The following is a 288,358-nucleotide window of genomic DNA, read 5'->3' as shown; positions in this document are numbered from 1 at the left end:
CAATCAATAACCATGACCAATCAACAACCAAGACCAATCAACAACCAAGACCAATCAACAACATAGACCAATCAACAACCAAGACCAATCAACAACCAAGACCAATCAACAACTAAGACCAATCAACAACCATGACCAATTAATAACGATGACCAATCGACAACCACGACCAATCAATAACCATGACCAATCAACAACCATCACAAATCAAAGAACAATACCAATCAAAAACCATGACCAGTCGATAACCATGACCAATCAACAACCATGACCAATCAACAACATAGACCAATCAACAACCATGACCAGTTGATAACCATGACCAGTCAATAACCATGACTACAACAACCAAGACCAATCAACAACCAAGACCAATCAACAACCATGACCAGTCGATAACCATGACCAATCAACAACCATGACCAATCAACAACATAGACCAATCAACAACCATGACCAGTTGATAACCATGACCAGTCAATAACCATGACTACAACAACCAAGACCAATCAACAACCAAGACCAATCAACAACCATGAACAATCAACAACCAAGACCAATCAACAACGATGACCAATCAACATCAAGACCAATCAACAACCATGACCAATCAACAACCAAGACCAATCAATAACCATGACCAATCAACAACTAAGACCAATCAACAACCAAGACCAATCAATAACCATGACCAGTTGATAACCATGACCAGTCAATAACCATGACTACAACAACCAAGACCAATCAACAACCATGACCAGTTGATAACCATGACCAGTCAATAACCATGACTACAACAACCAAGACCAATCAACAACCAAGACCAATCAACAACCATGACCAATCAACAACCAAGACCAATCAACAACCATGACCAATCAACATCAAGACCAATCAACAACCATGACCAATCAACAACCAAGACCAATCAATAACCATGACCAATCAACAACTAAGACCAATCAACAACCATGAGCAATCAACAACCATGACCAATCAACAACCATGACCAATCAACAACCATGACCAATCAACAACCATGACCAGTCAACAACCAAGACCAGTCAACAACCAAGACCAATCAACAACCAAGACCAATCAACAACCATCACCAATCAACAACCAAGACCAGTTGATGACCATGACCAGTCAATAACCATGACCAATCAACAACCATGACCAGTTGATGACCATGACCTGTCAACAACCATGACCAATCAACAACATAGACCAATCAACAACCAAGACCAATCAACAACCAAGACCAATCAATAACCATGACCAATCAACTACTAAGACCAATCAACAACCATGACCAATCAACAACCATGACCAATCAATAACCTTGACCAATCAATAACCTTGACCAATCAACAACCAAGACCAATCAATAACCAACAATCAACAACCACAGCTCAAACAGTGACACCTTTACTTCCTGTCTACAGTCAGTAAGACACCCTGTGAGAAGCTGATCAGCAAAGGAAGCTCTTCATCACTTCCTGTCCAGACAGGAAACAGGGACAACATGCCGATGCTAAATACAAAGATCCTCTATCCAGGTACGATGAGTGCACACCTGAAGGCTTCCTGTGATGACATCATCATGTTTACCTGTATATGTTTGTGTGAAGGTCTAAGAGGACTCTCTGGATCCCTGTCCAGCAGCTCTGTGATCAGTCGACTATTGGTCAACGCCGACCCGTTCAGCTGTGACCCTGACAACATGTGAGTCTGTCTACCTGTCTGTCATTCACCTCTTCGTCTTTCATAGTCACTATATTTTAGGGCTGCAGTAATAGATTCTTTTTGTAGTCGAGTACTCTATCAATTCTTCTGACGATTAATCGAGTACTCTAATAAGAAATGTTTCATTTTTTTTAATCAGTCCCTTTGGCTTTTTTTAAGAGTAGTACTAGAGAAATGAGAAAAGAAGCTGGGTCCCTAAAAATGAACTACTTCTATATTAAAAATTGGTATTATTCTTTAAAGAAAATATATTTTACAAAGTGCAATGAAGTTCTGATGACAGTTTACATTTCTTAGCATAACAAGGAAAGGAAGTTAAATAATGACATCAGATTATACCATATTTTGGGTTTTAGGGATCCTCTCCCAGGAAATTTTGGGTGCTAACACTTTATTTCTTCTATTTTATTTTCCAATTTGCCTTTAAAGTAAAGGGACACAATCATTTTAACATCCTCTACTTTATACATGTGTGTAATATTTCACATTATAGCAACAATAAAGCTCCATCATTCACACAGCAGTCTGATGATGTCTGAAAGGTGAACCTTTAGATTACAGAAATATGGATGATTTTTCAAAGTGTGCTCACTTTTAATTTTTGTACATTTTTGTTTGTGAGTTCATCCACCATTAAAATATGACCTTTTAAGACCATCCATTGACATGGAGAACGCATTTTAAGGGATAAAGCTGCTCCTGTGACCTGCTGACCTGTGATTTTCACGCCTCATATCATGCATGTTGCGTTATAGTAACAGTGAAAACAAGTACATTGTGCCACACAAATAGCCGTCCGTGTGAAACACAGCTCACCGTGCAACACACGGTGCGATGTCCAGGCTACAGTACGGGCGTATATGGATACATGACTGATTTAGGCGAAGCCTTGAGGCAGATAATTTGCCTCGAGGAATTTTTTGATTCGAATCACCCGAATAATTCGAGGAATCATTTCAGCCCTACTATATTTAACTTCCACTCCAAAAGTATTGGAACATGAGTTTGACAGGTGTGTCCTATTACATTGATTATTTACACAATAAATAGCACTAAATGTTTACACTCAGTTTCAGGTCAGGGTTTTACCTGTGCAGACTGTATTTATAAATAGAGGTGTAACGGACATTAAAACCACAGAGCAATTATGAAGCTGAGAGAAGATGGAAAATCAGTCAGAGCCCCTGCATAACAGACATTGAATGCATAGACCAAGGAAACATCAGCAGCTGAAAACAGAAACATTGTGAGAGCTGTAAAGAATGACCCTAAAACAACTGTTAGTAACATCAGCAACAACCTCCAGAGGACAGGAGTGAAGGTATCACCATCTACTGGTTGTGACATCAGCAACAACCTCCAGAGGACAGGAGTGAAGGTATCACCATCTACTGGTTGTGACATCAGCAACAACCTCCAGAGGACAGGAGTGAAGGTATCACCATCTACTGGTTGTGACATCATTAACAGCCTCCAGAGGACAGGAGCCAAAACAACAACAAAGGAGTTCATTGGGGGCAGGGGGTTGAAAGTTTTAGACTAGCCAAGTTGATCTCAAGACTTAAACAGGCTTAATGCAGTTATTGCCAACAAAGGATTTACAACTAAATATCAAGTCTTGCTCACTTTCTATTTTAAGTCTGTTTGTTCCAATACTTCTGCAGGGGAGTGTACATAGACTGTACTGACTTTGTCTGTCTGTGTTCAGGGACTGCTACACTGAGAAATGTGTCATGAACAACTACTTTGGAATCGGACTGGATGCTAAAATCTCCCTGGACTTCAACAACAAAAGGGACGAACATCCAGAGAAGTGCAGGTACACAAATAGACTCATCCAGATCCTGTTCCAAATGGGGCAACTAGACCTGTACTTTATAAACCTACAGCTGTATGAACCCTGCTCATAGTCAGCATGTTTTAGAATAGATAAATAAATGAATAATGACATAAGTATTCAGACCCTTTACTCAGTACTTACCCCGACCAGTCTCCCAGTCCCTGCTGCTGAGAAATACCCCTACAGCATGATACTGCAACTGCCATGCTTCACTGCTGGGATGGTTTTGGTCAGGTGAAGAGCAGTACATGGTTTCCTCCAGTCTTGGCTTCATCAGGCCAGAGAATCTTGTCTCTGCCAGTCTGTGGAGTCCTTGTGGTGGTTTTTGGCAAACTCCTGTCAGGTGTAAAACACATGTAAGCCCAGATCAGTGGAGGGCTGCAGTGATGGTTGTCCTTCTGGAGCTTTGTCCCATCTCCTACAGGATATGTGGAGCTCAGTTAGAGTGACCAGCAGGTTCTTGGTCTCCTGTCTCACTAAGGTCCTTCTACCCCAATGGTGACCAGCTCTAGAAGAGTCCTGGTTGGTCCAGACTTCTTCATGTGAGAATTCTGGAGGCCACTGTTCTCTTGGGAACCTTAAGAGCAGCAGAAATGTTTCTGTAGCCTTCCCCAGATCCCCAGATCTATGCATGTCAACAATCCTGTCTCTGAGCTCTGCAGCTCCTCTGACATTTGACTCTTGGTTTCTGTTGTGATATCATTGTCAGCTGTGAGGCCTCCTATAGAGAGGGCATGGCTTTAGAAACATGTCCAATCAGGTTAATTTAGCACAGGTGGACTCCAGTCAAGGTGTAGAAACATCTCAGCAAGGACCAGAGACATGGAGGAACCTGAGCTACATTTAGAGAGGTGTTGAAAGGCTCTGAATACTAATTTATTTTTAATAATGAAAACATTTGTTATTATAGAGCATTGAGTGTAGATGATTAGAATAAAAATGAACTAAGGCTGAAACATGACATCTCTGAAGATGGAGGATCCTGATATGTATAAATTAATAAACCCCTGCTGTGATGTCATGGATCAGGAGTCGCACTAAGAACATGATGTGGTACGGAGTCCTGGGAACCAAAGAGCTGCTGCACAGAACCTACAAGAACCTGGAACAGAAGGTTCTACTGGAGGTGAGCTGATGACATCATCAATGACATCATAGATGACTTAAGATGTTGCCTCTAACAGCTGAGCTGTTGTCATGGTTACAGTGCGACGGCCGTCCCATCCCTCTGCCCAGCCTTCAGGGCATCGCCGTTCTCAACATCCCAAGCTATGCAGGAGGAACCAACTTCTGGGGAGGAACCAAAGAGGACGATGTGAGGGCACTTCCTGTCTGACTTCCTGTTTATGTTGAGCTTCCTCCTGATGCCACTCTCTCTCTCTCCCCCTGGTTCTCTCTCTCCCTCTCTCGCTCTCTTCCTCTCTCTCTTTTCCTCTCTCTTCCTCTCCCTCTCTTCCTCTCCCTTTCTCGCCCTCTCCCTCTCTCTCCCTCAGACATTCACGGCACCGTCCTTTGATGATAAGATCCTGGAGGTGGTGGCGGTGTTCGGCAGCATGCAGATGGCCGTTTCTCGCGTAATTAACCTGCAGCACCACCGCATCGCTCAGGTACACCTGTCTGACTATCAGAGCCATAACATCACTTCTTGTTCTCCAGTGACATCAGCTATAGATCAGAAAAACCAGGTAGTGGCATGGTGTTAGGAGTTAGCTCTGCTAATTGATGGCATTAAAGAGACGAGTTGGACACTGGAAATAAAGGACAGGTGTTCATGACAGGGACATAGAGAGTAGGGCTGAAACCTTCCTGTTGGTTGGTTGTTTGGTTGGTTGGTCTGTCTTAGTTGGTTGTTTGGTCTGTCTTGGTTGGTTGGATGGTTGTCATTTCGTTGCTGTTTTGGTTGGTTGATCTAACTTGTTTGATTGGTTGGTTGGTTGGTTGGTTGTTTTGTTTCTGTTTTGGTTGGTTGGTGGGTCTTGTTTGGTTGGTGGTTTGGTTGGCTGGTTGGTCAGGGTTGGTTGGTTGGTCAGTTGGTGGTTAGGTTGGATGGTTGGTGGTTTGGTGCAATGGTTGGTTGGTTGGTTGTTTTTTCAGTTTGTTGGTTGATATTGTTTGGTTGGTTGGTTTGTTGGTTGGTTGGTCTTCTTTGGTTAGTGGTTTGGTTGGCTGTTAGTTGAGTTGGTTGGTTGTTTTGGTAAGCCAGTAAATTGAAAGGTTGTGGGTTGGTTAATCTTGTTTGGCTGGTGGTTTGGTTGGTTGGCTTGTTGGTTCGTCTTGTTTGGTTGGTTGTTACGCCAGTTGTTTGGTTTGTTGCCAGTTGGTTTGGGTGGTTGGTAGGCCAGTTTGGTGGCTATTTGGTAGGTAGGTTGGTTGGTTGGTTGTTTGGTAGTTAGGTCAGTTGGTCTTGTTTGGTTGGTGGTTTTGTTGGTTGGTAGGCCAGTTGGTTAGTTGGTTGACTTGTTTGTTGGTTGGTCTTGTTTTGTTAGTGGGTTTGGTAGGTTGATAGGCCAGTTGTTTGGTTGGTTGACTTGTTGGTTGGTTGGTCTTGTTTGGTTAGTGATTTGGTTAGTTGGTTGGCCAGCTGGTTTGGTTTAGTGGTAGGCCAGTTGTTTGGTTGTTTGGCTGTTTGGCTTGTTGGTGGGTTGGTCTTGTTTGGCCAGTTGTTTGGTTGGTTGGTCTTGTTTGGTTGTGTGGATATATTATGTTTCACATCTAAGTATATTACACTTATACACTTATGGCTACGTGGCTTTCCTCACATGGCCAAAGGCAACGTGAGGCTCCAGCTTCTAGATGGGATGTTGGAAAGTTCCTGAGAAGGCAATAATTACTAGACCAGAAAGAGTAATCAATGTGATAAATGGGAAAAGGGGGGGGGGGGCTTGGAATAATGTCTGGACTCAGACATTGTTCATTTCCAGTAGGTGTTTTGTTCAGATACCAAAGAAATGTTTTGATTGTTATCTAGAAGTGCATGCATGGAGAACATTCAGAAGTGTGTAGTTAGGTGCACGTAGACACATACTATTTGCACACATAGGCTGAGAGGCATAAAAGCCTATGTTCGCAGAGATTCGGGGTCTCACTCGTGTACCATTGTCCTGCTTGCAATAAATGTAACGTCAAGGCTGCATACAACTCATTCTGACTCCTGACTCGTCTTTTAATGTAGTATTTCTGGCTACAACAGTTGGCTTGTTGGTTGATTGGTTGTTTGGCTGGTCAGTAGGTTGGTTGTTTGGTTGGCTGGTCAATAGCTGTATCCAACCCAGATCCTGCTGGTTGGTTGGTTCTGTGTTTGTTTTCTCCTCTGAGAATGGAACTGGTAGGGATCAGCTGACTGATTTGGAGCAGGAGACAGAGAGGAGTGATGCATGTCAGGTAATCCAGGGAAAGGAAAGCAGAGAGACCCAGAACCTGTTATATCCTGATTGGTTTACAGCAGTTAACAACAGGTCTGAAACTGCCATGAAGATTCAGGATGTTTGTGTTAAAGTGATGCTGAGAGTGTGTGTCTCTGCTGCCCTCAACCCTCCTGGCCTTGAAGATTTTACCTGCTGGTCACATGACCAGGTCTTACCTGTTGGTGAGCTCTGCCTGCATATGTAAAAACCAGCCCCTTCTCTTGTCTTTCTGGCCAGTGTCGGACCGTAAAGATCACCATCCTGGGTGACGAGGGCGTCCCGGTGCAGGTGGACGGTGAGGCGTGGGTTCAGCCTCCAGGCTACATCAAGATCCTCCACAAGAACCGGACACAGACGCTGACCAGAGACCGAGTAAGGGTGGACAGTGAGACCCAGTCTGCAATCACAGGTGAACATGTTAACTCACCTTTACTCACCTGTACCTGTCTGGTCTTTTCAGGCGTTTGAGAGCACACTGAAGTCCTGGGAGGACAAACAGAAGTGTGAGTTTCCCCGCACCCCGCCTCCTCAAACACTGCTGCCCCCCCATTCCTCCCAGCCAGAGATCGTCTCTGAGGACGAGGCGGCGCTCATCACTGAGTTTGGACAGGCTGCAGGAGCGCTCATACACAGGTAAGACCCTCAGGGGATGGAGCTTCATCTCTTTTAATTGTAAGTGAACCAGGGCTGTCAATTTTTATCTACAGTCCTATTCGAATCTCATTTATTATTTTTTACAGATTTCGAATAATATTTAAATATTTATACACATTTCTTATTAATACGTATGTAAAACGGTCAGTTGCTCGAATCACTGTGAAGTTACTCATTTGTCCACCAGAGGACCCTCTAATAATACATCACAGATTGCAATGAAAAAATAATGAGCTAAAAGCAAAAGTAGTAAATGTTAATTTTTATGTGATTTTTTAGCCACCTGCAGCATTTAGATGCCTTTAACAGGTATTTTGGTACTGATGGTCATCTTTTAAATGCACAAACTGGTTAAAAATTGAATGAAAAAAATTAATTAAATCAAACCACTTATGGTGGTGATGACATCATGTTGACGTGTCTTTGGCATTGTTGTTGTGTCTTTGGCGATGTCAACATGTCTTTGGCGTAGTTAACATGTTCTAAGCGTTGTTGACGTCTCTTTGGCGTTCTTGTGTCTTTGGCCTTGTTGACGTGTCTTTGACTTTGACGTGTCTATGGCGTTGTTGACGTGTCTTTGGCGTTGATGTGTCTTTGGCATTGTTGACTTGTCTTTGGCATTGTTGACTTGTCTTTGGCGTTGTTGACATGACTTTGGCATTGTTGACTTGTCTTTGACGTTGTTGATGTGTCTTTGCAGTTGTTGACGTGACTTTGACGTTGTTGACGTGTCTCTGTCTTGTGTTTCAGTATTCGGGTGGTCGCCCAGTCCCATCAAAGTCTGGAACAGGAACTCGCCCATGCCGTTAATGCCAGCTCAAAGGCTATGGATGTGGTCTATGCTAGCTCCAACACTACTGGGGTAAAACAAAAAGAATCCTGGTCTGTCCAGTTCTTTGCTGGTCTCTCCAGGTCTCTCATTCTCTCTCTGGGCCTCTCCTTCTCTCTCCTGGTCTCTGGTCTGTCCTCTAACCTGTCTCCGTCCATCTCTAGGCTCTGAGCTGCTGCGTGGTCCTTCAGATGGTGGTGAATGTCAAAGCTTTACTCAGTGAGACGGAGCTGCTGCTGGCAGGGAAGATGTCCATGGTAAGGCTTCCTCCAGCTCTGGACCATTAAGCCCCTCCCTCTATCCCTCTAGAGCATGGTGATGTTGCTAGGCAACAATGATACCTCTGCTACACTCAGCATTTAGGCTGCTTTTATCCACTAGTTGTTTAGAATGTTTTTTTTTAGCAAAGTCAGCAATGGGAGGGTCCTAAGAAAGTACTACAAAGGGGACCCATCACCACCTAGTGGACATAGACATAGCCTGTAAACTAGGGCGAGGACTGTGGTCTAGCTGGACCTCACCTCAGCTGGGTGTCCTGTAAATGAATGACATAATTCTCTGAAGATATCTTACTACATCTAAAGGTTCCTGTTTGTCTGTTTGCAGCAGTTGGATCCTCCTCAACAGGAGCAGCTGAATGCAGCTCTGAGCTCCGTGGCTCAGCAGCTCCGTCGACTGGCCGATGTGTCCTGGCTGTGTCCCGTCATTGAGCCTTCGGACCACGAGGTGAGCCACCGTCCATCCTCCCTGTGTGACTGTTAGACCCTGAGGTACCGCCTATCCTCCCTGTGTGACTGTTAGACCCTGAGGTACAGAGATGATGTAGATATGAGGTTCAGAACACACCTGGCCAGGTGTAGGGACATACTGTGTCCATCCATCATCCATCATATCCATCCATCCATTATTCATTCATCCATCCATCCATCGATTCAGCATCCATCATCCATCCATTTATCATCCTTCCATCATCCATTCATTCATCATCCATCCATTCATCATCCATTCATCATCCATCCATCCATTCATCTCTATATGAACTTGTATGAACCTAGTCCATCTGGTCTCTGCAGGGTCCACTGACGGATTACTCAAAGAGAAGTCGGAGTGCCAAGTTCAGACTGGTCCCAAAGTTTAAGAAAGAAAAGAACAACAAGAACAAAGAGACCTGTGCTACTCTCTCACTGCCAGGTGATCTCTCTCTACCACACTCTCTCTCGCTCCGTCTCTGGTCTGGGGTCTTGGATTTCTCTGGGTTCTGGTTTTTCTCTTGTCTCTCTCTCACTTCCTGTTGGTGTCTCAGTTCATCAGTGGGGTACAGAGGAGGTTGGGGCGTGGCTGGACTTCCTCTGTCTGTCTGAATATAAGGACATCTTCATCGGACACGATGTCCGTGGAGCTGAGCTCATCCACCTGGAGAGGAGGGACCTGAAGGTATCACTGCAATGTGCTAACAGCTAACAGAGCTAATCGCTAACTACCATTCCCTGACTGCTAACACCTAACAGAGCTAATGGCAAACTAACAATTTCTAAATGCTAACAGCTAACAGAGCTAGCTGCCAACTACCATTCCTTGATTGCATATAGAGAAAAGCTAATCGCTAACTACCATTCCCTGACTGCAGACAGTTAAGTGCTAACTGTTAACTACCATTCCCTGACTGTAGACAGTAAAGTGCTAACTGTTAACTACCATTCCCTGACTGCTGACAGCTAACAGCTAACTGCTAACTTCCATTCCCTGACTGCTGACAGCTAAGAGCTAACTGATAACTACCATTCCCTGACTGCTGGCAGCTAAGGGCTAACTTCCATTCCCTGACTGCTAACACCTAACAGATCTAATGGCAAACTACCAATTTCTAAATGCTTACAGCTAACAGAGCTAGCTGCCAACTACCATTTCTTGACTGCATATAGAGAAAAGCTAATCTCTAACTACCATTCCCTGACTGCTGACAGCTAAGAGCTAACTGCTAACTACCATTCCCTGACTGCTGACAGCCAAGAGCTAACTGCTAAACACCATTCCCTGACTGCTGACAGCCAAGAGCTAACTGCTAAACACCATTCCCTGACTGCTGGCAGCTAAGGGCTAACTTCCATTCCCTGACTGCTAACACCTAACAGATCTAATGGCAAACTACCAATTTCTAAATGCTTACAGCTAACAGAGCTAGCTGCCAACTACCATTTCTTGACTGCATATAGAGAAAAGCTAATCTCTAACTACCATTCCCTGACTGCTGACAGCTAAGAGCTAACTGCTAACTACCATTCCCTGACTGCTGACAGCCAAGAGCAAACTGCTAAACACCATTCCCTGACTGCTGACAGCCAAGAGCTAACTGCTAAACACCATTCCCTGACTGCTGACAGCCAAGAGCTAACTGCTAAACACCATTCCCTGACTGCTGACAGCCAAGAGCTAACTGCTAAACACCATTCCCTGACTGCTGACAGCTAAGAGCTAACTGCTAAACACCTTTCCCTGACTGCTGACAGCTAAAAGCTAACTGCTAATGTGGTCTCACTATGTTCAGGACTTGGGTGTCACCAAGGTGGGTCACATGAAGAGGATCCTGCAGGGAATCCGAGAGCTCAACAGGAACAGCAGCGCCAGCGAGGCCTGAGCAGGTGAGCTATTGTTAGTAATTAGCTTAGCATCAAGACATAGCATTATTAGGGCCCATGCACAGAGGGTGCGAGAACCCTGTTGTATTTGTAGGTTTTTTTTTTTGTTTGTTTGTTTTTTGTTTTTGCAATTGACAATTTTCAACCTTTTTGGGGGGCTTTGACAGCCCCCAAAACTCAAATAGCCATCTGGTTAGTCAATCCCACCCCTTTGAATCCCCAAAAGTGAGATAGGGGACTGGGGCCCTAGAGGCATGAAAATTGGTACACACACTGAATGTATTACATCTAAACGAAAAAAAAAGAGTTTTCGCCATAGTTCAAGGGCCCAAACCAGGGGCCAAACTTCAAAAGCATTTTTTTCTACTTTTTTTCTGTTTCTGTAAGCCGTGTGTGTGTGAATTTCATCCGGTTCAGCCAAGAATTTTGAGTCACATGACTCACTTAGAAGTCATGCCAACCGACTAGGTGTTGTTTGTCGTTCTGTGTACAGGGAGATATAATGGCCGACAACGACCCGACCAGCTCGTTGGATGGATTTCTGACATGTTTGATATTTTGGTGGTACAACTGCAGACTCTCCCACAGTCAGAGCAGAAACACCATCCTAACCCTAAGGATTGTGATAACTGAGATGAAGAGCTCATAACCCAGCCTCAGAATGATACCAGCGTGACTGAGAGCATGCCTTCATTTTCTTTAATAGTTGAAACATTTTCCTTTATGGAATGGCCTATGATTTAAATACTGTTGTTGTGGTATTATACCTCATTACATTATTCTGCTCATTGAAATAAAGTGGCTAGTAGATTTTTGAATCCACTAACTACAGTTTATTGCCCACGCCGAATGAAATCTGCAGGGGGTTATGTAAAGGGTTCCGTATCTTTGTTTCTTTGTTTGTATATGTACAAGATAACTTGATAACGGAAAGTCGGATCTTCACCAAACTTTCAGGGAATATTGGGATAGTGACAGGGAAGAATTGATTAGATTTTGGTGATGATCCGCGCACCCGTTCGGTTTTTCTCAGACTTCGAATTTTGAACACCATAGTAATCAATGGGAGCGTAAGTTCCTCGGTGGCGCTGCTTAGGCGTGGGTCTGCCGCCGCAGACGGCCATTCTAGTCTCAATTTAGTTTGGTCCAGTTTAGTTTGGTCCAGTCTGGTTTGGTTCAGTCTGGTTTTGTGTAGTCCGTATTGGTGTAGTCTGGTTTGGTAAGGACATAGGGACATAGGGGTCAATAGGGGTCAATAGGGGTATCTGGGACCCTCTCTAACCTTTGATAATGTAAACACAGATGAACGTGTACTGTACCATCCTGAACCAGACAATCCAGTGGAAACAACCTAAGATAGTCTGATGCTAACCAGCTAACCAACACTAACCTTGTTCGCTGTGAAATGCTAATGTTAGCTGTTTGCTTTGCATCAGGACCCAATATTGTCAGACTGTTTGTGAAGCTAACCTGAAATGCTAATGTTAGCTTTAGCAGCTAAGCTAACACTAACTGTGACTCCACTTCTTTGCCAAGGTGTCTCCTCCTCCTTCACCTCTGACCCTGAACTCAGCCACAGCAGTGACATCACAGCTGTCGCTTGCTTTGATTGGACAAGGACCCACACAGAACCAATCAGATCCACCCGTGCCTTTTCAACACCAACCGACCAATCAGCATCCAGGACAGGTCTCTGACATTTGACCTCTTATCTGCCAAACAGACTGACAATGGGGGGGGCTACATCCCGTTGATGGACCAATCAGAGACAAGTATTTTATTCAACTTCTCTAATGTTCGGAGTTTTTACTTAGATAAAAAGGAAGTGATCTCAGTAATGAAAGGCTGTTTCCTGTCTGATGTAACTTCCTGTTTGGCATCACATATGAAGGGACCAATTAGACACGATTCTTTTGAACTAAACCCAGCCCAGCTCTCTGCTCCTGTATCATATCGTCATATCAGACAGCTCTGAGAGTTCACCTGTGTTTACACTGTTTACCTGGGGATGTATATTGTTGACAGCAGAGACTGTCCTTGTTTGTTTGTTTGTTTACAGTCTCTCTTTTAGCCTTTAAAGTCCTCTCTGTGCTCTTTATCGACTCTTTTACTAATGGCGGCTCAGAGATCAGACGTTTCTTTGTTACCTCTAACGAGTTTCTCCTCCTGAGACTTTCACTCCTACGTCAACCTGAGAAACCACATTAAAGGTACAGTGTGTAATATGTAGAGGAGCAGAGGTGGTTAGTATTATTTTCATAAGAAGCTCTAAATTAGACTTGAATTTTCTTGAATGACAGGAGTCTTCTCATGTTAATGGAATGAGGAAGGTGGATCTTCACCTCCGTTTTTCTGCAGACCCACAGTCGACCAGACAGTTTTATTTAAAATGTTAATGTTCAAGATTAGAGTTATGTATTCCTTATTTGTTAATTTATCTCTAATTAATATACTAAGATAACACACTGTACCTTTAAATTCATGTTTGATAAACATCAATCAGCTGGAGGTCGTGTGAGAAGCCATCATCAACATCATCATCACTGAGCTTTTTACTATCTTTCCACCCTCAGTCGTTATCTTCATCCTCATCGTCATTGAGCTAGTTATCTTCATCCTCATCGTCATTGGGCTTGTTATCTTCATCCTCATCATCATTGGGCTCATTATCTTCATCCTCATAATTGGGCTCATTATCTTCATCCTCATCGTCATTGAGCTCATTATGTTCATCCTCATCATCATTGAGCTCGTTATCTTCATCCTCATCGTCATTGAGCTCGTTATCTTCATGCTCATTGTCAGTGAGCTCGTTATCTTCATCCTCATCGTCATTGAGCTCGTTATCTTCATGCTCATTGGCAGTGAGCTCGTTATCTTCATCCTCATCGTCATTGAGCCCTTTATCTTCATGCTCATTGTCAGTGAGCTCGTTATCTTCATCCTCATCATTATTAAGCTGGTTATCTTCATCCTCATTGTCATTGAACCCTTTATCTTCATCCTCATCATCACTGAGCTCTTTATCTTCATCCTCATCGTCACTTAGCTGAACTCTTTGGCTGTGTCTGAAACTACTCACTCATTCCCTACCCCCTATCCACTATATAGTGAGCAGCATATAGTGGACTCAACTGCAAAACACAAAAATGATTTCGGACACTACTCCGGCTGCGGGTGATGACGTCATTGCTGTCACATGATTAAAACGTTCAGCAGCAACAGCTCGTAAATTTCCTTGACAACGGTTGAGGATCCAAATTAACCGTAGAATTTCAATGAAAACTGCTACAAAAAGAAATGTATTTGCACAAAAAAAAGATATACCAATAGATTAAAAAAAAAGTTGTCTCTATAGTGACAAAATAATATATATTTTTGTGTGTATTATCACTTACTTTTGCACAAAGATGATGGTCTCATGTCTTGTAATCATTATAGGGGGAAAAAGTTACTCCGTTTTGAATCCTTAATATTTTCTTACAGTTTTGGTAAAACCGACAAACAGAAAAGAATTTTAAAGTTTTTGTATATGTTCCTGTGCTCCTCTTGTTCATCCGTCATGTCTGAGAGCAGCAACCGTGATGCATTATGGTAAATATTGCTGGGCTAGTGAACATCGGTGGTTCACTACTTTTCACAGTGCATTGTGGGATAGAATGAGTGCACTATATAGTGAATAACAATGCTCACTCAGAATTCGGACACCACTACAAAATGGCATATTCACAATATAGTGCACTATGTAGTGAATAGGGAGTGATTTCGGACACAGCCGTTATCTTCATCCTCATTGTCATTGAGCTCATTATCATTTGTTTACATGCTAATGTTTGTTTACATGCTAACATTTGTTAACATGCTAACATTTGTTTACATGCTAACGTTTGTTAACATGCTAACGGTCATTTACATGCTAACATTTGATGCTAACATTTGTTAAGATGCTAACGTTTAGTAACATGCTAAAATTTGTTAATACTCTGACATTTGTTAACAGGCTAAAGTTTGTGAACATCATAAGCATAGATGTTTACACATAGATACACATGCTAGCATTTGTTAACATGCTTACATTTGTTAACATGCTAACGTTTGTTTACAGGCTAACTTTTGTTTACATGTTAGCATTTTTTTAATGTGCTAATGTTTGTTGTCAGGCTTACATTTGTTCACATGCTAATGTTTTTTAACATGCTAACGTTTGTGAACATCATAAGCATAGATATGTACACATAGATGTCACCAAGGCTCCTGCTGTTTCTGCAGATTTGTCGATGGGCTCCATCTTGAAGAGATGCAGATACTCTTTTGTCTTTCTATTCAGAGACGATTATCTCATTTATTCAGTAATTTCCTTTTCATTGATCAGGCCTCCCGATCATAGACTTTTGATTTTTGTGATCATAGTTGCTATCCTGGTAGACTTACTTTTATTGCCATTCATGACAACCCTCTCCAATATGGCGCTCACATCTTGGCATGATCATATCATGGTGTTATCCCATCAGTGACTTGGTGCCTTTTTCAAGGGTGTTGCCCCCCCCCCGAAAGTCTCTGTGTATTTATTGGATTATTTATCTGTTACCTCTGACATGTTGTACATACGCCCCCCTGCAGGGTGCTCACTGTAAATACAAAGTGTTGTGTATGGAGAAATGATAATTAAATCTCCTCTGCTTAAACGTTTCTTCCTCTCTGTTTGATTTCTTATTATGTGGTTGTGATTTAACGGTCTTTGACGTTGATTCAGGACAGAACTCTCTGACTGCTGGTTTTGATTTTCATTTAAACAGCTGATTGGACACAACAGGTAAACATTTACTGACACCTGTAGAGATCTAATCTACTGATAGTCAACATTTGTTAATACGACTGTTATAAAATAATAAATGGACCTGAGATCATAGCATCCTTTTCTAGATGTCTAACTTCTCAAATATCACACTAACCTATTCACACTTTCACACACTGATGGTAAAGTTAGCTCTAGACAGTGAACATCAGTGTTTACTAAAACATACACACATTCATGCACTTCAACTTAACTTTCCACTTTATTGTCCCCTAAGGGAAATTTGCTGTGCAGGCAGGTAAAAAAAATAAAACATAGGAGACACAATCACACAAGTTAGGTACAACACTAAAATGGTGAGCTATTAATACATTGATCACTCAATAGAATGCATTATGACAATTCACTTTCAAAATTTAAATTCAGTTGCGTAATGGCTTGACTAATAAATGAATTCTTCATCCTGTTGGATTTAGCCTTAGGTAGCCTGAATCTCCGGCCAGAGGGTAGGAGCTCAAATTCAGTATGGAGAGGATGATCAGGGCACTGTCTGATGTCCTGAGCCTTAGAGTTTACCCTCCTATAAAAGGTTGTGGACAGGTCAGGTAATGTGATACCAATAATTTTACTTGCAACTTTAACAACATGTTCATGTTAGGAGAAACAATGATGGTTTCTCCTAACAGCTACAGCACACTAGCTTAAACGGATATCAGCCTGAATGAATTATATAAATTACAGATTAAATCACCAAATCCCATTTTCTTATGTTGACTGTTCTTTGTTGTTAACTTTTATAAGAGTGGTTGGACCCAGCAAGGACCAGCGGAAACCCTCACCATCTTTGATTTGACCACATGACAAAGGCGGGGTCCTACTTTTCCCTCAGCTTTGTCTCATAGGTCTATCAGCAGTGGCGGTGACCTTTGGCAAATCAATATTTGAAGTCTGGTTAACCATCAGTCCATCAGCTGCCCCACCGTCCTCCATTTTACCTGAAACACGCACTAAGCATGCTCACAGGAGGTAGGTAGACAGGTAGGAACATCTGCTCAGCAGCTTCTGCTTCTCCTGGTTCTCAACCTGTGGCTGTCAGCTCTTCTCAGGATCCTTTGGGGATGTAGTTTAGGTCAATGTTTATGTCAATGATCCATGTGGCGTCACATGATGTCAGTGGTCAGAATAAAACGAGGTGGTATGTCCGGGTTCCTTCAGTTCCTTTAAAAGGCTTTATAGAGATTTTAAATCTGAGGGTCAGGAAATGACCCCTATAGAATAAAGTATGATAAAAACTGACAGTCCAGAAGGAATGGTTTAGACAATCAGGATTGTCACTAGGCGTTAGCTGTTAGCATATGAAAACTAGCAATTATTACCATAACAGCTAACGCTAGCTGAAGCATATGAAAACTAGCATTAGCTACCATAACAGCTAATGATAGCTGTTAGCATATGAAATCTAACATTTGTCACCGTAACAGCTTACGTTACATGTTAGCATTTGAAAACTAACATTAGTTACCACAACAGCTGACGTTAGCTGTTAGCATATGAAAACTAGCATTAGTGACCATAATAGCTAATGTTAGCTGTTGGCATATGAAATCTAACATTTGTCACCATAACAGCTGCTGTTAGCTGTTAGCATTTGAAAACTAACATTAGTTATCATAACAGCATTTGTTAGCTGTTAGCATTTGAAAACTAACCTTAGTCACCATAACAGCTAAAGCTAGCTGTTAGCATATGAAAACTAACATTTGTTACCATAACAGCATTTGCTAGCTGTTAGCATATGAAAACTAACATTTGTTACCATAATAGCTTACACTTGCTGTTAGCATATGAAAACTAACATTTGTTACCATAACAGCATTTGCTAGCTGTTATATGAAAACTAAAATTTGTTTCAGACCTGATATTGATGTAATACATCTCTACCGAGGGACGCAATGACATCATCAACCCTATCCTGGACGCTTGCCTGTCTAATCACCTGCTCTGCTCTGGTCCAGTGTACAGGTGAGTCCACCATCAGCAGTATGCAGTGCCGTGCACAGACTTTTTCAAGGGCAGGAAGGAAAAGAAAAAAAAAGGGCACAGACAGCGCATTCTTGATTCTAGAGAGGGCGCTAAGTTTTGCGTGTTTTCGAGGGCACTTTAGACATGTTTATGTTATACAAATGGTACATTATATAGCCTTAAAACAGACGAACTAGACAGACTACTCAAGTTAGTGTGTAGTTAGGGTCAGCATCCACAAGAACTGTGTAGATTCAACATTGGACTGTGAAGAACACACAGAAATAAATAAATCCCTAGGGGGTCTGGGGGGTCTTCCCCCAGAACATTTTCAACTAAGTAGATGCCATTTCCTGTATTCTAGTGTATTTTAACACCATATTAGCACCAGATAATCCAAACTGGTTCTGTGTGATATAGTTCTGGCTCAATATCAATCAAAAAAAGGGCCCAAAATAAAAGTCATTGCAACAGTAATGTTTCATAGTATTTATTGGTTCTAATGGTCTTCTGGAGTTTAGTGTGTTTTCTTCACCCAAGGGGGCAGTTTAGTGTGTTTTGCCAGTGAGGGCACTTACGTACGCGTTTTGGCTCCTAAGAAGGCACTTTAGTGCGCATTTTGGCTCCAAAGAGGGCACTTTAGCGTGTTTTGGCTCTCAAGAGGGCACTTTAGCATGCGATTTTGCTCTCAAGAGGGCACTTTAGCGCATGTTTTTCAACAATTGGGCCAACAATTGGGCGGCCCCCCCCCCCACACACACACACACACACACACTGGCAGTACGCCCGGAGAAATACAGCAGTACTTCTACTAAAGCAGTAAACCTGGAGGAATACTACAGTTGTACTAGTACAGTACTGCATTACTACTAGTGTACTACTGTACTACAGCAGTAAACCTGGAGGAATACTACAGTTGTACTAGTACAGTACTGCAATACTACTGTAGTAGTAGTAGTAGTAGTAGTAGTAGATCTGGAGAAATACTACAGCGTTATACACACTACAGTTCTTCAGAACTTCTACAGTACTACAGTACTACAACAGTAGACTTGGAAGAATACTACAGCAGTACTACTATGACCACTGTACTGCAATACTACTAGTGTACTACAGTACTACAGCAGTAGACCTGGAGTAACGCTACAGTTATAGAAAGACACTGAGCTGATTGGCTGCTACTTTCCCACCATCTGGGTCTGATCAGCTGCTACTTTAGTCTCCAGTTTCAATAATTTTATCATTAGAAATGAAAGGATGAAACCATGCCAGCTCAGAGATGAGGCAAGCAGGGCTTAGTTGAGGTTTGCTTAATTTAGATTTAAACTGTCCTGATGTTTAAGGGTTTTATCATTTCCTGAAGCTCTCCTTTGGGTATCTGTCTTTAATTTAGTCTGTGTTTTTTTGTGTCATTTCCTGATATTTTCTCTCCCCCTTTGTCCTCAGTGTTTCTGGATCAGTCCTCTGCAGATCAGATCCTCTCGGCCTCCAGGAGGCGCCGAGCAAACTCGCTCTTCCTGGAGGAGATGTTACCTGGAGACCTGGAGCGAGAGTGTTACGAGGAGACATGCTCACAGGAGGAGGCCGCCGAGATCTTTCAGACCAGAGAGAAGACGGTGAGGTCCAAAGAGAGGGTTGGGGCCCACAAGGGGCCAGTGAGGAGGGTCAGGGGGCTGATGACAAAAGATCAAGAAAGTCTGGGGGGCCACAGGTGGTCAAAGCTGCTGTAGTTTAAATATGACCACCTGGGAGCGGCAGCCTGTGCTAACTATGCTTTGTTAATTATGCTAACTGTGCTTACCATGCTAACAGTGTCAAATATGCTAACTGTGTAAACTATGCTAACAGTGCTAACCTTGTTAACTTTGCTTACTGTTCTAACCATGCTAACTATGCTAACAATTAGTGATGCACGATAACTATTTTTCTGAACTGATACTGATAACCGATAATTTCCTACTCCTGATGGCTGATAACCGATAATAACCGATACATTTTTTTCAATTGTTGATTTAACAAAAGAAGTTTAATTGATGTGTTTATGCACATCTGGGGGTAAGAAGGGGTTAATATGTAGTGAGCAAAGATATTTATAACTCATTTTAACTAATATCACTCATGTTTTTCATAAAACAAAGAACTATTCTGACTTTATAACTGTTATTATAGTTCACTTTTGTTAGTTAAACATTTGTGCACCAAGTACAACATACACAAACAACTGACATAGGTGTTCCCCCATAAAACTAAATGATAACAGGCTGTTATGTTTAACAAATGGAGATATTTGGGGGTCTGGGTTTTTTTTTTTTTTTTTTGCTTAAGCCAGAATTAAAGCAAGCTGATGTTTGACATAACGATTAAAAATATGCACTGACATAAGTCTTATCAGAGATAGGTTAAGGATGTGAAGTACACCGTGGTCTGTGGCTAACTTTTGTTCCTAACGTCGATCAGACTGAATGAAACCACATCAAACAGACCAGGCAGGTATACGTCTATGAAAGTAGCGATGGATCAGGAGACTGTCAGACTGAGTTTTTTATTATAGCGTTGCGTTGATAGTTATCGTGCACCCCTACTAACAAAGCTTACTATGCTTAATGTTTATTAAGGTAAATGGGCTATCTGTGCTCACAGTGTTAACTATGCGGACAGTGCTAACTGTGCTAACCAAGTTAATTATCCTAACTGTGCTAACTATGCAAACTGTGCTAATTATTTTAGCTGTGTTAACTGTGTTGATTGTGCACACTATTGCTAACTGTGCCAACTGTGCTAACTATGAGTTTGTTCTGCAGATGGAGTTCTGGTACAAATACATCAGTGAGTATTTTATCATCACAATGGAAACAGAAACACCGACTCATATCTTCCCTGATCTGGATTCACTGGAACAAGAGAAACTGATAACAGACTAACTTTTAATTATTATAATTATTATAACTGTTGTTATTATTATTATTATTAATCATCATAGTCATTATAATAGTAATTCTATTATGTTATTTTATCATCAATATTTACATTACTGTCATTATTATTATCACCATTATTATTAAGATAAGATAAGATAAGATAAGACTTTATTGATCCCCAGAGGGAAATTCTGGCATTGCAGCAACACAACCGGTAGTAAAAATACAATAGAATTGAACAAATAACTAAACAAAAACTTAAATAAAAATGAAATTAAATAAGGGACAGTACGTATATACAATTCACATTCCTTTTCAGGAATAGTAAATAGTGACTTGTGTTTTTGTAAGTGAAATGGTACACTTGTTGGCAACACGTTATTTACAGAGAAGTGTTATGCCATGAACATGAGGTAGTACAAAGAGGTCAAATAGAATGGTATGTTACATGTGCATGTGCAGTATTGGGCAAGATAATAAGTAATACAAGATAAACAGATAACAGTGCAGTTGGTATTGTAAAGTGAATATCAATATCAAGTTAAGGTGCAGATAAATAATATATTATAAAATAGTACAGTATAGCATAGTTTGTAAACTATTGTTGTTGTTAGTAGTAGTACTACTCATCATTGAGATCCAAACTGACATCAACTGTTCATGAATCCGTTGTAGACCTGAATCCATGTAGAACCAATCCATGTCTAAATGGAGGAATGTGTACTCTGGACAGAGGAGACTTCAGCTGTCTGTGTCCACCACAGTACCGCGGCAAGATCTGTGACTCAGGTACCAACAGTTATATCCAGGACAACTAATCAGCCTGTCTGTGTCAATTAATTCAATTAACCAATCAATTACTCATCATCAATCAAATCAGTAAATTAATCAAGTAATTAATATGTCATCACTCAAATCAATTAATCAATCAATCAATCTATAATTAGAGGTCACCAATTATTTACATCAGTATCAGCAGACTGACTAAAAAAGGCAGATCCAGACTGAATAACAACAAAAAAAACATTTACCAGCTAGAGACCTGGATCAGGACCAGACTGATGATAAACCTGAACAAGGACCAGACTGATGATTAACCTGGATCAGGACCAGTCTAATGATTGACCTGGATCAGGACCAGACTGATGATAAACCTTATCAGGACCAGAATGATGATAAACCTTAATCAGGACCAGACTGATGATAAACCTTAATCAGGACCAGACTGATGATATACCTGGATCAGGACCAGACTGATGATAGACCTTAATCAGGACCAGAATGATGATAAACCTTAATCAGGACCAGAATGATGATAAACCTTAATCAGGACCAGACTGATGATAAACCTTAATCAGGACCAGACTGATGATACACCTTAATCAGGACCAGACTGATGATAAACCTTAATCAGGACCAGACTGATGATATACCTGGATCAGGACCAGACTGATGATAGACCTGGATCAGGACCAGACTAATGATAAACCTGGATCAGGACCAGACTGATGATTAACCTGGATCAGGACCATACTGATGAGTAACCTTGATCAGGACCAGACTGATGATTAACCTTAATCAGGACCAGACTGATGATAAACCTTAATCAGGACCAGACTGATGATATACCTGGATCAGGACCAGACTGATGATAGACCTGGATCAGGACCAGACTAATGATAAACCTGGATCAGGACCAGACTGATGATTAACCTGGATCAGGACCATACTGATGAGTAACCTTGATCAGGACCAGACTGATGATTAACCTGGATCAGGACCAGACTGATGATATACCTGGATCAGGACCAGACTGATGATAGATCTGGATCAGGATCAGACTGATGATAAACCTTAATCAGGACCAGACTGATGATAGAGCTGGATCAGGGCCATACTGATGATTAACCTTGATCAGGACCAGACTGATGATAGAGCTGGATCAGGGCCAGACTGGTGATTAACCTGCATCAGGACCAGACTGATGATAAACCTAGATCAGGACCAGACTGATGATATATCTGGATCAGGATCAGACTGATGACAAACCTGGATCAAAACCAGACAGATGTAATTTGCATTTTTGTGTTTTTTCGTCTGTAGTTGTGAAAGAGTGTGGCTATAGAAACGGTGGCTGTATGCAGTATTGCATGGACCTGTTAGGTGGAGTCGGAGTTCAGTGTGGTTGTGCTGATGGATTTAACCTGGAACCTGATGGATTCAGCTGCTCAAAGACCAGTAAGACTTACAGAACTGGGGCTAGCCAGTAACTATTGCACAGTCACTGAGCAGCTCTCTGCTGCCCCCTGCTGTCTACAGTACTCTCACCATAGTCACTAACCAGCTCTCTGCTGCCCCCTGCTGTCCACTGTACTCTAACCACAGTCACTAACCAGCTCTCTGCTGCCCCCTGCTGTCCACGGTACTCTAACCACAGTCACTAATCAGCTCTCTACTGCCCCCTGCTGTCCACGGTACTCTCACCACAGTCACTAACCTGCTCTCTACTGCCCCCTGCTGTCCACGGTACTCTCACCACTGTCACTAACCGGCCCTCTGCTGCCCCCTGCTGTCCACGGCACTCTCACCACAGTCACTAACCTGCTCTCTACTGCCCCCTGCTGTCCACGGTACTCTCACCACAGTCACTAACCAGCTCTTTACTGCCCCCTGCTGTCCACAGTACTCTCACCACAGTCACTAACCAGCTCTCTACTGCCGCACTCTCACCACAGTCACTAACCTGCTCTCTACTGCCCCCTGCTGTCCACGGTACTCTCACCACAGTCACTAACCAGCTCTTTACTGCCCCCTGCTGTCCACAGTACTCTCACCACAGTCACTATCGAGCTCTCTACTACCCTCTGCTGTCCACAGTACTCTAACCACAGTCACTTACCAGCTCTCTACTGCCCCCTGCTGTCCACAGTTCTCTAACTTGGGTTCTATCTGTTCCATTACTAGTGGCGTTCCCATGTGGTCAGCAGTACGATGAGCTGATTTATGGGGGTCGTTCTCTCTGGAATCTCTCTGAGATGGTCAATGTCACTATGGAGATGGATGCCATGTTGGATGAAAATATTACAGATAGTCTGGTTCTTCCTGTCAACATGACAGAGTCAGAGGAGAGGTCAGTGAACGCATGGTATGTTCAGAGAGGGGATAACACCACTGAACCATGGGTAAAGGAGGGGGGAGGAGAGGATGGGTCCTGGACTCGTATAGTTGGTGGAGTCCTGGAGACAAAAGGAGGAAGTCCCTGGCAGGTGAGGAGAGAGTTTAACAATGAAGTCATTCATTTACTCTAGTAAGTAACACCCCGACCTGTGATTGCCTATAAAACATCTGTGCATGCTCAGGTTCTAGTCCGCAGGTCTGATGGCTACGGTTTCTGTGGAGGGACTCTGGTCTCTGAACGCTGGGTGGTTACTGCTGCTCACTGCATGGAACAGCCCGCAGACCACGTCACTGTAGGTGAGCACATGAACCATACAAGTGAGCACATGAACCATACAGGTGAGCACATGAACAGTACAGGTGACATACAGGTGAGCACCTGAACTATACAGTCATGCTCTAATGTATGTTGTTCTTATGGTTGTAATGGATTCCATTGTGTTCTGTTGGTGCTAATGGTTCTCCTGATTCCAATGGTTCTAACAGTGTTTCAGTGGTTCTTAGTATGTTCTAAGGATTCTCTAATTGTTCTTGTTTAATGTTGTTCTATTGGTTTTTATGATTGTAATAATTCTAATGGTGTTGTAATGGTTCTAATGGTTTTCTAATGATGTTCCAGTGGTTCTAATGGTGTTTGAATCATGTTTCAATGGTTCTAATGGTGTTCTTATGGCGTTTTAATGGTTCTAATGGTGTTTTAATGATGTTCCAGTGGTTCTAACGCTGTTCTCATGGTGTTTTCATTGTGTTTTAATGGTTCTTATAGTGTTCTTATGGTGTATTAATGGTTCTAATGATGTTTTAATGATTCATATGGTGTTCTAATGATGTCCCAGTGGCTCTAATTGTGTTCTCATGGTGTTTTGATTATTTTTTAATGGGTCTAACAGTTTTCTAATGATGTTACAGTGGTTCCAATGGTGTTCTTATTGTGTTTAATTGTGTTGTAATGGTTCTAATGGTGTTGTAATGGTGCTTTAATGGTTCTAATAGTGTTCTAATGGTGTTCTAATGGTGTTCTAATTGTGTTTTAATGGTTCTAATTGTGTTTTCATGGACATGTTGAGTGGACATCTGGCAAAATCTTAACTAAATTTTTAACTTTTTAAGATATATATATATTTGCACTGTGTTTATGTATCTTGGTATTGTATCTGCACTGCTTTGATCTGTACAGCACTTTGGTCAACCCCAGTTGTTTTAAACGTGCTTTATAAATAAAGTTTGAGTTGAGTTGAGTTGAGTTGGTGTGTTCATGGTGTTCCAGTGGTTCTAATGGTGTTCTAATGATGTTCCAGTTGTTCTAATGGTGTTCTTGTGGTGTTCCAATTGTGTTTTGATGGTTCTAATGGCAGTCTTACCCTAACCTAATGTTTATGTGCAGGAGACTTTGATAAGCGGCGCCCTGATCCAGGTGAGCAGCTCATTAAGGTTCAGAAGGTCTTCATTCACCCTCACTTCCACTCGTTCACCTTCGACAGTGACATTGCTCTGCTGTACCTGGCCCAGCCTGTCATCAGGGGCCCCACTGCCATCCCTGCCTGCCTGCCTGACCCTCACCTGTCCAAATACCTGGTGCAGGTAACGCCATTATAAACTCTCATGGTTTCACTGCGCTGGAGGATGGATGTGATCAGCTGACATGTGTTTGTGTGTCAGGAGGGTAACCGTGGTGTGGTGACGGGCTGGGGCCTTACTCGATACTTGGGCAGGTCCTCCAGGTTTCTCAGGAAGGTGACACTTCCTGTGGTCAGCTACAAAGACTGCAGCGCAACCACAGAGCAGGTGATCAGACACACCTACAAGACCAGCTGCTGTGCTCTCTCTCTCTCTCTCTCTCTCTCTGTCTCACCCAGAGCTAGAGAGCTAGAGGGTCATGGAGAATAAACCTGTATCAGTCGTGTCTCTCTTCCTCACTGTCATATTGACTCTAGGGTAGGGGCTTAACATGCCCCTGTGGTCTGTTATTTTTATCTCCCAAACTGGTCCAACTGTTCTCTTGGTGTCCCCTCAGTATCTCACTTAGCATCCTCTTGGCTTCACTTGACCCTAATAATAACTTTATTTATATGGCACTTTTCAAACAAGGGTTTACAAAGTGCGCTGACATGCAAAAAAACAAAGCAGCAGAACCCAACAAGAGATAAAGACAGCAAAACAACAACAACAAGAGAACACTCAAAGGAAGAGAGCCAAAACAAGATCAAAACCCAGACTACATGTTCAGCCCAAACAAGACTACACTGTATACACCGTGTATTATGCAAATGGTATTTTTCTCTTATTTTCCTAAATAATAATGCAAATAACAATCAGAATATTTTTCAAGTCATCGGCCGTTAGAGCATAATTCAAATGTTTTTGAACAAACTTCATAATGATAACCTTTTTTTTTTTTTTAAATAAAAACCTCAAAATGCACTGTTCCACATTATTAAGCATGACAGAGTTTTAAAACATTTTATAGGTCATAAAGAACTGAAAATGGTCACTTTTTGAATTTACAGCATCAGGAAGTCATATTTCCTAAAATCAAAGCTATTTCAATCAAAACATCTTAACAGGACAAGTTCCATGTTAACAGAGTACCTCTTCTTTGATATCACCTTCACTACTCTTGCATCCATTGAACTTGTGAGTTTCTGCTTTAATTTCTTGGCAGGATGTCAGAATATCCTCCCAGAGCTGCTGTTTTGATGTGAACTGCCTCCCACCATCATAGATCTTTAGCTTGAGGATGCTCCAAAGGTTCTCAACAGGGTTGAGGTCAGGGAAGGATGGGGGCCACACCATGAGTTTCTTTGCTTTTATGCCCATAGCAGCCAATGACACAGAGGGATTCTTTGCAGCATGAGATGGAGCATTGTCATGCTTGAAGAAAATTTTGCTACAGAAAGCACGATTCTCTTTTTGTACCATGGAAGAAAGTGGTCAGTCAGAAACTCTATATACTTTGCCGAGGTCATTTTCACACCTTCAGGGACCCTAAAGGGGCCTATCAGCTCTCTCCTCATGATTCCGGCCCAAACATGACTCCGCCCCCTCCTTGTTGACGTCCCAGCCTCGTTGGGACATGGTGGCCATCCAGCAACCATCCACTACTCCTTCATCTGGACCATCCAGGGTTGCACGGCACTCATCAGTCAACAAGACTGTTTGAAAATGAGTCTTCATGTATTTTGGGGCCCACTGCAACCGTTTCTGCTTGTGATTGTAGCGTGAGGGTCCGTTTAGAATTAATAATTTGTTGCAACAACGCCACCTAGGGGAATTTCACCCCCAGGAAATTCTAAAGCTAACCAGTCGGCCCGTCAGCTGCGCTGAAACATAGAGGACCCATTTAACCAAGAGCATGTAGCGCACAAGCACACGGATTACGCACAGAGGAGACTGTAGACAACGCGCATTACCTGAAGGTAAAGGTGTGTGTGCCTGTGGCTGCCACGCCACACGAAGATCCTGCCACGCCAAAAAAAAGGCCTCTGCCATGCTGCGACCACCTCAGAGACGAGCGGAAGAAAAGAGAGCGCGCAAGGTGTGGCATACCTGCATTAGTAACCGCGCAGGGTGCCGCCCTGCGCTCAGTGTGTTGGAAAGCTGCACAGTGCCGTGCAGCAGCAAGGAGGTAGAGGGCCTCCTGCCACATCAGCATTGGTTAGGGGGGGGCTGAATAGTAGGTTTAAGCAAAACTGCAAGCCTCTGGAGGATCCTACACTTTGAGGTTGGTGGGACTCCAGAGGCACCAGCAGCTTCAAATACTTATTTGCTGCTTTGTAATGGCATTTTAGCATCTGCTCTCTTAATCTGATGAGTCTGTCCATCAGAAACCTTTCTCATTATGCCTTTATCTGCATGAACCCGTCTGTGGTCTGAATCAGCCACAAATTTCTTCACAGTACAATGATCATGCTTAATTTTTCATGAAATAGCTAATGTTTTCATTCCTTATCTGAGGCATTACACTATTTGAGGCTTTTCAGCAGCAGAGATCCTTTTTCTTTCCCATATTGCTGAAATCTGTGGCCTGCTTAATAATGTGGAACGTCCTTCTTAAGTAATTTTCCTTTAATTGGGCTCACCTGGCAAACTAATCACCACAGGTGTCTGAGATTGATTTCAGTGATCCAGAGAGCCCTGAGACACAACACGATCCATGAGTTTAATTGAAAAACAAAAATTTGAATGTTAATGACACTAAAATCCAATTTACATGATAATTTGGAACGCGGTGTATTACTGCAACATTATTAGAGCTAAAAGTCCGAGGAAGTCATAAGAGCATAGATATATCCCATGACATCACCAGAGCTGAGCCAACCTGAGACGTCATTAGAACAAAGACATCATAAGAACCCACGAGTACCCGACCAACACAGGAACCCAACCACAAAACCTGAGACCAAGGGGACTGAAGTTTTAAAAGGCAAAAAAGAGAAGCAATAAGAACTAAAAACATTAAGAGAGTTAAAATTGTACAGGAAAAATAAATGTAAAAGAATAAGTCTGAGGAAGGAAAATTCTAAAATGATACAAGCATCAAGAGGGTGAAAGCAAAAACCAGTAAAAACTGCCTCAATAAAAACTCAAGATCATGGATAGAGAATTGTTACTAAAGGTGACAGGGCCTTTTCCATCAGGGCCCCTCGACGCTGAAACATCCTACCTGAGGAGGTAAGGCGTGCAGAAACAGTCACTGCTTTTAAATCACTTCTTAAAACTCATTTTTATAGACTTACTTCCATGCGACTTCTTGTGTCTTCTTACTCATTCTTAGTCCTTTACTCATCGTTCCACCTTTTTATCTCCACTTTTATTATTGCATTACTGCTACTTTTGGTATTTTACTGTAATTATTACTGTTACTATTAATTCTTTACTACTTCTGATTCTTAGCTTGTTTTAATACCTTTTAGTCTTCTTATTCGTGTTTAAATATCTCTTATTCTTCTTACTGTTTTTAGTCTCGAATTTGCAACGACCAGGAGGCTCCCATCTGAGGATCTCAGGGTGCGGGCTGGCTCATAGGGGGTTAGAAGTTCTGTTACATACACTGGAGCCAGACCCTTTAGTGCTTTAAAAGTAATGAGTAAAATCTTAAAATCAATTCTAAAATTAATTGGAAGCCAATGTAAAGACGCTAAACTAGAGGCGATGTGATGTTGTATGTTGAAACCAGTTAGAAGCCCACCTGCTGCATTCTGGACCAGTTGAAGGTGGGAAAGAGATTTCAGGGTAGTTCTGGAAAGAAGTGAGTTGCAGTAATCTGGACGGGAGAAAATTAGGGCGTGGATGGCTTTTTCCATGTCTGACTGGGAGAGGATGGGTTTTAATTTGGAGATACTGCGTAAGTGAAAGAAACAGGACTGTGTGATTTTATTGGCATGTGCTGCAAAGGTGAGGTTAGAATCAAATTGGACTCCTAGATTTCTGGCTGTTTATTTGATATTTGATGAAAATGAACCAAGGCTGTTATTGATTATGTATGGGGAATTTTGTAAGTTGAAGAGAATGATTTCAGAATTGCAGTTGTGTAGTTGTAGAAAGTTCTGTACCATCCAACACTGTTTGGCATCTCCAGATACATCTTTGGCATCTCTCTTTCAAAGTCCTCTTGGTGTGTTTTTGTGTCCTCTTGCCATCCTGTCAGCATCTCTGGCATCTCGTTGTGTCTCCTCTAAGTCATCAGTTTAATTGGAACATTGGAACAAGGGTCCTGTTGATATACCTTGCCACTCATTGGTGTCTCTTGGTATCCTTTAGGCATCTTTGGACTTTTGTTAAATTTTATTGTTATATTTTTTGTTATATATTATGGCTGTCTCATGGCTGTCTCATGGCATCTCATGGTTGTCTCATGGCATCTCATGGCTGTCTCATGGTTGTCTCATGGCTGTCTCATGGCATCTCATGGCTGTCTCATGGCTGTCTCATGGTTGTCTCATGGCTGTCTCATTGCATCTCATGGCTGTCTCATGGCATCTCATGGTTGTCTCATGGCTGTCTCATGTCATCTCATGGCTGTCTCATGGTTGTCTCATGGCTGTCTCATGGTTGTCTCATGGCATCTCATGGCTGTCTCATGGTTGTCTCATGGCTGTCTCATGGCTGTCTCATGGCATCTCATGGCTGTCTCATGGTTGTCTCATGGCTGTCTCATGTCATCTCATGGCTGTCTCATGGTTGTCTTATGGCTATCTCATGGCTTTCTCATAGCATCTCATGGCTGTCTTATGTCATCTCATGGCTGTCTTATGTCATCTCATGGCTGTCTCATGTCATCTCATGGCTTTCTCATAGCATCTCATGGCTGTCTTATGTCATCTCATGGTTGTCTCATGGCTGTCTAATGGCTGTCTCATGTCATCTCATGGCTGTCTCATGGTTGTCTCATGGCAGTCAAGTCCTCTTTGTGTCTCTTGACCACCCTCTGGATTTATTTGTTTTTTCTTTTGCTGTTGTCTCTTTGCTTTTTTGTCCTTTGTTTTTGTCATTCTTCTTGTTTGTTGGTGTCCTGAGCTGCGACCCTGACATGTCCTTCCTTCTTCTTTCCTCAGGTGATCACAGATAACATGTTCTGTGCAGGTTACCTGCAGACCAGCATGGACGCCTGCAGCGGGGACAGTGGGGGACCATTTGTGGTGCACTACAGAGGGACCTGGTTCCTGACCGGGGTGGTCAGCTGGGGGGAGAGGTGTGCCGCCAAAGGCAAATATGGAGTCTACACCCGACTAGGGAACTTCCTCCACTGGATCCAAGACACCATGGAGAGAAAGGATCTGAACATTACAGACAGCTGAGAGCGAGCTGACAGAAGCACCCGAGCCCAGAACAGTTTGAGAGCAGAGACCTGATCCTTGTCTGTGGTTGAATCAGAGCTGAGCTCCTGCTGAAAACATCGTAGAAACATTGTTTTCTTCCTTATTATAGTCACATTAAACTGCTGAAAATCATTTTATCTTTGTAATAAAACTCTGATTAAAGATTAGTTTTACTGAGATGATTATTATCTACATTCATTAAGTTTGTAATAACGGAGAAGATTATAAAAAGGTCAAAAATATACTTACTGATGACAGCCATGTGTCCCCTTCAAAATAAAACAGCAAACTTTAAGATAATTATAAGAACATTCAATGGCATCATTTGGCTTAAAAAAATCAGAACAATCAATTAATCAATTAATCAATAAATTATAAATTAACCCATAAGAGTTCTCTTAACATCCCAACAAAATGTTATGATAAAAACTATGATATATTATTTTTTTTCCTACTTTAAATGACTCAATCTCTTAAAAGTACTTCAGCCTGAAATGTCCTTACCAAATAGTAATCATATCTTTGGGATCTGAGCCCTTCAAAGGCTAGTATGTTTACATACTCCGCTGTTTTAATAGAACAACATCACAAAGTCACACAGTCTTTAATGTGTGGCCTCTTGTGTAGCTTAGCTGTTTCAGGCTAATTTAAGGACCTGAGAGCACAGCTCTAAAAGTTTTTAAAATGAACATCCTCTTCTAAATTTGAGCATTATTAATTCAACACAGTCAACATGAACTGAAAATAAAAAAACTCAATGGCACAGAATGTCCCTAGGATGTCTTAAGGGTTAAAATCAGACAGCATGGATTCAAGACACATGACTGAAACGGTTTCTGTGACAAATACAGCATTTGTTTATAAAACAGTTTAATTCATTTAAAGACTAAAGAGTTCAGGTTGTTTAACAATTAAAGAGTTTAATTCATGTTTTAATAATCATACATGAGAGTAAATGAGAAACCCTAAATAGACCCCTCAATGATCAGATCCTGGTTCTTTGGTTCCATGAACTCCACAGACGGACGGTGAGGAATTTCAGCAGGAATAAAAGAGTTAAAAACAAAACAAGGCAGTAGCAAATCATTATGGGAGACTTTACAGAGACAGATGGTCTTCAGTTTGGTGTAAACATAAAGAAAGGAGCTAAACAATATCTGATATGATGCGTGTTCTCCCTGTTCTCTGTGTTCTCCATGTTCTCTGTGTTCTCCCTGTTCTCTGTGTTCTCCCTGTTCTCTGTGTTCTCCCTGTTCTCTGTGTTCTCCATGTTCTCTGTGTTCTCCCTGTTCTCTGTGTTCTCCCTGTTCTCTGTGTTCTTCGTGTTCTCCCTGTTCCCTGTGTTCTCTGTGTTCTCCCTGTTCTCTGTGTTTTCCGTGTTCTGTGTTCACCCTGTTCTCTGTGTTCTCCGTGTTCTGTTTTCCCTGTTCTGTGTTCTTCGTGTTCTCCCTGTTCTTTATGTTCTCCATGTTCTCTGTGTTCTCTTTGTGTTCTCTGTGTTCTCCCTGTTCTCCTTGTTCTCCCTGTTCTGTGTTCTGCCTGTTGTCTGTGTTCTCCCTCTTCTCTGTGTTCTCTGTGTTCTCCCTGTTCTGTGTTCTTCGTGTTCTCCCTGTTCTTCATGTTCTCCCTGTTCTCTGTGTTCTCTCTGTTATGAGCAGTGAATGAAACGTTAAAACCTTGATGATGAATATGAGCTCATTAAGATTTTCAATGTTCTAAAGTCTCTTCAGGACGAGGAACTGTGACTGTGAACATCTAGAACTTCAGACACTTTTTCAATCTAAACTGTCTGCAACGTCAATATGACTAGGTGAATGATATTCAAGTCATTTTATTTCACAACCTTATCAAATATTTTTGTTTTATTCCCTACCTATCCATTTATCTTTAATCATCTTGTCTCTGTTATTTTTATTAGCCTATTCTGGTTCTGTCTTTCTTTCAGCTCGTTCTGTGAAAAGCTCTATAAACCGCGTCTTCCCTGCATAATTATGATGATAGATATAACAATCACAATACAGCAACATGCCAACTTTATGGCTTGAATTGGTTTTGATTTACAAACTTTTATCACACTCACTTTAATATCTCATAATAGTGAATGTGATAAACATAATAGTGAAACGAATACACTCTGAAATACTGACTGATCGGTTTACTGTTTGGATAAAAATGGAAATGAGAAGAAATGAAATCGTTATCACAAGTGGACTGATATAGTTTTCATGTCTGTAATATTCCTTTATTCATCACTTTTCCTTCCGTTTATCACATGAATTATAAGTTTGACAATGAATTTAACTGTTAAATTGGGGCTAGTAAAGTTACAGTCAAGTTAATCGCTTGTTTTGATGAGCGGCCAACAGGTGCGTCCCTTTAAATGAAGTTCACGCAAAGAGTTGTGGGTTGTCTTTTCATCTCTCCCTTGGTAAAGGATGGTCCAGTGTTTCCTAGGCTAAAGGAGATAATAGAGGAATTAATGAAGCTCCTTTCCTTATCAGTTAGAGAATTCGAAAGGGCTTTATCATGGCCGACACTAAAATACTTCCGGGTTGTTTCACTCAGTTAGGAACCTTCCTAAGCAAAATGGACTATTCAAATGGACCTTTAGGGTCAAGATTGCGGTGATTAGAAACTACTCAGGCTTTTAGGTGATGTCACACTCATGGCTCCGCTCCCTGGCCTTCCTAGCTCTGTACTCTACCAGGTCCATGGTGGTCATGGTGATGTAGAGAAGGAGGATAAAATGCATCAATGAGCCTCCTCTGAACCATTTCATCTGACCACATCTCCTGTCCATCTGAGGACCAATCACAGCCAGAAGACGTCCTCACAGTTTAGAAATAGTTTATATATAGTATCAGCTAGAGGTAGGAAACAGTACTGTTTATACTATGGTAAAAATATACATATACAGTAATGTGTACTCAGCAGGGTCACATGACCTCTGGAACTCCCTGTCTGACCACTAGGGGGTAGCATGTAGCTGCTTGTGTATCCACTCCACATACTTAGTCACACGGGTGTAGACCCCATACACCCTCTGACTCCCACACTCCTCGGGCCCCCCCCACGACACTAACCCAAATACCAGCCACCGGCGACTGACCCGGTCCTCCATCACAAACGCTCCACCACTGTCGCCCAGGCACGTGTCCTTCCCACCTTCAAAGAAGCCAGCACAGAACATGTTATCAGTAATGTTGTAGCTGACGGAGCGTGAGGCATAGCTTGCCTGGCACTCGTCCTGGGAGACCACCGGCAGCTTAACAAACTGCAGGAGGTCAGATGTTGGACCCAGGCTGGAGGTCAGGGAAGTGGGGTCGCCTGAGGGGGGCAGAGAAGAGGAGGTGTTGTGGTTGGAGATCCCCCAACCAGCAACGACACCCAGAGAGTTTGGGGGAGGAGCTGGGGGGTCGCCCTGAAAATAAAATAAAAGCAAAATGTAAAAAATATTCCCATGACTTATTCTTGGAAAAGTCCGGAATATTCTAAAAAACTCTCAATGTCAGTAAAAGTGAATAATATCCTCAAAAACTATAAAAGTCAACAGTACTGGTAGTATTGGTGGCAGTACCTGTGTTCTGATCTAATAAGTATTCTCTATAGTACTGGCAGTATTGTTGGTATTATCTGTGTTCTGATCTAATGAGTATTCTCTACAGTACTGGTAATATTGTTGGTAGTATCTGTGTTCTGATCTAATGAGTATTCTCTATAGTACTGGTAGTATTGTTGGTAGTACCTGTGTTCTGATCTACTGAGTATTCTCTATAGCACTGGTAGTATTGATGGTAGTACCTGTGTCCTGATCAAATAAGTATTCTCTATAGTACTGGTAGTATTGTTGGTAGTATCTGTGTTCTGATATACTGAGTAATTCTATAGTACTTGTAATATTGTTGGTAGTATCTGTGTTCTTATCTAATGATTATTCTCTATAGTACTGGTAGTATTGTTGGTAGTATCTGTGTTCTTATCTAATGAGTATTCTCTATAGTACCTGTAGTATTGTTGGTAGTATCTGTGTTCTGATCTAATGAGTATTCTCTATAGTACTGGTAGTATTGTTGGTATTATCTGTGTTCTGAACTAATGAGTATTTTCTATAGTACTGGTAGTATTGTTGGTAGTATCTGTGTTCTTATCTAATGGGTATTCTCTATAGTACTGGTAGTATTGTTGGTAGTGTCTGTGTTCTTATCTAATGAGTATTCTCTATAGTACTGGTAGTATTGTTGGTAGTATCAGTGTTCTTATCTAATGAGTATTCTCTATAGTACTGGTAGTATTGTTGGTAGTATTTTTGTTCTGATCTAATTAGTACTCTCTTTAGTACTGGTAGTATTGTTGGTATTATCTGTGTTCTGATATACTGAGTAATTCTATAGTACTGGTAGTATTGTTGGTAGTATCAGTGTTCTTATCTAATGGGTATTCTCTATAGTACTGGTAGTATTGTTGGTAGTATCAGTGTTCTGATCTAATGAATATTATCTATAGTACTGGCAGTATTGTTGGTAGTATTTTTGTTCTGATCTAATTAGTACTCTCTTTAGTACTGGTAGTATTGTTGGTATTATCTGTGTTCTGATATACTGAGTAATTCTATAGTACTGGTAGTATTGTTGGTAGTATATGTGTCCTGATCTAATAAGTATTCTCTATAGTACTGGTAGTATTGTTGGTAGTACCTGCATTCTGATCTAATGAGTATTCTCTATAGTATTGGTAGTATTGTTGGTAGTGTCTGTGTTCTGATCTAAGTAGTATTCTCTATAGTACTGGGAGTATTGTTGGTAGTACCTGTGTTCTGATCTAATGAGTATTCTCTATTGTACTGGTAGTATTGCTGGTAGTGTCTGTGTTCTGATCTAATGAGTATTCTCTATAGTACTGGTAGTATTGTTGGTAGTGTCTGTGTTCTGATCTAAGTAGTATTCTCTATAGTACTGGTAGTATTGTTGGTATTATCTGTGTTCTGATCTAATGAGTAATTCTATAGTACTGGTAGTATTGTTGGTAGTACCTGTGTTCTGATCTAATGAGTATTCTCTATAGTACTGGTAGTATTGCTGGTAGTGTCTGTGTTCTGATCTAATGAGTATTCTCTATAGTACTGGTAGTATTGCTGGTAGTGTCTGTGTTCTGATCTAATGAGTTTTCTCTATAGTACTGGTAGTATTGTTGGTAGTGTCTGTGTTCTGATCTACTGAGTCTTCTCTTTCGTACTGGTATTATTTTTGGTTGTGTCTGTGTTCTGATCTAAGTAGTATTCTGTATATTACTGGTAGTATTGTTGGTAGTACCTGTGTTCTGATCTAATGAGTATTCTGTATAGTACTGGTAGTATTGTTGGTAGTGTCTGTGTTCTGATCTTATGAGTATTCTCTATAGTACTGGTAGTATTGTTGGTATTATCTGTGTTCTGATCTACTGAGTATTCTCTATAGTACTGGTAATATTGTTGGTAGTATCTGTGTTCTTATCTAATGAGTATTCTCTATAGTACTGGCAGTATTGTTGGTAGTATTTGAGTTCTGATCTAATTAGAACTCTATAGTACTGGTAGTATTGTTGGTATTATCTGTGTTCTGATCTACTGAGTATTCTCTATAGTACTGGTAGTATTGTTGGTAGTATCTGTGTTCTGTTCTAAGTAGTATTCTCTATAGTACTGGTAGTATTATTGGTAGTATCTGTGTTCTGATCTTATGAGTATTCTCTATAGTACTGGTAGTATTGTTGGTAGTATCTGTGTTCTGATCTAATGAGTATTCTCTATAGTACTGGTAGTATTGTTGGTATTATCTGTGTTCTGATCTAATGAGTATTCTCTTTAGTACTGGTAGTATTGTTGGTAGTATCTGTGTTCTTATCTAATGAGTATTCTCTATACTACTGGTAGTATTGTTGGTAGTGTCTGTGTTCTGATCTAAGTAGTATTCTCTATAGTACTGGTAGTATTGTTGATAGTACCTGTATTCTGATCTAATGAGTATTCTCTATAGTACTGGTAGTATTGTTGATAGTATCTTTGTTCTGATCTACTGAGTCTTCTCTTTCGTACTGGTATTATTGTTGGTTGTGTCTGTGTTCTGATCTAAGTAGTATTCTGTATATTACTGGTAGTATTGTTGGTAGTACCTGTGTTCTGATCTAATGAGTATTCTCAATAGTACTGGTAGTATTGGTGGTAGTAACTGTGGTACCTTGTAGTGAGGTGGCGGTAGGCAGACAGGTCTGATGAGCTCGTTAAAGTCCACGCTGTCTGTCAGCTTCAGCAGGGCGATGTCGTTGTTGTAGTCATTTGGTTGGAAGTCTGGATGGAGGAGGATCTGCTGGACCGAGCGTACAGTGGCCCTGTCTTTGTCTGCAGCATCATGGAGACCGAGAAACACCTTTAACACAGCAGAGCCAGCCAATCACCAAAAGTACACAGAAGGGCCAGCCAATCACAGGATGCACACAGCAGAGCCAGCCAATCACAGGGAGGATGGCCTTTTTTAGAACATTCATGGCATCCAAAAATCTTTTTTGAAAAACAAGTTAAAGAAGTGGTTGTCCCCCATCACCTGGACATGTTGGGGGGCCACAGGGACCACACTGCTGTCCCTCCTCGGGGACCTCAGGACATGGGCAGCAGTGAGGACCCAGGACCCTGATAGCAAGGCCCCGGAACCAAACCAATGGCCCTCAGGGACCCGAGACAGGTCCTCCACACTGAGCAGCACCTGCCATGGGAACAAACCTACGCCTGCTGCACGACCTCCCACCACCCGCTTCACGAGAGGGGGCAGGGGATGGGAAGGCCTGCCACAGGCTGGAGAGAGAGTAGAGGGAGAGAGGGGGAGAGAGAGAGTTGAGAATATTTAGGTTCTGTGACTGATCCACTGCTGAAAAATGTTTGACCATGAACAGACTCACTAAATATAATCTCCCCACCATGAGAGGACAATACAGACAAAACTGTATCCCTTTCTCTCTAACCTCCTGTCCTGCATAGAGGACATCAGAGACAAGTTCTCTCTAACCTCCTGGCCCTTAAAGAGGACAACAGGGACAAGTTCTCTCTAACCTCCTCTCCCTTACAGAGGAGATCAGAGACAAGTTCTCTCTAACCTCCTGTCCCTTATAGAGGACATCAGAGACAAGTTCTCTCTAACCTCCTGTCCTGCATAGAGGACATCAGAGACAAGTTCTCTCTAACCTCCTGTCCCTTAAAGAGGACAACAGGGACAAGTTCTCTCTAATCTCCTCTCCCTTACAGAGGAGATCAGAGACAAGTTCTCTCTAACCTCCCGTCCCTCAAGGATTACAACATGTCTTACCTGAGCCGTTAGCAGGCTGACAGCTGGGCAGTCTGTTTTCTGATTGTAAGCTGACCCACTCTCCAGTCGGCCCACACCTGTATGAAACTAAAAGTACCCACATTTTATCCCATTATTACCCAGGATAAACCCATTTTTACCCCCGTATGTAAGTCTGCAGTGATGACAATAATCTTGTCATCATTTACTTATACCAAATACTAATATAAGGATTCAAAATTAAAATTAAAATGTCATCATAAAATTCTAATGTGAATATGAGTCCATATACAAACACAGGATGATATCAGAGGTTACTAAGTCTCACCTTTATCCCTTCAGTAAGAAATCTACCACAGTAACCAGCCAATCTTTACCAACCACTAAACTCTGACTACCTTCTCACCTCAAGGTGGAAGCTCTAATTGAACTGTTTATAGGACTATTCATGGGACTTTATCTTTAAGACAATTAAAATCTCAAATGACTTCATCTTCAAACTTAAATTTAATATCCCTACAACACTGTCCTTGTTCTGTGTTCATTAAATTTCCATTAAAGCAGATTTATTCACTGTCTCAGTCTGTGGGACTTTATTACACAGTAGATAATCTCTTACTGTTGCTGGCGTCCTCTCTGCAAAAATACTGAACCATGGATCCATACGTTGTGCTGTTGTCATGACTACCAAACACCATGTCAGCCATGGCAATCATCTTCGGACTCCCACAATCCACCACTGTGAGAGAGAAAGGACCAATCAGTTGCCAGTGTCAACACACTGATGATAGTAAGGCGTAGTTAGAGATAAGGGGTTAAAAAGGAATACTAAAAGTTAGGAATATAACGTTAAAAATGAAGACAAAAAATTGTTAGAAATAAATAGTTAAAGTAAAGATGTAAAGATAAAACATAAGAAATTGAAAAGTTAAAATGAAGACTTGAAAATTGAGAGCTAGAAATAAAAAGTTAAAAATGAAGACAAAAATGAAGAGTTAGAAATAAAAAGTTAAAATGAAGATGTAAAGATGAAGAGTTAATAATAAAGAGTTATAAAAGAAGACAGAAAGATGAAGAGTAAAAAAGAGTTGGACTGAAAGTTAAAATGAAGACTAAAGATGAAGAATTAGAAATAGAGTTTATATGAAAAATTAAAACGGAGGGTTAAAGACGGAGAGTTAGAAATAAAAAGTTGGAATGATATTTAAAATGAAGAGTTGAAGATGGGAAAGTGGAAATAAAGAATTAAATATGAATAGTTAAAGATGAAGAGTAAAAAAATAGTTGGAATAAAAAGTTAAAATGAAGATGTAAAGATGGAGAGTTAGAAAGACTGAGTTGGAAAAAGTTAAAATGAAGAATTAGAAATAAAGTTTTAAAAAATGAAGACTTAAAGATGAAGAGTTAGAAATGAGAGTTAAAAATGTAGACTTAAAGATCAAGAGTGAGAAATTAAGAGTTAAATATGAAGGGTGAAAAAAAGAGTTGGAATGAAAAGTAAAACTGAAGAGTTAAAGATGAAGAGTACACAAAGAGTTGGAAAGAAAAGTTAAACTGAAGAGTTAAAGATGGGGAGTTAAAAATAAAGAGTAGGAAAAAAGTTAAAATTAAGACGTAAGAGTAAAAAATAGTAAAAAAGTAAAAATAAAGAGTTAAAAAATAAAGAGTTTAAAATAAAATGTTGGAATAAGAAGTTAAAGAAAGAATAATTAATCTGAAGAGTTCAAAATAAGAGTTAGAAATTAATAGTTGGAATAGAGTAATTAAAATGAAGAGTTAGAAATAAAGTGTTGGAATGAAAAGTTAAAATGAGGAATTACAAATAAGTTGGAATAGAATAAAAAGTTAAAATGAAGAGTTAGAAATAAAATGTTGGAATGAAAAGTTAAAGTGAAGAGTTACAAATAAAGAGTTTATGTAAAAAGTTGAAATGAAGACTTAAAAAAGATTGATTAATTTAATGAGTTCAAAATGAAGTCTGAAATAAAGAGTTGGAATAAAAAGTTAAAATGAAGAGTTAGAAATAAAGAGTTGAAATGAAAAGTTAAAATGAAGAGTTGAAATAAAGAGTTGGAATGAAAAGTTAAAATGAAGAGTTAGAAAAAAAGAGTTGGGATAAGAAGTAAAAATGAAGACTTAAAGATGAAGAGTTAGAAATGAAGAGTTACAGATGAAGGGTTAAGAGGAGAACTAAAGATCAAAAGTAAAAATATTTGAAATGAAGAGTTTGAGACAATAGAGTTAAATAGAAAAACTTAAGTTGAAAGTGGAACTGTAGAAAAAAAAAGATTTAAAACAGTTGAAATCAACATTTGGGAAAGAAGTATTAAACAGAAGAAATAAAAGTGAAGAATTTAAGATGAAGAGTTTAGGATGACATGAAGGGTTAAAAACAGAATAAAGATGATAAAATCAAGAGTTTAAATGAAGAGGTAAAATTAGAAGTGTTTAAACAAAGAGTTGAATTAAAGAGGGTATATGAAGAGTAAAAATGTCAGGTTAAAGATGAATATTTGAAAAGAAGAGTTAAAACAAATAGTTGAATTCAAGTTTAAAATCAAAATTCAAAAATTAAGAGATAAAGTGTTAATGAGTTCAAATGAGGTATTATTTTATCAAGGTTAAAACATGTTAAAGGGTTTGAAATTAAAAAGTACAAATAAAGACCTAAAGAAGAGGGACTAAAGTATAAGATGCGTTAATGACATTTTTAAGTTTGTAAGATTTAAATGTTAGTCTTTTCCACTTCAGCAACATAGTAAATAACACAGTTTTAGATTTTTTATTGGAGCAGCTGAAGAGAAATCAAAAGAAGAGGTTGTAGAGGATAGGGCTGGGTAAAAAAGTCAGGGCTTTTCTTGTTGATTGAAAACATCTGTCAGACCTAACTTTCTGTGAAGAGAGTTTAGGATAGTGCACTGGAAATGTGGTATCAATCAGGTTTCAATCTGGTTTGATTTTTACTGGATATACGTCAAAGTTATCATTCTGTTACCATGACAACCATTTATTACTCCACTGGTAAAAATCGTTTTCAACATTCAGCTGAAGGACATCCAGATGTGATTCAAAGCCCACATCGTTCCCAGCTCTGACTGGACAGGATGGGACATGAACTTTAGATTTTGACTGTCAGAACTTTCACTGATCATTAGGACTGATCATTTTAGACATGCTCATCAATACGACAGCAGTCCCCCTGCTGATACTGATGCTCCTGCTACTAATACTATTACTAGTACTATGTCTACTAATACTAATAATAATGCTAATCAATGGAAAGAGACACGTGACTGCAGGTTTTTTTTTAATTTGTTTTATTAGTAAATAATTTAATGATGGAAAAAGGATCCCTAAATTTTAACCAATTGAACCACTTTCTAACTAATCTGCTCTGCGATTGGTTGAGATGCTGGACAGGGACCGCCTCCTCCTCCCTGGGTCTGTTTCTACAGAGAGAGAGAGAGAGAGAGAGAGAGAGAGAGAGAAAGAGAGAGAGAGAGAGAGAGCAGGGTTTGTGTTTACAGTAAATTCTTCACGATTCTACTCTATCTTTGATGGTACTCTTTGTAGTTTTCCCTGGGACTGAGTCTGATATAAGCGCCCTCTGATGGAGACCTTGCTGTGTTTGTCCCTGTCTCAGAGTGATTTGTTGATTGTAATTTGTCTAAGACCATCAGACCCCTCTGTAGTCAGTCTGCTGTGGTGAGGTCATTATCACTGATTAGTTCATGCTCCCCATGTGGTCATTCTCATGTTGTATTGGTAGCATCTGGTTGTGAATGGGTGCCTAGGTAAAGTGAGGGAGAGAGAGAGGAAGAGACGAATGCCCAGGGCTACTCCAGACTGACCAAGACTCCCCCAGACTGCCAAAGGTGCCCCAGACTCTACTGCCACTGACACTCTGACATGAACTGCTGACCAATGACACACTGACCAATGATACTCTAAACAATGACACTCTTACCAATGACACTTTGACCAATGACACTCTGACCAATGAAACTCTGACCAATGAAACTCTGACCAATGACACTCTGACCAATGACACTGACCAATGGCACACTGACCAATGACACTCTAACCATGGCTGCACTGACCAATGACACACTGACCAATGAAACTCTGACCAATGTCAATCTGACCAATGACACTCTAACCATGGCTGCACTGACCAATGACACACTGACCAATGACACTCTGACCAATGTCAATCTGACCAATGACACTCTGACCAATGACACTGACCAATGGCACACTGACCAATGACACTCTAACCATGGCTGCACTGACAAATGACACACTGACCAATGACTCTCTGACCCATGACAATCTGACCAATGACATACTCACCAGTGACACTCTGGCCATGGTTGCTATGACCAATGACACTTTGATCACGGCTGCTCTGACCAATGACACTCTGACCACGGCTGCTCTGGCAAATGACAATCTGACCAACGACACTCTGATAATGACACTCTGACCACAGCTGCTCTGACCAATGACAATCTGACCAACGACACTCTGATAATGACACTCTGACCACAGCTGCTCTGACCAATGACAATCTGACCAACGACACTCTGATAATGACACTCTGACCACAGCTGCTCTGACCAATGACACTCTAACCATGGCTGCACTGACCAATGACACTCTTACCATAGACACTCTGACCAATGACACTTTGACAACGGTTGCTCTGACCAATAACACGCTGACAACGGCTGCTCTGACCAATGACACTCTGACCACGGCTGCTCTGACCAATGACACTCTGACCAGGGCTGCTCTGGCAAATGACACTCTGACCAACGACACTCTGATTATGGCACTCTGACCATGGTTGCTCTGACCAATGACACTCTGACCAATGACACTCTCACCATGGCTGCTCTGACCAATGACACTCTTACCAATGACACTCTTACCAATGACACTCTGACCAATGACACTTTGACAACGGTTGCTCTGACCGATAACACTCTGACAATAGCTTCTCTGACCGATGACACTCTGACCAAGGCTGCTCTGGCAAATGACACTTTGACCACGACTGCACAGACCACGGCTGCTCTGATCACAAAGGCTTCAACCACGGTCACTCTAACCACAGTGGCTTCGACCACGGCTGCTCCTACTACGGTGGCTTCGACCACAACCACTCTAACCACGGCGGCTTCGACCAAGGTCACTCTTACTATGGTGGCTTTGACCACAGTCCCTCTTACCATGGTGGCTTCGACCACGGTCAATCTAACCACGGTGGCTTCGACCACGGTCACTCTTCCCATAGTGGCTTTGACCATGGTCACTCTTACCACAGTGGCTTCGACCATGGTGGCTTTGACCATGGACACTCTCACCACAGTTGAAAAGCTGGAGCAGGAAAGGTTTACACTTTACCAGTAAGCTAAATGTTATGTTAGCACGTTGTAGCTAATTACTGCAGTAAAGAATGGAAGTTTCTGCTGTTCTCTGAATAAATGATGCACTGGTCAAAACGTTGTTCACTACCACTCTGTGTGTTCTCACTCTGACAGGAAGGAAGTCCGCTGCTCCACGATCCATCAGTCTGACAGTCCAGCTGGTAGTGGTCTAGGTACTCTCCATCCTACAGACAGACACAGGGTAGTAATAATGTAGTAACTACTGTGGGACTGTAGGACTACTGTGTTGGTAATGTAGGACTAATGTAAGACTAATGTAGTAATAATGTAGGAATACTGTAGTAGTAATGTAGTTCTTATGTGGGAATGATAAGGTAAAGTAAAGTCGTACTTCATTCATCCCCTGAAGGGAAATTCACAGATTACACTCTGTTGCTGTTTTTACAAATTCATATTCATATTTAACACACATTGAGTGATAGCTTTGCCGCTCTTTTGTAAAGTGCTGCCGTTAGCTGTTGGGGGGTTCAGTGCTATAGTGGGTGATGTAATAGTAACAAGGACTAATGTATGACTAATGCAGTAATAATGTAGGAGTATGGTAGGCCTAATGTGGGAGTAAAAAATATGAGTAACACGAGTAATGCAGTAATGATACAGAAGTATTTTAAGATTACTATAGAACCATTGTCGGATTAATGTAGAAGTAATGTAGTGATGATATAGTAGTATTGTAGAATTACTATAGGCCTACTGTAGGACTAATGTCGGAGTAATGTAGAAGTAATGTAGGAGTACTGTAATGATATAATAGTATTGTAGGATTACTTTAGGACTTTTTTAAATTATTTAACCTTTATATAACCAGGAGAAAACCTCATTGAGATTAAAAATCTCTTTTTCAAGAGTGTCCTGTCCAAGACAGCAGCAGTGAACAGAGTTTCAGACATACATAAATCAGCCATACGACATAATACGTACTTCTGTAGGACTAATATAGTCTTATGTAGGAGCAATGTAGTAGAATTGTAGGAGTAATGTAGGAGTAATGTAGTAGAATTGTAGGAGTAATGTTGGAGTAATGTAGTAGAATTGTAGGAGTAATGGAGTAATGTAGTAGAATTGTAGGAGTAATGTAGATGTAATTAAGGAATACTGTAGCACTAATGTAGTAATAATGTATCAGAATTGTAGGAGTAATGTAGGAGTAATGTAGTACAATTGTAGGAGTAATGTCAGAGTAATGTAGTAATGATGTCGTAGAATTGTAGTGATGTAGTTTGATAGGGAGTGTACCTTTACCAGCCTGTAGCCCTCCTTACAGGTGAACACCACATGATCCTTAAAGGAGTATTCTGATTGGACAGGATTCATCACAGAATGGGGTGGAGCTTCAGGGACTGCACACCTACTTCCTGTTTAACAAAATAAAAGCATTAAAACAGGGGCACACATTCCCTTCATCCCAGAGAGATGTGAGAACAATAATAAAAATGATCCTGATGAAACTCCAGCTACTCAGATTTTTTTTTTTTTTTTTTGTCTAAACCTCAGAGGGTTATAATTCTTCATTACAAGAGTGATAGCCTGGCCCACCTGGACTCACTTTGCATTTGCCTTTCTTATGAGTTTTTAAATGCCTGGCATTACAGATGAGTTGCAGTACCTGGGGGTTACTCTGGGCTCTTCCCTATCCTTTAAGAGCCACATTAAGAACTTATCAAAAAAGGGTCAGATTTAACCTTAATCATTTCAAGCAAATCAGAACATGTTTCTACATTCAGTGATACTCTCACATATTGACTACTGTATAACTAGCTGGTCACTTACAGGAGCATCATCCTGTTGAATCCCTGTATAAAAGAGCATTAATAATGCTAGACAGGACACTGTTCCTGTATCACCATTGTAATATCCTTCAAAAGTACAAGCTCTTGAGCTGTGAACATTTTCAAAAATGTAAAATTGTCTGATATATAAAGTCCTACATGGGCAAGCATCGCCTGATGATTACATCAAACAGAAAACAATCAGTGAGTCTTCAGTCAGACTGCCCAGAGCCACTGTTAGAGGAGACTGTGCGATACCTCTTAATGCTCCACCTTTGGGTAAAATGTCATATCTTTCAAAGGGACCTCACTGAACACTTTACCACTCTCAGTCAGGGGATGCTCCGGATTTGCAAGTCTTAAGAGTAATCTGAGAGCGTGGCTCAGGATAAACTAGAATAGGGTCCATGTTTAACCATTTCAATAACTTCATGCATAGCATGCTTGAATACAGCTATGTATGCATCCTTTGTGCAATATTACATACATAGAAACTCTCATGTATGCTTTTACGTTGCAATAGTACATGCATAAACACATCTGTAAATGATAACTTTGTGCAATAATATTAGCACTTTAACTAACCAGGCCAAGGGTGATATGCAATCTCTTCCTTAAGCACATTCATGATCATGTGCAATATATTGGCACACTTGCACTTTAGCACTACAGCACCTTACCGTCTGCCTTATGCACTGTAACTGCAATGGTCCCTTTATTCCTGGTCAGCCTTAAGCAAAGTCAAGCAGCAACCTACTATATTGTTATATTTGGGTTGTTGTATTTTATTGTACCGACTATGCTGTTTGTGAATGAATATCACTAAATCCTGATACAGACCGTAAGAAGGATGGAGAACCTCTAACAATACAGAGGAGAAAGCAGAACAAACATCACTGAAGTCCTCCCTACAAACACCCATAGATGTGTGTAGTTGTGAAGTGTGCAGACCTATAGATGTGTATGAGAGTCTCCAGCCTGTGTTGTCTCCAGAGTCGTCACTATTGAAGACGATGGTGACAGCATTGATGTCAGTCAGAATCTCTCCTGGAGATCGATCCCCACAGAAAGGACCAAACTGTCTGCTGCCCGCTGTGATCTAAAACAAAAAAACAGTAAACAGCTGATTACTGATGTAAAACAGCTGATTAATGATGTAAAACAGCTGATTACTGATGTAAAACAGCTGATTACTCATGTCGAACAGCTGATCACCACTGTCAAACAGCTGATTACTGACGCCAAACAGCTGATCACTGCTGTCAAACAGCTGATTACTGGTGTCAAACAGCTGATCACTGCTGTAAAACAGCTGATTATTGGGGTCAAAAAGCTGATTCCTGATGCCAAACAGCTGATTACTGATGTCAAAAAGCTTATTACTGATGTCAAACAGCTGAATACTCATGTCAAACAGTTGATTATTGGTGCCAAACAGCTGATTACTGCTGTCAAACAGCTGTTCACTGATTTCAAACAGCTGATTCCTGATGTCAAACAGCTTATTACTGCTGTCAAACAGCTGTTCACTGATTTCAATCAGCTGATTCCTGATGTCAAACAGCTTATTACTGATTTCAAACAGTTGATTATTGGTGCCAATCAGCTGATTACTCATGTCTAACAGCTGATATTTGTTTAGTCTGCATTTTTTACTGATTTGATCCATTGATATATTGATTGACTCTCCTCTCTCTGACCTTGACATGGTCGTAGGGACAGCTGATGTCGGGGTGGTCCTCCACATCAAACTTGGGGTCAAAGAGGAGGTGGATCTTAAATCCTGGCTCTACCTCGATCCTGTACACACACTCAGAGCTCTTTGGGTATGGAGATGGGAAGTCGACACTACTCAAAACGCCGGAGCGTTCCCTGAACACACCGCCACTGCACTCCACTAAACACACAAACAAACAAAGATGACAGCCGTGTGGTTAGGATCAAGGCTGTGGAGGGAATAAGGAATAAACAAACAAACAAACAAACAAAGATGACAGCCATGTGGTCAGGATCAAGGCTGCAGAGGGAATAAGGAATAAACAAACAAACAAACATACTAAATATATAAATAAATAAAACATATAATTAAATTACAGAAGAATTATAATAAACTTTGTTTTAAGCATAACTAAAGCATTCATGAATAATCAGCTAATAGTCACATTAGCTGGTTATCTCTCCACTGAGGTCTGACCCTGGTAGACTGTCATGGTCTGACCCTGGTAGACCGCCGTGGTCTGACCCTGCTTGACCGTCATGGTCTGACCCTGGTAGACCACCGTGGTCTGACCCTGGTAGACCGCCGTGGTCTGACCCTAGTAGACTGTCGTGGTCGGACTCTGGTACACTGTCCCTGTGGAGGTTTTGGACTCTGGTTGTTGTTGAATGAAGGTGTTATTGTGCTCTCTGTAGGTCATGGTGGTTCAGAGCTTGGTCTGGACTTTCAGGTGTGAAAAAAGTCTTTTATAATAACAGGACTGCTGACGGTGGTGAGGCTGATCTCGTCTGTTTGTGAGTCTAGTTCTTCTTAAGCTTTTCTAAATTCAAGGTTAGTACGCACAGCTCCATCTGGGGTGCTCATTAGCCTCATGTTGAGTATCAGCCCTGCTGCAGGCTCTGTCTGCTCCACTCCTCCAAGCTAAAACATGAACAGCATGTAAATATTTACAGCCAATCAGCAGCTCCTATCAGTCACACAGAGGTCAGAGTCTGCCCATCTCCAACAGCACATTCATCATTCTCCATCTTTAATGTCAGTGTTAATGATTTTTAAATCCCTCTTATCGGACAGACAGCAACCCACCTTAAAGAGATCATAGTCCTGTAGAAGCCCTCTAGTTCTAGATCCCAAAGTCCTGGCCTGATTCTGAAACCTTCAGTCTATAAAAGTACATCCTTCAGTTATCACACCCCTCTACTCTGGAATCATCTACCCATCAAGGTCCGAGAGACCGACACTCTCTACCTTTAAGAGCAGTCTTCAACCTTTTCTCTGTGATGAAGCTCATAGTCAGGACTGGATCAGACCTGGACCAGTACTTAGTTAGTCTGCTATAGTCTTCAACCTTTTCTCTGTGATGAAGCTCATAGTCAGGACTGGATCAGACCTGGACCAGTACTTAGTTAGTCTGCTATAGTCTTCAACCTTTTCTCTGTGATGAAGCTCATAGTCAGGACTGGATCAGACCTGGACCAGTACTTAGTTAGTCTGCTATAGTCTTCAACCTTTCCTCTGTGATGAAGCTCATAGTCAGGACTGGATCAGACCTGGACCAGTACTTAGTTAGTCTGCTATAGTCTTCAACCTTTCCTCTGTGATGAAGCTCATAGCCAGGACTGGATCAGACCTGGACAAGTCCTTAGTTAGTCTGCTATAGTCTTCAACCTATCCTCTGTGATGAAGCTCATAGTCAGGACTGGATCAGACCTGGACCAGTCTTTAGTTAGTCTGCTAAAGTTGTAGACTGGTTCTGATCCAGGTTCCATCATTAGTCTGCTACTGATCAAGGTTCCATCATTAGTCTGGTTCTGATCCAGATTCCACCATTAGTCTGGTTCTGATCCAGGTCTCATCATTAGTCTGGTTCTGATCCAGATTCCACCATTAGTCTTGTTCTGATCCAAGTTCCATGATAAGTCTAGTTCTGATCCAAGTTCTATGATTAGTCTGGTTCTGATCCAGGTTCCATCATTAGTCTGCTACTGATCAAGGTTCTATGATTAGTCTGGTTCTGGTCCAGGTTCTATCATTAGTCTGTTTCTGATCCAGGTTCCATCATTAGCCTGGTTTGGATCCAGGTTCCATCATTAGTCTGTTTCTGATCCAGGTTCCATCATTAGCCTGGTTTGGATCCAGGTTCCATCATTAGTCTGGTTCTGATCCAGGGTTCTGCCAGGAGGTTTGTCTTAGTCCTGATTTCCTGGTGATCACTGTTGGCTCTTTATCAATAATAGAACAGAGTACGGTCCAGACCTTCCCTCTTTAAAAAGGCTCTGCAGATATCAGATCTGTAAATCAATCCTCTGGTCCTCATAGTAAAACCCAAACCTGGTTTAGGTCTGGACTGTGTCAGTTGTTTTTCTAAAACGTGTCCCACAGCAGCTCTGAGTGAGTTTGACTCAGTGACTTGTTGGCGGCAGACCGTGATCCGGATCAAGCTACTGGAATTCAAATCACTTTATAACAAGAGTACACAGACCCCCACAGTCCACATAGACTCCCAGAGTCCACACAGAGGAACACAAAGCTGCTTATATTAGAGAGGGAACGTCTCTCAGTCTGATGGATTAGAAAGCAGCCAGGTCAACTGACTTCACCTTAAACCCACAACAACACCACAACCTTCAGCCTAATCTCCCCTGGTCAGGGTCCCACACAGAGACCACCTCAGCCGGTCTGCATCTGGAGACTCTGAAGGTTGACTGATTCCTGTTCAGTTCTAAGGATGCAACAACTGTCTGATGGACTATAGTCTGAGAGAAAATCAATATTCTGCTCTGTCAGCGTTGTTTTTCTGTTTATGTATTCTAATGTGCCAAACAAGATCAGCATTTCACAGAAAATCAATGAATACTCCTTTTAAATGACACCTGTACAGGTAGGGAAGCTCACCTTTACAGGTGTGGAGGCTCACCTTTACAGGTGTGGTTGTCAGAGTGTAGAAGGTAACCATAGCGGCAGGAGCAGTAGTATCCTCCGATGTAGTTATGACAGAAATGATCACACAGTTGATCCTCATCAGCACGCTCACTGCACTCGTCTACGTCTGCAGAGACAAACAGGAAGGATGTAAATGCCACACCAATCACACAGACCATTACCATGGTGCTACATCACTACAGAGAATCAGAAGACAAATACACAATACAATGGAACTACAGGTACATCTCAAAAATTAGAATATCATGAAAAAGTTAATATATTACATAGACTTGTTACAGAGTGAAATATTTTGAGCCTTTATTTCTTTAAACGTTGATGATTATGGCTTACAGAAATGAAAACCCAAAATTCAGAGTCTCAGAAAATTTAAATATTACATAAGATCAATAATAAAAAGGATATTTTAAACAGAAATGTCAGGCTTCTGAAAAGTATGTTCATTTCTATGCACTCAATACTTGGTTGGGCCTCCTTTTGCATGAATTACTGCATCAATGCGGCGTGACATGGAGGCAATCAGCCTGTGGCACTGCTCAGGTGTAATGGAAGCCTAGGTTGCTTTGATAGCGGCCTTCAGGTCATCTGCATTGTTGGGTCTGGTGTCTCTCATCTTCCTCTTGACAATACCTCATAGATTCTCTATGGGGTTCAGGTCAGGCCAGTTTGCTGGCCAATCAAGCACAGCAACACCATGGTCATTGAACCAGCTTTTGGTACCTGTGGCAGTGTGGGCAGGTGCCAAGTCCTGCTGGAAAATGAAATCAGCATCTCCATAAAGCTTGTCAGCAGAAGGAAGCATGAAGGTCTTTAAAATGTCCTGGTAGATGGCTGCGTTGACTGTGGACTTCAGAAAACACAGTGGACCAACACCAGCAGATGCCATGGCAGCCCAAATCATCACTGACTGTGGAAACTTCACACTGGACTTCAAGCAACGTTGACTCTGTGCCTCTCCACTCTTCCTCCAGACTCTGGGACCTTGATTTCCAAATGACATGCAAAATGTACTTTCATCTGAAAAGAGGACTCTGGACCACTGTGCAACAGTCCAGTTCTTTTTCCCCACAGCCCAGGAAAGATGCTTCTGACGTTGTCGCTGGTTCAGGAGTGGCCTGACATGAGGAATGCGACGTTTGTAGCCCATGTCTAGGATTGGTCTGTGTGTAGTGGCCCTTGATGCGCTGACTCCAGCCTCAGCCCACTCCTTGTGAAGCTCTCCCAAGTTCTTGAATGGATTTTGCTTGACAATCCTCTCAAGGCTGCAGTTCTCCCTTATGCTGGTGCACCTTTTCCTACCACACTTTTCCCTTTCACTCAACTTTCTATGAATATGCTTGGATACAGGACTCTGTGAACCACCAGCTTCTTTAGAAATGACTTTTTGTGGCGTACACTCCTTGTGGAGGGTGTCAATGACTGTCTTCTGGACATCTGTCAAGTCTGCAGTCTTCCCCTTGATTGTGTAGCCTACTGACCCAGACTGAGAGGCCATCTAAAGGCTCAGGAAACCTTTGCAGGTGTTTGGAGTTCATTAGCTGATTAGGGTGTGACACCATGACTTTCCAATATTGATTTTTTCACAATATTCTAATTTTCTGAGACACTGAATTTTGGGTTTCCATTTCTGTAAGCCATAATCATCAACATTTCAAGAAATAAAAGCTTGAAATATTTCACTCTATGTATAATGAGTCTTAACTATATATGGGTTTCACTTTCAGAAAAGAATGACAAAAATATTGAACTTTTTCATCATATTCTAATTTTTTGAGATGTACCTGTACTATACAATATCACATTCTGTGAGTCACCATAGCTAATGAGAGTCATAATAACAATAGTAAAAATAATAACTAAAAATTTAAATATTATTGTTAGCATCATTATCATTATTATTTTTGTAGTTGTTGTAATTATGATTAGTATTCCAATATTCCATGCCACCTGTTTGATTGAAGGTTTCAGATATAACTACAGTCCTCTGCTGCTTACCCACGGCACTGTAGTGAGCCATGAATCCAGAGTATCTCTCCTCATTGGAGAAGTCAGAGGTGAAGACGACACTGAGGGAGTTTCTAGGAGAAGTGATGACCTGCTGATCTGGCACTGCCTCAGTGTCTGTCTCCTCCCGACCACAGAACAGCGCCAAGAGCTCACTATCTGCCTCCACCTGGAACATATCATACACTTAAGTCAGTTTATTCAGCACAAGTCAAAAACCTCCTGAAATCAGAACAACAGTCAGCCAATGTCAGCCTATATGAGCTTTACATATCAGTCCATATCAGCTGTAAATATCGGTCTGTATCAGCTGTAAATATCAGTCTAAATCAGCTGTAAGTATCAGCCTATATCAGCTGTAAATATCGGTCTGTATCAGCTGTAAATATCAGTCCATATCAGCTGTAAATATCAGTCCATATCAGCTGTAAATATCGGTCTGTATCAGCTGTAAATATCAGTCTAAATCAGCTGTAAGTATCAGCCTATATCAGCTGTAAATATCGGTCTGTATCAGCTGTAAATATCAGTCCATATCAGCTGTAAATATCAGTCCATATCAGCTGTAAATATCGGTCTGTATCAGCTGTAAATATCAGTCTAAATCAGCTGTAAGTATCAGCCTATATCAGCTGTAAATATCAGTCTGTATCAGCTGTAAATATCAGTCCATATCAGCTGTAAATATCGGTCTGTATCAGCTGTAAATATCAGTCTAAATCAGCTGTAAGTATCAGCCTATATCAGCTGTAAATATCAGTCCATATCAGCTGTAAATATCGGTCTGTATCAGCTGTAAATATCAGTCTAAATCAGCTGTAAGTATCAGCCTATATCAGCTGTAAATATCAGTCCATATCAGCTGTAAATATCGGTCTGTATCAGCTGTAAATATCAGTCTAAATCAGCTGTAAGTATCAGCCTATATCAGCTGTAAATATCGGTCTGTATCAGCTGTAAATATCAGTCCATATCAGCTGTAAATATCAGTCCATATCAGCGGTAAATATCAGTCTGTATCAGCTGTAAATATCAGCCTATATCAGCTGTAAATATCAGTCTATATCAGCTGTAAATATCAGCCTATATCAGCCGTAAATATCGGTCTGTATCAGCTGTAAATATCAGTCTAAATCAGCTGTAAGTATCAGCCTATATCAGCTGTAAATATCAGTCCATATCAGCTGTAAATATCGGTCTGTATCAGCTGTAAATATCAGTCTAAATCAGCTGTAAGTATCAGCCTATATCAGCTGTAAATATCAGTCCATATCAGCTGTAAATATCGGTCTGTATCAGCTGTAAATATCAGTCTAAATCAGCTGTAAGTATCAGCCTATATCCGCTGTAAATATCGGTCTGTATCAGCTGTAAATATCAGTCCATATCAGCTGTAAATATCAGTCCATATCAGCGGTAAATATCAGTCTGTATCAGCTGTAAATATCAGCCTATATCAGCTGTAAATATCAGTCTATATCAGCTGTAAATATCAGCCTATATCAGCCGTAAATATCAGTCTGTATCAGCTGTAAATATCAGTCTGTATCAGCTGTAAATATCGGTCTGTATCAGCGGTAAATATCAGTCTGTATCAGCTGTAAATATCAGTCTATATGAGCTGTAAATATCAGTCTATATCAGCTGTAAATATCAGCCTATATCAGCTGTAAATATCAGTCTGTATCAGGGGTAATTATCAGTCTATATCATCGGTAAATATCAGCCTATATCAGCTGTAAATATCGGTGTGTATCAGCTGTAAATATCAGCCTATATGAGCTGTAATTTTTTGTATGCAGAGCAGCATTTATTGATCCTTCCTCTCCTCCACAGTAGTGTTCATGATGGTCTGGATTTGGTTCTTAACTCTTTATGTTTTCTTTTAGAAAGATAATTTTGGATGTCAGTGAGACACCGAAACATGGGTGCAGCTGCACGCGCTCAGTGCTGCTTATCTGAGTTTATACTTAGAGTCAATGAACGCCAGGACGCACAGACTCGGTTAAACAAAGAGTGAGAGTGGGGGTGTTTCTCTGCATGTTAACAGGCTTATCCTTGATGTATGAGAGTGGGTCTGTAAGTCTGGAGAAACCCCCCCACCCCAACCCCTAGCCACACAAACATATAGACAGGCACACATGGAGCAGTGCATTGTGGGCAGTCAGCTTGTCTCTTTTGTTTGTTGCAGCTGCTGGTTGTCGACAGCAACTACATCATTAGAATATGAATGTGTGAGTCAGGGCTATTATAGTTAGTTTAAACTAAGTTAGACAGTAGTTATGAAACATCCTAAAATAAACTAAAACTAGAGGTGCACGCAGCACTGAAGGGCCCTCGCACCCTGATGCATGTCGGGCTGTGTAACGCTAACTAGGTGTAAGTCACCCGAACTGCAGCAGACCACAGAAAGTATGCTGATCCTCCGAGGACTGTTATTGATCATGTAAAATGAGAAAAAAGCAGCAGTCAGAGATGCTTCCGCTTTCTTACAGTAGGTGACGCATTAGCAAAGACATGTAAAACACGTTTAAATACACGTTTAAATCTGTAGAGGGGCTGACCCTGATCATGTGAGATTTACAACAAATTTAGAAGTTTCACAGAAGAGTTGCAGTGACTTCCTGTGAAACAGTGAGATAACAAATAGCTTGCCAATAAAGACATGGCCTTATTTGCAACTTCCTGTTACCATTATGGGGCACTACATCAAAATTATGAAATTAACCTTTGAATATGTAGAGGGGCAGATGTTGATCCTACATGTGAAATGTGAAGGCAATCAGATGTTTTGTGAAAGAGTTGCACATACTTCCTGTGAAAATGGCGAGATATTGATATGCACCATCGCCAGTAAGACGTCCTTCAATGAAACATGTCTGTGTTGTGGACAATTATTGAGGCCTTTCTTTAAAACCAGAGCTCAATGGGATAAGCACAATAAGAGGAATGAAGATATGACCAATTTGTGTCACTTCCTGTTGCCAATAGGGGGCACTTTGCATGTGAGCATGCTCAGTGTGATACTGTTGTGTCACAAGAAAAAGAAGAAGATCACAGAATATTGTTTACTAAAGTTATAACAGTTTAAAGTCATTTGGCACCATCAAAAACACCTTAACGAAAAACACCAGAATTTGACCTTTAGCTGTTTGTAGTGTGCTTCCTGTATGTTTTAGAGGACGGCCCCAGAGGTTTTCTTTTTCAACTAATCATGATACATGTGTGTTACTGATTTTCATACATGTAGCTCTAACCCAGTCCCCTCATGTTTGGGGGCCCTACGGGGCCCCTGCTTGATGGACTTGTTTCCACAGAAATACAAACATTTCCACTAGGGGAAAATTTTCTGTAAAGTTTGTTGAGTTTTTGAGCGTGGTTTAGTGTGTAATATGTGGCCCAGTAGTATTAAGTGTAATAAACTTCTTAGAAATAAAAGAAAATATTTATTAGATGGTTGATCCACATCAGTCTTCAATCAGATGAAGATATGAAATGGTTCTATATTTATTAACCTGGATTAAGCCGGCTTGGATTTTGGTTTCAGACCCACAGAGGGGAGCCAAACACACAAACCCATCTTTAAACTCCACTGGTTGCCAAATCTAACACTAGAAGTGTTCTAATATTCCCCAGTTTACACATGGCACCTTTAGGAAGAAGGGCATGCTGTTAGTTTGTGAGTAGGTGTTGATGGGTACATAGTATGTATTTACATATTCTGTGTCTGTAATAACCAGGTCTATTCTAACCTCAGTGGTGGCTGGTCAATAGGGGGCGCTAGGCCGCCACCCCCCATCACTCTCTCCACAAAGAGAGGACAGGTCTTAAGTTCACTGAATACACTTTTCAAATATTTGCTTTAAATATCAATAAATTGATACAAATCTAGATGAAGTCTTTCATGCATGTGACTGATGTGAACGCAGACCAGCGGAGGAGAGAAGGAGGAAGTCCTACTCCAGTAAAGTACAAAACAATCCCATGATCCCATCTGTAGAGGGGCAGATCTGCTGCTAAGGTTAGACTGACTCAGAGTAAGGTTAAACATGAATACAAAAACACCAGAACCTTCCCATGATGCCGTGGGCTCTTACCTTGACGTAGTCGTACTCACACAGGTAGGACGGCTCCAGGTCAAAGTGGCTGAAGTACAGTTTGATGTGAAAGCCAAGCGGGATGCTGATGTTCCAGCCAAGCTGAGTCTCCCGAGGGTAGGGCTCCGGGAAGTTTGGCGACTGCAGGCTGCCGTACATTTCAGATAAGGAGAGCAGCTGAGTGCCGCCTGACTGGGCGAGAGAGACGAGGACAAAGAGCGGGAACAAACACATCCTACCGAGCAAAAGCAGAGCATCAAATCTCAATTTATCGAACAGAAGTGAGGAGAAACATCAATAAAAGAAACCATAACTCTCAAGCTTCTCTTTTCTTTCCTTTATGTTGACTGTGAGCTCTCATGGTGGCCATCCTTTGTTGGCAACTTTTAGAAAAGTGGATGGATGTCTAAGGAGCGAGGGTTTGTTCCTCACCAGCTTTGCCAACTTTTCCAAATGTTGCCAACTATGGCCTGCTATTGGGTAGAAATGTAGGGCAAAGGCCCCAGCAACCCCAGCTTCATCAACAGTCTGTCCATCCCTTTTGGAGATGACAACATCAAAGTTCAATAAAGATTCCATCCTCTGCCTATGAAGATGATGTCATCAAAGTTCATTAAACATTCCATCCTCTGCCTATTAAGATGATGTCATCAAAGTTCATTAAACATTCTATCCTCTGCCTATGAAGATGATGTCATCAATGTTTATTAAACATTCTATCCTCTGCCTATGAAGATGATGTCATCAATGTTTATTAAACATTCCATCCTCTGCCTATAAGAATGATGTCATCAAAGTTCATTAAACATTCCATCCTCTGCCTATGAAGATGATGTCATCAATGATTATTAAACATTCTATCCTCTGCCTATGAAGATGATGTCATCAAAGTTTATTAAACATTCCATTCTCTGCCTATGAAGATGATGTCATCAATGTTCAAACATTCCATCCTCTGCCTATGAAGATGAGTGATTGTAGCATATAAATGATTCCATCCTTGCCATTACCAGGCCAGTCTTGAAGAGCCTCGGAAGACAGATAATGTGTGTAGCTCATACTGTATTCTTGTTAACTCTTATTTACACTGAAAGTCCAGCTGAGTATTCTTAGATACTGATGTCCTTTAATGACAGTCTGACTGTAGGTGAAGGAGGATGGCCACCTACAGCTGACGGTAAACCATCTATGAATATATTCAAAAACCTCATGGTAAACTTATATTTCAAACAGAATGAGGTGTGTTTGCATTTATATTCATTAATGTGTCTGAAAAAACACACTGACATGTTCACTTCCTGTAACAAGTCATTCATATGTTCGATTGTCTTTGTTTAGGTTTTGTTCAGTCTGATGATCAGACTTTAAAGATACGCTCTGACCCCTCTTTACCCTTAGGATTGATTTAATATTAATCCCAATCAAACTGCTAAGTACAAAAAAAGCCCTTTTCATACGAGGGCTATAGAAAATATTCGTTTTTTAAAACTATAACTGAGCTAATGATTGATATCAAAGCCTCATTCATTTGTCGTGACAGTTTTTGTCATGATGCCACCATGTTTTTGGATGGAAAAAAACAGGAAAATGAATTATTTTCAATATACTACATGTTTGTATTTTATCATTACAGCCTGGGAAATGTCAGCAATTAGCAGCAACACTGATTTTAATGCATTGTCAGTTTTTTTGTATGTTTATGCCAAATATGGTCAAAATGACACCATCTAGTGGAGAGTAGTAAAATTATCAGTTCCAAGGCAAAAGTCCAGACTGACAACCAGATATAATAGCATGCATGTATGAAACTTTCATGGAAGTGAGATCTAAAATGTCATAAGCATGCATTTTAATGGAGATTTTTGCTCTTAACAGCCCGAGTGTAAGTCTAGCTTGTAAACAGAGTATTTCAGAATAACTTTCGATGCTGAGCTAAAAATAACAAGATCTAATCAAAATACCCCATCCTGCCAAAGTTCATGCCACAAACATGAACACAGCCAGAAAGATCAACACGTGAAGAATGAACAGAGTAAAATGTACAGAACGGGTTCATCACACACCTGCATTTTCTACAGGTAAAGAGAGAGAGAGAGACGGTGGTTCTATGAAGGGGACTGTTTTACTGTTTAACTGACTGTTTTTCCTCACCATGTTTCTGACTGATCAGTCTCCGACATGTTCCACGATCAGTGGTTAATCAGTTAATCACTTAGTCAGTTAGTTAGATAGATAGTTGGTTAATTAGTTCGGACCCTCCGTCCTTCGCTGTCTTCATTATTGATTATTAACCTCTTCATCGTCACGTCTGCAATGAAAACACTCAGAGCAGCAGCGATCGTTGGTTCACTTCAGCATCTACAACCACTGACAGTCACCAGTTAGCACGGTCACGTTTTCAGCCTCTACACCAGACCGAATCAGACATTACAAAGAGGAAGAAATGAGAGGGAAAGGATCAGGTTCAGCAGATCAGCTTTAACTAGTCTGCACAGTTCAGCCGTCAGTGTCAGAGTTAGAGTTTCAGTCCTGTTAGTAACTATCGATCAGTATCAATAACGGTCTGCTGCTCTGTCAGCAGTGATCAGGATTCATCTGTTATAGTCTAGATAAATTTGTATCTGATGTATCGGAGCTCTCACCTCATCCTCAGCGGTTTTCCTCCACGGAACTCTAGTCCCACTCACACCGCAGCTTTCACCCTGACGACCGACGTCACTCCTAAACATACGTCACTACGTCAGACCCATGGGGGGGGGGGGGGTCTTTTGTCCCCAGTTTTGCATCCTGACGAATAAAATTACAGATCTTTAATGTGAGCTGAAAGTGAGAAATCAAAGCAATGTTTTTGGTAAAGGCTGCTCTATTATTTTAAAGGTTTTAATATAAAAATGTAGATATTCAAAAATACAAACAGTGCTTAACAAATGTATTAGACCACTTGTCATAAAAACGAGAAAACAGAGATATTTTAGAAATCTTTCAAAAACTTGTTTAAAACTAAAAATGTTATTGTTATTTATTTGGCAAATAAACTGAAACAACTAAATAATAATAATAATAATAATATCTTGAATTTATATGGCGCCTTTCAAGAAACCCAGGGACGCTTTACAGGAACACATAGACATGGATACACTATGCGAGGGGTAGGATGAGTGTAAGGGGTGGTTTAGTGAAGATAGAAATAGTCCTTTTCACACATAATAACCAAAAACCTTCATATTCTGTATTGCCTCCTTTGGCCTTGATAACAGCTTGCATTCTTGCTGTCATTGTTTTTATGGACTTTTCCACAGTCTCTTCTGTTATTGAGTTCCAAATAGTTGAAAAATTTGTTGAATAGGATTCAAATCCGGACTTTGACTTGGCCAGTCCATCAGTTCCAGTACTCCGGATTCCTTTGTCTTGCTTAAATAGTCTCTGCACAGCTTTGAAGTCTGCTTGGGGTCATTGTCTTGTTGGTATATGAACCCACGACCAATCAGATTCAGTCCAGAAGGGAGTCCATGATGCACTAAGATGTTGTGGTAGATGTCCTTGTTCATCATGAAGTCCATCTTCACTCATTTGCCCACGCCGTATCCACAAATGGAACCCCATACCATAATGGAATCTCTACCGTGTTTCACTGTGGGTGAAATGCATCTGGCATCAAAACCTTCTCCAGCTTTTCTGCGGATATAAACACGACAATGCTGACCCAAGAGTTCAAACTTGGACTCATCCGTCCAGAGTACCTTCTTCCAGTCATCAACAGTCCAGTGTTTGTGCTCCCTGGCAAATCTGAGGCGTTTCTGGATGTTTGCAGGCCTCAATAACGGCTTCTTAGCAGCTCTTCTTCCCTTTAAGCCTTGTTCTGTCAGTCGTCTGCTTACAGTCATTCTGGAGACTTTCTCAGACTCTGATCTAGAAGCATTCATCTCTGCCTGAAGATCAGCAGTGCTCTTCCTTCATTCTCTAGTACTTCAAATCTTGAGGTGTCTGACATCTGCTTCAGTTAACTTTCCTTTCCTGCCTCTTCCTTGGCACATTTTGTAAGTACCAGTCAGTATGCTTTGGAATCAATTACTCCAAAGCATACTTGACCACACTGTGAGAACACTTTGTCTTTCCATATTTGTCTCAGAGACCATCCAGCATCATGAAGAGCTTTAATGTGGACTCTTTCATTTTCAGTGAGCTCTCCACCTTTTACCATTTTGAACAGGAATGAGGAATTTCAAACTGAATTCACCTTTTTATACCCAAATTTGAGCCGGCTCACTGGGCTTCTCTGAGAAGTCAGAAATGAATCAAGCATAACATTCAACCACTAAAACTAATTTTTCTCCTTAGGAATGCAAGTAAATAACTATAATTTGACATATTAATCAAGAAATATGAATGTGCTTTACCATTTTTTCAGTTTTTTTGTAAATCAGTTCATTTGAAAATTCATGGATAACAATAATAATTCTGTTTTGGCATTAAAAATATCATTTGGGTTAAAGAGCTTCTACATATTGGTGTATTAACAATTGCAGAAACATAAAAAATGGTTTTGGTAAATACCAATGCTGTTAATTTAGGGCAGCTGTGGTGTAGACCTTACTTTGGTTAGAATTAGGGTGGTCTAATAAATTTGTTAAGCACTGTATATTTACTGATAAAGTCTATTGGTCCATAAAATAAAACACACGTGAACATGTTAAAAAATAAAAATCTAATGGGTTAATGTTAACAAGAAGCAACTACCAAGGCTGAAACATGAAGACAGCATGGAAGGATCTTTGAATGAAAAGGAACTAAGATGAGAGACAGAGGGTCATCCATGATCAGCTGATAGAAAAGTTTAGTTTTAGCAGACAAGCTCTGATTGGATAACAGTAATATCTACTAAATACTAAATGAAGTGACAGGTACAATTTCATAAATAATTATTTCAACAGAATAAGCTGTTTGTTGTCGAAGTTTAGTAATGTTTATGCTGAGAGAGGCTATATGAGCTGATGGTGATTTGCGCTGTCCTTGTTGCTGAAACACGGCAGATTTGACTGACAGCTGCTGCTCAGAGAGAGAGAGTAAGGGAGAGACTCTGTGCGTCGATGGGCGATTGTACGTGCTTTTCTTCAGCTGATTTTTTTAAATCATTTAGGTTAATAGGTTGTTTGCAGTCACACAATCTTCTTGGCCCGTTTTTACACATGGTACTGATTTTTTCGTTTTTTGATGCATTCCATGACTTTTTTGTTTCCCCTCTACCGCCGGAACAACACCCGGTCTGCGTTCTGGGACCTGAACATTTACAAATTAAGCACTGCAAGAGTGCAATGTTTCATATAAGCTTTCAAGGAAAATATATTTAGAAGACAAGGATGGAATATTTTATATAAGATTTCACGGGAGATATCTTTCAAAGGCAAGGATGGAATGTTTTATATAAGCATTCAAGGGTTATTTCTTTTAAAGCCAAGGAGGAAATGTTTTATATAAGCTTTTGTAACAGATAGGGAAATTATATTGGATAAGAATATAGTCTTTTTATTTTTTTATCTTTTTTTTGTATGTTTTGTTTATATTTTAAAGTTAATTTCACCCAAAAATCTTGTGTTTTATTTAAGTTTTTTTAAGTCTTTATTTTGAAGCCTTGAATTAGTGACATTACTACGCCCTCTGCTGGCGGTAAGATGGTATATCGTGTCACCTCCGCCCTCTCGCCAGTCTGATCAGAGCACGACTGGGAGAGGTATGTATCTACTGTTGCTCGTTCATAAAGCATAGATATAAGAATTCTTACCTCTAGCTAACAGTTGAAAATTGCTTGTTTGATCTATATATGTACAGCAGATGAGATTGGTGTTTCTTTTCTCATTTATTTAGCCTTTGAATCAGAGTGAGAGAGCTAGCATGACACGCTAGCTTGACATGTGTATGTTGAGCCTGCTTATGTGTGTGTGTGTGTGTGTGTGTGTGTGGGCCGTTGCCGCCATTGCATCTCTTGTTCGGCACATTTTAAGCTTTTCTTTTTTTTCATGCTAGGCTTGCTAAGAAGAAAGCTAATTGTTGACTGTGATTCTGCTCTCTGCTCTGAACCTGTTAAGGAGCTCAACTTGGGAGAGAATAAATTCTGCTCAATGAGACCGGCCTGAGTCTTTGATTGCTTCCTGCCTGAACACAACGCAGCGTAGCCAGAATGGGTAGCTCGTTGCCGGCTACATTGGTGCCGTGACCCGGATCTTCACTTCAGATCATCGCCAGTGTGATCGCCGATGGTTGCTGCAACGAGTAGGGTTCTTTTGAAGACAACACGGTTGTTTCAGATGCACAGTTACTGTTTAATTGATCATGTGGAAAAAGAAACAAAAAGACTTGAACTGTAGAGTTTGTGTTCATCAACAGCTGTCGATATTTACATTTTCACAAGAAAAGATTTGACACTGTTTTGTTTGTGCACTTATCTTTTTAGAGCTTTTCGGTCAAGAACAACCAAAATCCGCTTAGATGATGGATGGTAAAGATGCTAAGCTAACTTTTGACTTTGATGAGTGTACTAGTACAGCAGGCTTTGGTCTAGGCAGATTTTTAAGAGAGGTAGCTTCAACTCCAGTCAGGGGTTTAAGTGCAGTAGGACATCCTGTTTTCTCTTCTACACATATGCACAACAGTGAAGTCCCTCCCAGACAGCCACTTAGTCCAGACATGAGTATGCCAGACCTAAGTAACCTAATAACACAGTTAGCCCAACAGATTGGGGAGAGCATTGCAAATCAGATAAAGAAAACATCCAGCAGCCAAAATGACAAACCTATCCACACTCATAGTCTAAACCAGAGTCAAGGCAACACTGAGTTAAACATGACTGGGGTGAAGTTAGTTATGCAGGCTGATGTTAAGGAGCCACCACACTTCAGGCATGAGGGGACTGACAAACACAAAGTGCAGGAGTGGGAGGAAATGATGGACATGTACCTGAAGAAACGAGGTATCCCACCACATTAGCACTCCCAAGAAATAATGTCAAGGCTGATGGGGAAGGCGAGAGATGTTGTTAAAGTCACCTTACGTAGCATTCCATCTTTAAAGCCAGCTGAAGATCCCAAGCTTGTCTTTGATATTCTCAAGCAACACTTTAGTGAGGTGACATACTCCACTATGCCCCTAGCGGACTTTTACAACACCCTTCCTTTAGCTGGAGAGAGCCCGATGGATTATTGGATCCGTTTAAATAAAGCTGTTGATGTGGCAGAGGAGTGTTTGAGGAGGCAGGGGAGAAACATTGAGAATCCTTCCCATGAAGTAACCATGATGTTTGTGAAGCACTGCCCTGACCCTGCACTCTCAGGTGTCCTTAATTTTAAAACAGCAGAGAAATGGACAGCAAATGAGATCCAAGAACATCTCATTGAACATCAGAGAGAGATGAGAGCCAGGCCTCAGGGGAAAACACCTCGACAACCACAGACAAAGCAGGTTAGTACACACTCTCAGACTTCAGCAGCTGAGGTGGAAGCAGTCAATACAAGAGACATTACCTGTGATCAGTGTGCAGTCGGGTCAACACCTTTGACCCAGACAGAGAGTGCTTGCATGCAGTCCCTTATCAGCCTTCTAGACTGTGTGCTGGAGCAAAAGGTTCAGTCAGCAGAGCCAAGGAGGGAGAAAGCAAACTTCCCCCCTAAGAGATGTAAAGTTTGTCAGTCCAGTGAACATTCCACAACTACACACTGTAGACAAGAAAATCTATGCATGAACTGCTTTAAGTCTGGCCACTGGAAAAGAGAATGTCAGTCATGCAAGTTAAAGAACAATGCCACATCAAGTCCCATCCAGGCCCAACCAAGGGATGAGCAAGGTGCAACAGATTTGAACTAGGCAGCTCACATTTGGAGAGGGGATGTGTGGGTGTTAAAGAACCTACCCTCGAACAAGATGCAGACTTACAAGAAGTGTACACTAATGTTTGCAAAGCAATGCCAGAGAACAGCACTGTGATAATTCAAAACACTCATCGAGTTGAGTCATATGGAGAGTTGTTTCATGCACCAGTGACAATTAACGGGTCTTCTCAGTTACAAGGATTGCTTGACACAGGATCCATGGCTTGTACAATGAGTGAGGTGGCAGAGCAAAAACTCCTATCAGAAAGTGTTTTGACCCAAACACAAGAACTCAAAGAGCGTATTGTTCTTGTTGGCTGTGGTGGGTTACAGGTGAGCCCAAAATGCATGTATGACATTGAGCTGACTTTGTATGGTGTTAAGTGCATGGTCCCAGTTCTAGTAGTTACAGGCCAAAGAGATGACATCATCATAGGCACAAACATGCTCAAGTATGTGTTACACCAACTCAAAAAAGATGACAACTACTGGAAACTTATCTCATGTAATGTGCAGGAGTCCTCGGAGAGTGAGCAGTTCTTGGAGATGATGTCTAGTCTCTCACGGTGGAAAGGAGAAGACATACCAGACAAGGTGGAAACAGTGAAGCTTACTCAAGCAGTGACTCTCCTTCCAAAACAAGAATACCTGCTATGGGGCAGGCTGCCAAGTAATCTTCCAATGTCACCTGGAAGCACAGTGGTGGTGGAGCCCACCTCAGCTAGGTGTGCTCCATGGGGCATTATGGTAGGCAGAGTGGTTACACCATTGTGGGGGGATGGTTGGGTCCCCATGAAGGTTACCAACATCACCTTGAAGAGAAATTGCAAATTGGCAGATGTTTCTCCCTGTGTCACAGTCGAAGATTTTACTCTGTTTCAAGGTTCCTGCCAGAAAGAAAATGACACAGACACAGCAACTCATGACAAAACTGTTGATAACACTGACCTGAAACAAAGACTACAGAATGTTGGCTTGGGAGACATAGACATTGACCACTGTCAGGTGAGCCCCTCTACAAAGATCCAGCTTGTTGAAATGCTCGAACAGTATAATGATGTCTTCTCTAAACACCATCTAGATTGCGGAGAAGCCAAAGGCTTTGTGCACAGGATCAGACTGACTGATGATCGTCCCTTCCGTCTCCCATATCGCAGGGTCTCACCCGCCCATTATCGAAAGCTGTGCCAAGTCCTCACTGAAATGGAGGAGCAAGGGATCATCCGCAAGTCGGTGAGTGAGTTTGCTTCCCCACTCGTCATGGTCTGGAAAAAGACTGGAGGTCTCCGAATATGCACAGACTTCCGGTGGCTGAATACCAGGACCATCAAGGAAGCCCATCCTCTTCCTCACCAATCGGACTGTTTAGCAGCCCTCGGCGGGAACACCGTCTTCAGCATGATGGACCTTACATCAGGTTTTTACAACCTACCCATGCATGAGGAAGACAAAAAGTACACCGCTTTTACAACACCACTGGGCCTGCATGAATACAACAGAATGCCACAGGGCCTCTGTAACAATCCGGCATCTTTCATGAGGATGATGCTCAGCATCTTTGGAGATCTAAACTTCAGTAGTTTGCTGTGTTATCTCGATGACCTCCTGGTCTTTGCCCCTACTGAGCAAGAAGCCCTCATCAGATTGGAAGTTGTTCTAAAGAGACTGAGAGTGCAAAACCTGAAGCTGAGCCCAAAGAAGTGCCACTTTTCGCGACTGTCTGTAAAGTTTCTTGGACACATTGTTGACGGTAATGGGGTAGCTGTTGACCCAGAGAAAGTGGAAGTCATTGTCAAAATGTCAAAGAAGGATTTAATGGAGAGTGACGGGTGTACGCCTTCAGTCCGGAGACTAAAGTCATTTCTGGGAATGGTGTTCTATTATCAGCGCTTCATACCGAACTGTTCATCCATTGCGAAGCCTTTGTTTGCCCTCACAGCTGGTCAGAAACGGAGAGGCAAGGGTGGTAAATCAAAGCAGAATCCTGGAGTCTTCAGAAAGCTAAAGCCTGCAGACTGGACTGATGACTGTGAACTTGCCTTTCTCAGCCTGAAGGAGAAGCTCCTCAATTGTGGAGTCCTCACTCATCCAGACTTCTCCAGGCCATTCATCTTATCCATTGATGCTTCCCTTGACGGTCTTGGGGCAGTTATGTCTCAGATACCAGAAGGTGAGACCAAAGCTCGTCCTATCGCCTTTGCAAGCAAAACCCTCACTGGCTCTCAGAAGAGGTACACAGCTCATCGTCTAGAATTTCTAGAACTCAAGTGGAGTGTTTGTGAAAAGTTTAGTCATTGGTTGAAGGGTCACTCTTTCACAGTGTGGACCGACAATAATCCACTGACATATATATTGACCAAACCAAAACTTGATGCCTGTGAACAGCGATGGGTGGCCAGGCTCTCCCCATACACCTTCAGAATCAAACACATCCCTGGTGTCAAAAATACAGTGGCGGACGCCTTGAGCAGGGATCCATTTGCTAAGTCGGTGAGCCAAGGGTTGATCAGTGAGCCTTATGAAGATCTTCTGGCAGAGTTTGAGGGGACAAAGGAGGAAGGAGTTCAAGACATTTTCCGGTGTAAGGTTCAGTGCCTTCAGGTGGAGAACTCCAACAGTGTGACCAAAGACATCTCACCTGCTGAACCACTCAGAACTCAGGGTTTCCCTGATGTCAAGTCCATATGTGATGCTCACACAGAATGGGAGCGAGCTGCTGAGTTAAGAGCTGTTCAGTTTCTCAAGTCTCTTCCTATGGTGGCGTCCTCAGAAGAAAATGTTCTCCCTGCTCTGTCTCTTGATGAGCTTCACCAAAGCCAAGACCGTGATCCAGTCATTGGGGAAGTCCTGCAGTTTGTAGAGCAGGGGAAACCACCATCTAGACGAGAGAGAAGTAGGTTAATTCCCCAAGCTCAGACACTATGCAAGCAGTGGCATCGGCTGAAAGTCCAAGATGGGATCCTTTACAGAGTCACTAAAGATCCCTCAACTAAGCAGAAGAGGTACCAGTTTGTCTTACCTGCCAGCCTAAAAGATAAAGCACTCTCCGGTGTGCATGATCTTGCAGGCCATCAGGGGTAAGTCAGGACCCTACACCTTGCCAAACAGCGCTTCTTCTGGCCGAAAATGGAGCGAGACATCAAACAGCATCACAACATGTGAAATGTTGCCAGCGATGTATTCTTGCAAAAACACCTGAACCAGCTGCCAGAGCTCCCTTGGAGAGCATCCACACATCTGCACCTGTGGAGTTGGTATGTATTGATTTTTGGAGCGCTGAAGATAGCAAGCAAAGAACAGTGGACGTTTTGGTCATAACAGACCACTTCACAAAACTGGCCCACGCGTTCCCATGTGTCAACCAGACAGCAAAACAGGTCGCAAAGAAGCTGTGGGATAACGTGTTTTGCATATATGGTTTTCCAGAACGGATCCATTCAGATCAGGGAGCCAATTTTGAAAGCAAACTCATTGCCGAACTTCTGAGCCTTGCAGGTGTCGCAAAGTCACACACACCACTGCATATCACCCAATGGGTAATGGGCAGACTGAGAGGTTTAATAGGACACTTGGCAACATGCTGCGTGCTCTCCCATTGGCTGCAAAACAACACTGGGCACAACAGATACAAACTTTGACTTTTGCTTACTATGCCACCATCCATGAAACAACTGGTTTTGCTCCATTCTACTTGATGTATGGTCGAGTTCCAAGACTTCCAGTGGATGTGGTCTTCAGGCAGGTCCTCAAGGACCCAGTCGTTGTGAACTACAAGACTTATGCAGACAGGCTGATGTCAGTCCTCCATGAAGCTGCAACCATTGCACAGCAGCATGCAAAGAAGGAACAGCAGCACCAAGCGGATGGCTACAATAAAAGGGTCTGCGGTACCTGTCTGAATGCCGGTGACAGAGTTTTGTTGGCAAACAAAGCAGAAAGAGGGAAAAGGAAGTTGGCAGACAAGTGGGAAGCTGCTGTTTATACTGTCATTGACCGAAATCCCCAGACTCATGTTTACAAGGTTGCAGATGGCAATGGGAAAACTAAAGTTGTTCATCGGAACTTGCTGTTGGATGTGAGCTTTTTGCCAGTCCTGGATCAGACTACGGCAGAGGCAAATTCCAATGTCTCCCTTTCGTCCAGCGATTTCCACCTTCTATCTCTTGGTAGCTTGAGTAACCTTGCAGAAGAGGATCTAGAGGACTGTACTCGCTTATGGATAGGTGTGTCCCCTGATGTTGATCATGTGCCTTTGGGAGATGTGAAGGAGTCCGACATGGAAGATGATGTCTCATGTTCTCCAACCAGTGACTCTGTCTTGCTGGCTCCCTCAAGCCCCCACACTGACCCTGCTGCTGAAGGCGATGATGTTGGAAGAGAAGAAAAGGAAAAGGAGGGTGCCTTCCCTGTGAACAACTCAGCTGGTTCTGACAAGTCCCCAAGACCCGATCCCATCCTGACTGATATTGACTGTGACTCTAATGCTGACATATCTAACAGAAACAAGGCAAAGCCCCATGACACCATCCCACCCATGACTGTACATGTTAATCAGGATGCGACACAGAATTCTGATTCTGAGAGGCCTGTGGTCAGAAAACGTGCAGGCAGGGTTGTTAAGGCAGTTAATCTACTGATAGAAAGTATGGTGCAGAAACCTTTCACTAGGAGTATTGTTACAGGACTAAATGGGAGGTCACAACTGTTAGTTACTTTGTTTTAGACACAGCATGTGAGGAACAGACATGAATGTTTTGTTGGGTCTTCATTAAGAACATGTTTTATTTGCTTATTATTTTGGGGGGATAATGGACTGTTCACGTTGTCATAATAAGATGCAGGGATTTTATGTGGTGTAAAAGGCACCATAATGTCTAAGAAAAGCAGGAGTCTGATCACCTTCTGTTGTTTTCTGAACTTGTTTTATAAGTAGCTTGTTAGCTGAACAAGAATTAGATTCCGACGGTTATCCTGACGCAGATGAGTGTGAACATTGTCTTTATGGTATCCTGTCTTTAATCACCTTCTCAATGATTTTGGCGAAATTAGGAGGGGTGAATATAACAGATAGGGAAATTATATTGGATAAGAATATAGTCTTTTTATTTTTTTTTATTTTTTTTTGTATGTTTTGTTTATATTTTAAAGTTAATTTCACCAAAATCTTGTGTTTTATTTAAGTTTTTTTAAGTCTTTATTTTGAAGCCTTGAATTAGTGACATTACTACGCCCTCTGCTGGCGGTAAGATGGTATATCGTGTCACCTCCGCCCTCTCGCCAGTCTGATCAGAGCACGACTGGGAGAGGTATGTATCTACTGTTGCTCGTTCATAAAGCATAGATATAAGAATTCTTACCTCTGGCTAACAGTTGAAAATTGCTTGTTTGATCTATATATGTACAGCAGATGAGATTGGTGTTTCTTTTCTCATTTATTTAGCTTTTGAATCAGAGTGAGAGAGCTAGCTTGACACGCTAGCTTGACATGTGTATGTTGAGCCTGCTTGTTTGTGTGTGTGTGGGCCGTTGCCGCCATTGCATCTCTTGTTCAGCACATTTTAAACTTTTCTTTTTTTCATGCAAGGCTTGCTAAGAAGAAAGCTAATTGTTGACTGTGTTTCTGCTCTCTGCTCTGAACCTGTTAAGGAGCTCAACTTGGGAGAGAATAAATTCTGCTCAGTGAGACCGGCCTGAGTCTTTGATTGCTTCCTGCCTGAACACAACGCAGTGCAGCCAGAATGGGTAGCTCATTGCCGGCTACACTTTCAAGGGTGATATCTTTCAAAGGCAAGGATGGAATGTTTTATATAAGCTTTCACAGGGGAAATCTATCAAAGGCAAGGATGAAATGTTCTATTTAAGCATTCAAGGATAATATATTTCAAAGGCAAGGATGAAATGTTCTATATAAGTTTTCAAGGGAGATATCTTTCAAAGGCAAGGATGAAATGTTTTATATAAGCTTTCAAGGGTGATATATTTCAAAGGCAAGAATGGAATGATTTATATAAGCTTTCAAGGGTGATATCTTTCAAAGGCAAGGATGGAATGTTTTATATAAGCATTCAAGGATAATATATTTTAAAGGCAAGGATGGAATGTTTTATATAAGCTTTCAAGGATAATATATTTCAGAGGCAAGGATGGAATATTTTATATAAGTTTTCGAGGGTAAAATACTTCAAAGGCAAAGATTTAATGATTTATTTAAGCTTTCAAGGGTGATATCCTGAAAGGCAAGGATGGAATGTTTTATATAAGCTTTCACAGGTGATATCTTTCAATGGCAAGGATGGAATGTTTTATATTTAAGCATTCAAGTGTAATTTCTTTAGAAAATAAGGATGGAATGTTTTATATTAGCTTTCAAGGGTGATGTAATTCAAAGCCAAAGTTGAAATGTTTTATATAAGCTTTCAAGGGTGAAATCTTTAAAGGCAAGGATGGAATGATTTATATAAGCTTTCAAGGGTGATATGTTTGAAAGGCAAGGATGGAATGTTTTATATAAGCTTTCACAGGGTGATGTATTTCAAAGGCAAGAATGGAATGTTTTAAATATAAGCTTTCAAGTGTGATTTCTTTCCAATACAAGGATGGATTGTTTTACATAAGCTTTCAAGGGTGATAGCTTTCAAAGACAAGGATGAAATAATTTATATAAGCTTTCAAGGGTTATATAACTCAATGGCAAGGATGGAATGTTTTACATAAGCTTTCAAGGGTGATTTATTTCAATGGCAAGGATGGAATGTTTTACATAAGCTTTCAAGGGTGATTTATTTCAAAGGCAAGAATGGAATGTTTTATATATAAGCTTTCAAGTGTGATTTCTTTAGAAAACAAGGATGGAATGTTTTATTTAAGCTTTCACAGGTGATATCTGTCAAAAGCAAGGATGGAATGTTCATATAAGCTTTATAAGAATAATTTATTTCAAAGGCAAGGTTGGAATGTTTCATGTAAGCTTTCAAGTGTGAATTATTTCAAAGGCAAGGATGAAATGTTTTAGATAAGCTTTAAAGGGTGATATCTTTAAATGGCAAGGATGGAATGTTTTATATAAGCTTTCAAGTGTGATTTCTTTCAAAGATAAGGATGGAATGTTTTAAATAATCTTTCAAGGGTTATATAACTCAAAGGCAAGGATGGAATGTTTCATGTAAGCTTTCAAGGATCATATTTTTCAAAGACAAGGATGGAATATTTTATATATAAGCTTTAAAAGGTGGTATCTTTTAACAACAAGGATGGGATGTTTTATATGTATAAGCTTTCAAAGGTGATATCTTTCCAATACAAGGATGGATTGTTTTACATAAGCTTTCAAGGGTGATAGCTTTCAAAGACAAGGTTGGAATAATTTATATAAGCTTTCAAGGGTTATATAACTCAAAGGCAAGGATGGAATGTTTTACATAAGCTTTCAAGGGTGATTTATTTCAATGGCAAGGATGGAATGTTTTACATAAGCTTTCAAGGGTGATTTATTTCAATGGCAAGGATTGAATGTTTTATATAAGCTTTCAAGGGTGATATCTTTCAAATACATGGATGGAATGTTTGAAATAAGCTTTCAAGGTTTATATCAGTAAAAGGCGAGGATGGAATGCTCATTAATGTTGAAGGATGAGATAATCTGTTAAATGTTGATGTGGTGCCATGTTCCAGTGTCTGAAGTATCATATAGACTATTCATGGAGACAAAAAAACATTTGTGCCTCTGTCAGTGAAGTTTACTTTAAACTAAATGTCCTTTACTAACTCAATAGTGAGATTGTCTTTGGTTTATTAGTAAAATATTAGTAAATATCTGAGGGACATAAGGAAGCAGCTAAATATAAAGAAAACAGAGGAGTGGTCCTGGTTTATTAAACTGTAGTAAATATGTGAGGAACATAAGGAACCAGCTAAATATAAAGAAAACAGAGGAGTGGTCCTGGTTTATTAAACTGTAGTAAATATGTGAGGAACATAAGGAACCAGCTAAATATAAAGATAACAGAGGAGTGGTCCTGGTTTATTAAACTGTAGTAAATATCTAAGGGTACCAGCAGAGGGAACCACCAGACCTCTAAATGTTTACAAGTCCAACAGCTGATCACTGACCTCCAGCTCCCCCATTTTCCCTTCCCTGTCTCTCCTTCACCATGGCTCCTCCCTCTGTGACATCCAACCCTCCTCGCCATGGAGACGGGGGATTCCCTGAAGTGCCATTAATAAGAGCTCAGTCCAGACCTGAGAACGCCATCGGCCTGACCATGGAGGAAAGAGGAGAGACTGAGAGAGGGTGAGGCTGAGAAGGTGAGGCTGAGTGGGTGAGGCTGAGAGGTTGAGGCTGAGAGGGTGAGGCTGAGTGGGTGAGGCTGAGAGGGTGAGGCTGAGAGGGTGAGGCTGAAAGGATGAGGCTGAGAGGGTGAGGCTGAAAGGGTGAGGCTGAAAGGGTGAGGCTGAGAGAGTGAGGCTGAGTGGGTGAGGCTGAAAGGGTGAGGCTGTGTGGGGGTCAGCAGGGAGGGTGAGCCCTTCTTTGATCCTCCTGCTACCTGACTCCCCCCTCCCCATCATGCCGAGCCGTCAGAAGCAGCTTCTCTTCTCTCTCTGCGGTGTCCTGGCCTTCTCCTGTGCTCTCATGGCCGCCGTGGCGTCCGGCCTGCCATTCTGGCTAAGTGGGACTGTGCTGTGCCGAACCGGAGCCGACCTGGTCAATGCCACGGGGGCAGAGCTGGAGAAATTCCTGGGCAGGCTGGGCTACGGTCTGTTCACTGGAGAGAGGGTGAAGACGTGCGGGCTGGGAATACGGCCATCACGGCTAACATGTGAGTACAACACGCCTGTGGACAGGTGGGGGGGTGTCAGGACTAACATGAGAGGGGGCCTGCTGCGGAGGCACAGAACAGATACTGTTTTGTTGTTGTTGAGTTGTTTTTGTGTTGTTGTGTTGTTTTGTGTTGTTGTTTTTGTGTTGTTGTGTTGTTTTGTGTTGTTGTTTTTGTGTTGTGTTGTTGTTGTTTTATGTTGTTGTATTATGTTGTTGTATTGTTGTTGTGTTGTTTTTGCGTTGTGTTGTTGTTTTTGTGTTGTTTTTGTGTTGTTGGTGTGTTGTGTTGTTTTTTTTTTTTGGTTGTGTTATTTTTGGGTTGTGTTGTTGTTGTTTTATGTTGTATTGTTGTTGTGTTGCTTTTGCGTTGTGTTGTTGTTGTTTTATGTTGTTGTATTGTTGTTGTTGTGTTGTTTTGCATTGTGTTGTTGTTGTTTTTGGGTTGTTGTTGTGTTGGGTTTGGGTTGTGTTGTTGTTGTATTGTTGTTGTTGTTTTTGGATTGTGTTGTATATTTGAATTGTGTTGTGTTTGAGTTGTGTATTCAGGTGTTGTTTTATGTTGCTGTTGTGTTGTTTTATGTTGTTGCTGTTGTGTTGTTTTATTGTGTTGTGTTGCTATGTTACTGTCCAGGTGGACCAGGTGACTCTAAGCTCACCTGTTGGTGAATTATTCATGATCTGCAGGCACTGAGGGTAGTGAATAATTCAGAGCTTCTGTAAATAGACAGGATCAGGGATAAGGCTACTCTCTGGATTAACAAATGGCTCCATCAGTTTAAGAAGAACTGTTCCCAGGGTCACAGAGGAAGACCCTTTAATAGGGAGGGACCTGGACCTGAACCAGAACCAGACAGATAATAACCCTGGATCAGGACCAGACTGGTGATAAACCTGGATCAGGATCAACCTGATAATGAACCTGGATCAGGACCAGACAGATGAAAAACCTGGATCAGGACCAAACTGATGATAAACCTGGATCAGAATCAAACTGATGAAAAACCTGAATAAGGACTAGACTGATGATAAACCTGGATCAGGACCAGACTGATGATAAACCTGGATCAGAATCAGACTGATGATAAACCTGGATCAGGACTAGACTGATGATGAACCTGGGTCAGGACCAGACTGATGATAAACCTGGATCAGGACCAGTCTGATTTTAAACCTGGATCAGAATCAGACTGATGATAAACCTGGATCAGGACCAGACAGATGATAAACCTGGATCAGGACCAGACTGATTTTAAACCTGGATCAGAATAAGACTGATAATAAACCTGGATCAGGACCAGACAGATGATAAACCTGGATCAGGACCAGACTGGTGATAAACCTGGATCAGGATCAACCTGATAATGAACCTGGATCAGGAGCAGACAGATGAAAGATCTGGATCAGGACCAGACTGATGATAAACCTGGATCAGAATCAGACTGATAAAAAACCTGAATCAGGACTAGACTGATGATAAACCTGGATCAGGACCAGTCTGATTTTAAATCTGGATCAGAATCAGACTGATGATAAACCTGGATCAGGACCAGACAGATGATAAACCTGGATCAGGACCAGACTACTTTGAACCCTTTTCAGGTCAAACGTGTCCACCCCCCACCCCCCACCCCACCTGTCCACATTCAAAACTTGATCCTATTATATAAACATAATTATCCACATAGATCAGTCATCTCTGCTCTTCTGTTTGGTCTCAGGAGTTTGTTTTCATAATCCTGCTCTTCTATCTTAGTTCACTCTCATCCAGCTCTTTACCTTCTCTCCTTCCTCCACGCCGCCGCCATGACGCAGACGTTTCACTGGAACAGAAGGGTTTTGTTTGATGAAGCTGAAGGACCAATCAGAGAGCAGAGTGAGTTAATGAGAGCAGCAGAGCTTCACTAACGAGCTTCTGCCTGAGTGATCAGAATGAGGCCGACCAGTCCTGTTGAGAACAAAGATGCTCTGTGCTCCGGCCTCTGTGGACCGCTGTGGTAGGAGGACTGGTACACTAGTCCAGATAACTGGACCCTGTTACCTGTAGGTGGCGCTGTGATTGGAGGACTGGTACACTAATCCAGATAACTGGACCCTGTTACCTGTAGGTGGCGCTGTAATGGGAGGACTGGTACACTAGTCCAGATAACTGGACTCTGTTACCTGTAGTCATTAGTCTTGACTGTTGTCCTACAGTTGGTCCACCTACATCGTATCCGGCTTCTTTCTTGCCTGTTGTTACCTACTATCTCTCTCCAGTTTCTATCTCTACCCACAGTCCTGTCGAAAAAAGGACCAAAACATACTAAAGGAAAGAATATACTTTCAGTCCAGTTGATAAGATACTCCTTTAATAACTAACGTTGTGCAGGAGTTCATCTAGCTGAGAAACACTGTGTTTAAAAATTGTGGTATGATTTAAAATGGACTGAGGCAACGTGGAAAACTGTTCTGTGGTCAGAGGAAAACTATTCTGTGGTCAGAGGGAATCTGTTCTGTGGTCAGAGGAAAACTGTTCTGTGGTCAGATGAAAACTGTTCTGTGGTCAGAGGAAACCACAGACACCGTTTCCTGTGTACTAAAGAGGAGAGGGAGCATCCAGCTTGTTCTCCTGGCTCAGTTCTAAAGCCTGCATCTCTGATGGTATGGGGTTGCATTAGTGCCTATGGCAGGGGTAGCTTACACACCTGGAAAGGAACAATCAACGCTTTAGAGCAACATATGCTCCCATCCAGACAACGTCTCTGTCAGGGAAGGCCTTGACTATTTCAGCAACACAATCCTAAACCACATACCACATCCATCACAACAGCATGGCTTCACAGGAGAAGAGCCCAGATCCTGAACTGGTCTGACTGCAGTCCAGACCTTTCACCAACACAAAACATTTGGAGCATCAGTAAAGGAAAAACCAAGCAAAGAAGACCCAGGACAGCTGAGCAGCTAGAATCCTACATAAGACAAGAATGGGACAGCATTCTTCTCCCAGACGTTTCCAATCTGTTGATAAAGGAGAGGGGATGTCACACAATGGTAAACATGAACCTGTCCCTACTTTTTTGAGACGTGTTGCTGCCATCAAATTCAGAATGATCTAATACTATCCTAAAACGGTAAAATGTCTCAGTTTAACTCTGATATGTTGTTTCTGTTCTACTGTGGATCAAATATGAGTTTATGAGATTTGACAATCATCTGTTTTTATTTACATTTAATGCAATGTCCAAACATTTTTGAAATTGTGGTTGTATAATTACCCCCTGACTGTCCCACCTGTTCATGTCTATTCCCTCAGTCTTTCCTGACCTCCTGAGCGCCATCCCCGCTGGCCTCCACGTAACCATCATCGTCTTCTGTGGCGTTGTCATCCTCTTCTCTTCCGTGGCCACAGGATTCTTCTTCTTCAATGCCTTCGGACGGCCGTATGAGACGCTGCAAGGCCCCATGGGACTTTACCTGTGGACATTCATCAATTGTGAGAAAATCCTCCTGTTAGCATCTCAAATGTAACCCTTGGTTTAGAAAATAGTATGGGATTGACTCTAAAAGACTATCTAAAGTCAGAGGTTGATTTAAAGAGTTACTAAAGCCAGAGTTTGATTTATAGACTAACTAAAGCCAGAGTTTAATTAATAGAGTAACCAAAGCCAGAGTTTCTCTACCTTCCTCTCTGAATCTGGTCCCTACTCTTCCTCAAACTGTTCCTGTCTCTGGTTTCTGAATCTTGTCTTCTCTCTGGTCTTGTCTCTGGTCCTGACTCTGGTCCTGTCTCTGGTTTCTGTCTCTGGTGTCTGACTCTCGTCCTCTCTCTGGTTTCTGACTCTGGTCCTGTCTCTGGTCCTGACTCTAGTCTTGTCTCTTGTCCTGACTCTGGCCCTGTCTCTGGTTTCTGACACTAATCTTCTCTCTTGTCCTGACTGTGGACCTGTCTCTGGCTTGTCTCTGGTCCTTACCCTGGTCCTGTCTCTGGTTTCTGACACTAATCTTCTCTCTTGTCCTGACTGTGGACCTGTCTCTGGCTTGTCTCTGGTCCTTACCCTGGTCCTGTCTCTGGTTTCTGACTCTCGTCCTGTCCTGGTCCTCTCTCTGGTCCTGTCTCTGGTTTCTGTCTCTGGTCCTCTCTCTGGTTTCTGTCTCTGGTCCTCTCTCTGGTTTCTGTCTCTGGTCCTCTCTCTGGTTCTGTCTCTGGTTTCTGTCCTGACTCTGGTCCTCTCTCTGGTTCTGTCTCTGGTTTCTGTCCTGACTCTGGTCATCTCTCTGGTTTCTGACTCTGGTCCTGTCTCTGGTATCTAGTTCTGACCCTGGTCTCCTCCACAGGCGTGGTCTCCTGCCTCGTGATGATCCTGTTTGCGGTGGAGGTGAAGCTCCACAGCCTGTCGGAGCGGATCGTGAACTTTAATGAGGTCAACTTTGTGTTTGAGACATTCAGTGAGAGCTATGACCGCTGCTTCTGGGTCTTCTTCCTGGTCTTCCTCCTGCATGCCGCCAACCTCCTGCTCACACGCCTTACCGGGGTAAACTTCCCCTTCCAGGACACCAAGGAGGCAGAGCTAGGTGGCGGTGGGGCGGCTGATCTCATGTACTGAGACGGTGGAGGACGGAACAACAACACAGAAGGAGGAGCTTAGAGACCGCAGAGCTCTCGAATGCTAACACCTGATTGGTTATCGGCAGAGGTGTAGAATGACTGACCACGTTTACTCAGAGATAACCTTTGCCTGAGAAGTTCATGGGAGAACGTGATGTCATCAGCAAAGAGAGAATGGTTCCTCATCCTTTAACAGCCCATGAATGTGAGCGCTCCTCAATAACCGGCCAATAAGGGAAGACCAGCTCTGACTGTGTCAGCGATTGTCATGGTAACAAAGCTCTGAGAAAATCAGGAACACACTGTAAAACAAAATTAGTTCAGCTTACTCAAAAAAATATGTAAACTGACTGCCTCAGAAATAACAAGTAAACTACACTTTACTTTTGTGAGTTAGAAACATGTTCATCTTTAGTGTGCAGTATTTGTTCTACATGAACTATTTAAGTATTCACTACTAGTTTAAAATCAATTATTTTAAGTGCTCAAACCTGTTAAAATGTTAATTTAAGTTTGCAGGATTTAGGCTAAATCATCTACTTTGAGTGTTCAATACTTAATATTTTTAGTGCACTGTAAACACCGATAAGTTCATACCGCTCAAAATATAGTCAGCTGATTACATTAGAACGTCAGATAGTACTCTCTGTAAAAGCTTTTTTTATATCATTTCACCTAAGGTGGACTTACTGTACCACCATTAGCAACAATGTCTGCTAGTGACCCACTGAATCAGTAGCTGATATTTCACTGTAAGTGTGCCATCACACATTCAAAAACATTATCAACATTAACATTGCCCCCTATGTAATTGAGACAGCAACTTCACTCATGGTGCATTTTGTTTATTTATTTTATTTAACCTTTATATAACCAGGAGAAAACCTCTTTGAGACTAAAATTCTCTTTTTCAAGAGTGATCTGGCCAAGACAGCAGCAGTAAACAGAGTGCATAAAGGTTTAGTGCCCAAAGGCATTCTGGGAAAACTGCAGATTTGTCATAATTCAAATAATTTGACTAATAACAAAAAATACTTAAATTGTTGTTTTTTTTAGTACTGTTGACTTCAAACTAAAATGAGTTCTATCAGCTCATAAAAATTGAGTTGAAATTGCTGTTTTGGATTTTTAAGGAAACACAACTCCATATTACCCCCTTTTTACTTAATTTGTTTAAACCAAGTAAACTGGCAAAGAAGTGCAAGTAACTAATTTATAATAAGTATTTAGAACAGGTTTACAAAAACTGAGTTAATTTAACTCAGTGTTTCTGAGTTAAATGGATGTTGTGTTTTACAGTGCAGGCAGGGCTGTTTAGAAAATACAGACTCTTGTCACAGATTCATCAGGAATGTTGAGTTTTTATTCCGTTAAATGTCTGCATAATGAAGGTCTATAAAAACAGACTCTGTGGAGCAGAAACATGAATGAACCAGGCTGGAGAAATAAAGGAAGACTGGGATTTCATCTGAATGTACTTTTATTTTCTCAGTGTCTACTCTAAATAAACTTTAAATACTTTTTACTTTCACCTGAGTGTAATCGTCTTTCCTCCTCTGGTTATTGATCAATGATTAATGTAAAGCTTTTAAACCCCAGATTATCCATCAGTTAATCAAAAACACAAGTAAAAGTGTTTTATTTTAGAGCCAACATTTAATGTTTGCCACTTTAGTCTAAAGACTCTGACAGCTAGAGTGTCAAACTTTATTAACATTAAAATCAATGACATCAACTAGTCAGTCAGACTTTTTAACATTAATTATGACTATTATAACAAAGTTTGACTTTAATCAATATTTTTGAAGCATGCCAGATTTACTCCAAGTGTTTTTAACCAACCAGCCAATCAGGATCAAGAGATTAAACAGTGTGGATTTAAGGCTGTCTGACATCTGTCTGAGGGCCCTCGCATCCCGGCACATGGCGGGGAGTGGGAATGAACAGGTGTAAGTGACCCGTGCTGCAGCAGAGCACAGAAAGCATGTCAATCCTCCTAGGACTGTTATTGATCACGTTTAATAAGAAAAAACAGGATGTTATGTGTCAGAGACGCTTCTGCTTTCTGACAGTAGATAGTGCAGTAGCAAAGACATGTAGTACACGTTTAAATATGCGGAGGGGCGGAGCCTGATCATGTGAGATTTAAAGCAAATCAGAAGTTTCATGTAAGAGCTACAAGTACTATTATGGCCTATTATGCCACTTCCTGTTGCCAGTAGGGGTCGCTATGATGTTTGCATGTGAGTGTGCTCAGTGGAATACTGGTGTGTTACAAGAAAGAGCAGAAGATCACTGTTTACAAAAGTTATAACAGTTTAAAGCACAGTCAAGGCCTGGTGGCCAAATCCGGCCCGTGGAACAGTTAAATCCGACCCGCAAGATGATCTCGTATTTCTGTTATAACTGGCCCATCAGTCTGCGGTCTGCAGATTTCCTCAAGTAAAAAAATGTGAACTTATCCTTGAAGATTTAAGATATCCTTGTTAAGTCATAAAATCTGAAAAAGCAAGGAGTAAAGATATTTAGATGAGAAGTCAGGAATGTGGGAAAATAAATTAATTTGTGTTTTAATTTCACATTTTCAATTTAGTACCTCACAATTAGCACTCAAACTTAGGATTTCGACTTTTAATTTTATACTTTGATCATTTCAACTCATAAATTTGACTTCTCATATAATATTTTGAGCTTCAAGATTCATAATTCTAATTTTAAGTCATATTTTGACCTTTTTAACCAATTATTTTGTATTTTACCTCCAAACTTTGACTTCATCATCATATAGTGTGACCTTTTAGACTCACAATTTGAAATTTTGAATCATATTTTCACTTTTAATTTCGTGATCACAAATTTATTTTATATTTTGATCTTTTAACTCATGATTTTGACTTCTTTCTTATGTATTTACCTTTAAAAACATTATTTTTCAATTTCAATTTCATGTTTTGACCTTTTTGAACCAATAAATTTACATTTCTCAGATTGTGAGCCTTTAAAGTTTATTTTTCCATTTTTGAAATGTCAAAATCGTTTACCATCATTGCTAAATTTGTTTCCCCTCATATTTTATTACCGGTGAAACAAGGTTGATAGTTTATGGTTTAAAAGGTGACCCTGTTAGGCCCTCAGGTTAGTCCTGAAACCAGAATCCGGCCCCTGCTGTGATTGAATTTGACACCCCTGGTTTAAAGTCATTTGGCACCATCAAAAAACGCCTTATTTGGAAATACAGATGAAGCTGGTGGACTTCCTGTTTGGACTTAAGGCTTTTTTTTTTTAGGTCTGATGATACCACATGCAGACCAGAAATCATCAGCCAAGGCTGAACGGTGTGCTGGGGCTGAGTATTTAAAGGGAAGATTGAAAAAATCCAAGGTGGAAATGTTCTCTATCCAGGAGGGGGCATTGTGACAAAGTAATGATATTGAAGTATGAATGTATTCAGGATCAGTAGGTGGTCATCCCTTTGACGTTGGGTGATGATTGACAGGAGTTCTTCAGGAGGCTTTCTTCACTGTAGCTGTGGTGTTAGTGGACCAGGACCAGGAGAGGGTGTCCATATGTGTGTCCCCAGGAAACTGTGGACCCTTCCCGCACAAACATCATTGATGAAAATGGGAGGGGGTTCTGCTGAAGTCCAGTAAGCGTTCTTTTTGTTTGTGTATAGTGACAGGATGTTTGCAGAATGCCACAGTGTCAGATGTAGGACCTCATCTCCTTAGGCTTAGGACTCTGAAATGAGTCTGACCACCATTGTGTCATCTACAGACTTGGTGGTGGAGGTGGAGGGATGATTGGTGTGCAGTTAGAGCTGTAGAGCAGTGGATCGGCCCTGAGAGGAGCCAGAGCTGAGTGTCAGGGCGGAGGAAAGATTGGGCTAAGTTTGGACTCTAAAGGAGGTCTTGTCCCCCCCACAGTGACACCGACACTCTCCATCGGTCCTTCTCATCAGGACGTGATGACGGCTGAGACTGAATCAAAGCATCCAGTTCTTAAGAAAGCGCTGGTCAGCGGGGGTCGGTTTCGAGTTGTCTCATTGTGTGTTTAATGATGGTGTCCTGTTCTAAAGACGACCATTAAAGTCCAGCGTATCATCCTCCTGCTGAGGTGGCATGGTGCCTTCAGCCCCTCTGGAGCACTGTAAAACTGCATCTGTTCACTCCAGTTAGACCAGTGGAAGCAGCCTGGACTAACAGGAAAGAACGCCTCCTTCTTTAATAATCCAGAGTTTCAAAATAAAATATCACATCTTCAGTAAAAACAGTTTACCAGCAGATCACTGAGCATGAAAAACATTTGGAGTAAAAATCAGTTAAAGGAACACCTGTTTCATATGGCTTAATTTCAACTTTATTTGTTTAAATCTAATTTAAATATATATTTTTTTAAATTTCTCTTGATTTAATTTAATTTAATTCTAATTAAGTCAAATAAAAATATTTTATTTGATTCTATTCATTTCTTTTTATTTTATTCTGTTTAATAACATTTTGATTTTAATATCTTATTCTATTTTTTAAATTTGTGTTACATTTTTTTCAATTAACTTCTAATTGACATTTTCTATTTTATTTATTTTTTATTTGTATCTTAATGTTATTTTATTTTAACTTTATTTGATCTTATTTGTTGTTAATCAATCGATTTCAATGTCAACTGTATTTATTATTTATTCCAATGTATTCAATTTCTTTATAATTTAACCTGTTTACTTGACAACAAGGAGCTTCATCTTCTCATGAGACATGGGTCCTGTTGGCCAGATGGTGGCGCTGTGATTCAGAAAAGAAAACTGACACTGACAGATCACGCCTCTTACCCCCGCCCCCCAGAACAGAGAGCTGATCAGAAACTCCTCACTGGATCAGTATTTCATGTTAAACTTAGCTTCATCACAGAGAGTTTAGTATTTCACATTTTTATCTTTACATCATTAAAAATAAAAAGTTTAATTTGAACAAACGATGGAGAGACAAGGTTAGGGGGCGTGTCTATGAGGCAGATAAGAGCCAGGTGAGTCTCAGCTGAAGCTTCACTCGGATCGTCTGCAGGTAAGAGTTTTGACACTTCCTCCTCTATCATCCTGATCAGTCAGGACTGATGATTGAAGTATTGATCCTTTTAGTATTGATGACAGCCATTAGAAAGGCAATAATCTCTCTGTTCATCATGACTGTAGATGTCAAATTATTCAATCAAATAAAGAAAATATTAAATGAGTAAATGTTGGATTATTAACGTTAAAGTCTAAAGTAAAGTTTTCCTCTATGACTCCTCAGCTGTGGTGTTTTTATGATCACTGATAAAATAATTCCATTAAAACTAAATACATTTATGTTCATACCTAGAGAACAGGGTCAGGACCAGGAAACAAAGACAGGAAGAGGAAACGTTTCAGCAGAAATAAGAATAAAGTCCCAAATGACTAAAGAAAAGAAGAAATGCTGACATATGACAAAAAGGTCAGAATCAGGAGAAAAATATCTGAAATTAAAGTGAAATTCTGATTTAAAAAAAACACATTAAAATAATATGATAAAATTATATATTCAATATTACAATGTCAAAGAAAGGAAGTGAAATAAACTCACTAATATAGCGAAAAGTCGAAATCTCCATGTTTGAGCCATTGTTCACAGTAAAATGATGACTATGTTTGATTTAAATGTTTTCACAGAGAAACAATAGACTGAAGAGAGATGGGCTCACAGCAGGAGGTCTGCTTTTATTTTGGAGGATTAACCCTTTTAACACCTTTACCTGCACATGGGGACAACCAATAATTCCAAACACGTTTACATCAGGCCATTAACGTTCTTTCAGGACCTAAATATTTTAGTTTTTATCTGATTTCTCTTATAATTTGGTTTTATTTTCTCTAATTTACTCAGATGGAGGCGGAGCTACAGCAGATCCTGGCACAGGTGTCTCACCTGCAGAGCTGGAGGAAAGTACCTGCCAACAATATTATTACAGATTAACCTGTTATTGTTGTTATTGTTATTTTAATTATCATTATAATCATCATTGTTATCATAACTATTATTTTGTATGAGAGTTATTACTTTATTATTATTATTATTATTATTATTATTACTATCATCATGATTATATCATTATCATAATTATCATTATTATTATCATTGTCATCATCATCATTATTATTATTACAATAATTATTGTTATTATTAATAATATAATTATTTATTATTATTATTATCATCATTTTTATAATTATTATCGTCATCATTTTCAATATGATCATTATTTTTATTTTCATTATCATTGTCACCATTTTTTTCTATTTTTTTCATTACGATCATTATCATATTATTATTATCATTGTTGTTATTATTACTATTATTATAGTCATCATTATCATTAATATTATCGTTACCATCATTATTAGTATTTTATAATAATATAATCCCATATCTTTGAATCAGTGATAATTATTATTGATTTCAAACTAACAAAAACAGCATCATGTTTCACAATTACAACTTTTGTCATAATTATTAAACTTTTTCATTCATTTAATTATTTTTAATGGCATGGTTCTGATTTAATCACTGATTAATCAGATCTTACCTTTATTTCTTTACAGAATGAACAGGAAACAGGAAGTGGTGAGGGCTGATCTAAACTTCAGAGTAAAGGATGAACTCATGCACACATACTGTAGATCTCCTGTGGAGGAACGACACGTTCAACAACACGCATCATGCATCAACATGAAAACACATAAAAACACTGAATAACTGGTTATAGAACACAAAACATATTAATAATGAAGTCACTTTTACATTTTCTTCAGTGTTTTTATTGTTAGAATCTACTGAGGCATTGCTGCTCTTAGCTGTATATGTGTCCCTGGTCTGTCCTGGTCTGTCTGGATTTTGATGCTAAAGCTAATGAAGGTCTTTATAGACCAGATACTGTGGTGATCCTTTAGTCTGGGGTCTACAGAAGCTTTCTGGGGTCATTAGAATAATGAAAATGATGTTGAAAATCAACAAAAAAACTGACAAAAGATATAATAAGGATTAGGGCAAACCTCAGTCAAGTCACTTGCCCCATCACTGGTCCAGTCACTAGTCCAATCACTAGTCCCATCACTGGTCTCATCACTGGACCAGTCACTAGTCCCATCACTGGTCTCATCACTGGTCCCTTCACCGGTCCCATCACCAGTCCCATCACTGGCCCCATGACTGGTCCACTCACTGGTCCAATCACTAGTCTCATCAGTGGTCCAGTCACTAGTCCAATCACTGGTACCATCACTGGTCCTGTCACTGGTCCTATCACTGGTCCAACAACAACTGGTACCATCACTGATCCCATCACTGGTCTCATCACTGGACCAGTCACTAGTCCCATCACTGGTCTCATCACTGGTCCCTTCACCGGTCCCATCACCAGTCCCATCACTGGCCCCATGACTGGTCCACTCACTGGTCCAATCACTAGTCTCATCAGTGGTCCAGTCACTAGTCCAATCACTGGTACCATCACTGGTCCTGTCACTGGTCCTATCACTGGTCCAACAACAACTGGTACCATCACTGATCCCATCACTGGTCTCATCACTGGACCAGTCACTAGTCCCATCACTGGTCTCATCACTGGTCCCTTCACCGGTCCCATCACCAGTCCCATCACTGGCCCCATGACTGGTCCACTCACTGGTCCAATCACTAGTCTCATCAGTGGTCCAGTCACTAGTCCAATCACTGGTACCATCACTGGTCCTATCACTGGTCCTATCACTGGTCCAACAACAACTGGTACCATCACTGATCCCATCACTGGTACCATCACTGGTCAAGATTACACAGTCCGATTTCTTTTCAACAGGCTTAAACACAAGACCACAGCCAACTACAGGGTGATTCTGCCCCAGGCTGGATATAACTGAACTACACCAGGCTTACTTTACACAGGGCTGGTGTCTGTGACCAGGAGGTGATCCTGTAACACTCAGACAGATTCCATTTCAGCCAGCGTACCTGCTCCAGGTGATCTCCGTTTGAGAGGGGACAGTCCAGGTGAGCTGCAGATGGTGCAGCAGGTAGTCTCTATCACCGAGAGCATGGCTAAATCTACAATACTATTACAACTGTAGTACTAGAACCCCTGAATTCCTGATCACTAGGTTTGTTCTACTGGGCTGAAACACCAGCGGGCAGGAGGGGTCAGTGCTTCTGTTTTCATGAACAGTTTTAGTAGTCATTTAATAGTACTTTAGTAAGTTCAGTAGTCATTTAGCAGCACTTTAGTGAGTTTCAGTAGTTATTTAGCCGTCTTTACTGATGGACTGCACGCTGGACTACATCGAGCTGCTGCAACTGGAAGTCGACAAAAACTCAGACGTGAGTGACCACAATATTTATCACTGAGAATACTGGGACAGATAAATACCATGTCAGGTAGTATTAAAATAATACTACTGATTAATAGTCTGTAACAATGCTACTAATTAACGTAGTTATACAAAGTAAAACTAATATAATAATTCTACTAGTAAACTAAAACCCTATACAAACAGTGCTTAACAAATGTATTAGACCATCTGTCATAAAAACGAGAAAACAGAGATATTTTAGAAATCTTTCAAAAACTTGAGAACTAAAAATGTTATTATTTATTTGGCAAATAACAAACTGAAACAACTAAATAGTCCTTTTTCACACATAATAACCAAAAACCTTCATATTCTGTATGGCCTCCTTTGGCCTTGATAACAGCTTGCATTCTTGCTGTCATTGTTTTTATGGACTTTTCCACAGTCTCTTCTGTTATTGAGTTCCAAATAGTTTGTAGCTGTTCCCACAGACTCGCTTTAGATGAAACTTTTGTGCCATCAATCTTTGAATCTACTAAATCCCAAATTTGTTGAATAGGATTCAAATCCGGACTTTGACTTGGCCAGTCCATCAGTTCCAGTACTCCGGATTCCTTTGTCTTGGTCCAATAGTCTCTGCACAGCTTTGAAGTCTGCTTGGGGTCATTGTCTTGTTGGTATACGAACCCACGACCAATCAGATTCAGTCCAGAAGGGAGTCCATGATGCACTAAGATGTTGTGGTAGATGTCCTTGTTCATCATGAAGTCCATCTTCACTCATTTGCCCACGCCGTATCCACAAATGGAACCCCATACCATAATGGAATCTCCACCGTGTTTCACTGTGGGTGAAATGCATCTGGCATCAAAACCTTCTCCGGCATTTCTGCAGCCATAAACATGACCATGTTGACCCAAGAGTTCAAACTTGGACTCATCCGTCCAGAGTACCTTCTTCCAGTCATCAACAGTCCAGTGTTTGTGCTCCCTGGCAAATCTGAGGCGTTTCTGGATGTTTGCAGGCCTCAATAACGGCTTCTTAGCAGCTCTTCTTCTCTTTAAGCCTTGTTCTGTCAGTCGTCTGCTTATGGTCATTCTGGAGACTTTCTCAGACTCTGATCTAGAAGTATTCATCTCTGCCTGAAGATCAGCAGTGCTCTTCATTCTCTAATACTTCAAATCTTGAGGTGTCTGACATCTGCTTCAGTTAACTTTCCTTTCCTGCCTCTTCCTTGGCGCATTTTGTAAGTACCAGTCTGGGCAATTGACTCCAAAGCATACTTGACCACACTGTGAGAACACTTTATGTCTCTTCATATTTGTCTCAGACACCATCCAGCATCATGAAGTGCTTTAATTTGGACTCTTTCATTTTCAGTGAGCTCTGCATGTTTTACCATTTTGAAGTGAAATGAGGAATTTCAAACTAAATTCACCTTTTGATACCCAAATTTGAGCCGGCTCACAGGGCTTCTCTGAGAAGTCAGAAATGAAGCAAGCATAACATTCAACCACTAAATCTAATTTTTCTCTTCAGGAATGCAAGTAAATAACTATAATTTGACATATTAATCAAGAAATATGAATGTGCTTTACCATTTTTTCAGTTATTGGTTAACCAGTAAATTTGAAAATTCATGGATAACAATAATAATTATATTTTAGCATTAAAAATATATTTTGGGTTAAAGAGCTTCTACATATTGGTGTATTAACCATTGCAGAAACATAAAAAATGATTTTGGTAATTACCAAAATGCTGTTAATTTAGGGCAGCTGTGGCGTAGACCTTACTTTGGGTGGTGGTCTAATAAATTTGTTAAGCACTGTATATATATATATATATATATATATATATATTCTTGTTCAGTGTGTTGTGTGTTTGTGTTACCAAAGGTTGACTTGAAACTTCAGAACTTCAAATTGAGTTTAAAAACCTCTTCAGACCAGAAATTCAGATTGCTTAAGACGAATTTGGGGATTTGGACAGGTGGATGCTCATGTGTGTCCTCAGATGTCTCAGGTGGATACTCAGGTGAATGCTTAGATTAATGTTGAGGTGAGTTCTCAGGTGGATGGTCAGGTGTACCATCGTCAGTTGGTTCCTCGGGTGTGTCTTCAGGTGGTTGCTCAGGTTTTCTCAGGTGGATGCTCAGGTGTGTCCTCAGGTGGATGTTTAGGTGTGTTATCAGGTGTATCCTCAGGTGTATCCTCAGGTGTGTCCTCAGGTGTATCCTCAGGTGTATCCTCAGGTGTATCCTCAGATGTATCCTCAGATGTATCCTCAGGTGGCCCCTCAGGTGGATCCTCAGGTGGATCCTCAAGTGTACCCTCGGGTGGAGGATCAGGTGTTTCCTCAGGTGGACCCTAATGTATGTTGTCAGGACGTTGCTCAGATGTGTCTTCAGGTGGATGCTCAGGTGTGTGATCAGGTGGATGTTAGGTGTGTTCTCAGGTGTGTCCTCATCTCCTCAGAGGCTGCTCAATGTGGGGAAGGAGGAGGAGCAGGAAGTGGCTATGCCCCCTTGCAGGTCTCTCCCACAGCTCTGTTCCATCCCAAGGAGGCTGATCGTCTCCCCGGGGCTCGGAGGAATGCCAGTCGACCAACAGCTGACTCAGGTGACACTTTCTGTTTATCTGTCCATGGTTGCGCCACGTATGACATTAAAACCCTCAGCATTCAAAAATGAACTCAATAAGAATAGTTTAACAGTGGTTCTTAAGGTCAAATATAAAAATACTCTATGAAACCAGAAGTGTTTAGATACATACGTTACTTTCCATTTTGTGTTTGTGTATCATCCAGTAATTTAGAGTTTCATCTGATATTTTAGAGTTTCATTCAGCATTTTAGAGTTTCATTCAGTATTTTAATTTCATCAAGTATTTTAGTTTCATTCAGTATTTTAGCTTTATTCAGTAATTTAGAGTTTCATTCAGTATTTACGAGTTTCCTTCAGGATTTAGAGTTCATTCAGTATTTTAGAGTTTCATTCAGTATTTCAGAGTTTCATTCAGTATTTATGTGTTTCTTGAAGTGTTTCCAGTTCTTTACTGTCTCTTAGACATGCTGATGTTAAAGTGTAGGATGAATTCCTGAAGTATTCCTGAAGATTTTTTTTGCGTCTAGAGTCTGAGGAGGATTCTGTTTGGAGGAACGTTCCATGTCTTTAACTACGAATGGAGGAAATCTGTCTTCAAGTTCAGAGATCCCAGCTCTGACTTCTCGTACGCTCTGGAGACAGACTGGGTAAGAGAAACTAATGGTATACAAACACCTGTGTGCATTGATTGCATAGTTTCAAGGTAGGCAAAGGGTGCAAGGATGCTGACTAGACATGATCAGAGGATAAAAAATGCGAGGATGTGGGCAGAGTTATATAAGAACTTAAGATAGTTGATGAGTGTGATGTACATATGAAGTGAGGCATTTTACCCACAGCCTGTGGGAATTAAACTGTTTGTGTCAGATTGTTTTGGCGTGCAGTGCACTGTTACGTCTACCAGAAGGGAGGAGTTTAAACAGGTTGTGACTGGGGTCCGTGGTGTCTGCAGTGATCTTACCTGCCTGTTTCCTGACCCTGGACTGGTTTAATTCATGGATGGGGGGTAGGTTGGTCCTACCAATTCACTCCACAGACCTGATTATCTTTTGCAGTCTGTTCTTGTCCTGATTGGTGGCAGATTCAAACTAGACAGTGATGGACGTGCAGAGAACAGACTGGATTATGGCAGTGTGGAAAAGTATCAGCAGCTCCCGGGGCAGGTTGAACTTCCTGAGTCAGTTAAGGAAGTTCAACCTTTGCTGGGCCTTTCTCAGGGCAGAGACTATGTGCTAGCCAACCTTGGCTCCCTAGAGATTGTGGATCTCAGAAACCTGAGGGTGTCCACAGTAGACACTTCACTGTTCAGGATGATGGTGGTGGTGGTGCTGACCACCCCAGAGGACCACCTGTTCCACCTCCCGTCTGTATGCAGGATCATCACCATCACAGAGGAGACTGATAACAGTGATGTCATCTGCAAACTTCAGAGTTTCACAGAGGGGTCCCCTGAGGTGCAATCATTGGAGTAGAGGGGGAAGAGCAATGGGGAGAGGACACACCTCTGGGGGGTGCCAGTGCTGATGGAACAGGTACTGGATGAGATGCTCCCATCTGACCTGCTACCTCCTGTCAGTCAGGGAGCTGTAGATCCTCTGGCAGGTGGAAGCTGGCACTGTGAGCTGGGAGAGCTTCTGGTGGAGGATTTCAGGGATAGTGGTGTTGAACGCAGAGCTGAAGTCCAGGAACAGGATCCTGGTATAGTTTCCTGGCGAGTCAAGATGGTGCAGGATGGAGTGCAGTCCCATGTTGACTCTGTCACCCACCAACCTGTTCACCTGATAGGCAATCTGAACTGGATCCAGCAGGGGATCTGTGATGTCCTCCAGGTGGTTCAACACCAGACTCTCATAGGATTTCATGACCATAGATGTCAGGGCAACAAGCCTGTGGTCATTTAATCCGGTGATGGAGGGCTGCTTGGGGAACAGGATGATAGTGGAGTGATTATAGCAGTAGAGCGCCTCACACAGTTCCATAGATCTGCGAAAGACCTTCGTGAGAAGAGAGAGTGGAGAGGACAACCTGCCTTTACCAGGTAGAAACCTGGACCAGAACCAGACTGATGATAAACTTGGACCAGAACCAGACTGATGATAAATCTGAACCAGAACCAGACTGATGATAAACCTGGACCAGAACCAGTCTGATGTTAAATCTGAACCAGGGCCAGACTCCTGATAAACATGGACCAGAACCAGTCTGATGATATACCTGGATCAGGACCAGACTGATGATCTTAAGGATCAGGACCAGACTGATGATAAACCTGGATCAGGACCAGACTGATGGTAAAACTGAATTAGGACCAGACTGATGATACACCCGGATCAGGACCAGACTGATGATAAACCTGGATCAGGACCAGACTGATGATAAACCTGGATCAGGACCAGACTAATGATAAACCTGGATCAGGACCAGACTGATGCTGCACAGGCAGAAACCTCACCTTGTCTGTGTTTTTGTTTCAGGGCGGGGCTCGGACTGTTCAGATGGCAGTCCAGGCTCGGATCATCAAAAACCTGCTGTTCATCAGACCCAGCGGCTCGGACACACGGACGCTGCACAGGTGAGCACAGAGAGGTGCCACAGATCATAATGTTCACGGTGTTTACAGCGAAGACGATACTTCCACATCAGGTAAATAATCCTGTAATCTGATAGGCTGAGATGAGATGATGTAACAGGCTGAAACCTCGGACTGAATCCGAGCAGGTCACTGTTCAAAAAAACGTAAGAGGAAACCGGAATCATGATATGATGTTCAAACAAACAACATACTGAAAGGCCATCTAAGGGGGCGTCCACATCAGGGCCAGATCTGAGCATACTAGACCCTAAAGTCAGAAATGTACCATACTGGAGTACCATGCCTGAGTCTGCTTCAGAGTGACTAGTCATGTTTTATAGGAGGTGTGAACACAACCGTGCTCGAGGGGTACTGATCAGAGAGTAGAGGTCTGACGTCTCCTGTCTATTTAACAACCACCATGTCCATGCAGGAGTGAGGGTCTCCATCACTTCCTGCTAGTTCCACCCACTTACCAAAAGTGAACATCTATGGTCTACAATAGGGGACAAAAAGCTGCCAGTATCCTCAGCTCACGAACATTCAGGTCTTGTTGATGATTTCATTTTCAAAAGCTTTTAAATATTCCATCCTTGCCTAAGAAGATGTCTGTCAATCAATCAATCAATGATTGTTTATATAGCAACAATTCATAACCAAGGTTTTCTCAAGACACTTCACAAGGAGGGCAGGACTGTCCCCTCAATGCGGCCTATTATAATAGACTATTCCCTATTATAATAGACCTATGTTAATCATTAATACTATAATAAAGACTATACTCTTAGACCAGTGTTAATCATTAATATTACAATAGACTATACCCTATTATAATAGACCAGTGTTAATCATTAATACTTTAATAAAGACTTACCCTATTTTAATAGACCAGTGTTAATCATTAGTATTGTAAAAGACTATACCATATTTTAATAGACCAGGGTTAATCATTAATATTATAATAGACTATACCCTATACCTATCCCATCCTTGCTTTTGCGTCAAGGCCAGTGGAGGTCCAACCTCTTCACAGTGAAGCCATGCTGCATATGTTGGAATGCAGATGAAACTGGGGATGTTGGGGTCAAATAGTAGACCATAGTTGGAAACTTTGTAAGTTGGTGGAAGTGTGGAGGAGCGAGGATTTCCCTTAACTCTATCATTGTAATGTTAGCCGATGATCATAAGCTGGCTGGTCTGACTCAGCGGCCCCTCTCCTCCTCAGTCTGCGTGAGGTGGGACGTAAGGACCAGGAGAGGGCTCTGGCAGCTGCACTGACCGACAGCCTCTGGTTGGCTGGTCAGGAGGTCAGTGCCACTGTTACCTTGGTGACCAAGGACTATTGCATCACACCACACCTGGACTACAAGCTGGACAACTTCACAGAAAAGGTAAGCCAGTAGACCATCAACCACTAGACCATGAGACCACAAACCAGCAGAACCATCAACTGCTAGACCATAAGACTACAAACCAGCAGAATCATCAACAGCTAGACCATGAGACCACACACCAGCAGAACCATTAACCACTAGACCATGAGACCACAAACCAGCAGAACCATTAACCACTAGACCATGAGACCACAAACCAGCAGAACCATTAACCACTAGGCCATGAGACCACAAACCAGCAGGACCATCAAACACTAAAGCAGCAGAACATCAACCACTAAACCATGAGACCAATGCAGAAGAACCATCAACCACTAAACCATGAGGCCACACAGAGGGTAGACTAGCAAGACCACCCAACACCAGACCATGAGACCACACAGAGGGTAGACAAGCTAGACAATCCAACACTAGACCATGAGGCCACACAGAGGGTAGACCAGCGGGACCATCCAACACTAGACCATGAGGCCACACAGAGGGTAGACCAGCGGGACCATCCAACACTAGACCATGAGACCATACAGAGGGTAGACCAGCAGGACTATCCAACACTAAATGATGAGACCACACAGAAGGTAGACCAGCGGGACCATCCAACACTAGACCATGAGACCACACATAGGGTAGACCAGCAGGACCATCCAACACTAGACCATGAGACCACACAGAGGGTAGACCATCAGGACCATCCAACACTAGACCATGAAACCACACATAGAGTAGACCATCAGGACCATCAACCACTAGACCATGAGCGCTTACAGGTGACATCCCACAGACTGGGACATTGTCTGACCAATCACTGATCTCCTGATTTTTTTTTCTTTCAGCTGCAGCTGTTCAGGTTTGAGCAGAAAGAAGACTTGATGATATTCATCGTGGAGCACATTCACTGTGTAGGTCCATCAGAGAACTTCATAGATGTCCAGGTCTTGAAGAGGAAATTCTGAATGAATGGGTGATTGTGTATGTCTGGTGTTGTTTAGTTTACAGAGGACAGCAGTCATGGGGTTATCCTCTTCCTCTACAGCCTCATCTGCTCCCGCACCATTGAAAGGTAACACCCTTGAAACCAGACAGAGATGTTAGCACCCCCACAGGCTGACTGGCACAGTTGGTCCATCAGATATTAGAGGGTTTTAACTATAGCGGTGACTTACTACTGAGCAGAGATAACGAACTGTGATATGCATAAACATCTTTGTTCACTCAGTCACAGTTTTCTGTCTCTCTTGCTCTCAGGCTGCAAGAAGACCTGGACTCTAGCTCCGCCCACCTGCTCAACCTCAACCTGGGGAACTTTGTATGTCGTCAGGTGAGCTCACCTGTCCTCTTAACCCTCCCGTTGTCTTACCATTCCCGTCCTTTTACCGTTCCCATCCTCAGACCATTCCTGTCCTCAGACCGTTCCCGTCCTCAGACCGTTCACATCTTTAGACTGTTCCTCCACAGACCGTTCCTGTTCTCAGACTGTTCCTGTCCACAGGCAGTTCCTGTCCTCAGACTGTTCTGCCACAGACAGTTCCTGTCCTCAGACGTTCCTGTTCTCAGACCGTCCCTGTCCACAGACTGTTCCTGTTCTCAGACACTTCCTGTCCTCAAACCGTTCCGCCAGACCATTCCTGTCCCCTGTCCTTTAAATGTTCCTGTCCTCTTACCGTCCCCCTGGTGTGATTGTGGTCATCACATCCTTGTTTGTCTTTCTGCAGGCATTGATTAACCTTCTGCTGACTGGACGAGCTCGTCCACACGTCTTTAATGGAACTCTTTACCGGGACAAAGATGACAGTCCCTTAGATCGCCCCCTACAGGGCGTTTTAAACCGCAGTGACATCGGCTATCTACATTGGAGCCGTGAGGAGATGGAGCACAGCACACTGCTGCAGGTACTACTGTATTACTACTACTGCAAAAAACTACAACAGCTACTACAATACTACTACAGTACCACAAATACAGTACTACTGCAGTATTACTACGCTTCTACTGCAGTACTTATACAATAGTTCTACAACAACAGCTACAACTGAAACAATTACACTACTACCACTGCAATACTACAGCAGTAGTATAACTACTACCACTGCAATAATTATACTACAGCTACTGCAGTACTACCACTAACTACTACTACTGCAATACAATAGCTACTGCAGTACTATAACTAACTGCTACTACTGCAATACTACAGCTACTGCAGTACTATAACGAACTACTACTGCAATACTACAGCTACTGCAGTACTATAACTACTACTGCAATACTACAGCTACTGCAGTACTACCACTAACTACTACTGCAATACTACAGCTACTGCAGTACTACCACTAACTACTACTACTGCAATAATTATACTACAGCTACTGCAGTACTACCACTGGCTACTACTACTGCAATAATTATACTACAGCTACTGCAGTACTACAGCTACTGCAGTACTACTACTAACTACTACTACTGCAATAGTTATACTACAGCTACTGCAGTACTACCACTGAATACTACTACTGCAATAATTATACTACAGCTACTGCAGTACTACCACTAACTACTACTACTGCAATAATTATACTACAGCTACTGCAGTACTACCACTAACTACTACTACTGCAATAATTATACTACAGCTACTGCAGTACTACCACTAACTACTACTACTGCAATAATTATACTACAGCTACTGCAGTACTACTAACTACTACTACTGCAATAATTATACTACAGCTACTGCAGTACCACCACTAACTACTCTGACTATTTAATACAGGGTCAGGGTCTGTGATCCTCTAACGGTCTGAGCTCTGGTCTCTGGTTCATAGAAGGTCAGGGTCCTATAAACTGTATTCCATCGGCCGAGGATCTGGACTGACTACTGTTAACACTGTTAAGAAAATATAAGAAATATTAGCATGAGTGTTACCTTTACTCAGGACTTTGTAGGCTGGGCCTTAACTCTGTTGATGGTCACCATCACACCTGATGAAGGTGTCTGTGATTGTAGGTTGGCAGTAGGTTGAAGACGCCGTTGTTCCCTGTGTGGTTGGTCAGCGTGAACGGCAGCTGTTCCGTCCTCTTCAGCCTGAAACTATCGCTGCTCTCTGATTGGAGGATGGAACACCTGTTTAACCTTTACTACTACAACGGGCAGAGCTCACAGACGCACACATGCACACTGACTATAGGTGAGCCAACATAAAACCTCTCTGACTGTAGGTGAAACCTCTCCGACTGTAGATTAGACCTCTCTGACTGTAGCTGAGACCTCTCTGACTGTAGCTGAGACCTCTCTGACTGTAGGTCAGACCCCTCTGACTGTGGCTGAGACCTCTCTGACTGTGGCTGAGACCTCTCTGACTGTGGCTGAGACCTCTCTGACTGTAGGTGAGACCCCTCTGACTGTAGGTGAAACCTCACAGACTGTAGCTGAGACCTCTCCGACTGTAGTTGAGTCCACTCCGACTGTAGATGAGACCTCTCTAATTGTAACTGGGACCTCACTGACTATAGGTGAGACCTCTCTGGCTGTAGAGGAGACCTCTTCGACTGTAGCTGAGACCTTTTGGACTGTAGCTGAGACCTGTCCGACTGTAGGTGAGACCTCTCTGACTGTAGGTGAGACCTCTCTGACTGTAGCTGGGACCTTTCCGACTGAAGGAGAGAACTCTCTGACTGCAGCTGAGACCTCTCCAACTGTAGCTGAGACCTGTCTGACTGTAGGTGAGACCTCTCCGACTGTAGCTGGGACCTCTCTGACTGTAGGTGAAACCTCTCCGACTGTAGATTAGACCTCTCTGACTGGAGCTGGGACCTGTTTGACTGTAGGTGAGACCTCTCCGACTGTAGCTGGGACCTCTCCGACTGTAGGTGAGATCTCTCCGACTGTAGCTGAGACCTGTCCGGCTGTAGGTGAGACCTCTCTGACTGTAGGTGAGACCTCCCCGACTGAAGGTGAGAACTCTCCGACTGTAGCTGAGACCTGTCCGACTGTAGGTGAAACCTCTCTGACTGTAGGTGAGAACTCTACGACTGTAACTGAGTCCTCTCCGACTGAAGGTGAGAACTCTCTGACTGTATCTGAGACCTCTCCGACTGAAGGTGAGAACTCTCCGACTGTAGCTGAGACCTCTATGAATGTTGGTGAGATCTTTTGTGTTCTCCGTCTATCCTGCAGATACCCACTCTCACCACTGGGAGGCAATGTCCTCAGACACAGATGCTGAGAGGAAGTTTCCGTCTTTAGAGATGACCATCAGGACGAAGTGGGCGGGGGCAGCTATCAACTGGAATGGAACCGCGCCTTTCTACTGAAAACCTGGAGACACCTGCTCAGGATGTGATCAAGGACCTCGTCTGACAGTAATAAAGAGCTGTGATGTGTTCAAGGACCCCCTCTGACAGTAATAAAGAGCTGTGATGTGTTCAAGGACCCTATGTGACTTTAATAAAGAGCTGTGATGTGTTCAAGGACCCCTTCTGACATTAATCAAGAAGTGTGATGTGTTCAAGGACCCCTCTGACAGTAATAAAGAGCTGTGATGTGTTCAAGGACCCCCTCTGACAGTAATAAAGAGCAGTGATGTGTTCAAAGACCCCCTCTGACAGTAATAAAGAGCTGTGATGTGTTCAAGGACCCTATCTGACTTTGATAAAGAGCTGTGATGTGTTCAAGGACCCCCTCTGACAGTAGTAAAGAGCAGTGATGTGTTCAAGGACCCTAGCTGACAGTAATAAAGAGCTGGGATGTGTTCACGGACCCTATCTGATGTTGTTTCCGAGAACAGGTTTGCTTTTCAACACCAATTCCAAAGAAATTTCCCCAATTCCCAAACAAATACCCAAAATCTCCCCGGGAATAATTCAAATTCCCATAAAAATGGTCAAATTTCCTAACCTTGCAAAGCAGTTGGATACACCCGTTTCCTTATTTTTCACTGGCGAATCCATCTTGTTAAGCTCTGACCGGAACCATTTGGGCCTGGTTAGAAAGTGACAGAACCAATCAGCGATGAGGGGCAGTACTTTCAGGCACAGCAGAGTCGTGATGTAAACAAGCAGCAACAAGAGGCCAGAGCAATTATGGCGGAAGAGCTTAGTGTGGATGCTGCTAAAGAATTAGTTTTATCAGAACTTGACGACATTTCTTCGTTAAAAGAAGTACAAAAAAACAGCAGTGAGTTGTTTTCTTTTCAAAAACGACAAAAGTTGAGTACTTACATGTCTATAGTCGCCAGCTACCGCGTTATTCCTCGGTAGCTGCGCACGAGCAGCTCGATAGCTGCTACGTCCTGTGTTTTGTTGCTCTGATTGGTCCGTAGAGATGTGACAGAACGTTCATCCAATCACACTGCGAGTTTTTTTTTCAAAGCCTCTGCCTTTTCTCAGACGTTTCCTATTGAAGCTTTCCCATACGGATGTGTGAAACAAATCCATCTGGCATCAGGTTACAAATTTCCCAAATCCTCAAAAAATTCCGACAACTTTTCCTATCTTCTCATGAAAATATTGACAAAAATTCCCATCAAAATTTCCCAAAATGTCTGATAAAATTTCCTATATGCCCATGAAAATTCACCCAAATTTCCTCATAAATTTATGAAATTCCCAACTTTTTGCAAAGTTCCCATCAAAATCCCCCCGAATTTTACAGCAAATTTCCCAAATTCCTACAAGATTTCCAGTTGAATTTTCTAAATTCTGATCAGATTCTTAAAAGGTGCCCAAAAACTTGCAAATTCCCCCCCTAAAGACCAAAGTCTGTCAGTGAACAGCTGATTTACATCAGATGAGGACGGTTTATAGAGTGATCATCAACATTTGTAGAACAGGACGATCACTATTAACAGATTGCTTTGGTGAAAATGTAACCAATAACAGATTACTTTCATGAAAATGTAACTAATAATGGATTTCTTTAATGAAAATGTAACTAATAACAGATTACTTCAATAAAAATGTAACTAATAACAGATTACTTTTATGAATATGTAACTAATAACAGATTAATGAAAATGTAACTAATAACATTACTTTAATCAAAGTGTAACTAAATAAAAGGTGACTAATGAAAATGTAACTAATAACAGATTATGTCAATAAAAATGTAACTAATAACAGATTACTTTAATGAAAATGTAACTAATAATGGATTACTTCAACGAAAATTTAACTATTAACAGATTATTTGAACTGTAAAAGTAACACGTTACGTTCCTCCTTACAACAAAAAGGTCATCTGAGTACTCTTATGGATTACTTTGTAACATGTTACCCCCAACACTAATGGCCACTAAACTCCCAAATCCAGTGAACTGGTCCAAGTACTGGTCTGTCATCAGGAGGATCCATCCCACCAAGCTGCAGTCTGGAATGAGTCCAATCCGAGAACAGTCAGTGTTTTTAGAGCCATAGAGTTTTATTTTGAAAGGATAAATACAAGGCCAAGAAACAAACGGTCTCCCTACTATTGTTTAAAGATAGGAACTAAAACCATGGTAAAAAAAAAAAAATCAGCCCTCAGCTCTAGGGGGTTCAGATTAAACTGGATTTTTAAAACAGGAAACAAAAAGGTGGATCTGGCTCTTAAACGGGATCAGCTCATGTCGACTCTGTGACCCTAAACCTGGATCTCAGCAGCTTCAATCTGTAAACAGAACTAAATCAAGTCCTTGTGAGTCTCAGTCTAGGGTTCCAAATCTGTGTTCTGAGGACCAGCAGGGGGTGGTTTATACCCAGCTATGCCTCTAAACGTTGAAGTTCCTCCACCTCCAGTGTCCTGATCCTGTTCCTAAACCATCCCGCTCCACTGCAGTGAGGTGTACAGGACTCCATCCCCCGATTGCGAGCAAAGCAGGACCGTCTTTTTGACATTGGAGCCCAGACGAGCCACAGACAGGAAGTCTAGCAGACAGACAGGATCATCAGCAGGCAGACAGACAGCAATGAAGTGGGCGTGAAACCGCAGAGGGTCACCTGAGGACCAACAGACAGGTGTTTAGAGCTTCAAAAGTTTAAGATTTATACATTCTAGGTTCATCTCATACAAAGTCACATGTTTCAGTCTGTTCTCAGAGGAAGTATCAGAGAGATTTAAGGAAGGTCAGCCAGAGAAGGTCACTGCTGAGAGACCAGGCTGTTCTCAGAGGCTGTATCAGAGATATTTAAGGAGGGTCAGCCACAGAAGGTCACTGCTGAAAGGCCAGGCTGTTCTCAGAGGCTGTATCAGAGATATTTAAGGAGGGTCAGCCACAGTAGCTCACTGCTGAAAGGCCAGGCTGTTCTCAGAGGCTGTATCAGAGATATTTAAGGAGGGTCAGCCACAGTAGCTCACTGCTGAAAGGCCAGGCTGTTCTCAGAGGCTGTATCAGAGATATTTAAGGAGGGTCAGCCACAGAAGGTCACTGCCAAAGGCCAGGCTGTTCTCAGAGGCTGTATCAGAGATATTTAAGGAGGGTCAGCCACAGTAGCTCACTGCTGAAAGGCCAGGCTGTTCTCAGAGGCTGTATCAGAGATATTTAAGGAGGGTCAGCCACAGTAGCTCCATGCTGAAAGGCCAGGCTGTTCTCAGAGGCTGTATCAGAGATATTTAAGGAGGGTCAGCCACAGAAGCTCCATGCTGAAAGGCCAGGCTGTTCTCAGAGGCTGTATCAGAGAGATATAAGGAGGGTCAGCCACAGTAGCTCACTGCTGAAAGGCCAGGCTGTTCTCAGAGGCTGTATCAGAGATATTTAAGGAGGGTCAGCCACGGTGGCTCCATGCTGAAAGGCCAGGCTGTTCTCAGAGACTGTATCAGAGATATTTAAGGAGGGTCAGCCACAGAAGGTCACTGCTGAAAGGCCAGGCTGTTCTCAGAGGCTGTATCAGAGATATTTAAGGAGGGTCAGCCACAGTAGCTCCATGCTGAAAGGCCAGGCTGTTCTCAGAGGCTGTATCAGAGATATTTAAGGAGGGTCAGCCACGGAAGGTCACTGCCAAAGGCCAGGCTGTTCTCAGAGGCTGTATCAGAGATATTTAAGGAGGGTCAGCCACAGTAGCTCCATGCTGAAAGGCCAGGCTGTTCTCAGAGGCTGTATCAGAGATATTTAAGGAGGGTCAGCCACAGAAGGTCACTGCCAAAGGCCAGGCTGTTCTCAGAGGCTGTATCAGAGATATTTAAGGAGGGTCAGCCACAGAAGGTCACTGCCAAAGGCCAGGCTGTTCTCAGAGGCTGTATCAGAGATATTTACGGAGGGTCAGCCACAGTAGCTCACTGCTGAAAGGCCAGGCTGTTCTCAGAGGCTGTATCAGAGATATTTAAGGAGGGTCAGCCACAGTAGCTCACTGCTGAAAGGCCAGGCTGTTCTCAGAGGCTGTATCAGAGATATTTAAGGAGGGTCAGCCACAGTAGCTCCATGCTGAAAGGCCAGGCTGTTCTCAGAGGCTGTATCAGAGATATTTAAGGAGGGTCAGCCACAGAAGGTCACTGCCAAAGGCCAGGCTGTTCTCAGAGGCTGTATCAGAGATATTTAAGGAGGGTCAGCCACAGTAGCTCACTGCTGAAAGGCCAGGCTGTTCTCAGAGGCTGTATCAGAGATATTTAAGGAGGGTCAGCCACAGTAGCTCCATGCTGAAAGGCCAGGCTGTTCTCAGAGGCTGTATCAGAGATATTTAAGGAGGGTCAGCCACAGAAGGTCACTGCCAAAGGCCAGGCTGTTCTCAGAGGCTGAATCAGAGATATTTAAGGAGGGTAGGCCACAGTAGCTCCATGCTGAAAGGCCAGGCTGTTCTCAGAGGCTGTATCAGAGATATTTAAGGAGGGTCAGCCACAGTAGCTCACTGTTGAAAGGCCAGGCTGTTCTCAGAGGCTGTATCAGAGATATTTAAGGAGGGTCAGCCACGGAAGGTCACTGCCAAAGGCCAGGCTGTTCTCAGAGGCTGTATCAGAGATATTTAAGGAGGATCAGCCACAGTAGCTCACTGCTGAAAGGCCAGGCTGTTCTCAGAGGCTGTATCAGAGATATTTAAGGAGGGTCAGCCACAGTAGATCACTGCTGAAAGGCCAGGCTGTTCTCAGAGGCTGTATCAGAGATACCAATCAGAGCAGATTCATGGAAGCTGACCGAGGTTTGGTAAGAAAAGGAGACAAACCAACAGAAGTGAGCTGAGGCTTCAGAGGAATGTCAAACAAAAAGCAGATTCAAGGTATGGACTTTAAACTACTTGAATAAAATCACAGACAAAAAATTATCTTCATCAGGATCACCACATTTTTAGAGATGGTTCTGTATTTAAATCCATCGTTTACACCACATTAACAAGCATTTGACTCACTTCAGGGAGAAAGGGGTTTTTCTGACCTGGGGCCTATAGCACGAAGTGTGGTCAACTTACCCTGGGTAACTCATATCTATCCAGGGTTGACTAACCCCAACAATGGCAATCAGGATAATCGGTAGCACAACGCGGGTTATCCACATGGTAACTCAACCCAGGTTTGTCTCATCAAGAACCGTGAACGCGCACATATAAAGGGAGGGCTCAGAGGCAGCTGACCAATCGCAATCATGAGTGCTAAACAGATGGAGAATCGCAAGGAAGCAAGTGACAGGGCACCCTCCTTCACATGTGAGGAGCAAAGATTAATAATGATGAAGTACAAGGAGGAAAAAGTCCGAATCCTGGTAAAAGGAAACACCGTGGCGACTGCCAATCGCAGGCAAAATGCGTGGCAGTGCATAGCGGACTGTGTAAATGTGTAAGTTACTCATCAATGGCTCAGTCTGACACTGATCACACTCATGAATCTCATGAAACAATATACTCTGCAAATGAATTGCGTGCATTGCAATTATCATCTCATTCCCCAGATGTAATCCTTCTGGAGTGAAAAGAACGTGGGGGCAGATTAAAAATAAGTATAAACACATCATTGCGTCTAGTAAGTTGGTCTGTTTCATGTCTTAACATCATGCTACAATTAAGCTTAAAGTTGTCACCACACTGAAATCATGCATACCAAGTTGATGTCTGACCTAAATTAACAAATTACAAATCAGCAGCTGGACTCAAATACACTCTCCCTCTTTATAGAAAGAAAGCCCTCTAATGCAATGAATGAAGTGTAGGAATGACATGATGGAAGAATGTGCTGTTTGACATTAGTTTTTCATCCATTTTATTTGTCAAGCACTTTGTGTTGCATTTGAATGTGTGAAAGCGGCTATATAAATGAAGTTTGATTATCCCTTCCTCGTATATTACCTCTAACTGTATGTTACGTATGATTTCATATCATATTGGACAATCACATCGCTCCTGCGGGTCGCACGGGCTCCAAGAATCCATGACTCCAAGATTTCACACAGGTAGATGAGTATGGGCCGTGAGAACTGGTACCTCTCATAAAGCGCATCATCGGGTTGATCCAGCGGGTTTAAACGGTCTCGGAACACTCTTTCGCGTCTTAATGCTCTCCTCACTAGTTGTGCTCCTCTGTCTTCCGGGTTCGGGAGAAAAGGGCAGGCAATCATTTCGAAGAAGCTGACTGGCCAGTGGGTTTGGGCATTTTATAGGATCAGATTCAACCTCCAACTTACCCTGCTCCAGAGCAGGTTAGCCATTCAGAGTAAGTCACCATGGTGATCTACCCCGATAAGAAATGAACCGGCTTTGTGCTATCGATAACCCAGGGTTAACCCTGAAGTTACCCTGCTAAGACATTAATCCTGCTTCGTGCTATAGGCCCCTGGTCACGGATGATAAATATAACTCTGACTCTGACTGGTTCATGTTTGTTTACATAAAGTAACTCTGATTCTGATTGGTTCATGTTTGTTTACATAAAGTAACTCTGATTCTGATTGGTTCATGTTTGTTTACATGAAGTAAATCTGATTCAGATTGGTTCATGTTTGTTAACATAAAGTAACTCTGACTGGTTCATGTTTGTTTACATAAAGTAACTCTGATTGGCAGATCACCTGCTTGACCAGGGGCCTGTAGCACAAAGCAGGATTAATGTCTTAGTGAGGTAACTTCAGGGTTAACCCTGGGTTATCGATAGCACAAAGCCGGTTCATTTCTTATCGGGGTAGATCACCATGGTGACTTACTCTGAACGGCTAACTTGCTCTGGAGCAGGGTAAGTTGGAGGTTGAATCTGATCCTATAAAATGCCCAAACCTACTGGCCAATCAGCTTCTCCGAAACGATGGCCGGCCCTTTTCTCCCGAACCCGGTAGACAGAAGAGCACAACCTGTGAGGAGAGCATCAAGACGCGAAAGAGTGCTCCGAGACCGTTTAAACTCGCTGGATCAACCCGATGATGCGCTTTATGAGAGGTACCGGGTCTCGCGTCCCGGACTCACCTACCTGTGTGAAATCTTGGAGTCGTTTATTGCCCGTCCAACCCGCAGGAGTGGTGCACTGACTATCCCGCAGACATTGTGCATCGCCCTGCGGTTCTTTGCAACATCTGTCTGTTTTTTTTAAGTTCTTCTTCCTGTTGGCTGTAACAGTGTAAATCAGAAGGGGAAATGTGGTGACAATGAAGCTGCTCCCATGTGGAATTAGAGAAGTGATTGTCCAATATGATATGAAATCATACGTAACATACAGTTAGAGGTAATATACGAGGAAGGGATAATCAAACTTCATTTATATAGCCGCTTTCACACATTCAAATGCAACACAAAGTGCTTGACAAATAAAATGGATGAAAAACTAATGTCAAACAGCACATTCTTCCATCATGTCATTCCTACACTTCATTCATTGCATTAGAGGGCTTTCTTTCTATAAAGAGGGAGAGTGTATTTGAGTCCAGCTGCTGATTTGTAATTTGTTAATTTAGGTCAGACATCAACTTGGTATGCATGATTTCAGTGTGGTGACAACTTTAAGCTTAATTGTAGCATGATGTTAAGACATGAAACAGACCAACTTACTAGACGCAATGATGTGGGTTACCCAGGGTAAGTTGACCACGCTTCGCGCTATAGGCTTCTGGACACTGTGACATCACACTCACCTGGATACACCAGAAAGTCTCCTCCAAACTTCCCAGCCGAGGTCAGGTAGAAGCCCCGCCTCCTTAGGTCCCTGAACACCTGATACCTGTCATGGCGATGTTGACCGTCTTGTGCTCTGATTGGCCAGTCCGCCTGGAGGAAGGCTCGGCTCTCTGGGCAGTGAGTAAGCCCCGCCCTTGCCGTACTCAGTTGCACTGCCAGCGCTGACTGAGGGAAGAAAAAGCCCCGGTCTAGGGCCTCCAGGCGGGCTGGCACTCCCTTGCCTGGAGGCCCTGGCCCAGGATCTAAACATGGCAGAAGAAGAACCTTTAAGACACTAGAACCAGAACAAGTCCAAACCACAACCAAACCCAGACTACGCAGTACCAGAACCTCTTAGACTATAGAACCAGAACAAGGACTACAGACCAGGTTCAGGTATGACAGAAGCTCACCTGTATGTGATGATGTCATTGCTCGCAGCAGCGCTGACTTCCTGTCTCCCAGAGCGAGTACGCTCTGCTCCTTATAACTCCTCTGCTGCTCCGCCTCCAACTGCTCCACCTGCACAACAGGCTCTGCCCTCTCTACATCCTGTCAGAAATAACAACCAATCAGGACTCACCTGATGATGGACAGAAAGTTTTACCGATCGCTTCAAGAATTTACTTTGTGGTGGTTAATTAAAGAGATTATTCTTATATGGTAAGTCAGTAGTGGTTGGTCTGACCTGGTTAGTTAGTAGTGATTAGTCTGACTCGGTTAGTTAGTAGTGATAAGTCTGACCTGGTTAGTTAGTAGCGATAAGTCTGACCTGGTTAGTTAGTAGTGATTAGTGTGACTCGGTTAGTTAGTAGTGATTAGTCTGACCTGGTTAGTTAGCAGTGATTAGTCTGACCTGGTTAGTTAGCAGTGATAAGTCTGACCTGGTTAGTTAGTAGCGATAAGTCTGACCTGGTTAGTTAGTAGTGATTAGTCTGACTCGGTTAGTTAGTAGTGATTAGTCTGACCTGGTTAGTTAGTAGTGATTAGTCTGATCTGGTTAGTTAGTAGCGATAAGTCTGACCTGGTTAGTTAGTAGTGATTAGTCTGACTCGGTTAGTTAGTAGTGATTAGTCTGACCTGGTTAGTTAGTAGTGATTAGTCTGACCTGGTTAGTTAGCAGTGATAAGTCTGACTTGGTTAGTTAGTAGTGATTAGTCTGACCTGGTTAGTTAGTAGTGATTAGTCTGACCTGGTTAGTTAGCAGTGATTAGTCTGACCTGGTTAGTTAGCAGTGATAAGTCTGACCTGGTTAGTTAGCAGTGATTAGTCTGACTGGGTTAGTTAGTAGTGATTAGTCTGACCTGGTTAGTTAGTAGTGATTAGTCTGACCTGGTTAGTTAGTAGTGATTAGTCTGACCTGGTTAGTTAGTAGTGATTAGTCTGACCTGGTTAGTTAGCAGTGATTAGTCTGACCTGGTTAGTTAGCAGTGATTAGTCTGACCTGGTTAGTTAGTAGTGATTAGTCTGACCTGGTTAGTTAGTAGTGATTAGTCTGACCTGGTTAGTTAGCAGTGATTAGTCTGACTGGGTTAGTTAGCAGTGATTAGTCTGACTGGGTTAGTCATAGTGATTAGTCTGACCAGGGGCCTCATTTATAAAGCTTGCTTACGCACAAAATGGGGCACGCAAAGGTTGTGATTTATAAAAAGAAACCTGGCGGGAGAATGTGCACACCGGTATGTCACTTTTGATCCTTGCGCACAAATATTTTGGAGATGGGGGAAACTTTTGGCGCAGATGGTGAGGTGGTAAATTGAAGCCAGTTTCATCTCATACATCTAATGTCATCACATCTCAGACTTATAGACCCGAGTAATCATAAACACCCAAGTCTGCAGTGTTACAGATGTGTTCCTTTAGTGAGCCATTAGGCCTACTACTGTATGCACAATGTTCATATATCATACTTTCATCTTCAAATGATATAGACCGGTGACAGCACTGATTGATTAGTATTCATTGTGACAAGGTGTATAACAATCAGTCTAATTGCTGAGTAAGGATATAAATAGTGCAGTTACACTTGTGCGTAATGCTGCACAATGGATGCACTGGCACTGCTGGAAGATCACACAAATGGTAGGATCAGGATGGAGAGAGAGTCTTTAGGGACCACGAAGATTTCCTGGCCTATGATGATGACTGGCTAATAAGCCAATTTAGATTCTCTAGAGCAGTGCTCTTGGATCTATGTGCTGAACTGGGCCCAGTGTTAGAACCACCCGGCGGAACTATGCCATCCTGGTGCATATACAGGTGCTGACCACTCTAGGGTTTCTGGTAACCGGCTCCTTCCAGCGGGAATTAGCCAACAGGTATGTGTTTGATATGATTAACAATATATAATTTTACATTTTCTGTCTAAAGCCCCTTTTGGGTCTAATATAATACAGTTAAATTCTGTCCTTAGGTCTGGGATATCACAGCCACCCCTCAGCACACTAATGCCAGCCGTTTTGGATGGCATTATAAACATTACCAGTCGATATATCAGGTTTCCTTACACTGCGGGTGAACAGGCCAACATTAAAAGGCAATTTGCAGCAATGTCCGGTTTCCCAAATGCAATCGCTGCAATTGACTGCACTCATATTGCTATAATGGCCGAGTGAAAATGAATTTGTCTATGTGAACTGAAAAAAATGTGCATACAATCAATGTACAAATTATCTGTACCTCAAACATGGTTTTAACAAATTTAGTGGCACGGTGGCCTGGGTCAACACGTGACTCATTCATATTGACGCACAGCAGCGTAGGGAACAGCCTGCAGCTCGCTCTGTGGCACTCACACTATTTGCAGCGCTGAGACGTGCAGCCACTCACTTGTTTTTCTTTCATTAGTGATGCAACTACTGTGACCACCAAATAAAATCATTTTTCTGGCCTCCACCTCACCCACAAGCACCTCTATTTCAGTCTGCGTGAAATTCTTTTTCCTTGTCGTCTCTGCCACGCGTACAATGCCGTCGATCAGCAGGCTTATTTATATGCATAAACATTCATGAGGTACTTTGCATTGACCATTCATGGTAAAATGTGGGTGTGTAGAGAGGGCGGGAAGTGAGATGAATCCACCTGTGCAATCTTCCAGGTGGACTGTGATTCATAAAGGGAAAAGTGCTTGGAAGTGTGCACACGCGCGGTTTTATAAATCAGATTAATTTCAGATTATCTTCAGCTTTTGGGCACATGTACACTTTTAAAATGGATCCTATGCAATGTTTTATAAATAAGGCCCCTGGTTAGTTAGTAGTGATTAGTCTGACCGGGTTAATTGGTGGATGTTATCTAAACTGGTTTGTTAATAGCAGAAAATGTAAGCCTGGTTTCCTTTAAGTTGTTAAAATAACAGGTCAGTTAGCAGTGGTTAAACTAACAGGTCAGTTAGCAGTGGTTAAACTAACAGGTCAGTTAGCAGTGGTTAAACTAACAGGTCAGTTAGCAGTGGTTAAACTAACAGGTCAGTTAGCAGTGGTTAAACTAACAGGTCAGTTAGCAGTGGTTAAACTAACAGGTCAGTTAGCAGTGGTTAAACTTACAGGTCAGTTAGCAGTGGTTAAACTAACAGGTCAGTTAGCAGTGGTTAAACTAACAGGTCAGTTAGCAGTGGTTAAACTTACAGGTCAGTTAGCAGTGGTTAAACTAACAGGTCAGTTAGCAGTGGTTAAACTTACAGGTCAGTTAGCAGTGGTTAAACTAACAGGTCAGTTAGCAGTGGTTAAACTAACAGGTCAGTTAGCAGTGGTTAAACTAACAGGTCAGTTAGCAGTGGTTAAACTAACAGGTCAGTTAGCAGTGGTTAAACTAACAGGTCAGTTAGCAGTGGTAAAACTAACAGGTCAGTTAGCAGTGGTTAAACTTACAGGTCAGTTAGCAGTGGTTAAACTAACAGGTCAGTTAGCAGTGGTTAAACTAACAGGTCAGTTAGCAGTGGTTAAACTAACAGGTCAGTTAGCAGTGGTTAAACTAACAGGTCAGTTAGCAGTGGTTAAACTAACAGGTCAGTTAGCAGTGGTTAAACTAACAGGTCAGTTAGCAGTGGTTAAACTAACAGGTCAGTTAGCAGTGGTTAAACAGACCTGTTTATCTGGTGGCAGGGCGGCAGCGGCGTGTCTTTCACTGAGCAGCAGCTCCTCCTCAGGCAGCAGCAGCAGCGGGCGGCCCAGGCGTAGGTTCTGTCGTGGGGTGCGGGGCAGAGAGCCCAGCAGAGCCCCCACCAGGCCCTGAGACCTCACAGAGCGCAGGTCCTTCACACGCCAAAGCAAGGGGGCGGAGCCACACAGACTCACGCCTACCACATGAGGAGTAGACGATTCCTCTGTGCCAGGGGGCGTGTCCATCACTGCAGCACGCACAAATCCGACGGACGAGTTCAGAACCAATAATCAATAATCACACAGATCAGAGCAGACAACATCACTACACAATTCCTCGCCCTGTTTTTTTTCCTCACATTTTATTCACTCATTAACATTTCTGCCACTAAACACCCATTTGACACCTTTCTGCCACTTAAATTAGTGCCATACTTATATATTTAGCCCATTTGATTTCCTCTCATGATAATTTCTGATCCCTTCTTACGACCTCTTCTGTCCATATTTGCCTCTTTTAACCAATTGTTCCACTTTTACAGCGATTTTCTCTGTTTTTTCCTGTCCATTGCCTCCCTCTATTACCTCATTGCCTAATATCAACTCTCCTAAAGAACACTCATTACATTATTATTATTATTATTATTATTAAGCTTTTGTGGCGGGAATTCGAGAATAAAGGTGTTCTAGGGTTCAGTTTCATTAATAAACGGCTGCTGTGCTGCCACCAGATGTCGCTGTTTCTCCTGAGAATAAACCTCAGAGCTTTACCGGACAAACAGAAAGAAAAAATCAAGATAAATAATCAAGATAAATATCAGAAAAAGACTCAAAGCTTCCTCCATCCACCACTAGTTAACAGTTAACTCACACTAAACAGTTCAATAACTAACCACGAAACCCACACATCTCCAGTTAACAGTCCCCATGTTAGCTTACCTTCAGAACATTCACGTGATTCCGCTCGGACTGTTCGTCACGACATGCCGTAAACTGTTGCTGTTGTAGTTCTAAATCATAACTATCGTAAAGACTGAATACCGACAGACAGAGGAGAGTACCAAGCCGTTACGGACCTATTTTTATCCGGATAAACACACCGACTATCTACCGACACAGCTTCTCTCTGCTCTGCGTGCTCTGCGATTTATTTACCATAACGTCTCACCCGGGCGGAGCGACCACAGACTAGCACCCCGCTCACTGTAACCGCCTGAGACCAGAGACCAAGCTCTCAGAGAGCTGTGATTGGTAGTGGACTCAGCCAACCATAGGCCGTGCTCTGCCTGTGGAGGGTGTTTTTTTTTTTTTTTTTTTTACCGTAACCTTTATTGAAATAAAATGGAGACAATCAAAGCAAACGCTGACAACACCGAAGGACAACACAAGTCAGTAATTTCAGGGTTTGACAGATGTTTGTTTTTTAAATAATATTCTAGAACAGGGGTTTTCAAAGTGTGTGAGAGTGAGCCTCCCCTAAGAAGAACTGATCCATTCGATGGACCCCCCACCCCCAAAAAGGATTCAAATAAAAAAATAAATAAATAACATTTCAAACATTTATTTCTAATCTTTAAACATTTTTAACATCAATATATTTTGGATATTTTGGTTTGCAAATGTCCTTAAACATCAGCCTTTCCCTCTTATTCAGTTAGAATGCCATTAAATACCCTTTTATCATATTTTCTGGGCCATTTTACAACTTCCTTTTGCTTCTTTTTCCACATTTTTTGTCCATTTTTATCCTATTTTTGCCCTTTTCACCTTTTTGTCCATTTAAGCAACCTTTCATTATTAAATAATCCTTTTTTTCAATTTTTTTTGCTCATTTTGGCGAAGTCTTTTTGCCACTTTTTCACAATTTTTTGCCATCTTTTGTCCATTTAAGCAACCTTTTCCCATTAAATACCACTTGTTTCCTTTTTCCCAATTTTTGCCTCTTCTTTTTGTCATTTTTGCCCTTTCTCACATTTTTGCCATTTTTTGCCCATTTAAACTGCCCTTTACCATTACATGGCAAAGGAGACAGGAGACAGAGCCTTTGCTATAAGGGCCCCCCGACTTTGGAACGACCTGCCCGAGGAGATAAGGCTAGCAGATTCAGTAACATCTTTTAAATCACTCCTTAAAACTCACTTTTATAGAATTGCTTTTATGTGACACTTCCTTTAACCTATTTTTATTTTCACTCTTTTACTCATTTTGCTGTCCTTACCCCTTTTAATCCTTGACCTTTACATACATTGCAACCTCAGTATCCTCTATTTTTAATATTTTACCCGTTCCTTCTTTTCTTTCTGCTTTTAATCTTCTCATTTTTGTTTTATTGCCAGTGATGTGATGTCGTCGCCTTAACTGTATGTATACATTTTTACGCTCATTTCTTATCATACTGTCTTTTCCTGGATAATTTCATCTTTTAGTATTCTAAATGCCCTCAGGATCATCTACGTACTTCCCGTTCCTTTTAACTGTGCAGTTTTCGTATTCTTTTGTGTTTCAGTCCATTTTGTTTCCTGTTTGACTACCAAGACTTTTCTGTCAGGTTTATTAATTTGTTCTCTGTTTTTTGTGAATCCCTGGGTTCTTGTTGCTGTCATGTCTGTTAAAGTACTTTGTAAACATTTGTTTTTAAAGGTGCTATATAAATAAAGTTTAATATATTATTATTATTATTATTATTATTATTACATACCACTTGTTTCTTCTTTTTTCTGCCCATTAAAATCACTTTCCACTCTTTTTGTCACTTCTCACAAATTTTTGCTACTCTCTGACCATTTTTCCACTTTTTCTCCCCATTTACACCCATTTTTGCTGCTTTTTGACCATTTTTGCCACCTTTAACCTATTTTTATTACTACTTCGAGCTGTTTTTGCCTCTTTTCACCTCTTAAATTGTGGCTTTTGCAAAGGTATTTTCAGTAATTTGGCTCTTTGGTTGAGTAACACTGCTCTACTGCATAGTCCCTATAGTAACTATACGTTTGTCAATTTAGCTCCATGCACAGCAGAGGTTGGCAAAGCAAATCACCCGTTTTTCAGGTTTATGGTTCCGCGCCTCCCCTGAGGCTCTGTGGCGCCCCCCAGAGGAGGCCCGCCTCACACTTTGAAAACCACTGATCTAGAACAGTCACAACTTTCTCTACATTTACCTCGGAACACATGGGGCGTATACAGAAACGGAATGATGTTTGATTTTGGACATTTAACACATAAATGTTCACAGGCGGAACCGGAAATGTCGTCCAACATCCCCTTATCTATACGTTACCCCACCCTAGTCTGTAGCCCTTAGGGTTAGGACTAGGGTAGTAGGGTTAGGGTAGTGTAGTTCAGTGGTAATTTTACTGCTGGGTTCCCGCAGAGATCTAAGGTTCAGCTGGACTAGCAGAGCTTCTTTTTAAATCATAAACCTTTATTTCATCAAATCGCAAACACACAAATACAGCGAAGAACTGCAGTCATGCGCAGTAACAAACAGGTAAATTCGAGTTTAACTCCCAACAACACCCAAATAAAACAGGACACAAGGATCATTCCAATAAAGAAACACGACAAAGATAAAACAGTAACACTGCAGGGTCTCTGAACCACACCAAATGCTCTATTCTAGCCGCATTTATTGATCTCACTCCTATTAAATCACACATGCATGTTATTAGATCTGGGTATCAGTCTGAGCTTTAGCCTGGGAGCTGATCATTTTTACTACTCTCCACCAGATGGCGCCATTTCCTCCATATTTGGTATTTAGAGGAAAAAACATGGAAAAAACAATACATAAAAATCGGCGTTGCTACTAATCACGCACATAACCCAGCCTTTAATGAGAAACAAAAAAACAAAAAAATCACTTTGCATGTAGTGTATTGAAAATAATTAATTTTTCTGTTTGTTTCTTTGTTTCTTTGGGAAACATGCTAGCATCATGACAAAAACTGTCATTCAAAGGATCAAATCTTCAAAATATCAATGAATATATCAATGATTATGCCAGTTGTAGGTGAAAGGATTAGCTCAATGAAAGTAGAATAAAATATTTATGTGTAGCTTTATATGAAGAGCGCATTTTTTGCTCTTAGCAGTTTGAGTGTGGCTGATAATAAAATGATCAGGCTTGTGTTAGTAGAGATTTATGGATTAGAATACTATTAATATTAACACCAATCGGTGAAGAGCGTATATAAACCAGTGTTTTAACAGTCCTGTCTCTGAGCAGGCTAGAATAATAATCTGTGATAACTCTGTTAATCCTCGGAGGATTCAACTTCCATCAAACACTTTAATGATGTTCTAAAACTACACTGACATCTAGTGGCCGAAACACGAACAACAGGAGGTTATTAACATCACAGGAGATGACTGATCACTGAACAGACAGGTAAACTCCCCCTCATCTCACCTATAGAACCAGCAGTCAGCTCTGACAGGACAGCTAGAGGGAAAGACTATGATGGGACTGTCCCAGCTTTAATGATACTATCAGGTTCAGTCTCTGGGGGCTCCTCATTACAGAGTTTTATCACTTCCTCTCTCCTCGACTGATCCCGAAATCGTTCCCCCTCCGCCATGAAGAAGGAGAGAGGAGGCTCCTGGAGGAGTCTGTCCTCCGCAGAAGTCTTTTTTACCAAAGGTGATATGTGATTGGTTTGGAGGCGTGGCATCAGCCAGAAAAGCCGCATCTCTGGTTCCTGACTGTTATGCTCACATCACTAATCTGCTTAGAATAAAATCATTTAAGATAGATAATAATAATAATAATAATAATAATATCTTGAATTTATATAGCGCCTTTCAAGAAACCCAAAGATGCTTTACAGGAACACATAGACATGGACAAACTATGTGAGGGGTAGGATGAGTGTAAGGGCTGGTTTAGTGAAGACTGTAGGCTGTGGTGAACAGGTGGTGCTTGAGACGTTTTTTGAAAATGTCCAGAGATGGAGCACTACGGATGTCTGCAGGAAGAGTGTTCCAGAGGGTGGGGGCTGCAGCACTGAAGGCTCTGTCTCCATCGGTTCGGAGTTTGGTTTTGGGCATGGAAAGTAGGCCGGTGTCTGAAGATCGAAGGTTGCGGGATGGTGTGTATGGATGGAGGAGATCAGAAAGGTACTGGGGAGCCAGAGCATGGAGAGATTTGTATGTGAGGAGGAGGACTTTGTAGTTGGTATGGGACTTGATAGGGAGCCAGTGGAGGTGGATGAGGGTCGGAGTGATGTGTTGCCAGGGTCTAGTGCGGGTGAGAACTCTAGCAGCAGAGTTTTGGACGTACTGAAGCCTGTCCAGGGTTATGCTGGGAACTCCAGACAGGACTCCATTACAGTAGTCCAGGCGGGAGGTTATGAAAGCATGAATGAGGGTTTCAGATAATAAATATATTTATACAGGATGGTATTATATTTATGGCTTCTCTGAGGCAGATGTGTGTTTATTGATCCTGTTTTACTGAACAACATCAGAATAAAGTGACAGAGCTCTAAAGAGGATTATTGATCAGATTAACAGAATGTGAGAGAGTTATCAATAACGCCAACATCCACAGATGATGAAACATGATTAAATGTTACATGATGAATTTTATTAGCCAAAATAATTCCACTGAATATCAGATATAATAAAGAAAGCCTTTCTTAAGAAGTTTTATGACTTTTATATTTGACCATCATCTCAAAGGATCTGAAATCATTTTACATGAGGGTCTGCTGATGTTGGACTCTGAATCAGCTGATCATCAGGACCTGACGTCACTCAGACCGACTCTGTGAAGTACAGGAGTTCTCGTTCACTAAGTTGTTCCTCTCTTCCTCCTATCACAGAGGAGGCGAGGATGGATAAAACTTTGTAATGAGACGCACCCGTCGTTTCAACTTTCACCGCTGGTGACGTCTGATTGCCCACGGAGAACGGCGCACTTCCGCCTTCGTCGTTGGTTACCATAGTAACCGTTTGTTTTGGCTTCATTTAAGTGTGTCCGAGGCGGAGCAGGCAGAGATATCTGGAGGATTTATCCTTTTATAAAGGTATTTACCCTGTTAGTGTCTCTGATTGGTCACCCTGGAGACTCACCTGGACTGTTAACTAGCAGCTTAGCCCTGAAGCTAACGATAGTTTACAGGTAAGAGTCTGTAGTCTGGTCTAACGTCAGAATTAATCTCTGGCAGAGTTTTAGCTGAACTACCAGTAAAAATAACGGTTTAACTAATCTAGACCAACTACTGCATCTAGAGTTGCCACCCGTCCCGTTTTTCCCCGAATTGTTCCCTTTTTTTACCAGCTGTCCCGGGAAAAAAAAAATCTCTCCCGGGACACAATTTGTCCCGTTTTTTGGGGAAAATGCAAAAACCTCATTTGACTTCCTTCGTTCTGTAGTCTAGAAAGGTCCCCCGTGCTTCGGTGGCTATTTAAAATTGTCTCTGTTTTCTTCCCGTCTATGCGTACATCACACGCACGCGCCCCAGCGCTCAAAGCGGCTCACGCAAGCAGGGAGGGAAAGTTGACCGAAGAGAGACAGCAAGTTGAATTAGCAGACGCCCTCGCCGAGGTCTTCTGCTCACCAAGTTTTTGCGTCTTCATTTGAAATGGGAGGAGAGACGACTGACGAGGAAGGAGACGGAGCAAATACATGTAAGCCACCAGCACGAAAAAACGAGCTGAATTTTATGTTAATTTGGTCAGTCTGAACTGGTAATAATGCCCGAGCCCTCCGCCCCAAACATTTGGTCAAGTGTCCCTTTTTTTCACAAATCCAAGGTGGCAACCCCAACTGCATCACCTATTTACATCACTGTTGGAGCTGACAGAGATAGTGCTTTTATTGTGAAAGGAAGGACCCCTCCACCAGAGATGGTGCTTTTATTGTGAAAGTTAGGACCCCTCCTTTTGTAGATGAAGTCTACGTTTTTAGACCAGTCAAACTTATTATCCAGGTGTACACCTAAATATTTAAACAATGTCACCACCTCGATGTCCACGCCACAAGTGTTCACTGGCTGAAGAGGGGGTTTGGATCTGCGGAAATCTATGATCATTTGTGACCAAAGACAGATAAAGTTCCTGCAAGTCGGAATTCCGGTGGTTGAGAAAAATGGATACAAGGTCGTTTTCTTCAAAATGATCATTTTTCGTTTTTTTTCTCATTTTATGCAAGCCCGACATTTAAACTACTCATTCGATGAAAAAAGTAACTCAAATATAATATTTAAAAGCGTAAATTTTGTGTTTTAAAATGCCCTATTCTCGCAGTTGCTTCAAGGATATGGAGGGGAGGGGAAAGCGGAACTGCGGGGTGATAATTGGTCGCTCAGTCTGCAATTGTTCCCAGTTAGGCCCATTGAGATGGACAATAACAAACACCGCATGGCTCAAACGCCACCCCCCTCGGCACATAACTACAGTTGTTTCAAGGTATCACCTTTAACAACAAGCGTCAAGATGAACCCTGCAGCAAAGAAAAGTAGAAGAGACGATGAAGAAGCAGCAAGAATTATCAACAGACTTCGGACAACTTCAAGATCACTCTACAGGGCAAGTTTGATGACGGCGGATTTCCTGTGGGAATATTTTGATGAGAGTCACCAGTCCGATTCAGAAGCTTGGTTTGGGTGGACTTTATGTAAATGTGGCTCTATTGTTCACGCCTATCACCCGGCCTGCCTGAAGGTAGGAGAAGTCCTGAAACTTTGAGCCTGTTTTTCTCAGAATAAACAGGAACTAGAAGTTAACATTCATATGAGCATAACTTTGTAAAATATGATCAGATTAAGGTGTATGATACACCATTTAAAAGCTTTGAATCTACGATTTCATAATGTGTGAAAAACTCAAAAATGACCTCGGACGACTTGCAGGACTTTTTACCAGCTTTGGTCACATTTCCTTTGTCTTTGAGGTGCTGAGTAGGAGGCAGTTTTTGTGACTCCATTCACTGAAGGCACTTATCAGATCCCTATATTCGGCTTCTTGTCCATTTCTGATATATGCCATGATAGCAGTGTCATCTGAGTATTTCTAGGTTTTTAGGTATTTCTAGGTAGGACCCTCCACCAGAGATGATGCTTTTATTGTGAAAGGTAGGACTCCTGTTTTTCTGTCCACCTATCAGAGAAACAGGACCAGCAGGAACCATGTCGGCCCAACACAGCAGCATCTATCAGGGAGTGGGACTAACCGTGAGAACCATGGAGACCATGAGGAACCACAGTGAGCTGTTCAGGGCTCAGTGCTCCCAGATGATCCAGGACACGGACCGAGCGTGTCTACGTCTGCAGAGCGAGGACGCCAAGAGGCTGGGTAAGGGGGGAAGCAGCCTATTTGAAAGAGTCCAGGGTAAAGAACGATGACTAACCTCTTGTTAAATCCTGCTTCTGCTCAGACCAGCGGCTCAGAGACATCCAGTTTGTCCAGAAGGAGCTGGAGCTCAGACTGGAGGAGATCCTGGTGGGGATCCAAGACCTCCAAGACCTGCAGAGCAGAGTGGCCAAAGCCCTGCAGGCCAGCAAAGAGCTGCTGAGCATCACTATCCTGTGTCTGCAGGAGAGGTGAGACTCCACGCCATACAGCACATTCTGGGGTCAAGGTCCTTACCAAATCCACCAAGGACCAGGAAACAAGGGCTCAAATCCTTCTTTGGGTCTCTTTAAGAGGTCACATGCTTAGACCTTTGGTTCTATGACAATCCAGAGACAGTTCCAGACTAACCCCAGCTACAGTCTCAGACCAACACGTCTCTAGAGACCAGCTCCTTTTGGAGGATCTTCAGGTGTTCCCAACCTGATGGATAAAGAATCCCCCCAGCTCTGGGTCTACCCTGAGGGCTCCTACCAGTTAGACATGCCTGGCAGACCACCACAGAGAGGAGACCAGGAGGATCCTGATCAGATGTCTGATCAGCTGTTTTTTCTTTGTGTCTCAGGATGAAGCGCGTCCCATCTGAGCGGCGTCATGACGACGTGGACCGAGAGCTGATGAAGGAGAGAGAGATCATTGAAGGAGTGGAGGCCGTCCTTCAGCGCGTGTCTGAGCAGATCAATGAGCAGATCCGGTAAGAAAGCCCTCTGAGGTTCCTCTGCCTGTACCTCCATCACACCTGGAGGAGGATCCATCACAAAGACATGCTGCTTCCTGTTCTAGATTAAACCGCTCAGCCCAGTACCACCTGGAGCACGACCTGAAGGAGAAGTTCACCGCTCGCACCATCGACCAGTCCTGTGCCGAAATGACCGCCCATTCCTTTGAGCAGCCTCAGGACACCAAAATCCCACCAGCCACCATGACAGGGTAAACCATAACAGGATATGTAAAAAGGGATCTAAAGTTCATTCTTAAGTTAGTCAGATTCTCTAAACCTGTCCTCGAGTAACAGAACATAGACAAGGAGATGATCCTGGATCCAGAAAACCTGCTAAGGTGGTTTAAAAATTAACTCAAGCCAGAGTTTGATTTAGAAACTAACTCAAGCCAGAGTTTGATTTAGAAACTAACTCAAACCAGAGTTTGATTTAGAAACTATTTTAAAATATCTATAATTATTGCAGTGTTTAGCTCAGATTCTCCTCTTTTATCAGTATCTCTAACTATTGAAGTGTTTTGCTCAGATTCTCCTCTTTATTATGTATCTATAATTATTGAAGTCTTTAGCTCAGATTCTCCTCTTTTTTTAAATATCGATAATTATTGGAGTGTTTAGCTCAGATTCTCTTCTTTTATAAATATCTGTATCAGTTTGTTGGTGACTCCGGAGCAGTGGGAGAATATTTCTGATGTCCACATGGTCCAGGCTGAGCAGCAGAAGACTAACTCGCTGTCCCTCCACGCCCTGGTGGACTCACTCCTGGATCAAACAGCGGCCGACATGCAGAAGCAGCTCCACGCTACAACCACGGCCTTCCAGCTGAACATCCAGGACCTCAGATCAGCCAAAATCCAGATGGAGGATCAGCTGGCAAAGGTCTAGTTCTGATTTAGTGGTTGAGGTTAAACTGATGGTCTGATTGGCTAATTTGGAGTCAAAGGTCAAACTGACGGTTGATTGTATGCCTCCTTCTCCCAGGTCCTGTCTGAGCTCATCTCCCAGAAGAGAATCCAGGAGGATCTTCAGGTGGCCATCACTGACAGCGAGCGTTGTTCAGGTCTTGCCAAAGCCCGGCTGGATCTTCGCCGCCAGCGGCCGGGCAAAGAGCAATGCTTCGACCCGGCACAGGCCCAGCTCCTCTCTGAGGTCCAGCGGCTCTTTGCTAACAATAACAAGTGAGTTTAGGAAACAGGCTTTTAATGTAAAAGGATGAGGAAACGTCTGTTTGAAATATGGTTAAAGTTTGACAGTGCAGCGTTTTTAACTGAGGGTTAACAGACAGCTCCAGAATATTCCTCAACAGCAAGAGGGAACTGAAACATTAAAATAGAAGCGTCAGGGCTAAGCCATGCTCCCATGTTCACATACCATTATCCTAGACAACAGTGGCTCCTGTCCCATATCAATACCCCCGTCTCTCTGTCTTATCCAAGTTTGTGACTGTCTTATGTCTGCAGAGGCCAGAAGGTCATAAATCCTCATGAAAAGGTGATCATACCAGCAGAAACATCCGTTTGAGTGTTGATGTCCGGATTAATCGACTGGAAACAGCTGACTGTCGCTGATTTATTCCCCTCTCCTTCTAATAAAGCCTGGTTTGTTCTGTCGAGTGTTTACCTCAAAGGTCGAGTCGTTAACGTGGCGTCTCTCTGTCTCTGAACCCGTAGGCTCCGTGAGGCTGTGGCCCGCTCAGAGGATGAGCGCAGAGCCATGATTTGCTGCCAGCTGGAGCTGCAGGAAGGCATCGAGCACAAGGCAGACTCTCTGTACATTGACGAGGTCGTCTGCACCCAGTACAGGAAGTCCATGACCTCGCGCAACTTTTAACGCTCTCATGAACAAATGCATAGATCTGCGTCAGCATGTCAGATGTGTTAGTCTGTTTAAGACACGTTACCTGCTCTCACACTTTACCTGTGCTTTTACCTGTGCTCTCACTTTACCTGTGCTCTCACTTTACCTGTGCTCTCCTCTGTTTGTTTGGCTCTGACTGCTGGATGAATTCACAGATCTGTTTATGAAAGAACAAAAATGAAACCTTTGTATGAGCAGCAGCAGAAACACACACAAGTCCTAAAACCAGAGAGGGGATCATATTTTTTAAATATGATTCTGGTTTAATGGAACAACACAGATTTCCCACTGGTTGTCAGTTTAATAAAGTTCAATTCAAACTCAACTGTTACAGCTGTGGAGGCTTTTATTTTGAAAGGAACACTGTCAAAGGTTATAGCGTATATACACGTCATGTCATGGTCTGAATGTCCTTCTACATCTCCCAGAGTCCTTCGGGGCAGCCGTCAAATAAATGAGAGAGGGTTGTGTAGCAGCCTTGGGTGTGCGTGGTGGATTAGGATTAGGGCCTGGAGCTCCTGCAGCGCCCCCTACTGTGTCACCTGTAGCTCTGACAGCTCCTTCAGCAGCTGCTCCTCCTTCTGCATCTTCTCCAGCTGGTAAGACAAAAACACAGGACAGGTGAGGACAGGTTAGGACAGGTGAGGTAAGGACATGTTAGGACAGGTGAGGTCAGGTTAGGACAGGTGAGGACAGATTAGGACAGGTGAGGTAAGGACAGGTGAGGACATGTTAGGACAGGTGAGGTAAGGACAGGTTAGGATGGATGAGGACAGGTGAGGTTAGGACGGATGAGGACAGGTGAGATTAGGACGGATGAGGACAGGTGAGGTGAGGACAGATGAGGACAGGTAAGGACAGATGAAGACAGGTAAGGACAGGTAAGGACAGATGAAGATAGGTGAGGTAAGGACAGGTGAGGACAGGTCAGGTGAGAACGCATCTGATTTATATTAGAACTGTGGGATTATTACATAAAAGCTTGTGGGTTTACTTCATATGAAGGTGTTAATATCACTCTCCTCTACATTGATCTTTGCGGTGTCCTGTGGGTGGGTCTTACCTGGTTCTTCTGCAGGACTTTTCCCGCCCCCTGCTGCTCCTTTAACTCCTCGATGGCTTTAAGTTTCTGAAAGACACAAACGCATCACTGACAGTCAACCAATAACAGCTCAGAACACTCCCCCTGCCTGTCTCTGAGTCTCTCGTCACCTTCTTTAAGTTCTTGATCTTCTTGTCCATCTCCGGGTCACCACTGCTCATCTCTGATTGGCTGTTGCTGATGGGGGCGGAGTCAGATTGAGGTTCAGGCTCAGATTTGGCCTCCTGTAGAATAATTATGTTACTCAGATCAATTATGTGAGTGATAAGTTATGAAAACAGACATCACTAGCAGATCCCAGAAATATCGTCATCTCATATTACATAAGAGACAAAGATAAACTGAGCATGTGCAGAAATACAGCAGCCGCAGCAATCTGTAATGTAAAATCAGTGAATGCATAAATATTCCTCCTTCTAATCAGTCTTTTGTAGAGTCTCCTTTGTCTGCAGTCACAGCTCTGAGTCTGTGTGGGTAGACCTTTACAAGTCCAGACACCAATTCTCTACTGGATTGAGGTCTGGGCTTTGACTCGGCCACTCCAGAGTATCCCCCCTTGTCATTTCTGTGCAACTTTCTCTGTATGCTTTGGCTGCTAAGAAGCATGCCCACAGCATGATGCTGCCACCACCATGCTCCACAGTGGGGATGGTGTGTTTGTGGTGATGTCAGTGTTTGGCATCTTGTCTGATGGTCAAAAAGCTCCATTCTGGTCTCATCAGACCAAAGAACTTTCTTCCTCTTGACCATGGAGTCTCCCACATGCCTTCTGGTGAACTCTAGTCCAGATTGAATCTGAGTTTTCTTCAACAGTGTCTTTCTCTTTGCCACTCTCCCATAAAGTTTTGACTGGTGAAGAACCCGGCCAACAGTTGTTGTCTGCAGAGTCTCTCCATCTCAGCTGCTGAAGCTTAGAACTCCTTCAGAGTAGTCGTAGGTGTCTTGGTGTCCTCTCTCACTAGTCTCCTTCTTGCACGCTCACTCAGTTTGTGAAGACGGTCTGATCTAGGCAGCTTTACACATGTGACATATTCCTTCATTTCTTCATGATGGATTTAACTGAACTCTGGGGGATGTTCAGAGACTTGGAGATGTTTTTGTCTCCATCCCCTGACTTAGACATTTTAATAACCTTTTCTCTGAGTGTTCTTTTGTCTTCATGGTGTAATGTTAGCCAGGAATACTGATGAACCAGTGACTGGACCTTCCAGTCCCAGGTGTCTTTACCCTAGACTCAGGTGATCCCCATTCCACTAACTGTGAGACTACTAGCACCAACTGTCTGGACCTCTGCTGGATTAGCTCAGTCACTTTAAAGGAGAGAATATTCATGCAGTCACAAATTTTACATTTCTGATTTTTATTTAGTTAACATTACTGTGTAGAAATCTGTTTTCACTTTCACATTTAAGAGGGTTTCTGTCGTTTGTTTTGTCAAAAAGCCAAATAATACAGATAATGACTGATTTATGAAATCAATAAAAGAGTAAAACATCAAAGGGGGAGGGGGGGCGTCTGTACTTACAAAAATGTTTGAATAATAAAAGTCACCCCACCACTACACAGGTCTGGTATGTGTTAGGTCGTCTGGTTGGTCCAGGTCAGCACTCACCTGTTTTGCTGCTTTCTTAGCTTCTCGTTTCTTCTGATTCTTCAGAGCAGATTTGGACAGAACCTTCTCTCCAGCTGGACGCATGTTCTGAGGAGGTTCCTCTTCATGCTGCAGACAGAGAGAGAGTCAGCTGATGGTTTCCTTTAAGATGAAGCTTTATCACGGAGATAGAGATCGTTCACTTACATCCATCTCCGAAGTCTGACAAGGCTATCTCACAGACTAAAACCCTACAAGTGTCGGTCTACCATTCCTCCATGATGAAGTCTAAGATGGTATAAAGCTCTACAACGGTCTAAATTCTGATTAAATTAACTTTAGTTTTCTTTGAGGAGAGACTAGAGAACGTTCATGTTTTTAAGAGCAGGCTCAAGACACACCTTTTTAGCTTAGCTTTTGATTAATATTTATCTATTTTATTTATGATATTTATTTATTTTAGGCCTTCAATCTGTATTTATTTATGAATTTTATTCTTTTCCTACCTTAATCTTTTAGTTGTGCTATTTTATATTTCAGTTCTTAGGTTTTATTTGTACTGAGGTTTTACTTATTTTTATCCTTTTATCATTTTTAGGATCTCCAGTGTTTCCTCTGGGGGAGCCCTCTGCACCGGGAGCGGTGGTCGGCTATGGCTGCAGGGGTCTGTCTCGTGGGTTCCTGGTGGAGGTTTGGTGTCTCTGCCTCATCCCTCCTCTGGGTCCTGCGTCGGTGTCCTGTAGCTGTGGGTGACTCGCTGCTCCTGGTGCAGACGGCCCCTCTGATGGCGCTTTCTCAACTGGTTCATCTGTACTCAGCCTCTTGTACTCAGCCTAATGTCCACTATTTTAGTGTGTGAGTGTGTGTGTGTGTGTGTTTGTGAAACAGTGTGTGTGAGTGGGTGCACATGTAACTGTTGTCTGTAGGGTGGTTGCGGGTGTGAGGGAATGACTCTAATTGTCTATATTACGCAAAAAGTGGGGGTGGGTGGGTTTGAGGGAATGTTTTTAATTTGTCTATGTACAGCACTTTGAGTTACATGTCATGTATGAAAAGCGCTTTATAAATAAAGTTTGATTGATTGATTGATTGATAAACCAATTAAATGCTCATACCTTCGTCAGTCACCCTTATAACCTCCTGGTACCTAATCCACCCCTCCCATTGGCTCACCAGTTTGGAGCTGGCTGTTGCTGGCAGGTGTCTGAGTGCAGGTGGGCGGTATGCCTGTGTGGGCGGAGCCTGTGTGGTCCCCAGCTGGCTGGGCGCAGCCTGGTATTTGATTGGCCGCTCAGGGAAGCAGCCATCAGGGAAGGACTGCCATTGGACCTCCCACAGTTCTGAGCCTGCCTCCACATCCCATTGGTGCAGTACCGAGCCAGTGTAGTGCCAGATCTTGAAGCCGTTACTGACGCGCAGACGGGGGGAACATGTTGCTGTGACAACGTGCTCACCATCAGGACACCAGGAGAAATATGTGGCATCTGGAGCCTGAGGTTTTGACACCTGAGGGGACAGGAGCAGGTAAAAACAGGATCAGGATTAACTACAGAGATAGAACCAGGTTTTATCCAGGAGACACAGGAACCAGGTTTAACCAGGGAGACACAGGAACCAGGTTTAACCAGGTGTATCCCGCCTGTCAAAGACAGGTATCTGATCTCATGATCTTATGTACCGTAGAGAACCAGGAGTGAGGTTCCACAGGCCAGCAGAACTCAGGTGTGCTCAGGTATGCTTGTCGTCTCACCTGCTTGTACTTCTTGACGTCCCACACCTCCATCTGGCCCCTCAGGTTACCGAAGCCGGCGAGGACCAGGATGTGACCCTGAGGACTGAAACAGGAAGTGAGATGGAGTTGTCCCTTCACCACTGAGCTAACAGTGCAAAACCCTTAGAGCGCCATCTAGTGATCTCTGACAGGATGTATCAGTTCACAGGTGACAATCAGAAATCAAGGACGTAATCTTTAAACACACACAGGTGAGCCCTACCTGTAGTAGGCAGCGTTTCGAGGTCCAGTCCCGAAGTCAAAGACAGGGTCACACTTCAGGTTAAAGATGGTGGCTTTTGCCGGCATGAAGCCGTACACCACACAGAACTCAGCAGAGTTTGGGCTCCATGCCACATCATAGATTGGGCCGTTCTTTGCTGGTTAGAGAGAAAATCAGACAAGGAGCTGCGGTTTACGAAAGGAACTTTTTCTGGATCCTGCAAAGCATGATGGGAGGAAAGGCTGAATGAACTGTGATACTGAGCTAAAGGAGGGCGGAGCTTCATGCAGGAGCCACAAAGTCATTTGTTGGAGCGCTGCAACATGGGGACCTCTGAGAAACCCAGGGGGATGCATGACACACAATGATCAACACAGTTAATGCAATATATCAATCAATTCATCAATCATTATTTTAATTAAGGAGCTTTAATATATTTATAGTAGGCATATAATCATATTCAAACCTGTTTGATACTGCCGTTATCCACCACCTTTAACCCATAACTACATTAAAACTAAAACAACTAAAGCTATCTGAGTTTCTTCTTTATTCTCTGGTATCCTGGCATGCGTCCACATCAAGGCTTAGCTCTGGAGTCTAACATGACCTTCCTTATGGTTTAGTTTAGTGTGCCCCTTCCACACAGTTAACGGGTAATTTTATTTAAGACAGGGGTTTATATTTTTATTTACTATAGAATAAATAAATAACTTGTTTGTTGCTCTGACCAGAGTCATGATTATTCAGGTTTAGTATTAAATATGGTTATCACAGCTTGACTTCATACTGGACCAGGATTTTGCCAACCTCCGTCCGTCTGGGCCCAAGAAACCTCTCCCTGTAGGGGTTAGGGTTAGGGCCCCTTATCGGCGGCCTTGGTAGTACTCACGCAGCTGAACCAGCGCTGTCTCCCCGTTCACGCCCAGGTAATGCAACGTCTGCTCACCGTAGTACGACGCTCCTGTCTTGTCCACCTCGGTGCTGGCTGTCACCAAAACGGCGGTGGCTGTGAGGGAGGCGGAGTCATTAAAAACATTCATTAACAACAGTGAGTCGTGAGCAGACGGCCCCTGCTCTCTCACCTTTGCGGTTCCACTGCATGCTTACTCTGTCTGCCTTGAAGAAGCTTTTGTTGGCGAGGGCAGCGGTCGGCCCACCCAGCACCGGGTACTGGTACAGACGGACAAATGAAGGGGCGCCTTTACTGCCTGGGACGTAGACCGCCACCTGGTTGAGGGATGAGAGAGGACAGTCAGGACCAGGATTAGGACATAAGATCCCCTCTTTCCTGTGGGGGTGTGGCTTCTTACCTTGCTGGGCTGACCTCCAGGTGACACCTCAAAGTCTGACACCTTCTGCATGTGGAGCTTGTTGGCGATGGCGTCTGGAAGAGAAGACAGCATCGACACCATAAGAAGGGTTTGATGTGAGCATTATTGGAACCCCAACAATCATTGCCTCATGTTGACTGTCCTCTGCTGGCAACTCTGGAGAAAATGGGAGGAACTGGCAAGGAGCGAGGGAGTTCCATCTACTTCCCCAAAGTTACCAACTATGATCTCATCTTTAGCAAAAAATGGAAGTAATACGACCCAAACATTCCATCCTGCCTTTGCTGATGTCATTCTTTTAAATATGATCCTTTAAAGCTAATAAACATTCCATCTATTGATGATGTCATTCTTTCAAATATGATCCTTTAAAGCTAATAAACATTCCATCCTTTGCCCTTGATGATGTCAGTCTTTTAAATATGATCCTTCAAAGCTAATAAACATTCCATCCTCTGCCTTTGAGGACGTCATTCTTTTAAATATGATCCTTTAAAACTAATAAGCATTCCATCCTTGACCTTTGATGTCATCATTCCTTTCTATATGATCCTCTAAAGGTTATAAATCATACTTTAGATTTATATCATATGATGTCACAGCCTATAAAACATTCCATTATTCAATCCAACAACCTTCATACCTCCACCCAGAGATGCTGATACCCTGTTGTTCCTAAATCTATCTGGCATTACAAAGACTGAATGAAGGTGGAGCTTCATCACGGTGCCATGGTTGAATCATGTATAAACATGTATAAAGTCATTCAGGCTGCCGGTGTGAACTTACTGAAGTCATTGTTCTCATAGAAGTGGAGCTCATTGTTGACGCTCCTCACACAGATCTTCTCATCCTCTGACCAGCTGGGACACCTGCAGCCAATCAGAACACAGCAGTAAAACACTGTGAAACCTGCAGCCAGTCAGAACACAAACGTCAACACTGGTTCCTCAGGGTTCTGTCCTGGGTCCTCTTGTATTTATCAGCTCATTTATAGGGTTAGGGGTGGGGTTAAATTAAATTTAAAGGTTCAATAAGTAGACTTTTTTAAACTACAATGTTGAAATGATTAAAAAGTGACACCTCCTGTCTTCTCTCTATTTTTTGTTGTTTTACATTACCTCCAATATTTGCAACACTCTTCATAGTCAAAGCAATCCCTTGTGAGCTATTCTATATATGTAGTCATGTGTATGACTCACCTGTGAAGATCTTCAGCCTGCTTTTTTTTGTGATTTTATCTACAGTGACTGGGTACATCTATCCATCATTGCAGCCATCATTGATAACAGGCTATGTTTACATTTGTACCAGCCCTACTCATTAATGTGAGCTGACCCTGCCTGATATTTCTGTCTGCTTCTTAAGGCGACCTTGAGTGCCTCACACAGAGAAAAACCAGCAGCCAATCACAACACAGCATAACATAGGTTATGTACCAGGAGTCGACCTTCTTCTGATACAGAGCCTTGATCAGCTGACCGCTCGCCACATCCCACAGCTGGAGGTTAGCATCTCCCTGAGAACTGTCAGCAGTCTCTGCAACACAAACACAACAGCAGCAGAGTTAAACCGGTTCATACACACCACTTTAACAGGATTAATATCTGCTGAGAAGGGGCTAAAGCCATTCAGGATGTACTACTGGTATCCTTCACACCAAAACCACCAGCTAAAAGATAAATCTATCATGATTTCAACACACCCACACACTTTTCTAAAGGCTTCCAAATATGGCTGGCTATCTGGAAAAAATAAAAGACCACAACATCCCAGATTCACCAACATCCCATCCTCTGCCCCACATGACATCATCTTTAAAGCTTATAAAAGTTTCAATCCTTGCCTTTGATAATGTCATCCTAAAATGCTAATTAAAGATTTCATCTTTGCCTTTGATGTCATCCTGAGAGCTTATTAAAGATTCCATCCTTGCCTTTGATTATGTCATCGTTACAGCTAATTAAAGTGTCCATCCGTGCCTTTTGTCATCCTGAGAGCTCATTAAAGATTCCATCCTTGCCTTTGATTATGTCATTCTCACAGCTAATTACAGATTCCATTATTGCCTTTGATTATGTCACCCTTACAACTAATTAAAGATTCCATCCTTGCCTTTGATCATGTCATCTTAACAACTAACTAGAGATTCCATCTTTACCTTTGGTTATTTCATCCTTACAGCTAATCAAAGATTCCATCCTTGCCTAGGATTATGGCATATATCACAACGAATAAAAGATTGCATCCTCTGCCTTTAGGTCATCCTTAAAAATCTAAAACATTCCATCCTTTCCTTTGCAGCTGAAGTCATCCTCCAAAGCTCTGCTGCACTCATAAAAAGCAATAAGGCTTAACGGCGGTATCTTGATATTTTAACAGCAGATTTAAATGCTGTTAATGAATCTTGCTATTTTAACAGCAGATGTAAATGCTGTTAATGAGTCAGAGGTCAAAGTGTGTGTCCGTGTGCTGTCTCACTGCTGTATGGTTGCCAGGTAACCAGGATGCTGCCAAGAGGAGAGAAGCCCAGCAGAGCTGTCTTTGGAAGTTCAAAGGACGAAGCAGTGGAGCCGTCTGAAGGCTTCACCACGGAGACCCTGGGCGAGCAAAAGAGAGAGAGTGTATTATTATCATTATAATGATTAAATTGTCTCAATGGTTAATCACTGTTCTTATTTATCACAGTCATTATTTAACATCGCTATGATGATTACTAACTTCTGTCCGTTGCACCAGCTGAACAACGTCCCGTCTCTGCTGAAGGTCACACACCTGCTGGGCCGAGGGTCTCTGAAACACACACAGTTTGATTTCAATCTTTCATTAATGACTGCCTTCAGCACATCTCGAAAAAGTTAGTACGGGGCGGGGAAAGATAAGACTGGAAAAGTTGTGGAATGCTCAAAAACACAGAACATTCCACAGCAGAAGAGATTAACTGGTACTTGGTCATTTTTAATTTAATTATTTAATTTAACCTTTATTTAACCAGGAGAAAAACTCGTTTAGATTAAAAATCTCTTTTTCAAAATTTTGTCCTGGACACTTTTGGGTTTTTTTCCAATGAGACAGTGCCAATCATCTACGGGAGTTACAACAGCATGGCTTCACAATGAAAGAGGGTGGGGACTGGATTGGATGACATGCTAAAGAAAAGGATGGAATGTTTTATCATCTTCAAAGGATGACATCATCCTCACAGCCAGGGATGGAATGTTTATAGGCTTTTTAATGGATGTCATCATCTCAAACACCAAGGATGGAATGTTTTATTGGCTTTTTTAAGGAGGACACCTTCAAAGCCAAGAATGGAATATTTTTAGGCTATAAAGGATGAAATGGTGTTTAGTCTTTTTTAGGGATAAGCCAAGGATGGAATATTTTCGAGGCTGTGAAGCTAGAGATAGTAGGGGCTTTTTTTAAAATCCATTTTTGCTTATTAGTAGACGATCGTTGGCAACTTTTAGAAAAGTGGGTGAAGCTGGAGAGGGTTCCCAGCCCTTGTCAGTTCCACCCACTTTTACAAAAGTTGCCAACGATTGACAGTCAACAGAAGGCAAAGACTGCTGGTATGTCTGTGTTGATGGTGATGTAATCATGGCACTGATGATCGGGCTTTGTTACCTCTGAAAGGCGAAGTGTGGCTCACACTGGGGGGGCCCACAGAGCAGAGATGTACCATCTGACCCCCGCACTGGAACACAAACACACACAGCCCACCATGAGCTGATCATCTGACAGCACTGTTAACCAAGACCCAGATCAAGATCAACTCTATCATCCCTAAGACAGAGACATTTATCTTGAGCTCTCCCTCCACACTGCACTCATTAGCACACTCATCAGCTATCCATCAGGTTTGGATATCAGCAGAAATGCGTGTATCTTCAGATACAGATATCAGGTTGATAACACAGTACATCCCTAGAAAAAATCTTTTTCAAACTTCATTATCCACAGTTGGTGTATCTGTTATGAACTAAATGATAATAAACAGTTTAATAATACTGGTTATTGTATAATAATTAGAGTTCTAGAGTAACAGTCATAACAACTGTATAAAAAGTCTATGTTTTATTACAGTAATGAAGGTTATTTGAGGCAGTAGCGTACCTGAGATTATTGATCAGACAGGCATATTCCGGTCTTCATCTATAAATGTCTAACTTTAAGCTCTGCGTGATAAATCAGGAATTTTCCCGCCTTACTGTTTCACTGTGAACACCTTACCTGTACCGACAGATGACTCCTGTGAATTCGGCTCACATCTAACCTCATCATTCGATTTCCCAGGTTAAACAGGTGAGTCCTTGTAGGTGAACGGTGCATTTCTGACTAAATACTAATTTAATTCATCAGACTCAGACTGGACCAGGACTCTGCTGAGTCAGTTATGTCTACACCCTGTACCTCCTGTCACTGTCGAACAACTGATCAATAAAAATATTGATCTGGATCACACTTTAGTTTGAGATCATAATTCTGATCAACGTGGTGGAAGAATGACCGTCAGCCGTTAGCTGCTAGCTACCTGCTGCTATTTTAGTGTTTAAACGTTTACAAAAATATTCAGAAGTGTAATAAAAATATAAAATCACACACCTGCTAACAGCGGGATGGGGGGCGCCATGTTTACGTGTGCCGGAAAAGGAACATCGGTTACCCGGAGGTGCGTAAAGGCAGCAGGAGGCGGGACTAAGAGAGCCACGTCAGCACACAGTCAGCTTATTGATGGACACGTTTTTAAATTTTAAAGTTTTAATAGTTAATAGATTAATTTAAGATCGATCAAAACATTAAAGACTAAAGGAGACCTTACTGTTTTTACATCTTAACACATAAATGATGACACTCAAAATGTTTTATTAGAAATTAGCTCATGAAATAAATGAAGCTGTCAAAGCATAACTGAGCATGACGCCTTTTTCGGTTTCAAAATAAAGCTTAGTGTTTTATGACCATTCAAGTAAAAGAACAAAAATAACTGCTTTAAGCAGACAGCTTTAGCATGAATCGTATCTATAAAAAAATATGAATAAAACATTGATAAATAATACATAGAGTTGGTTTTCATCATTTTGAGGCCAAAAATGAAGAACATATAAGTCCCTTCTGTCTAAGGGAGGTTATCGCCAAAGAGTAATGCTCATTATGATCAAAGTAGTAGACCAATTATCCAATGGTTCTAAAGATTATCTGGTCACTTATTAAGTTTTAAAAGTCATACATTTATTATGAAATTTCAGGATGTTTGTAAATTTACCAGAACCAATAGTTCCCTATACTAGTCTAGCAGACTGCTCAATAAGGAAATATCTGTGGTTTAATCACATTATCTCTGTCATTCGGACCTAGAATAGATATTTATATCAACTTGAGCTATCAAAACACTGTTTTCACTTTGGTTTCTAATAAATTTCCGACTGTGTAATGTTGATTAATGACTTCATGATTTTTACCCTTTTACGTTAAGTCATAAAAATGTACAACTCTTCATCTAAATAAATGTGTAGTATTTGTGATCAATTTTCATACTTAAAGTATGAAATTTGATCTTTCACACATTAATTACTTTACAATCTTAGAAATGTCAACCCTTTTTTTTCTTAAAATAATATGTGTGAAAACTAACATCTTTATCTCTCTATTTTATTCACAGTAGCCCTGTTAAGTTGTCATATGTATACAGCAGGTCCTGTAAAACAGACCACAGTCTAGCTAACAGGAAGAGGAGTCGGACCCGAGTCACAAGAACAAATATACATTAACCAGCTGGTATAGCAGGCCAAACATCTGTTTAATTAATGAAAGCACATCAGCCTCTGCTCATCTCCTCTGGACTTAAACAACACTGAAGTTTTGTTTAGACATACACTGCCTGGCCAAAAAAAAAAGTCGCCACCTGGATTTAATTAAGCAAACAGATATGAGCCTCCTTGTAGGAGCCAAACGTGTAAGTTTTGGAGATGCCTTTGGGTGTAGGTGGGTTTTGGTTTACACACGGATTAGTGGGTGTGGTGTTAGGTGGCACGGTGGTGATCAGTTAATTTACTTCACCTGTGCACCTGTGGGGTGCCTCTGCCGGAAGTTGGAGTGGGGTGAGCACAGGGAGGACATTTTCTGTTGACCGCACGTTCTTGGTTAGAATTTGACCTATTACCGGGTTTTTGTTCGGTAAAGTTGCTCAATGGTAAGATGCAGCGCTATGAAAATAAACTGGGTTTGGTGCGATAAAGTAGCGAGTGCGCGTCATCACTTTGACTCCCGTGTTTAGCCTGCAGCGGCTTTAATTTTGGATGGATCGGCCGCTATACTCCTATTGGATAATTACTGCATGGGCGATTATCTGTCAGCTGGCAACAGGTTATTTAACCCCAGCTGATGCAATGAGTAACTTCTCATTTCTTAAACAATGGATTTTTCCTTCCCTAATGGCACGGGCATATTCCAAGATGACAATCCCAGGATTCATCGAGTTCAAACTGTGGTTCAGGGCACATGAGACATCATTTTCACACATGGATTGGCCACCACAGGGTCCAGACCTTAACCCCATTGAGAATCTTTGGGATGTGCTGGAGAAGGCTTTGCGCAGTGGTCAGACTCTCCCATCATCAATATTAAAATTAATGCAACACTGGATGGAAATAAATCTTGTGACACTGCAGAAGCTTATCGAAACAACGCCACAGCGAATGCTGCTGTAATCAAAGCTAAAGGCGGTCCAACGAAATATTAGAGTGAGTGACCTTTTTTTTGGCCAGGCAGTGTATTTAAAGATGCTTCCAGTCAAAGTTTGCGATAAACAATATTGTCTGGGAAATATCAACGCTTCTGCCACCATCTGTATGCCATGATTATTTTCCATTTCACCACATATTAATCCACTATTTTATTGGTTTGATATTCCTACAAAGATCTTCATGATCTACCGAATAGAAACCTTTGTAGAGAACATTAGTGAGACAGCGCTGATTTATTTTGAAAGGGTGTACAGGAAGTTGTACTTTAATACAAAGACGCTTTACGCGGGAAGAGGTGAGTCGTGACGTAGTCAGGAGGCGAGGCTTTAGCTTTTTGAGTACGTAGACAAGAGTGGGGAGCTCCTAGTCCGTCAGCACTCATCAGAGAGAAGAAGAAGGAGAGAAAGATCCAGAATCAACTTTAAAATCTTTAATTTCAACGACAAACACAGAAACGAAGAAGACAAGATGGTGGCTAAACAGAGAATCCGCATGGCCAACGAGAAACACAGCAAGAACATCACTCAGCGAGGAAACGTGGCCAAGTCAACGGTGAGTTTAACAACGGCTGCTTTACTGCTGATGTTTCTGGTAAAAATGACTGAAATAAATACGTAATAATAATAATAAATACAAGCGTTACAGCGGGAAATAAACATTTTAAAATCAGTGAATATACAGGAGGACTACCTGCCCAGTAAGAGCCAGTGCAACCAGTCAGGTCCCAGTAACAGCCAGAGTCCATCGAGTCAGCGATTTATTCACCAATTCACCATCAGCTACCTGATTTACCAGAGACTAGTAAACACGACGAGTTTAGTCACTTCATCAATATTTCTACCAGAAAACAGGAAGTTTCATGAGAGCTAAAACTCAGAAATATCAATAAACTGATGAGTTCTAGGCTCAGTAATCAATACTTAACTAACAAACAGCCGTAAAACATCAGCTCTTTTAATTTCACTGAAAACTAGGCGAGTTCAGTCACTTTATCAATATTTACACCAGAAAAACGGAGTTGTATGAGAAACCATGAGTCACCATTATTGACAAACTGATCAGCTATTGGAGTCAAAGAACAATATTTAACTAAAACAGTTGTAAAATATCAATTTTACTCATTTAAAATAAACTATTAAACATGACCAGTCAAGTCACTTTATCAATATTTACACCAAAAAACAGGAAGTTGAATCAGAGTTACTCAGAAACAAAATACAGTCATCAATAAGGATAAACTGATCAGTTATAGAGCACATTAATCAATACTAACTAACTTACAGGTATAAAACATCAGCTATATATTTATTTAACTGAAACCAGACAAGTTCAGTCACACTATCAATATTTACTTAAAAAAACAGGAAGTTAAAACCATCATTATCATTAAACTGATCAGAGGGCGTCAACATTAAATTAGAAACAGCTGTAAAAGCTGAATGAATTCGCTTTATTAGACAAAAATGAAATCAGAAATGTTTGATGTATTAACTGATCAATCACCTGGAAGGATTGATCAGATCAATCACAATTTTATTTAAGAAAGAACAACTGTAGACACAAAGTAAGAACACGTTAAAATAGCTCATTGTAACTATTATTATAATGATTTTATCACTACTATTACTATTATAATGATTTTATCATGAATATTACTATTAGAGTGATTTTATTTTAAGTATTGTTTTATTATTATTAATATTACTATTAGTTATGATTAATATTATTATATTATGATCTTATTATTAACATTACTTATTTTTGTTTATTATTTTAGTTTATTAATTTCACTATTACTTAGATTTTATTATTGATATTACTGTATTAATATTTTATTACTACTAATTAAATTAATATTTCATTATTATTAATTATGAATTATTATTTTAGTTATAATTTATTTAGTTTTAGTTATTTTCACTGAGGAACTGTCAGCCTAATGTGTACAACACTGATCTATGTGTGAATGGTAGAGTAGACGAAATGTGTAAAGTAAATATTTGTATTTTTATGTCTACTGTTTATTATTGTGTGTATTTCAGTTGTGTGTATTATTGTGTCTATTTCTGTTGTGTATTTGTAGTGAACGTGTTGATTCTGTGTATTTCAGAGGAACCTGACTGAGGACAAAGGTGTGGGTCCGTGGCTGCTGGCCCTCTTCATCTTTGTGGTCTGTGGATCAGGTGAGCCTCCCTCCTCATCATCAGACAACCAAAACTTTATTAACCATCCTTCCTGGACGACACAGGGCTTTTAGAAACAAACTCCCCTTCATTTGAACATGTTTTTATCAAAGAAAATCAGAGTTTAAAGTCTTTAGATCCCATCAGACCTCCTCACTGCTCAGCCTGGCGTTTGCGTGGAGGAGGTCGTTTCAAAGCTGAAGCTCCACCTACCATGTCTGTGGGCATTCATGGATCCACATCAGGGCTTTGGACAGATCTACTAAAACAACATCGAACCACAGACAGCGTCTAGTTTTACCGTTATTGGCACTGACCACTTCCTGTCTGCCTCCTACGTCTCTACACCCAACGCCAAGGCGAGCGTGTTTCACATCTCCTCCAATCAGAGCAACTCTCAACAACAATGGTCGACTACGAAAACATCAGAGATTAGTGATTAGATCGCTGTAGACCACCTCAGGGACCAAACTCAGAACCTTCTAAAGAACTTCTTATTAAAAAAATAACTGTTTAGAATTATTTAGATCAATACGTTTATTGATATTTATCTGATCATTTTTATTGATATTAACCGATCTTTTTGAATATTTATCACTTAATATTGATATTAATTGATCATTTTTAGTGATAGGTATTTTAAATAACTTATTGATAAATGTTTCATATTGTCTTAAAAGTAAAGTTCGAACTGTTTTTTAAATAAATGTGCCAGATAATAAAGATGAAACTGAGCTGTTAGTGCCCCCTGGCTGAGGTGAGGTTACTTGAACTGTGAGTGCTCAGTAAAAATGTCGGCATGCTCCAGTGTCACAGCGACTCCTCTGAGAAAATCAATACATCAAACATCTGTTTGAACCTGAGTGGGCAGAGCTGCAGTTTATGCAGGGTGCAGTTTATCTGAGCACCATTTGTAGTGTCAAAGATCATATAATGCAGAGAGTGTTCACTCTGTGTCAAAAACCAGAAACTTTAAAGAATGAAAATCTGTGATGTTTATTTATTGATGTTTCAGGTTTAGTTTAAGTCAAAACATCAAAGAAAAGATGAAACTTTAAAGATGTTTATGGAAATGTTGATGTTTTCATATCTTATTGAAATAATAAATATTTTGATTAAACATGTTTATGAAATTAAATTAAGATGGCTATAAAACATCAACTATGTTCTTTCAAGAGAAAACATTCAGAAGGATGATTAGCTTTATCATCATTTACACCAAAAATCAGGAAGTTACATCAGAGTCACAACTCAGAATCAATACACTGATTGGTTTTAGAGAACAGATAAACAATAACTAATCACTTTGACTGTGTTTGTCTGCAGCCATCTTCCAGATCATCCAGAGCATCAGGATGGGCATGTAAAGTGATGTTACCAGCAGTGGGCGGGGCTACAAAGACGAGCAGCTAAGATGACGATGACGACAACGTGCCCTGTCTCCAGTGACCACCGTCCCTTTGAACTGAAGCGACCCAAACATTCCTGAACTCTGGCAGCGGTCTGCAGACCAATGGAGGCGACCAAACAGACCCCCCCCCCCCCCAAAATGGTTTATCGTGTTGATTCACGTGGCGCTGCTCGCCGACCTTCTCAGCGTCTTTCCTGTAAACAGCCACTGTGTGCCTTTCTCTGTTTACCTGTGCTTTAGCCCCGCCCTCACTGATTACACCTTATCAGTGCAGACGTGTTGGGGGAGGGGTCATAGTCCGGTGTGATCCTGTAAACTTTAACCGTGTGATACTGAGCGTTACATTCCTGCTGGGACTCTTCTCTCTCTCTAATCTCTCTCTCTCCCTCTGTCGCTCGTCCTCGTCAGTATGAGATGATGAAGGTCTTTTGAATCAGAAGGTTAGGAGGTGCTGACAGGTGTGCGTGCACTGTGTGCAGCTTCACCTGAACAATAAAGTTTCTTTTTGAACACAACTGCTCTCTGTGTCTGTCTCCTGTTCAGGGCTCCTACAGATCCTTAGAGTCTCTAAACCCTCGCTCCTCACCGGCTCCACCCACTTTTCCACAAGTTGCCAACTGTGGTCTACTGTTTATCAAAAAGGAGCCAAGGGCTCCAACATCCTCAGCTTCACAAACATTCTGTTCTTAGTCTCTGATGTTGTAGAAGCTGAGAGAACATTCCTTCATTGCTGTTTTCATCCAGGCCGGTCTAGAGGAGGATCATAAGGCAGACTCTATCCTGATACCTGAACCTGTCCGTAGACCAGGTGAACATAGAAAAACCAACCTAGATGCTCACTGTTCTTCTGACTGAGATCAGAAACTGATGCTCACCTATACAGGCTGAATCTAGAGGCCTCTGGGAGCATGGGGCCCCAGCCTGATGGTAGACTGCTGGTGGCCCCTTATTATTAATCTTACGTCAGGATGCAGTGTCTCTGGCTGTCCACTAGATAGTGCTGTTGGAGCAGGGATAGAACAGCTCAGTCTGATAAATCTGATTGAAGGTCAATGACAGATTAATAACTCCAACCGGAAGGACACAGAGCAGCTGGCCGTATCCCATAATGCATCACATCAGTCCAGGTGTGGGGAAGAGACGGCTCACCTGTGTAACAGGACGACGGTGGCTTCCTTGGCCTCCAGGTGATGGAACAGAAAGTCTTTACCTTTGTTTATTTCATGTTATATTTTCTGACGGGGGGCCAGTGTCTAAGAATGTTTTTGGATCTGATTTAGAGTTTAGCTTATATCAGTATCACCTAATGCTGAGATGGAAGATCTACCAACAGATACATGATTATTGATCACTGATTGATCTGAGTGTTTGAGCTAAAGACAAATTATGTATTTCACTTCAGGAGCATGAATTTTATTGATAAAAGTGGTAAATGTTTGGTTTTTAACTACTGAAGATTGCAGAGACACTCCTGCTCACTAAGATCTCTACGACAATGGAGAATAAAACCAAGACCATAACACCAGCATGGAGCCATTACTAAACAACCCCTCTTATCCAGTCACTATGGCTGCTGATGAGTCCATGCTGATCAATGATGGGTCTTTATCAATAATACCACAGTACAGTCTAGACCTGCCCTGTGTGTGAAGGTCTACAGATAAATCAAGCATATAGCAGTAGTTCAGTCAGTCAAGCACTGCCGTGTAACTGAGATCAGCTGATTCGCTCTGAACACGCTATTGGCTAATCACACTCATGCTGCCATATTTAAACCGCTCTAGCCTCCCTAGTCTCTGCTGCTCCCTCTGCAGGCTACTTTTAGAAACCCTCCTCCACCCCAGCTCCTCCTTTATTATGCCTCTGACTGAATAAGTCCTACTGCTGTCACTGATGCTGTTCTGCTCTGGGTTTCTGCTGCTTCTCTCCCTGCCTCAGGCTTTCCTTGTAGGTTCAGGACAACCACAACCCAAATATAAATACCAAAATACCAGCAATAAGAGCAAGTCAAGAACTGATAATATACTGAAAATATTTATCAATAAAAATCATGTGTTTCCTGACTGAACTTTGGTTGCAAACTACACCAGTAATGACTGACTACAACATTACATCAAAACAGTGTTCCATCAAATAGGCCAAAACTGTCAAAAGGCTGGAACAGTGTGGACATGGATCCAGTGGAAAGTCATCCAGTCAGCACTAACACGAAGCTGTCATCACTGATCAGAGGTTACACCAAAAAGCTGAAGGCTGTAAGTGAGTGGATGCTTGTTTGTTACACATTATATGGAGTCATTATTGTTGCAAAACTCAGGAAAGCATTTTAAGGTTCTGAGATCATGACTTATTGATTCAGCACTCACATCAGAGTCTGCTACGGGCCCTGTCTATAACCACAGTTTTTCTTTTTGTAAATGTCTGCTTGATTTCAGATCTTAAGTTAATTTATATCAATTACAACTAATACACCTGGTTATTTTACTAATGATACTAACAGGATCTTTGAAAACATGCAGGACGTGGTTAATGAATTCAACTCTTTTTTTGTCAGTGTTGGACCTAACCTTGCAAAATCAATTAAAAAAGGGGATGGCAGTCAAAACAGAGTTGGCAGAACTGAAGGATGTAAAATGTTGCAGTCTATGTTTCTAGAAGTGAATGATAATGAAATAGTTTCTATTTAGGGAAGCTTGAAAATAAGACATCAATTGATAGTGATGGGATCGACATGATTATTGTTAAAAAGACAATTGACTGCATAGTTAAACCTTTATGTTATATTTTTAATCTTTCTTTTTATACAGGTGTTTTTCCAGACAGAATGAAAACGGCAAAGGTTATACCACTGTTTAAAACAGGAAACAAACAGCTTTACTAATTACAGACCAGTGTCATTGCTATCACAGTTCTCTAAAGTGCTGGAAAAAGTATTTGCAAATAAATTAGATTATTTCATAGAAAAGAATAAACTATTAAGTGGGAGTCAGTTTGGTTTCAGAAGCAACAGATCAACTTCTTTAGCATTAATGAAAATTACTAAAGAAATTACTGCAGCAATAGAAAAAAAAGAAATATACTATTGGTGTATTTATTGATTTAAAAAAAAGCGTTTGATACCATTGATCATAATATTTTAATTTCAAAATTACATACATATGGGTTAAGGGGTGTCGTTTTGAACTGGTTATGTAGTTATTTAGATAAAAGACAACAATATGTTCACTTTTCTGGTTTTAATTCTGAGTGTCTCAATATAGAATGTGGAGTTTCAATGAAGTCTCAAAGTCACTGCAGTCAGTGTTGGTTGCAGATGACACCAACTTTTTTTTTGTTCCAGAGATGATTTACAAACGTTGATAATAAGAGTAGAAAATGAAATGGTGAAAGTGAAACAATGGTTTGATGAAAACAACTTGTCTTTAAATCTAAATAAAACAAAGTTTATGGTTTTTACAAATAAAAGAAAAGAGGAAAATATCTCACTGACTATAGATGGTGTTAACATTGAAAGAGTGTCTGAATTTCGTTTTTTTGGGTGTGATTGTTGATGATAAACTGACATGGAAAGCTCATATCGCTCACGTAAAAACAAAGGTGTCTAAAAATATTATTATTCTAAACAAAGCGAAGTTTCTGTTGAATTGCAACGTTATGAGAATGCTGTATTTCTCTCTTACTCTGCCATATCTTTGTTATTGTGTGGAAATTTGGGGAAATATATATATATATATGCAACATAAATCCATTATTTTTATTACAGAAAAGAGCAGTAAGAATTATTCACAAAGCAGGTTACAGAGACTACACCAACAATCTGTTTATTAAGGCAGGATTGTTAAAACTTGAAGATTTGATTGAGCTGCAGACGCTCACAGTTATGTTCAGAGCTAAAAGTAGAGCATTACCAGAAAATTTACAAAAGTTTTTTGTTTTTAGTTCAGAAGATGAGAACCATAGACGGAAATTTAATTTCAAGCATCAACTTAACTTAAAACATATGTGTATTTCTGTGGTTGGAGTTAAAATTCGGAATTCCTTACAGAGTGATATGAAGAGCTGTCTGAATATATTTGAGTTCAAGAAAATGTTTAAAGAGAGATTCATAAGACATTATGAACATGGTGAAGAGGGTGTTTTGTTTTCCTATTTTATTCTGCTGAGGGCTGGTGTTGTAAGACTCTTGAAAATGTTACTGTATCTTTCTTGAATGTTGCTGTAATAATATTCTCTCAGTTATTGTAAATTTGGCAGACCAACTGTTGAACATTTGTGTTTTGAGTGTGGGGCAGAGAAAATAAGAATTTTTCTTCTCCCCGCTCCTTTCTAGTCATGGAGTGGAGTGAGGTTGAATGTCTCTTTGTGAGGGAATGTGGATTTTGCCATGACTAGAACAAATAAATGAAATGAAATGAAATGAAATTCAGGTTTATTCTGAGGGTCTGTCAAACTGACACTCTAATTTTTCTCTGAGCTCTGACCATATCTTCATTGATGGACTGACCAATAGGAAACAGGTAGAGGATGAACCGACCAATAGGAAACAGGTAGAGGATGAGCTGACCAATAGGAAACAAGTAGAGGAAGAACCAGCCAATAGGAAATAGGAAGAGTATGAACCAGCCAATAAAGGAAGTGTGGTGGTAAGCCACAGAGAAAAATCAGAAGGGTTAATTTTAGAGCACAAACTCTGATTTGAATAGAAAGACTGAATGTCAGTTGTGATTCTAAAAACATGTAACCTCTTGAGTTTCGTTACCGTAATGACTCCATACATGTCCAGGAGAGTTAGCATCAACCCTGGAGGTCAGTAATAAACAAACCCTGCTGACCAATGAGAAAGGAGAAGAAGGGGTTTTTTTTAATGTTTTTTAATCAGCTCATGTCCCAGCAGCCTGACTGCGAAGTTCACTGTGATTGGCTCCCACAGAATCCTCTGTTTCCTGAGAGTTTTTTTTAAATGTTTATCTTTACTAAAAACATCAACGATAATAGCATCAGTTAGCATAAAGCTACATGGCTCAAACCTGCAGCCTTTGCACAAATGTCCCCGCGTTGGCCACAGTGAGGCGTGAACGCTGCCATGATGTCTCACAGCCAGAGAGAAAGTGGCGTCTGTTTCCTCAAAGTCCAAATACCAGTCTGAATATTTGTTGGACTAATGATGACCTGGTCCATGAGTTAGACCCAAACCCACAGCAGACCCTCCTCCAGATCCAGCCTCTGTCCTTCATCTCTGTCCTCTGGGTCTTCCACCCTTCTCTGCCCTTCATCCTGTCCTTTGTCGGTGTCCCTGGTCTTTGTCTGTCCTCTGTCTCTGGACATGGTCCCCTTTCCTTTGTGTCCGTCTTTTGTCAAAGTTCTTTATCCCTGTCTCCAGTCAGTGTCTTTCACCTTTGTCTCTGTCACTCATCACTGTCCCATAATCCCTCCTCCTCTGTCCATCTTGTCTGTCCTCCATGTCCATCTTATCCATCCCTTTTGTTTGTCCTTGGTCAAAGTCACTAATCTCTGTTCCCCGTCTCTGGCCTTTATGTCTGTCTTCATCCTTGATCATTGACTCTAGCCTCCGTCCTTCCTCCCCGTCCTTTGTCTCCATCTGTAGTCAGCGTCCTTTGTCTCTGTCCCTCGTCTCTGTGTCCTCAACTGTTGGATGGCTGCTCTGGTTTTAGGCGGATGGCCCAGGAGTTGGCGGACACGATGTCCCCCCGCCGATGGATGCGGCATGTGTACACGCCCTCGTTGAACTCGTTGGCGACGATGCGGAGGTCTCGGTCCTTCATGACGATGTACCCGGGGACAGAGGTGAGGATCTGCTCACCATCTTTGAACCAGCTGGAGAGGCAAACAGGAAGCTGATGAGACTATAAACAGGAAAACCTCTAACTTCTCCATAAGCCCTGCCGCCAATAGAGCTGAGGTTCCCAACCTGGGGTCTGGGCCCCCAGGGGCCCCACAGACCTGAGGGTCTGCTCTGAGTTTATGTTGCTGTAAAATTCATAATAATGTAGACTGTATCACAGAACTTTAGAAAACACAAGTCTGTGAAGGTGAAATCTACCTGAATTTCATCTCTTCAATGCCTATAGAAGCATTAATGTACAAATGTGGTCTGTAAGGGTCAAGAGGCCAACATGGCGGCAGCTAACACCCTAAAATCTGCATGACTGTAGTCCACCCTCGTCTGTGGCTAAGTTAAAACCAATGTCTCTCTGTGTCTCTGTTTCAACATTTTTGTATAAAGGCAAATCGATCAGCTGACCTGACTTTGGGTGGGGAGCGAGGGTTTTTGGTTCCACAGCGGAAACCCACCACCTTCCCCCGGGGAACCATCTTGGTCTTGACGTTGGCGGGAGGCGGTGTTGGCGTGGAAACCGCTTCTAGAGGCTCTGAGGACGGGAAATGAGAGTGATATTAGAGGAGGCGGGAGAATGCCCAGAGGGAGAATCAGGTTTCTGACTGCAACTCGGTGTGTTTGGACTTGTTCCTGATGATCCACATGTCCAGGTGAAGGTGCTGACTCACCATAGCAGAGGTCACAGCGCTGAGGACAGTTCTTCTTCATGAACGTCTTCCTGCGCTCACAGAAGCCGAGGCGAGCCCACGGGTCGCAAACACGCTTCTTATCCAGACAACCTGTACATAGACCGCACAAAATGACATGGTGGGAAACAGTGGGGCATGGTGGGACATAGTGGGACTAGGTAGGACACAGTGGGACACAGAAGACAACAGTAAGGCACTATAGGACACTGTGGAACATGGTGGGACACACTGGGACATGGTAGGACACAGTGGGACACAGTAGGACAAGGTAGGACATAGTGGGACACAGAAGACAACAGTAAAACACTAAAGTACACTGTAGAACATGGTGGGACACACTGGGACACGGTAGGACACAGTGGGACACAGTAGGACAAGGTAGGACATAGTGGGACACAGAAGACAACGGTAAAACACTATAGTACACTGTAGAACATGGTGGGACACATTGGGACACGGTAGGACGCTGTAGGACACAAGAGGACATGGAAGGACACAGTAGGACACTATAGGGCACGGCAGGACACTATAGGACATAGTTGGACAAGGTAGGACACTATAGGACAAGGTAGGACTCTACAGGACAGGGAAGGACACTATAGGAACCTATGGGACATGACAGGACATGCTATGACATTATAGGACACTAGGGTACACTAAAGGACACTATATTACATGATAGGACACAGTAGGACACTGTAGGCCACTATGGGACTGTGTAGGACACTATAGGACATGGTAGGACACTACAGGACAGGGTAGGACACTATAGAAACCTGTGGGACAAGGTAGGACATGCTTTGACAGTATAGAACAGGTTAGGACACTACAGGACATGGTATGGCACTACAGGACACAGTAGGACACTATAGGACACCTTGGGACACTGTTTGACACAGTAGGAATTTTAAGGGCACAGTAGGACACTATAGGACACAGTAGGACACAGTAGGAAATTATAGGACACAGTAGGAAATTATAGGATACAATATGAAATTATAGGACACAGTAGGACACTAGAGGACACAATAGGAAACTATAGGACACAGTACAAAATTATAGGGCACAGTAGGACACTACAGGACACAGTAGGACACTACAGGACACAGTATGAAATTATAGGACACTATAGGATACAGTAGGACACTATAGGATACAGTAGGACACTACAGGACACAGTAGGACACTATAGGATACAGTCAGACATTATAGGATACAGTAGGACACTATAGGACACAATAGGACACAGTAGGTCACAGAACAAAATTATAGGACACAGTAGGACACAGAAGGACACTATTGGATACAGTAGAACACTATAGGACACAGTAGGACACAGAAGGACATGGTACAAAATTATAGGACACAGAAGGACACTTTAGGATTCACTCAGACACTATAGGACACAGTAGGACACTTTAGGATACACTTGGACACTATAGGATACAGTAGGACATTACAGGACACAGTTTGACACTACAGGACACAGTAGGACACTCTATGAAACAGTTGGACACTACAGGGCACAGTAGGACACTAGAGGACACAGTAGGACACTACAGGACACAGTACGACACTATAGGACACAATAGGACACTACAAGACACAGTTGGACACTACAGGACACAAAAGGACACTACAGGACATTGTAGGACACAGCAGGTCATTCATCCTCACCGTAAAGCCTCTGGATGCCCCATATGTCATCCTGTCCGATGCTTCTCTGGCCCGTGTACGTGGCGTTGGGATGCATCAGAGCCTGAGGATCTCTGGAGTGCCATAGGCCAAGAGCGTGACCAATCTCATGAGCAGCCACCTGGACCAGGTCATTAAGCCACACCCCTAAACAGTCACATGACAGCACAGTGAAACATAAACATAAACACTACCTGGACTGTTTGTACTTTTACTGGAGCTGGTGCCGAGTCCAGGAGGCACTGGTGAGGAATATAGACATTAAAGTCATTTGCCTTATAAGGTCATGGAGGTCATGCTAATACAGAAATGATCCACCACAAACAGAACTGAACTCCTGCGTTGAGACGACAACATTCTGATACCGACCATCAGATCCAGAAATACATTTAAGTCTCACAACTTCCTTAGACAGCATGTATGTGTCAAGATCCTCAGACAACGAGCACTCCAACGTTTGTGTGGACGGACACTAGGATGGAGTGAAAGAAAAGGGTGGAATGTTTTAAAGGATAAGATCTTTATAGGCAAGGATGGAATGTTATTTAATCTTTAGAGGAGAACATTCTTCAAAGGCAAAAGTGGAATGCTTTATACACCTAAAAGGATGGCACGTTCTTCATAGGCAAGAATTGAATGTTTTAAAGGATCCCCCCCTTTAGAACCATGTTGATCCCCTCCAGAACCATCTTTACCACTTCCAAAACTATCTGTACCCCCTCCAGAACCATAACCATCTGTTATTAAACAGCAGTATTGTGTGTAGTTATGATGCAGTACTTTGCTCTTATACTACAGTATTGTTTGTACAAATGCTGCAGTACTGTGTGTACTTACACTGCAGTCCTGTGTTCTTATTCCGCAGTATTGTTTGTACTTATACGTTTGTACGGTTATTAAACTGCAGTACTGTGTGTACATATACTGCTGTACTGTGTTTTATACTGCTGTACTGTGTTTTATACTGCAGTATTGTGTTCTTGTATTGATGTAATGTGTGTACCTATTCTGCAGTAGTGTGTGTAGTTATGATGGTATTCTTTGTTCTTATACTGCAGTATCTGTACTTATACCGCAGTATTGTGTACGTATACTGCAGTATTGTGTACTTACACTGCAGTACTGTGTGAACTCATACTGCAGTGCTGTGTTCTTATACTGCAGTTCTGTGAGTACTTTTACTGCAGTACTGTGTTCCCTTACTGCAGTACTGTGTGTACTTATACTGCAGTCCTGTGTGTACTTATATTGCAGTATTGTGTACTTACACTGCAGTACTGTGTATACTTACACTGCAGTACTGTGTATACTTATACTGCAGTAATGTGTGTACTTATACTGCAGTATTGTTTGTACTTATACTGCAGTACTGTGTGTATTGTTACCTTGTTTCCAGCTGAACCTGGACTTGCCCAGGATCCAGAACTCATGGTTGTCAAAGTGGATTTCCCCTCGCGGCGGCAGGAAGGCATGAGCCAACTCGCCATTCAGACCGTCAAAACAGGGATGGAGAGGAGACCACCAACAGTCAGTGTGGTTAAAGGTGTAGAAACCTGAAACACATTATGACATCATCTTTAAAGACAGAGGGTGGAATGTTTTATAACCTTTGATGACATCATCTTTAAAGACAATGGAAGGGAATGTTTTGTGGACTTAAAAAGATGGCATCATCTTTTAAAGCCTATTAAAGGCAATAATGGATGAAAGCATCTGAAGCAGAGAATGGAATGTTGGTGATGTTGGGGATGTTAGGGGCTTTTTCTATCCAGTCTGGTTAATAATTTGCCATTGTTAGAATCTGAAAAACTAAATGGATATAAAACCATGTTAAAGCAGGCTGAGTTTGGTTCCAGAGGTAAAATCCTGTTTGTTATATGCCGGAGTGGATTTGATTTGCCGTGATGTCATAACCATCCATGTTAGACTAACCATGAACCAGCTGAAGGTGAAACCATGTCTATGCTCCTGTTGAAGAAGTTAGTACAAATCGACCTCATTTGAAGAAAAAACACAGCTAAGTCACATTCTCAGGGTAAAGAACTACACTACCCACAATCCTAGAGGGCCACTGGGACTCTGATTGGTGGAGCCCTCTGTTACCATGACATTGTTCAGCGCACCTGTGAACTAGATATGTTGATGGCATAAATACACTCAAACGTAACCTCACTGTTCTGAGCTATATAAAGACTAGACTGAAGCTAAACGGAGAGAGGAAGTTTATTAAAGTATCAGCAACAAAGAATTATGGGAAATCCAGTGGATTGTGAGACGTGTAGTCCTTCACTCTCAATAAAATCATAACCACAGTCTCTTGGTCCCCGTTTTCTCTGGTTTAACGCTGACTCAGGTGTTTTACAGTCAGGAGTATTCAGGGCACTGGTTGGCTAGTTTCCTGGTCAAACGTATTGATAGAGGGATTCTCTAAATGTCATTGGACAATCTGAATGAGGACATTTACCACTGGAACCTAGGCAGCAAAGGAAGTGGATGCGGCTCTGTTAAGGTCAGGAGCTGCGTACCAATGGTGATGTCAGCTGTGTCATTGGCGTCCATGACCTCGGTAAAGGTCAGCGGGGACACGTCGCTCCACTTGGTGAAGGCGATGCTGATGGCCTTTCTTGTGTCCTCCACATTCAGTGTGTTTGGAAACTTTATGATCCTGACAGAGGGAGGGAGAGAGGGCGAGAGAGAGACAGAAAGAGAGAGTGGGAGAGAGAGAGGGACAAGAACGAGGGTGAGAAAGAGAGGGAAGAGAGAGGGACGAAAGGGACATGGGCGAGAGAAAGGAAAGAAGGAAGAGAGAGAGAAAAAGGGATGAGGGAGAGAGAGGAGAGAGAGGGTGTGTGAGAGAGAGGGATGGGGAGGAGGGCGACAGAGAGAGAGAGAGAGAGAGAGAGAGAGAGAGAGGGAGTTTGATAAATGGAGCTCTAATTATGGGCTTTGTTACCCTGAGTGCTGTCTGTCAGGCTGGGGGAAGGCTGGTGATTCACATCCTGGGAGGCACGGCTCAGGGTAAAAGTCACCCCACTGTTAAGTCAGCTGGCCAATCAGAGGGCATTCAGGGGAAATCAAACCCAATCAGCTGTTCTCAGGAGCTCGGAAGGCTGTCTGTGCGATGAATAATTCACCCTGAAAAAAATCTACATCTAGATTCTTCAGAAAGTATTCAGACCCATCACTGTCCTCAGGATTGTTCTGTTTTCATCCTAATGCTACAGCCCATTAAATTAATTTTCTCTCTCATTAAGCTTGACTCAATACCCAATCATGACAGAGAGAAAACGGAATTTTAACATCTTTCCAAATGCATTAAAAAAAAACTGAAATCTCAAAATGAAATCAGAAATCAGAGCCAGAGCTCAGGTCCCTCCGACTCTCAGATCTTTGCTGAGATGTTTCTACACTGTCATTAGAGTCTGTGATCTTGTTAACCTGTATGTGATCTTGTTTACCTGTATTTGATCCTGTTTACCCGTATGTGATCCTGTTTATGTGTCAGTGATCTTGTTCACCTGTATGTGATCCTGTGTACGTGTCAGTGATCTTGTTTACGTAAATGTGATCTTGTTTACCTGTCAGTGATCTTGTTTACCTGTCAGTAATCTTGTTTAACTGTCAGTGATCTTTTTTACCTGTCAGTGATATCGTTTACCTGTATGTGTTCTTGTTTAACTGTTGGTAATCTTGTTTACCTGTCTGTAATCTTGTTTACCTATATGTGATCTTGTTTACCTGCCAGTGGTCTTGTTTACCTGTATGTGATCTTGTTTACCTGTCAGTGATCTCGTTTATGTATATGTGGTCTTGTTTACGTAAATGTGATCTTGTTTACCTGTCAGTGATCTTGTTTACCTGGTTTTAATCTTGTTTAACTGTCAGGGATCTCGTTTAACTGTCAGTGTTATTGTTTATGTAAATGTGATCTTCTTTACGTAAATGTGATCTTGTTTAACTGTTAGTCATCTTGTTTACCTGTATGTGATCTTGTTTACCTATCAGTGATCCTGTTTACCTGTCAGTGATCTTGTTAACCTATATGTGATCTTGTTTACCTGTCAGTGATCTTGTTTACCTGCAATCTTGTTTACCTGCCAGTGATCTTGTTTACCTGTATTTGATCTTGTTTAACTGTCAGTGATCTTGTTTACCTATCAGTGATCTTGTTTATGTAAATGTGATCTCGTTTACGTAAATGTGATCTTGTTTTGCTGTCAATTATCTTTTTTACCTGTCAGTAATCTTGTTTAATTGTCATTGATCTTGATTACTTGTCAGTGATATTGTTTATGTAAATGTGATCTTGTTTTACTGTCAGTGATCTTGTTTACCTGTCAGTAATCCTGTTTAGCTAAAAGTGATCTTGTTTTACTGTCAGTAATCTTGTTTACCTGTCTGTGATGTTGTTTACCAGTCAATGATCTTGTTTACCTGTCTGTGATCTTGTTTACCTGTTAGTGATCTTGTTTATCTGTATGTGTTCTTGTTTACCTGTCAGTGATCCTGTTTACCTGTCAGTGATCTTGTTTACCTGTATGTGATCTTGTTTACCTGTCAGTGATCTTGTCTGTCAGTGATATTGTTTACCTGTGATCTTGTTTACCTGTCAGTGATCTTTTTCACCTGTCAATGATCTTGTTTACCTGGTTTTGATCTTTTTCACCTGGTTTTAATCTTGTTTAACTCTCAGTGATCTTGTTTACCTGTGATCTTATTTACCTGTCAGGGATTTTGTTTACCTGTGATCTTGTTTACCTGTAAGTGATCTTTTTCACCTGTCAATGTTCTTGTTTACCTGTCAGTTATCTTGTTTACCTGTGATCTTGTTTACCTGTATGTGATGTTGTGGTGCATCCACCTGTGACCTACAGGGTTTATGGCGTAGCGTTTGTATCTTGTTCCTCTGAGAGCCTCCGTCAATTTGCAGCTTTTAGGAGTCTGAAAAACACAAACACCAGAATCTTTAACCGACCAGAGGCCTCCTCCTCTGGCATGAATATTGCTCATGATGATGTCACTTCCTCTAACATGAATAATGTTCACCAGGTGATGCCATAAAAGTGAGGAATTGTCCATCAGAGTTTTTACTTGGCTGAAATAAACCAGACTGTTTCATAACTCCATGTCATTGATGCCGTTCACATTCATCTCTGAGAGCAAGGGACAAGGCTGAAGGGACCCTCAGGGGCCATCAGGGGCCACCGCATTAAAAACAGGCATGATTCTGTACTAAAATCCCTGCATGGGTTCAGAAACACTTGCAGAAATCATTGTCTGTTAACACTGGCCATGCCATCCACAGATGACAGCTAAAGCTGGATCATGGTGAGAAGAAGCCATATGTGAACAGGATCCAGAAACACCACCGTCCTCTCTGGACCAAAGCTCATTTAACATGGACTGAGGAAACATGGAAAACTGTTCTGTGTGTTCTGTGTCAGAGGAAACCACAGATGCTGTGTCCTGTGGACTAAACAGGACAGGGAGCAGGACCTTGACTATTTCAGCAAGGTGATGCTAAACCACATACCACATCCATCACAATCCATCTTCTCAAGGAGAAGATTCTGGGTCCTGAACTGGTCTGTCTGCAGTCCAGACCTTTCACCAAGAGAAAACATTCGGAGCATCAGAAAAGGAAAAATCCAGCAAAGAAGATCCAGGACTGTTGTGCAGCTAGAATCCTACATCAGACAAAAATGGGCAACATTCCTCTCCATCAGCTGGTCTCCTCACTCTCAGACGTTTACAGGATGTTGTTAAAAGAAGAGGAGATGCTACACAATGGTAAACATGAAGCTGTCCCTTCTTTTTTGAGATGTGTTGCTGCCATCAGATTCAGAATGAGCTAATATTTTCCTGAAATGTTGAATGTTTCAGTTTAACTCTGATCTGTTGTTTCTGTACTACTGTGGATCAAATATGAGTTTATGAGATTTGACAATCACTGACTTCTGTTTTTATTTACATTTTACACTGTGTCCCAACATTTTTGGAATCAGGGTTGTATATTTATCCATTTATTTCACAGGGGTACAGGAGTAAGGATGTCAGGTTTAGTCAGGGTCAGGTACAGGGTCAGGAACCCTGGAGGGTCCTTCATCAGGTTGTATGACCAGAAGGATTTCCCCGTCTCGTTGGGAGGGCGATCACCCTAGCTGCCCCCCTCTGAGTCCACCTGTGTGATGTCCAGAGGCTCATGGGTAATGTAGTATTCATGAGAGCATGGATGTTCCTCCGAGCTGGTCTGAATGGGACAGTAGAAGAAGAAAGAGTTTGTTTCCTGAGACGTGGCAGCGAGCGCTGATTGAGTCCAGATGTGAACCACCTCTCTCTTCTTCATAAGCTCCTCCTCCTCTTCCTCTCCCCCCTCAGATGTGAACCACCTCTGTCTCCTTCATGAGCTCCTCCTCCTCTTCCTCTCCCCCCTCAGATATGTGTCACCCACATGTGAACCTCCTCATAAAAACACCCTCATACGTTTTGTTCTCACTGTGAACTTCCTGTCTCCAAACATAACCAACACATGGAAACCTTAAGAGACCTCCAAAATAAGAGTCCTGCTGCCTCAGAGGCCTCTGATTGGCTAAAAACAGAACGTTCTGTGATCATCCTCCGTCCTCACTAATCCAGGATGTTTTTGGCTCCGTTCTGTTAAAAAGTCTTCCTCATGACTCTCTGGTTGTTCTTTCTCTCCACTGTAGCTCTGAGGAATGTTGTTCATGGTGATCTGTGCAGATCTTTATCAGTACCAGGACTCCTGAGTCTCCTTTAGTCTGAAAACCTCGCTCCTCTCCAGCTCCACCAGCCTCTCCAAAAATGTCAACTATGGCCAACTGTGGCAAAAACAGAGGTTCAAAGCCCACAACATTCCCAGCTTCATCAACATTCTGTCCACTGCCTCTGAAGATGACATCATCCATTAAAGCCTCTAAGACATTCCATCCTTGCCGTTGAAGATGACATCATCCATTAAAGCCTCTAAGACATTCCATCCTTGCTTCTGAAGATGACATGATCCATTAAAGCCTCTAAGACATTCCATCCTTGCCGTTGAAATGATGTCAACCAAAAGAACCATTTGTATAGTTTGGGATGTTATCTACCTCCAGGTGTGACTACCTCACCTGTCCTGTCATGGTGGTTATGGTCATAGATATATATATAGAAGAGTAAATACGACACGCCCCTTTGAGCTGTGTGCCTACGTTGAGGCTAAGCTAGTGGGGGCAAAGTGTCAGGGCATTATGTGGTTGTAGATGGCACGAAAACTAAAACAACAAGGATGCCTGCACATTGTGCCGTATACGGTTGCACACTACACTGTACGGTTGAAACAAGGAAACTGGAAATAACCTTTCATAGGTAAAAATAGTTTTCGGCACTTTTTTCATTATTAAATCTTTTTGAGAGCTTCAGTAACTACCTGGCTACTAGCAAAACACTAACGCAAGCTAGCAGCTTGACAGTCAATTACCAGACGATTATAGCTGTAGTATAGTTGTACAAGCAGCAGCAGTAGTAGTATAAATAGCCTTTATAGTTGTAGAAGTAGTTTCAGCATTTGTGATAGTATTACCACTTGTAGTAGCAGTGCCAGTATCAGCAGTAGTAGTTGGTAGTACCACTACTACTAGTAGAAGTTATATAAGTTATAGCTAGTTATAGTATATGTATAGTTATAAACGTTATTTAAGTCCAAGGTGAAGTGAAGTGTTACTATTTACTCAGTGACACGCACAACAATTTCAATGTACCTGTTTCTAACTTGTAGAAATGGCAATAAACTCTATTCTATTCTATCTCCATAGAGTGTGTTTGTTTCTATAAACATGTAGATAAGGAGAGAGAGAGAGAGAGAGAGAGACAAATAAATTAATATAAATGATTAAATCTTTCGATCTAAAAACATATTTTCTATATATGTATATCTTTATCTTTCTATTTTTATACATACAACTATATGTCTATGTATATACATTTATAAATATAGATTCCCAAACACTGGACTTAAAGAGTAAAATAACTAAAATTTTAGTCTACATTGGTAGAAAGCCCTTTTCTGTTTTTTCTTTAAATCAAATGTTCTGTATTAATAGCACATGTTTTGACATTGACAATAAAGCAAATCGCGTGAAAATCAGTTGAGAAATGAGCAAGTTATGATTTATTTTCAACGTACATGCATTGCCTTTAATGGGAACATTGCCCCCGCCAAGATGGCCATCACATAGGCATGTCGTTTAGCGGACTGCTACAGCATGCTGGCATATCTAGTGTTCTATGTATATATATATCTATGGTTATGGTAACCTACCACCTGTCCTGTCATGGTGGTTATGTTAACCTACAGGTGTGACTACCTCACCTGTCCTGTCATGGCAGTTATGGTAACCTAGAGGTGTGACTACCTCACCTGTCCCATCATGGCGGTTATGGTAACCTACAGGTGTGACTACCTCACCTGTCCTGTCATGGCGGTTATGTTAACCTACAGGTGTGACTACCTCACCTGTCCCGTCATGGCGGTTATTTTAACCTACAGGTGTGACTATCTCACCTGTCCCGTCATGGTGGTTATGGTAACCTGCAGGTGTGACTACCTCACCTGTCCTGTCATGGTGGTTATGGTAACCTACAGTTGTGACTACCTCACCTGTCCTGTCATGGCGGTTATGGTAACCTACAGGTGTGACTACCTCACCTGTCCTGTCATGGTGGTTATGGTAACCTGCAGGTGTGACTACCTCACCTGTCCCGTCATGGCGGTTATGGTAACCTACAGTTGTGACTACCTCACCTGTCCCGTCATGGCGGTTATGGTAACCTACAGGTGTGACTACCTCACCTGTCCCATCATGGCGGTTATGGTAACCTACAGGTGTGACTACCTCACCTGTCCTGTCATGGCGGTTATGTTAACCTACAGGTGTGACTACCTCACCTGTCCCGTCATGGCGGTTATTTTAACCTACAGGTGTGACTATCTCACCTGTCCCGTCATGGCGGTTATGGTAACCTGCAGGTGTGACTACCTCACCTGTCCTGTCATGGTGGTTATGTTAACCTACAGGTGTGACTACCTCACCTGTCCTGTCATGGTGGTTATGGTAACCTGCAGGTGTGACTACCTCACCTGTCCTGTCATGGTGGTTATGGTAACCTACAGTTGTGACTACCTCACCTGTCCTGTCATGGCGGTTATGGTAACCTACAGGTGTGACTACCTCACCTGTCCCGTCATGGCGGTTATGGTAACCTACAGGTGTGACTACCTCACCTGTCCCGTCATGGCGGTTATGGTAACCTACAGGTGTGACTACCTCACCTGTCCCGTCATGGCGGTTATGGTAACCTACAGGTGTGACTACCTCACCTGTCCCGTCATGGTGGTAATGGTAACCTACAGGTGTGACTACCTCACCTGTCCTGTCATGGTGGTTATGGTAACCTACAGGTGTGACTACCTCACCTGTCCTGTCATGGTGGTTATGGTAACCTAGAGGTGTGACTACCTCACCTGTCCTGTCATGGTGGTTATGTTAACCTACAGTTGTGACTACCTCACCTGTCCTGTCATGGCGGTTATGGTAACCTACATGTGTGACAACCTCACCTGTCCTGTCATGGCGGTTATGGTAACCTACAGGTGTGACAACCTCACCTGTCCTGGCTCTGTATTACTTCCACAGACTTAAAAAAGTTTGATCTGGACTGAAACCTCATCAAAGTTTATCTTTCTGAGTCTAACTCTTCCTAAACATGAACATTCAGATCACGTGACTCCAGCTCCACACCGACTAAAGGTCACTGACCTGCGGCCTGAGACTGATCCCGCCCGCCTCCGTCATCGCCATCACCAGGGTCACCAGAAGCAGCATCCCTAGGGGGTCCATGATAATCCTGGACTACAGAGTCCGCATCATCAGGCAGCGTGTGCGCGTCCTCGGTAGGATCAACGCTCGCTCCTCGGGTCGTCGGGAGCGCGCAGCGTGAGTCCTGCGGCTGTATAAGGAAGCGGTCCGGTCAGTCCGGAGAGTCCAGACTTGATCTGAACAAAGTGAGGGAAGTTTACCGAGAGAGGGAGGAGGAAAGAGAGCAGGGGAGAGGGAGCGCTCGCTGCTGCAGTGGGGCTGCTCCGGAGAGGCGGGGTCAGGTGTGTGAGAGTGTCAGATTACAGATCAGGTTAACCCTTCAGCTGCAGGCTTAGACTGATGATTTCAGAGACAGGTGGAGTTTGCCAGCAGGAATAAAGTTAGATCAAAGCTAGAACCGTGAGCTACGGTGGCCCTGACGGTAAAACGCAAAAACATTTAACTGAATGAAAACAGAGACAGAAATGTAAGACATGTATTTCATAAATCTATTTTAATGTACAGTGCTTAACAAATTTATCAGACCACCACCCAAAGTGAGGTTTATGCCGCAGCTGCACCATGAAGTGCTTTAATGCGGCCTCTTTCATTTTCAGAGAGCTCTCCACGTTTTACCATTTTGAACGGGAATGAGGAATTTCAAACTGAATTCCCTGTTTTATACCCAAATTTGAGCCGACTCACTGGGCTTCTCTGAGAAGTCAGAAATTAATCAAGCATAACATTCAACCACTAAAACTTATTTTTCTCTTCAGGAATGCAAGTAAATAACTATAAATTGACATATTAATCAAGAAATATTAATGTGCTTTACTATTTTTTCTGTTTTTTGTAAATCAATAAATTTGAAAACTCATGTATAACAATAATAATTATATTTTAGCATTAAAAATATCATTTGGGTTAAAGAGCTTCTACATATTGGTGTATTAACCATTGCAAAAACATGAAAAATGACGTTGGTAATTACCAATGCTGTTAATTTAGGGCAGCTGTGGCATAAACCTTACTTTGGGAGGTGGTCTAATAAATTTGTTAAGCACTGTATTTAACCATAAACCCTCACTGAGATTAATAATCCCATCTACCAGAGATGGGGACTCGAGTCCAGGACTTGGACTCGTGCACAATCCTCGGTTTTTAATGTTTCCATCATGAGCTCTTGTCCACCTGTCACTCTTTCCCCTTTCCTCCCCTTCCGTCTGACGGTTTGTACGTCTTTTATGCAGCACCAACGGCTGCTGTCCTTCAATGACACACAAACACCGCGCTCACACACACCTACTCTGACACGCACGCGAACATGTTGGTAGTGCAGACTGCAGACCTCAGGCTTCTGTTGAGGGCAATAATTTTAGAATACCCAAACTGTACTCTCCTGCATTAAAGCTCCTCTCTGACCACGGAGGATCAGCGTCAACGCTGTGTGTGTGCGTGCTCCAGCTGTGTGTCTCTGTTTCGCCGGTGTGGGCCATGGGTGTGTGCAATGTTATAATATTATTTGATTAATATTCCCTTAATTATCATATGTTTATGGGAAACAAATTAATGTTAGAATTTCTGCATTGAATGAACATAAAAGATTATAGAAAGATTAAAACTTTAAATACGGTTCATGGAGGCAGAAACAGAGACAGATGGATAAGAGGCTGTAAAAGATAAATTTGTAACTAAAGAGTCCAGGAGATTTCAGCTGAATAAAGTCAGATTTAGTTTGATTTTACCCACATAAAGAAATTTACACCATAAATGATGACAGAAGTTTCTTAAGGAGAATGGAGGAAGAAAAACTCAGCATGACTTGGACTCAGGACCAAAGGCTTGAGACTTGACTTGGACTTGTGACCAAAGACTTGAGATGGGACTTGGACTCTTGACTAAATACTTGAGACATGACCTGGACCCATGACCAAAGACTTGGGACTTGACTTGGACTTGAGACCAAAGACTTGAGATTTGACTTGGACTCAGGACCAAAGACTTGAGACTTGACTTGGACTCGTGACCAAAGGCTTGAGACTGGACTTGGACTCAGGACCAAAGACTTGAGACTTGACTTGGATTCAGAACCAAAGACTTGAGACATCTTTGACCCTTGACCAAAGACTTGAGACTTGACGTGGACTGGTGACCAAAGACTAAAGATTGATTTGGACTCAGGACCAAAGGCTTGAGACTTGACTTTGACCAGTGACCAAAGACTTGAGATTGGACTTGGACTTGTGACCAAAAGCTTGAGACTGGACTTGAACTCAGGACCAAAGACTTAAGACTTGACTTGGACTTGTGATCAAAGACTTGAGACTTGACTTTGACCTGTGACCAAAGATGTCAGACATGACTTGTACTTGTGACCAAAAGCTTAAGATTTGACTTGGACTCAGGACCAAAGACTTGAGACTTGACTTTTAACCCTGACCAAAGACTTGAGACTTGACTTGGATTGGTGACCAAAGGCTTGAGACTTGACTTGGACTCGTGACCAAAGCATTGAGACTTGACTTGGATTTGCCACTCAAAGACTTGAGACTTAACTTGGACTTTAAAAAAATAACTTGAATGCACCTCTAAGCACCTCTATGCACAGCCATCTACTATCCTGTAAAACAATAGACATAACCGGAGTAGCAGACACCAATGGATGAACCAATCCAGACTCAGAGTCACCAGTCTGAACATCTACAGTCTTTAATCTAGAACTATCTAAGGAGACCAGATCACCCAAACTGGATGTCATCATGTGACTGAGTCAGAGCAAAGGTCAGTCACATGACTTTCAGAGGGCAAAGGTCAGTCATTTGACTCAGTCAGAGCAAAGTTCAGTCATGTGACTGAGTCAGAGCAAAGGTCAGTCATGTGACTGAGTCAGAGCAAAGGTCAGTCACATGACTTTCAGAGGTAAAGGTCAGTCATGTGACTGAGTCAGAGGTAAGACGGAGCATGGTTAGAAAAGAAGGGTTTGTCAGTGTTTCAGCTGACATGAAGACACTAATGAGTTCAGGACTTTAGGTCTGTTCTAAACCTCAGGTATCCCTGGTAGACTGGGTCTAAGGTCTTCCTGGTAGACCGGCTCTAAAGGTCTCCCTTGTTAGACAGGGGCTTAAGGTCTCCCTGTTAGACCGAGTCTAAAGGTCTCCCTGGTAGACCGGGTCTAAAGGTCTCCCTGGTAGACCGGGCTTAATGGTCTAAGCACGGATTGGTTCCTGAAATCAGAACTTCTTTACAGTAGTTTAGTATCGGGAGAATCACTGGTCAATGATGCGGGTATTTAGAGGACCAGACTCAGTCACCCACATGCGTGGAGGTAGACGTACGCTTCAGAGGATCCATCTGAGTCTTAAAACATCCTGACTTTCTTTTTATCTGGATTCAGAACCAGGTTTGACTCTGAGAGTCCAGGTTTAGGGAATCCTCCTGGTCCCCCAGGACCCACCTGGAAAATTAAACATCCAGTTGTTTTGATCCACAGAGTCTGAACGTGATAGTTCGACCGCTGTCAGATCTCTGAACTGTCCATGAAACCACAGCGTCTAAATCTCAGACCATCAGAGAGGAGCTGATATATCTGAGATGACTGGACAAGCAGCAGATGGAGCACCTCCTGATTGTATCCCAGAATCCTTTTTTACCTAGACTAAACTAGACATTCCCACCTTTGCCATATTTATGATTTATTGGTTTTTGAAATTGATTTCTGGCAATCGTTTGTGTTTGTACATATTATCATTAATGTTTGAAATACCTGACATACTTTTGCATTTTGACTAAATATTACTTTTCATGAACTGTTCTTAAATCCTGCTAAATGTTTTTGGGCTTCAGGGCCACCGTTGTTATTCTTTAAACAACACACTGCTTCCTGTTGATGCCTCTGGGGCCCCTCAGGGTCAGGGGCCACAGGTAGGGCCACCCCAAATTGTTTCTCCAGCAGCAGTACAGCTGTGACAACAGACTTTTATCTCCGTCTTCTTCTCCCTGTTTAAACTCTAATGTCCTCTTTCCTTCCTCTCCTCATCCTCCTCTTTCCTCTTCTTCTTCCTCATCTGTCTCCATTTCATCATTCAGCCTGAACAACAAAATCTCTGCCAGTCTCAGCAGAGGATGAGTGTAACAGTAGAGGATGATGAGTGTGACAGCAGAGGATGATGAGTGTGACAGTAGAGGGTGATGAGTGTGACAGTAGAGGGTGATGAGTGTGACAGCAGAGGGTGATGAGTGTGACAGCAGAGGATGATGAGTGTGACAGTAGAGAATGATGAGTGTGACAGCAGAGGATGATGAGTGTGACAGCAGAGGATGATGAGTGTGACAGCAGAGAATGATGAGTGTGACAGCAGAGGATGATGAGTGTGACGGTAGAGAATGATGAGCGTGATGGTAGAGGATGATGAGTGTGACAGCAGAGGATGATGAGTGTGACAGTAGAGGATGATGAGTGTGACAGTAGAGGATGATGAGTGTGACAGTAGAAGGTGATGAGTGTGACATTAGAGGATGATGAGTGTGACAGTAGAGAATGATGAGCGTGACGGTAGAGGATGATGAGTGTGACAGCAGAGGATGATGTCTGTGAGAAGAGAGGATGATGAGTGTGACAGCAGAGGATGATGAGTGTGACAGCAGAGGAAGATGAGTGTGACAGCAGAGGATGATGAGTGTGACAGTAGAGAATGATGAGCGTGATGGTAGAGGATGATGAGTGTGACAGCAGAGGATGATGAGTGTGACAGTAGAGAATGATGAGCGTGATGGTAGAGGATGATGAGTGTGACAGCAGAGGATGATGAGTGTGACAGTAGAGGATGATGAGTGTGACAGTAGAAGGTGATGAGTGTGACATTAGAGGATGATGAGTGTGACAGTAGAGAATGATGAGCGTGACGGTAGAGGATGATGAGTGTGACAGCAGAGGATGATGTCTGTGAGAAGAGAGGATGATGAGTGTGACAGCAGAGGATGATGAGTGTGACAGCAGAGGAAGATGAGTGTGACAGCAGAGGTTTTTGTTTCTTTATTTATTAGAGGAAACAACAGATTCCTGTTCTGATGTGGAGGCGGTTCTTTGGCTCCTTTAAATGTTTTGAATGAGACTCAATGAGAACAATTACTCAGAATCCTTCACTGTTTGGGAGTGGAGAATGTCTGTTAGAAACATCTGGAGGAGGAAAAAGCAGCTGGAGATCATCAGTAATACACTGGTCCTTTAAATAGAAGGCATCATGGTGAACCCCCCCCCCCAAACACACACACACACCCACACACACACAAACACACACACACACACACATACACGCTCATTATGGCAGTATTGTTGGCTTTATCAGCGGCTCACAGTCGGTCACCTTCGTGGGGACAAACTGCCTGCAGAGCATCTTTCTGAGGCTGCATGCTAAGCAGCCTCAGCGCTCATTAAAGCTGCATTGTGAGCTTTGAATGTTGGCAGCCCAGTAGCCTGGCTCACTCCCATCATGCACTGCAACACCGCTCTGACTTCACTGCGACGGAGGGATCGATACCTGGACAGAAACCTGAGCGGGACTCGCCTGAACTCCGTTGATTGATGTGATCAGACACAGGCGGTCTGATCCTTTATCAGTGTGTCAGTGACGGCGCCCTCCAAGTCAAACGACTCAAAGTCAAAGTACACGCCAAAACGGCCAAAACGCTGATTTCAGCAGGTTCCACTGTGAGTGGGAGCAGCAAAGACTCATGGGTAAGGACAGCGGCCAGGGCCACTGAGGAGCAAAGACTCATGGCTTAGGACAGCGGCCAGGGCCACTGAGGAGCAAAGACTCATGGGTAAGGAGGGAGACCAGGGCCACTGAGGAGCAAAGCCTCATGGGTAAGGACAGCTGCCAGGGCCACTGAGGAGCAAAGACTCATGGGTAAGGAGGGCAGCAGGGGCCACTAAGGAGCAGAGCCTCTTGGGTACTCTAAGGATTAGAGCTCTGCCCTGATTCTAGCCCAGTTCTACTTCGTGTTTCATGGTCCCAAAGGCTCATGATGACAGCAGGTCCTCTGTCCAAAAGAAGACTAGCCCTTGGGGTAAAGACTGATCTTCAGATGTTAAAAACCTGTCCTCTGCCTGCAGACAAGCTTCAAACCTAAAAACAACGACTCTGAACAAAGATCAGCACCATAACCACTGCCTACCAATCATCAGCCTGGCCCAGAACCTGGGCTGTCAGTTGGCCTGTCAGGGCCACTCTGAGAAAATAAGGGAAAAAGAGGATCGGTTAATTTTAAACTCAGAAAATGGGCCACTGATAAACCCAGAGAATGGACCCCTGATAAAGCCAGAGAATGGACCCCTGATAAACCCAGAGAATGGACCCCTGATAAACCCAGAGAATGGACCCCTGATAAACCCAGAGAATGGACCCCTGATAAACCCAGAGAATGGACCCCTGATAAACCCAGAGAATGGACCCCTGATAAACCCAGAGAATGGACCCCTGATAAACCCAGAGAATGGACCCCTGATAAACCCAGAGAATGGACCCTGATAAACCCAGAGAATGGACCCCTGATAAACCCAGAGAATGGACCCTGATAAACCCAGAGAATGGACCCTGATAAACCCAGAGAATGGACCCTGATAAACCCAGAGAATGGACCCTGATAAACCCAGAGAATGGACCCCTGATAAACTCAGAGAATGGACCCTGATAAACCCAGAGAATGGACCCCTGATAAACCCAGAGAATGGACCCCTGATAAACCCAGAGAATGGACCCCTGATAAACCCAGAGAATGGACCCCTGATAAACCCAGAGAATGGACCCCTGATAAACCCAGAGAATAGACTCCTGATAAACCCAGAGAATGGACCCCTGATAAACCCAGAGAATGGACCCCTGATAAACCCAGAGAATGGACCCCTGATAAACCCAGATAATGGACCCCTGATAAACCCAGAGAATGGACCCCTGATAAACCCAGATAATGGACCCCTGATAAACCCAGAGAATGGACCCCTGATAAACCCAGATAATGGACCCCTGATAAACCCAGATAATGGACCCCTGATAAACCAAGAGAATGGGCCCCTGATAAACCCAGAGAATGGGCCCCTGATAAACCCAGAGAATGGACCCCTGATAAACCCAGAGAATGGACCCCTGATAAACCCAGAGAATGGACCCTGATAAACCCAGAGAATGGACCCTGATAAACCCAGAGAATGGACCCTGATAAACCCAGAGAATGGACCCTGATAAACCCAAAGAATGGACCCTGATAAACCCAGAGAATGGACCCCTGATAAACCCAGAGAATGGACCCCTGATAAACCCAGAGAATAGACCCCTGATAAACCCAGAGAATAGACTCCTGATAAACCCAGAGAATGGACCCCTGATAAACCCAGAGAATGGATCCCTGACAAAGCCAGAGAATGGACCCCTGATAAACCCAGAGAATAGACCCCTGATAAACCCAGAGAATAGACTCCTGATAAACCCAGAGAATGGACCCCTGATAAAGCCAGAGAATGGACCCCTGATAAACCCAGAGAATGGACCCCTGATAAACCCAGAGAATAGACTCCTGATAAACCCAGAGAATGGACCCCTGATAAACCCAGAGAATAGACTCCTGATAAACCCAGAGAATGGACCCCTGATAAACCCAGAGAATGGACCCCTGATAAACCCAGAGAATGGACCCCTGATAAACCCAGAGAATGGACCCCTGATAAACCCAGATAATGGACCCCTGATAAACCCAGAGAATGGACCCCTGATAAACCCAGATAATGGACCCCTGATAAACCCAGAGAATGGACCCCTGATAAACCCAGATAATGGACCCCTGATAAACCCAGAGAATAGACCCCTGATAAACCCAGAGAATAGACCCCTAATAAACCCAGAGAATGGACTCCAGATAAACCCAGAGAATGGACCCCTGATAAACCCAGAGAATGGACCCCTGATAAACCCAGAGAATGGACCCCTGATAAACCCAGAGAATGGATCCCTGATAAACCCAGAGAATGGACCCCTGATAAACCCAGAGAATGGACCCCTGATAAAGCCAGAGAATGGACCCCTGATAAACCCAGAGAATGGACCCCTGATAAACCCAGAGAATGGACCCCTGATAAACCCAGAGAATGGACCCCTGATAAACCCAGAGAATAGACCCCTGATAAACCCAGAGAATGGACCCTGATAAACCCAGAGAATAGACCCTGATAAACCCAGAGAATGGACCCTGATAAACCCAGAGAATGGACCCTGATAAACCCAGAGAATGGACCCCTGATAAACCCAGAGAATGGACCCCTGATAAACCCAGATAATGGACCCCTGATAAACCCAGATAATGGACCCCTGATAAACCCAGAGAATGGACCCCTGATAAACCCAGATAATGGACCCCTGATAAACCAAGAGAATGGGCCCCTGATAAACCCGGAGAATGGGCCCCTGATAAACCCAGAGAATGGACCCCTGATAAACCCAGAGAATAGACCCCTGATAAACCCAGAGAATGGGCCCCTGATAAACCCAGAGAATAGACCCCTGATAAACCCAGAGAATAGACCCCTGATAAACCCAGAGAATAGACTCCTGATAAACCCAGAGAATGGACCCCTGATAAACCCAGAGAATGGACCCCTGATAAACCCAGAGAATGGACCCCTGATAAACCCAGAGAATGGACCCCTGATAAACCCAGAGAATAGACCCCTGATAAACCCAGAGAATAGACTCCTGATAAACCCAGAGAATGGACCCCTGATAAACCCAGAGAATGGACCCCTGATAAACCCAGAGAATGGACCCCTGATAAACCCAGAGAATAGACCCCTGATAAACCCAGAGAATGGACCCCTGATAAACCCAGAGAATGGACCCCTGATAAACCCAGAGAATGGACCCCTGATAAACCCAGAGAATGGACCCTGATAAACCCAGAGAATGGACCCCTGATAAACCCAGAGAATGGACCCCTGATAAACCCAGAGAATGGACCCTGATAAACCCAGAGAATGGACCCTGATAAACCCAGAGAATGGACCCCTGATAAACCCAGATAATGGACCCCTGATAAACCCAGATAATGGACCCCTGATAAACCAAGAGAATGGGCCCCTGATAAACCCAGAGAATGGGCCCCTGATAAACCCAGAGAATGGACCCCTGATAAACCCAGAGAATAGACCCCTGATAAACCCAGAGAATGGGCCCCTGATAAACCCAGAGAATAGACCCCTGATAAACCCAGAGAATAGACCCCTGATAAACCCAGAGAATAGACCCCTGATAAACCCAGAGAATAGACCCCTGATAAACCCAGAGAATGGGCCCCTGATAAACCCAGAGAATGGCCCCTGATAAACTCAGGAGCATTTATTCAAAAAGGCCGTCTGTAGGATCCTGTCTGGTCTAGGCTCTGGTTCCTCAGTTTTTGGTAAACTACTTCCTGCTTGACAAACTTGGTTCCTGTTGGAGTCTGCCCAGAGCGTGGCGCTGGGACTGTGACCTTTATTTCAGCTGAGTTAGATCTTTATCATTGTCAGGAGGGTTAGTGATGAAGAACGGTCTTCTTTGAGCTTGGCCACACTGACAGTCAACCATCAGCAGCCACAGAGAACACTGCCCCCTGCTGGAGGAGAGAGAACCTTTCACTCTGACTCTGTCACACATCTGTGAGATTTTAAACCACTTTAACCAGTTTGTAGAGATATGCATTTATCCTCTGCTGCTTCTCCTTTCTGACCCTGACCTGTCCTCTCTGAGCTACAACCTACACCCTGCACGAGTTTCCCATCATGCATCAGTGTTTCTGAACAGGGCCCTGGGGCCCCCTGGGCCTCCTGGGGGCCGGGGGGGGGGTCAGAGAGGCGGAGGAGACAGACTTTCAGCAGGACTAGAAGGACGAGGATTTAATGACACCTCTGTCCATTCATCTGTCTGTCACAGTGGTTCCCACAGAGCACTGGAAACCAGCTGACTCTTTTTACTGGTCAGCATGGAAACCATCAGCAGCCACACAGTCCTGGAGATCAGGGCCATGAGTCCCAGCTTATCTGTGATTGGTCAATTCACAGCTCAAGCTTAATCAAATAGTCATGTTTACTTTAACGCCACGGAAGAAGACAGAGACATCCTGTCCTCAGGTCACTGGGTACTACATCTCCAATAATGCACCTGGGCAGAATCCCTCTGAGCCATGAGCAGAGATGTTCAGTGAAAAAGTGAAATCCAACATGAAAAAGGATGAAACTAAATCTGGAGCTCTGGGCCCTTTAGGAAAAATCAAACTTCTCTTCATTAATTAATAAAAATGTTTGTTTTCATCTGTAAAAAGAAGATCAAAGAACAGAAACCTGGTGATGTAACATTCTTTTTTAAACACCTGAACTCACACATACAGGAAAAAAAGTTCCATCCCCAGTGTTCTGTTCTTTGATCTTTTCATTGATCTGACTGAAAAACAATAAAAATAAAAATCACTGATTGATAATTGAATTCAAATATTTTTTTAAAACAGGTTTTTTTTAAAATTTATTCATTCATTCATTCATTTTCATTCATTCATTCATTTACATTCATTCATTTTTTAAGATTTTAACCCGCTGGATGCCACCATGATTTTACATGATTAAAAACAAACAAACAAACAAACAGAAAAAATAATCATTTTCAGCCTCTTATTACAGCCTGGTATCTGTCAGTAATTAGCAGCAACATTTATTTTTATGCATCATTAGTTTTTTTTTCACTCCATATACAAAATATGGTGAAAACGGCGCCATCTGGTGGAGAGCAGTGAAAATGATCAGTCCAAGGCTAAAGCCCACACTGACACCCATATAGTATAACATGCATGAAGCTTTAACAGAGCTGAGATTTAAAATGTCAGTGTGAATGGGTTTTAATTAAGCATTTTGGCTCTTTTACACAATGTTAAATTACACAATCTTACCAAAACTCATGCCATGAACATGAACACAGGCAGAATTATCCAAAAACAGAAAACTGAGTGTAAAATGTGCTCAACCTCCCCAAAGGGTTAACGGAGGATCAGAGATAAACCAGCCAATCAGAATCAGTCTGAGAAGTTTAATTACAAAGGAAGATTCAACATCACAGCTTCACAAACACACTGATATTCATGAATAATACAAACTGAGAGAATTCCTTTCACTAAGACCAGGAGCTGATGACATCACGGTTATGTCATAAGTCCACAAACACTCCAGACTCCATCCACAGTGCATCATGGGAAATGTAGGAGCTGTTTGTCACTAGTTGATGATGTCAGGGCATCGGGGCTGCTCTGTCCAATGTAGCAGACCCATCTGATTGGGTCGTGGTCGCTGTAGGTCCACTTAGGCTCAGATACCTTCAGATAGACAGACAGAGCAGACGACACCTGAGACGAGGGGAAGAAGAAGATGAAGATGAAGCCTTTTAAACCTGACAGTAACCAGAGAACCATCAGGACAGAACTCATCGTGGCCGCTCTGACAGCCTGCAGGGGCCGTAATGAGTACAGGATTTGATACTGATCTGGTAGTTAGAGCAGGGACTTTAGAAACACTGATGGACCGCATTGGGGACTGTTGACAGTCTGATATGGATCTGGTCAGTCTGATTAATCACAATACATCACATAAGAACCATGAGTCTGATATCAATAAGTGTGGTCTGATATCCATAGGTGTGGTCTGATATTGATAGGTCAAGCCTGATATCCATAGGTGCAGTCTGATATCGATAAGTCAGGTCTGATAAACATAGGTCAGGTCTGATTTCAATAAGTATGGTCTGAAATCACTAGGTGTTGTCTGGTATCGGTAGGTCAAGTCTGATATCAATAGATGTGGTCTGATATTGGTAGGTCAAGTCTGATATACATAGGTGTGGTCTGAAATCCATAGGTGTGGTCTGATATCAGTAAGTCAAGTCTGATATCCATAGGTGTTGTCTGATATTGGTAGGTCAAGTCTGATATACATAGGTGTGGTCTGAAATCCATAGGTGTGGTCTGATATCAGTAAGTCAAGTCTGATATCCATAGGTGTGTTCTGATATTGGTAGGTAAAGTCTGATATCCAAATGTGTGGTCTGATATTGATGTGTGGTCTGATATTGGTAGGTCAAGTCTGATATCCAAATGTGTGGTCTGATATCAGTAGGTCAAGTCTGATATCCATAAGTGTGGTCTGATATCAGTAGGTCAAGTATGATATAGATAGGCGTGTACTGATATTGGTAGGTAAAGTCTGATATCCAAATGTGTGGTCTGATATTGATAAGTGTGGTCTGATATCGATAGGTGTGGTCTGATATTGGTAGGTCAAGTCTGATATCCAAATGTGTGGTCTGATATTGATAAGTGTGGTCTGATATCCATAGGTGTGGTCTGATATCGGTAGCTTAAGTCTGATATCCATGGGTGTGGTCTTTTGTCGATATGTCAGGTCTGATATCGGTAGGTCAAGTCTTATATCCACATGTGTGTTCTGATATCGGTAGGTCAAGTCTGATATCAATAGGTGTGGTCAGGTATCAATAGGTCAGGTCTGATATCCATAGTTGTGGTCTGATATCAATAGGTCAGGTCTAATATCCATAGCTGTGGTCGGATATTGGTAGGTCAAGTCTGATATCATGGGTATGGTCTGGTATCAATTGGTCACATCTGTTTTTCATAGGTGTGGTCTGACATCGATATGTTACATCTGATATCCATAGTTGTGGTTTGGTATCTAGAGGTCAATTCTGATATCCATAGGTGTGGTCTGATATTGATGGATCGGGTCTGATATCCATAGCTGTGGTCTGATATCGATAGGGCAGGTCTGATATCCATAGGTGTGGTCTGATGTCAATAGGTTCCCTACCTTTGATGATGATGTCATCTTTTAATGTCTAGAAAACATTCTATTCCCTTTCTTTGATGATGATGTCATCCTTTATTGTCTAGAAAACATTCTAATCCCTTCCTTTGATGATGTTATCCTTTAATGTCTACAAAACATTCTATTCCCTTCCTTTGATGATGTAATTCTTTAATCTCTACAAAACATTTTTTCCTGCCTTTGATGATGATGTCATCCTTTCATGTTTAGAAAACATTCTATTCCCCTCCTTTGAGGATGATGTCATCCTTTAATGTCTAGAAAACTTTCTATTCCCTTCCTTTGATGATGATGTCATTCTTTTATCTCTACAAAACATTTTATTCCCTGCCTTTGATGATGATGTCATCCTTTAATATCTAGAAAACATTCTATTCCCTACCTTTGATTATGATGTCATCCTTTAATATTTAATGTGTAAGTATAGTGTACCAGCGTGTCCTCTCAGAGAGTGTTTATGGTAACATACGAGAGAAAAGCTGTTAAAGAGGCACAACTAGCCCCTAAGCCAGTGGCTAACTGGCTCTCATCCATTTTTATCAGCCTGTAAGGAGGCCAGTCCACGGTCAGAGAGCAGCAGAGAGGATGGGCGGGCTGTTGTTAGAGTCAGAGGAGGGACGGAGAGTTCTGATTGGTCATCTCTGATTGTTAATGCAGAGGTGGACACACAGACAGCTGGTATGCCCACGACCAACATGGCCGTTAATGTGATGTATAAATGAACCCCTTATTGTTAGAACAAACACAGATAAACGGTGGTTCAGCTCCGTGATTCCCGTCGGCCCTGTATTTTCTTTAGGTTTTGATTTTCTCATCCATCTCACAAAAATCAAAACCTAAAAAAACCACAGAGAGGCGGCTTCAGGAGGAGACAGCATTTCCTGTAAACATCAGTCTGCTTTTATTCTGAAAGGTACTTCCTGTTAGAGAGCAGACAGATATGATAAACAGATAAACATCAATCTGCTTTATTCTGAAAGGTACTTCCTGTTAGAGCTCAGACAGATATGATAAATGGATACACATCAATCTGCTTTTATTATGAAAGGTACTTCCTGTTAGAACTCAGACAGATATGATAAACTGATACACATCAATCTGCTTTTATTATGAAAGGTGCTTCCTGTTAAAACTCAGACAGATATGATATCCTGATAAATATCAATGTGCTTTTATTCTGAAGGGTTCTTCCTGTAGATAAAGCCTGAGTGTGTGTTTACCGGCGTCCAGTGGCTCATGGATGAGGATATAGTTGTTCTTGGCGTTCTCCTAGCCACAGTAGGCGGTCATGATGTCACATATCCTGTAGAGGAAGTCCAACAGCACGGTGGCATCAGCATTGTGCTCTGTGACGTTGGCGACCAGTGACTGGACCTGCTGCCAGGTGTGGAAGACGTCAACACACAAGGCGTCCCTGGTATTCGTCCTGCAGAGACAAAGACATCTTCATTTTGGCTGTGTTGATTTTAAGCTCAGGTTAGCCAGAGGATGTTAGTTTTAGGTCTCAGTTCTTTAAATTAGCATAAAACGGCTAAGCTGCACAAAAACACACGCATCTGTTCCTGAGGACAAAAAACATCCCATTGAAAACCACTGAGAATGACATTTTAGACCTCACATTCATCTGAACATTCACTGATTCTTTCCTCTATGTTCAGATTTAATTTTAAACGACCAGCTTTCAGTGTTTATATTTTTATATCTGTCTACCAGGTGGGGCTAAAGCATGAGTTTACACTTGTACTGTTTTCTATGACCATGCAGTAATGACAGGAGTGTGTGTTTTATTTCAGTTTTTGTGTTCTACTTTAAACACTTGGAGTTGTGTAAACATCCTGGCCTTTAAAGGGTTAACGCCATCGTTTTTTTTTACACACCTTTATTTATAGCTTTTCATAATTACAAAACAAAGATATTTTCCTCACAAAGGTAAAGTTTGAACATCCCACAGTCCCCTACCAGCTCCAAAAAGAGACAGATGAACAGAAAAGGGGAAATAAATAAACTATTCTAATAATATTTATAGCACAGCAAAGACACATATTAAAAAAGGGGTTATAGAAAATATTTTAAAAAACACATAAAATCAGCTGATAAATGAAAGTGTGTGTGTAGAAACCTTAAGTTGAATGATGTCACAGCTGATCCACAGTTAAATGGATCCCCGCAGTGAAAATCCTGTTTTCTAGCTCCAGGTAGTCTAGTGCAGTGGTTTTTAACGTTGGGATAGGGACCTCATTGGGGGTCATGAAACACTGACAGTGGGTCTCCAGATGCCTTGAAAAAACTTCAAATATTTTTTAAATTACACTGTTGTTGCCTTACACCAATTTTGCCAAATTTTGACCTGTTTTCATCACTTTCCCTCGCCAATTTCAGAATAATTTTGTCTATTTTTCACCGCTTTTTTTCTGCCTTTTTTTGCCACTACTAAACCAAATCTAACCACTTTCTGCCTGTTGTTGGATCTGTTGACCCATTATTTCCATTATTAGCCCCTACTTATCACTTTTTTATGCCCATTTTAACTACATGTCACTTTTTGATAATCCTGTTTTTTCCAGTCTAACCCATGTCAGCCTATTTCTGCCTCAGCTAACATTTTTGCCAGTTTATATCCATTTTTTCATCCTATTTCAACAAATTTCCATGTATTTTTCCCCCACTTTAAAGCTATTTCAGCCACGTTTTTATCCCCTTTTACCACTTTATATGCCTGTTTTTGGCACTTTAAGCCATTTTTGGGTAATTTTTTTTTTTAGATGGATTGATAGACCTTTGTTGTCCCCAAAGGGATATTTGTTCTCACAGGCACTGTCAGGTACATAAAATGCACACATTATAGACAACTGGTCACGGGACAATAGGACAACACACATGCTGGTGAGAGACGGGTGGGTACAGATTACAGCTGGTTGAGAGCAGCAATCGCAGAAGGGACAAAGCTTTTACTGAAGCGAGCCTGTTTCCACCTCAGAGTCCTGTACCTCCGGCCAGAGGGCAGTAGAGAAAAGTGAGTGTGGAGAGGATGGTCTGAGTCCCTGCTGACTGTCCGGGGCCATGCGTGTCACAGCTTTATGGTTGAGGTGGGAGAGGTCCGTGGTGGGCAGATTGATGATTTTGGATGCTATATGTGTGACCTTAGTGAGTCTATTTCTGTGATGGAGAGCATGTTGAAGTAGCAGGGAGAGCAGTAGAGAAGGATGGGTTTTTGCCACTTTTTAAAATTTTTGTACACTTCTACCCCATTTCTGCTACTTTTAAAATCCAATTTCACCATCTTATCCACCTTTTTTTGCCATAATTAACACAATTGTTTTTAAGTAAAGGGATTTCTATTCATAAGAGGACTCCCTACTACACAAATGAATAAAAAAGATGTTTCTTTGATAATAGTTATCAAGTCAAACCACAGATTTTTGGTCATATATTTTTAAGTTAATGGAAGAAATAATTCAGATCATTAATCAATACTTTGATTTAATTTAAAAATGTAAAGAACAAAGAAATAGCTAAATAGAGAATTGATAAACACCCTTAAAGGTAAAATAAATAAGTAAAACTAATTGGCTAAAAGTTAAAGCTAAAGTTTCCTTTACTTTTATAATTTGTGTTTGAGGGACATTAAAAGACAGAGAAAATAAATGGGTTAGTTAAACCGGAAGGGGAAAGGTTGTTCCTGGGTGCAAGGGCACCTGGGATTCTACAATAGAGGGACAGCCTCCGGTGGAGGAGATAACGCTGCAGGTAAGCAGCAGAGACATGACACCCGGCAGCTGATCAGCGATCATCAGATGGAGACGTGCAGGAATGTGTGCGAAAAACCGAAGAGGCAGCCGGTAAGAGTGCTGGACTTTAAACTGCTTTGTGTAATGATGGATGATCTATGACGTGCCGGCTCAGGCGTGAGCAGCGCTGAGCTTTGTGTTATGAACTTTTTAGATAACTGGCTTGTTTGTTTGTGTTCTGGGTAGCGATGATATTGTTTAAGAGCGCGATCGGTGAATCTTGGCACACACGGTGGTGTCCGGTTTCGTTTGTTTGATTGGTCGGTTACTGTTTGGTTTGACTTACCGTGCACAGGCGGTGTGTTGATTTTTGCTGGCTTGCACATTAGGGGTGTTTTGATTAAATAGTTTAAATTATGAGATTGGTTATTTTGACTGAAAAGACTATATGCTAAAACGCTATAAGTTAAAATGCAATAAATATGTGGTTAAAAGTTTAAAAAGTTTGGTTAAAGTATTTTCAGTTATATTGAAACTTTGAAACTTTACCTACCAATATCAGTACACGCCTACTATTGAAACTGGAACTTTAATTTTGGGTGTCCCTGGTTTCTGTTTAAATTTAGTCTAAAATATTAAATATCTGACATTAGTTTAGTGTTTTCTATCATATTTAATCTAAAATATAACATATTTAATACAATTTTAATGTTTTCTATTATATTTAATATAAAATATTAAACCTATTTTAGTGTTTTTCTAAAATATTTAATCTATCATATTAAATATTTAAAATTAGTGTAGTGTTTTTCTATCATATTTAATCCAAATTTTTAAATATTTAAAGACTAGTTTAATGTTGTTGTTTTTGTTTGTTTGTTCTTTTTTTATCATACTTCATCTAAAATATTAAATATTTAAGACTGGTTTACTGTTTTCTATCAAATTCATTCTAAAATAATTAAAATCTGAGACTAGTTTAGTGTTTTGTGTCATATTTAGTCTAAATATTAAATACCTGACACCATTTTAGTGTTTATCTGTCATATTTAATCTAAAATACTAAATATCTGACGCGTTTAGTGTTTACTGCCAAATGTTATCTAAAATAATAAATATTTAACAGTTTACTGTTTTTATAATCATATTTATCATAATTCAGTGAATAACCGCTCAGACAGCACTCCTATCAGTAAATGTGGGTTCTTCCGGTTTTTTCGGCTATAGATTAATCGACTATTTGAACATATTGATCCTGATATTTCAGTATTAACAGTAGTAGTCGGTCTGCAGTGACCGCCCAGTCTTCTCTGAATCCTGATTTAACGCCGTTAGCGTCACAAACATCGGTGAATAATGACATTCCCGGTAAATTTAGCTGTAGTGTGTTAGAGACGATCTAAGGGAAACAGTCTGGAGGTTTACAGCGGGCATTTAATCTCCACCTACGCTAACACAGAGCGCCAAACAACGGATAAACATCCTTAGATATCCGGATTTGAAACGGTCCTAGACGGAGCCGTCATGCTAGCAACATCTGCTGAAGTTACCGCGGCACAGACGGTGACGTCACGCTGCTGCAGTTTATAGATTGGAACGGGTAGATACCGCTGAAGCCGAGATACGTCTACGAGGGCGCCATCTTGGGGAGGGGTAGTTACAGCTCAATGATTGAAAGCCCTTTTCCCTGTTTACAGTGACGTTTAAAGCCATGAAATCTACATTCCTGTGACATCTCACCTTTATGCCTGACATTCCTGGGAGGTTTTGACATTTATACAAGACTACTCCTTGATGTTTGTGATAATTCATTACCAATTACCTTAATAGTTAACCCTCCCCCCCAACACACACACACACACACACACACACACATATATATATATATATACGTGTATAATTAAATACATTAATTTGATTTTTTTTTTTTTTTTTTTGTAAATCTGAGCACTAACATATTATTCTAGTGTGATCCACAGACGTCTGTGTAAAGTCTACAGTAGACTCTGTTTATCCTGTTTTTATATGAAAATCTAACTTTGACAATCTTGGTATGAACAAATCCTCACACACCCCCTCAGATCTTTGTTCGTTTGTTTGTTTACTTTTGGGGTATTTGATTGATATTGTTTTATCTGTTAAGGTTTTTTTAATGCTAGCACAGGTATAACAGCTAATAAGGATGTAAGTAAGTAAACTATAATAAATAAACCTTTGGCGCCCCCTGATGGAGGCTTGGACCAGGGTCCCAGTTTCAGGACTCTCAGATCCTACAGAGAACCACAGAAATCCCAAAAATTATTTTAATGTGGAGGTCTACATTTTTTGGAGTAGTGAAGAATGCTGGATCATAATAACATGTCTGATGTCTGGGACCAAACAACGGCTTTTAAAATGGAAACATTTTCCAGAGAGTTCTGAAAATTAGAAACCTGGATTTCCTCCTGCTGCCTTAAAGTCAAATATGAACCACTGTACCTCTCCAAGATGGCGTCGTCAGCAGGCTAAGAATGTCTACATAAACCTGTCTATAACTGCAGTGCAGACAGACAGACAGAGGGCGGGAGAGACAGACAGAAACACGGGCGGACAAACGGTCTCTTACCGCCCGCTGAGAAGCCTCCTTGTCCCGGGTAGTTTGTCCCTCAGGCCCCGTGTCTCACCGAGTCTCCATCTCGACACTGAACCGTGGTCTGCGGGCTGTCGTCGCTCTCCTCCACTCGGCGGTAAGATGTCGGCGGATGGAGCAGACAGTCAGCTGACGGCAGTCCGGCCCGGCTGCGTCCCATTTAGACCGACTACCCTCCTTCATCTGACTTTCCCGCCACACTAATTCGCATTTGAACCCACACCGATATTAATTTAATAAACATTTTTATTTTGCGGACTCATCTCCGTGTCCGTCTGCTTCTCTTTGATGGAGGACCGGCGAATGCTCCGCTGCTCTGGCCGCTCACATAGATCGAGAAGGCGGCTGAGCAGACTGGGACGGGTCCCTCCTGCCTCCTCGTCCTCTGTCTCAGGAGCGAGGAAGCCGAGAGAGAGAGGGAGAGGAGGTCAGAATCTGACTGGATCCGGATCTGAAAGGCTCACATTTTGAATCACATTTTGAATCAACTAAAGAGACTAATTGATCTTATTTTTACCCAGTTATTGATTTGATCTGGTTATGATCTGACATTCAATCTGCCCAGCCCAGACAGCCTTAGACACAATTTAATACTAAAAAAGAGGACAGTATTGATGTTATCAACATAAAACCACCAGATATTTCTACTCATGAAAATAAAAATAGGACTGCTCTATCCTGTCATAATCAGTGCTACAGAAAAATTGAAATATGTTCCAACTTACCTGTGACAGCTGTGGACACCAGCGTTGGTAATGGGGACTCCGAGGGATCCAGACCACTTTGGCTCAGTTAGAGCTCAACAGTCCACAGGCTCCTTGAGTGTGGAACCATGGTCTATACTCCTTTAGTTTATTTGATATCATTTAAAGAAAGCTGTGGTTAATTCACCATCTGAAGAACTACGCTAAAGGATGACATCCTCAAAGGCAGAGGATGGAATGTTTTATATACTTTAACCTGTTAAGCCCAAGCTTCCTTTATTAGGCTACTGCTTGAAATTTCCAGCCCATCTTTAAATGAGTATAACTCTGTAACTACAAGGTGTATTTGAGTGATTGAGGTACCATTATTAAGAGGGCACTTGTGACATTTATTCAGAAATATATGTGTATATATATGTTACTGGATCAGAGAGAATCTAACCTGACACGCCAGATGGATGTGTGAAACACTTCAGAAAACTTCAGTAGGACATGTTTGAGAAAAGGCAGAGGCTTTGAAAAAATCCTTGGAGTGTGATTGGATGAACATTCTGTCCATCTCATCTCCAAGGGCCAGTCAGAGCAACAAAGCACGTATCGTAGCCACTAGCAAGCTGCGCGTACGCAGCTACTGAGGAATAACGCGAAACATGGCGACTAGAGACATGTAAGTACTCAACTTTTGTCGTTTTTTAAAGAAAACAACTCACTGCTGTTCTTGTCTTCTTTTAACGAAGAAATGTTAAGTTCTGATAAAACTGGCATTTTAGCTGCACCCATGCTAATCTCTACCTCCATAACTGCACCAGCTCTTGTTGCTGCTTGTTTACGTCATGACTCTGCTGCCTGAAAGTACTGCCCCTCGTCGCTGATTGGTCCTGTCACTTTCTAACCGTGCCCAGACGGTTCAGATGGGAGCTTTGCAAGATAGATTCGCCAGTATAAAACAAGGAAACAGGCATATCCATCTGCTTTGCAAGGTTAGAGAGAATCAAGTTGTCAAATGAAAAATTTCATTTTTGCCTATTTTTTTTTTTCCAATTTTAGCATATATATATCTCATAAAAAATAATGCTGATTGAATAATGTTGAAGTCCAAAAATCTCCAGTAGGCCAAAGCACCACATTTTGACATCATCTCTTTCAAATTTCATGCCACTAGAGGGTTTTCAGGACAAAATAAAAGAGATTTTAGTAAAAAAATATCCAGGCGAAATCCCCTCTTGTGCCATCTGGGCACAATTTGGCACAATCTCTGCCATTTGAACAATCACAGGTATCAAACTTTTACTCATGCATGTATATGTGGTCGCTGCATCATGGACCCCCCACCCCATCACCCGACCTCCTTATAGTTCCCTTGTGTAATGTGACTATTTTTGTTCAAAAGTAGAGTGCACAGAGCAAGTTTGTTTGGGTCAAGGCGAGCAGGACCAAATTTGGTCCCGCTAGGACTTAAGGACAATGATGTCATCTTCAAAGGCAGACGATGGAATGTTATTTTATAGTTTAAAGGATAACATCATCTTCAAAGGCAGAGGATGGAATGTTTTTTATACTTTAAAGGATGGCATCATCTTCAAAGGCAGACGATGGAATTTTTTTTATACTTTAAAGGATAACATCATCAAATGCAGAGGATGGAATGTTTTTTTATAGTTTAAAGGATGACATCATCTTCAGAGGCAGAAGATGGAATGGTTTTTTTACTTAAAAGGATGCCATCATCTTCAAATGCAGAGGATGGAATGTTTTTTATAATCTAAAGGATTACATCTTTTCAACGGCAGAGGATGGAATGTTTTTTATACTTTAAAGGATGGCATCATCTTCAAAGGCAGACGATGGAATTTTTTTTATACTTTAAAGGATGACATCATCAAATGCAGAGGATGGAATGTTTTTTATAGTTTAAAGGATGACATCATCTTCAGAGGCAGAGGATGGAATGGTTTTTTATACTTTAAAGGATGGCATCATCTTCAAAGGCAGAAGATGGAATGTTTTTTATACTTTAAAGGATGACATCATCAAATGCAGAGGATGGAATTTTTTTTATAGTTTAAAGGATGACATCATCTTCAGAGGCAGAGGATGGAATGGTTTTTTTTACTTAAAAGGATGCCATCATCTTCAAATGCAGAGGATGGAATGTTTTTTATAATCTAAAGGATTACATCTTTTCAACGGCAGAGGATGGAATGTTTTTTTTTACTTTAAAGGATGACATCTTCAAAGGCAGAGGATGGAATGTTTTTTACACTTTAAAGGATAACATCATCTTCAAAGGCAGAGGATGGAATGTTTTTTATACTTTAAAGGATAACATCATCTTCGAAGGCAGAGGATGGAATGTTTTTTTATACTTTAAAGGATGACATCATCTTCAACGGCAGACGATGGAATGTTTTTTATACTTTAAAGGATGACATCATCTTAAAATGCAGAGGATGGTATGTTTAATACACATTAAACCATGACATCATCAAATGCAGAGGATGGAATGTTTTTTATAGTTTAAAGGATGACATCATCTTCAAATGCAGAGGATGGAATGTTTTTTATAATCTAAAGGATTACATCTTTTCAACGGCAGAGGATGGAATGTTTTATACTTTAAACGATGACATCATTATCAAAGGCAGAGGATGGAATGTTTTTTTTTACTTTAAAGGATGCCATCATCTTCAAAGGCAGAGGATGGAATGTTTTTTACACTTTAAAGGATGAAGTCATCATCAAAAGGGAGAGGATGGAAGGTTTTATGTACAGGTCAGAGTCACTTGAGTAAGGGTGGGTGAAACAACAATATTTCTGATTTTCTCCACACACATGCAAAGGCACTTAAAACAAAATTTCTTTCCAAACTCAAAGAGAGAGCAGACTGTTGACCCTCTGGCACACACAACCCCACTGTACTGAGCAGCAGCCTGCTCCCTATAACCGCCCAGCCCTGCTGATCACCCACAGCTCTCACCTGGGAGCAGACATCTCAGGTGCACCAAGTTTACAAAGACAGCAGACTGGACAGTTTATGGTTTATTAACAATCAGAGATACCAGGAGGCTTACTGTGGTTCTGTATTTACAGGTTTTTAACTGACATATGGAGAAATCAACCTGGAGGGAAAGACGGCAGCTAAATAAATAAATAAACACAAGCATATATAAATAAATAAAAATGTTAAATAAAAAAATCAATAAAATCAGTAAATAGATGATTATACCTCAAATATGTGGTGTTATTTCTCACATAGTTGTTTCATAAATGTGCGTTTCAACATAAAAGACAAACTGAAGACAGGGTGATGTTTATTATTTTTAAGTTAATAAAAGCTTTCAGAGTCATTTCATCACAATACAGAGATAAGGTTCACAAAGAAACAGCTCAGTCTAATTCCATTGTTTTATAATTAACACACCGTTAGAATAATTATAAAAAAAGAACATTTCTATATTTGATGAATTTTTAATGAGGTCATGCAGAGGCTGTATTCAGTGAGTAGTCTGCTGTTTGGCTGACGGCTGCTGTTTAAACTGGCCAGCTTCAACTTTTATTACTCTGAAAATTCCAATGAAATTGCAATATACTAACAATCAAAGATCAGTAAAATCAGTAGGTACCAAAGCTTCAATCAAACTTAAACAGCACAGACAGTCTGCTTCTAGATGGGACAGAGGGGCTTCCTCTCACGTTGTCAATGTTATTGGTCAATCTGACACTAGGCAGGAGGTTCGTTCAGCTTCTGATCACTGGAAACCTTAAACGTGCCAACATGTGGAGTCTGAGCTCTGTTTGAGGTCCTGTGGTCATGGACCGCTCTGATGTCTGAAACTCCTCAATCATTAAAACTTTCACCAGCATGTTTATGCTCACCTGTCCACCTGCTTTTCATGGCTCTCAGTGAGGGCCAACCTCATGATGACGTGCAGGCAGTCAAAGATCAGGACGACATCAGGCTAACAGGATGTCCCCGATAAGTCTACCTGTCAACACCTCAGAAAGATGGCTGAAGCCCTCTGAAGTCAATCAGAACAGACATAGGAGCACGCAATCCCAGTAGAACCAGAACAGATGTACGACCACGCCGTCCCAGTAGAACCAGAACAGACGTACGACCACGCCGTCCCAGTAGAACCAGAACAGATGTAGGAGCACGCCGTCCCAGTAGAACCAGAACAGACGTACGACCACCCTTCCCAGTAGAACCAGAACAGATGTAGGAGCTCGCTGTCCCAGTAGAACCAGAGCAGATGTAGGAGCTTGCCATCCCAGTAGAACCCCTGCTGTGTTTTAGGAGGAGGAACGTGGGTCTTCTGCTGGTGCTCACAGTGATTCTTACTTGATCGATGCCTTTTTATCATACCAACAGGAAGTTTAATGTTAATCTTGTAGTTTTGGATCAAACTTTGTCATTCCTGCTCAGGATGGCGGCCAACGTTCCCAGTGTTAGTTGGCAGTCAGCTACAGGTTGCCTCCAAACGTCTTCAAAGCAAAAAATGAGTTTTTATTTGGAATGGTCTCCTGACAGGAAGTGACACATTAAACTGGTCACATGACATCCACAAAGAAATCACTGGGGTTTCCCATGGCCAGGCAGAAGGACTGACGGGCAGTGGCAAGGTCACGATGGCGAGCCCGAGCCGGTGATGGTGCCAGATCTTTGGAGTCCTTGTTACCTTGGGGACCAGAGAAGGAGGCCAGGGGCTGCCGGGCACTGTGGTTGCTAGGCGACCCTTCGGTCAGCTGTTTGTCTGACGAAACACCAACTTCCTGTGTGGTAGGCTCTGATTGGCTGCCTCGTTCTCGCTCTTTCTTCCCTTCACTGCAGTCTGAGCCGCTGCTTCCTGTCAAAGACAACAAAAAAAAAAGAAGTATTCATTGATCCTTAATCAATAAGTTGATTAGGATTGATATATCAGTCTAGCTGAAAATGTTGACAGGTGTGATTTTCATGTGGCTGAGTTTTTGATCTTTGAGAGTGGAGACAGAAAAAGCAGTCCGAAGTCAAACTGACCGTTGTCTGAGCGACCATAACTGACCATACTCTATCTACCATTCCTCCAGGGTCAGATGTTGGTAAAACAAGTGTCTGTGCTGTCGACCTATCAGACCTTGAAGCTTTAGACTTGTGCAGTCAGATCCACGCCGTCAGCGCCACACTGGCTACGTTTACATGAGAGCTTTAATTCCTCTTTAATTCAGAATAAAAATTAAATCCTCTTTAAAAAGATTAAAAATGACCTTTTAAACACCTAATTCCGAATGAAAATGACCATTCCGAATTACACTTAAATCTGAAGTAAGTGGCTGGTTTATTCTGATCTTAAATCCAAATTGAATAATTCCTCGATCACATATATGTTCATTCCGCTTTAAATTAATTCCAGTCGTTCTGTGCAAGCTCACTCCCTTGTCCTGTCGCGATGACACACATATTCCATGCTAGCGGGCACGTCTTCCAGGATGGCCGCCCGAAGCAAGCGTTGGACTCGAGCCGAGACTATTTATTTAATAAGAACCTTAGAAGATATGGATATATTAAAAAGAGTGGATTGACGGAAACGGACGGAGTTTGTTTTCTTCCAGTAGATGTAAATACGTGACGTCTGCCCCCTGTCCAGTCAGAACCCTTCCCAACACCCAGACCTTAAGTGGAATTGAATAAAGGCAATTAAACGTGTTTTCCATGTAAACCACAATTTGGAATTACTATGACCATGTAAATGTGAAGGAGAATACTTTAATTCTGAATTATTTAATTCTGAATAATTAATTACAAATTAAAAAACATCATGTAACCGTGGCCACTCTGGTGTCTGCTATTCCCCTTCCTATCGTAGTCAGCAGGATGACTTCTCTGCCAGTTCTCAGTCCCATCACACACTTCCTGTTTGATTGAGTTTAGGAAACGATGGCGACACAAGTGAGTGTATTTGAGCTTTTAAATATTGATCATGGATTGGTGATTGGTAGATTTGACAATTCTAGGCCAAAAACTGCAAGAGTCACAACAGCATGGCTTTGTGTGAGAGGGAAAGGCCTGCAAACAAAAGACAAGGATGGAATGTTGTAATTCTTTCTGAGTTTATAATGATGACATCATCCTTAAAGCTAAGGATGGAATGATTTAAAAGGTTATAATGATGACATCATCTTTAAAGGCAAGGATGGAATTTTTTAATAAGATTATAATGATGACATCATCTTAAAATGCAAGGATGGAATGTTTTATAAGATTATAATGATGACATCATCTTTAAAGGCAGAGGATGGAATTTCTTAAAAGGTAATAATGATGACATCATCTTTAAAGGCAAGGATGGAATTCTTTCTGAGTTTACAATGATGACATCATCTTTAAAGCTAAGGATGGAATGATTTAAAAGGTTATAATGATGACATCATCTTAAAAGGCAAGGATGGAATGTTTTATAAGATCATTATGATGACATCATCTTTAAAGGCAAGGATGGAAGGTTTTATAAGATTATAACAATGACATCATCTTTAAAGGCAAGGATGGAAGGTTTTATAAGGTAATAATGATGACATCATCCTTAAAGGCAAGGATGGAATGTTATACAAGGTAATAATGATGACCTCATCTATAAGGCTAAGGATGGAATGTTTTATAATGTAATGATGATGACATAATCTTTAAAGGCAGAGGATGGAATTTCTTAAAAGGTAATAATGATGACATCATCTTTAAAGGCAAGGATGGAATTCTCTCTGAGTTATAATGATGACATCATCTTTAAAGCTAAGGATGGAATGATTTATAAGGTAATGATAATGACATCATCTTTAAAGTCTGTTAATGATCTGCCAAATGTTTGTTCAGATGTAAAAGTACAATTATATGCTGTTGACACTGTATTACATGCTCATGCCATAACAAAGCAATAATCCACAGCTATACTATCTGCAGCTATGATACCAGCGTCTGACTGGCTCCAGAACCTCTGTTTACACCTTAAAACTAAAAAGACTGTATGCATGTTTTTCTCCCAGCAGCCAGCAGGGGGCCAGCAACCATGTTTTCTTGTCAGTGGAGAGAGACTTCATGTGGTGGAGAAATGTAAATATCTTGGTGTAATTTTTGATTCAAAACTGACTTTTAAAGACCATAGAACAGAGTTTAGACAGAAGGTGGCGTCTCTTAGTGGCGTTCATTCATGGCACAGATTATCAGCACAGATCAGAGACAGTGACAACTATGTAACATTTAAAAAGAAACTTAAACATTGGCTGAAAACAAACCAGTCATATAATCATTCCTAATGTACGTCTCCTCTTCCTCTGCTTACTGCTGAGGTTTTTGGTGTTTCCTTCTTTTTTGACAGCTCTCTGTCAGTTATTTGTTGTGTACCAGTTGTGCCCATCTTGTTTGAGAAAAAAACTGTTTTCTGTGTACTGTCCTGTGAATTGTGCAGTGAGATGTCCTGTTATTTTAATCTGTTTTCTGCTCTTTTACCTGCCTTAGGACAATGGATGAAATCTAGCTATTGTGCTAATTCCAGCTTATTTACATTGACGTGTATTGTGAAAATGTTGATTGATGTGCACTGTCCTAATCAAATAAATAAATAAATAAATAAATAAATACATACATACATACATACATACATACATACATACATACAAATAAATAAAGCCAAGGATGGAATTTTAATAAGCTTAATCATCTTTCAGAAAACAGAATGTTTTAGAACCTGATTTTGTCTGATTATTATGGGATGTTTCTGGGTGTCTATAGAACCTGATCACCGTCAGCACCTTGCTCTCCTTCACTGTGTGGACTCCCTCCTTCTCCTCCTCCCCAGGCAGGTAGCTGAGCATTGGGGGGAGGAGTGCTGTAGGGGTGAGGGATGGGGAACTGGTAGGGGAAGGCCAGGGGCTGCTGGGGGCCTGGAGGTGGGGCCAGTAGGTCGCAGTCCGATCCTCCTCCTTCAATGTGGTCCAGCAGAGACAGCACCCCGAGACCTGAGAAAACAATAACTATAATCTTAAAACAATATTTAAATCTTAAATCCATAACTATAATCTTAAAACAATAACTATAATCTTAAATCCATAACTATAATCTTAAAACAAAAACATAATCTTTAATCAGTAACTATAAACTTAAAACAATAACTATAATCTTAAATCAATAACTATAATCTTAAAACAATAACAATAATCTTAAATCAATAACTATAATCTTTAAATCAATAACTTAAATTTTAAATCAATAACAATAATCTTAAAACAAAAACTACAATATTAAAACAACTTTAATATTAAATCAGTAACTTTAATCTTAAATCAATAACTATAATAGTAAATCAATAACCACCATACTATATCAATAATTAGCAGCATATTTCTAGACATCTGCAGAGGAACTCCTTCGTCTACACTGCACAAAAACACTGGCAACATCTGAATACAGGTGAGGAGGTTCTCCCCTGCTCCTCTCCAGATGTGAGGATCTAAAAGTGTTTAAACTCAGGAGCCCCCTTGTTGAACACGGTAATCATTTCCCTTAAAAAAAAAAAAAAACAATCAAAGGCAGAGGAAGGAATGTTTTGTGGACTTTAAAGGATAACATCAAAGGCAGAGGAAGGAATATTTTATGGACTTTAAAGGATGACATCAAAGGCAGAGGAAAGAATATTTAATGGACTTCAAAGGATTACATCAAAGGAAGAGGAAGGAATGTTTATAGACTTTAAAGGAGGACATCAAAGGCAGAGGAAACAATGTTTTATAGACTTTTAAGGAGGACATCAAAGGCAGAGGAAGGAATGTTTTATGGACTGTAAAGGAGGACATCAAAGGCAGAGAAAGTAACATTTTATAGACTTTAAAGGAGGACATCATCAAAGGCAGAGGAAGGAATGTTTCATAGATTTTAAAGTTGACATCAAAGGCAAAAGAGGGAATGTTTTATGGACTTTAAAAGATTTGATTGACATAAAAATGCCTTGTTTCTAGGTTACTATCCAAATAAAGCAGACCATGTCAGCTGATGGGGTGGTCTTTATTGAGTCTACAGAACCAGTCCAGTCGAGAAGAGGACATCTCAGACCACCTCTGTGTCAGATATAGACTGTTTTCTTAGCTTTAAGGTTTAATCCTGACTTGGCATTGAAACAGCTACAACAGACATTAAAGCGAGCTTTAAACGGGGTCCCTGATCACATCTGATCCAGATTAAACACTTTGAACACCTCAGCTCTCCCCTGTGAGCGGTCACTTAAGTGGGTGGGGCCTCAGTAGAAGGTTTAGTCATGTGACTCACCTGCACACAGGTCAGTGAAGACATAGTAGCACTGCTCAGAGAACGTCACCTTGTTGACTGTGTGGCGGATGTAGCCCGCCTTCAGCAGGTTTCCGGCGTACTTTCGAGCTTCACGGCGATCCGTGAAACCTTCCACATTCCGGTGGAGCCAGTCAACCACGTCAGAACCTGGAGACACGGTGGAGAACAAGCTCAGTGTTACACGTCAACCTGAGAGGGACACCAAGTCACAGGTGGACCCAGCCAAAAGGTCCATGTGGACCCATGTGGGTTTTATGTGGAAGAACCCCAGTGGTGATGGTCTGGGCCTCTTATGGTCAGTCCTCTTTTCCTGTGTGGTGCAGTGAATATTTAGAGGAAAATAACTCCAACCTCCATCTGGCCAACTACCTTGTGTATTTCTGAGCCCTGCCCCCTCTGAGCATCTCACCTATGAAGGCGTTGGGGATGGTGATCTTCAACCACATCCGATCTCTGACCTCCAGGCCAGACTCCCGGTTGGCCATGGCTCTGACCACAGCGGTCATGTCACTGTGGATGGTCAGGGAGTGGTCCTCCTGCACACCTGAGTAATACCAACATAAGGTGGGCGGAGTCAAAGAGGGGACAACAGGTTGAGAAGGGGAGCCATAGGAGCTGATGGGAGACTTACTGTAGTGGGGGAGAAGCCTGCCTGTCATGGCAGCCGTGTGGGACACCCAGGCGGCAGGATCGATGGGCCGGACTGGCTCACCTGAGGAGGGCGGGGCATAAAAAGAGATAACAGTTAGAATCAGCTGATGAGGGAAGTTAGAATCAGCTGATGAGCACAGTTAGAATCAGCTAATAAGGGTAGTTAGAATCAGCTGATGAGGGTGGGGCACATAGCATCAGCTGATGAGGGTAATTAGAATCAGCTGATGAGGGTGAGGCAGATAGAATCAGCTGATGAGCATGGGACAGTTAGAATCAGCTGATGAGCATGGGCCAGATAGAATCAGCTGATGAGGGCAGTTAAAATCAGCTCATATGGGTAGTTAGAATCAGCAGATGAAGGTGAGGTTTTCGGAATCAGCTGATTTTGGTGGTGGACTCACTCCTGGGCAACGTGAAGCATCCTCGTGGACTGGGGTCCCAGCACTTGGCCACTGTCAGTGTCACAGAGCTGTGGACAGAAAAGGGTATACAGGAAGTGATGTCATCAGTGAATTTCTATTAAAACTTTATTAAATCTTTGATTTTCTTCTTTCATCTCTGTAATCCAAACCAGACAGATTTAATGTCTGTCTACAGCTCTTTTTAACCCTTTATTGACCATATATGGGCTCTTCCTTCGTGGCTTTCCTCCAGCTCTCTGCATTACAACCATTTTCTCAGCAAATAAGTGGAGATCAGTCAACATCACAAAAAGTGATATGACAGCACCTGACCAATCAGCAGTGGCCAGGAGTGTCTAAACTTCCTGTTCCCTCCAGAACTTGTGAAATACAGTTTAACTTCTTTTTTGGCCCAGGAAATTAGCTCTAAAATACTAAATAACCCTGATATGACATGAAACATACACATTCTAAAGGTGAATAGTAGGACAAAATGTCACAATGGGTCTGGTTTACATACAATTTCTAGAAATTACTGAGATTTTAGAGTGAAAATTATGGATCCTTATGTGGACACAGGGGTGTAAAATGTTGTGTATGGTAAAACATACAGTATGTCCACCTCATCTAATAACCATAGTAAGGCTTTTTGACAAATAACTCCCAATAATGTAGAATAACAGTACTCTCTGTAGTAAGATGTTGGCACAGGTTATGGAAACATCCAGTGGTAAATGTTCCTAATTTACAGAAATTATTGAGGTATAGATGGTAGATGGGGTGATTTTTAATTTCTAATCCCCCCCCTCATTTTCATTTACTTAATGTTTTTTTAAAGATTTATCTTTAGACTTTTCATGCCTTTATTTGATAGAGAAGGAGAGTGGATAGCGCGGGAAATGGGAGAGAGAGTTGGGAGAGACATGTGGCAAAGGGCCACAGGCCGGATTCGAACCTGGGCCACCCGCGTACATGGGTAGCGCCTCAGACCACTAGCCATCTAAGTGCCCTAATTTAATCATTTTTCTTTAATGTCACTTCCTTCTTCTTTTGCCGGCACCCTGACGTTTGTGCTCATCATGTCGTCGCTTGGACTCTGACTTTATTCTCCTAATGGTTTAGTCCACGATCCCGTTCACTTTAAGATTACCAAAAAGGTCATCCTGTTTAAAGAAAAGGGGTTTAGGATCTATTTTACTACAGCATGAATAAATAACTGTCATTTTGTTGTTGCTTTGATCAGAGTGGGTCTTACTCAAGTTGGATATTAAATATGGTTATCACAGAGGAACTTTACAGTGGACCAGGATTTTGCTGCCCTCCAGGGGCCCTCCATTTGGCTGGTCCCCAGAAAGCTTTCCCCCTCATTAGTAGCCTTGCCTGGATCTGGGCCTAAGGTTTAACCCCCCCAAAAGGGTTCTCTAAATACTCACCCTGGTTTATGAACGATCTCTCTCAGCACCCGTACGGCGTCGTCATTACTCATGTTCTCAAAGTTTATGTCGTTCACCTAGGGATGAAAAAACACTTTAGTTAGCAGCCATTCTTCTATTTTAGTGCCAAATTATTATTCTATTAAAGAACATTTTTAGTATCAGAAAAGATAAATCCATACTGAAACCAGTTTGATACCACAGCAACAAAACAGAAGTTGAAGACAACCAATGTTGGACAAGCTATTGCTGTTGATTGTCCAAAAAAGCAAGCAAGCTCCTGAACACTGTCTAGTGTAGTGAGAATCTATCCAGAACAACTAAAGATGAAACCACAATCTAAGGCTGTTGATATCACACCCTCTAAGGAGGAAAGATAATGATACAAGGGGGGGAGAGATCCTTTCTCCTTCCTAAACCTACACTGTCAGAGATCCTTCAGGAATGTCACTGAAAGGGGGGGGGGGGGGGGATTCTCTTTCCCTCATGGCTGACAACTTATCAAGGAACCACGTTCAAAAAACAAGAGTTTCTCAGGCAGTAGGACTCTTAAACTGCCATTTTGATGAAAGACAGCTCCCAACAGAGATAAACACCTTAAAATCTGAATCTTTCGATTGGTTGACCAAATGGTGAACCTCCTCAGACTAAATCCTGTCTTCCTGAAAGCTGTAAGAAACTTTGCACTACGCCTCATAAATCTAAGGACTCTGTCTTCCTACAGAGCCGTGGCAGAAAGCAGGCGCATATCGTAAATTCCCGGTGTTATCTCAACCACATGAAGCTGCAAGGATTGGAAGTATCAAAAAACTGTCTTAAATGTTATGTTTCTAACAGGACATGTTCATATTTGGTTGAGTCTGTTTACAAGGAACAAAATGACGTGTCATACTAATCTCTGGCATCTTCCCTTACTGAATTATGGTTTTATGATATAATTTAGTTGTATTTCTCCAAGTTGACGAACAGAGACTGAAAATCGTCCATGGATCAACATTGCCACCTTGTGGTCAAGTTCCGTCACACCCAAATGCAGAAACATTTTCTAATGTATAATTGTGCGTATAAACAATTAACTGTGTTTCTAATGTTTGTGTGATAGTTTATTGATAGTATTCTAGAGTTTTTATAACCATGTTGTGTTATCTCTACATTATCCGATTAACTTGATGATCTGGTGGAGTGGATTTAATCAAACACTGGGAGGGCTTCAAAACCGAAACCCCTCCTTCTTGTATAAGAGTAACTTCAGAGCTCACAAGAGAGAGAAACAGAGAGAGTGTGGAGAGAGTGGAGAGTGTGGAGTTCGGTGTGCAGTTCTAGCGGTCAGGTCTGGACATTCCAAGAAGATGCTCACTGAGGAGAGCTCTGTTGAGTCTCCTTGGGCCTCCTAGGCCCATTCTTGATCCAAGCGTTGTGCCAAGTCTGATAAACAATCAGACTTAGAATTTTTCTTATCCAGTACAAGATTTTTCCTAACCTTTCTTATAGCTTCGTACTAGATTTTTGTAACGCAGAGTTTTTGTTTTTCCTTTTTATCACACAATCGACTTTACTGTGAGCCAGCAGTCACGTGGTGTCGATGCGTTTGAGTTTATCTGATTTTTTTAATTGGACGATCAAGAGCTGTTTTTGGAACGAGAGACAATCCTTCCCAGAGTCCGTGGACAAGAGTCTGTACAGCCGTCCCTACAGTCTGAGCGACCCATCGGCGCCGCAGCGGCCCAGCTTGAACCCATCCGGGTCGGACCAGAGTTGGCACGCGGTAGCTTCGGGCGTTCAGAACTTGCCAGGCGCCTTCCTCCGGGCCCCTCCAGACGGGTCCTCTCCTCCTCGCCTCCATCGAATGGCTGGTATGATCAAATTCATCTCTCTGGTGCTGATGTCTCCAAAGTTCCAATAAATTAGTTCAGATCTATTATTCTTCCAAATTCACGCTCCAAATTCTTAACGTCGGTTAAAATTTTTCCGTTAGGATTATTATAATAATCCACTCTCACCAACTAAGTTAGCATCCTTTCTCTTTACCATATTTAGTCATGTTCTGTTTATTCATTTACATTATCTATTCATATAACCTGGGATTTATGTCTGTTATTTTGTGATTTTATAATAAATCTTCAAAAGACAGTTGTAGTTCGGGAATTCATTCTATTAAGCAGAGAAATAGAGTCAATGTTATGAGAATTTACTACTTTAGAAATGAGATTGATTTACAGTTAATGTTCTTGTTAATTAATTAAAGGTTTTGATTAATTAATATTTACAATATTTTATTGGTTATTAAATAACCAATCCGCGTAAGCGGTGGTGCCCTATTCTTTACGAGGTTTACTTGATAATATTAATTTATTATCAACAAATTTTCACTACACTAGATTGCACAAAAAGGTTGGCAACTCTTGAAAAGTGAGAAAAAATTGACAAGAACCAAAGTTTTCCTTGCTCCTTGTGTGCTCCACTCACTTTTTCAAATGTTGCGAACAGCCACAGAGTCACTCTGATGACCACTCAACAGTCACAGTCATTCTGATGACCACTCAACAGTCACAGAGTCACTCTGATGATCTCTCAACAGTCACAGTCACTCTGATGACCACTCAACAGTCACAGAGTTTCTCTGATGATCTCTCAACAGTCACAGTCACTCTGATGACCACTCAATAGTCACAGAGTTTCTCTGATGATCTCTCAACAGTCACAGTCATTCTGATGACCACTCAACAGTCACAGTCACTCTGATGACCACTCAACAGTCACAAAGTTACTCTGATGATCTCTCAGCAGTCACAGTCACTCTAATGACCATTCAACAGTCACAGAGTTTCTCTGATGATCTCTCAACAGTCACAGTCACTCTGATGACCACTCAACAGTCACAGTCACTCTGATGACCACTCAACAGTCACAGAGTCACTCTGATGACCACTCAACAGTCACAGTCATTCTGATGACCACTCAACAGTCACAGAGTCACTCTGATGATCTCTCAACAGTCACAGTCACTCTGATGACCACTCAACAGTCACAGAGTTTCTCTGATGATCTCTCAACAGTCACAGTCACTCTGATGACCACTCAATAGTCACAGAGTTTCTCTGATGATCTCTCAACAGTCACAGTCATTCTAATGACCACTCAGCAGTCACAGTCACTCTGATGACCACTCAACAGTCACAAAGTTACTCTGATGATCTCTCAGCAGTCACAGTCACTCTAATGACCATTCAACAGTCACAGAGTTTCTCTGATGATCTCTCAACAGTCACAGTCACTCTGATGACCACTCAACAGTCACAGAGTTACTCTGATGATCTCCTAAAAGTCACAGTCACTCTGATGACCACTCAACAGTCACAGAGTTACTATGATGACAATTCAACAGTCACAGAGTCACTCTGATGACCACTCATCAGTGACAGAGTCACTCTGATGTCCTGACCTGTAGTAACATGTCTCCAGGCTCGATGCGTCCGTCAGCTGCTACCGCTCCGCCCTTCATGATGGAGCCGATGTAAATACCCCCGTCTCCTCTGTCGTTACTCTGACCAACGATACTAATCCCCAGGAAGTTATACAGCTCTGACAGAGAGACAGATGGACAGTTACAGTCACATGTCCGTACGTCTCTGTCCATTAAATCAAAGATTCCATCAGAACAGAATAAAGTCATCCTCAGAACAATTCATCTCGTTAATCTGCCATTATACTCACCCATGTTCAGAGAAACGGTGATAACGTTCAGAGACATGGTAGAGTCAGTAACGCTGCTGAAAGACACTGACTGATGGAGAGACAGGGGGAGACAGTGAGAAAGAGAAGACAGAGAGACAGGAGGAGGCAGAGAGACAGGGGGAGACAGAGAGAAAGAGAAGACAGAGAGACAGGAGGAGGCAGAGAGACAGGGGGAGACAGATAGACGGGGGAGACAGAGAGACAGGAGGAGGCAGAGAGACAGGGGGAGACAGATAGACGGGGGAGACAGAGAGACAGGAGGAGGCAGAGAGATGGGGGAGACAGAGAGACAAGGGGAGACAGAGAGACAGGGGGAGACAGGCGGAGGCAGAGAGAGAGGGGGAGACAGAGAGAGAGGGGGAGACAGAGAGATAGGGGGAGACAGAGAGACAGGGGGAGACAGAGACAGGGGGAGACAGAGAGACAGGGGGAGACAAAGAGACACGGGGAGACAGAGAGAGGGGGAGACAGAGAGACAGGAGGAGGCAGAGAGACAGGGGGAGACAGAGAGACGGGGGAGACAGAGAGACGGGGGAGACAGAGAGACGGGGGGAGACAGAGAGACGGGGGGAGACAGAGAGATGGGGGAGACAGAGAGACAGGAGGAGGCAGAGAGACGGAGGAGACAGAGAGACAGGGGGAGACAGGAGGAGGCAGAGAGACAGAGGGAGACAGAGAGACATGGGGAGACAGAGAGACACGGGGAGACAGAGAGACAGGGGAGACAGGAGGAGGCAGAGAGACGGGGGAGACAGCGGGAGACAGAGAGACAGGGGGAGACAAAGAGACAGAGAAATGTGGAAACAGAGAAAAAGAGAGAGACAGGAAATGGAGCCAATCAGTGACAGGAAGTCCCAACAGATAAAGGAGAAGACAGATCATTTGGTATTGTGTTTGAGTGTGTACCCTCTCCATCCGCTGAGTTTTGGGTTTTCGATGGCGGCGGCGTTGTCGCCTGACGAGTTTAGGTGAGGAACTGCTCTGGCCTGTTGACTGGCTGAACCTGGTATGACATTGCAGAGCAGCTATTACAATTTGACACAACATTGACATCATTGTATTTACATACCAATGAATGTCACTATTAAGATAAAGATCAATAAATAAAACGTGTCTAAACCAAATCCAAACCTAGGGCATTTAAAAATGAAGAAATATTTCTAAATATCTTTAAAACAATTGTAGAAATATTTTAGATAATGATCAGAGTTATATGCAACAGGGGCTTACTGTTAACATTTTGCTTTTGTTTGGGGAATATCTTTAACAGAATTTTAGAAAAGAAATAAACAGAATTCTGAGTCAGAACTCTCCGATCAAAGTCAGATTTCTGAGATCAAAGTTAGATTACTAAGATCAAAGTCAGATTTCTGAGATCAAAGTCAGAACTTTGAGATCAAAGTCAGAATTCTGAGATCAATTTCAGAATTTCGACTTGAATTCTGCATTTCATTATTCTGATTTTTTCTCAGAAGCTGAAAAAAGTGGGTCATCATATAAAGTGTTAGTGGCCCTTGTCTTTGTCTGACGGAAACAGAACTGGTGTGAGGTGTGTTAAAAACAGCACTAGGTTGTCTTTCTATCATCTATCTCTAATTTACACATCACATTAGTGCTAGCTCATGACTAACAGATAGGATAAGGTAAGATAAGCCTAGAGGAATCATTTTAGTGTTGCAGCAACACAAAGACAATTTAGAGAGGGGTCAATCACACCATCTTTAAATGTTGCCAACTTATTTGTGCTGAAGTTTACTGCACTGTCAGTACTTTTAAAACTCTCAATATTTTCACATCTTAATCAAAATTCTATGAATTATCAAAAAAACGTGAGTATATTTGTTGCTGAGGTATAAATCTGGTTCCAGTATAGTCTGATTTTAAAAGTTCAAAATTCTGATATCAGGACGCCCCTTTTTCTTTAGACAACTTTTAACCGGACTGAAATGTTCACTCACAGAGTAAGGCAGGTATACACAATTAGACACACCTTTAAAAACGAGAGAGACAGCTTTGAGGACAAAATCACAGGAACATTGCTGAAGGTTAAAAGACCTTTTAAAATCATCAAAATAAAACCAGACAGAAAGAATAAAGACTGTAAATCCACATATAAATGTCAAAATTAAAGTCCTTATTTGACTGTAGAGATTTTAAATCCAGGATCAGAGCATCCAGACTGTCAAAATAAAAGTCCTTATTTGACTGTAGAGATTTTTAATCCAGGATCAGAGCATTCAGACTTTCAAAATTAAAGTCCTTATTTGACTGTAGAGATTTTTAATCCAGGATCAGAGCATCCAGACTGTCAAAATAAAAGTTCTGATTTGACTGTAGAGATTTTAAATCCAGGATCAGAGCATCCAGACTGTCAAAATAAAAGTTCTGATTTGACTGTAGAGATTTTAAATCCAGGATCAGAGCATCCAGACGTTCAGGAACACTTTATCTCTCTCTCACATCTGGGGACTCTTTTATCTGTCACACAATACATGCTGCACGGCCACTCACGTGACATGCTGCAGCCAATGAGAGCGGCCGGAGGACACCAGAACATGAACAGGTTTACTAGAGCAGAAGAAGACGACCCGAGGGCAGGTGAGTTTATCTATCATCAAACCGACCAATCGCAGCCAGAGCTGCTGGTACAGACGAAGGTCTGTGGTCAAACTCTTCCCCTTTATCCCTCAATCTTGACCCTACTCCATTCATCTACCTCTCCTGATTATAATCAGTTACCCTCCATCATTTCTTTATTGTCTGACAACCCAAAGTTGGTGTTTAGGACTGCACTCTCTTTAATTCTCCTCTCTCCCTCTGTCTCTCTCTCTCTCACTCTCTCTAATTCAGTCTTTTCTTTATTTAAGTCCTCCCTCTAAAAGTCTTTCTCTAATTGAAATTGAACCCTAAAATCATGTCTTTAATTAAGTAATTTCTCTAATTAAGACCTTTATCAAAGTGAGTCATTTTTCTAATTAATTCATATATATAAGGTAGGGATGCACCGAAATGAAAATTCTTGGCCAAAACCAAAAACCGAAAACCGAAAATGAGGAAACCAGGGCCGAAAACCGAAACACCGAAAGAAATTATTATGCCAATTATTAGTACCATTGCATTTATGGTTATGACTGTGTACTAACCTCACTAAAATCAATTGCAATTGCAAAAATTAATATTAATGCTTCAAAGAATAAATCAATTACAAAATTATGTAAATATTTATTAAGCACTTCATTCCAACAATACACAATATAAGATAAAACAAAATACAAAATAAAATGTTTAACTTGACCCCACTCATGTATACATTAAATCAGTGGTTCTCAACCTTTTATCAATCATGTACCCCCTGTGAAGTATTTTTTCAGCCAAGTGCCCCCTAAACAGCGCAAAGCTGTTTGGCCAAAAAGAAAGACATTATAGAGTGCTGTGACAGCCGTTTGATTTATCAAACTTTGTGACTGATAAACACTTTCGAATTACAAATATTAGATTTTTTTTCATACATTTTAAATGTTAAAAATGCATGACTAAAGTCATGGCACATCTTCTCATCTCTAAATGTGGGAATTCAAATGAATGTAGCTGTTGAAAACAGTGACTGGAAAGGCTTCAAACCCAGAAGTGTGAAAAACTCTGCTCGGCTGCAGTGGTCTCTCTGGAACAATTTGGAAATAAAAACATAGAGCTAGAAAAAACTTAAAACTTGTGAATAATTAACTAATTATAAAAAAATACTTGTCTCTTCTCAAACTGAAATCATGAACTTAGTTATAGATCAGCATTTCTTCACAAAAATAAATCATAAACCTTTTTATGAATGGAGAGGTTGTGAATACAGTGACTGACAGGCATGTGCCAGTGTGGGTCAAACCATTCTGCCATGGGGGAGACTCAGGGGGTTTTAGGGTGATTAAATTTAAGAGCCTACGAAATATTAACTCCAGTTTATAAACTTAAGGTCCTTACACTCTAGACGCAATTTTTTTCATCCAAATTATTTACACAAAATATTTACATTTAGAACCTGTAGCGAGTCAAAGCAAGCTTCCACACCAGCCACATCATTTCGCAGCACGACATTGCTGCGGATATTTAAGTAGCGCATTTGCGCTCATGTGGACATGTTGGGTTGCCTGTTGCAAAAACACAAGCACTGATACAGACAGATATGAGGAGATATCAAACATCAGGTGGTGTTGGAGAGGAGGACGTTTTTGTTCCTCTGTCTGCCTTAAAAATCGGCACCACCACCACCATGTGCACTCGTTGGAGCGAAACTCACACAGCTGGAGCTGTTCCTAAACAAACGGGACTTTAGTGAAATATTTATCAACACAGTCTCCTCTGACCTCAGACAAACGACTTCTAAATGTTGCGGATAAACCAGTTAAATGACTCCTCTGACCAGTCTGGAACACAAACAGGTGAGCCAGCCTGTGCGCTGTGGAGAGAGTTAAGTCCTTTCACCGCGAGCCTCAGCTGTGCCCTATTACTCTTATTGATCATATTTGACACAGAATGAATGAATGAAAAGTCAGTCCCTCCTCGTACAAACTTGGCTGGCACAGTGAATGAAACCATGAAACTAAACGGCACTGACGTCCTGGCTGTGTGTAAAAGTGCCGCGTTACGCACAAAGTGAAGGACAGAGAGGGACACATCTCCTTTTATCTTCTGCTTCAATAAATATCACTGTTTATCAGAGGACAGAGAAAACACACCGCAGATGTTCGCGGCACGAATGTGACATCACCAAAGGCAGTGTTTAGAAAGAAAGGTGTAATAAACTCGCAAAATAGTGTCGCTCCTGATGTGCAAGGAAAAGCGCTATTTTTCTCAAATTGCTGGCATGTATTTTAAAATCCCGCGTACCCCCTGGAGTGCCTTCACATATGCATACCCCTATTTGAGAACCACTGATCTAAGCGTGTGCTGGCCACAGTTTTTGCTTGTGTCATCACAACGTCGTGTTTCGGCCTTGTTGTTTTGGTGATAAATGTCTTTCAGCCAAAAGCCAAAAATGCACTTTTGGGCCATTTACAGCCAAAAATTTTCGGTGGCCAAATTTTCGGTGCATCCCTAATATAAGGTTCTTATTAAGTCCTCTCCAAGTTAAGTCTTTTTCTCTAACTATGTTCTTCCTCTTATTAAGTCATTATTCAAATTGAGTATTTACTTTAATTAAATCCTCTCTTACTACATTTTTTTTCTCTAATCAAGTCTTCTCTTAATTAATACCTTTCACTAATAAGGTTCTTGCTCTTCTTAAGCCCTATCTGTTATGAAAGTCTTTCTCCAATTGAGTCCTTGCTCTAATTAAGTTCTTTTTCTAATTAAGCCCTTGCTCTAATAAAGTCTTTCTCTAATTAAACCCTATGTCTAATTAATCCTTTTCTCTAATTAAGTCCTTGATCTAATTAAGTTCTTTCTCTAATTAAGTTCTTTCTCTAATTGAGCCATTCTTTAATGAAACCTTTTCTCTAATTAAACCCTTTCTCTAATTAAGTCATTCTCTAATTAAACCCTATGTCTAATTAACCCTTTCTCTAATTAAGTCATTTCTATAATTTAGTACTTTTTCTAATAAAAACCTTTGTCCAATTAAACCCTTTGTCTAATTAAACCCTTTCTCTAATTAAGTCCTTGCTCTAATTAATTTCTTTCTCTAATTGAGTCATTCTTTAATTAAACCCTTTCTCTAATTAAACCCTTTCTCTAATTAAGTCATGCCCTAATTAAACCCTTGGTCATTAACCCTTGATCATTAACCCTTTCTCTAATTAAGTCATTTTTATAATTTAGTCCTTTTTTCTAATAAAAACCTTTGTCCAATTAAACCCTTTGTCTAAATATATCCTTTCCCTTATTATTAATCCTTGCTCTTATTAAGTTCTCTCTCTAATTTAGTCATTCTTTAATTAAACCCTTTCTCTAATTAAACCCTTTATCTAATTAAGTCCCCGCTCCAATCAAGTCATTTCTATAATTAAGTCTTTTTTCTTATTAACACCTTTCTCCAATTAAACCCTTTGTCTAATTAACACTTTCTCTGATTAAGTCTTTGCTCTATTGAAGTTATTTCTTTAATTAAGTCATTTTTCTAATTTAACCCTTTCTCTAATTAAGTCTTTGCTCTAATTAAGTCATCTCTCTAATTAAGTCCTTGCTCTAATTAAACTCTTTGTCTAATTAAACCCTTCTCTATTTAAGTCGTTTCTCTAATTAGGTGCTTGCTCCAATTAAACGCTTTTTCTAATCAAACACTTTGTCTAATAAATTCCTTTCTCTAATTAAGTCCTTTAATTAAGTCCTTTCTCCAATTAAACCCTTTCTCTTATTTACCCTCCGTATTAACAACGTGTCTAGTCGTTAATTTAATTAGTCCTCGGTTCTCAGTCCAACTGTCAGACCGTCCCAAAGACCCTTATCTGGTCTGAATAAATACAATACACACATGCGCAGACACAGTCAGGTGATTGATGATCAGCTGATTCCTCCAGTCTCTCCAGGAGTCTCTGGTGGGAGGTGCTAAGACTCAAGGAAAAGACTCAAGCCATGAAACAGAGGAAGTGGGACATACTGTGTGTCTCACCTTCCTCCGGAGTCTTCCTCAGACGAGCAGAAGCTGGTTGTCTCTAATTGGCTGCTCTGCTGGGTTGACGAGCTGTCACCTCCACCTGCCGGCTTCCGCCCATTCTGGTCACCTGGTTGGTGGGCATGGCCATTCAGACGCCCACCTGCAGAGAGAGACATGTTTATTTTTGTGTTCACAGGCTGATTTTCAACTTTGAAATAAATCGTAACACATTTTATTTTGAAAGACAGCGTCCTTCTGGTGCTGAGTAGCATGCTGATGTAGGAGCTGGGGTTATTCTTTCATTTATTTAAATTCACTTTAATGTTTGTTCTCTTCCTGATCAGATGCTGGAACCACGCGTCTCTACTTCTGTTCCTCCAGATGTCTGAGCTCCTCGCTCGATCCATGAGGCTGAGCCCAGACATCCTCCTGAGAAAACCCATTCTTTCAGCCATTACCCAGAGTTCATGGCCATAGGTGAGGGCTAGGAGGTAGACCATCAATCTTTGGTCTGGGGTACTCCGGTACCAGCTTCACTTATGAGCATCCCTACCTTCAAACATGGTGTTCCTCCAAGAAGGCCGCATACTCTGATCTGCTGCGAGTGCATAAGGAAAAACCACAGTCAGAGCCTGGAAGCCACCCTCTCGTTCACTGAAGAGAACTTCTACATAGTGGCGCTCAGCCGGGGGTTTGTGAGCCTGGCACCTCTAACCCGGGGAATCTCCAGGATGACACTCCACCTCCTGCACCAGCTCTGGCTCCCTCCCCCCAAGAGAGGTAACGTTCCACGCACCCACAGCCGGTCTATGCCACCAGGGGGTGGCACACCAAGGCTTCTGCCTTTGCCTGCCCCCTGGGTCAACATTGAACCCTGCCACCATGTCCGTCCCTGCAGACGATGAGTCCACAGGGTGGTGGCTCTATGGGGCTCTTCCAGGCCCTTCCAAGCCCAGCCACTAGACAATCGTCGGAGAGCCCCCACCCCAGGTCTGACTCCAGGGGGCTGCTCCAGCATCCCAAATCAGGGCCAGGTGTCTTGCTTCCTGATTCGCCGGTTCATACAATACAGTAAAATACAAGAAATTTATTTATCCCCAAAGGGAAATTCAATTGTCTGGCATTCTCATCTGTTTACTGTAGAATTATAAAGTCTAATAGCTGATGGAGTGAAAGATTTTCTGAATCTTTCTGACCTGCGGCGCAGGGATAGGAGCAGTCCACCACCGTTGTGTCTTTGCTCACTGAGGGAGATATGAAATGGATGATCCATGTTTCTCAGAATGGCCTCCACCTTGCTCAGTACGCGTCTCTCCACCTCATCCTCCAATGAATTCAATTTGATTCCGACCACAGAGCCAGCTTTTTTAACCAGTTTGTTCAGACGCCTTGCATCCTTGTGTTTTACACTGCAAGGCATCTGAACAAACTGGTGTGTGCTTTGAACTGCTCTCTGACTGGGCCATCCCCTGGAACTGGTTTGCCTTGGGAGACCTTTCCAGGTGCCAATGCCCAGCTCCAGGTTTGTCTTTCAGTCCCTTTCTATAGCAGGAACCTCCAGAGGGTCAGGGTTAGGGTTACTGTTGGTCCTGAGGAGACAGCGGCCCCATCCCACAGTCTGAGTTCAAGCAGACAGAGAGCCCGGTCCGCTTGTTTGGTCCACACAGGTTTAACACCAGGAGATCCGCATTAACTCCATAACAGACCCAAGTCTGACTGAACCAAACAGGTTAGAAGCGAGGGCACCCTCCAACGTTCACCCTCGACCCTCATCCCTTCATCACTACTATCCATACTATCACTCTCAGGTTAATGTCCTAAATCCTTCTCCACCTGGTCTTTCATCTCCGATCACATGATCAAGGAGTGAAGTCTGACTCTAGGAGATCAGTTTAATCTGATTTTAGCCTGAATGTTTACAGGAGGGTTAAAAGTCACGTTTCAGTCACACCATCACAATAAAAAACACGTTTTATGATGTCCTGTAGGCAGTCATCAGGTGGAGGTCAGTCCAGCTTACCTGTGTCCTTCGCCCCCTCGGGTCTTTGTAGCAGCCCCTGCTGGTCATCCTGACTGCTGGCGACAGCAGCGCTGAGAGAGAGAGAGAGTAGAGGTAGGGGTTCTGTTTTTATCACTGTAGTGTCTTTGCACAGCCATGCTACAGCAGTTAGAGAGCCTAATTGGGAACCCGTGCCCAGGTCCTAGAACACTGGGCCCCAAAATCTGGTTCCGTTTGATCAGGGTAGGTACAGGAGTACTGGACTAAGGAGGAGGTGAACTCAAACAGGGAACACAGGAGACGAGAACCCAAACATGAAAACAGAGGTAGCTGGCTCTACAGCCACACACCCTACAGTTAACCCTTCAGAGATCCTTGGGACGTCCTGTGCAGTTTTTCAAGCCATGCTGGCTGTGTTGAATGAATTCAGCTCAGAAATGCTAGAGGATATTCATTTATAAAACTTTTAGAACTGTGGTCTAAGTTCCTTAAATTAGCATTAAACAGCAAGGCTACAGAAGAACCCACACATTTGTTCCTAAGGACAAAAAACGTCCCATTGAAAACCACTAAAAATGACATTTTAGATCCCACATTCATCTGAACATACACTTGCGCATTCCTTTGTGTTCAAATTTCATTTTGGACTACTTGCCTTCAATTTTCATATGTGTCCACCAGATGGCCCTACTCCATTCAAAGCATGCAGCAAAATTTCCAAAAATGCTTGATAATATTGTGAGTGTGTAATTTATTTGAGTTTCTGTGATTTTGTTCTCTTAGAAACAGTGGAGTTGTATAAACATACTGGCCTTTAAAGGGTTAAATTGTCCAACAATATAATTAATATTTGATCTGTATATTTCAGACTGAGGTAGTTTTAATAATTTAAAAGACTGACAGGTTCAAAGGGGGAAAAATATGAATATTTTTTTAGCAGTTTTTGTGAAGCTGGCATGTTAGGATCAAGCGGCAACCTCCTAACCTGAAAAATGAAGCCAATGCGGAAGTGCAAAAAAATTGCAATAGCGTGAGTGTCCACATGAGGCTGGCTGCAGGAACACCGGAAGTCCTGTCTGCACACATGTTAAACAGCCAGTTTTGACACAGAAAATAAACTGGTTTACAGCCTGGTTCAAAACACCAAACGTGTCTCATTAGCTAGTGTCTTATTGTACTCCCACTTTAGGGGGGTGAATTTTTTTTGTACCACAATTGTTTGGATTATATTTAGGATGAGAGCTGATTGGCGCATCTCATTTGATTGACGGATAGCTCAGCAGGCAGAGGCGCCGTTCCTGTCAACAAGGATGCTAGCTAGCAGGCTGACAGGAAGTCGCGCTTAGTGGGCAGGCGTAAGGTTGATCCAAAGTTCGGTTGAGACCGTGATTTCAATATGGAGGCCTCCACGGATTGGCTTCAAAAGCTGTTTGAGTCCGCCTATGATAAGCAGACGATTGACGTCACACGGGGTTTGTCCAATTCTTTCTTCAGTCTATGGTTAGGATATTAAAGGTACTGTTAGGGTTAAAGTGGATCATACTCACTGGAAAGATGGCGGTCTGGAGTCTCCTATCCCACCTGTCCTTTCGACAGGAGGCGGAGCTGGACTAGTGGGTGTGGCTAAAGACTGACTGTCCGACCCTCTGAAATCAGGCAGGGACGAGTCCGAGGACACGAGCTGGAGAGAGGGAGAGAGAGAGAGAGAGACCAGGATCTGAGAGGCTGATACAGTGCTGAGAAAAAGTGCTGTCCTCCATCCTGATTTTCTTTTTTTTTCTTGATATTTGTTAAATGATGATTTCATTTACTAAGGGTCTAAGGGTAAATCCCTTCAGACCTACCTGGACCTATGTGGAAAAGTCATCCCCCCTGTTAAATCATAGACTGTGATAAACCATAGTTTTATAAAGCTGAGTCCAGTTTGACTATCCACACCCAGACCTGATCACTGACAGGGCTGTTGGGTGAATAAATCCTTTAATTAAAACCTGTCTGACAGTGAAGTAGGCTAAAAGATCTCCAACACATCATGGAACCATCTAGAGAAATTCAAGAACAGAAGAGAAACAAAGTTACTGACATCTATCAGTCTGAAAGGATTACAGAGACATTTCTGAGGCTTTGGGACTCCAGCCAACCATGCTGAGAGCCATTACCCACAAACGGAAAAAACTGTGAACAGTGGTGAACCTTCCCAGGAGTGGAAGTAGGTCACAAAAGAACCTAGAACAATATCTGAAGACCTGCAGGCCTCACTGGCCTCAGTTAAGGTCAGAGTTCATGACTCAACCATCATTAAGACACTGGGCAACAATGGCATCATGGGAGAGTTCCAAGGTCAAAACCACTGCTGACAAAAAAGAACACAAAGGCTCGTCTCACATTTGACTAAAAAAATTCTGATGATCCCCAAGACTTCTGGGAAAATAGCCTGAGGACTTACCAGACAGAAGAGGAACTTTCTAGAACCCTAACCCTCAACAGTTACACCCACTTTTCCAGAAGTTTCCAACTATGGCCGACTGTTTGAAAAAAACTGGAGGGAAAAAGCCTCAATGTGAAATGTCCCCTGGCACTGCCTTTGATGATGTCATCTGTTGAAACCTTTTATGTTTTTTCAGGATGACATCATCTTCAAAGGATGACATCATCTTCAAAGGATGGCATCATCTTCAGGAAGACGATCCATCCTTGCCTTTGATGATGATGTCATCTTTCAAAGTCTATAAAACATTCTATCTGAGGCCAGTCTAGACTCCCAGTTGTCATTCCAGTCTGACCAGTACCCCACAGTATTTATGAGGTAGTCTATCAGTGAGACATTCAAAAGCATGTTTATGACAACATGAGGGAGAAAAGCTGTTAAACTAACACAGCATTTCACCAGCAAGTCCACCTCTGAATGGACTAAAGACTAAATGAAGGTTCTGGAGTGGTCTAGTCAAAGTCTGTACTTAGATCTGACTGAGATGCCATTGCATGACCTTAAACAGGCCGTTCATGCTGAAAAACCCTACAATGTGGCTGAATGAAAACTATTCTGCAAAGAAGAATGGGGCAACATTCCTCCACAGTGATGAGAAAGACTCAGTGACAGTTATCACAACTACCAGGGATGGAACAACCAGTTTTCAGGGTTAGGGTTTAGGGTTTAGGGGGGATGACTGTTTCACATCATATTTATACGTGAGTGAGATTCTGACCCAGCAGACGACTCGTCCATTCACGAAGGGCAGCCGAGCGCCGTCATCGCTGATCTCCTCTTTCACCACCCTGAAACAGGAAAACATCCACCATCATGGTCAGTTTCTCAGAGGATATCTGACGTCCAGAGACAGAGCTGACGAGTTCTCAGTCTTTAGATCCCAACTGGTAGGTCAGGACCCCAAACTGGGTCACAGAGCTGTGAGCTGTGTCACATGCTTTTCATGTGAGTGTTTATAGTCAGAAATAAAAGCTGCTGGTAGGGAACTCATGCACCATCCCAGTTCCAAAAAAGTTGGGTCACTTTGTAAAATCTAAATAAAAACAGACGTCAATGAATACTTCAGAAGATGTTATCGTTCCTTCATTGTTATTAAAGACGAGTGCTGAATGTTCTGGTAATAATCTGGGATTGGGATTATCCTGGATGATACTGAGGTTCTGATTTAATCCCTAAATGATATCATCAGTCCAGGTGTCTGGGTTATCAGTGAAGGTCCAGAGAATCCTGAGAGGACACAGATTTTAGGTAGAATAATAAAAACAGTCTGAGGGTTTTACAGGACCATCCTGGATGAGGCTGAGGCTCTCCTCCACACTGGCGGTGCTGTAAACTCCTGCAGGTGTTTCAGTCTACCTGTCCAGAGCTGCTGCCTGCTAGAATAAAGAGACTTTAGACCACGGGTGTCAAACCCAAGGTCCAGGGGGCCAAATCTGGCCTGTGGTACAGTTACACCTAGCCCGCAAGATCATATCATATTCTTATTATAACTGGCCCTAAAATATGAGGTCTGCAGATTTCCTCCAGTATAAGAATGTTAGCTTAACTTTGATGATCTGAAATATCCTTAAGACATAAAAATGTGAAAAATTAAAGAATAAAAATGATTTAAAAAAAAGAAACATGGGAAAAGAAATTAATTTGTGTTCATTTCATATTTTCAATAATTTTGCATTGCTCAATTATGACTCCAGTCTATTATTTAGACTTCTATTTCATATTTTAACCTTTTACATTTATTATTTTGACTTTTTGATTCATATTTTGACAGTCAGTTCATCATTTTTCACTTTTTATCTCATATTTTGAGCTTTCAATCTATAATTTTCCTTTATCTAATAATTTTGGCTTTTTCAGTTCAAATCTTTGACTTTACAATTCATATTTTGACTTTGTCAATTTATTAAGTTTACTTTTTAACTCATATTTTGACTTTTTCAATTTATTATTTTGACTTTTATCTCACATTTTGACATTTTAGGTGCACCATTTTAAATTTTAAGTCATATTTTTTGCCTTAAAAACATGACTGTGACTTTCTGTTTTATACATTTGCCTTTTTTTTGTTTTGACCTTTTGAGCTAATAAGTTTGACTTTTTATCTCAGTTTATGAGCCTTTTAACCAATCATTTTGACTTTCTAAATCTCAAAATCATTTATCATCAGTGCTAGTTTCTTTTCCCCACAATTTATTACTGGTAATCAAAATGAGGTCTACAGTTTGGTTAAATGTGGACCCTGTTAGGCCCTCAGGTTAGACCTTAATTCAGAATCCGACTTCTGCTGTGATTGAGTTTGACACCCCTGCTGTAGATGGTTGGATGAATGCTGAACATTCTTGTCATTTATTTATCCTATCCTTGATTGTTTCAGTTTAAAGCAGTCAGACTGAGTAGGTTTGATCATGCGATTCTTCACAGCAGTGATCTAAAGAAAATAATCTAGATTATGGTTTTCTCCATCACTCTGATGATGAAGGCTGCTGCAGTCTCTCTCTCTACTAACCCAATCATACTGCCCTGACCAGCAGAGGGAGCTACTGAGGCTTTGGTGTCCCACCTGCAACCTCAGGATCTGGGATCAAACCCCTAACCTCCTGATCCAGAGACGACCCACTGAACCCCGGTCCAGCCTTGGAAGACTGTGTATGATTTTTCTCATGAATGGAGGACTTGGTCATGAAGACCAACCACAGTGTTCTGCTCCTCCTCCCTGTCTCTGTGAATCAGGTTACAGTGGGCAGCTGTGGTCTGTTAATCTGGATTAAATCTCTCTAAAGCTCCCGCCATGATACTCCACAGACCTATGGAGGGTCAGGGCTCAGATCTGTGGGTTTATGTTCCTGAGAGTCCTGATACTCCACAGACCTCTCAGTCCTGTCTGAGGTTTGGTGTAGGGTCTGGTTGTCAGGGGCCATGAAGGCCCCTTATGCACTACCTTGAGTCTGGGGAGGAGGGGGGTCTGTGTTGGTATGGGGGGCGCTGAGAGCCGGGATAGAGGGGTGGGAGTTAGGATGTCAGAGATCCCCATCCAGCCCTCTGAAGGTGAGCATCCTGACCAAAGACCCACCAGGAGGTCTACAGCGGGACGCCTACCCACGTGGATCTGTGGTAGCAGAGCAGAGACGCTGTCCTAGATATGAACTACCAATCAGAGGAGGCGGAGCCAGAGCTGCTGTGGTAGTGATGAACATAGACGGGAACAGAGACGGTTCTACAGTGTCACCTCCATCTCTTTGACAGAAAGTCTAATAATCCTAATCCACAACAATAATCTGACCAGATTAACAGATTAACAAAACAGACACTCACTAATTGGATAACATTAAAATAGATCATTATTATCAATAACATCAACATTACTATTCATATTATCATTACTATTATTATCATCAATGTTATTGGTATCTTATCAATATTATTATTACTGTTATAAATATCATTGACATTATTATTATTATTAATATAATTGTTACTATCATTACTATCGTTATCATCATTTATCATTATTGTTATATTTCTGTTATTAATAATATTGCTACCATCATATTGATATGGTTATTATTATTATTATTATTTCTGTTATTAATACTGTTGTTACCATCATATTTATATGGTTATTATTATCATTATTTATTGTTTTTGTGATTATTTCTGTTATTAACACTATCGTTACCATCATATTGATATGGATATGGATATCATTATTATTATGGCCAGGATAAAATTGATCCTTCATTCCTAAAACTCTGTGCACCAATTATTGCGGAGCAAGTTGTTTATTTGTTTAATCTTTCTATTTCCACTGCAGTTTTCCCCAGGTCTGGAAGACAGCACATGTACTCCCACTGCACAAAGGTGGGGATAAAACTGATCTCAATAACTATCGGCCCATTTCCGAACTGTCCTGTCTAGCTAAAATCTTAGAATCATTAGTCAACAATCAAAACAAATCATTCCTCTCCAGTAATCATGTATTAAGTCCACATCAATCAGGTTTTAGAACAAATCCAAGTACAATCACTGCAGTCACATCTGTCACAAATGATATCTCTGAGATAGACAAGAGGAAATACTGTGCTGATGTATCTGTAGACTTAACAAAAGCCTTTCATACTGCTGAGAGGTTTGATACCTTGAGAGGTTAAGAGAGGTTAAGAGGTTTTGACTCTCTATCCTTTAAGTGGTTCCAGGACTACCTTTCAAAGAGAGATCAATGTGTTGTTCTTGGTTATTGTCATTCTGTGTGTTTGCCTCCATTAAAAGGTGTACCGCAAGGTTCAATACTGGGTCCTCTCTTATTTACAATATATATCAACAATATCACATCCTCTATAATACATTGTAACACCCACTTTTATGCTGATACTACAATTTTATATTGTTTTGCCATCAATGATAATAACTTTCACATCACCTCTCTAACAGGACACAGCACTGAAAGAGTATCTGAGTATAAATATCTTAGTATTTGGTTGGATCAAAAACTCACCTTTAAATTTCATATCAACTCCCTGGCCAGCAAGTTGAGACAAAAATTGGATTTTTCTACAGGAACAAAAATAACTTCCCATTGCTAAGTAGGAAACATATCATTGAAGCTGTCTTTTTATCAGGTTTAGATTATGGTGATGTTGTTTATCGAAATGCCACTGCCTCTACTCTTACACCCCTGGACTCCGTTTACCACTCAGCCCTCAGATTCAGTACTGGTGAATGTTACTCCACTCACCACTGCACTATGAAAAGGTGGGCTGGGCACCCCTAACTGTAAGACGTGACAGGCACTGGTTCTTGTTCATTTATAAAGCCTTACTTTGTAAAATGCTATCATATATCACAGCTCTGTTAAATCAGTCTCAAAATCAGTACTCAACAAGATCCAGTAACTTCCGGATGCTTGAAGTTCCACTGGCAAACACTTTATTTGGAAGAACTGCTTTCAGCTTCTCTGCTGCATTCACTTCGAACGCTTTACAACAAACATTTAAACTGCAAGTACTTGTTCCCATTGGTCAGTTTAATAATATGATAATGAACTATTCTGCTTTTGAATGTAACTGTTTCTAATAGTATTGTTGATATTCTTTATATCAGTTTTTTTGATGCATTTTATTGGTTGTACTCTCGACATCACTGAAAATGAGGGAATATCCTCAATGATTTTCGAGATTAAATAATGGTTGAATGAATGAATTATAATCAGTCAACATCGTCAGTATGACTTTGTAAATTTTGACGTAGCGTCTGCCTATTGGGTGTTGTGGTTGATGACGTCACTCACCCGAAGTCATCGTCCACGCTCTTGAAGAAAAATTTCACGTTCGGTTTGTTCACGATCTGTTTGAAGTCGGCCAGGGTGACGCGCTGCGCGGGTACGTTGATCCGGATCAGGTACGGGGTTTCCTGGTCGTCCAGGTGGTAGATGACGCGGGTCTCCTCGGCCATGCTGATGCTGCCTCCCTCCCCCGCCGCTCCCCGCGGAGCTGATCCTACCGACCCCCCCTCCCCCCCCTTCACCACAGAGTCTGGTGCTGCCCCCACAGAGCCTCGTACCGCAGATCTTTGACGGGCGGACGGGGTCCCTGTCTGGCTCTCTCCGGTCCAGGTGTGTCGGTCCAGCTGCTGCTGCAGGTCTCTGATGCTCTCAGTCTCCTCCGGAAGCTACGTCATTCAAAAACACGGTGTTCCAGCCCTTCAAAATAAAAGCAAAGTGTTTATGAGGAGGAAAAAATGAAAAACAAATGACCAGCGGAGACCGAAACATTAGTCTGAACTGTTTTTCTCTTTCTTAAATGGAGCATTTATTCCGGTGTTTTATTTATTTAAAAAAGTCAAAAGAACAAACACAGAGACTATTAATACAATAAAAAAATGTACGTTTTCGACATTTACAAAAAAAATGTTCTGATCTACTGAATGCTTATTTATTTCAACTCATTTTCACATTTGCATTAATTTATCAACAAACTACAACCTCAATCCCTGCTGTAAAATGCCTCACCTCATATTATTATAATATAAATATTTATATTTATATACAGTACTTAACAAATTTATTAGACCACCTGTCATATCTCAGAGACCATCCAGCATCATGAAGTGCTTTAATGGGGACTCTTTCATTTTCAGTCAGCTCTCCACGTTTTGCCATTTTGAACAGGAATGAGGAATTTCAAACTGAATTCACCTTTTTATACCCAAATTTCAGCCGGCTCACTGGGCTTCTCTGAGAAGTCAGAAATGAATCAAGTGTAACATTCAACCACAAAAATTATTTTTTCTGTTCAGGAATGCAAGTAAATAACTACAATCTGACATATTAATCAAGAAATATTATTGTGCTTTACCATTTTTTCAGTTTTTTTGTAAATCAGTACATGTGAAAATTCATGGATAACAATAATAATTATATTTTAGCATTAAAAACATCATTTGGGTTAAAGAGCTTCTACATATTGGTGTATTAACCATTGCAGAAACATAAAAAATGATTTTGGTAATTACCAATTCTGTTAATTTAGGGCAGCTTGGCATAAACCTTACTTTGGTTAGGGTTAGGGTGGTCTAATAAATTTGTTAAGCACTGTATATGAATAATATATATATCATATCTGCACTGATTCTGTTTATTCTACCTGTTACTAATTGGTGATACTGTAACTTGTATCACTGCCATAAAGGGCCTTACCTCATATGCATGTCTGCACTAATATCTCTACTGACAGGAGGTTATATCACTATCAATTAGGACCAGATTAGTTTCAAACCTGAGCCACATTTTTGAACAGAAGTAGTTTTAACCAAAAATGATGTGTGCATACGAGGATGACAGGCTTATCTTACTCTACCGCACACAAGAATACACATTTTTGACATGTCATACCAGTGTCTCAGCCAGCAGAGGGCGCTAGTCAGCCAGTAATTCATGGTGTCAGTCTATCAGAGGTGTAGGGAGTCGTCATTTTTTCTGATAAAGGCACCACAGCAACTTGTTAAGGCCAGGGTTGAACTAAATTTCAACTAAAAGTTCTAGTGATTATGGAAAATCTCCTTAAACATAAAAACAAAAAATCCCCCTAAATTCTCTGAATAATTATGGAAAAGTCGTAGGAAATTTCTCACTCAAATTTCCAATCAAATTCAAAAGACATACAAATGAATTCCTGAATTTCCCATGACATTTTAAAGCACATTACCCCCACAAAAAGAGGCAAACTCTACAAATACACAAACATATTCCCAAAAATATTCTATAAATTTCCTGAAAATTTCAAAGCAAATTATCCAAATATTCCAATCAAACTACTTCAATTTTGATGGAAATTCTGGAGATTATCCCTAAGATTCTAGCAGCAGGAGTTATTTCTCTGCTGTAGGAAAGTGAAAAATGTCCTCATATGTGGATGCTGGGTCCCAGGAGTTCAAAAATCAAAAACCTGGAGCCCTTGAATTTCACTGAAAACCCTTGAAGTTTTTAATGACCTAATAAAGACAGTGAATCAGAGAAATAAACAGAAACACTGAAGGTTCAAGTTTTAATTTGGAGTCAAACATTCATGAAGAGGCGTTCACTGACAGCTGGGAACTCTGGGACTCTTCATATCATCATGAGTTATTGTGTTAAAAATGAAATATTGCTTAGCATCATTTTCTGTCAGGATAAAACATGAGGTTAAAATAAAGAGCACCGTGTTGGTTTGGTGATGTTCTGACTTCCTGTGTTCAGTTCTACTTCCTGTTCCTTGGTTCCCCTTCGACCTGATGATGACCACGAGAACCATCGGATTATTGCTGCTGATGAAGAACAGAACAATCTCTAAAGGACAAAGGCATCTCTCAGTTCCCAGCTGCAGTGAATGCAGCGATAAGGCCACTCAGGTGAAGTCAGCTGGTTTCTCAGAGCGCTCGGTGCCGCGAGTGCTCATCTGCAGGCAAGGAGGTAGAGTTCAGCTCGTTCTTTAGCTACATGCTTCAGTTAGTTTGATAAAAAGACAGAGAGACGATGAACACATCATTCCTCTCACAAAACCCTGGGGACAACACCACACCTTCAAATTAAAACAGGAGAGACCACACATCTTAATTAAAACAGGCAGGACCACCCCTTCAAAATAAAACAGATGAGACCACCCCTTAAAAATAAAACAGGTGTAATCACGCCTTCAAAGTAAAGCAGTTGAGACCACACCTTCAAAATAAAACAGATGAGACCACCCCTTAAAAATAAAACAGGTGTAATCACGCCTTCAAAATAAAGCAGGTGAGACCACACCTTCAAAATAAAACAGATGAGACCACACCTTCAAAATAAAACAGGTGTAATCACGCCTTCAAAATAAAGCAGGTGAGACCACACCTTCAAAATAAAACAGATGAGACCACACCTTCAAAATAAAACAGGTGTAATCACGCCTTCAAAATAAAGCAGGTGAGACCACATCTTCAAAATAAAACAGGTGAGACCACACCTTCAAATTGAAACAGGCGAGACCACACCTCTTAAATAAAAAAAGGCAGGACCACTCCTTCAAAATAAAACAGGTGCAATCACGCCTTCAACATAAAGCAGGTGATGACGGCAGGTTTAGACTCAGACGCAGCGGCATCGTCACGTTGGAGTGAAACATTTTTAAACATTGTGACTTTAGCGACCAATCAGAGGAGCCGTCTCAGCAGTTTGATCAACTGACTGCAGCTTCAGCAGGCGTCTTAAAAAACACTCAGTCACATGATGAGTCACATGAGTCACATGATGAGTCATCATTCAGCAGCAGCCTTGACCTTTACTTTGAAAGTCTGTGAGGTGAATTTACTTCACAGTGTTCTAACTTTAATTGTCTGTAGTTCAGCTGGAGCTCAGCCCATCACCTTAACCCACTGGCCAATCATAGCCTAAAGATCAGGTGGAAGTCACGCAGAGACATTGACGTCCCGCAGAGCGATGGCTGTGGTCGTCCCCGCAGCAGTGGAGGCAGTTACCGTAGCAGCAGGCTGTGGGGAGAGGGAAGGGGAAGGGGATGTGACCGACAGGGCAGGAACGTTCTGATTGGTCGGGGCGGTGGTGTTCTGAAAGACTATCTGTTGCAGCGTCCGTCTGAGGTTTGGGTGCATGCGGCGCTGGGTCTGGTTGAAGATCTCCACAGCAACACACTTCATCACCCCAGCAACCAGGTCATCATAGAGCGGCACTGTGTACATCCTGGATGTCTGTGGAGAGAGAGGAGTTACTGTGACACCTGGACAGCATGATGAGGGGTGGGGTTAACTTCATTAATAGAACACAGACCAACAATCTTGCCCTGATGTTCACCATCCTTTATGGCCACCTATAAATCCATGACAGAGGGCCAGAAAAAACCAACAATCTCAGCTGATGATGATATCAAGCTTATGAAACATTAATGATGAAAATTCTTTCTTTTAAGGATGATGTCATCAAAGCTAATAAAACATTCTATCCTGTGCCCCCAGTCATACCTTTAGACCAGACCTGGTTTAGGATGGTTGGGCAGCTTTGAAAACAGTCATTCCAGAAGAATGGAGAGAAAACATTGGCATGGTGTGACATTTTTAGTACGTCACAGTGAGTTTCAGTGTTTTCATGTGGGTGAAGATGTTTAAGAGAGTGTGTGGACATAAAAACCTAAGTGTTTGTTAATAGCTGCCAGGATGTGGACTAGGTCATCGTGTTTATCTAGGGTTTTATACCTCCCTACTGCTCTGATCCAGCCCCTGAAAATCCCACCTGTAACGGCACAGTTCATGATCAATGCTCTCATGAGCAGACGCGTGACGCATTCAGAGTCTTACATGTTTATAGAGGAAAGCTCGGACTCGGGGCAGGTCGGGGTAGAAGCTGTTCCTCACAACCATCTGAAGCCAACGGATCTGGACCTCCGCATTCAGAGCATCGAAGAGAGATGAGTAACAGGAGGAGAGAGACACCATCACAGCTGAAAGAGAGAGACACAATCACAGCTGAAAGAAAGACAGAGACAATCACAGCCGAGAGAAAGACAGAGACAATCACAGCCGAGAGAAAGAGAGAGAGACAATCACAGCTGAGAGAAAGAGAGAGACAATCACAGCTGAGAGAGAGAGAGAGAGAGTTAAAAATCTCAAATCCTCAATCTCACTGAGACAATCATGGCAGTCCAGGGAGGAGGAGCCTCAAGACGTTATTTAAGAGACGGGTGTTGTTATTGGCCTCCCTTTGTCCTTGAGCCTGCTCTTTCCATGCTGCCACAGCACTTAAGTAAGTTTGTTTGTTTGTTTAATAATTCCACTTTTTACTTTGTTTACCAAATAATACCAAATGCATCCTTTAAATTATGTTTGTCACTTTCACCAAAGGTAGAAGTTTGTTTATGACCATTGAAACCACAAAGAAGACCTAGAGACTTTGAATTGTTTGTCTACTTTAAAGGACACATATGAGTGAGTAAAATTCCTACCCAAGTTTAAAGAAAATAGTTTATTTTGACACAGTGTACTAATTTATGTTTGTCTAGCAGGAAGCTGAAGCAATTCCTCACTCCTTGTGTAACATATTGGATGCATTTATTAATGGAAGTTAACTCCTGTTAGCTTTATTCTATTAGTGAAATGTGCATGGCAATGTTTTGATTTGTTATATCTGTTCTGTACAGAAAATCATCCATTCATCCATCCTTTCATCCCTTTATCTTCAATAAATGGTTAATCTGACTTCTGGATCCATGTGTTTGAATGTGCACACCACCTAGAGGTTCAATGAGTTAGCATTTAGTAAAATACAATCGACTTCCACTAATTCAATTCAGTGACAGTTTTTAACAGAGAGAGAGAGAGAGAGAGAGAGAGAGAGAGAATCACAGCTGAGAAATAGAGAGCCCTTAACCTTCCAACCTTGATAAGACCAACTACAACATCAAGAGGATCAGACCCTACTTGACAGAGCATGCTACACAACTCCTGGTACAGGCTCTTATAATATCACGTATTGACTACTGTAACTCATTACTGGCAGGCCTACCTGCATGCACAGTTATACCTCTGCAGTTGATCCAGAACGCAGCAACCAACCCAAGAGAGCTCATGTCACGCCTCTTTTAATCTCTCTACACTGGCTTCCAGTTGCAGCTCGCATTAAATTCAAAACTCTAATCATTGCTTACAAAGCAGTAACTAAAACTGCTCCTGTTTACCTGGAGTCCCTCATCCAGGTCTACACCCCTTCTCGCCCACTACGCTCAGCCAGTGAAAGGCGCCTGGTACTTCCAGCACATCATGCTCCTAAGTCACTAGCTCGACTCTTCTCCTCTGTTGTCCCTAAATGGTGGAATGAATTACCCAACTCCATTCGATCTACAGACTCCCTCTCTACTTTCAAGAGAAGGCTAAAGACCCAGCTCTTCAGAGAACACTTTGCACTTAGCTAGGCAATTCTCTACTGTTGTCCCCAGTAGTAGATTGAGTCTCAGCCAGACTATTCCCCACTGCTGCCCCCAGTGGTTGAATGACTTTCCCAACTATAGTTAGCTCGCACTGTCCTGCTCTACTTCTGGGATTTCTTTGCCCAGCTCTTTGGGAATGATCCAGCACTTGGTACTTGGTAAATAGTTGTTGTGAAGTCTAATGAATGGCGATTAGTGATCCCACATTTTCCTTGATTCATTGTTGCTGTCTAATAACAAAAAAAACAAAAAAACAAAAAAACAAAAAAAAAAACAAAAAAAAAACAAAAAAACAAAAAAACAAAAAAACCTCCACAAACAACGTATATTTTAGGTACTCTGCCTTAAACTCTACATGGCAGCACTTGCGTCCAATTGGACCTGAAGCACTTGATGGCACTTACTGATGTTGTTTCTTCTTGTCTAGATCATTGCTTGTGTTGTTCTTGCTCTCAAATGTACGTCGCTTTGGAGAAAAGCGTCTGCTAAATGACTTGTAACACTGTAACATTGTAACCAACTATCTACCGTTGTGTCAGCAGTATGTTTACCATGGGGCAGGGGGGCATGGTCTAACATACGGTCCAGGAACAGAACGATCTGGAAGGTGCTCCAGGCCGAGAGGTCGAAGGTGGTCAGGCTCTCAGGGTCTGGAGGGTCGCTACTGCTCCACAGCTCACACAGATCCTGAACAGGATGCGTCAGAGCGCCCCCTGCTGACAGATCAGGCTCATACAGAGGAGGACCACAACCGCTCAGCCAGCGCTCAAACTCCAGACCTAACAGGAACGCACACAGGAAGTGATGTAATAATTAAAATCATGATTTCAGTTAATTTCCACATGAATACAACATGATGGAATGCATGTGATCATTAATATCTACCCCCCCTCCTCACCTTCTCTCTGGGCGACGGCGGCGTCCTTCAGCTCAGGAAAATAACACAGGAAGTAGTCTATGAGATCCTGAGCCAGCACACTCTTAAACTTGAACTCTGAAATGTAATCCTGCAAACACAAACACACAAAAACCTGATATAAATGCTCTAAATAGATCTGTGGTAGACTCAAGTGTTCACACCAGCTATCCTGCGATCAATGTTCACATGACTGTAGGTGGTTCTCACTGTAAACTCCTGAGCATTGGAGCCTGGCAGACATTTTCTAATCACCATACTGATATTAAAGATACTGTAACCCTCTGCCTGGTCTAAAAACATTTCTGATGAACCTGAGGTAGTCCCTGCAGGACCGTGTCAGAGTGTCTGTGTTTGTGACTGACCCTGAGGAAACAGTCGAAGCGTCTGACGTCTCCACAGAGCTGCGACAGGTACGAGACGAAACAGAACCCTTTCTCATAGGTGAACAGGTTCATCAGAGTGCTGGGGTTCACACCTGGACAGATGAAAAAGGACAGCAGTGGTGTAAGCTCACCTGGAGGAGTTTTCATCTCATCTACATGAGACATATGTGCATCATGTCCCGTCAAACCAAGCAGGTCTAATGTAGGAGGGCTTCAGCCTTCCAAGGAGACACCCTACGAGGAACCCGGCCTATGGAGGACCCGGCCTATGCAGGACCCAGCCTATGCAGACCCAGCAATGCAGGACCCAGCCTATACAGGACCCAGCCTATGCAGGACCCTGCCTATGCAGACCCAGCAATGCAGGACCCAGCCTATGGAGGACCCAGGCTATGAAGGACCCAGCCTATGAAGGACCCAGCCTATGAAGGACCCAGCCTATGAAGGACCCAGCCTATGAAGCATGCAGTTATTCATGGACCCATTCTTTGTAGCTTTAGTAGACTGTCCAGGCTGTCTTGAAAAGAAATTAGAGGTTTTATCATTTCTTTATCAGCTGTTTGCACCCTTACGTTCATATTTTCTAGTTACGCCTGAAGCCTGGCACCGTCACCATCACCAGCTGCACCAGAACTTGCTGATCTTTAGCCTCTTGTTTAACTTGTCTGTGACTGGGTCTAGTATGCTACTTCATGACTACCATGTCAGACTGATGAGAACTGAAGGCTCATGAAAAAGGTGCACACTGAGTCTGTGGATTTGTGGACCATGACAGATCAGACGAATCTCTGTTGGACGGGGTTAGAGGGACACATCTGTCAGCTGTATCTGAACGAGTCTAGAAAGGGATGGCCATCGGTGCCATGTCATACTCCCCCTTTGAATGCACACTTGGAAGGCTGCAGCCTGTATACTGGGACAAAGCCGTAGCCTGGGTAGGGTTGTGTTTGAGTGTTCTCTGGTTACCTGGCTCAAACTTGACCTGCAGTTTGCTCACAGGATTGTTGTCTCCAAGGAGACGCAGCTGTCTGTGGAGGGCATCCAATCGAACGGCAGTTTCCAGGCAGGTGAATGCCTCACCTGAAGATGAAGAGGAGGGTCAGGTCTAATGTTTCATCCTGAGCACAGTTCATGTTGGTGACACCAGGGCCTTCATACGCTCTCTAAGAGGTGCCATGCTTCCTTCATGTGTGAGATTAGACAGTAGTCCCTGTGTTTAAAACCCTTGAGTCATGCAAACACAACGTCAAAGACCGCCTGATATTAAACTCTGAACTTAGATCTGACTGGACTTTTGAAAACCCTGTACCTGGTACATGTCTGCCCTCTAACTGTGATGTTGCATGACTGCACTCTAACTGTGACCTCGTATAACAACCCTCTGAGTGTGACGACGCATGTCTGCCCTGTAACTGTGATGTTGCATGTCTGTGCTCTAACTGTGACATCGCATGACCGCCCTCTGAGTGTGACGACGCCTATCTGCCCTCTAACTGCGATGTTGCATCACTGCACTCTAACTGTGATGTCGCATGACTGCCCTCTGACTGTGACGTCGCATGACTGCGCTCTGTGACGTCGCATGACCGCCCTCTGACTGTGACATCGCATAACTGCCCCCTGACTGTGACGTCGCATGACTGCGCTCTGTGACGTCGCATGACCACCCTCTGACTGTGACATCGCATAACTGCCCTCTGACTGTGACGTCGCATGACTGCGCTCTGTGACGTCGCATGACCGCCCTCTGACTGTGACATCGCATAACTGCCCCCTGACTGTGATGTCACATGTCCACCCTCAGTCGCGTCGACGGTGTCTGACACAGAAGCATATATCAGGCTTTAGCAGTAACCCTACCGTAGGCCTCAGTGGTGATCCGGCGTTGGGCGTAGGTGGCGAGCCCTTCACTCAGCCACATCTCCTCCCAGGTGGCATTGGTCACAGCGTTGCCAAACCAGCCATGGGCGATCTCATGAATGACATCGATGAGCAGAAACTCGCTACTCTCTAAGATGGAGGCGATGATGAAGGTCAGACATGGGTTCTCCATGGCAACGATGGGGAAGGAAGGGGGGAGGAACACGATGTCACACCTGGAAATTGATCGACGCTGTGATCAATTAGTCCTTTTGATGACATCATCACTCAAACACCTGGTGGAGTCTGAACTCACCTGCCCCAAAGGTAAGGTCCGAATAACTCCTCAGCTACACCCAGCCAGCGCTCCACACTGCCCCCTAGCTTCTTCACTGCACATGACAGCAGACATGGCTCCGCCCACACACGACTCCTGTTCATGGAATGTAGTGGAATGTTTTATTACATTTCTATACATTTATTATGATAAATAATATGATATTTAGATATCATTAGCTATAACAAATGAAGAGATGCAGGACTCTTTAGGCTCTACAGAAACAAAAACACTAGAACACATGTAGGAGAACGACAATGCAGAAATAGAACACATCATACATTAGCAACAACAGAGTTCTACTAGAACAATCAGACAACACAGGAACTAAACTATTACACTATACACTTAGAATACAAATACAAAAAACTTCAAGGAGGGAACAGATTTCTACACAGTAATGACAACTAAATAAAAATCTGAAATGTAAAATTAGTGACTGCATAAATATTCTCTCCTTTAAAGTGACTGAGCTAATCCAGCAGAGGTCCAGGCAGTTGGTGCTAGTAGTCTCATGGTTAGTGGAATGAGGATCACGTGAGTCTAGGGTAAAGACACCTGGGACTGGAAGGTCCAGTCACTGGTTCATCAGTATTCCTGGCTACCATTACACCATGGAGAATAAGGAACACTCATAGAAAAGGTGATTGAAAAGTCTAAGTCAGGGGATGGAGACAGAAACATCTCAAAGTCTCTGAACATCCCCGAGAGTTCAGTTAAATCCATCATGAAGAAATGAAGGAATATGTCACATGTGTACAGCTGCCGTCTTCACAAACTGAGTGAACGTGCAAGAAGGAGACTAGTGAGAGAGGACACCAAGACACCTACGACTACTCTGAAGGAGTTCCAAGCTTCAGCAGCTGAGATGGGAGAGACTCTGCAGACAACAACTGTTGGCCGGGTTCTTCACCAGTCAGAGCTTTATGGGAGAGTGGCAAAGAGAAAGACACTATTGAAGAAAACTCAGATTCAATCTGGACTAGAGTTCACCAAAAAGCATGTGGGAGACGCCATGGTCAAGAGTTCTTTGGTCTGATGAGACCAGAACAGAGCTTTTAGGCCATCAGACAGGACGCCAAACACTGACATCACCACAAACACACCATCCCCACTGTGGAGCACGCTGTTGGCAGCATCATGCTGTGGGGATGCTTCTCTGCAGCATCATGTTGTGGGGATGCTTCTGAGCAGCTGGCCCTGGAAGGCTTGTAAAGGTAGAGGGTAAATGAATCCTGCAGGACAATCTTGTTCAGTCTGACAGAGAACTACAGCTTAGAGAAGATTTATTTTCAAGTCAGACAATGAGCCGAAGCATCCAGAGAAAACTACACAGAAATAGTTTAAAGACAACAAGGGGAGTGTTCTGGAGTGGCCGAGTCAAAGCCCAGACCTCAGTCCAGTAGAGGATTAGGGTCTGGACTTTAAAGGACTGTTCTCTCCTGATCCCTGATCAACCTGACAGAGATTGAGCAGTTTATCAAAGAAGAATGGAGTAAAATTCCAGAGTCCAGATGTTTGATCCTGACTGAGACCTACACACATAGACTCAGAGCTATGACTGCAGACAAAGGAGACTACTAAATACTGACTAGAAGGAGGAATATTTATGCAGTCACTGAATATACATTACATTTTTATTTTTATCAAACTGATATTACTCTGTATAAATCCGATTTCACTTTGACATTAAAGAGGGATTTGTTAATATTTTAAATTAAACTATATTGACGATGATTGATTTTTAAAATCATTAAAAGGGTCAAACATCCAAAGGGTTGATATTTTCTAGGCACTGTCTATAAAATAACATTCAGAGTAATGAGCACAGAAAACCACCAAGGACTGACCGCGGGCCTACGTCTACGTGTTGCAGCTCCCCCGCCACCAACGCCACCAGGTAGGATGGCACAGGGAACTCCATGGAGAACTGGAAAACCCGGTCCTGTTTGGAGTACGAGCTCCGAGACGCACTCATCAGGACCGTCACACCGTCAGGAACCTGCAGGAGGAGAGGAGCGACAGATAGCTTAGGAGGGTCTGAAAGAAGACAGAATCCTTTATTGACATGCAGACTACAAGATCCAGCCTATCAGAGGGTCAGTGGATGACACCATCAGGAGGTTAATCAACCAATCATCTGATCTCAGTTTGAATTTTGGGAGGAGCTCAGATGTGACAAAAGGACACAGAGAGACACAAAATCAAATGGAAAAGGACCCAAACTGAGGTCAAAGGTCAAAGATTCCACCTTACCCTGACTGTAGCGGTGTATGTGCTCTTCACAGCTGGCGTGTCAAAGCACGGGAACAAGGAGCGATTACACACCGAGTGGCCCTGGGTAAAGACGAGGGGACGAGTCTGACCACAGGTCAGCTCCGAGTCCAACCACCAGATCTACACAGACACAGATTTAATCAGATTATATAATATCTTTAAGCTCATTGTTACATCACAGTCTAATCTATTAAAATCATTATTCATATGATCTCCATAAAATCAGATTTTTAGATTATTAAACTAAATCAATAATCCAGTTTGACTCAGATATCATCATTTCATTATGGTCAAAAAGAAATATCAGAATAATCTGATAAAATCATAAATTCTATTAACATTAAATTCTGAATTCAAATCAGATTGCTGGATTTATATAAAATCAATATTTCAGTAACAATCAGATTACTATAATCTATTTATGATCAAGGTAACATCACAGTACTGTCCAATAAAAATCACTAATACTTTTTATACAATTAATATTAACTAATACAATTTTATTATATAATTACAATCTGAAAAATACCATACTGATACCAGATTACTGTTGGATCAAAAATCTGATTATAACTGGATTATTGTGATATCAACAATCTGGTTATAATCTGATAATTTCCACGTAATTAATATACTTATAAGAATATTATATCATTCTGATTATTACATCAGTTATTCTGTTAAAATCAGGTATTTAGATTATTATTAGACCAATAATCTAGTTACAGTCTGATTATTACATTAATTATCCGGTTAAAAACAGAGTATTAGATTATTATTAGACCAATAATCCAGTTATAGTTTTATTATTACATCAATTATCCGGCTAAAATCAGATTATTATTAGACCAATAATCTAGTTATAGTCTGAATATTACATCAATTATCCTGTTAATATCAGATTATTATTATGTCCACAGTGTTTCCCCTAGGATGGAGTCGTAGCAGTGGAGGTGAAGTGCGTATGCCTTCTGTTATTTGAGGGGAAATCCTTTTTATCCATAGAAATTGGCCTCTTTTCATAAAGCGTTTTATTTACTGACAAGGACAGGGACAGAAAGGGGCAAACAGAGTGAAAACGAATTCTCTGTAGGAGCTGACTGAAGTACACTTCACTTTTTGGCACTCGCGAACAATGATCAAGAAAATAATTCCACCTACAGCTTAAAACATAAAGAATGTGTACATGAAGTCTGTAAATCTGATCCTGACATTACTCTTCTTAATATAACCAGGGTTTAATTAGTCCAGGCTGTCAGCTGTAGCTGATGTTTCTGGAGCATGATGCCTGACGAGGATGTGAGTGTTTTCTTTCATGCTTCATTCAGTGAGAAAACTTTGATTAGAACAGTAACAAAACATATTTGTCTTGGACACTGCTTAAATGAATACAATATTATAATTTCTTTAAATGAACGCAGCTTCTGTCATTCCGTGCATTACGTGTCAGGTCAGACTGTTGGAGGAATTGGACGCCAATTTTGCACGTACAGGTGGGAGGGAGAGATGACACACACTGCACAGGCAGGTGTTATTAGCCAGGAAATCAGCAGGAATGGTCAGGTAGGATGTTAGCTGTCCGACGCAGGACTCTATCACTACGTCCTGTCCGTTCAGTTCAGCACTGTGTGAACGAGGAAAATGACAACTTTTTTTAACATCTTGTAGAGCTCCATGTGTGCGTGTGCCGAGGGCGCGTTCTCCCGCTTACTTCCGTGTTAATGCTTTTGCGCCGCGAGTGTCTGAAACTGTCACCTCTCCCTCCCGCTTTCTTTTGAGAAGAGAAGACTCGCCTTACTCGAATTCTGATTGGCTCTATGTTTTAGCTGACCAATCCAACCAACAAATGCAACACGTATTAGTCAATCAGTGGCCGATAAGGAGGGACGAAATACGGAACAATTGGGCTCTGTGCATGAACTGCTTCCGCATTGGGCATTAGACCGCTCCCACACTTCCAGTCGGGAGAAGAGAAAGGCGTATGATGGCAAATTCGCTGCGGTTTACTCGCTGTTGTCGTAAGTTACCTGAGCTGACTGTGAATGACGAGTTAAACTTAGTTGAAGATGTACATTGCAGCACGCAGCAACGATGTCCACAAGTGCTTTAACCTTTTTATGAAACATCATTTTAGCATGTTTGGATGCCAAGCGATGATGATAGAGTAAACACAAACAATTGAGACAAAAAACCCAACAAAATGGACAAATTAAGGCAGTGTAGGAGGGTTTAGATTCCGTTCTGGCTTAGCACATATCGTTGGGCGGAAGTTGTGAAACGGTCTTCTTTTCCACCAGAAATACGCCAGCCCCTGCCGTCCATAGAGCCCATACAGGATGCTGCATTTAAATGCAGCAGCAGCGGTCAGATTGGATGCATATAGGGGAAACACTGGTCCATTTAAATTTATAATGGGAATACAGTAAAACTGAAAATTGAGTTGTAATTAGATTATTATCATATCAATAACCTAGTCACCAATCCTACTATATATAATAGTTTTAGACCAAAAATCCAATTATAAACATTTAATATATAAATAATCTAGCTATAATCTTTTTTTTTAAAAGGCTTATAAATTAATATAACATCAACAACCTAGCTATAATCAGATTATTTTAGACCAGTAATCAGATTATTTTAGACCAGTAATCAGATTATAAATCAGTATAATATCAATAAACTAGCTATAATCAGATTATTTTAGACCAGTAATCAGATTATTTTAGACCAGTAATCAGATTATAAATCAGTATATCAATAAACTAGCTATAATCAGATTATTTAGGCAGATTATAAATCAGTATAACACCAATAATCTAGCTATAATCATATTTATTTTAGACCAATTATCAGATTATAAATCAGTATAAGGTCAATAATCTAACTATAATCAGATTTTTTTTACACCAATTATCTGATTATAAATCAATATATCAATAATCTTACCAAAATCAGATTATTTCACACCAATAATAAGATTATAGACACTTATATCTCAATGATGTAAATATAATCAGATTATTAGATTATGAATCAGCATAACATCAATAATCTAGCTCTAATCAGATTATTTTAGACCAATAATCAGATTATAAATCAGTATGACATCAATATTCTAGCTATAATCAGATTATTTTAGACCAATAATCAGATTATAAATCAGTATGACATCAATATTCTAGCTATAATCAGATTATTTTACACCAATTATCTGATTATAAATCAGTACAACACCAATAATCTAGCTATAATCAGATTATTTTAGACCAATAATCAGATTATAAATCAGTATGACATCAATATTCTAGCTATAATCAGATTATTTTAGGCAAATTATCTGATTATAAATCAGTACAACACCAATAATCTAGCTATAATCAGATTGTTTTAGGCAGATTATTAGATTATGAATCAGCATAACATCAATAATCTAGCTATCATCAGATTATTTTAAACCAATTATTAGATTATAAATTGATATATCATCAACAATCTTCCTATAATCAGATTATTCCACACCAATAATTAGATTATAAATCAGAATAACATCAATAATCTAGCTATAATCAGATTTTTTTAGGCAGATTATCGGATAATAAATCAGTATAACACAAAAAATCTAGCTATAATAAGATCATTTTAGACCAATTATCTGATTATAAATCAGTACAACACCAATAATCTAGCTATAATCAGATTATTTTAGGCAGATTATTAGATTATAAATCAGCATAACATGAGGAATCTAGCTATAATCAGATTATTTTACACCAATTATCAGATTATAAATTGATATATCATCAATAATCTTGCTATAATCAGATTATTCCACACCAATAATCAGATTATAAATCAGTATTACATCAATAATCTAGCTATAATCAGATTTTTTGGGCAGATTATCAGATTATAAATTAGTATAAGATCAATAATCCAACTATAATCAGATTTTTTTTTACACCAATTATCTGATTATAAACCAGTATAACACCAATAATATAGCTATAATCAGATTATTTTAGGCAGATTATCTGATTATAAATCAGTATAACACCAATAATATAGCTATAATCAGATTATTTTAGACCAATGATCCGATTACAAATCAGTAAAAAAAAACTATAACCTAGCTATAATCACATTTTTTTAGGCAAATTATCAGATTATAAATCAGTATAACACCAATTATCTAGCTATGATCATATTACTTTAGACAGATTATCAGATTATAAATTAGTGTATCATCAATAATATCACTATAATCAGATTATTTTAGACCAATTATCTGATAATAAATCAGTAAAAAAAAAACAATAATCTAGCTATAATCAGATTTTTTAGGCAGATTATCAGATTATAAATCAGTACAACACCAATAATCTAGCTATAATCAGATTATTTTACACCAATTATCTGATTATAAATCAGTACAACACCAATAATCTAGCTATAATCAGATTATTTTACACCAATTATCAGATTATAAATCAGTATAACATCAATACTCTTCCTATAATAAGACTTTTTTAGGCAGATAATCAGACATAATTAGATTAGTCATCCTGGTGGTGCCTCACCGCAGGTCCATCCGTGGTCGTGTAGCGGACTGTGATCTGGATCGCCCGGCCCTGTTTAAGGCTCTCGGGGGGCAGGCTGATGATTAACGAGGAGCCATAGTCTGTGAACGGGTCGACACGGTACGTCAGGGACACAGGGTCATCATGAGTGGCCCCAGGGACCTTACAGTCAATGGAGTGAATGAGGAGGGACGGGTGGGTGTCCAGAACCAGGCTTTGGACCCCGGGCTGGACTGGAATCAGATCCAAGACCAGCCAGCCGCTCATCTCCTTCACGGCAAAGTTGATCCTCAGGTCCAGGTGGAAGTGTCGCAACTTGAAGCTGCCAAAGTTTGATGCGGAGGCCACATCCACAAGGGGGCAGCGCGGGGACCCTGGACCCGGAGCTGCTGAAGGCCGGCCAGAGTCCCCGACACAGCGAGACCCGGAGACTGGCGGGGATTTGCGACAGCAGCAGAGCGAGGCGGGAGACTGGTGGAGCTCCGCCATCTTAGCTAAACCTGAGACTATGGCTCAGTTAGACCAGAACTAACATCTGAGGGCCACAGCTAACATCTGAAGACGAGGATTTACATCTGAGGACTAGGACTAACATTTCAGGACCAGGACTAGCATCTGAAGACAAGGACTAACATATGAGGACCACAGCTTACATCTGAAGAAAATAGCTAACATCCGAAGACAAGAGCTAACATCTGAAGACCAGGACTAACATCTGAGGACCAGGACTAACATCTGAGGACCAGGACTAACATCTGAGGACCAGGACTAACATCTGAGGACCAGGACTAACATCTGAGGACCAGGACTAACATCTGAGGACCACAGCTAACAGTGGAGGACAAGCAAAAGTATCTCAAGATCAGGACAAACATCTGAAGACAAGAACCAACATCTGACTAGCATTTCAGGACCAGGACAGACATCTGAGGACCAGGACTAGCATTTCAGGACCTCTGGTCCAGTTCCCTGGTAGTCTTACCCAATACTTGTTCTTACATACGACAGTGTTTACAGTCTGGTACTATTTAAGGTAGTACCAGCTGAGATAGCTCCATAGCAGGCAGAAGTTCCACCTTAAATCCTTCACCTAGGTCCTAGTAGCTGTGGCGTCCTCAGTAAATCGAGGTTGGATGGTGTTTGAAGATGGAGGAGCAGCGTCTCTGATGTAGGACGATTCTTTAATCTCTCCTCAACCAATAAAAGCTAAAATTCCTGTGATGCTGATTTCACCAGTAGGTGTCGCTGTTGTTGGTCTGCTGCTGTAGATTAAGGCTGTGGTCTTTATTGATCACCTGATCACGAGGCTGTCATGTTTCAGGTATGCTTTGAAGCTGTTTGAGGATTGGCGTCAAAAGTTGTTGTGAGTCTCGAGGGTCAGTTTAGAAAAATACTCTCCTCTGATTGGTCAGATGAAGTGAAAACAATTAATCAGTGCTATTAGTTGTGAAGTTTGGAGCTCTGGAACAATGGCCCAAAAGCTTTACTTCAAGGGTTTAATGTGGAGATGAAGCTAAAGTTCCACATTAATACCAAAAATAAGTCTGGGTTCCACCAAAATCAGCATCTAGAATAACAGTAAATCCACATTTGACCCGGGTTAAACCCCAAAGACAGACTCAGCCAATCCTGATAAACTACAGCCAAAAAGAGACTGATTTAAGGTCAGAAATGACCACTAAAACAACAGTAACTGGCAGTGCAGATTACAACTTAAGATTTAAGGCCGGGTCAGTCAGTAAAATCTAACCTGAGCTACATTTAACCCGGGTTAATTTACATTTCTAGACAGTCTACACCTTTGCACCCACGCCTGAAGCTGGGATTCACAACCATCAGTGTCTGGACCCTGTAATGAGCATTCTGTCTACATTTAACCCGGTTAAACCCTCAAATAGACTCTAAACAGACCAGTTTAGGGTCAAACTGAAGCCAGAGCTGCTGTGAGAAACGGAAAGGACACTTAAAGTGAGCTAACTCTAGTTCCTAGCTCGGTTTAGCTCTTTTACAGCTCAATAACACTAACCCGAACTACATGTAGACCTGGTCCTAGCCGAGGCTAATTAGCACCGTTATCTTAAATCGGTTTAAAATGAGGCACTTTCATAAACCGAGCCACAGATAACTGGTTTAACTAGATTAACTAACCTGGCTAATTAGCACGGGCAGTAATTAGCATTAGCAGCATTAGCAGCAGCCACAGTCTCTACGTGAAATCCATCAGGACACAACCACAACAACAGCGGCTCCACCGTCACACTCTGCACGCCCCCCCCTGCGCTGATTCTCGGACACTCAGGGCAGAAACTCCCGGTGGTGGTCGGCGGAGAATCGGTGAGATGGAGGAGAAGGATGGAGGAGAGGGAAGAGGTGAAGGAGAGGAGCAGAGAGGGGGAGAAGGAGAAAGCAGGAGGCTCTGCTCCGCTCCAAACAACACCAAACAGGAAGTAAGAACAGCACGGGAAAGTTTGGGTCTGCCGGAGGGAGGCGCTGTGGAGTCTACAGGAACCGGTTTAAAGGTCACCGGGTTTACGTCATTGAATTTAGGTATTTATCATTTAACCTTGAGAAAAACGCGGTGAGATTACAAATATCTTTTTCTAGAGTTTTCCGGCAGAAACAGGCAGCAGCAAAGTCAAAAAAGTTACAGAGAAAAAAACTTAAAAATACCTTCTTACACTAAACTGTAAAATACCTCCTTAAAAAAGCAAGTATTTAAGACCACAGCTACAACCATTCAAACGTCTGCAGACGGGTGTGTCTCTCCGTGTTCAAGAGGGACCAGCTCACTAAGGTTCAGGTCTTTCTGTTAACCAGTCCAAAGCAGTTATTAAAATAGAATACTTATTTGAAAAACATCAGAAATTAAATAATTAAAATTAAATTAAAACTGAAGGTCATACATAAAAAAAAGAAAAAAGAAAAATATTCAAATTGTATATTTTGAAAAAACTTTACAAAACACACAGTAAAACTTAAAGTTAAAACAAAATTATATCAAAATAGACAATATTACGAAAATTGATAAAGAATGAATAAAGATAATAAAATTAGATAAAACCAATACTAAAATAACAACAATAGATGCTGGATTGCTCAGTGGCAGATCAGTGACTGTGGTATGGGAGATTGGGGTTGTAATCCCAGTCAGAGCGAGTGTCCATTGTGGGCCGCTGGGCGAGGTCCTTACAGCCATGAACACCCGTGGCTTCTGAAAAAAGCATGTTCTACATGTCATTGTAACATTGTAACGTAAAAATAATAACATCAAATACTGATATCAATTAGCACTAACAATTTGAATTGTTTAAAAACTTCTGTTTTAATTTCCAACCCGGAAAATGTTCAGAAATTATGAGAGAGATTAAAGAAGAGTTATGTATCTGTCATGTCTGACCGCATTTACAGACAGGTTCCACTCACAGGCATGCAGTTATGACGTTCATTGGCTTCTGACTGAGCTGTGGTAACGCTTTCATTAATCTGTTTAGGTTATAGCCAGTAATGAGCCTGTTTGACTACTAAAACTTGTTAGGTTCTAGTTAAGGAGCGGACCTCCTAAGAGTCTCAAATTAAAGAGCCGATGACAATTGAAGCAAGTTTGAGGGTTTATTTCCATCCAAACCATGGTTTCTGTGTCAACAAACAATTAAAGTAAAATGTTAACATTAGCTTTAAACAACCAGTTTCCAGTTTGTATCATTAACATAAAAAATAGTAAAGAAAATGCAATCAAAGATAAACAGTCTTACATGCTCAAGGACGCATTGCCTGGGAGTGGATGGAGATCAGAGGGACCCCTGCATGACTGAGTTACAATGTTACAATGTTACAATGTCATTTAGCAGACGCTTTTCCCCAAAGCGACGTACATTCGAGAGCAAGAACAACACAAGCAATGATCTAGACAAGAAGAAACAACATCAGTAAGTGCCATCAAGTGCTTCAGGTCCAATTGGACGCAAGTGCTGCCATGTAGAGTTTAAGGCAAAGCACCTAAAATATTTGTTGTTGTTTTTGTGTTTGTTGTTGTTGTTTTGTTTTGGATTTTTTTTTTGTTTTGATTTTTTTTGTTTTGTTTTGTTAATGAGTTGAGCTTTTAATGCTGGCTGCAGGCACACCTGTGTTCCTAACACACCTGTCAGCAATTATCACTCCTTTTAGAGATGTACCATTGTTGACCACTAGATGCCGCCATTTCAACAGCATCGGAGAATTCACAACATTGACCATGGAAGGAGTAGGGAGTCCAGATATTTGTGTTCAAATGTAGCCAGTAAAAGTGACAAGGCAGCAGAAAAGGAAAAACTCAAGAAGAGATACCTGAAAAATCTATTTAAGTAGAGTAAATAAGTATTTGAACTTCGTAACTGTCCAACTCTGTAACTATGGCCTTCTATTTAGCAACAATGGAGAAACAAATGCCCCAACCCTGTAGCTTCACAACCATTCCTTCCTCTGCCTCTGATGATCTCATCCTTTAAAATCCATAAAACATTCCCACCCACAGTATACTTTTAATATGATGTCATCCTTTAAAGTCTATAAAACATTCCATCCCTGTCCTGAAGATGATGTCATCATTTGAAGTCTATATAACATTCCGTCTTTGTCTGGATGATGATGTCATCCTTAAAAGTCTATTAAACATTCCGTCCTTGTCTGAATCATGATGTTATCCTTTGAAGTCTATAAAACATTCCGTCCTTTTCCTAAAGATGATGTTATCCTTTAAAGTCTATAAAACATTCCGTCCTTTTCCTAAAGATGACGTCATCCTTTAAAGTCTGTAAAACATTCTGTCCTTGTCTGAAAGATGATGTAATCCTTTAAAGTCTATAAAACATTCCGTCGCTGTCCTAAACATGATGTAGGATCCAAACATGTAAGTTTTGGAGATGCCTTTGGGTGTAGGTGGGTTTTGGTTTATGCACAGATTAATGGGTGTGGTTTTTGGTGGCACGGCGGTGATCAGTTAATTTACTTCACCTATGCACCTGTGGTGTGCTCCTGCTGGAAGTTGGAGTGGGGTGAGCACAGGGAGGACATTTTCTGTTGACTGCACGTTCTTGGTTAGAATTTGACCTATTATCGGGTTTTTGTTCGGTAAAGTTGTTCACTGGTAAGATGCAGCGCTATGTAAACTAGAGAATGCAATTTCTGAAGAAATTGCGCTGTGAATGCTGATTTGCTGAACGGCTGCGCCGAACTGCTAACGCTGGTTTGACAACATCCCTGAAAGATGCTTAATGAATTCTTGAATGGCTGAAACCGAACTGCTAATGGTGGGTTTAAAAAATCTAAGGAAGAACCTAAAGTTTATCTTGAATGGCTGAACCTGAACTGCCAATAGTGGGTATGAATAATCGTAGAATGAAGCTCAATGTAATATTGAATGGCTCAAGCCAAAGTGTTAATTCAGAGTTCTTAATTTTCTCTGAAAGAAGCGAAATGTAATCTTGAATTGCTGACACCAAACTACTAATGATGGGTATGAACAATCTCAGAAAGAAGCTAAATGTCATTTTGAATGGCTAATGCCACACTCTAATAGTGGGAATGAAGTTTGTAGGGCAGATGCTTAGTGTAATGTTAAAAAAAAAAAAACAGCATCTGTAAGAACAGGAAGACAAGCTTTAATCTAACAAGAAGTACATTGGAAAATGTAACTAAAAATAATCCATTACACCAGCTTAATATATTGTTTAAAGGCCCAGGGCCAACTGCCATTGTTTCAGCTGTAAAGTAGTTACCAACAGGGAGTCTTGATGTTGTGGCTGTAAAAAAAACTTGTAAAGAATTCTGACCTGATTAAACAGGAAATGATCAGAAATGTCTTTAAAAGAGCTAAATTGAGAGAGGAAAATTAATCCAGGTTAAATCATAAGTTAGAATTGGATCTACAGTGGAAAAAGCTTGACAGGTCCATCCTCCTCACAGTAATAACCTGCCCTCTGTTTCTGCCTGGTTGCCATGGTAATTAATGCCTGCATGGTCACAGACAGTCTCTGTGCGCACTAATATCAGCTACACCTGTGAGCAGAGAGCAGCTGTGGGTGATTTTGCTTGTAAACACAGTCTCTTTCTTCTCTCCGTGTGCCAAAACCGTACATGCTATCATCAAACGGATTTTGGCGTGAGCATCTGCAGGCTTGGAACTATCAGTGATGTTATTTTGGTGTTGATTGTGCAAGAAATGAGACCAGGGCGGCGAGCTAAAAACGGGCATCCTCCTGACTTTGGAGACAGAATCAACAGATTTGGTAACATTGCAGCAGATCAGAAAGATGTCAGTTTTCTTGGGACAGTTGGTCCTCTCACGCCAAAAGTGTGCATGATATGGCTTTGGCTCTTGGTTCGACAGAAGCTGGAAAAGATTTCCTTCATTTTGATATATTTTTTATGTGTGTGGTGTTAGATTTGTGTTGGCAATCACTGTTTATTCAACAAGGTACCTGGCTCCAATCACAGCAGCCTACACTCTGAGCTTAGAGTGCCACTGTCAACTGTCAGTGTGTTCTATCCCATTGAAATGAATGGGGTGAGAAGTGAGAGGAGAAAAATGGTGAAGTGACTTTGAAGGATCGCTGTGAAGAAACGATGAAAGATATGAAGGAGCTGAATCATTCTGAAATAGCTGAATGTCTTGTGAATATTTTAGAGGTGGAATGAAGTCTGTAAGTGAAAGTATGAATGAGTTTTAGGGTTTTGAATGAAGGTTAAAAGATGTGTGAAATGTGTAAGTTGAAGCCTCTCTGAACATTCTACCCATTCATTTCTATGGTCCCAACTTTTTTGGAAATCGCTGAATATCTCTGAAAGTATAAGGAAGAGGTCTTAGAAAAGTCATAGCAGTCGTGTCCTAATTAGGCTGAAGGTTTTGAAGTTTGAATGGTTGAAATCGGTTGAAATTTGCGGGAGGAGTAGCGCGGCAAAAAAGTGAGCGGAATAATAATAAAGGATTTTCGCGCAGAATAACAATAGCTGTGAATGCCTTCAGTCATTCCGTCCTTGTCTGAATGATTATGTTGTCCTTTGAAATCTATAAAATATTCCATCTTTGTCTGAATGATGATGTCATCCTTTGAAGTCTATGAAACATTCCGTCCTTGTCTGAATGATGATGTTTTCTTTTGAAGTCTATAAAACATTTCGTCCCTGTGTGAATGATGACGTCATCCTTTGAAGCAGTGGGTTTCCTTGGATCCTAGGGTAAATCCTGTTTCTATTCATGTTAAACAGCCTCTGCATGAACGAAGTCCCACAGAACACCTGGACACACCTCAGGGTTCACCAGTCAGCTTTACCACAGAAATCTAGGGAGTTAGACAGCAGAGGCATCAGGATGACCCAGACCTTTCATCTCGGATCCAGAGCTGGATCCAAAGGGGGCATCTGGACTTGGTAAGGGTTCTTGAAGACCTTTCTCCTCTGAACCTGGTTCAAGAACCCTTACCAAATCCAGCTGCCTCCTCAAGATCAGTCATCAGGATGAACAAGAGCGAACACAGATGTTTCATCTTAAAAGAACTTTATTGACAAAATCCTCCAGAACAAGGCGGTACGACGTCATGCTATAAGGCTTTAGAAACCACAGAACACTCACTGTACAATGCAGTCATGTGACGCAGGACATGACCCCCACTTCCTGTATGTTTATTTATTTTCAGTTATACAAACAGGACATCTACAGGATTTTACTAAATAAAATTACACGGTCAGCTGATCGAGTCTAAATCAAACTTAATGAGTCAAAAAGAAAACAACAATTCACACACCTGCAGAACGCACACCCAGGTGAAAGTTAAAGGACCAGTTTCAATTATTGCTTTAATTTATTTACATTTTTATGAAAGACAAACACCCAACTGAATGTTTTCATTTTCTCGTATTATGTTATAAATATGTTATTGATATTATCATTAATATAATGTGGAATAATTACCTTAAATAAGACGTTATCATGTAAAACTACATGTTAAAATAATGTAATATTTCTGCTTAAATCAGAGGTTATAATGTCATCTATGTATGTTAATATAATGTAATTTTTCTACTTAAATCAGAGGTTAAGAGCAGATATGATGACCTCAGTCTGATATTATGGCATTTAACTCTGGTCCAAGGGACAAGGCTGAAGGGGCCGTCAGGGGCCACTGCATTAAAAACAGGCATGATTCTGTAGTGAAATCACTGCATGGGCTCAGGAACCCTTCCAGTAATCGTTGTCTGTCAACACAGTTGGCCATGCCATCCACAAATGACAATTAAAGCTGGATCATGGAGAGAAGAAGCCATATGTGAACAGGATCCAGAAACACTGCCGTCTTCTCTGGACCTAAGCTCATTTAACATGGACTGAGGAAACATGGAAAACTGTTCTGTGGTCAGAGGAAACCACAGACGCCGTGTCCTGTGGACTAAAGAGGGGAGGGAGCATCCAGCTTGTTCTCTTGGCTCAGTTCTAAAGCCTGCATCTCTGATGGTATGGGGTTGCATTAGTGCCTATGGCGTGGGCAGCTTACACATCTGGAAAGGAACTATCAATGCTGAAAAGTAGAGAGAGGTTCTAGAGCAACATATGCTTAAAAAAAAGGAGATCAAGGACCGTTAAGCTGCTAGAGCCCTACATCAGACAAGAATGGGAAAGCATTCCTCTCCCAGACATTTACAGACAGTTGTTAAAAGAAGAGGGGATGATACACAATGGTAAACATGGCCCTGTCCCTACATTTTTTAGATGTGTTGCTACTGTCAGAATCAGAATGAGCCAATATTTTCCTGAAATCTTAAAATGTCTCTGTTATCTGATCTGTTGTCTCTGTTCTACTGTGGATCAAATATGACTTCATGACATTTGACAATCATGGACTTCTGTTTTTATTTACATTTTACACCATGTCCCAACTCTTTTGGAATTGTGTTGTGGAAATCTGCTGTTTCTCTGTAGGCCAAGCGTAAATGTTTATTCTAAACATGCAGGTTTCCTCTTCAGCTCCTCTGTCCCAGATTTTTTTCACCGTTTTCTGATTGGTTCTAAGCTAAGAATGACGTCTATGGGCTGTAGTGGGCGCTCTTCCACACACTGGTAGCTGATATAACAGCAGATTCATGATAAATTCATCAGGAATCAAATATGATAAATGAAGAAAAACACAATAACATGACTTTTAAAAATTCCTCATCATCTTTATCTATTGACCACGTTAATATTATTGGATCAGTGTTACCCTAGCCCCACTCCAGGATTCCAGTGTGTTTAAAGCCATTTGAGAGCGTCAGCTTTAGAAGGAATCAAATTCTGATTCTGAAATGGTTCCCATCAAATCAGACTGATTCTACTGGGAATAAAGCCCCACCCCCTCTTCAGCCTGGCTCCACCCTCTCTTCAGACAGCTCAGTGAGGATGTCTGAGTTAGTGGACTTCCTTTCCAGCCCTGCTGCTGAATAATGAACCAGCTCTACCTCCACTTTAGACCCATAGACCTGTTCCTGGTCCTCAGAGTCCAGATTTACTGGTTTTATTTTCAGGTGGACATCTCTACTCCTCCTCTCACTCCTGTCTGCCCTCTGTGTTTGCACACGACCCTGCAGTCTCATGCCCTTATATGGGCATCATAGAGGCATGTCTCTGTGCTAATTAGGAAAACATGCATGAGCTTTCACCTTACGAGCACCTGGAAGTAAGGCGAGTTTAAGAACAGGTCCTGACTCTGACAGGGGGAACTTTAAGAACACTCTGGAAGTCTGAGGAGTAATAGTCAGTGAGGCATAGTGGCCTTAAATAAGACGATATAAAAACAACTAAATAAGACAGGATTTTACAAGTTTACAGCTGAAAGTTACATGTCTGAATGACAAACACTGGCCTTAATTATCATGTGAAACTTTACATGTTAAAACCTGATATTATGGCTTTAAATAAAACGTAATCATTATGACTTTAAATCAGACATTATCTAGATATACAATCATATTAAATATGATATTTTCAGGTGATATAACAGCTTATAATGAGGCAGTAGATAATGAACATAACCTCCTCAGACCTGAGCTTTTGTTCTGATCGTTTTTAGTTTCTCCCTCTTATTAACAGAAGATCAGAAGAGGATCAGGTCTTCTTAGGAGGACCTGATCAGTGAAAGCATCGGCCCAGCCTTTAAACAAGAACTTTTTGGAAATTGTCCTTTCCAAAATCCACACAAATGCTCTAAAATTCAAAGAAATAATGTCAAATTTCTGTGAAAATCAAATAAATGTAAAAATTCAATGAAAATGACAGAAACATCCATTAGTCAAAACAAATTCTCCACAATTTCCATGAAAATCCTTGACATTAAAAAACAGCCCAACCCCCAAATCCCCAAAATTGACAAATTACTTACCCAAATTTCCACGAAATGTCCAAAACAATCAAAGCAATTTTCCCCAAAACCTCCAATGAAACTGTCCAAAATACTAAAACATGTCACCTAAAATTACATGAAAATATTCAAACATTTCCAAGAAAATATCGTAAAATATCCAAGCAGCAAATTCTCCCAACATTTCAACCAAATTTGATTAATGTGGATGAATATTTCAGACAGCTACCTCTAAAGTTCTACAGCAGAAATGACTGCTAGGATATAATGTTCTGTTCTGCTCATGCAGGGACTGAGGAGGTTAAATATGATTTCATATTATTTAATGTAACACCAAGGACTGACTGTGTGGAACTAAACTACCTGCTCTCTGTTGGAGGGTTTCCAGGTGTTAGATGATGTCATCAGTCCCAGGATAAACTCCATATCAGGATGAAACTACTGACTGATCCTGAGGGCCATAACCTTCACTCCTTTAGAACATCTCTGTGCAGTTAGGAAAGATGAATAATCGTGTCAGTGCAACTGAAAGTGGGCTTTAACGTTCAGCTCAGCATCCTTCATCTCTACCATCATTAGAACACAGGTACACCAACAACCTTCCCCTCATGTTGACTGTCTACTTTTGGTAACTCTTCTCACAGTGGGTGGGACAGGAACAATGCCAACTATAGCAGGAAAAAGCCCCCAACATCCCAGCTTCATCAACATTCCAACCTCTGCCTTTGATGATGTCATCTTTTAAAAACCTCTTAAACGTTCCATCATTGCCTTTGAAGGAGATTTCACCTCTTAAGACATATAAAACATTCCATCCTTGCCTTTAAAGTTGATGTCATCATTCAAGGCAAATAAAACATTCCATCCTTTAATTTGAAGACGATGTAAATCCTTTCAGGCCACTAAACAAATTCCATCCTTGCCTCTGGAGATGATGTCATCCTTAATAGCCTATAAAACATTCAATCATTGAATTTGAAGATGATGTCAACCTTTTAGGCCTCTGAAACATCCCATCCTTGCCTATGGAGATGATGTCATCCGTAATAGCCTATAAAACATTCCATCCTTGAATTTAAAGATGATGTCATCCTTAATAGCCTACAAAGCATTCCATCCTTGAATTTGAAGATGATGTCATCCTTTAAGGCCTATAAAACATTTCATCCTTGCCTTTGAAAATGATGATGTCATCCTTTATAATAGTGGTTTTCCACTAGTTTAGCATCAGGACCCACAACTACTGCCTTCTAGGAGATTGGGGCCCAGATCGTAAAAATGTTCATCTGCTTACGTGTATCTGATGGAAAAGGTTTCAGTCTTGCCTTTACACGTTGGCATGGATGTTACGGGTGCAGTTCCAGTTGCACTAACACAATAATTCCACTCTCTCTGACTGCATGTGAATGTACTGTGTGTCTATGATGTGTTCTCTCTGCGTATCACTGTGTTTGAGGCAGAGCTTTGATTTATTTTGTCTCTACATGTAGGGAATGTGATGCAGGTTGCTCTTGGTCACTCCTATCATTTTTGTTTTATAAAGAAGCTCTTGGAGGTCATAGACCCCTGATATGAAGACTCCAACAATATTCTTATAAAGATCAAATATAAACAGAAATAAATTCATAGAAGTGTCTACATGTAAACAGGCTGGTTGTGATGATGGCAGGTATAAGGTGTTCCAGCTGCCTCGCTGAAGCTTTAACCCCAGGCTCTCCACAGTCAGCCAGTCCTCTGTTACTCTCCTTCACTTCTTCCCTCGACCTCTCCATCGGGGTCAGAGAAAATTCAGGAGGGACCGTACTCAGCCCAGAAGTCCTGGCTGACATGGAGAAGTGGACAGACGTCTGCTCTCTTTCTGGCTGCTCTAAAATCACTGAAATAATCCCAGGTCTAACAGCTCCTCTATGAGCTGATGAGCTAACCCGTGGTACTGTTTCTACTCTTCTGACCAATCACACGCTGCCAGCTCATCATTAAGGATAGACCTGATCCCTATCAGGCCTCAGACACACCTGTGGAGGTTAGGAGGATGAGCAGCTTACGGTCAGTTTATTCTTCACCCCTTAGACAGCAGAGCAGACGGGACCTGATCCGGTCCTCCTCATCTCCCTCCTCTTCATCCTCGTACCGAGATCTTGTTTTCCACCGCAGCAAGCATGGAGCACAGCCGGGAGTTCTCATTGGCGAGCAGCTTGGAGGGCTCATCAAACTCTGCCACCTGAACCAATCAAAATGAAGCAAACATTGTAAGTTTTTCTTTAATTCGTTCAACAGTTTTTCTTGGAACAACTACAAAAATAAAACTGAACCAATCACTGGTGGTGGATCAAAAACATTTTCATTCTAACCTTCCCTTCGAAGATGACATCATTCGTTAAAGTTTATGAAACATTCTAACCTTGCCTTTAAAGATGACATCATCCGTTAAAGTTTATGAAATATTCTAAAGATGACATCTTTTAAAGTTAAGCTTCAGACAGAGCTAAATTTACCAACTCTACTGATAGTGACCAATTCTAGTTTAATTCTCTCCTGTGGTGCACGCCTACTACAACATGATCTGTCGCTCTGATTGGCCAGTAATTACTGTGACAGAAAGAACATTCATCCAATCCCCCTCTGAGTTTTATTTTGAAAGGTTCTGCCCTCTTTTTAACACCATCTATGGTTTGGTTCCCAGACAGATGTGAAATATTTCCAACACCATTGATTTGTGGAGCCGTCCATCTGGCATGTCCTGGTACCTCTCCCCTACTATCAGATGAAAATAAACTCTGATTGGACCAGAGTGGAGCTGACACAACAGAACATGTCAATGCCAGAGAATAATCCTGGTCCATTCCAGATAACATCACCCAACATGAGCGAGGTACAGCAACAGCACAGCAGCTTCCACAACGATAAACGATAAACATGTCATGTCAGACTAACTCTAACTTTAGAGTGAGTCTTTCCTCTGACTTCGAGTACTGTTTAGGGTAATCTCCACAGTTAGCACTCTCACATCCTAGAATGGGAGATGATCTCTGATTGGTCCGTACCTGTCCGTTGTTGAGCACCATGATGCGGTCACAGGCGAGGACGGTGTGGAGGCGGTGAGCAATGGTCAGGGTGGTGCAGTCCTGGAATGACGTCCTGATGGTCTCCTGGATCAGAGCATCTGTCTCAGCGTCCATGGCAGCGGTCGCCTCATCGAGGATCAGGATCTGAAAGACGACAGCGTACCAATCAGCCAACAGAAGAGGAGTGGGGGGAGTAGTTTTCCGACTGTCTATCTCTTACCTTGCACTGTCGGAGCAGAGCTCGGGCGACACACAGCAGCTGCCTCTCTCCAACCGAGAAGTTCTCCCCGTTCTCCACAACCTCGGACTCCAGCTTCAGTGGAAGCTGAGACACCTGACAGACGGACAAGAAGTCAGATGAACAGGCAGACAGACAGGAAGAAAGACAGACAGGAAGTCAGACAGACAGGCAGACAGGAAGTAAGATAGACAGGCAGACAGACAAGAAGTAAGACAGACAGGAAGGGCTAAATAAATGTAGGCCTTTCCTTCCGGGGGTCAAAGTGAAGATGGCGGCCTGAGCCGGAGCGCGTGAGGACACCATGCACCAAACTTCAAAAAAAGTAACAAAAGGAACTTTTATCTCACTCATTGTTCACCAAATTGCATTAAAATGTATTCACACAATCAACGAGTGAGTGTGACTTCAAGGGCTGGCACGAAGAGACCGAACTCCCCACAACAATGTGGGGCATATGCACAGTCGCTTGCCGCAGCTGACCATGATTACACTCAGACTGCACTTTGTTCGGACAATTTTGAAGAGGACTTTCAACCGCTATCTGTTACACCATCTAAATCTCCAGCGACCAAAAAGAAAGCTTGTGATGCTGAAATGAACCCCTATGCTGGCGCAGTTTGAAATGCTCAAGACACTTATTAACAACAGAGCTGACGCTATTGAAAACAGAATGATCCTCCTAGAGGACAAGCTCGAATGTGTGTCTGCAGAACTGAAAGCACAGGAGTGGTTACTTTGGAACAGAGAGTCACTAAAGTGGAGCAGCCTGTCGCGACCATGCAAAGGAGAATGGACGAAATGGAAACTTGTATGAGAAGACACAATCTGAGACTGGACAGAGTGCCTGAGTCCATCTGCGCAGAAGTGATCAGAATCTGTCAGAAGGTGGTACCCGACATGAAGGACCTGCTGGTGCAGGACGATTTTGCTCATCGCTTGGGGAGACGCAACGCCGCGGAGGAGGGAACCAGACCGAGATCCAACATCCTACACTTCATCTCCCAGGAGAGCAGAGACACCGTTTGGAAGGCAGCGAGGACGTGCCCCTACCTGCAGCGACACGGGCTGCGGTTCAAGGAAGACCTGTCCAAAGGGGATCGTGAGAGTCGGATAAAACTGTACCCCTACGTCAAGAGTGCTCGCAAAGCTGGGAAGACGGCTTACTACGTGGGAGGACGAGCCTTCATCAAAGGAGAAGGAGAGATTATTCTGAATGACTAAAATAAACTCAAAGAGAATCAGGTTAGTCATGACTTTTGTTTAACAGCCATAGTCGGCTATAATAAAGAACTAATAATGAACTAAAGTAAAGACAGTGATGACTGATTTTGATTGAGCCAAAGAAACATTTCCTTTTGTTAAATGTCCAATCTATACGGTGCTACAGGTGTCGCTGACCTGCCATTTTTTTGTTTTCATCCTAAGAGAGGAGTAGAGACAAAGTCTCGTTTTTTTGTTTTTTGTTGTTTTTTGTTTTTGTTTTTTTTTTTGTTTTTTTCTCTTTCTCATGTCTATTTCTGTGTTATCCATCAATGTCACGGGGATTAGAAATGATTTGAAGAGAAAAGGTTTATTTCTGTTTTGTCAAGGGAAACGTGCAGACTTTTATTTTTTACAGGAAACTCATGCCTCAGCATCTAATGTGTCGTTCTGGAAAAGTCAATGGGGAAAAGATATTTGGTTCTCCTTTGGTTGCAACAGATCAGCAGGGGTCGCCATACTAAAGGGAACGTTCAGAGGGAAAATCATCAAACATCTTACTGACGATAATGGTCGATGGGTTATATTGATTATTGAAAATGAAAATGCTGTGTTCATTTTGGTAAATATCTATGCAACAAATGATAAAAAAACAAATATAACTTTATTTCAAACCATTGAAAGCAAACTAAACACATGGTTATCTGAATTTCCTGCAGCCAAAATCATATGGGGTGGAGATTTTAACACTAATGAATGACAGGGATGATGCATGGCCTCCAAAAGATGAAAGGGCAAATGAATTAAATAATATATGTAACAGAATGGTCTTAACTGACATCTGGAGACACAAACACCCAGATACAAAAAAGTATACATGGAGCAATAAGGACATGTCCTTACAGTCCCAGCTAGACTTCAGGATTACCTCAACAAATATGATTGTAAATGTAGAAAAAACATAAATTATGCCAACTGTATTTACTGACCATAAAGCTATCATTATTGAAATCAACCTTTTATCCAAAAGAGCTAGAATAAACACTGACTACTGGAAATTCAATAAAAAATCTACTGAACGAGAATGACTTTATAAGGCAAACTAAAAACCTTTTTGAAAAACACTGGAGAATGGCCACATTAACTAACCATTATGGAAAAGCCTGGGAATTAATGAAATTTGAAATTAGAAAGTTGGCAATTGTATTGAGCAAACGAATGTCTAAAGCAAAGAATGAAAAAGAATTACATACTATCTCACAAATCATGAAATTAACTGAAAAAGTGAGCTTAACCGAGAATGAACAAACAAATCTTGAATTATTACACGTTTCCCTTGATCAAATTTATGAAGAAAAGGCAAAAGGAGCTTTTATCAGATCAAGAAGGAAATGGCTTGAACAAGGTGAAAAATGCTCCAAATATTTTTTTAACTTGGAAAAAAGGAATTATGAAATGTCCTCGATAAGTAAACTAAACATAAATGATACTGTTTGTGAAGATGATAAAATGATTGCAGAATATGTTGCCAATTTTTACAGTAAATTATATTCCAAGGAAATTCTTGATGAAAATAAAATGGATTCATACTGCCAAAATATAGAACATAATACAAAAATAATTGATGAAGAATTTAAAAATGACTGTGACCGAAAGATTAACATCTCTGATGTACAAAAGTCCATTGACTCTCTCAAAGACAACAAATCTCCAGGCAATGACGGTCTGACAAGTGAATTCTATAAATACTTCAAAGAATCTCTTGATCCATTTTTGCTTCAGGTATTTGAGGAAGCCATAACAAAAGGCCATCTACCACCAACACTACAACAAGGTGTTATTAAATTAATACCCAAACCAAAAAAAGATAAATTGAATATTGACAACTGGAGGCCGATTACCTTGTTAAATAATGATGCTAAAATATTTGCTTCAAGTTTTGCAAAGAGACTCAAGATGGGACTGGCAGAAATTATTGATGAAGAGCAGTCAGGATTTATGCCAGGTCGCTGTATTATTAATAATGTAAGGGTGATTTTGGATCTATTGGATTATAATGAACACATTGCTGAGGACAGTCTTGTTTTATTTGTGGATTTCTATAAAGTATTCGATACAGTTAATCATAAATTCCTGCTAAAAACACTAAAAACCTTTGGATTTGGAGACCGATTCATCAGTGTAATTCAAACACTCTATAATGGTTGCAATAGTTGTTAAACTGGCACATGGAACATCTCCAAGATTCTGTATAGAAAGAGGAATAAAGCAAGGCTGTCCGATAAGCCCATACATCTTCCTGCTTGTAGCACAAATGATGGCCACTCATATCAAAATGACCAATTTTCAAGGTATCAACGCCTTTGACAGAGAATTTAAAATATCACAGTTGGCTGATGATACAGCAGTATTCATTAATAACCATACAGATGTAAATACAGTAATTGATTGCATTAAAGAATTCTCAGAGGTGTCAGGATTAAGAATGAATTTAGGTAAGGCAGTCTTGTTACCACTTACAAAATGTGATGATGTTGAAATACTTGGCATTCCAGTAAAGAAAACGGTTACTTATCTTGGAGTAACTGTGAATAGTGATCAAATAGAATGATGTAACTTAAACTTTAACCCCATCCTTAACCAAATTACTACAAAATTCAACATGTGGCTGATGCGTGACCTCTCAATTTATGGAAGAGTTTTATTAGCTAAAGCTGAAGGTATTTCAAGATCAGTATATATTTCTCTGTCTATGAATATGCCTAACACAACATGTAAAAAACTAGATAAAATGCTTTTGAATTTTATGTGGAAGAACAAAGCCCATTACTTAAAAAAAGATGTTCTCTGTAATCAGAAAGGAAATGGTGGGCTGGAAGTCTTGAGCTTTGAAACCGTTAATAATGTGTTCAAAATTAACTGGATATCCCGATTGGTAAAAGAAAAAGTAAATATTTGGAATACGATTCCCAAATATATATTCAATCAAATTGGAGTACTTGAATTTCTGTTAAAATGTAATTACAAACCTGAAAAACTACCCAACTATCAGACTTCCACAAACAGGCGTTGCTGTCCTGGAGGCTGATCCACAAACACAGCTTCTCACCAACCAGCTGCTACCTTTGGAACAATCAAAATGTTAAATATCGCAACAAATCACTATTTCTCAAAACCTGGTATGACAGTGGGATAGTGTGGGTCAACCAACTCATCAATTCACAGGGGCAAACATTTCCGTATAATGAATTCATTGTGATGTATAAACTTCAAATCTCGCAAATTGAATATAGTAAAGTTTGTAAAGCAATACCAAATGGAATCTTACAACTCCTTAAAAACTCTCAATTTAATAATCAAATACAGAAAATTCAGAAACAATTATACATAGGAGAGATCGATATTATGAAAAAAACTTGCACCAATAAATACATCAGAAACCCCATCCAACCTATAAAAAGGCCACTACTTCACAATGGAACTCATCATACAGAGAAATAAACTGGAGCAGGACGTGGCTGGTTGGTGAGAAGCTCTGCATCTACAATAAAATCAAAGAAGTCTCCTTTAAAATCTTACACAACATCTACCCTGCAAAAAAAAACATTAGAAAGATTCAAATTAGATATAGATTACAAATTTGACTTCTGCCAAACGGAACAAGAAACCATTATCCACCTGTTTTATCACTGCACCTACAGTAAAAACCTCTGGTCTCAAATACAGAAACTCATCCATTACAAAACAGGTCATGTGATCGGCCTCCAGGAGAGTGACATCATCCTTTATTTTGAAAATACAACAATTCCCAAAGACCTTTCCCTCCTGATACAGACTCTAATCATGCTGGCCAAATACCATATACATAAAGCAAGATGGACACAGACAAAACCAAATGGACATAATTTTGAAAACGAGATACACAAATACTCCAATACTATAAAATATGTTAAAAACAAAAAAGCTGTTAAACTGCATCACTCATTCTGCCAATACTTCAAAACTGTAAACCGCTAAATGTTCCCTGCTGCCTTCTTTTTTTGTTTTGTTTTTTTTGTTGTTGTTGTTGTTGTTTGTTTGTTTTTGTTTGTTTTTGATTTTGTGTTGTTCTGCTTTTGTGTATTCTTTTCTTTCTTTCCTGTCTTTGCTTCACTGACTATCTGTATGGATGTACACTTTTGTATCTATAATCTCATATGACACATGTTGCACTTTTACTTAATGGGTTGTAACTGTTAACTTGTGTTCAATAAAATCAATATAAAAAAAAAAAGACAGACAGGAAGAAAGACAGACAGGAGGTAAGACAGGCAGGCAGACAGGAAGAAAGACAGGCAGGCAGACAGACAGGAAGTGAGACAGACAGGCAGACAGGAAGTGAGACAGACAGGAAGTCAAACAGACAGGCAGACAGGAAGACAGACAGGAGTCAGACAGAAAGACAGGAAGTCAGACAAACAGGAAGTAAGACAGACAGGAAGACAGACAGGCAGGGAGTCAGACAGAAAGACAGGAAGTCAGACAAACAGGAAGTAAGACAGGAAGAAAGACAGACAGGAGATAAGACAGGCAGGCAGACAGGAAGAAAGACAGGCAGGCAGACAGACAGGAAGTGAGACAGACAGGCAGACAGGAAGTGAGACAGACAGGAAGTCAAACAGACAGGCAGACAGGAAGACAGACAGGGAGTCAGACAGAAAGACAGGAAGTCAGACAAACAGGAAGTAAGACAGACAGGAAGACAGACAGGCAGGGAGTCAGACAGAAAGACAGGAAGTCAGACAAACAGGAAGTAAGACAGGAAGAAAGACAGACAGGAGATAAGACAGGCAGGCAGACAGGAAGAAAGACAGGCAGGCAGACAGACAGGAAGTGAGACAGACAGGCAGACAGGAAGTGAGACAGACAGGAAGTCAAACAGACAGGCAGACAGGAAGACAGACAGGGAGTCAGACAGAAAGACAGGAAGTCAGACAAACAGGAAGTAAGACAGACAGGAAGACAGACAGGCAGGGAGTCAGACAGAAAGACAGGAAGTCAGACAGACAGGAAGACAGACAGACAGGGAGTCAGACAGAAAGACAGGAAGTCAGACAAACAGGAAGTAAGACAGACAGGAAGACAGACAGGCAGGGAGTCAGACAGATAGACAGGAAGTCAGACAGACAGGAAGTCAGTAATCCATACTACTGCAGCTCTTCTCTGTAATACTCACACATTCCTTCATGTGACTCCTGCTCAGAGCGTCCCAGATCTGTTCCTCGCTGTACTGGTTGAAGGGGTCCAGATTAGACCTGGAAAGGCCAAAAACTCATTAACATCACCAGTCCACAAATCAGAGGGGTCAGAATTAAATTTAGGACGATACTAAAGATTATAAAGATTATCTGCTCCTCCTCAGGTGTTCCTCCTACCTGACTGTCCCACTAAACAGCACTGGGTCCTGTGGGATGATTGAGAGCTTGCTCCGGAGGTCGGCCAGTCCGATGTCACTGATGTCAACACCGTCGATCAGGATGGAGCCGCCACAAGGCTCCATCAACCTGAACAGAACCATGCCCAGAGACGACTTTCCTAAACACGGACAGACCGAAATCAGACCTGCTCCTGGTGCAACAAGTCTCCAAAATAAGAACTGAATCAGACCTGGACCAGTCCTTAGTTAGTCTGCTGTAGTCTTCAAACTTTCCTCTGTGATAAAGCTTATAGTCAGGACTGGCTCAGACCTGGACCAGTTCCTCACTAAACTGTACCTCCTAGCTAAAATATATACAGTCCTTAATAAATTTATTAGACCACCTGTCATATTTGTCTCAGAGACCATCCAGCATCATGAAGTGCTTGAATGTGGACTCTTTCATTTTCAGTCAGCTCTCCACGTTTTACCATTTTGAACAGGAATGAGGGATTCACCCAAATTTGAGCCGGCTCACTGGGCTTCTCTGAAAAGTCAGAAATTAGTCAAGCATAACATTCAACCACTAAAACTCATTTTTCTGTTCAGGAATGCAAGTAAATAACTATAATTTGACATATTAATCAAGAAATATTAATGTGCTTTTCCATTTTTTCAGTTTTTTGTAAATCAGTACATTTGAAAATTCATAGATAACAATAATAATGATATTTTAGCATTAAAAATATCATTTGGGTTAAAGAGCTTCTACATATTGGTGTATTAACCACTGCAGAAACATAAAAAATGATTTTGGTAATTACCAATGCTGTTAATTTAGGGCAGCTGTGGCATAAACCTTACTTTGGTTAGGGTTAGGGTGGTCTAATAAATTTGTAAAGCTCTGTATTTTTTTTTTATTCTATTTTTTTTAAGAAAAGGAATTCAATGAAAGATAGCCCCATCTTGTCAGGACCCAGCATCTAGACTAACCTGATCCGGTCCTTCCCACTATGCCGACCTTCTCTTTAGGTCGGATTGTGCAGGAGATCCTGTTGAGGACCAGAGGGAGGTTCGCCTGGTACCTCATCTCCACCTCCCTGAGCACCAGCTCCCCCTGCTGGGGCCAGTCAACTGGAGGGGCCTGATCTTTGACCCGGGCTGGAGCCTCTTGGGACAGGGACTGAGACGGACACACATAGATGAAAGATTAGTAAGAAACAAATCCTGTTAAAAACACACTGTTCAGTTATCTTTGTTTGATGAGCCAGGCAGGTCTCTGAGGTCTAAACCAGTCCAGAGATTGGTTTCTTTGTGTGGATGTGCTGGAATCAGTTCAGAGGCTGGTTTTTCTACCTGACTTTACTGGACCCAGTTCAGAGACTGGTTGCTTTACCTGGATGTACTGGAACCAGTCCTGGTGGTTCCTTAAACTGGATGTATTGGGCCAAGTTCATAGGCTGATTCCTCTGCCGGAACCAATCCAAAGGCTGGTGTTGTCTACCTGGATATACTCGACCCAGTCCAGAGGCTTGTTTCCCTACCTTGATGTACTGGAACCAGTCCAGTGGCTGGTTTCTCTACACAGATGTACTGGAGCCAGTCTAGAGGATAGTTTCTCTACCTGGGTGTAATGGAACCAGTTCAGTGGCTGGTCTCTCTATCTAGATGTACTGGAGCCAGTCTAGAGGATGGTTTTTCTACCTGGATGTAGTGATGGATTCTCTCGACGGATGTGAAGCGAGCTTCAGTCTCAGATGCCAACCGCACAGTGAACTGGAACAACCCTGTTAACTGACAGAGGGACAGGGAGATTCAAGACCTCAGACCTAAATCCTGCCAGAGGAGGCCTGCAGCAAGATCCTTTCTAGGTTACCTGTACAGCGTAGGAGATGGCGAGGCCAGCATAGGCAGGGGGGATCTTCCCGTGCATCAGGACCATCATGAGGGCAGTGACACTGATCAGAGCCACACTGATGATGTCCAGACGTACAGCCAGCCACCGCATGGCACAGCTGAAAAGGTAGAAGGGAGCCTGGTTCTGGTCCAGCAGAACATGGTACCTAAAACAAAAACATAGTCAGAGGTGGGGTGGGGGGCAGGGGGGTCCAGATCAAATCCAATTCTCAGGGGTTTTAAAGAAACGTTTCAAGGCCTGACCTGGTAAGGAAGTCATGGCCCCGGCCGTAGGCCTGCAGGGTAGACAGGCCCTGGATGCTCGATGTGATGTGGGACATGAAGGGGGACATGGTCACGTTGTCCAGGCGCTTCAACTCCCGGATGAAGACCCTGGAGACCCCGTGCAGTACTGCAAACAGTAAAACAAGAGGACCCACAGCCACCAGGAACCACGGAAAAACCCAGCTGATGACTCCAAGGCAGAAAAAGACAAGGATCAGGTTCTGGATAAACATCTCGGCCTGGAACGGCAGCCGCGTGTCAACTGGAGAGAGCAGAAAAGTTTTCAGAGAGATTTCCACAAAGTTCCATGGACCAGATCCGGATCAGAGTCCTAGACATCCTTACCTTCGTCCATGTCTTTGGAGAACCGGTTTAGGATCCAGGCTGTGGGGGTCACATCGAAGAACTTCATAGGACAGCGGAGAATCTTATGGAAGAGCTGATCATGGAGTTTAGAGGAGGCACGCAGAGTTCCCTGGAAAACAACTGCCATTGGAGTGACCAGGGACCTGTCCTTGAACTCAACAGACATTACTAATCAATCTGTCCTTGAACTAAACAGACATTACTAATCAATCTGTCCTTGAAATCAACACAGTAGAAGCTTAAATTCAAATAGAGAAGCTTAAATTCAAACCTGTCAAAAATCAAACATTGCTTAAAGCAGCTAAAGAACAAGTTTACAGTGATAGCAATCTCTGAAACTTGGCTAAGCGATAAACAAGAAGCCTTGGTTGAAATAGATGGATATGAGATGTATTATATGAACAGAAAAGAGAAAAAGGGTGGAGGAGTTTCAGTATACATTGACAAAACTTACAGAAGTAAAACTATTAAGAACATGTCTGAAGCAATAAACAATGTAATGGAATGTGTTACTGTAGAAATAGAAACTGAGAAGTCAAAAAATATACTGATAAGCTGTGTATACAGAACACCAGGATCATGTGTAGAAGTATTTAAAGAGAAACTATTGAGTATATTTGAGAAAATAAACAAGAATAAATTGTTTTTTGCATGTGGGGATTTCAATATTGACTTGTTAAATCCACAAGAAAACAATAACATAAAGGAATTCATTAAATCTATGTACAGTGTGAGCCTCTTTCCATTAATAACACACCCAACCAAGATAACTACTCATAGTGCGACACTAATAGACAACATTTTCACTAATGGGATCGGTGTGAAGATAACTAGTGGAATAATAATAAATGACTCAAGTGATCATTTGCCAGTGTTTGCAACTATCCAGACCTCCTCAAGGACAAACAAAGAAAACAAAGAATATAAGATAATAAGACTAAGAACTGAATAGTCTATTGAATCTCTTAAATATGATCTCCTGAAACAAGACTGGAACAATGTCTATGTTGGCGACGTAGACGAAGCCTATGACACATTCATATCAATAACAACGGCTCTCTACGAAAAAAATTGTCCTCTGGTAAAGAAACTAGTGAAACACAAACTTGCAGAAAAGCCATGGTTAACCAAAGGTATATTAAATGCATACAAGAAGAAAAATTTATTGTATAAAGACTTTCTCAAGAAAAGAACAAAACACACTGTATATCAGTTAAAGGAGTTAATCTGTGGAACAACCGTAGCGAAGAAATGAAAACCTGCAGATCACTTCATAAGTTCAAACAAATTTATATCAATCTCATCCTGAATGGATACAAGAAAGAAATGGATACATAGATTTAGAATATAAAGCAATGTGCCTTTTTAGCGATGCACTTTATTTCCTTCTGTTTTGTTCTCCTACACATTGCTCCGACAGATTAAATTATTAAAAACACAACAATGGATCATAGTCCTCTTACCATGTCCTTTAATTTGTCCCTACCGAGAGTTCCCTACTCTTGGTGCTTTAACCCTTTATTGTTGGAGGACAATCATTTTCTTAAGTATATAGGGGAGGCCATAGATGATTTTCTTTTAGTTAATGATAATGGTGCTGTGTCTGACTCTATCTTGTGGGAAAGTTTTAAAGCTGTGTTAAGAGGCAAAATTATTTCATATGAAGCTGCTAAGAAGAGGGAAAAACAAAAGCGCCTCAAGGAAATGGAGTCACAGCTTGCTAAGGCTGAAAAGACATACCTCTATGTCAATGGAAGATCTATACAGTTTCATGAAGTTGAAAAATGAATACAACACAAATCCTGAGTGAGCAGGTTAACAAAAAAATACTTAAGCTTAGACAAAAGCAATTTGAACTAAATGAAAAACCAGATAAATTGCTGGTAAGGCAACTTAGGGGCGCACAGGCAAGCAGGGCAATTGTGAAAATTAAGACCACAAATGGAGAGCTGTTGACCAATCCCCATGAAATAAATAATTATTTCAGGAATCTAGACTCACAGCTATATTTGTCTAATTGCACCACATCAGATGATGAAATAGAAAAATTCCTGGACTCTGTTGATCTACCTAAAATCAGTGAATCAGCTAAAATTGACCTGGACTCAGAGTTCACTGTAAGAGAAATTAAAGAGGCGATTCAATCATTTCCGAGTGGAAAGGCTGCTGGCCCAGATGGGTTTGGGGCAGAGTTTTATAAGTCCTTTTGGGACCAGATTGCACCTTTACTGCTTAGATTGACAAATCACTCCATCGAGAGTAAACTATTCTCCCCGCCCTTCTATGAGGCCAGTATTTGTTTAACACTTAAAAAAGGGAGGGATGACTCTGACCCAATGGCATATAGACCTCTTAGCCTTTTAAATTATGACCAAAAAGTGGTAGCTTAGATGTTGGCCACCAGACTTGGTAGATACATTCCATCATTAATACATCCTGACCAAAATGGTTTTGTATCTGGCAGATTTTCTTTTTGTAACACACGTCGATTATTTAATATAATGTATGCCAAACATAAAGTTAACAGCACACCTGTAGTCATCTCATTGGACGCAGAACGTGCCTTTGATCAGATCGAATGGAGGTATATGCACGCTGCTTTAAAACGTTATGGATTTGGCCATCTTTTTCTATCAATAGTAAAGATGATGTATGCTTGCCCAAACGCAGCTATTCTTACTAATGGTAATAGGTCAGCACCCTTTAACCTGATGCGTGGGACAAGGCAGGGTTGCTGTGCCAGTCCCCTGTTGTTTAATCTTGCACTGGAGCCTTTGGCCATTAGCATAAGGCAGCATTCTGCTATTAAGGGAATCAAAGTGGGGAATATTGAATGTAAATTGTCTTTGTACGCAGATGATTTCTTAATCTTTATGACGGACCCCCAATCATCTCTTCCTCCTCTTCTTTCATTAATAAACTGCTTCGGTAGCCTCTCTGGATATTCTGTGAACTGGAGGAAGAGCGCATTTATTCCTCTAACAGAAAATTTGGATCCACATTTTATTAATTCCCTGCCTTTTGTAATTGCCAAGGACCGGTTCACCTATTTAGGCCTGTCTATTACTGTTAATCCAGAGCTCTTGTTTAACAACAACTTCTGTAGTCAGCTAGACAAACTTAAAAAAGACACTACTATTGGCCAGTTAATGCCAGGGCCTTAGTATACTGGCATGACCAGTACCCCCCAACAAGTGGCTTCAATGACAAGCCTACACCTAAGTGGCTACAACTGGAATCTCAAGCAGTGGAAAACAGTTCTCTTGCGGCTCTCATGTTTGCAACAAATGATTACCCAGTGAATAGTTTTAAAGAAAATTTTGTCCTGTATAACTCAATCAACGTCTTAAAACAGATGAAAAGGGTGATCCATGCACCTGAATTCTCTATAAATTCATCTATTTGCTTTAATCACAACTTTATCCCATCCAAGTGTGACCAAGCTTTTATTCACTGGGGCAAAAAAGGAATCAAAACAATTGCAGACTTGTATACGAATAATCATTTTGCATCCTTTGTGGAGCTTAAGGAAAACTATTCCCTCCCACAAGCCGATTTTTCCGATGTTTACAAGTTAGACATTTTGTTAAGAGCAGCTTTAATAATTTTGAGAGCTTACCTAATGAACATCCCTTTTATAAATTAATAAGGTTACCAGCTGATACAAAACATCTCGTGTCAAAATTTGTTTTATTGTTTTCTAAACATAACCCACTTTCAGATGAGAATATCAAAGCCGCCTGGGAGGCTGATCTTGGTGTTGAATTTTCTGAGGATGTTTGGAGGGAGGGGATGGAAAGAATCCATCAAGGCTCAATCAATGCAAGGCTGTAACTGATTCAGTTTAAAGTTATGCACAGAATACACTATTCAAAAGAAAAGCTGAGCAAAATGTATCCTAATATCTCTGACACTTGTGACAGATGTAATGTTGGGAAGGGTACACTAGGTCACACTTTCTGGTCATGCCCAGAGATTGTCCCCTTTTGGCAGGACATCTTTAGACGGTTTTGCAAAATTTATAATTTAAAAGTTCAACCAGATGCACTGATCGCCTTGTTTGGGTGCTCCAAAGCTCTTCTGAAACTCCCATATACTGTGCAACAGGCTTTTATGTTTGGCATGTTAGTAGCTAAGAGAATCATACTGAAGGAATGGAAAACTGTTAATGCTCCTTGTTTGTCTAGATGGATTAAAGAATTAGTTTCAGGTATACATTTGGAAAGGCTCCGTAGCCACAAACATGGGTCTAATGAAAAATTTGAGAGGGTCTGGGGCCCAGTTATTAGATCTCTTAATGTTTTCAATTCTTAACTGTAGTTCCTGCTGGGTGATATGAATTTTAGGATATCCTTTGCCATGTGCTTCGAGGAGGCTGAAGCTTTGCTGCATATTTTGCTGCCAAGTCTGACTTTTTGTTGTAGCTTTTGTTTTGATACTATGTTATTGTATTGTCATGTTTTTGTTTAGTACAGTTTTTGTTAGTCTCTTAATGTTTATTTGTCTTGTACTGAGTCTTGTTTGTGCAAAAACATAATAAAAAAAACACAACAATGAAGGGGTAGGACTAGATAAGTTTTATCAACTTCATCCTACACCCTTTCAAACAAGGTATGATTATTTATGTTGTTATAGAGTTGTCTCTTTAATTATTATTATTTTTTTTTTCCTGACTAAACACTTTGTACATTTTACTTATTTTTGTTCTTTCTTTTAACCCTTTAACCTTTCTTTTATCGATCTGTCCTTGAACTCAACAGACATTACCTATCAAACTCTAATCAATCCATCCTGGAATTCAGCAGTGAAATAACTAATCAATCTCTAATCAATCTGTCCTTGAACTCAGCAGACATTACTAATCAATCTGTCCTTGAACTCAGCCCAGGCAATATTAATCAATCTGTCCTTGAACTCAGCCCAGACAATATTAACCAATCTGTCCTTGAACTCAGCACAGACAATACTAATCAATCTGTAATCAAACTCAGCACAGAGGTTACTAATGGATCTTTGAACCTGGCCCACTCACCTTGACGAAGGCCACGCCCCTGACAACTTTGAGGAGCAGCATGGCGCCCATGGAGGAGGCGTAGACAGCAGCGTAGTACTGCATCAGGGGGTTGTCCTTCATGCTGGTGCTCACAGCTGAACTGTTGCCCAGGGTTACTGTGGCATTCTGGAAATACAGGAAATGTAGGAGGAGTCAAAAGGAGGAAATAAGGAGGTCAAATGATGCTTTAGGTGTGTGCATCTCCTTAGCTGTGTTTATGGAGGTGAGTCAACAGGAAGTTCATTTATTAATGTAAGAATCTCTGCAATATCTAAGTAGGCGTTAAAACTCCTCTCCTATTTTGACATCGGTCTGCAATGTGACTTCAGTGCGTTCAGATTTTAAACTTTTTTGGTGGAGAGACAGTAACACACTGTGCTAGCTTAGCCAACGGACTGCTAACTAGCATCAGGTAATTTCCCTCATTTCAGTTACACTACGTGTCAATACATTTTGATCATTTTGATTAGATGCGATGCGATCTGATACAATTTTAAACTTTTTGTTTTAATGTGATGTGTTTTGATGCAAAAGTGATGGGATGCGATGCAATGCAGTAAGAGCTGATTCCATACGATGCGATCCAATATGATTTGATCCAATATGATACAATACAGTATGACGTAATGCAATACTACTGACAGAGCATGACAGGATATGATTCAACAGCACAATTTGGTACTGTACTGTATGACGCAATCATAGTATGTTAGAGTACAATATGATATGGTAAGATTTGAAACATTCTGATTTGATTCAATTTGATGTGATCAGAAAGAATATGATACAAATTCAATACAATATGATCTGATATGGTACAATTTAATGTAAAGGGATGGGATGTAATATGTTTTGATACCATTTGATGTGATGCATTGCAATATTGTTTTATTATTGTGTCACATACATACAATCACAAGCCCAGCCCTCATGGGCCTACATGACAAAGAATTTAAAGCAGTTATTCATTCATTGTCTTGTGTTGCCTGCCCCTGATAAGTGGAAGAAATTGAATATATACAAAACAAGCAAAACTGGCACAATGATCCTGTCTCTCATGTCTACAGGCTGTTTTCGCCCCATCCTTAAAGACTAGTTTATACTATTATGTTGAATATTTGCAGCATTTACACCCTGCCGGCTCACGCCTCTGTTAGAGCCTCACCCCACTGCCCTGGTTGATCCAGTAGCTGAGCCACCATTGGCAAAATGCAGAGCTTCCCACGTTGAGAATAAACAGAGCCAGGATCAGCAGGCAGGAGGTGGAACCACCGCATGACGACATGTAGAGCTGGAACACAGGCCACGCCACGCCCCCGCACTGCTGCTCCTCCCCTTTAAAGCCACGTGACGAAAAACACTGATTACTGATATTTACAGCTGGTATGGACTGACATTTACAGCTGATATAGACTGATATTTACAGCTGATATAGGCTGATATTAACAGCCAATATACTGATGTTTACTGCTGATATACTAATATTTACAGCAGAAATAGGCTGATATTTACAGCTGATATAGGCTGATATTAACAGCTGATATACTGATATTTACAGCTGATATAGGCTGATATTTACTGCTGATATACTGATATTTACAGCTGATATACTGATATTTACAGCTGATATACTGATATTTACAGCTGATATAGGCTGATATTTACAGCTGATATAAACTGATATTTACAGCTGATATAAGCTGATATTTACAGCTGATATACTGATATTTACAGCTGATATAGGCTGATATTTACAGCTGATATAAACTGATATTTACAGCTGATATAAGCTGATATTTACAGCTGATATACTGATATTTACAGCTGATATAGGCTGATATTAACAGCCAATATACTCATGTTTACTGCTGATATACTAATATTTACAGCAGAAATAGGCTGATATTTACAGCTGATATAGGCTGATATTAACAGCTGATATACTGATATTTACTGCTGATATAGGCTGATATTTACTGCTGATATACTGATATTTACAGCTGATATACTGATATTTACAGCTGATATAGGCTGATATTTACAGCTGATATAAGCTGATATTTACAGCTGATATACTGATATTTACAGCTGATATAGGCTGATATTTACAGCTGATATAAACTGATATTTACAGCTGATATAGGCTGATATTTACAGCTGATATAAACTGATATTTACAGCTGATATACTAATATTTACAGCAGATATAGACTGATATTTACAGCTGATATGGGCTGATATTAACAGCTGATATACTGATATTTACAACTGATATACTGATATTTACAGCTGATATACTGAGATTTACTGCTGATATAGACTGATAGTTACAGCTGATATAGGCTAATATTTACAGCTGATATACTGATATTTACAGCGGATATAGGCTAATATTTACAGCTGATATACTGATATTTACAGCGGATATAGGCTAATATTTACAGCTGATATACTGATATTTACAGCTGATACAGACTGATATTTACAGCTGATAAAGACTGATATTTACAGCTGATATAGGCTGATATTAAACGCTGATATAGGCTGATGTTTACAGCTGATATACTGATATTTACAGCTGATATACTGATATTTACAGCTGATATACTAATATTTACAGCTGATATACTGATATTTACAGCTGATATAGGCTGATATTAACAGCTGATATAGACTGATATTTACAGCTAATACAGACTGATATTTACAGCTGATGAACTAATATTTACAGCTGATATAGGCTGATATTTACAGCTGATATAGGCTGATATCAACAGCTGATATAGGCTGATATTTACAGCTGATATAGGCTGATATCAACAGCTGATATAGGCTGATATTTACAGCTGATATAAACTGATATTTACAGCTGAAATAGACTGATATTTACAGCCGATATACTGATATTTACAGCTGATATAAACTGATATTTACAGCTGATATACTAATATTTACAGCTGATATACTGATATTTTCAACTGATATACTGATATTTACAGCAGAAATAGGCTGATATTTACAGCTGATATAGGCTGATATTAACAGCTGATATACTGATATTTACAGCTGATATAGGCTGATATTTACTGCTGATATACTGATATTTACAGCTGATATACTGATATTTACAGCTGATATACTGATATTTACAGCTGATATAGGCTGATATTTACAGCTGATATAAACTGATATTTACAGCTGATATAAGCTGATATTTACAGCTGATATACTGATATTTACAGCTGATATAGGCTGATATTTACAGCTGATATAAACTGATATTTACAGCTGATATAAGCTGATATTTACAGCTGATATACTGATATTTACAGCTGATATAGGCTGATATTTACAGCTGATATAGACTGATATTTACAGCTGATATAGGCTGATATTAACAGCCAATATACTCATGTTTACTGCTGATATACTAATATTTACAGCAGAAATAGGCTGATATTTACAGCTGATATAGGCTGATATTAACAGCTGATATACTGATATTTACTGCTGATATAGGCTGATATTTACTGCTGATATACTGATATTTACAGCTGATATACTGATATTTACAGCTGATATAGGCTGATATTTACAGCTGATATAAGCTGATATTTACAGCTGATATACTGATATTTACAGCTGATATAGGCTGATATTTACAGCTGATATAAACTGATATTTACAGCTGATATAGGCTGATATTTACAGCTGATATAAACTGATATTTACAGCTGATATACTAATATTTACAGCAGATATAGACTGATATTTACAGCTGATATGGGCTGATATTAACAGCTGATATACTGATATTTACAACTGATATACTGATATTTACAGCTGATATACTGAGATTTACTGCTGATATAGACTGATAGTTACAGCTGATATAGGCTAATATTTACAGCTGATATACTGATATTTACAGCGGATATAGGCTAATATTTACAGCTGATATACTGATATTTACAGCGGATATAGGCTAATATTTACAGCTGATATACTGATATTTACAGCTGATACAGACTGATATTTACAGCTGATAAAGACTGATATTTACAGCTGATATAGGCTGATATTAAACGCTGATATAGGCTGATGTTTACAGCTGATATACTGATATTTACAGCTGATATACTGATATTTACAGCTGATATACTAAAATTTACAGCTGATATACTGATATTTACAGCTGATATAGGCTGATATTAACAGCTGATATAGACTGATATTTACAGCTAATACAGACTAATATTTACAGCTGATATAGGCTGATATTTACAGCTGATATAGGCTGATATCAACAGCTGATATAGGCTGATATTTACAGCTGATATAGGCTGATATCAACAGCTGATATAGGCTGATATTTGCAGCTGATATAAACTGATATTTACAGCTGATATAGACTGATATTAACAGCTGATATACTGATATTTACAGCTGATATAAACTGATATTTACAGCTGATATAGGCTGATATCAACAGCTGATATAGGCTGATATTTACAGCTGATATAAACTGATATTTACAGCTGAAATAGACTGATATTTACAGCCGATATACTGATATTTACAGCTGATATAAACTGATATTTACAGCTGATATACTAATATTTACAGCTGATATACTGATATTTTCAACTGATATACTGATATTTACAGCTGATATACTGATATTTACAGCTGATTTAGGCTGATATTAACAGCTGGTATAGACTGATGTTTACAGCTGGTATACTGATCTTTACAACCAATATACTGATATTTACAGTGGATACAGGCTCATATTTACAGGTGATGTAGGCTAATATTTACAGCTTATATAGACTGATATTTACAGCTGAAAAACTGATATTTACAGCTGATATACTGATATTTACAGTTGATATAGACTGATATTTACAGCTGATCTAGGCTGATATTTACAGCTGATCTAGGCTGATATTTACAGCTGATATACTGATATTTACAGCTGATATACACTGATATTTATAGCGGATGTAGGCTGATATTTACAGCTGATATAGGCTAATATTCACAGCTGATATAGGCTGATATCTACAGCTGATATAGACTGATATTTACAGCTGATATAGACTGATATTTACAGCTGATGTACTGATATTTACAGCTGAGATACTGATATTTACAGCTGATATACTGATATTTACAGCTGATACAGACTGATATTTACAGCTGATATAGGCTGATATTTTCAGCTGATATAGGCTGATATTTACAGCTGATTTAGGCTGATATTTAAAGCTGATATAGACTGATATTTACAGATGGTATAGACTGATATTAACAGCTGATATAGGCTGATATTTACGGCTGGTATACCTATATTTACAGCTGATACAGATTGATATTTACAGCTGATATACTGATATTTACAACTAATATACTAATATTTACAGTGGATACAGGCTCATATTTACAGGTGATATAGGCTGATATTTACAGCTGATATAGACTGATATTTACAGCTTATATAGGCTGATATTTACAGCTGAAAAAACATCATCCAACCCCTTATAGAAAATACCACAGTGGATCCCTGTAGAGTGTGTGTTGTTTGTTACCGTTCTCCTTGGTAACCGGTGTGTTCTTCTTCTTCAGTGGTCCTGGTCTGCTGTCTGCTGGTTTCCTCTGAGATGAACCAGACTTCCTACTGGGAGTCTGAGAACAACAGGCAGGTTAGGACTGAGTGATATCAACCAAACTCCAAATGTGGCTAACAATACAATAGTTATGAAAGTGTTTGAACAGTGATAGGTGGTCTTATCTGTGTTTTTTATTATAGAAACAATACATGGTTTTCACAATGCCAGGATGTTGAACTCTAATCAAACCTGTTTGGAACCTCAGCAACATCATAGAAGTCCTGGACAGATAGCAGGTAGACAAACTCCTTTAAACTGTCAAAACTGTCCAAAAAAACTTTGCTCTACTCTTAAACCTGCTGTGTTTCTGTAATGAGTGGTGGTTTTAAAGAGGAATGAATAAACTATGAATAATCTATCTTAATAACCGAGCGGGCTGCCCCACCCCAGAATAACAGGGAGTACAGACAGTACCTCTATATAAGGCGTGTCTCCCAGCTGGAAGTGGTTAAACATGGTGGCGTAGTCCATATTCAGTTTCATCAGGTCGTCATGGTTACCCTGCTCCACTATACTCCCCTCCCTCATCAGGATGACATCATCACAGTCCACCAGGTACTGCACACAAACACAGTTATGGGAGTGGCAGCGGCGTTCCCAGGTGTGAAAGCATACCTGAAGAAGGAGGCTCACCTGCAGCTGGTGGGTGACGAAGATCACCGTCTTGTGGTGAAGCTGCTTCCTGATGGCGTTGTGGAAGATGTGATTGGCCACGTGGGCGTCGAGGGCACTGAGAGGGTCATCCAGGATGTAAATGTCCCGGTTGCTGTAGAGGGCACGGGCCAAGCTGATTCGCTGTCGCTGTCCGCCACTTAGGTTGGCGCCACGCTCACCGATCTGGAGGAGCAAAAACATGAACGCCTTTAGATTGCTGAAACTGTGAACAGGCGTGTCAGCGACCACTGGACTGGGCTAACAAAGGGTTGATAAAGGGTCATCAAACCCAGTCCAGTCCAGGTTTACTGACCATGGTAACACCATGGTCAGTAAACCAGTTTCTGGTAGTTCTGGTTTCACTGTGGGACGGTGGAAAGGAGATCAGGATCTCCATAAAGCTTCTCAGCAGGTTCTCTCTCTATAGCCTCTGTGGACAGCCTGACCTTTCAGCAGGGAACTTCTGGGGGGAGGGGGGGTCGTGATTGTCCTTTGGTCTATAGTCCAGTCAGTAGTCTTCCCTATGGTAGTGGTTGTGTGAATTGCACCAGAGTGAGAGAAATAATTGAGAAAAAACTAAACCTTTCCACAATATTCTAATATTCTAATAGTCTGAGATAGTAGATTTTAGAATTTTGTGAGCTATGAGCAGAAATCATCAAGATTAAAACAATAAACGTCCAAAAAATATATTTCACTTTGTATGAGATGAATCTAGAATATTAGAAGTTTAACTTTTTCAATGAAATCACAGCAAAAACAAAAAACAAAAAACAAAAAACTATCTTATGTCATTCTATGTTTTTAGATGCACCTATATACCAGTAACGGGCAACTTGTAGCCAGGGGGCCACATGTGGCCCTCCTACTGACTCGATGTAGTCCACAAGCCAGTATCAAATAAGAAATTGTAAACATGAAGATAACATCCTAATATCTGCCATGAAAAATAAAAACTAGAAACAATGGTTCTTTGTATTGAATTGAATTTGTAAGCAGTTCAAGGTAGGTGTACTTGTTGCTGTAAAGATCTTTTGTGTGTTAAAGTGAGATATGTGTGTAAACATTTCTAAAACAACCAGCATTTTGTCAAATGCATGGGAAGCAGTTTAATTTGGCAAATGTTCAGTGATTAGCTGATTTAATCAGGTATGAGTTAAAAATATACATGTTTGTGAAGAAACCAATAGATTTGGTCCATATGTAAAATTAGAGGATCCTAACACTTGTAAGAACGTGGCCCTCTGGTACTTTAAGGAACCAGAGTTCCCTATCTCTGGTCTACAATAACAGACAAACAGGAAGTGATGTCACCTCTGTCAGGTCAGCGTCGGGCAGCAGGTTGAGGTCTGGTCGGAGACAGCAGGCACTCAGGACAGCCTGATACCTGCAGATACAAACATGAGAACCATAAGAATGACCTTCTAATTGGACACGCACCAGCTTTCAAAGGCAAGGATGGAATGTTTTCATGAGCTTTTAGGGATGACATCATCTTCAAAAGCAAGGATGGAATGTTTTCATGAGCCTTAAAGAATGACATCATCTTTCAAAGGCAAGGATGAAATATTTTCATGAGCTTTAAAGAATGACATCATCTTTCTAAAGCAAAGATGGAATGTTTTCATGAGCCTTAAAGAATGACATCATCTTTCAAAGTCAAGGATAGAATGTTTTCATGAGCTTTAAAGAATGACATCATCTTTCTAAAGCAAAGATGGAACATATTAAAGTATGGATTGTATCTGAGTCTGGCCGACTTTAATGCCACCCAGCTGGTGTACTGGTCTGGTGGGGTCCCCCTGTTCCCGCCTCATCACCTCTCCTCGTTGTACTCGTGTCCAAACAGGATGTTGTCTCTCAGCGATGCGTTCAGGATCCAGGCCTGCTGAGCCACGTAGGCGAGCCGTCCTCTGACCGCCACCCGTCCCTCCAGCACCGTCATCTGAGCACAGACATATCAATAATCAATCAAATATCAATGATACAGATTATGATCAATAATCATGAAGCAGTCGGTAAAAGACACTAGTTCTCTCTGTTCATCCTAATGGTGGCGTCATCTTGACTACACTCTGAGTTCATGGTGTGAGATTTAGTGAGTGACATGTTTACTGGATGGGTCAGATTCATATAAATAAATATAAATAAACACATTTAAAGAGATATAAATAAAATATAAAACAGGAGCAGGCTGATGGTACTAAACCAACCCAAAGCACAGCAGGTCTCAGACTCTCCAACAGCAGAGCTCAAAGGAACATTCAACTATTAATCAGTAATAAATAATCAACTAGAATGGCTGTCTGAGGTGGCAGACCCACGCCTAAGCAGCGCCACCGAGGAACTTACCCTCCCATTGATTACTATGGTGTTCAAAATTTTGAAGTCAGAGAAAAACCAAACGGGTGCGTGGATCATCACCAAAATCTAATCGATTCTTCCCTGTCACCATCCCAATATTCAGTGAAAGTTTGATGAAGATCCGACTTTCCATTCTGGAGTTATCTTGTACACATACAAACAAACAAATGAACAAACGAACAAAAAAAGATACGGAATCCTTTACATAACCCCCTGCCGATTTCATTGGTGTGGGTAACTAGAATGGCCGTCTGAGGTGGCAGACCCATCCCTAGGCAATGCCACCGAGGAACTTATGCTCCCATTGATTACTATGGTGTTCAAAATTTCGAAGTCCGAGAAAAACCGAACGGGTGCACAGACCATCACCAAAATCTAATCGATTCTTCCCTGTCACTATCCCAATATTCCCTAAAAGTTTGGTGAAGATCCGACTTTCCATTCTCGAGTTATCCTGTACACATACAAACAAATAAACAAACAAATGAACAAAGAAACAAACAGATATGGAACCCTTTACATAACCCCCTGCCGATTTCATTGGTGTGGGTAATAACACTGAGGATACTAATCATCCTGAACTTCTGAATGATGTAACATCACTGCTACAGGTAGACTCACCTGTCCTAAGATGGCCAACATCAGAGATGTTTTTCCACTGCCAACACTTCCACACACGCCCAACAGCGTCCCCTGAGCACAGATAGGTCAAGTTAACACAGCAGGTCAATCAATCAATCAATCATTCTGTCTTTTCTGTTGCTCTAGGTAATCCTGAAGGACCCTTGAAAAAGGCCCATTTTAAATCAATCTAGCTAATTAATTTAAATAAACTCCTTTTGTCAGTGAGGGTACAGCTCCAAAGTCTTTGTAAATCATATCAGGCACATTTCATCATTTTAGTCAACTTCGAACCCGTTAGGGGCGCTATTTATGAAATCTGGAACATGTATGTTTGACAAACACTAAATATGGCTATTTTCACCAGACCTGACGCATTTGCAGAATTTGTTGATTTTTGGAGCTGCTGAGGCTCTCAGAAGTCCAGTGAATGAGCAAACGGATGGATGGACAGACGGACGGACAGATGGCTGGATGGATGGATGGATGGATGGATGTCCCTACCTGTAGACAGGTGTTTCTACCGGTCAGACAGGTGTCCCTACCTGTAGACAGGTGTTTCTACCGGTCAGACAGGCGTCCCTACCTGTAGACAGGTATTTCTACCTTTCAGACAGGTGTCCCTACTTTCAGACAGGTGTTACATCCTTTCGTACAGGCATTGCTACCTGTCTGGCAGGCGTTTTTACCTGTGTGACCTACCTGTGGCACGCTCAGGTTGATGCAGTGCAGTGTCCTCTGGAGGCGTGAGGAGACAGCACCTGTCAGTAAGGTGGGGCTGTCATCCTCGTCCTCTGGGCCTGAGGGGTCTTCTTGTCCTCTTAGCAGGGAGCCAGTCCCTTCATCCGCCTCTTCTGGCTCCTCCTTAAGAACCGCCCTGCTTAAACACCTGAAAGCCAGCACACCTGGTAAGGTTCCACCCCTTTCCCTGATCAAGTCAGGTAAAGTAATGGCTCAGAGGATCTACCTGTCCCTTTGTCGACCAGCTGCACGGACACATGGACTGGACTGAGCGCTCTGACCACCGATGTCCCATGCCAAATTGGCTCCACACATCTCTACGGCAACCTGAGGGTCACAGGGCAGTGCACGAACACCAGCGACCTCCGGCAACAAGAAGAGACTCTGAGAGAGCAGGATAGAGACCAGACTAGATCAAACCAGATCAGACCAGATCAGTCAAGATAAGACAAGATCAGTCCAGACCAGACCACATCAGAACATATTAACCTGGGTCAAACAGGTAGGGGGTGGGGCAGGATCAGACCTTGAATCTCTCCATGGCGACGGACGCTTCAGACAGAGACTTGACAGAGAAGGGTGTGACTTTCAGAGCAAAGGTCATGGCGTTGAACACAGTGACCACGGTGAAGGCCTGAAAAGTCAAACAGGAAATGAGATCAACACCCATTGAACACAAATAAAAAAATATGTTAGGAACCTCCTGCTAAGTTTTGACTGATGACTAATCACTACAGTGGCAGGAGTCTCCTCAGAGCCAACTCAGGAAAAAACACATCAGATATCTGATGTAAGATTTAACTGTTTATTTACCTGTGCTGCTGTCAGGTTGTATCCTAGCAGCATGTGGGCGGAGAATGTTGCCACGCTGGCGATGACAACAACTACTGGAGCCACGCCCACAGTAATGCTCTGACAGTAACCAGCCAGCTCCAGGATCCTTCTCTCCTCACCACGGATCCCTGAAAGAAATACCTCTGTTTAATACTGTTACCATAGTGACAGGCAGACGTGGTGGGCATGGTCAGTGGAGTACATACTGCAAACATCCTGGGCGAAAGCTTTGACCCAGGCATACATCTTAATGAACTTGATGTAGTTCAGGATCTCATTCATCTTCTGGACCCTTCTGTCTGTGACGGCCACACCCCTCCTCCTGAAGAACGCCGTCAGTCTGGAGCTGAACATCTGATCAGAAGTAGTCAAAGACAACACTTAAAGTGAACACAAATATTCAATAACAGGTTATTGGGATACTCAATAACATCAAAATAATCGGATAACAACACAAACAATCAAGAAAGGCACATCAAATCGTCAGAAAAAATCATGACACCGGGACGAGGACCTCAGTACTGACCATGGTGAGGAAGAAGAAAATGAAGACAGTACTGACCATGGTGGGGTAGAAGAGGATGAAGACAGTACTGACCATGGTGGATAGAAGAGGATGTAGACAGTGCTGACCATGGTGGATAGAAGAGGATGTAGACAGTACTCACCATGGTGAGGAAGAAGAGGATGAAGACAGTACTGACCATGGTGAGGAAGAAGAGGATGAAGACAGTACTGACCATGGTGGGGTAGAAGAGGATGAAGACAGTACTGACCATGGTGGGGTAGAAGAGGATGAAGACAGTACTCACCATGGTGGGGAAGAAGAGGATGTAGACAGTACTCACCATGGTGGATAGAAGAGGATGAAGACAGTACTGACCATGGTGGATAGAAGAGGATGTAGACAGTGCTGACCATGGTGGGGAAGAAGAGGATGTAGACAGTACTCACCATGGTGGATAGAAGAGGATGAAGACAGTACTCACCATGGTGGATAGAAGAGGATGTAGACAGTGCTGACCATGGTGGATAGAAGAGGATGTAGACAGTGCTGACCATGGTGGGGAAGAAGAGGATGTAGACAGTACTCACCATGGTGAGGAAGAAGAGGATGAAGACAGTACTGACCATGGTGAGGAAGAAGAGGATGAAGACAGTACTGACCATGGTGGGGTAGAAGAGGATGAAGACAGTACTGACCATGGTGGGGTAGAAGAGGATGAAGACAGTACTCACCATGGTGGGGAAGAAGAGGATGTAGACAGTACTCACCATGGTGAGGTAGAAGAGGATGAAGACAGTACTGACCATGGTGAGGAAGAAGAGGATGAAGACAGTACTGACCATGGTGGGGTAGAAGAGGATGAAGACAGTACTGACCATGGTGAGGAAGAAGAGGATGTAGACAGTACTGACCATGGTGGGGTAGAAGAGGATGAAGACAGTACTGACCATGGTGAGGAAGAAGAGGATGTAGACAGTACTGACCATGGTGGGGTAGAAGAGGATGAAGACAGTACTGACCATGGTGGGGAAGAAGAGGATGTAGAAAGTACTCACCATGGTGAGGAAGAAGAGGATGAAGACAGTACTGACCATGGTGAGGAAGAAGAGGATGTAGACAGTACTCACCATGGTGAGGTAGAAGAGGATGAAGACAGTACTGACCATGGTGAGGAAGAAGAGGATGAAGACAGTCCTGACCATGGGGGGGAAGAAGAGGATGAAGACAGTACTGACCATGGTGGGGAAGAAGAGGATGAAGACAGTGCTGACCATGGTGAGGAAGAAGAGGATGAAGACAGTACTGACCATGGTGAGGAAGAAGAGGATGAAGACAGTACTGACCATGGTGAGGAAGAAGAGGATGAAGACAGTACTGACCATGGTGGGGAAGAAGAGGATGTAGAAAGTACTCACCATGGTGAGGAAGAAGAGGATGTAGAAAGTACTCACCATGGTGAGGAAGAAGAGGATGAAGACAGTGCTGACCATGGTGAGGAAGAAGAGGATGAAGACAGTACTGACCATGGTGAGGAAGAAGAGGATGAAGACAGTACTGACCATGGTGAGGAAGAAGAGGACGAAGACAGTACTGACCATGGTGGGGTAGAAGAGGATGAAGACAGTACTGACCATGGTGGGGTAGAAGAGGATGAAGACAGCTGATCCCAGCAGTGATGTTGGTCCCAGTATAAACAGATTGTAGGCAACACCCAGTACAGCCACCAGGGGACCTCCTGCCAACAGACTACCCACTGCCGCTGCCTCGAACATCCTCTGACCATCACTGGAGCACATGTTTACCAGCTAAACGAGAGAGACGAAGATGAGAGGAGCGTCAGATGGAACAACAGAGCGAGTAAGGGATGAGGGGAGGAATCAAGGATGTAAACCAAAGTGAATCAGCACCTGTCCCATGGACTTGTCCTTGATGCTACGCAGCTTTAGAATCTTCTGGAAGGCCAAACTGAGGATGGCACCCCTCAGCCTGGACCCAGTCCTGTAGTTCATGGCCCAGGTCAGAGCCAGAGACCAGGACCGGACCAGTTCTGTTGTCAGAAGGCCGAGGACCAGGAGCATCCCGTAGCCCAGGTCTGCTTCGTCCTGCTGGGTGTAGTCCAGCAGACGCTTCACCACGAACGCCTGAGGGACAACAACAGTCAGTACGATGGCATCCATCCTGTGACTATGGATGTTATTTATTATTCAGAGAAGCCCTGCTTCCCCTCTTCCTACTCGCACAGCTACCTACAGCTCAGAGGAAGAAATAGGGGCCTTTCTGCACTGGTATAACGGTTATTAAAGAGACAGGGGACATTAAGAATTGAATTTATAACTCTCTGACGAGTACCCACTATTCAAACAGGTTATTCAAATCTCCTGCAGTCTGTGCTTGAGTAAACACAAATCATATCTGAGACCCCCTGTACAGGTGGGTGGTTGAATTTACACAAGTAATAAAGCGGGGCCAGGTCTCTCATGACCACCACTCTTAGTAACACTGGAAGTCAATGGAGCATTATGACTCGTTACACTGGGGGGGTAGTTACAGTGGGGGGGCTGGTTACACTGGAGTTACTGGTTACGCTGGAGTTACTGATTACACTGGGGTGACTGGTTTTACTGGGGTGACTGTTTTTTACCGGGTTGACTGGTTTTCCTGGGGTGACTGGTTTTACTGGGGTTACTGGTTTTACTGGGGTTACTGGTTCCTACTCACTGGCCCGCTGAAGCCAGCGATCTGAGTGACGGTGAGACAGAGGAAGGAGAGGAGGAGACGAGTCCGGCAGAAAGACCAGACCACGGAGCACAGAGACGCCTCGCAGCCTTTCGACCTCTGCTCTTCATCCCAGAGAGATGCCAGCCTGAGGGACAAATGCCGGGTTAACACCGTTAACTGATTATAGAAAAAACAGAAGTCCTACACCTCCCACACATGCTGACTGATAATCTAAGAGTGAAAAACCGCAGCCAAACTCCTGCTCACCGTCTATCCCAATACCACCAAAGTTGCTGACCCTCTACAAGCCATGGAGACCTGATCCAAAGCAGTCCTGATCTTTAAATCCTTATTCAGGTTAACTGTAGATAAATTCATGTTTCTGACCTTTTAATTTCTGTTTTTAATTCAAGCATCACTGCCTTTCCCTCATGTTATGTCTGATCCAGTCTGCCTTCTGCGTGGCACTTGGCTGGTGCTAGGTGCAAGACTAATGTTGATACCAGACTAACTGGTTTTGACCCAGTACTTCCTGTTTTATGTGCCTGGAAGGAACCACTTCTCTTCTGTCTCATAGTCCATCCCTCTTTTATGACAACAAAAGCTCAAGAACAGTTTAAGGGATTTTCTTTAACCTTCGCACATATTTCCACTCTGACTGAAGGATGAACTGAATAGAGTCAGGAGGTTGAAGGTTAAGGGTCATAAGCCTTGATTATGCTTGAGTAATTTTGGTGTCTCAGAAAGAGGAATAAAATCAGAAGATAGAAAGAGATCTAGTTTGATAGAACAAAAACATTGGTGACTTTTATGGAAGTTGACAAAGCAGCAGAGGATCATGGGTATTTAGATGGTGATCAGGAGTTGTCTGCAGATTAAATCCTGATTTCAATTCACTTCCTTAAAAGGTCTACTTTGTTCATTGGCTCCACCCACCTTAGGCTGTTGGCATGGCAACCTTCCCGCTCTGACACAGGCCATATGTCGTCCAACAGGAGCTGTCCTTTTCTCCGGGCGTGTAGAACCAGAGGAGTCAGCCAATGAAACGTCATGAAGGAGAAAAGACCGGCGCCATCCACTGGATGGTTGAACCTGAGGACGGACAGGAGGAAGTATGGTTTATCCTGCTTTTTGGCCTTAAGTGATATCGTAGTGAAGCAGGCTGACTGTATTGTCATCATGCTCTCACAGTGATATCAGATATGACGCCACTGCTCCTCTGAACGTCTCATGTTTACAACCTTTACTGAGCATTAGGACTGGAACTTTAACTCAGCTCTCAGGACCATCCACATGGACTGGGGGTCATCTGTAGTCATTTTATCACAACAAGAACTACAACAACGTAAGTGGAACTTTCTGAGGATCTACCTACATGTGTTGAAAACTCGATAAATGTCCCAGCCCCAGTCAGGGCTGCTGATGATTGTCAGGGTGTTGATGCTGCCTCAGTCTTTCTTCTCTTTGCCAGAATGTTCTTTGTTCCTCTTTGGACGATTTAGTCAAAGTTAAATCTCTTAGCATTGATGCCGAGGTAAATGAAAAAGTTGAAAACCAGGGAGGCATCCATTTAACATTGAAATCAGCCGGTACTGGTCCTGCAGGTGTTTCAGTCAGACCCACAGGTGTCTACATCTTAACCTGTCCATGCAGTCTCAAACATTTGTGATCCTAAACGGGTCCTTCTGAAGAGCTCAGAGACTCCAGCATGGTTCTGTGATGATGACACCTTTGGCATAAGACGGTTGGAGAAATTTCATCCCTGCTGGATATTCTACGGTCAGCTGTCAGTAACATTATTAGAAAGTGGAAGAGTTTAGGAACAACAGCAGCTCAGCCATGAGGCAGAAGACCACAGAGCACGGTCAACGACTGTTAAGGATCATGGGTAAAAGTCTCCAAGTCTCTGCTGATTCCATAGCTGAAGAGCTCTGAAATTCCTCTGACATTAATGTAAACACTAAAACTGCAGCAGGAGCTTCATGAATGGGTTTCCATGGCAACAGCTGCATGCAAATCTTACATCACCAAGTCTAAAACCAAGCATCAGATGGAGTGAAGTAAAGCACACTGACGTTGGACTGTGGAGCAGTGGAAACGTGTTCTGTTAGTGACCAATCATCTTCTCTGTTTACTGTCAGATGGGTGAGTCTGGGTTTGGAGGATGCTGGGAGAACGTTACCTGTCTGACTGTGAAGTTTGGTGGAGGAGGGATGATGGTATGGGGCTGTTTTTCAGGGTCTGGGCTAGACCCCTTATCTCCAGTGAAGGCCAATCCTAATGCTTCAGCAGACCAAGACATTCTAGACCATGCTATGCTTCCAACTGTGAGGCAACAGTTTGGAGAAGGCCCTTTTCTGTTCCAAGGTGAGCTTGAGTTTGTTATTAAAAAAGAGAAATCTACATGAGATGAAGTTAATCCAGATTAAGAATCAAGATTCAGCAACCAATTATAAAATAAGGATTTAATGGTCTGACTCAAGGAGGATTCATAAATGTAAGCTGTCATACCTGTGTCCACCTGCTCTTCTCCAGTCAGGATTGTTAGCTCCACCCCCCTCTGATGCTTCACCACGGCAACCAACTGTCCTGTCCTCACATAGGCACAACACATCCTGTTTAAACACACAGTGACAACATGATTCACCTGATTTATTCTACAGGTTTTATTCTACAGGTTTATTACCCTTCACACATGACTCAGCAGAAATGTATCCTATGAAAACATGACTCAGCAGAGATTTATCCTGTGAAAACATGACTCAGCAGTGATTTATCCTCTGAAAACATGACTCAGCAGAGATTTATCCTGTGAAAACATGACTCAGCAGAGATTTATCCTGTGAAAACATGACTCAGCAGAGATTTATCCTGTAAAACATGACTCAGCAGAGATTTATCCTGTGAAAACATGACTCAGTAGAGATTTATCCTGTAAAACATGACTCAGCAGAGATTTATCCTCTGAAAACATGACTCAGCAGAGATTTATCCTGTGAAAACATGACTCAAGAGAGATTTATCCTGTGAAAACATGACTCAGCAGAGATTTATCCTGTGAAAACATGACTCGGCAGAGATTTATCCTGTGAAAACATGACTCAGCAGAGATTTATCCTGTGAAAACATGACTCAGCAGAGATTTATCCTGTGAAACATGACTCAGCAGAGATTTATCCTCTGAAAACATGACTCAGCAGAGATTTATCCTGTAAAACATGACTCAGCAGAGATTTATCCTCTGAAAACATGACTCAGCAGAGATTTATCCTCTGAAAACATGACTCAGCAGAGATTTATCCTCTGAAACATGACTCAGCAGAGATTTATCCTCTGAAAACATGACTCAGCAGAGATTTATCCCCCGAAACATGACTCAGCAGTGATTTATCCTGTGAAAACATGACTCAGCAGAGATTTATCCTGTGAAAACATGACTCAGCAGAGATTTATCCTGTGAAAACATGACTCAGCAGAGATTTATCCTGTGAAAACATGACTCAGCAGAGATTTATCCTGTGAAAACATGACTCAGCAGAGATTTATCCTGTGAAAACATGACTCAGCAGAGATTTATCCTGTGAAAACAGGTCATGGTTCCAGCACCACACCTGTTAGCCTGTCTTAAAGATTTGGCTGTTTTACTTTGAAGGGTCACTTTGAGTCATAACAACATTTCCCCTTATTGTGAAAATCATTGATATTGTCACTGTTTTCACTCTGCCTGCTCTACAGAGGAGCCACATTGATTAAAAAAAAAATCTATCTTAGAGCCAGTTTTAAGGCCAAACTGGTCTGTGTCTGATAAAGTGAAATCTCTGATGGGTTATTTATATTCTTGAGGGCTGCTGCCCCTCTACCAATCAGATTCTTTATCAGGTTAATGCTTCATAGAGCCTGGAGCATCACTACTGCAAGCTGGGAGGTTAAAGTGCAGATGTTTCAGCCAATCAGAGAGCAGGATTTCTCTCTATCAGTTGTATGATGAACATTAACACCGTCTGTATCACAGCATCCTCTCTGAGCGTGCTCAGTCTGCCTCCAGCAGATGAGTTACTACTGAGCACGTGCAGAGCTCACGTTTGCTGCCTCCTGATGCTCACACACATCTCTCCCATTTACATCACCCCAGCCAATGAGAGGCCTTCATGCCTTTAGCTCAGCCAATCAGATGGTAGGAATCCCCTCAGCATCAGCTGGGCTGCAGCAGGAGGAAGGGTTTCATTATGTAAACAAAGAGGAGAGTGTGAGGAGGAGGAGGAAGAGCATCCCAGTTCTCCACAGAGTCTATGATTGATCTGCTTTTATTTTGAAGGGACACCATCATGGCTGCACCTTCCTGTCCTGGGGTCATTACATATAAATGAAGGCTCAACAAAGCCTAAGGAGAGGAGCACCAAGCTCCAGGGGATAACACCAAGCTCCAGGGTGATAGCAGCAATGTCCAGTGAGATAACACCAAGCTCCAGAGGGGTAGCACCTAGCTCTCCGGGTATAGCACCAAGGTTAAGAGGGATAGCACCTAGCTCTCAGGGTATAGCATCAAAGTTAAGATGGATAGCACCTAGCTCTCGGGGTATAGCACCAAGTTCAAGACGGATAGCACCAAGCTCCAGGGGAATAGCACCAAGCTCTCAGGGTATAGCATCAAGGTTAAGAGGGATAGCACTAAGGTTAAGAGGGATAGCATCAAGCTGTCGGGGTATAGCACCAGGCCTTTAGAGTTTATTTGCGGTGCTGTGTGATCAGCTGTTCTCTGTTGACAGAGACTCTCTCTTCTTTTATTCACTGGCCATTGGTGAACACCTTACAGGTGCAGCACTGCCACCTTCAGTGAGAATTAGCACATTTCTTTCAGGAGAAAATCAGAACCTGAGAATAAAAGCCTTCTGGAAAAGGAACCAGACTCCTCCACGTGAGATTTTGATGTTTAATTTTGGTTAAAATCCAAATAAATTGGCTTGAAAGTTCAAGTTTTTCTACATCTGTAGGGGATTAAACATCAACCTTTAGACCAGATTTAAAACATCCACATTTCAAACCAACTATTAGTGAAATAACTGTAAATCCATAGGAATGTTAAAGGAGTGACAAAAATTAAATAAAACATCTGATAAAATCAGATTAAAGGTCTAAAATCCCACCTACACACATGCAGCCTGGCAGGCCAAGATCACCATGGTATTGTGGGATATATTTCACATCCATTAGAGCAACACCCCATTAACAATGTTTGAGAAGGACAGAACCTTTCAAAATAAAACACAGAGGGTGATAGGACAAACAGTCTGTCAGAGTCATTACAGGCTAATCAGAGTGACTGAACATAATTTAGTAGATGTGCACCAGGAAGTAAATCAGCTGATCACAACAGTCAGCAGGAAAACATCTGTTCCCAAAAAAAGGTTTTAAGAGGATGATGTCATCATCAAAGGAAAGAAGGGAATGTTTTAGAATATTTAAAGGATGAGATCATCTTCACAGGCAAGGTAACAATATTTTAGAATCTTTAAAGGATGACATGAAGTTCACAGGCGAGGTCAGAATGTTTAATAATCTTCATAGGTTGACATCATCCTCAAAGGAAAGGCTAGAATGTTTAATAATCTTTAAAGGATGAGATCATCTTCAAAGGCAAGACTATAATGTTTTAGAATCTTTAAAAGATGAGATCATCTTCACAGGCAAGGCTAGAATGTTTAATAATCTTTAAAGGATGAGATCATCTTCAAAGGCAAGACTATAATGTTTTAGAATATTTAAAAGATGAGATCATCTTCACAGGCAAGGCTAGAATGTTTTAGAATCTTTAAAGGATGACATCATCTTCAAAGGCAAGATTAAAATGTTTTAGAGTCTCTAAAGGATGACATTATTTTCAAAGGCAAGGCTAGATTGTTTTAGAAACTTTAAAGGATGACATCATCTTCAAAAGCAAGGCTAGAATGTTTTAGAAACATTAAAGGACATCATCTTCAAGGGCAAGGCTAGAATGTTTTATAACCTGGATGACTTTGGATTATTCTTCATACACTAAAGTATGCTGATCCATGATTGGTCAGTTCTACTCAGACTATACACAGACCTGAAAACATGGGTGAGGACTAGAGAGCAACACTTTCCATTCTGAACTTGAGTAGAGCTCGCTGTTAAACCTCTCTCTGAGTTGTAACAATGAAGCTGGAGCAGAAGGATTAAGATTAGGTCGCAGGGTCACGGGGTCAAGGGCAGGAGCCAGTGAGAGGTCAGGAGAGGAAGAACAGCGGTGATCACCCTTAACCCCCCTTCACCTGCAGCTGGTGGTGCAGTGTGACCTCTGATCCCGGCAGAGCGCTGAGAGATGCTGGCTCACTCCGTCCTCTCTCATGTTCTCTCATCTTCTTTAGGACCACATGGAGCCGAGAACAGACGCTGTGGCGCTCTGACGTTGTTACGCTGGTCAAAGAAGAAACAAAGATGGTTTTGAATTACGTCATTTATCCTCCAGAGAGCTAAGCTTTAGTTTGAACAGATTTTTAGATCCTCCCTCTTATTCTGGATCAGGAGGACCTGATTGGTCGAAGTGCTGGTCTTTGAACAGGAAGTAGTTTAGACCAAAAGGATGTCCACAAACTCCCTGAAGGTCCTGTTTCTACAGGAAATCCAGACCTGGATCATTTTTAGAGCAGATGAATAGGCTGAGTGTTGTTGGGTTTCATCAGACAATAAGAGAGGGATGGGGGACTCATTTAAATGATGGACTGGATATAGAATCAGCAACATTTACACTAAATGGGCTGAATTTACTGAGAATTTTTCCTTGAAATCCTCACAAATTCACTTAAAGTTCAAAGAAATAACCTCAAATTTCTGAGAAAATTCTTCAACATACTTTTATTTCTAAGGTGTCCCATAAAAGTAGCCAGAAATTTACCCCAAATAATCTGGATAAACTTGATCAGAAAGCTGAAACATTCTTTAAAAAAAAAAAGAAAAGAAAAGCTCAAAAAGCCCTTTAGATTTCCTTAAAAATTTCAATAAAATTTCCCAAAAAATAAAATCTCTAATCAGATTCCCAAAAGTTTAAAAATACATTCCCTAAATTCCATAAAAAGTTTCCAGCAAGTTCCTCCTAAATTTTCTTATCAAATTTCCCAAAAACTGCAAAAACATTCCTCAAAATTTAATGAAAGTGAGCTGAGATTAAATTTAGTGGATCTGAGATTAGATTTAAAGGGCAGAGATTAAATTTGGGGGATCTGAGATTAAATTCAAAGGGCTGAGATTAAATTTAAAAGGCAGAGCTTAAATTTAGGGGATCTGAGATTAAATTTCAAGGGGCTGAAATTAAATTAAGAGGTTCTGAGATTAAATTTAGATTAACTTTAGGGGGTCTGATACTAGATTTAGAGGGCTGGGATTAAATTTAGTGGATCTGAGATTAATTTGGAGGTTGGAGATTAAATTTAGGAGATCTGAGATTAAATTCAGAGGGGCTGAGATTAAATTAAGATGGTGGAGATTAAATTTAGTAGATCTGAGATTAATTTGGAGGGTGGAGAATCAATTTATGAGATCTGAGATTAAATTTAGAGGACTGAGATTAAATGTAGGGGATCTGAGATTAAAATAAGGGGACTGGGGCCGCTTAAAGGCTTTTAAAAGTTGGCAACTTGTGGACATCCTGTCAGGGCTGGAGGAGTGACAGTTTGATCCTGTTGTCTAAAAGTTGCCGATGTTTTTGAGACAATATCAGATTGTCCTGAGTGTCTGCTTCAGAATTGTTGCTGTGCTATCAGACAGGTTTTGATTTTTTTTTAGAATCATCTCTCTTGTTGTTTATTTTCAGAATAAAATCATCCTGATAAATATCGCGTTTCTCCATTCAGGTCATTTTGGCCACACTGAATTATCACGGCAATTTTACGGTAATACCGCGGCATTAATGATGAAATCAAAGAAGAATTGATTTAAATACCCTTCAGAGTAAAAGAATAACACAGTATCCTTCAGAATAAAAGCATGAGATGAACCATCCCCGCGCGCTGACACTGAAACAGGAAATCAAACCAAAGTAAACATGAGTAAGGTGATGGCAGTGACCTGCTCACCTGTCTACCTGTCTCTTTGTGTCCCCAGTCTCCTCTGTCCACAGTCGCGTCCAGTCCTCCTTCAGGTCCGCAGTAAATAGCTGCTCTCCTCTCGAGATGCTGCTCGGACTCACAGAGCAACCGCGCAAGGCATCATGGGAAACAGAGTCTTAATTTGCCTATGAAGTGTCAGCCCTGAGTGCAGTCTGCCAGGCTCTGATTTTAGTACGGAGTCCCTGAGAGGACAAGAACAGAACTAAAATATAAAAAGGAAAGGCCCTTGGAGTGTACAGAAAATTCATCTGTCCGTCTGTTGGATTACTTAGAAATTTATCAAGGTCTATGTCCCTTAAGTACAACTGCAGAAAATTATGTTTAGTTTGTAATAAGCCACATAATTATTTAATGTAAAAACTTAAATGATCCTGCACATGGAGCGGCTCCTTAACAGTCATGTTTTTTCATATATTGTTCATACAGGGACAAATTTAGCTGAAAATGAATAATGTTCTTTACATTTATTCCAACATTATCAGAGCTGAATCTAAAGTTCCTGTCAGTCTGAGCTCAGGGCAAAGACAACTCGGCATCTTACAAAACGCTTTGCTGACCCCTGCTGGCTGAAGGTGAGTTTCACATCCATCAGTCCTACTGTACTCTGAGGTTTAGAGAAAACTTCGATTAAAAAAAAAAACCTCAGGTCTAAATAAATTTAATAAAAGCACCCTGGATTAAGATTTCAATGTTTAAATATCTACCCAAACTCTAAATAAATGGCTGCAGTGAATTTTCACGTTTAACATTTTTTAAAAACTAGTTTAATCCGGTCGTGGGTACTGTCTTCATTTAAAATGCCTTTATTTTCACATTAATAATAAACCTCCACAGTACCAGATCAAACCATCACTGGACCGCTCAGCCTGATGCTCTGACGTTGTCACAGTCCCACTGGAACAGCCATGGAAACTCAGGTGTTTGAAAAGACTGTTCTAGTGCACATTTGAAATCATCCATATCAAATACCAAAGACTGACAGGTCCACCTCAAAAAATTAGATTGTCATGCAAAGACATGCATCAAGTGCTCTTTTCTAGTTCTCAGAAATTAAAAATGTTTTAAAAGAAATTGCTTAAATTCTTCTGCACAGCAAATGACCTTTAACACAGGTGTGCTATACTCAGGATGCTCTACTTCAGAATGATGAAACAGAAATGCCAAAAAGGTTTTTCAGTGCAGAGCAGCAGGAGCCATTTCTCAGTCCCAAATTTATGGACTGGTTTATTTAAGGACAGTCGTGTTTATCACATGAAGCAAACAGAATTAAAACTTAAACCAGACTTGGAAGGATGAGTGGATGAATATAATCATTCACCTTCATATTAATGACCTCCAAGGAGAAAATCTACCTACAGACTTGGGATTTCAAACATCCAATTCAAGACTTCAGGGATCAATGGAAGTCCTGATGAAGAACCCATGTATTGATAGTGAATGTGAACTACTTATTAAACCAGATAAAGTCAAAGGACAAGGTGGAGTTACAAACTTACAATATTCTAGCCTTGCCTTTGAAGAGGTCATCCTTTAAATTTTAGAAACATTCCATCCTTGCTGTTGAAGGTGTCTCCATGCATGGTTACATCAAAGAGCTCAGACACTGATAATATAAAATATTTAATTGTTTTCAGTGAAGACAACGATGACATCAGGTACAGAATAAAGAGGCGGAGCATGGCATGTGATGACATCACTTTATTGGTTCTATACAAAGCTCATGGGACATTTCCTCGTCACACTCGAGAGGGGTACAGCATCTGAAACAGACAGGAAGTGACATCAGTTACCAAAATAAAACACAATCAGCTGTTTGTGTTTGTTTCTAACTTTTTCCTCTGAACAGCAGAAAACTAAAAATTACAACAGGAAGAGTTTAAGTCAGTTTAAGTCAATCCAACAGTGGTTCAGATTAAGATTAGAGATTAAAGGGAAAAACAGCCTACATTACAGCTGTATATTTTACTAACCCTACACGGTCTGACACAGGAATAATAAATCAAAGATGACAGAAAAACTCCTACAGTTCATCTAAACTGTGAAGGGGTTTAAACTTACTCTGCTGACTTAAACATACTCTAACTGAATTTACTATAGTTCAGTCCTCCAGCAAGTAAAGACTGTTCAAAGTGACTGATAGATCAGTGAAAGGAACCACATCTATATTCATTCTGATTAAAGCTTGTGTTACCCCTTTAACAGCTGATGAATGTTATTGGTAAGAAAAAACAACATCCCAGTTTAAACCCCTGCCCCCATCAAGGACTTTTATTTTTGTTTCTGTGGTATCAAACTAGTATCTAAAGTGACTGATTTTAGAATGAGGGCCCTAAACACACCGCTCTGGGTCCTTGAACTCACCACTCTGACTCTGTGTCCGATGGCTTTTGCCGGCAGGTTGCTGCTGAATTTGGCGCGGACCATCCCACTGCTGCCGTGAGCACGGGTCACCTTACCCCAGATCACCCGGGTCTTATTGGGTTTCCCGCCCGGCGTTACTGTGTTCCTGTAAGAGAAAGCATGCCGTTACAGACATGATTAATTTTGATAAATACTAATTATTTTTATTAAAGTCAGCTCCAAACAGTAACCCTGAGCTGGGGTAATGTTTGGCTTAGGCTTCCTGAAAATTGATGTTTTAACATGTACAGAGCATTCACTTTATTGTAGCCAGCCAAATAAAACAGAATAAAACGAGCTAAATAAAACAGAATACATTTCTTTCCATATTATTAAGCAAATGACATTGCATCCATTGAACTTGTGAGTTTTTGGAGAGTTTCTGCTTGAATTTCTTTGCAGGATGTCAGAATATCCTCCCAGAGCTGCTGTTGTGATGTGAACAATGTCATTTGCTTAATAATGTGGAAAGCGGTGTAAAACCAGCTAAATAAAACAGAATAAAACCAGCCAAATAAAGCAGAATGAAACCAGCCAAATAAAACAGAATAAAACCAGCCAAATAAAGCAGAATGAAACCAGCCAAATAAAGCAGAATAAAACCAGCAAAATAAAGCAGAATAAAACCAGCCAAATAAAGCAGAATGAAACCAGCCAAATAAAGCAGAATAAAACCAGCCAAATAAAACAGAATAAAACCAGCCAAATAAAGCAGAATAAAACCAGCCAAATAAAGCAGAATAAAACCAGCCAAATAAAGCAGAATAAAACCAGCCAAATAAAGCAGAATGAAACCAGCCAAATAAAGCAGAATAAAACCAGCCAAATAAAGCAGAATAAAACCAGCCAAATAAAGCAGAATAAAACCAGCCAAATAAAACAGAATAAAACCAGCCAAATAAAACAGAATAAAACCAGCCAAATAAAGCAGAATAAAACCAGCCAAATAAAACAGAATGAAACCAGCCAAATAAAACAGAATAAAACCAGCCAAATAAAACAGAATAAAACCAGCCAAATAAAACAGAATAAAACCAGCCAAATAAAACAGAATAAAACCAGCTAAATAAAACAGAATAAAACCAGCTATTGGAACTATTATAACTGTAAAGCCTCTGATGAACACTGACAGTTCAGCTCTAACATTAGTGTGATTTTACTCTCATAAAACCAAACTTTGAGTTTTTAATCACCATACCTATTTTTAGCTATTTTAAGTGTAAGTGAAGTCTGCAGTGCTCTCAGATTGACAGACATTTATTAAGGTAAACATGAAGGTGCATCGCTGCAGCAATGAAAATGTAGTGACTTTTTATTTCTAAAATTCTAAAACATTGTGCCGCTAACCAGAGTTGGTGATAAACAAGTGCTGCAGTGTTTCCTTCCCTCTAAAACAGTGTAGTAAACCTTTTAAGCCTATAGTGCTGGTGCTACAGAGGCTGACAATCTTGAAGCACAGAACAGAAAACCTGTAGCACAATATATAAAACGTTTGTGACATCTGTAAAACTAACATGCAACTAAAATATATGCTCAGTACGTGATTAGTACTTGAAAAACAAAACAGCCTAAATTACAGCTCTCAGTTAATGTCTAACAAAGCTAACAGCCAATCATTGTTGAGAATTTTGGGGTGCAGCAGAGAAGAGAGATGCTGACGGTTCATCTCCACATTCAGACAAAACAAAGCAAACATGGAAAGCTGACTAACTTCATAGAAGTTTTGGTGCTTGAGGATGATTTGAGTAGTATGATTTAGAAATAAGACCTGGAGATAGATCAGACAGAGGAGCTCCATTCATGCTGCTGTAATTCTTTTATCATTTATTTTTCAACTTTAGTCAGGACCAACTGACAGCTGAAGTCTTTTTCTGTGTTTATCCTATTTACTTAAAAAAAAAAAAACTTTAAAATGTCTTCTAGAGACTGAAGTATGTTTCTTTGTTCATCTTTTAACTGTGTTTAAAAAAACTGAAGTGCTAGGTCTATACATTTATGGTATTGATATTTGCTAAATTTAATCTGTAAATATCTCCATATTGTTTAAACCCCAATGTTGTTAATCCTAGTCAAACTAAGAAATATAGTAAAGTACAAGTTTTCTGTTCTTATGAGAGCCTTTTCATGGATTTCTTGCAGGCCATTTCAAAAGGACCAAGGGCCACAGTTGGCCCACAGGCCATAGTTTGGAGACCCCTTATACATTAACTGATATTCAGAGTAATAGGAAATTATGTAACATTATTAGAAATTCATTAAACACTGTTAGAGTCTGGTCCATATTGGGGTCTGATGTTTATAGAGCTAATGTAAATGAATAAATCTCTCTTTTCTCTCCAACAGTGTCATGATAACATCAGAACTATTGGAGTTAAACGGTAAATAAAAACAAAAAAAAACCAAAAACAAAATCACCAAATCATGCCTTTACCTAACAATACACACAAAATGTATGCAGTGTGGGGATGTATTGATCTACTCCTCTGTGCTCCTGTCCCTCTCTCCCTCATACACTGCTCACTGTATGTCATATCAGGTCTGTATGCTAAAGTTAGACGCGTATTGTCTTGTTAACCAAACAGAAGCAGCTACGATATCAGTGGAGGAAAAATGCAGTTTTATTCATTCATCTTCATTTAGAAATTAGCACAGACTGAGCGATCTGTCCTCTCACTGACCGTTCACTCACTGTGACCATGATCCGTGCATAATTAGAGAAGACGAGGAGAAGGAGAAGTAAGCTAGCAGATACTCGTTTTTAACATCGTCTAGCCTACGTGCCTATATAACACTTGGGATTAAAGCAGCGCTCCTCTTAAGCCTGGTGTAAACTGTATGATTTTGCGATTCAGCCACAGCTTTGGAGTCACGCGATGAGAGAGAGAGAAAACATGACTGGAAACACTTCAGCCTCAGACCCTGAGACTTTTTACAAAAGAAACTCTGTGGGTGTCTGTCACAGTCCATCCTGACTTCAGTCGCACAGTGTGAGCACTCAGTTCGTGCACGACCGTCGGATCATACAGTGTGAGCACACAACTCGTGCGCGATGGTCATGCGTCGTTAATGATTCAGTTGTACCGCGTGAGATGACATTCTACCACGACCGTCGTACGGTGGGCTTGAAATCGCACAGTGTACACTCAGCTTTAAACATGACAACCACCTGTACTGCAGAGCCTGCCCCGTCTGAATGAGCTGCTGCAGGTCACTTTCTCTACATCGTATCAGCTGAGGAGCATGGCCGCTAACACTCGAGATGCAGAGGAATACGCATGATGAGAGGAAATAACATTCTGCTTTAATTTAAAATGTGAAAGAAATAACAAATGGACTGAAGGAAACTGAAGAGAAGTACGCTCATATTTATTTTTAGTACTTACCAGGTTTAAGTTTCTAGGATTATTTTACTATGCATGTCAAGCAGTTATGATACAGAGATGCTTGTTTGAAAATCATTAATTTATTTCCATGTTTTTGGGTCAATTTTTCTGAACAGGTAAAGCCACCGTGGAGGATTTTCAGGGAGAGTCCAAATCCTAAAGCTCCTCAGACATCTGCTGAGCTGTTTTAGTCAGTGCTATGAATACATGCCAGTGTCACAGATGAACTGGTGTTGGATTAACTGGTGATAGTGAGGCAGATGTTGTGGGGGTGTGACTTTTGACGGTTTGTGTTTACCTTCCACATAGCACTGAAAATGCAGTAACATCGACCGTTTCTCCTATTGTAATGATTCATTGGTGCTTGTGGGGATATTAACGTCATGTGACAAGTGTTTGGGTCGTCAAGAAGTAGAAACACTTAGTTTAAAGACTTAAAAATAATAAAAACGATGCAGAGGTGATACACCATGAAAACCTCTTGTTTTAAGTGGAATATTTTGTACAGGATGGTTGTGATTATGAATCGGAGGCATTAAGGAATGTTTAGACTTAAACGTAGTATAAATGGGACACAAACTTTATAAGGGATTAGTTCAAATGCAGCAGGCAAATGGAGTTAAAGACATGCTGGCTGTGTTAACCTGTGATAGCCTGTTGACTCGTGATAAATTCCATGCTTGGTTGTGTTTGATTAAAGAAAATGTAGAAATGTTCAGTCTACATGGCAGCATGTGGGGCTTTTATGAGTTTGGACAGCCTAAGAAGGCTACGGGAAGTATTAGATATATCACTTGTTGTCTGTTCAGATAATGACAGCACATGTTACACTATCCTAACCCGGAAAAAAACCCTCCTGAATATACTCTTCTGTCTGGGATGGTTAAGTGTTGTTTTATGTTGACATATTATGGGGCCATATGACTAATACACAGATCAGTAAGTTCCTCTTAACTACAAAAATTCCATACATCTTCTTAACTGAACAGTTGCTTGATAACTGCTGCAATATAAGGGCATGTTGTGGTATCATCTTTTTATATGGTCGTGTGTTCATGCAATTTAAAATGAAAACTTCTTAATGCTCTGCTGGCATTGGGACTGCTGTCTGCTATGGCAGCGGTTCTCAACCTTTTCAGCCCGCAACTCCCAAAATAAAGGTGCCAGAGACCAGGGACCCCCACTGTACCTGAAGGTGGTTGAACACACTCATTAACATTCAAGAATAGTCATGTGCAGACAAGGCTGCCCATTAAGGGGGGAACAATGGGAGAGCTTTCTGGGGCCCAGCAAAATCATGGTCCATTGTAAAGTGAAGCTGTGGTATTTTATATTTAACCTGAATCATAACAACTCTTATCAAAGAAAAACACTGTAATTCATTTGTGTAGTAAGTGGCTCCTTTAAAAATGTAAATTCTTTTGTTGAAAACCAGGGATGTCAAAAGATTAAAATTTTTAATCGTGATTAATGGCACAAAATTCCATTGTTAACTCGCGATTAATTGCAAATTAATCGCACTTTTGTCTGTTCAAAATATACCTTACAGTATTTTTTCTCGAGATTTACATACCCTTATCAATAGAAGTTGACAAAAATGCTTTCTTTATGCAAATGTTTGTTCATGTCAACAACCCAAAACAACGACAGATAAAGTCCACAAAATTCTGAGCTCAAAGAAACTGAATGCTCCAAAAATTTGCTGAGAGCATATCATGATAACCTCAAGCCCAACAAGCCACAACAGATGGAGATACTGACCTTAATGTAACATTACTGAATAATACCACAATGCAGAGTCAGACTTTAGACTTCTAGAAGGTACCTCCTCTGTTCTCAGCAGCTGAACACAAAAGAGCAGATCTCATCATCACACATGGACATAAAGAGCATGGTCAGTGAAGTTTAAATCACTCAAAGATCATTCCTGATCCTTCACACAAATGCAGAGAATTTCAGACTCACATGAGGGAAATACAGGCTCACAGAAACATCCCTTTAATTACACTACAGATCACTGGGAGAAGTCAAGTCTCTGCTGAGAGCTCATATCTAATGGTATTTCACTGTAAGGTGGACACATCTGCCCCATTCAAGAGAAAAAGGCACTAATTACTTAAAAAATGTCTAATATTATTTATCATATTTTTACTTTCAAACTTAAAAAATGCCCAAATGTAAAATAAATGCTAACAGTAAGAAATTACTGAAACAGTCCAGTAGATTTACTGGAATGATGTCAATAAACACACATGTGAAGCTGCTTTTCAAAATTCATGAACACACAAAGTAAAAGAAGTCTCAGTGGAGAACCTTTAAGGTAAAGTAAGAGGACTTAACCATCTTTTCATTCTTCAGATCATAGAAGAGCTACAATTTTAATCTAAAACCATTTTTTCTTCCTAAATAAAGGAGACCCACGGTCTAATAATACTTTTAGCTTATATTATGATACTCTACAGAGCTCATTCACTCTCAGGCTCACCTGTAACCTCTGCTCCCCTGTTACACACCAGCCTCTGCTGCTCTGTCTCCTCCTCCTCATGATGCAGCCATATATTCACCAGCATTAGACCCGCTCCTATAGGGACTGCAGTATTTGACACTTTTGCAGCATCTTGATGGACTGTTTTCTAATTTGGCGTTTATTTACAGTTCCAGTGTTTTGTTTTAGTAAGTTTCGTTTTCTCCGAATACTTTCACTTTCAAGCAGGAGCTGCTTGTGGATGGGAGCGGGGGATAAACGGACCTTTATGAGACGTGATCGGACCAGTCAACAGTCAATATAAAGGGTCAGCGCAGCTGTAGTGCCGGTTCATAGCAGATATAAATAAATGAATAAATCATAAATCATCGAACGCGGGTCGCCCGCGCACACAGCGCGCACCCCAACTACCCGATCACCGGCGCGCCATGTTCTTAATTTTTTTTGAGGCATCTGGAGACCTCCTCTCAGTGTCCCATGCAACCCCCAGTGGGGTCCCGACCCCAACGCTGAGAAACCCTGGGCTTTAGTATGGTGTCTTTGGTTACATTAACTTGTGGTATAAGTCATACAAATCTACGACATGATTAACATCACAGTCCTTACATGTTCACAGAATTATAAATTATAACAATCATCTTGTACGCAAATGTTTGTTTTCTATCGTCTAGGATGAGCGTTATGTGCAAATGTTTAATACTAGGGATGCACCGAAAATTCGGCCACTGAAAATTTTCGGCCAAAAATGGCCCAAAAGTGCATTTTTGGTTTTCGGTCGAAAGACTTTTATCACCGAAACAACAAGGCCGAAACACGACGTTGTGATGACGCAAGCTAAAACCGCGGCCAGCACGCGCTTGGATCAGTGGTTCTCAAACAGGGGTACGCGTACGTGAAGGCACTCCAGGGGCTATGTGAGATTTTAAAATACATGCTAGCTATTTAAGAAAAATAGCGCCTTTCTTTGCACGTCAGGAGTGACACGATTTTGCCAGTATATTACATACATTCTAAAATCATATTCGTGCTGTGAATGTCTGCGGTGTGTTTTGTCTGTCCTCTGATAAACTGATATTTTTGAAACGGAAGATAAGAGGTTTGTCCCTCTCTGTCCTTCACTCCGTGCGTAAGGCGGCACTTTTACGCACAGCCAGGACGTCAGTGCCGTTTTGTTTCACGGTTTCATTCACTGTGCCAGCCAAGTTTGTAGGAGAAGGGACTGACTTTTCATTCATTCATTCTGTGTCAAATATGATCAATAAGAGTAATAGGGCACAGCTGAGGCTCGCGCTGAAAGGAGTTAACTCTCTCCAGAGCGCACAGGCTGGCTCACCTGTTTGTGTTCCAGACTGGTCAGAGGAGTCATTTAACTGGTTGATCCAGAGCTTTTATAAGTTGTTTGTCTGAGGTCAGAGGAGACTGTGTTGGTAAATATTTCACTAAAGTCCCGTTTGTTTAGAAACAGCTCCAGCTGTGTGAGTTTCGCTCCAACGAGTGCACATGGTGGTGGTGGTGCCGATTTTTAAGGCAGACAAAGGAACAAAAACGTCCTCCTCTCCAACACCACCTGATGTTTGATATCTCCTCATATCTGTCTGTATCAGTGCTTGTGTTTTTGCAACAGGCAACCCAACATGTCCACATGAGCGCAAATGCGCTACTTAAATATCCGCAGCAATGTCGCGCTGCGAAATGATGTTGCAGCTGAGGAAGCTTGCTTTGACTCGCTACAGGTTCAAATGTAAATATTTTGTGTAAATAATTTGCATGAAAAAATTGCGTCTAGAGTGTAAGGACCTTAAGTTTATAAACTGGAGTAAATATTTTTTATGCTCTTAAATTTAATGACCCTAAAACCCCCTGAGTCTCCCCCATGGCAGAATGGTTTGACCCACACTGGCACATGCCTGTCAATCACTGTATTCACAACCTCTCCATTCATTAAAAGGTTTATGATTTATTTTTTGTGAAGAAATGCTGATCTATAACTAAGTTCATGATTTCAGTTTGAGAAGAGAGAAGTCTTTTTTATAACATGTTTATTATTTACAGGTTTTTAGTTCTTTCTAACTCTTTGTTTTATTTCCAAATTGTTCCAGAGAGACCACTGCAGCCGAGCAGAGTTTTGCACACTTCTGGGTTTAAAGCCTTTCCAGTCACTGTTTTCAACAGCTACATTAATTTGAATTCCCACATTTAGAGATGAGAAGATGTGCCATGACTTTAGTCATGCATTTTTAACATTTAAAATGTATGAAAAAAAAATCTAATATTTGTAATTTGAAAGTGTTTATCAGTGACAAAGTTTGATAAATCAGACGGCTGTCACAGCACTCTATAATGTCTTTCGTTTTGGCCAAAAAGCTTTGAGCTGTTTAGGGGGCACTTGGCTGACAAAATACTTCACAGGAGGTACATGACTGATAAAAGGTTAAGAACCACTGATTTAATGTATACATGAGTGGGATCAAGTTAAACATTTTATTTTGTATTCTATTTTATCTTATATTGTGTATTGTTGGAATAAAGTGCTCAATAAATATTTACATAATTCTGTAATTGATTTATTCTTTGAAGCATTAATATTAATTTTTGCAATTGCAATTGATTTTAGTGAGGTTAGTACGCAGTCATAGCAATAAATGCAATGGTACTAATAATTGGCATAATAATTTCTTTCTGTGTTTCGGTTTTCGGCCCTGGTTTCCTCATTTTCGGTTTCAGCCAAGAATTTTCATTTCGGTGCATCCCTATTTAATACTAACAATTTTGTTTCATATCTTCATGTATTCCTACCATACTGTGTGGACTATGTATCCACTCATACAAATCAATGCATGCAATGATTAATATCACATTTTTGTGGTTAAGAGGAACTTATTGATCTGTGTATTAGTCATATGGTCCCTTACATGTCAACGTAAAACGACACTTAACCACTGCCCCATAGACTGAACATTTCTACATTTTCTTTAATCAAACATAACCAAGCATGGAATTCATCATGAGTCAACAGGCTATCACAGGTTAACACAGCCAGCATGTCTTTAACCCCACTTGCCTGCTGCGTTTGAACTGATCCCTTATAAAGTTTGTGTCCCATTTATACTACGTATAACTAAAATTCCTTATGCATCCAATTCATAACCACAACCATCCTGTACAAAAATATTCCACTTAAGACAAGAGGTTTTCACGGTGTGTCACCTCTGTTTGCATCATTTTCAACAGGAACTTTTTTCCAGGTATATAAGTCTTAAAACTAAGTGTTTCTACTTTTTGATGCCCGAAACACTCGTCACGTGACGTTAATATCCCCACAAGCACCAATACATCATTATAATGGGAAGAACAGCGATGTAACTGCATTTTTAGTGGTATTTGGAAGGTAAACACAAACCATCAAAAGCCACATCCCCTTAACAACTGCCTCACTATTACTAGTTAATCCAACACCAGTTCATCTGTGACACCAGCATATTTGTTCTAAAAATACAATGACAAGCTAAACTCTACCTCTTGTTTTTCATCTCAGCGTGCTGCTGCTAAAATAACGGGGCTGGTAGATTTGAGTCCAGCAGCTAAAGAGGCAGTTAAATTAAAAATGTCCTACAGCCAACGCAGGACAGCCCTCTCAGGACTCCTACACTGTTAAAGACTTAAAGGGATCCCTCAACATTTTAGCAAATTCGCCCATTACCATAACTCCTATAGTCTTAATAATAGGTCAGTTTCCTTTAGTTGTCGGTGCAAACTGTTTCTAAATCTGGGGGGACTGTTAAACCAGCTGCACCAGCTAACGCTGTTAGCAGACAGAATTTTTGCTTTCCCTCATCAAACTCATCAAATCCACAATCCAACAAGTCCAAAACGCTCTTGTGGACAAGTTGTGACCTGCACATTCACCACGCTATGAAATAATCATGGCACATTACGAGATGGAGATGTTTAAAGTTAAATGCAAAGCCAGAGCTACACCCCAGACATGGCTGCTGCACTGTGTCACTCCGCCCAGTGGTTCACTCAAGAAATAAATCCGAGTATTTGCTTCATGTGTTGTAATATTATATAATTATACGCTATTATTTCATAGCCTGGTGAATGTGCAGGTCACAACTTGTCCACGAGAGCGTTTTGGAGTTGTTGGATTGTGTATTTGATGAGGGAAAGCAAAAATTCCATCTGCTAACATAGCATTAGCGGTGCAGCTGGTTTAACCGTCCCCCCAGATCTAGTAACAGCTTGCACTGACAACTGAAGGAAACAAACCTATTACTAACACTACAGGAATTACGGCAATGGGCAAATTTGCCAAAATGTTAAAGTATTCCTTTAAAGGATCCTGGGAGACCCTGATACATGTCTATGATTAGAGGAGGCCGTCCTCTCCAGGTTCTGATTTCGTCTGTGACCCCGTTTTCACAGATCAGGTCAAAGGTCAAAGAGGAGCTAAGACTCACTTCTTGGCCTTGTAGACGTAGGCGCAGCGTTTGCCCAGATAGAAGTCGACCTCGTCTCTGGTGTAGCAGCCCTCTAGCTTCAGCAGCGCCGTGTGTTCACGCTGGTTCCTCAGACCGCGCTTGTAGCCGGTGAAGATGGCCTTACTCCACAGTCTGAACACAAACAGAGCACGTCACCACACTGCTCACCAACCAATCAGATTCTCTTACAGTCAACAGGTGAGAGCTTACCTTCCAGGCATCGTCAGTCTGCTCCAGGTGAGTCCACCTGCACACAAACAGGACCATTAGAGCCAGCAGAGACACAGATCTAGTTTCAGAGCTCCAGGTTAACATGGATGAAGCTGCTCTAAACTCTACATTCAGCTGCTTTAAACTCTGCCTTTAGCTGCTCTAAGCTCTATGTGTAGCTGCTCTAAACTCTACCTGTAGCTGCTCTAAACTCTACCTGTAGCTGCTCTAAACTCTACCTGTAGCTGCTCTAAACTCTACCTGTAGCTGCTCTAAACTCTACCTGTAACTGCTCTAAGCTCTACCTGTAGCTGCTCTAAGCTCTACCTGTAGCTGCTCTAAACTCTACCTGTAGCTGCTCTAAACTCTACCTGTAGCTGCTCTAAACTCTACCTGTAGCTGCTCTAAGCTCTACCTGTAGCTGCTCTAAACTCTACGTGTAGCTGCTCTAAGCTCTACCTGTAGCTGCTCTAAGCTCTACCTGTAGCTGCTCTAAACTCTACCTGTAGCTGCTCTAAGCTCTACCTGTAGCTGCTCTAAACTCTACCTGTAGCTGCTCTAAACTCTACCTGTAGCTGCTCTAAACTCTACCTGTAGCTGCTCTAAACTCTACCTGTAGCTGCTCTAAGCTCTACGTGTAGCTGCTCTAAACTCTACCTGTAGCTGCTCTAAACTCTACCTGTAGCTGCTCTAAGCTCTACCTGTAGCTGCTCTAAACTCTACCTGTAGCTGCTCTAAACTCTACCTGTAGCTGCTCTAAGCTCTACGTGTAGCTGCTTTAAATTCTACTGTCACTACAGCTGCACCGTGTAGCCACAATACTAAGATGCAGGGAAAGTTTAGTTGTACAGCAGCAGAGAAATTCAGAGCCGAGACCAGTAGAACCAAACAGCTCACCTGACAGAGTCAGAACCTCACCTATCCCTCAGCTCACCTCACAGAAGAGTCAGAACCTCACCTATCCCTCAGCTCACCTGACACGTGAAGAATTCGGAGCTCCTACTTCCACCCTCAGACAAAGGTGCACCCCCATGCTAACATGCTAACGCTAATTCCGCGGAGGGCTCGGTGCTTCGGTGAGAGCTGGTATCACTCCCCGGTGAAGAAGCCAGCTCCGTCCGGACACTCATCGACTCTTCACCGGGAGTCTACCCGCGTTCAAATGCCCTCAGACCGGCCAGAGGAGGCAGCCTCTGAGCTAGCAACCGTTAGCCGCTCCGGTACAATCTACCGCCAATCTCCGCCATCACGGCCTCCATCTCAGACAAACACCGCCCGGTGAGCGGAGGGCAGACTGAGCGATAACTACCGGTGATTATCACGGAGGATGAAACCGGATTAATGGAGAAAATTAGAGATGAAATCTGACACGGCGGCTCTCTTACCTTCACTATGGGGAGAAAAATGGAGGAAAAGGAAGAGAGCAAGGCATGCTGGGAAATTATGGGAAACAGAGGCGACCGCGGAGCCGCCTGATCAAAAAAGCAACGACGTTCGCTTTAATATGAAATAATGAACATTTAAACATGTAAAACAGCTCACAATTTAAAAATAATTCATATTTAAACATATAAAACAGCTCACAATTTAAAAATAATGAACATTTAAACATTTAAAAAAACAAAACAAACAAACAAAAAAAAAACAATACGAAATAATTTTTAACAGCTCATGTATCTACGGAGGCATGTTAGGACCACTTTAAAAAACAGGATTTTAGGAATTTCATTTATATATAAATATATATATATATATATATATATATATATGACAACAACAAAAGAAATCGAGTTTAAAATAGCTGATGACAACGAGGGGGTTAGTGGCCAGAAATGGCAGCATACATTAATAATAATAAATTTTTTTTTTTTTCAAACTTTATTTTGCATTATTTTCAATAATTTAACCCAGTAAATGCCAGCATAAGTGTACTAAACCCTGATGTTTACTATATTTATTGATGTTTTTAACATGGACTCACAGTGTGGGGGGGGGGTGCTGGGACTTTAATCAGGCTCACCATGAGCCGCTCTGAGTGTTTAGACTTTAACAGCTGTCCATAGAAATAAAGGAACATGAGAAACAGAGATACTAATAACTCAGAAAATTAGTAAAGACATTAAAGTTTAAATATTTAAGACATAAAATATAAATCAAGTAAACAGAGCGCTGTATTAGAGGGGCAACCTCTGTGACAGCAGAGGCCAGATTCTTGAATCAGGTCTGACCTGGGGCCTGACAGGGTCAACATTCAGGCTGTGTCTGAAATCACTCCCTATTCACTATATAGTGAATACGCCGTTATGTAGTGGAGTCCGAATTGTGAGTGAGCTCTGTTATTCACTATACTACTATAGTGCACTCATTTTATCCCACAGTGCATTTTGAAAAGTAGTGAACAACCGATGCTCACTAGCCCAGCAATATTTACCGTCATGCATCCCGGTTGCTGCTCTCAGACATGACTGATGAACGAGAGGAGCCCAGGAACACATTTAAAAACTTTATTTAATACTTTTTTTGTTTGTTGGTTTTAACCATATCTGTAAGAAAATGTTAAGGATTTATAACGGAGTAACTCTGAGGATTACAAGACATGAGACCATCATCTTATTGCAAAAAAAAAAAAAAAAAAAAAAAAAAAATTACATTACACACAAAACGTACAATATTTAATTACTAAAGTCACAAGCTTTTTTATCTATCAGTATTTTTTGGGGAAAAATACATCGCATTTAGTATCAGTTTTCAGTGAAATTCTACCGTTATTTCAATCCTCAGCCGTTGTCATGGAAATCTACAAACCGTTACTGCTAAACATTTTAATTGTGAGATGGTGATGACGTCATTTCCCACGGCCGGAGTAGTGTATGAAATCATTTTGTGTTACAGTGAGTCCACTACATAGTCCACTATATAGTCCACTATACTCCACTATATAGTCCACTATACTCCACTATATAGTCCACTATAGTCCACTATATAGTCCACTATAGTCCACTATATAGTCCACTAAAGTCCACTACATAGTCCATTACAGTCCACTATATAGTCCACTATATAGTCCACTAGATAGTCCACTATATAGTCACTAGAG

At 41.4% G+C, this 288,358-nt stretch overlaps 15 protein-coding genes and 1 long non-coding RNA gene across 27 annotated transcripts in view; 7 read left to right on the top strand and 9 right to left on the bottom strand.

Annotated features, from left to right (window-relative positions):
• LOC121518717 (diacylglycerol kinase delta-like) overlaps positions 1–15,801 on the top strand; it is a 66,836-nt gene extending 51,035 nt beyond the window's left edge. For 3 of the 4 annotated variants that reach the window (XM_041801256.1, XM_041801246.1, XM_041801266.1), the window contains 15 exons: positions 1,449–1,562; positions 1,635–1,728; positions 3,458–3,568; positions 4,619–4,715; positions 4,797–4,904; positions 5,083–5,196; positions 7,231–7,365; positions 7,454–7,626; positions 8,398–8,509; positions 8,641–8,733; positions 9,083–9,202; positions 9,550–9,667; positions 9,780–9,910; positions 11,022–11,115; positions 12,649–15,801. In XM_041801256.1, the coding sequence (XP_041657190.1) occupies positions 1,449–1,562; positions 1,635–1,728; positions 3,458–3,568; positions 4,619–4,715; positions 4,797–4,904; positions 5,083–5,196; positions 7,231–7,365; positions 7,454–7,626; positions 8,398–8,509; positions 8,641–8,733; positions 9,083–9,202; positions 9,550–9,667; positions 9,780–9,910; positions 11,022–11,111 (1,610 nt within the window). In that variant the 3' untranslated portion in view covers positions 11,112–11,115; positions 12,649–15,801. Of the gene's footprint in view, positions 1–1,448; positions 1,563–1,634; positions 1,729–3,457; positions 3,569–4,618; positions 4,716–4,796; positions 4,905–5,082; positions 5,197–7,230; positions 7,366–7,453; positions 7,627–8,397; positions 8,510–8,640; positions 8,734–9,082; positions 9,203–9,549; positions 9,668–9,779; positions 9,911–11,021; positions 11,116–11,605; positions 12,088–12,648 lie in introns of those variants that run through there. The other variant, XM_041801236.1, reaches the window with a different exon arrangement.
• Positions 15,802–16,828: 1,027 nt separating this feature from the next.
• Positions 16,829–31,009, top strand: LOC121518348 (coagulation factor VII). 2 transcript variants are annotated; one of them, XM_041800600.1, is made up of 11 exons: positions 16,829–16,933; positions 17,821–17,929; positions 19,376–19,545; positions 20,731–20,755; positions 21,523–21,636; positions 22,951–23,085; positions 23,812–24,113; positions 24,207–24,321; positions 25,409–25,605; positions 25,684–25,809; positions 30,579–31,009. In XM_041800600.1, the coding sequence occupies exons 2-11, from the start codon at positions 17,860–17,862 to the stop codon at positions 30,819–30,821; spliced, it is 1,497 nt and encodes a 498-aa protein (XP_041656534.1). In that variant the 5' UTR covers positions 16,829–16,933; positions 17,821–17,859; the 3' UTR covers positions 30,822–31,009. The 2 variants fall into 2 exon arrangements, with proteins under 2 accessions (XP_041656534.1, XP_041656542.1); XM_041800608.1 differs by having other exon boundaries at positions 16,874–16,945.
• A 1,384-nt stretch (positions 31,010–32,393) lies between these two features.
• On the bottom strand, positions 32,394–58,849 carry masp1 (MBL associated serine protease 1). Of its 3 annotated transcripts, XM_041813990.1 has the most exons (13): positions 58,778–58,849; positions 56,136–56,370; positions 52,030–52,207; positions 50,009–50,140; positions 47,075–47,271; positions 46,326–46,473; positions 44,842–44,960; positions 43,691–43,769; positions 38,772–38,891; positions 38,174–38,260; positions 37,418–37,665; positions 37,055–37,243; positions 32,394–34,263 (listed from the first exon to the last, which is right to left on the bottom strand). In XM_041813990.1, the coding sequence occupies exons 1-13, from the start codon at positions 58,780–58,782 to the stop codon at positions 33,811–33,813; spliced, it is 2,190 nt and encodes a 729-aa protein (XP_041669924.1). In that variant the 5' UTR covers positions 58,783–58,849; the 3' UTR covers positions 32,394–33,810. The 3 variants fall into 3 exon arrangements, with proteins under 3 accessions (XP_041669924.1, XP_041669943.1, XP_041669933.1); XM_041814009.1 differs by lacking the exon at positions 38,174–38,260; XM_041813999.1 differs by lacking the exon at positions 58,778–58,849 and having other exon boundaries at positions 56,156–56,721.
• Positions 58,850–64,174: 5,325 nt separating this feature from the next.
• LOC121517360 (transposon Tf2-1 polyprotein) lies at positions 64,175–67,075 on the top strand. Its single transcript, XM_041799063.1, has one exon. It carries the CDS (start codon positions 64,214–64,216, stop codon positions 67,073–67,075), a length of 2,862 nt encoding a protein of 953 aa, XP_041654997.1. The 5' UTR covers positions 64,175–64,213.
• Positions 67,076–72,515: 5,440 nt separating this feature from the next.
• Positions 72,516–77,635, top strand: clrn1 (clarin 1). The gene is made up of 3 exons (XM_041812987.1): positions 72,516–72,810; positions 76,105–76,284; positions 77,127–77,635. The coding sequence occupies exons 1-3, from the start codon at positions 72,558–72,560 to the stop codon at positions 77,393–77,395; spliced, it is 702 nt and encodes a 233-aa protein (XP_041668921.1). The 5' UTR covers positions 72,516–72,557; the 3' UTR covers positions 77,396–77,635.
• Positions 77,636–88,888: 11,253 nt separating this feature from the next.
• Positions 88,889–96,632, top strand: mindy4b (MINDY family member 4B). Its single transcript, XM_041814088.1, has 9 exons — positions 88,889–89,002; positions 90,830–90,927; positions 92,153–92,318; positions 93,155–93,220; positions 93,311–93,381; positions 93,567–93,639; positions 94,034–94,210; positions 95,326–95,506; positions 96,496–96,632. Exons 2-9 carry the CDS (start codon positions 90,851–90,853, stop codon positions 96,630–96,632), a joined length of 948 nt encoding a protein of 315 aa, XP_041670022.1. The 5' UTR covers positions 88,889–89,002; positions 90,830–90,850.
• A 2,083-nt stretch (positions 96,633–98,715) lies between these two features.
• Positions 98,716–109,608, bottom strand: tsen34 (TSEN34 tRNA splicing endonuclease subunit). The gene is made up of 5 exons (XM_041797944.1): positions 109,391–109,608; positions 108,437–108,699; positions 104,765–104,903; positions 104,330–104,614; positions 98,716–99,293 (listed from the first exon to the last, which is right to left on the bottom strand). The coding sequence occupies exons 2-5, from the start codon at positions 108,695–108,697 to the stop codon at positions 99,109–99,111; spliced, it is 870 nt and encodes a 289-aa protein (XP_041653878.1). The 5' UTR covers positions 108,698–108,699; positions 109,391–109,608; the 3' UTR covers positions 98,716–99,108.
• Positions 109,609–114,238: 4,630 nt separating this feature from the next.
• Positions 114,239–119,706, top strand: LOC121526056 (tektin-1-like). Of its 3 annotated transcripts, XM_041812356.1 has the most exons (9): positions 114,239–114,477; positions 114,916–115,081; positions 116,559–116,746; positions 116,829–116,994; positions 117,369–117,497; positions 117,587–117,733; positions 118,178–118,403; positions 118,506–118,702; positions 119,195–119,706. In XM_041812356.1, exons 3-9 carry the CDS (start codon positions 116,581–116,583, stop codon positions 119,352–119,354), a joined length of 1,191 nt encoding a protein of 396 aa, XP_041668290.1. In that variant the 5' UTR covers positions 114,239–114,477; positions 114,916–115,081; positions 116,559–116,580; the 3' UTR covers positions 119,355–119,706. The 3 variants fall into 3 exon arrangements, with proteins under 3 accessions (XP_041668290.1, XP_041668280.1, XP_041668298.1); XM_041812346.1 differs by lacking the exon at positions 114,916–115,081; XM_041812364.1 differs by lacking the exon at positions 114,916–115,081 and having other exon boundaries at positions 114,239–114,572.
• A 3-nt stretch (positions 119,707–119,709) lies between these two features.
• On the bottom strand, positions 119,710–130,100 carry eif2a (eukaryotic translation initiation factor 2A). Of its 2 annotated transcripts, none has more exons than XM_041812326.1 (16): positions 130,008–130,100; positions 129,030–129,099; positions 128,124–128,195; positions 127,884–128,002; positions 126,842–126,941; positions 126,192–126,274; positions 125,382–125,455; positions 125,154–125,298; positions 124,961–125,077; positions 124,069–124,225; positions 123,753–123,909; positions 123,248–123,580; positions 122,096–122,203; positions 120,594–120,707; positions 120,445–120,510; positions 119,710–119,977 (listed from the first exon to the last, which is right to left on the bottom strand). In XM_041812326.1, the coding sequence occupies exons 1-16, from the start codon at positions 130,033–130,035 to the stop codon at positions 119,912–119,914; spliced, it is 1,809 nt and encodes a 602-aa protein (XP_041668260.1). In that variant the 5' UTR covers positions 130,036–130,100; the 3' UTR covers positions 119,710–119,911. The 2 variants fall into 2 exon arrangements, with proteins under 2 accessions (XP_041668260.1, XP_041668268.1); XM_041812334.1 differs by having other exon boundaries at positions 123,825–123,909.
• A 2,386-nt stretch (positions 130,101–132,486) lies between these two features.
• On the top strand, positions 132,487–136,257 carry LOC121522698 (stress-associated endoplasmic reticulum protein 1). Its single transcript, XM_041807297.1, has 3 exons — positions 132,487–132,700; positions 134,259–134,331; positions 135,658–136,257. Exons 1-3 carry the CDS (start codon positions 132,617–132,619, stop codon positions 135,696–135,698), a joined length of 198 nt encoding a protein of 65 aa, XP_041663231.1. The 5' UTR covers positions 132,487–132,616; the 3' UTR covers positions 135,699–136,257.
• Positions 136,258–138,525: 2,268 nt separating this feature from the next.
• Positions 138,526–154,056, bottom strand: mmp23bb (matrix metallopeptidase 23bb). The gene is made up of 8 exons (XM_041796618.1): positions 153,802–154,056; positions 148,818–148,924; positions 146,509–146,648; positions 145,369–145,536; positions 143,966–144,130; positions 142,268–142,378; positions 142,005–142,131; positions 138,526–141,577 (listed from the first exon to the last, which is right to left on the bottom strand). The coding sequence occupies exons 1-8, from the start codon at positions 153,880–153,882 to the stop codon at positions 141,385–141,387; spliced, it is 1,092 nt and encodes a 363-aa protein (XP_041652552.1). The 5' UTR covers positions 153,883–154,056; the 3' UTR covers positions 138,526–141,384.
• Positions 154,057–164,922: 10,866 nt separating this feature from the next.
• Positions 164,923–173,220, bottom strand: LOC121523736. Its single transcript, XR_005993059.1, has 3 exons — positions 173,075–173,220; positions 167,962–168,167; positions 164,923–165,249 (listed from the first exon to the last, which is right to left on the bottom strand). It is a non-coding gene; the product is annotated as an uncharacterized LOC121523736 (long non-coding RNA).
• Positions 173,221–177,096: 3,876 nt separating this feature from the next.
• Positions 177,097–205,869, bottom strand: LOC121515927 (segment polarity protein dishevelled homolog DVL-3). Of its 2 annotated transcripts, XM_041796892.1 has the most exons (15): positions 205,693–205,869; positions 201,127–201,196; positions 199,468–199,601; positions 197,942–198,012; positions 195,937–196,081; positions 190,245–190,341; positions 189,318–189,387; positions 189,046–189,185; positions 185,604–185,680; positions 184,171–184,238; positions 183,747–183,827; positions 183,525–183,659; positions 183,095–183,262; positions 181,585–181,791; positions 177,097–178,649 (listed from the first exon to the last, which is right to left on the bottom strand). In XM_041796892.1, the coding sequence occupies exons 1-15, from the start codon at positions 205,854–205,856 to the stop codon at positions 178,354–178,356; spliced, it is 1,923 nt and encodes a 640-aa protein (XP_041652826.1). In that variant the 5' UTR covers positions 205,857–205,869; the 3' UTR covers positions 177,097–178,353. The 2 variants fall into 2 exon arrangements, with proteins under 2 accessions (XP_041652826.1, XP_041652817.1); XM_041796883.1 differs by having other exon boundaries at positions 183,525–183,827.
• A 2,878-nt stretch (positions 205,870–208,747) lies between these two features.
• On the bottom strand, positions 208,748–224,656 carry rnpepl1 (arginyl aminopeptidase like 1). 2 transcript variants are annotated; one of them, XM_041805077.1, is made up of 11 exons: positions 222,203–224,656; positions 217,602–217,742; positions 217,196–217,347; positions 215,325–215,441; positions 215,009–215,244; positions 214,115–214,228; positions 213,128–213,240; positions 212,745–212,853; positions 212,398–212,625; positions 210,222–210,364; positions 208,748–209,618 (listed from the first exon to the last, which is right to left on the bottom strand). In XM_041805077.1, the coding sequence occupies exons 1-11, from the start codon at positions 222,689–222,691 to the stop codon at positions 209,322–209,324; spliced, it is 2,139 nt and encodes a 712-aa protein (XP_041661011.1). In that variant the 5' UTR covers positions 222,692–224,656; the 3' UTR covers positions 208,748–209,321. The 2 variants fall into 2 exon arrangements, with proteins under 2 accessions (XP_041661011.1, XP_041661018.1); XM_041805084.1 differs by lacking the exon at positions 208,748–209,618 and having other exon boundaries at positions 210,237–210,364; positions 212,375–212,625.
• Positions 224,657–233,726: 9,070 nt separating this feature from the next.
• On the bottom strand, positions 233,727–272,376 carry abcc5 (ATP-binding cassette, sub-family C (CFTR/MRP), member 5). Its single transcript, XM_041805138.1, has 30 exons — positions 272,270–272,376; positions 270,470–270,614; positions 266,691–266,794; positions 265,116–265,271; positions 264,180–264,324; positions 263,369–263,602; positions 263,093–263,266; positions 261,160–261,307; positions 260,933–261,081; positions 260,646–260,753; positions 260,346–260,503; positions 260,081–260,267; positions 259,379–259,450; positions 258,214–258,338; positions 257,708–257,780; positions 256,373–256,576; positions 256,154–256,297; positions 255,659–255,755; positions 251,233–251,402; positions 250,047–250,193; positions 244,994–245,123; positions 244,628–244,910; positions 244,344–244,530; positions 244,172–244,261; positions 243,461–243,650; positions 242,487–242,646; positions 242,288–242,366; positions 235,852–235,965; positions 235,611–235,775; positions 233,727–234,787 (listed from the first exon to the last, which is right to left on the bottom strand). The coding sequence occupies exons 2-30, from the start codon at positions 270,554–270,556 to the stop codon at positions 234,686–234,688; spliced, it is 4,182 nt and encodes a 1,393-aa protein (XP_041661072.1). The 5' UTR covers positions 270,557–270,614; positions 272,270–272,376; the 3' UTR covers positions 233,727–234,685.
• Positions 272,377–273,982: 1,606 nt separating this feature from the next.
• Positions 273,983–286,746, bottom strand: rpl35a (ribosomal protein L35a). The gene is made up of 5 exons (XM_041813050.1): positions 286,647–286,746; positions 285,262–285,298; positions 285,031–285,183; positions 274,664–274,808; positions 273,983–274,062 (listed from the first exon to the last, which is right to left on the bottom strand). Exons 2-5 carry the CDS (start codon positions 285,270–285,272, stop codon positions 274,039–274,041), a joined length of 333 nt encoding a protein of 110 aa, XP_041668984.1. The 5' UTR covers positions 285,273–285,298; positions 286,647–286,746; the 3' UTR covers positions 273,983–274,038.
• Between the last annotated feature and the right edge of the window lie 1,612 nt (positions 286,747–288,358).

Source organism: Cheilinus undulatus, linkage group 2 (assembly GCF_018320785.1).
Source record: "Cheilinus undulatus linkage group 2, ASM1832078v1, whole genome shotgun sequence".
NCBI classification, from domain to species: Eukaryota; Metazoa; Chordata; class Actinopteri; order Labriformes; family Labridae; genus Cheilinus; species Cheilinus undulatus.
The sequence above is the reverse complement of the archived record's forward strand: the minus strand, read 5'-3'. Positions and strand labels throughout refer to the sequence as shown.

Bases quoted from the DNA above. Each gene is read 5' to 3' on its own strand.
- LOC121518348 (XM_041800600.1), top strand. From the start codon at position 17,860: ATGACATCATCAACCCTATCCTGGACGCTTGCCTGTCTAATCACCTGC. The intron at 20,756-21,522 runs GTGAGTATTTTA...AATCCGTTGTAG, and splicing joins GTTCTGGTACAAATACATCA to ACCTGAATCCATGTAGAACC. The intron at 25,606-25,683 runs GTAACGCCATTA...TTTGTGTGTCAG, and splicing joins TGTCCAAATACCTGGTGCAG to GAGGGTAACCGTGGTGTGGT.
- masp1 (XM_041813990.1), bottom strand. The intron at 50,141-52,029 runs GTAAGCAGCAGA...TTGTCTCTGCAG, and splicing joins GGCTCACTACAGTGCCGTGG to ACGTAGACGAGTGCAGTGAG. The intron at 44,961-46,325 runs GTCTGCACACTT...TTTGTTAAACAG, and splicing joins ACTCTCATACACATCTATAG to GAAGTAGGTGTGCAGTCCCT.
- LOC121517360 (XM_041799063.1), top strand. From the start codon at position 64,214: ATGGCTTGTACAATGAGTGAGGTGGCAGAGCAAAAACTCCTATCAGAA.
- clrn1 (XM_041812987.1), top strand. From the start codon at position 72,558: ATGCCGAGCCGTCAGAAGCAGCTTCTCTTCTCTCTCTGCGGTGTCCTG. The intron at 72,811-76,104 runs GTGAGTACAACA...CTATTCCCTCAG, and splicing joins ACGGCCATCACGGCTAACAT to TCTTTCCTGACCTCCTGAGC. The intron at 76,285-77,126 runs GTGAGAAAATCC...TCTCCTCCACAG, and splicing joins CCTGTGGACATTCATCAATT to GCGTGGTCTCCTGCCTCGTG.
- mindy4b (XM_041814088.1), top strand. From the start codon at position 90,851: ATGGCAGTCCAGGCTCGGATCATCAAAAACCTGCTGTTCATCAGACCC. The intron at 90,928-92,152 runs GTGAGCACAGAG...TCTCCTCCTCAG, and splicing joins GACACACGGACGCTGCACAG to TCTGCGTGAGGTGGGACGTA. The intron at 93,221-93,310 runs GTAGGTCCATCA...GGTGTTGTTTAG, and splicing joins TCGTGGAGCACATTCACTGT to TTTACAGAGGACAGCAGTCA.
- tsen34 (XM_041797944.1), bottom strand. From the start codon at position 108,697: ATGGACACGCCCCCTGGCACAGAGGAATCGTCTACTCCTCATGTGGTA. The intron at 104,904-108,436 runs GTCTGTTTAACC...TATTTCTGACAG, and splicing joins CCCTGCCACCAGATAAACAG to GATGTAGAGAGGGCAGAGCC. The intron at 104,615-104,764 runs GTGAGCTTCTGT...TGCCATGTTTAG, and splicing joins AATGACATCATCACATACAG to ATCCTGGGCCAGGGCCTCCA.
- LOC121526056 (XM_041812346.1), top strand. From the start codon at position 116,581: ATGTCGGCCCAACACAGCAGCATCTATCAGGGAGTGGGACTAACCGTG. The intron at 117,498-117,586 runs GTAAGAAAGCCC...TTCCTGTTCTAG, and splicing joins CAGATCAATGAGCAGATCCG to ATTAAACCGCTCAGCCCAGT. The intron at 117,734-118,177 runs GTAAACCATAAC...TATCTGTATCAG, and splicing joins CCACCAGCCACCATGACAGG to TTTGTTGGTGACTCCGGAGC.
- eif2a (XM_041812326.1), bottom strand. From the start codon at position 130,035: ATGGCGCCCCCCATCCCGCTGTTAGCAG. The intron at 126,275-126,841 runs GTACATAACCTA...GATTGGCTGCAG, and splicing joins CAGAAGAAGGTCGACTCCTG to GTGTCCCAGCTGGTCAGAGG. The intron at 120,511-120,593 runs GTGACGAGAGAC...TGTGTCTTTCAG, and splicing joins AGATCAAGAACTTAAAGAAG to AAACTTAAAGCCATCGAGGA.
- LOC121522698 (XM_041807297.1), top strand. From the start codon at position 132,617: ATGGTGGCTAAACAGAGAATCCGCATGGCCAACGAGAAACACAGCAAG. The intron at 132,701-134,258 runs GTGAGTTTAACA...TGTGTATTTCAG, and splicing joins GAAACGTGGCCAAGTCAACG to AGGAACCTGACTGAGGACAA. The intron at 134,332-135,657 runs GTGAGCCTCCCT...GTTTGTCTGCAG, and splicing joins CTTTGTGGTCTGTGGATCAG to CCATCTTCCAGATCATCCAG.
- mmp23bb (XM_041796618.1), bottom strand. From the start codon at position 153,882: ATGGACCCCCTAGGGATGCTGCTTCTGGTGACCCTGGTGATGGCGATG. The intron at 145,537-146,508 runs GTACGCAGCTCC...AATGTGTTTCAG, and splicing joins CACAGCTGACATCACCATTG to GTTTCTACACCTTTAACCAC. The intron at 142,132-142,267 runs GTGAGTCAGCAC...TCCCGTCCTCAG, and splicing joins GCGCTGTGACCTCTGCTATG to AGCCTCTAGAAGCGGTTTCC.
- LOC121515927 (XM_041796883.1), bottom strand. From the start codon at position 205,856: ATGGCCGAGGAGACCCGCGTCATCTACCACCTGGACGACCAGGAAACC. The intron at 199,602-201,126 runs GTCAGAATCTCA...CCCTCTCTCCAG, and splicing joins ATGGACGAGTCGTCTGCTGG to CTCGTGTCCTCGGACTCGTC. The intron at 198,013-199,467 runs GTGAGTATGATC...TCTCTCTCTCAG, and splicing joins TCCAGACCGCCATCTTTCCA to CGCTGCTGTCGCCAGCAGTC.
- rnpepl1 (XM_041805077.1), bottom strand. From the start codon at position 222,691: ATGGCGGAGCTCCACCAGTCTCCCGCCTCGCTCTGCTGCTGTCGCAAA. The intron at 217,743-222,202 runs GTGAGGCACCAC...GTGTCTGTGTAG, and splicing joins CGACCACGGATGGACCTGCG to ATCTGGTGGTTGGACTCGGA. The intron at 209,619-210,221 runs GTAAGACTCTGA...CTCTCTCCACAG, and splicing joins GAGCTTTCCTCTATAAACAT to ACATCCAGGATGTACACAGT.
- abcc5 (XM_041805138.1), bottom strand. From the start codon at position 270,556: ATGAGAGAACATGAGAGAGGACGGAGTGAGCCAGCATCTCTCAGCGCT. The intron at 256,298-256,372 runs GTGAGCCTCCTT...GTTTGTGTGCAG, and splicing joins TCGTCACCCACCAGCTGCAG to TACCTGGTGGACTGTGATGA. The intron at 245,124-250,046 runs GTGAGTGGGCCA...GTTGTTTTCCAG, and splicing joins GGGGCGTGGCCTTCGTCAAG to GGAACTCTGCGTGCCTCCTC.
- rpl35a (XM_041813050.1), bottom strand. The intron at 274,809-285,030 runs GTGAGTCTTAGC...TTTCTCTTACAG, and splicing joins TACGTCTACAAGGCCAAGAA to GAACACAGTAACGCCGGGCG. The intron at 274,063-274,663 runs GTGAGTTCAAGG...TGTCTGTTTCAG, and splicing joins TCGGACACAGAGTCAGAGTG to ATGCTGTACCCCTCTCGAGT.